The sequence below is a fragment of the Colletes gigas genome, unplaced genomic scaffold (assembly GCF_013123115.1).
Source record: "Colletes gigas isolate AHSC1104 unplaced genomic scaffold, ASM1312311v1 Colletes_gigas_Sc00003, whole genome shotgun sequence".
In the NCBI taxonomy this organism is placed as follows: domain Eukaryota; kingdom Metazoa; phylum Arthropoda; class Insecta; order Hymenoptera; family Colletidae; genus Colletes; species Colletes gigas.
Genome location: NW_025106632.1, coordinates 7,799,283 through 8,021,209, shown reverse-complemented (window position 1 = coordinate 8,021,209; position 221,927 = coordinate 7,799,283). Strand labels below are relative to the sequence as shown.

The 221,927-nt window shown below is 42.4% G+C and overlaps 2 protein-coding genes across 11 annotated transcripts; one reads left to right on the top strand and one right to left on the bottom strand.

Annotated features, from left to right (window-relative positions):
• Positions 1–1,348: 1,348 nt before the first annotated feature.
• Positions 1,349–216,634, bottom strand: LOC122404609 (tensin-3). Of its 10 annotated transcripts, none has more exons than XM_043408719.1 (22): positions 215,331–216,634; positions 139,299–139,407; positions 138,223–138,260; positions 88,449–88,631; positions 60,584–60,652; positions 53,271–53,492; positions 52,519–52,682; positions 50,567–50,716; positions 46,316–46,613; positions 45,632–45,869; positions 20,687–20,970; positions 19,428–20,038; positions 11,853–12,066; positions 9,780–9,971; positions 7,584–8,168; positions 6,492–6,841; positions 5,531–5,620; positions 4,500–4,608; positions 4,055–4,238; positions 3,442–3,807; positions 2,669–2,951; positions 1,349–2,276 (listed from the first exon to the last, which is right to left on the bottom strand). In XM_043408719.1, exons 1-22 carry the CDS (start codon positions 215,421–215,423, stop codon positions 2,117–2,119), a joined length of 4,992 nt encoding a protein of 1,663 aa, XP_043264654.1. In that variant the 5' UTR covers positions 215,424–216,634; the 3' UTR covers positions 1,349–2,116. The 10 variants fall into 10 exon arrangements, with proteins under 10 accessions (XP_043264654.1, XP_043264655.1, XP_043264659.1 ...); XM_043408720.1 differs by having other exon boundaries at positions 20,687–20,967; XM_043408724.1 differs by having other exon boundaries at positions 7,782–8,168; positions 215,331–216,633.
• LOC122404611 (putative sodium-dependent multivitamin transporter) lies at positions 170,254–176,464 on the top strand. Its single transcript, XM_043408730.1, has 7 exons — positions 170,254–170,397; positions 171,106–171,237; positions 172,295–172,516; positions 172,663–173,006; positions 173,062–173,181; positions 173,477–174,148; positions 175,647–176,464. The coding sequence occupies exons 1-7, from the start codon at positions 170,392–170,394 to the stop codon at positions 175,897–175,899; spliced, it is 1,749 nt and encodes a 582-aa protein (XP_043264665.1). The 5' UTR covers positions 170,254–170,391; the 3' UTR covers positions 175,900–176,464.
• Positions 216,635–221,927: the final 5,293 nt, after the last annotated feature.

Sequence of the window (221,927 nt, the reverse complement as noted above, 5' to 3'; positions counted from 1 at the left end):
CGTCGTTGGGTGTACGTTGACCGCAAAGAAAATCGTACAATTTTCAAATAACTTTCCCCTTCGAGGCAAAGCACGTATCGCGTAATATTGCGTGACACGCGGTTTATCCATCGACCAAAGAAAACGTTCTCGAGGTTCTGTTCGAGCCGTGTATCCTACTTTCGATGCAAGGACTCGCCCCGGATACGTGTATCCCAAAAAGAAGAGAAAATTACGATTCGGTATCCGCATTGCTGAGAAACGCGTGGAAAATCGGGTTTCGAAACAGGTCGTTGTTACGCTGCGAATATGGTTTATTGTTGTTACAACTATAAGAGCGCACCGTTGCCGGTGCGCAACGATACAATTATTGCGTGAACGTACGTAATAATAGAGCGTAAATAAGTAATAATAATTAATAATTATTATAATGACTGGTGTTAAATTAATAATTACTCTGTTAGTCGGGTTTCCACGTGTACGAAATGAAACGCGCGAGACGAGACAGCGATCGCCAACGCGGCTCGGAAACACGGCCGCGGGCTACGACAAAGAACAGAGAAAAATTGGGAAGGAGGATCGGTTGGTTGTCGGTCTAACTTCGTCGAATTTCTCCGGGTCCGAGTATACACATCGAATTTTGACTAGCACTGAGTTTGACAAATGTTCCGCCATCGTCGTCGACTGAAGCGGAAACGCGAAGGTACCGGCAACCGATCTTCCCCCCGCGAAACCGAGAATAAGACGAAAATGATAAAACAGCTGGGAATCCTCCCGCGGCACGGTATTGTCGTAATTACACGTGTAACATTCTTTCGTAATAATTGACTGCTTATCGTCGTCCAGGACGCAAGGGACGCTCCTTCGTCGGTTACGTGTCGTAAACGAAGGACCTCCCGCTCGCGAGGACGAATAATGGCAAGAACCTACGGGTTAGGGGGGATCATCAAAAGGAAATGACGCGTGTGATGCTTCGTTTCGATACGTTACTCCTCTTCGAGTATCGTTTACTTGTTTCGTCTCGTCGACACCCTCGAATCGAATCGATTCTAACCTGTCGTTCACCGAACGCCACCGTTTGCCATTCATCGGCTCCTTTCGATCAGAGAACGAAAACGTCGTTCCCTTTCCCCAAGGCGTTATCTTACTTTCTGTTTTGTTTATTTACAGTTATTTATAACGTCACCAACCTCGATTCGAATGCATACTCTTCTCGGGCTGCGATACCGTAGGTCGGATCCGCGACGTAACATTTTCATCGATAAACATTACTCGAGAGTCCCAAGTATAACGTGATATATATAACATGCATGGATTCAACTATCGTTCGCGCCGCGGCGTGATTTTTACTTTATCCATATTTTTCATCTCTTTTTCTGTTTTCAGCTTTGCTTTCGTTCGATCGAGACACGCGACGCGGAACCACTGTTCGCGGCCGATGCTCGTCGACTACGGCTAACCAGCTATCGATACGTTCGCGTAATAGTTTCGCGCTCGTGGCCAGGCACAACGTTGCGTTCCGTGATTTAGACGTCGTTTGGAACGGGTTTCGTTCGAGCCACGACTTCCGATCGCGAAAACTTCCGCCGCGGGAAAGTATCGTAAAAGCGAGATCGTTCGTAACGTTCGATCGAGCTCGAACAGCATCGTCGTACCGTGTCGCGAGCGCCGTTTATATTACTCTACTAATTGCTAAGATAATTACCAACAGTAACGATCATCGTTAACAACGTTCACTTCTCAAGCGTACGATCACCGACGCGAAGGATGGAATCGAGTTCCGGTTCAACCCCTATCGGATAAGTGCTACTTGTAACTGTTTAGAACACTGTTCATGCCCTACTGACTCGACTCTACGTTTCACGAGATGCATGAAGACTTATTACGAAAGTCAGCTAGCGTCGTTTCGAACCGTAAAAATTGTTTCGACGAGACCCTCTGTCGCGGGAGTACATCGAGAGCTTCCTCTTCGTCACGACGTTCGAGCCGTTTATATATTTCTCGTCGAGAAATCGTTTTCGTTTTGTTAATATTAATTCTTTTTTTTTTTTTTTTTTATTCGATGGATCAGTCGTCTGAGCTCGAGGATGAAACACTTATGCGAGAATCTCAGAGACTCGATGAAACGAGATGATTCTTAGACGATGTTGGCCTTGGACACGGAGTTCCCCATCATGACTTTGTTGACGAAATTCACGATGGCCGTCGCGGGCTGTTCCGGCTCCAGTTCCGCGAACACGTGACACTGATTGTCCGACTTGTGGGCTGGTTTTCTCGCCACGAACCCGAAGCAGCGACTGGAAAAATACAGTCAAGTAATATTGGGCTGGAAACGTCGACAAATTGTAACGCGAACCTCGACTTTTACAACTTTGTCTTATGAAAAGGAGTTGCGAGTGAAAAGATTTAAGAAATACTAAGTTAGGTAATAGATCTGTATCCCCAAATCGTGTTATCTATTCTATATTCTACTTCGTGAAGATGAGGCTTAGCTTAATTGTCAAACAAGGAATAAAAAAGGGTATTCAATAGTTCGAAATACATGTTTACCGCAAAAGGTGAAATCTTTCGCGTTCATGGCTCTGGTATAAGAAGGATGATATAAGATTATGGCACAGAAAGTTGTACAAAGGCGAGGATCGTCTGGTTGTCGTTGCACTGTCGCAAGAAATTTCGAGGGATTACTTACTGAGCACTGACAGGTCGTCCGGTTTCTTCGCTGGCGAAATCCCAAATGCGATCTTCTGTGTCCAATCCGCAGTAACTGATGTTGTTCGTTGGATAGTGTCTACGGAAGAAAAGCTTCCGTGCGTTGTCCGTGAGTGTTATTCCCTGCGAGGACACTTTAAAATGAACTATGGTCGCGGCGGGCAGTGGTTTCTGTTCGAACATGGTTGTGACGGCCTTCTTGATGGCCTGAGGCCCGGTCAGCGACTCCGTGTCCATGGTGAAAAGATATAAAACGTTGCACGCTGAAAATAATTACCAATACAATTAAAAACAGTCGACGGTAAGTACTTACACAGCGATAGATTTCCCTTAAGGGTACTCTGGTCCAGAAGAGAATTTTTCAAAGAATCATCGAAAATTGACAACGTGTCATTTTAAATCTACCACCTATTAGTTCTCGATGTAAATAGGAACCATATGTATAGCAAAGATGAAAGGAGAGAATTCGTTTTTAAGGGCGTTTTATCTTCTATTCGATGAAAATTAAAAAATTTTTTCACATAAAAGAGAAGGATATCTTAAGAATTACCATCAAAACACAACTTTCTATACATATAATGCAAAAATTAGAAGAGAAAAAGAAAGTCATTTGATCGATCATGGTAGGGTATACACGAAGTGCCGGTAGGTTTAGTGTTAAAGTAATTTATTTCGCGAAAAGCACCTGTAAAATAGTCGTCTGGGCCAGGATGTACCCTGGAGAAAATTGTTAATGATTTTCCAATCGCTTACCTGCACCCTGCACGAACCACTGTTGCGCGCTGTTCGCGCCCGGTGAATCGAGGGCTCTGGCCGCGGCTTCCGGTTCCGGAAGCAGCAGCTGGCAAGGCAGAGCCATCGCCATTAGGCTGTGCTGGTAAACCAGCGCCGACAGCGAGCTGAAGACTGGCTCGTTCGCGCAACCTTTCAGCCTAACGCCGCGAGAGGTGGGTTCGATCAAAAAGTGCCTGACCAGTTCGCTCGACGGATCTCTGGGGCTGCTCGGGGCGCCTGGAGGCGGAGTTGCTACCTTCAGAGCGAGCCCGAAGGCTCCTGGGAAGGAGTTGCTGTCCCGGACCACGAACGTCCCTGGCGCTTCATCCTTCAGCATCGAGATTGCTGCGAAATATTAAAATTAACTTTTCTCAAAATACTCAAAGGCAGATATCACTTAGTCTGAATTACTTTAGGGCACGCGTTATTTCGTTTAATGTACGAAATGTAAGAATTAAGGGCGAATGATCGAGAAGCAAAGAATCGACCGTGTTTTGAATTTTCTCTTTTCGTTTTTTTCTTTTATCATCGATGGGTGGAATGGTACATTAATATTTGGTATTCTTTGCAGCCGTGAGAATATGTTACACACCTTGCTCGCGAGATATGTTTGGCTTGTACCAGATCCTGCTGGTGTCGCGCACAAATTTAACATTGGCATCGGCTACTTCTTGAGGTTCTGTGTTCGAATGAACGCTCGACCTTCTCGAACCGTAATACTGGACCTGAGGAGACGACTGACCACCGCTGTTTATGGAGGTGTACGATGCGGCACTCTAAAACCCAATAAAAGTACTTGAATCATCCTTCGATAACGAGTATCGCGTAATTATAGGGCAGAAAGTAATGACAAGCAACTTCTAATGGAGATTTACAGTAATGTCTACATTATACGATACGAAGGTTTTCTATTAGAAACAATTGCTGTAGGCTTCTGAAGAACATTGATCGACAGTGGAAGGGAAAAGCCCTGTTTTCTCAATTTAACCAGGTTCAAATTGGCAAACATTTTACGAGATTGACGCGAGGATACGTACCTTCGGACTTTGGGCGAATTCAATGTGAGTCGGTGTACCAGGACTGCGCGAGACAGCTTGCGAATGCGACATCGTCGACTCGTTTATCGGAGAAACAGATCGGTCCTTGCTACAAGGAAGTGATCACACGTATCGTTATAAAGTACATTTCGAGCGGGATCGTTTTCCGTGCAGGCAAACGCGCGTGTGTTCGTGTGTTTGTCAAGTGACTCGTGCAAAGTGGTGTACGCCGTGAGAAAACATCGGAAACATGGTACATACAAGAACGTAAGAAAGATCGAACGGTGAACAGGAAGGAGAAAATATTGACACAGAAAACACAGAGAGAGAAGTATGATAGAGCGAATCGCCAATTACAACCGCTTTGTCTAAAACGATACCACGTCTCACACACGCATATGTACACGCACGATTGCCAAGAAAATATTTGTAGTTAAAACACGAACGGTGCAAATATTATTTTAAACGTTAATCAGCGACAATGAATCCTTTCGTTGCGGTTAAAGATTTATCGTTGGCATCTTTTTGATAAATTCGATCTATGATGTGAGTTTTCTTTTTTTTTATTGTTTCACGCGTTGATGATGCTTGCAAACTCGCTGCATGATGGTATATGCTTTCTAGGTAGTACACGATGCAAGAAGCACGAGCTTTTGTTAGTTCGACAGGTGCAATACACACACGACGTATCTATACGTGACCTCAGTTCTTTCTTCACATCTTAATAATGCTGCAAACTTGTGCAACTGCATCGACCCGTTGATCGCGCGATCATCGCGCTTTGTGCTCAAATTAATTTACAACGATACATTTCATTTGTTCGAGCCATAAGCTTGTAATTAGTTTCTCGGTACGATGCAGTTGCAGTTAAAGTGTACCAATACACACAGTTAGTGGAACGACATTAAACATTCACGGCGCATCCTCGAAATCGACGCGTATCCGTCGCGTCGATCGGTCAACGCCGTCGTTCAGAAAACCAAAATTTTTTCAATCTTCCACGCGTTCCAGTGCTCACAATGATATATTACCTATAGTCGAACGACGCCGATTGGTTAGTGAGCGGCCATCGTTTGTTATGCGTTTGTTTAAGTGGCCCGCTTGCCGGGAAACTCAAGCGTCTAGAATCACGAACATCAATCTGCGTCATAATCGTTGCTCCCTCAACAATGCTCGGATAAACATATTAGTTTTAATCGCGTGTTTGCGTAAATACATGCAAATTGACTATGGGGGAGGATTGAAAAAGGCAATCCAGTATTATCAGACGACAGACCAGAAGCAGACATTTTTCGACGAAATAAAAAAATTTTAAATCGTTCTAAAAAAATTATTTTTGGTTGCAAGGGTCGATTACAATCATTTTTGGTTAATACATATACCCCCGATATCCTATCCACTTTCGAGAAAAAAATTCTAGAAGTTGCGAAATTTTTCGACAAAATTAAAAAATTTCAAATCATTATAAAAAAATTATTTTTGGCTGCAAGAGTCGATTACAATCATTTTTGGTCAATACATATACCCCCGATATCCGATCCATTTTCGAGAAAAAAATTCAAGAAGTTGCGAAATTTTTCAACGAAAATAAAAAATTTCAAATCGCACTAAATAAATTATTTTTATCTAAGGGGGTTGATTACAATTATTTTTGGTGAATAGACATACCCCCGATATCCTACCCGCTTTCGAGAAAAAAATTCTTTATCGAAAATATAACGTGTGGCGAGAAATGTTTCTGTACTTTCACTTTCTGTCTCCTTTCCTCTTATGTTCGCTACTGTAACCTGTTGGTAATGTTACGAGTGGCACGGAAAAAATACATCGGATGTAAAATCTACTCGTATACCTCGTCTGTGATATTACTTTCGTTCTGATGTCAACGCGTTACTTTATCGCTGGAGTTAAGTGTTTCGAAACTTAAACGTTATCAGCGCTAATCGGGGAATGAAACCCATTAACGATTTATGAAAACGAAGTTTTATTGCCTACCTCTGTGTTGTCGGACTCTTGGGTGGAAGTCCCGTTTCCTTCGAGACTTCTCTTCGTTCTTCGATGTAGATCGTTCGTTCGCTTCCATAGTTCCCGACGTTGTTGTTGTTCCCGGCCGTTTCGACGTGGTTCACGTTGTTGTTGTTGTTGTTGTTCACGTTGTAGCTGGTGTTCGACGTGGCGTAAGCGCGATCGGCGGCAAACGTCACCGTTGGCGAGGAGTTGTTGACGTACGGCGTTCGAGGGTGAACCGGAAACGCTGGGGTTTGCGGCCTCGATGCATTGCCGACCATCGCGCTTCCGGGACTGACGCTCCTCTCGGTCCACGATGACGCAGAGTCATTGTGCGACTGCGAATTTTCAACGAATTTTTATCATCACGTCTCGCGGCGACCGACTCGATCGAAAAATGCTGCACGCTTCTAAATCGCTTTGTGCATTCAGCCCAAGCCAGGCGTGCCAAGCATTCTTGGAACATCAATTGAAATTTACAATCCAAAACTCGCGTAAAAATATGCACAAGGAACTTTATTCTACTCTATATAAAATTTTCTCTTTGAACTTGCGAAAACACTGTCTTAATTTCAAAATCTAAAGTTGACGAGGTGCTCTATTTCCAAATGGAATGGCACGATTTTTTACTTTCCTTTCAACAGAGTATTTTAAGATATTTAAATTCACGTATAATTTATACGTTCCAACCGAACAAACGAGCGAAATCACAAACATAAATTTTATTTCTCATAGTTTTATATGACTTCGAGGACACACGGTCGAAGGCAAACAAACTTCGAACATAGAATCATTGATGCAACTACGTAGTACAAACAAGACCTCTTTACGTAGCTATTGAACAGATCACCGGACAAACATTGACATCAGCATCGTCCAGTGTCCATTGAAAATATTATCGAAACCATCGATCCATCATGGGCTTCTTCAAACTTTTCGGTTGCGTGTTATCAAAGTCAACAGCCATGATTTATTGAATTCCAGGTTCCTTGTGCATACGAGGGCGAGAAAAAAACAATATTGTGCAAGTCAAACCACTAAGGATTCCCGCGGGAGTGGGGCTCGTCAGCCGGGACAAACCTGGGTGCAATTCTGCCATGCTTTGGGCGACTGGTTAGGGGAGCAATTAGTGGTGATGGCGTTAGCAACGTGGCCACTGGCAGTTGTCATGGTCGCTGCTGGGCTGATGCTCGCGGGATGATCATTCGCGGACTTGTTAGTCACAGATGGAGGCGAGCGAACGGGCGAAATTTCAGCCAGTGATTTAATGAGGCTCACGAGACGGTCAGTAGCGATCTGAGTGGTCGATTGCTGATCAACGACAGCCAGCAATCCGGCGTCCACGTGATCGATGGTCCTGTCGTTGCTGGTGGTCATGGAGCAGGTCTGATACTCGACGATTCGGTTTCGCGACTCGGGCCGACAGTTTCGCCCGTAATCGTGACCGATCGTGTGCTTCTGTTCCGCGTGACTGTTGCTGGCCAATTGCTGTTGCTGGTGGCGGTGTTCGCGCAGCAACGCGTCGGCGCGTACGAAACTGTCGCTGCGCGACTCTGGCCGCGGCGGCTGTGGTTTCTCCGCGTTAACGAACGTTGCTTGTTGCTGCATTGCTAATCCTAAGGGTTGCGCGGCTGCTAAGCCTGAGCGAGGGGATGTCGGAGGGCTCTGAAAAGCAAGCCAAGCGCTTCATGCTAGAGGGAGGCGTCTACGTGATTACGTGGGGCCGATTTTCTGCCAGCGATAAAAAAAATTACTCGAACTAGTCCGTTAGTAAATTAATCGTATTAATTTATTTTACATTTATTTACAATCGATGGGCGTGAATCGAGTTACCGTTCCAAGACGGAATTCTGTATGATTGATTTGGGAATACAGTCGAACTCGGTTATAACGTAAGTAACTCGTTATATCAGCAATGATTCTTAAGATGAACATCGATCCGGAGTTTGCCGTGTTCATCTTTCGTACAGCGGAGGTGATATTCGACACTGGCTCGAAGGGGGATTCCCCTCAGTTGGGAGGGATAGAAACGTTCAATTTACGAATCACGTCAGGAGTTCATTTTAAGAATCATTACTGTATTTTTTTACTTTTTAATAATTTAATAGATGGGAACTAATATTTTATTCTGAATTCTGAAGAAATTCTTGTTCTATTACTTGCAATGGTATTCTTATATCGTATATTTATATAAATTACAATTAAACACAATTCATCAATCTGTACTTTTGAAACTGCATAATGCTAACCGTAATTTCTTTTATTCTGTTCGACCATGCTCATTATAACCAAGTATAACTGTAATAAAAAGCAGGATATTTACCTCGAATTTGTACATGATTCTCATAATAAATAGAACCAAACGGTGGTGGATGATCGTTCGTAAAAAACACACCGAAAGTGTAGGATAAAAATTTTTCTTACGATGCATTATTTTCGAAAATATCGCCACGCACGTTCGAAGGCGATTTTCTCAAAAGTAGGGACCAGGGAAAAATATTATTGTACATTTTCGGTTTGTTTTTTCTCTCGCAGAATCAGCTGCAGCGATTGGAAGGGAGGCACTAAAAAGGTCTAACAATAAGCTGTACTCCATAAACTAAGGAGCCTATTTCTTGCTATTTAGGATCTAACTGCGGGGCATAACCATAAAATACGGTACCGCAGGAGTTGCTTTTACAGTCGCTATCTATGAGGGACTAAATTGTAGCGTTTGTGCTGCCGCCGTCTCATTGGAGCGGCTTGAAATCGATCGTCCGGTCGTTTCGAATTTATTATTCTTATTATCGATAATTGTTTCAAGCAGTTCGACCCGTTTTAGCGTAACGGGCTGTTTTCCAAGTTGTTCAAGGCAAGTCGATCATAAATGCACATCGTACGAAACAGTTTTTTAAATAGGGAAAAGTGAACGTAAACATTATACTAGTTCCAACACTGGCGGTAAAGGTAAATTTACTTTACGTATGTACGAAATTTCTTGAAGATTGGTTCATCATTGTCAACGTTTACGAACATTAAATCTGAAATTTAGCTTTGAAATCTGACATTCATTGGTTAATTTAATCTTCAAATTTCACTTCGATAATTCAGAAACATGCTACACGCGCTTCGAACCGTAATAAAATTCAGCGAAGAAAGATCGATTTGTTTGAACGTCGAAAGTGGAAGGTTTCCTCTTAGGTTGAATGTGTATAGTGTTCGAAACGATCATAGAACGATCGACTCCAGCGAACCAAGAGCCAGGACTGTTTTTGCTGGCGCGGGAAAAGCACTTACCTGACTGTCGCTGTATTTGCGGCACTCGTAAGCCCGTTTCACGGACATGAAGGGACGTTCGTTCACACTTTCTGCTCGTGGTCGTCCCAGAGTGCCGGCCCCGACGGTACCGTTGTACTTCCGGCTGCTCGATCGTTGCGGAAGCAGAGGACTTGCTGGCGCGGAGGTGTATGGAAGCGGTCTCGATTGCATCTAAATTAATTAATATACTAACGTCTTTATCACGCTACACTTTGGAACAGGCATGCCACCCTCTTATTTATTTATAAATTTTTTATTTTCATTTATGTTTATTTGTTACGTGACCATTTGATTGTATTGGTATAACCGGGGAAAATGACTTTCATAATATTCGGTATTTTTATAAAATAATTATACAGAATGTCTTATGCAAATGTCTTATGAAATTTTGAAAATTGTTAGAGATAAAAAAAAATGTCAGACGATAAAATTTAATGGTATTATGTAATCTTCGTTACTACTTTTATGTATTCTTATGCATCGATGTACTCGCGAAGGGCAACCGCATCCTTTGTTTAAATACAATTGTATAATTTTTCTTGCATAATTCGTTCTGCGTATAAAACTATGGTAATATGATCGTAAAGTGAACAGTTCATGACATACTATATATCAACTTCCCTAGTAATGCGTGTACTTTGATACTAGCGAACATGAATAAGGACGTAGAGATAAGAAACCGCTTATAGGTACATACGTATTATTTAGAAAATTGATACATGTCGTGAACTGTTTAATTAACGATCGTATTACCATAATACTACCACATAAAACAAGGGATGCAATTGCAATTTACAAGTGCATTAATGCACAAGAATGTGCAAGAGAAATATAAAATATATTGTATTTTTAAAATTTTTATTCTTCAAATTGCAAATTGCCCCTCGAACAGAAATGAGTATGGTTACTAGTAGGGTTCAATGTAATGAACTGTATATATGCATAATGTTTCAAGATTGGGGGTACAAATAATGCAGAGTAGTAGAACTCATTATAAAAAACAAAAAAGTCTTGATAAACGTATGCTCGAGAATGAATCTTAGAATTTTGTAATTTGTAAGCCAATCTTCATGCAATTATATAGGTTCTACGTAGTATAATACAATACATAATGACGTAATACACTTCTTCGGCACTTACCTGTTATTATCGCAATAGCTTTACCCTGGATTTAACGATAACGTCAAATGGCAGTCAATATTTACGATAAGATCGAATCAAGCAAACGAAACTAACCCAGCACGCTACACGTAACATTCAAAATTATCTATACTTAACTAGTTCTACAAAATAGAACTGAATGTTAAAAATGGTTCATTGGCGGGCATATGCACGTTCACTAAGGCTGTTTCGTTGTTCTCAATGAGTTCTATCAATCTGCAGAGCCTGTACTTATAATTCAAAAATTATTTCTTATATGTCCATGAATTAATTAACCCTTGGGGGGTTCTACATTCAATTATAGAACGTTCTTGCTGCTCATAAATCAAGAAGGTTATATCACAAAAGTAATGCTTCTGTATAAGTTTGGAGTTGTTTGTCGCAAGTCATCGCATTACGAGATCTATCATTACATTAAGAACGTACGAACATCTCTTTTATAACTGTCTACTTTTAGAACTAGTAAAACATTTCTTACGGAACTTCACAGGCAATTTGTTTAAATTGGATTCCCTAATCGATAATGCTTTGCAACAGAAGGTTAAATGCTTTTAACATGCACCGAAAGACATTTCAGAACTGGAATCGAATCGCTAAGTTGAACAGGACGATTGATACAATGTGACCGATGTGTAACGTGACATTATTAATACAGAAAAAAGTATTAATAGGCGGACATCTTGTACATATTTTTAAAGCGTATGGTTAAAATTTAATAGGGTAAATGTAATAGTTTAGATCCACGAGCTTCGTTAATCTGATAAAAAAGTCTTTGTCACATTTCTCGAAACAATTTTCTCTATAAACGGTTCGTGGTTCGAAGAGAACGCGATCGATCACTTTCTACAAATCGTCGTGTACCCGAAATTCAACTCGACCCGTTTTTCTCACCTGTCCACTGACGGAATTCGGTATCCACGCGTCGTCGTCATCGTCGAGGACCGCAGAATCGCTCGCGTATCCATCGTGCCTCAACCTACCCCTCTGCAAGCTCCGCAGCTCCCCGATCACGCGGTTTCCGGTTTCCTGCCGCCACAGCTTCCCCGGATTCCTTTCGTCCCTTCTCGCGGCAAGTTTCAATTGCTGTTGCCTCAGCCACGATAATCTGACGAACACAGCAAGAATCACGGTAAAACTTTCTCACTTTCCGTCCATTGTAGTCGCAACGAGCCATTTACATTTCGTACTTTTGTTCATCGTCGAAGAAACTACTCGAAAATGAATGGTCTGAATTATAAAAGAGATACCATATAAATTATATACATTAAACGATATTGAAATATTGGTCTTTTCGATGGATGTTTACACACAGCGATACGTGAGTGTCTTTCAGTTGGGTTACAAATGCTCAACTTACGGGAGCTTTGTAGAGGGTTGCCTCACCCCCTAAATATAATAAATCGTATCTTACTTTATTTCTTATAATTTTGAGAATTGAAATGTCCCATAAATACGTAAACATCCGTCTAATGGTTACTGCAGAATAGAACGACGATTCCTTGGTTTTGGGGCAGGGGAGATGCGCGTGATTCTTGGTCACCTGTCGCGTGATAAGCATCACCGTGTCCGTGGATCAGATGTTTTCGTCCTGTACAGCTCTCGCTTTCGCGTTCTGTCTAGCGGACTCGAGTTACTGGCAGATGAAAATACGAGAAGCTACTTTCACAAGGGGTTGGAGAGGGGAAACCAAGACGCGCGAGTCGTGTAACAAAGACTCGTTAGAACAGCAACGAACCGGCCCTGCCACGGTTAGCAGTCGGAAGAGGGCCCAGAATCAGGACCTCCTACCGCGATAGATCCCGAGATAATTGCATCCTGATCGACGAGGTCGCTTCGGGCCGTCGATTCCCAGCCGCGTTTCGCTTTCCACCCTAATAACGAATGGATAGCGAACGGACGCGACATCGTTCCGACCATGATCGCGGCCAGTTCCGTTTACGAGCCACGAAATTTTATTTCTATCAGCGTTTACCTTCTTAACACGAAGTTTCCAGCTGATTTGTAAAAGGAAAAGTGTAAAGAAAGAGAACAAATCGAAAATGAAGAATCAAATTTTTTCGTTCGAGGTGCAACGAGAGCGCAACTTGGACTTTAACGTAAGTAGAAACAGTGGGTAGCGGGCAGACAAACCAAGAGTAGCTCGTATTCAATGGTACGCATTCGAACGAAGCCTTAGATGGAATGATATTATTCTTTATTTTTTATTTGTTTTTTTTCAAGTAGGATCATTCCTTTTACTTTTTGCAGATCCTAGTACTAATAAAAATAGAATATAATTGGTACGAAACTCCTGGTTATTTGTACGCTTATTTGATACCAATTGTTTTTCTTTAAACTAAACGATACGTAATTATTTAATAATTTATAACTCACAACTAATTTTCGTAAAGTAGATGATTAATTATATATTATTAATCAGTATCTGTCAGTCGTTAATCCCTCTTGTCCTATGCTCCCCATACTTGGCAATGAAATATACGTTTCTGAGCATAGTCAGCATAGTTTCAGCGGCGAAAGTACGCCTATTTTCACCCGTTCTACAATTTCCTTCGCGCGGAACGGTTGCGTATTACGAACAGCGAAATCATCGGAAAATTAATCTGTTTCCTCTCTTGGTAGAACGAGCTTATTGGTAATAAATGAGTCCTGCTTGGGTGAAGGATGCCGGGCGAACGACGTTAATGGTTCGACTCGGTTAAAAGACGAACGAAACGGCTGGCGAGATGTTTTTCGCGAAGGATTTAGCTACAGAACCACGTGGACGGAAAGTTAATTTATCGTTTCGCGGAACGCCAGTTCAACCCGGCATTACAAATTAATTTCGCGGAGGAGACGCTCGGATACGACGAAGTCGTGTAAATTGAGCCCGCGACGAAGCCATTCTTTGAAAAAATAATGAACTTGGAACGATCGATCAATCTCGGAGATTACTTAAAATAAGGAGTACAGAATCGTAGATCTATCGATTACGAGATACAGTGTTCCTAAAATAAAATAAGGGATGCTGAGAAGTTCTCGGTTCGGAAATACGAAACTAGAATACGAGTATGGAGATGAAATTTTTACCATCTATTTCGCTATAAACTAAATCGACGATCCGGATATTTTCTCTTGAAAGTAGAAACTACCGTATCGTGTGTTCCTTTATATCAATTTAGAAGAAACGAGAGCGGTCCTTAATGGCTCCAATTCAAGGTATATAAATCGTTCCATGGCTCGCTCGCGAGCAAACTGGAGACCCCTATTTTGTCTCTGAAAAACGAGAAACAGTCTTCTATCTTGTTATTTCGATTTAACAAAAAGGTACAAGGTAGGTTCGGTGCCGGGCAAAGGTTCGAGAAATGACAAAATAGTGGACGGTCCGCCGGAGCATAATGATGTGGCGTTCACCGTCGAGGAGCCACATTTTCCGCTTCTCGGTACGGTGGATCCTCGCGAATCGAAAAGGAAGACTGCATCGGAATAATGCAACAGCCGAAAGCTAGGGAAAGAGTGCCGGGCTCGGACCGTCCGGAAAGGACGACGGAAATACGAGCTCGCGGCGGAAAATTGTACGAGGCTTTACGAGCCGCTTTTGTGCTCCTGGTTCTACTTCGAACGACTTCCGCATCCGACTGTCGTTTCTCTGGACTAACGGGATACCGCGGGAACGGAGAAATTGCCAGCGGGGAAGAAATACGCTTGGAACAGCGGGAGATTACAAAGAAGACGAAGAATGGACCGGCGAACGGGAAAGGGTGGACTCGACGCGGCCGATTTAGCGCGTCTCGCCCGTTCTATATTTATAATTATGTCAGAGGGCGAGCAGAGGAGCCCAGAAATAGGAGTCTCTCTTCTCACTCGAAAGCTTTTTTTTTTAACAGAGACATTATCGTGGAAATACTTAAAATTCCAACGACGACATCTTCCTCGTCGACCCATTTCGAAACGAGTTTTCTTTGAGTTTCGCATCCTCGATCTTTAGGTCACGAGATGACCCGTTCGAGAAATGCGATTTGTTTTTTTTTTTTGGATAACAGTTTTCCGTGAATTTTTATTGTTCGAGTACTGATCGAGTATTTTGTTACTGTCGCGGCGACAGTTTCCGCGCTCGCCAGCAGAGGGCTACGCTCAACCTTTCTTTCTCGCAAGCGATCGACCGATCATGTATTCCTACATATACACGTTGATGAGTGCACTATTTTGCTTACTTCCTCCAGGGGTGCATCTTTTATATATTGATTTCAAAAATCATCAAAACAACTTTCCACTTAAAAATAACTAGATCTTCGACGAAGTTTCTCAACGACTAAAATTGAATAACTTTTTAGGGGCACATTTACATATGAATTAGAAAAGTTACCGAACTCGAAGACAAATTTCAAGGTACCTTCCAGCTTGGGACTCAACCTCGTCGACCCAACGTGTCTCGCCTCGCGTTCTTGGTTTAGATTTTCCAATCGCGTGGAATAACGTTTCTATCGTTTCGATGAAAATTACGGTATACGTTCGGCAGTTTTAACGATTGTTTCCGAGGAAACGGCTCCCGTAGAAGGAGCTTCGACAGCTGCGCGAGGAGAACCTGAAAACCAAGAGACGAGGAACGAACGGTGTGCGTAGCCCCGAAAGGAGAACTTCTTTGCGACTGAGAAAGCAGACCTGCCAAACGTCTGTCGACCTCTTCGACCATAAACGTCGCCTGTTTCTCCATCGTAGCGGACCCGTGCGGTTTTTCATAAATATCCGGGCGAAACTCGGTGGTTTCGCAGGCTGTGTCTCGGATAGAACGGAGGAGGACGTTTATTTTCACGGTTCTCGGTGGGACGGGCCGATACACAAAACGGGTCGTATTTTACGGCGACGCGGCTATCCCCGGAGTTCGATGAACCTCGTCCAGGCAAAACCACAGTTAACAAACTCGTTAAACGCGGACCCCCGCTTTCTCCTCCGTTCGGATAAGATATCGATACGGAGGAAGGAGGGAGCCTCCTCGGTCAATGGGCGATCGAAATTGCCGAAATCGCACGCAACAGGTCCTATTTACACGCGAGAACTACCATGTTTAACCCTTAAATAGAGGTACCTCTGCTAGAAATCACTGCATTGCTGTCAATGTAAATTAATATTCAAGCTGATTTTTAGAGTTTGACAAATTTGTATCTCAAATAAAAATTCATTGTAAAAACTATGGACTCGAAGAATTTATTTCAGTAACATCTCTAGAAAAGTGTTCTTTTCCCATAGCATCCTATGCTTTTCTCTTCATACCTCCAAACTGTGTAAAATTATTTCCATTATCAGATCTTCTGTTACTGACAAAAAAAAAAAAAATTAAGAGGCTGACAGAGTATCTAGCTACGAAACAAATATGCATCTATATTACTCTCTTATTGCAGTGGAATCTGGCTTTGTATTGCACGCTAAATTCGAGTAACTGTCTCTAAGTGAATTTAAAATGTCATTAGTGTACAAATGTGGTCACAGATCCTAGAATCGTTCAAACTTGACGACCCAAATTACTTCCCAGTACAATTGGGGTTAAAAGTTCAGCTGGATTCCGTACTCTCTCGTCCAAACATCCCTGAATTTTCCTCGGAGACAGCCAAATGGTAATGAATCGGTATAACGTGTATTGGGTAGTAATTCGTACACGGTTACATGACAGCTAGTGAGAATCCAACTTCGAGTGGTTCTCCCACCCGAACGACGCCATGCGACGCGATTAAGAAAAAAGTCACGGATCGAGGATCACGTAGCAGGCGACTGTCATGAGGCAATTGGCGTGACCAATCGCCAATCGATCGGTTGTTTGAAGCGTTGGTAGAAGAAGTAGGTATACAATGTAGACGCGCGGGCGATCGGCGAGTGATAATTTTTCCGATCGCATAACAGCCGCGTGGTTCGCGTGGGAGGACGACTTAATCGATTCTCAGCTGCTCACGAGTCGACTCCGCGATTCGGATTCGAGAGAATCAGGGCAAACATATTTATACAGACACTTAACTCGCAGGTCGGGCAATAATTTAAGTAGTGAATTCTGTAGGTCAAAATAAGACGGAGCTGAAAAAATAACGATTCTGCATCCGAGCCTCTGTGTTTCACGACACACGACCCGTACTGAACGTGTTAATAATAAAAATTGATAATAGAAATAATATCTTTGAAATTTTTCACGACTGCAATATAGGTTCGACGACTCACAGGTTGGACAGTACAAATTCATCGATGGATTGTAATTAGCGAATGAATTCGTTACAAGTCCTTGATGACATGTTTCACAATGATGAGACTACTTACTGTCATCAAGTTTTATCTATTAAAATCAACATATTTTTACATTCACGAGGTATTCGTAATACAAGTCTATTCTTTCTCCTGGCCATTTCTTGTACGAACAAATTTAAACAAAATTAAATAGTACACGTTTGAAAAATTATTTGAAATTGAATCGTACGCCAATGGGTTAAATTACGAGTGAATTTGGAATCGTAATTCGTTAGTTTCTCGCTCTGAAAGCTGTGCCCCAGTCTTATCCTTTTTTGAGAGGGAAACCTAAGGTGTCCAAGATTCATGCTGGTCTCGGGTGTATTCGTTTTGTATGGTGTCTTGTTTTTCATCGGGCTGGTGCATCGGACGCGCCAGGATGACAAATCGGCGCGTCGACAACGGCGGTTGCTCGCAATATCCATCCGGCGACCGCGAACCTCGTATTTCATAACGCGATACGAAGCGACGCGTCGGTTCCCGCGCGTCTACCGACGAGCTAACTTTTCTCTTTCAACCCGGCCTGGCATCGCGAACGACAATGACTCACGGCGACCGCGTTCGCCATTCCCGGTAGAAAATACGCCGCGAGTGCTGTAACAGCGTCCGCGTATGGTAGACAATTTATTAATTGTCCCTCGTCGGCGTCGACCGCTTTTCCTCGTCTCCCTTTCGCGCGAATCGTCTTTCTCGCGCGCGGCTCTTTTGCGGCGCCCGATTCGGCCCGACCCGTTGCGACAAGCGAGCCTGCGCGGCCAACGCGATCGTTAGGACCCAGAATCGTGACACCGAGCTCGACAAAAGCGCAAAAATCACCGTTCAACCTATCAACGTCGAACCAAAACATTTCATACAATTATAATATAAAGAAATTAAAATTTGACGTTACTTATTTTTTTCTGTCAACGCATCGACTTGAGAATTAATCCTTGAACATGGCTGACGTGGCAGTTAAAGTATCAAAAAGTAATAGAGACAAACAGCAATCAATTTTATTTATTTTCCTCCATCTGGACCATTTTTTTTTAAATTTGTAATCTATTCTATGGTATATGACAATATATCCAGAAGAACCGACTGGGACCATTTTGCGACAGAAACTGTATGACGTCTGAAATAAATGTGACTATAGATCTTCGAAAGAATGTTTTACATTTTATTTAATTTTACAGTCGAGCAGAAAGTGAAGTAAAGTTCCGTGAAAACTAGTAACCAAAATCGATTAGAAATATTATAGTTTGCAAGATATATCTTACAAACAATTACAACGTCCACTGTTCCATAAATGAACGCTCGAAAAGAAAACTCGAAAGTCGTAAAATGTATCGGACGTGGAACGATAATGGTAACTTTGGCAGCCCTGAACCGAACGTTCTGCCAGCTAAACGGCCCACATGTTCTTTCCCGTTTCCCGTCGCGCCAAGTACCGTGAAAACTCGCCTAATCTCTCGTTTCACAATACGCGCACCGCGCGATACACATCGAGCGTGATGAAACGCGCCCCGACGAACGACGAAACGTTCCTTGACGTATTATTAGACGGTCCGCGCATTTAATTACGGGATTTGTTATACCGGGTGAAGTTGACGTTAACGTTCGCGGGAACGTTGCCAAAAAAAAGAAGTCTGTAATCAGTCTGGCAGGTATATATAGGGGCGGACGGAAGCGCTGCAGATTCGTTGGTAATGATGGGGTACTATTAATCGAGACTGGCATGAGTCAGACATCGCTTGCCGGTTTTTCGAGCGTTCCATTGCGAAATTTCTGTTCCTGGCTCTAACCGTACGCCACCATATGCGTTCACCGTAACTTTTAATCATTTTTCGATACGAGGGGGAATAAAGTTTAATCGAGTCGTTAATATTCTCCAATTTTCGATTCGTGTTTTGAACATTATTTCTGACGGTTCTGCTCCACTGAATTCCTGGCAACAGTTTTCAGTATATTTGGACTGTAACGCCGCGTTTATTATAGTCAAACTCGACATTTTCATTTAAAATCATTAGCTTGATTTCTCTATTTTTAAACCATAATTTGAGCAAACATTTTGACCATTGAACCCCGGGTAGTTTCCTGGACGCTCTTGTATATTTAATTCAATTTTCAAAAAATATTTGTATCCTTCGCATCGACTTACCATGTACGTTCTATTATTTTTAAAAGTAGCATAGATCGAATCAAAATTATTTTAAATCGTAGCAGAGATAAAAAAGTTTTGCTCACCCATCGACGTGGTCCGAACTGTTCTTGACGGGCCCGTTGGCGAATTCTGGCGGTGGATCCGGCGTGTTGGGGCTCAAAGGGCTGATGGGTCTCCTCGAGTTCTCCCCGAGGATGTCCTCGAAGTCCACGACGGGCGCCACGCCGCGCACGGAAGCCTTTCTGACCAGAGACGGCGACGAAAGTTTCTGATGTTTGATCATGTCCGTGGTAGCGCCGTAGGAAAACGGTTGGCTGGTCTGTCTGGCGTGATAGGGGATGTCCTCGTCGATGAAATCTATGTTCCCGGGCGGCGAGAACGAGTCTGTGTGCTTTCTGTATGAGTCGTTCGAGGACTCGGAGATTTTTCGATCGGGCGACACGCGATACTCGTACTCCTCCCTTCGGTGCTCGATTTTTCCTGGCTCTCGATACTCGTTCTTCAGAGTGCTGTAGCTGCTGCTCGAGTTGTACGGCGGGCTGGACTCCTTGCCAGCACTGTAGCTCCTGTACGAGTCCTTCAGGGTGGAATACGTCGACGGGGTATGGCTGCTCGCGTAGCTGCGGGTCTCTTGAATGTACATCTTCTCGCTCCTGTCCGTTCTGTAGTCCTCCGACGGAGGATCCGGCATCGACTGCGAGCGAACAGAAATACTTTCTTACCGTGTCTTTGGATTCTTCAGTATTTTTAGGAGGGATTCCGGCCCGAGGACGGACAAAAAGATGCGACTCGAGCAAATCTCCCGTTGTTCTGGGATTCTATGCTCAACGAGGGGGGAGATTTTATACGAGGTCGAATTCAAAGTTCGAGAGACGGATATCGAAGAAAAATTACTTATCGAATCTACTTGCGCGATGATGAGAATATAAAAATAGGGAGTCTAATAAAATATTTCAGGTTTAACGCGATCAATGCCATACGAAGATCGCATAATTCTTTGCGGGGCTAAAATTTTGATTTTAGATCATCGTAAACTGCATAATCTAAAATTTGTTTTAGTGAAACTTGCAAATTCTGCTCAAACGTATTTCTCTCAACGTCCCAACTTGGGAATTAATTTTTCTAGTTGCGTCAGTCAAAGTGTTAACGGTGCTATCGATTGTCCAATTCCATCTCGGTTTTAGAGCCTTCTAAGTCTCAAGGAATCAAATTGTGGACAATTTTCTGATTTAACAAAACTAGTTGTTTTTTCTCGAGCTAAGAAAAGGGAGGTTTTGAGGAAAGAATCTCTTGCAAGAGGCTCGTTTTCATCGTGGTAGCGATTACAGGGAAGGGAACGTACCTCGACAGTAAGCATCATATCGTGGAGGAGCTTGTCAAGATCACCATGAGCCTGATTATCCGGCTCTGGCTCAGGCGGACTAGGTCGCTGTGGCGGAGCGCTGCTGATGCCGCTGTCCATGGAAACCGTCAATGGTGAACCACGGGCACCACCGGCAGCACCCTGGTGTACCACAGCGTACAAAGATCCATCTATGGGACCGCAGGTGTAACCCAATCCGCGAGGTGACGTCTGAACGGAGGAACTTGAAGGTGGCGGCGGTGATAATGGTGTTTCTCGTCCTTCTGAATAAAAATTTCACGATCAGATTAAATTTCTCGGCGGACACCGCGGCGACACGTACACGAATACAATTTTTCCCAGAAATTGGAGCAAAGAAACAAGCAAACGTCTTCGCTTGGTACTTTAGCGATTCTTTCTCCTATCTTAATGCAGCAACTGCCAAACCAAGCAAAATTTTCCACGAAATCGAGTTTTTGGGTTTAGACAATTGGAAACTAGCGTACCTACAATTTTCAAGAGTCTTATCTAGATTTATTTTTTACATTTTTTGTGTTACATGAATGAGTCGAGTATGAAGTATTTGTATACTTTAATATACTCTAATGTAAACACTAATAGACTTAAAATTGATTAGAAACATAATGAAAATATCTTTACGATTCGCGGAACTTTGATGAAAAAATTGAATTTTATTCGAAAGCACCAGAACTTATGGCCCAACAAGTTGTAACAGAATTGTTTATACCTGAAAGAATTAAAAAACCGCGTCCAGTTTTTCAGTGAACAGTCTCGAGTGTCCGTTTTTAGGGCTCCCAAATAGGGAGACCACTTAAATCGCGTAATCGCATAATTTTTTACAAACACCGTAGAACAAAGAGACTCGTTAAGAAAGAACAATCGACTGTAAATCGTTTACCGTTGAAGTTCCACGGATTAATTGCAAGGAGGAGGCTAACAACCGTCCAGTCTCTATATAGCCCTTTCTCCTTCGAGAACGTCGCGGCAATTTAACGCTAATCCGTGTTGTTATGTCACGCTTGAATAATTCACGTGCTAGCAACCGGACTGACGTAATCCTTGCGGTAGGTTATCCGCGAGCGGAGGTCGAGGAAAGTCGAAGTTCGCGGGCCAACGGAAAGAAGAATTCACGCGACGACGTCCGGGAACGAGATATCGGGGGTTTTATCTGGATTTCCAGAAATCCCCCTCGCGTAATGGCGACGACCATCTTAAGACACCATTCCGAGAACGTCTCTTCCGTTTACGAACCACTAAAATACATCTCCCGAGAGCCGTTCGTAATCCAAATATTAACCCTAGTTGGCGCGGTGAGGTCAGAGCGAGCCCACTTATTTGCATAATCCACATCACGAAACTATACCTAAAAAGTAGATTCTGATCGAACTAATTCCAGTCGACTACCCCACGTTCGATCTTGCATTTTAATTCTGTAAATTCCTGGGAACGTTAAAATAGTAGGTGTCAGATTATTCAAATACGAACCTTGAGTATAAGCTTATTATTACAAATAATATCTCGACGAATAGAGAGGTTGGGACGTTTCTAGGCATCTTGAACATTGTTAAATAGGTACAATGTATTCAAGAAAAAAACTTGGATACGTCTAAAGATTCCGTTGATCGGTGAAAACATGGAACTCGCAGTCCCTCCGCGTCTGCTGTCAATTAAAGATGAATTTTACGAAGTGAATATTTTGAATAATCACACGAGACAGGATCGAGAGATGCTATTTCAAGAATCAGAACCGGCCATACAAGATTTACCGACTCGTACCTGTTTAAAAAAAATGGTACTCCGATACGCGAAACGCGCAACATCAAAATTACCTTGGCTCACCCCATCCTTCATTGCAGCATATTTGCTTGCGATACGAAGATTTTATCTTCGTAAAGGATCAAACTGAACTGTTCCAAAAACTGTCAATGTTATTATACGTAAACGATTGTCACAAATTTGTGTAAAAGAGTCGGTTTTCTTCGATCTCCAGCCGCGTCGCTTAGGTTTAAACAACGGAAAATTACGCAATGATATCATCAGGGGTATTTAAACGCGTCTCCCCAGCGATTAATTTAAGAAAATTGGGTCAGAACGTAACTAAATGTTTCTTTGCCTATTGAAAACGAACTAGCGAGGACGCAAAAATGCGAAGGACACCGGGTAGATGCAACAGGGTCCGTGCAAGGGATCTCATCTGAATTGAATCCGTAACGGCGCTATCTGTACGACGCATCGCGGCAGGTATAAATCATTTTTATTCGAGCGTTTCTCGCCGATTCTATTCGCGAGCCAGAGGCAGGCTCATCAATGACGTCCAATCTCGCTTCGCCGGCAAATGGAACGCATTTAACACCCGCACGCAAACATATACACACACACATACACACCCAATGAGAAACGTATCGCCGAGAAACAGCGAGCGTGTTGCCGTTTGCCGACCGTCGATCGAGATCAACAGATTATTACCAACGCGTACAGCCACTTTCGGAGGCTGATGAGAAGAAGAATCTAAATGGCGTCGAGTGCCACGGCCGTCGAATGCGTGTCGAGGAGAGAACCAACGACGCAGTAAATCCCGCGAATATTTGCGAAACGCGATAAGCAGGGAGCTGTTATAACACTGATACCTTTATCGCCAACGGTGACTACGACCATGGAATACGCACGGTTCGCACCTGCGATAAATTTCACCGTGAACGACTTTAAACGACGGGCAAAAATTCCGTTCGTTTCTGGTTGAGTTTTTTCTGGTTGATTCCCGTTAAATTTCATACGGCAACTATCGTCGTTCGATGATGCATGGGTAAATTTAATATTAATTTTATATTAATTTTCATTATTTTCAAAAGATTTACTACGCGTTTCAATCATCGAAGTTGCTAAGAAACGTTTTTAAAAGAATGCCCGATTATTGTCCCCTATCAGACTCAAGTTGATTGAAATCATACGTATTTTCAGACTTCTTGAAATACAAGGAAATTGAGACAGTATTGGAAACTTGTGTTAATTTTTCAGCGACGTTCAAAGTGTCGAAATTCCACCATTTTATAGTAAAAACGCTTTAAAAAATGATTTGAGTTCGTACAAGTGCAAATTCGTATTTTATAAACTTCCAAACTCGCGAAATATAAATAATTACCTAAACATTAGAATTTCCTTCGCGGTGTACAGACTTTTACCATAAACGTCAGAAGGATAACGTAAACGAAATACAGCGTTTCGAACTAATTGGACACCACCTACAGAGGGACCACCTCGGATGTGTTCTCAGAAGGAAGTCGCCCGAGGGCAGAATTTGGGAGTTCGGTGGATCTAATTTAAAGGAGATCCCCATCGACGTGGAGCGAAAGAGACGCCTACGGGTAAGGTGCCGCATCCTCGAGTTGTGTGTTTGGAGACGTCAATTAAGGCATCCTGAATCCTCCAACTAAAACGCCGTTTAGCTTCGAACGGAACCAAATTTCGTTGGCTTACTCTTACGAGGAACATTATCCAATTATCCTGAATACTATTTTGTTCCCCTTTAAGTACACCGTTGAGTATTAAAATCAACGGTGGGTACGATCTACTCCCGACCTACCCGTGCTCCCGGAATTCTTGACGAGCATCTTTCGATGATCAAAAATAATTTTTCAATCTCAGGAATTGCTAACCCTTAAATTCATCATTCGGAAGCAAACGTGTTTTCACATTTTTGGAATATGGAAATAATTTAGTGCAAGATGTTTTTTACTACAAAATGTCTGTTAGTATCATGATCATTTATCTCGATAAACGGTGGTAAGACAACAACAGAGAAAACTCACTAATCACTCTAGCACTGACGCGAACACCGTCGAGTGGATCCAGCCGATCTACGACGAGCACTTAACACTGCTAGCTGCAGCTGCGACTGCGACTCTCGTAGATCGTCCAAGGGATAACGATGTCGCCGTCGGCCAATAGTTGCTCGCGATACGCGCGGATTTATTGCGCCAAATGATACGTCCACGCAACGATTACGTTTCTCTGCTCGTCCCGTTGCTGGGACTCGCGGATCTCCGCCGTTTCCTTTTGCATCCGCGCGCATCGACGAAAATACCGATCAACGCCAAGGACGGAATCGATCGAGCGCGACTTATTGTGTGGCTTCGACTCTCGATTCACGGCTAATGATCCGACGGGTTCGATGGTTACGCACCGATTATTCCTCGACTCGAAACACTCGCCAAACGTCGAACTCCGGCGGAGCTATGGTAAATAAATCGATGATTCTATTTTAAAAAGAGAAACAAACAAATTGCATCGAATTATGATTCCCTCGAAGCTATTTAATTTTTCAGTATCGACTGGATAAATAAGATCGACTAAATATGAACGTTTGTTCGTTTTTGCAGAGTGTAAAATTGTTGATTATAAGAATGAACGAAGTGAATAGTAGGGCGTCTCTGTGAATAAATTCGCGTATAGTCGGTTATGAGGAATATCCTCCGATGATTTTATTCGTACGATAACACAGGAGAATTCAGTGAGAAGAAGAAGAAGCAGCGATATCAGGGAATGATTTGCGGTACGCGCCATTAAATCGGGTTAATAGAGGAAGCGATAAACCGTATCTTCTCGAAGAGAGACGAGTAGCGAGCCGGATAAAGCGTTCTCCAGCCACACGCGTCGGAAACGGTCGACGAAACGGTCGTCTTCGCGAGCACCAGGCGTCGTAAACAATTGCACTTAAATATCGCGGTTGCGTGCTCGCTGCACTCCGCTAAGTAAACGATGAAATTAATGGTGACCGAACAACGAGGATCGCCTGATGTGTACTCAGCGACGCGGTTCGCCTAACGACCGCGATCTAATTTCATTTCGCACTCTTTAACGCCACTAGTATGCACATTTTATGCGCCCGGGACACTCGTTACCGTCTGAGAAATATGTTTACGAAAACGTTTCTCTGGCATTTATGGGAAACACCATGCTTCTCCAAGTGGCTGTGACGTTTAACGAGACACGGCGCTGCTTGCAACGAGATACACTTTGGTTCGAAAGCAAAGATACACGTATTTTTTTCTTTTTTCGAAAACCGATGCAAGTATCAATTTTCTTACGTTGCTTTCAATGTTTTTCCATTTGATAGCGTAAGCGGATACAATTTTACATTATTTGGTTTTCTCTTTATTCATTATGTTGCAACCATAGATTTTTTATTTGATCTGACCTGTTCCAGGCGTGGAACTACCTTAAAAATTTCCGTTCGATTAGAAAGTTTACTTTAAGTCAAATCGCACGAGTTGATTATAAGGTGGGAAAACATATTTTAAAAATAATTTCGCGAGAAAATTTTCAAACATGTTTAATGACATAATATTAATTTTTAGCTTTTCAATGATCTTTATATTATTGGATTGAAACGACACTATTAATTTTATTTTACAACTTCTGGCGCGCATGATTTTCACAACTTCCTGTGCGTAAATATTCAGTATTTATGTGAATAACGTGGTAATTTAGTTTTGATATCATTAAGTGTTTCCTTGAATTATCACTAGACCGCAGATTTTATGTATTTATGCTGAACACGATAAACATTCTAAACGCATCGACATCATACGCACACTGGCATTATGAAATATTAATATTACTACGTTGATTTGTGGAATATATTCTACATAAATTTTGCGTACATTTTCCATATTAACATATCTTACAGAATATATATAATCTAATTATCACTATATTTTGTATTTGTTCAAAAAGTTCGAACAAAGATGATACGTATAAAACATTAATTACATAATGACGTGAAAAAACATTTATACGTATCGATAGCTATTTAAAATATCGGTTTAGTAGAAGACATGACTCAATTATTTCTGACAGGCGGTTCTATATCACTATAATTTTATTTTTTTTCAACGCTACCAAACATCCATTATCGATGAGGTTTTAGGTTTTCACAAAAAGAAGAGATCTTCCATTTTGTTCAATTCAACTTACGTCTCGAGTATAATATATATATTACGATAACCATTCATAAAATTGGATATTTGGAGAAGATTGAGAAGCACTGCTCCAGAACCATCATCCTTCCAGAAAATAATACTTCGAAAAAGAAGGTTTACAGATTGTATAATATAAATCTTCCAATAGCGCAACTAATTTGTAATTGCACACTTAAATACCAATAGGATTCTGTGGAACTACGTATGTATATGTACGAGCGACTGTGTTTACTACATGTCCTGCATCCACAAAAAGAGATTACCGCGATACTCGAAGACTAATCATTGGGTCGAGACCGTTTTCCGTTTAATATATTATAGACTACGGTTCTGGAGTGTCTAATAACTACCATTTCCTAAACCAAGGTGAACTAGAATACTTATTAAGCCTTAAATATGCGTACAGGAGCGTAATATATTATGCGTTCTTTCCCGATACAGATTGTCTGTTTTTTAATTAAATTACATCAAATTGAAAATATGGTATTCGTAATAAAAAAAAAAGGCAAAACAATAATTTAGGAATTTGGTAGACGTAAAAACTCGGCTCGTAAATCAAGTAACTCACATTCGAAGATATCACTACTAATAATTGTTTAATATTACTATCTGCACAATTTCTTTGTACGATCTTGTCGTATTAAAAATCTTTCTCTTCTCATAATAGAAATCAACTATTTTACCATGCACGAATTAGTGCCAATATTTTATAGTTACGATATTCTAGTATCTTTTTCCCCCAGTATGTACGTACGTACGACATTGTTTTTATTATTATCAAAAACTAGTCGTACCCTTTCTTTTTCCCCCCGCTAATTCGCAAAGTAATGGCGCCCGCGTAATCTGACGGAAACTTTTGATCAGCAATGTACTTTCCACGTGCAACGATCCCATCGCGAAGATTCGTTTCACGCTGTTTAATGGACGCCGGTTGTTGCTCGGACCCGTGTGTCTTTACGGCACGCGAGGAAATATCCAAGCGTCGCTAGAAAGCGCCGTATTTCCCCGGGATCCGTGGAATGGAATTCATTGAAACGCGGCAATACATTCTGCTCGAGTATCGGTCCGGAGCTCCCCTGGGTTTATTCCTTCCACCCCGATTCCTCGATTCTCCGCGTGTCTCAGAATGTACGTATTAATAAGCAACCGGCGGAGTACGCGTTACGCGTCGAGGTGAATATGGTAATTAGATTCTCGCGCGGAGACGTCATCGCTTTAGCCGGTTCTCCCTACCCCTTCCCCCTTTCTCCCCTGACGGTTTTCTGCCTCTTTATTTTCTACCCTTTCGCTCACGCCCTCCTTTTCCCTCCATTCACGACGAACGCAGATTACCAACCAGCTTATGCCACCGTCAAACGGGGTAACTAGCAACAGATGGATTACTCGCCATCCTTCGTCCCTCACTCCATTTTCCGGTTGGGCGACTCGTCAATTTCGGAACACTAATGGCGGTCAATTCGTTTCTCAGAGATCGATAAATAGCAAAATGAGTACGATTTTTTTCTTTCCACTTTGATGAATGCAAATAAAAATGATAACAACTTTTCTTACTATGTACAAGGAAATCTTAAGAATGACAATTAAATCGTAGAAAAGTTACAACTTTGCTTTAACAAATTTAACCCTTTGCACTCGGAGACTTTTCTTCGACCACCTACTAGTAACTCAAACTCACTTTCTTACGAAATAGATAGTAAATACTCCATTCTTTGCTTATGTATTTTGCCCTATATAATCACTTTAACAGAATAATATCGTTGTGTTCCCTTCGAAGGTACATCGAAATTTTTTGCTGGACATCTCTTAAGAGGGGATCGTCGAGTGCAAAGAGTTAATATGATAATATGATAATAATAAAGAAATTTTAATGATTTTTTTATATGTTACAAGGGGAACACTTTTTAGCGTTCCGATGCAAAAGTAATATTGCTTTACTCTTGTATGAACATCCAGTTGCCTGTTACGAGGGGCGCATCGAACAGTAGGAAAGCATAAAAAAGAAAATAATTGACATCCAATACGCGAAAAGGCAAAGAAAAAAAAATTAAGAAACGTGTAACAGACTTTTTCAACGAAACAAGAAAATTGTATATTAAAAGAGAATGGTTAAGAAACGAATCTAAGACAGAGATTGGTAAATTAAAAGTGTGTTCAGGAACGATGAGTCGAAATTACAGATACACGCTGTACGAGTAATAAAAATAAATGTACAAAGCTTGGAAAACCAAGTTTTACCGACTCGTGACTAAATTGTTCAGTTTCCCAGTGTCTATTTGTTCGAATTGGAAAAGTGTTTGGAGCAACGCGAATTGGACGGTAGTAAAATTTCCCATTAGCCAGTTTCTTTTTATTCGCGCGACCGGCACACGGTCGGTAATTATCTTTCGGAGGAGAAAGAACCGTCGAGCGAGCGAGAGATAGAAATGGCCGTGTACTCGCTCGCGCGAAACGAAGAAAGAGAAAGGGAGATGTACGGACGAATTACTCGTTTGACGGCCTTATAGAGATTCATGAGACACCGATGGGAAGTGGGCAACGATCCAGACGGAATATACCTTCCTTGGACACGGTGACAAAAATACAAACCGAGCGGGGGCGTGGCGAGCCGCTATACACATCCTCGAGATATAGATATCATGGTGCAAAACAAATCTTTGTAAAAGAAAATTGCAATAGAAACAACGCGATCGAGTGGATAACGTAGAGAATATGCTTCACCATGATTGGACACGTGTTTGCATTTTGACCGTAGACTTCGAGTATGTGTCGTTTCTCTAGTAACTCATGCTACTTTTGTTCAATGAAATTTCTTTTTTTATCGAACGTCGTATGCTGTGCATTTCTGCTAGAAAGCTCTGATATAATAAATATTCTAGTTATTATAACAATTTAACCCAAAAAGGCGTTTGTTTAATATACCCCTTTATAAGTTTAGTTTCTTATACCGAGAATGTCTGTGACTTTCTGTTGTCTGTGCACTACTGAATTCCAAGCCCTCCTTCCTTACGTACGTTATGGAGTCCGGAGAGATCGAGAAGGTTGTTTCACTGTCGACTATCATTCCGTATCGTATAAACTAACGCACTTTATAGGCACAAAGACTCGAATGTTTCACATCGTGCATATCACTCAGGAGCAATCTTTATAGCTCTGTACAGTATCTGCCTTCCATTTCGACTCAGCTGCGGCCAATGTACGTTTTCTTATTGTACTTGGCAGTATTTTCTTTCGGAGTTAGGCTGTAAAACACTCGCTGAACTCTACTTTCTCTACTCGTCTACTCGAAATCGTATACGTTGGAGAACAAAGTTGTTAAATAAAACGGAAAAGAAAAATTCAAGATTCATTAAGGTACTACAGAGAGAAAGATATTTGAGTAAGGGGAACATGGACAGTCATTTTTATTCGAGTCGAAGGACTCACGAAGGCTGATTAAACCGAGTATGATCCGTGGATTCCTTCCATGTTTCTCCTTTCTCCTTACAATACCCGTTGAACTTTCATCGATACAAATAACGTCATATTAGCGCTAGCAACGATCGCTACAGAGATCTAATACTAGATCGCATTGTGCGGGAATCCCACACTTACGTTCGTTAATTATATGCCCCGAACGCAGATGGGCGTCCACCGCACGCTACACACGGTTCGAAAGATTCGATACGGCTACGAGAACCGTTACGTCGTGCAAAATCAACCCGATACGCGGTAAAATACGAAGCTAAAATTCCACCGCCACCACGAGCAATCTTCCATAGAGTATCCTTCGGAAAGTTAATTATTTCCCCAAATAACCATCAAATAAGATACGATAACTTCACCTTGGACGTGAAAACTCGCAACCAGCGTCCGAGGAACACGAATCTCCGGATCACCGTGGTGGAGAAGCACCGGGTACCGCGGGGAAAGGGGTCTCCTCAGGCAACGTAGAGAGAACAAACTCGCGTTCCGTTCACCGGGAGCACAGAAACGGCACTGTACGTTGCAAATGCTGCACGATGCTGATCACCACCACTACCACCGCCGTCATCGCGATCAGCATCAACCACCACCACCCGACCGCGTCACACCATCGCCATCGTTCACGAGCACCGGCGACCGGGATATCGTCATCGTCATTGGAGGCAGGCCTCGATTCTTCCTACGCGAGAAACCGCCGTCGAGCACGGCCAAGTTTCGGCCCGTCTTCGGGATAAACACGCGTGCAAACCGGCGCATACAACGATCCACGGAAGCGTGTTGCAGTTTCGTGCGTCGCGAGTCCCTCGATCGCGGAACAACCGCGTGCACCCGTAGCTTCCGTGTGCGTGCTCGTCTCTCCCGGGATGCAATTACCAGCGGAATAGACACGCGACTGTGCACGTTTCACCGTGTAGGTTTGTGTGCGTTTGACGCGGTTATTGTTAGCGCGGACGGTGTTGCTGGCGCGCGGATTTTAATGAGTCCTCTTCGGCGTCGCTTGGCCCCCCGTTGGCAACTATCGAAACGGTCCGATTATTTTTTATTTATCTAGTCACTTATTGGACGTTGTTCGAACACGTAAATCTTGATTTTAAAAAATTATCAAAATAAGTTTAACGCATTCACTGTCCGGCCTCCTAGTGGCGTATCCAAAAGCGTGGGGCTATGACCCGTATACGTGTTATGGACAGTGAACCTGTTAATATCAGCAAAATATTCTCCAAACCTTATTAAACTTTTTCATACACACTGAACGTAAGAAAAGTCTTTCACGCTGAGCCACCGAAGTCTCGAAAACTAAAAACAGTAAGTTTCGTCTGAGAACGATGGAAGATAGTTTCTGTCAAAATTTTAAAATGTTTGCCCGTCTGGTCGAGTTCTCGAAGCGTAACTTCAGCGCGTCTGCGACCCTGGTTGTTCGTGTGGTTCGTAGTTCCTGACCTACGTATGATCGTGTGCGAGAGAGTCGCGTGTACTTTCGAAGCGTGCGGGTATTGCGTGTCCGCGTTGGCCCCTCTACTCATTCGACTGGCCTCCAGTCGCCAGTCCTTCTACGGCAACACTCGGCTCCGCACAACCGGGCTTCGTCCGTTGTCCTCGTCGTGGTCGATCGTTTGAGTCGATATTTCGTGCGTGCACGCGCGAACCGCGTCGTGTGGACTGAGCCTGATGGAGAGGAACGGTACTCTGGACGTGCTCGCACCGCTGAATTCGGCGCTTCGTTTAACGCGTCGCGCGATCGCAGAATACGCTGGCAGACCGTTCTCGTATCGACAATTATCGTAACACGTGAACAGTCACGGACACGATACTAATAAAAATAGATATAAAAGATACAACGTCTTTGTTTTTTATATGTACATTTTAGCGGTACTCGTGCAACGTGCAGTTCAATTTTTAGGAAAACCATAAATACAACATTGACCCCTTGACGTACGATTTAATTTCAAATAATTTGTCAAACCTGTACTGTTTAATTTTGTTTACATTTGTTTGTATAATGGCCACGAAAAATAAGTGATTGTGAAACTTGACGTCGAGAACTTGCAACGAGTCAGACTCGAAAAGTAAGGGGTTAATATCTCGTTAGAATTTCAGAAACTTTGGCAAGCTGGATATCATATTGGGAAATATTGCAACGTTTCAGAAATATATATGTATCTATGTATGACGTGCATGAATATAAATTGCACAATATAAAATTACTGATTGGAAAATATCATATTTAAGAACGAATCGAAAGTAAGGAATGAAATTTGTCCCATTTGAGACTTCGTTTTCAAAGAATATGACTCTGAGTTTAGCATAAGTGGAAACAGTGGGCAGTGGACAGACATACTGCTTTCACTGGTCGAACCGAACTGCAACCACTATTCACTGTTAATATCGTTCTTTCAACAGACCCACTACGAGTGATTTTAATCGACTGTTCAAAGATAACGTTTAATATCCTATGCACTGCTTCGCAGACCCTTGTAAATCAACTCAAGTTGGTACACAGGTGCAAAGTAATCATTCGGAGAGAATATTTCAGGCAACGCAGAAACTACTCTAACTGTGGAAACTGGGTCAAGTGGGACATCTATTTATACGAAATGTTTTTATTATTTTTTGTACGCTTCAAGTCTAGCTCTAAAACAGTAGTTGGTGGGTTATGTGTTCTGCATACGAAAGCGGCGAGTATTTTAACGTTCATGGCCACTAGAAACCTCGTATCCAACGTTTACTTTCCTACAAACTCCATGTTCCGAGAAATAAACATTACGAAACTCTCCACTTATAGTATCATTGATAATATCTATCGATAAAATCAGCCAAGAATATTCTACTTGCACTTAAGTCAAAAACAAACTTTTTCGAAACAGATTTAGACGTCAAAGAGACAAGCAACTTGTTTCTATTTTTTCTTTTATGTCGTCTAATATATTTATAGTGGTCTCACAGAAAATATTGAATGGAACAATTGAAAATGCACTCGTGCCTAGAATTTTCCTGTGTATCGAAACTTGATATGCTTTCCTTTCTGCTTTGTAACTTCAAAAATCCAAGGAGAACGCAATCATGCTTCCACGATATTCACCCAAGCTGCCCTTATAACGTGTATAGAGACAAAGTGGCTTTCATATTTCCTTTCACCGTTATAAATTTCTCCAGAAAGCTGTCTCCCTATATTGACAATGGTATTAGGGTATCTCGTAAGATCGTTCCGTTCATTCTTGTTAGACTGTCAAGGAAACAATTAGTAATTTTGGAGAAGAAAAACGAAATCTATTCAATTTGAAATATTCAACGACCGAAGGTGAGAAATAGATTTCATACAACAACCCTCGAAGAAAATTACGTTGAAGAGACTAGCTATAACAATGTCCTACCCCACATTTGTCATTTTCATACATTTTTTGTTTTTTTAATAAGCGATAAAACTGTCAATTTTAAAAACTATCGAGATCAACAGGTAGTGAGAAGATAAATCAAAATGATACGAGTGAGATTGAATAGAAAAATTGACGGGTTCCGTAAATCGGGTGTTGAACGTTGTTGAGATCCAGAACTTGTGATAGACGCTTTTCAGGGTCGAGTTGTTGCACCGGGGAATAAAACGGAGATTAATCGAACACCATCGGCCAATTATCGTCAACGTTCAACGCACGTAAAACACAATCGTGTTTCTTTCGTTGCGTGACGTGTAGTTGCATATCGCGTTACGGTGAGCGGCGTTTTAATCGAGATCCGTGCGAATCGCCGCGTAGACCGGTAGCACCTCGGTGCAAATGAATGGCCGGCAATTAATAATTCATCATCCGCCGATGCGATTGCGCGCGCTGAAAGGCCACGCACACGCGTACAGGTAAGAACGAGTATTCCACCGGCCACTATGCGATCACGTTCGCAAAGGACACGTGCCATAACGCGTAATACGCATCTATGAGGGACCGTTCCGGCGACAGAATGCGTGCTCGATCGTAACGCGCGATGACTGCTAATTTTCAGGACCAGTCCGTCACAATATACTTCGCGCTTGTTAATTACTCGCCAATCACGATTACATTTTCTTTGCTAATCGCTTTACAACACCTCTAATCGTCGAAATTGGTCGTCTTCTTTGGTAGATCGCTTTCGAAATTTATCGCGACACTCGTCAAGATTTATTTCTTTTTTATTGAATACTCAAACATAATTTTGTTAATTTCTATTTTTAATTTACCTCGTTAGATACTGGCATATTAAATATCTAAACGATGCAAACATGGCCACATCGTAATAAGTTTGATGGTTGCTATGAGTTAATATCAGCGTTAGGTTTCGTTTATCTCGTAAAAAGTGATTCGTCTTTCGAGAGATTCATGACTTTATTACATCATGGAATTTACATTCTAACAATTTTATCTTCGTAATCTCCGTAACTGCTCGTACAATTAAGGCATAGAATAAAATACAAGGTTTTGGAAACATCGTGTACAAATAATAAAATATAAGCATCAGCTATATACGTCACGACGAGAATGCGACATTTACGAAACCGCTGTTTCGTGATTTAATTATAAATTGCATATGCAGATATCAATGTCGAGCAGCTTTGGTTATTCATTAGAAATTCAACCTTACCTAAAGGTGAAACAAGGTTTAGCGATCGTATAAAAAATCACGATTTCTACCGTAATAAACTTCAATATTGTATGCAATTTCCAGAAAATAACCAATTATATTAAAGATTTTCGCGCTTCGATAATTAAATTTTTCCGCTTAATCAAGGAGACGAAGGGAAGACCAACAACGTAATTAAGCATGCGAGTGCTGGGTGCCTTTCATTCGTAATCTATCATCATCCTTGATTCGCCAAGAGTATCGCGTAATTCGATCGTTCGTCGCGAACGCGGCAATAAAAGACGCGTGCCGCAACCTACAAACAGCGCGTGTTGGTATCAAGTATGCCAATGTACATACTCGAGAATCATACGTGACTTTCGTAACGATTACTAATCACGTTCACCGTCCCCCTCTAAGGATACACGCGTACCCCATTGGCCGCTGGACAGATCCGCGTTAAATAAGTATAGGACGAGCTGAATCTACGGTAGCCTAATAATAGCCCACTTGATGCTGAGGTCAGGCCGCATAATGGGCTCATATGTCACGCGAAATTTACATAAATGCACCGCAAGAGGTAACTAGATCGCAGATGAGCGCCGTCATCACGTGTTGCATGCAGAATTCCGTGGTTGCGCGATCGTCTATGTTTTTAAACGACACCAATCATTCCTGATGTCCTCTCATCGACTAAACTATTGCCTTCGTTCAATTCTAGCCATATTCTATGTGCAATTCTAGCGTCAGTTTTCCAAATACTCGAAACTTTGGCACGGTTGGTTCCACTGAATCCTGAATTCTGAATTCGAGAGCACTTGGCGCTCGATTCATGAATTCGAGGGGTTCGTTGATGCCTCTAGAACCAACGAGGCACATTCTATAATTCGTGAGTTTAGTTGAATCTTCGAGTCTCACTTGACTCTGAATCCACGAGTTCAGTTTTATTTCTAGAGTTCGGGGTGCCTACTGAATTACGAATTCATGGATTCGTGTAACTCTAAATTCAGGAGCGTCGTTGAATTCCATATTCGAGAGTTCGAGACGCTCCCTCGATCCTTAATTCATGATTTCGAGAGATTTATCGATGCGTCTAGAGTCAAGTAGTAAGGCTCATCGAATCTACGATTCGTGGGCTCGTCTGTTTCTTAATTCCAGAGATTTGGAGGATCGTTGAATCTTCAATTCAAGAGTTTAAGAGGTTCTGGATACCCACTAAATTTTATCGCGATTGTACGTTACCTTTTAAGGTCAAAGAAAACTACCTACTAATACTATAGATCTGTGAATCAAAGTTCTTTGACTCTAGGCAGACCAAAGTTCTCTAGACTCTAACTCTCCAAGTGTTCCTAAAGTTTTTAAGTTCACGCCGTTAAACTTTAGTTTCTCTAATTCAGAGGAATTGCTTCTGATTCTTGAAGGAACGTACCGAGAAAAAATTTGTCACGTATGTCTATTGATCATCGAAGGACACCGTAAAAGTTGTAGTTTCGATAGTATGTTTTGATAAAGAATAAAGATAGGGAATAACGCTCCCAATTAATTTCAAAAACTGACCGACCAAGCCTCCCAGCGTTCGATCTGCGAAACAACACCTGCGCTATAAATCCATTTCGTGTATCGCGTTCCCTGCCAATCCTCTTATCACGTCCATCGACACAAAGGTCAACGATTATTCCGAACACCGAATTCCGAGGTGTATTGCAAATTCGATAACGCGGGTAACATTTTCGCAGCCACCTGTGCTCGAGATTAGCGCGGTGAAATATCCCGATCCGGTTATCGAAAATCGTGGCCGGCCGCGTGTATGATTCATCACCGGTAAATCCAGATCGCCGTTGTTGTTTCACTACCACCAGTTCCCGCTCGTCCGAGCGTATCGTGGCTATTTCTACTGTCGGCCAGTGACGAGGACAGAACGAAAAGTTGGTCAGCTACCGTTGGCAAGTGGTAGTGGTATTCCTAGGTAGCCAATCTGGGACAAGGACGCGTGCACGGTTCGTGCGTAAGGTGAGGCGGCGACGCGATCCCGCGATCTGGATCCACCAGAAACGCCAAACTGTACGAGCCAAATCTCGATCGTTCGTTGCCAGGAAATTCATTTTCCTCTCTTTTCAACCCTTTGTACTCGAAGATTCATCCCTGATCATCTATCAACTTTTACAGGAAACAGTAGAAAATTATTTCAAATTAACCGATCAGTTGTGGCGACCTCTTTTCAAAGCTCGCGTTTGTTTTATTTCGTTTTGAAATATACGAATATATTTTAGTTCCCGATAAAATTACAATTTAAACAGCGAATGGTAATTAATTTTACGCACGACGAATATGGTCGCCAAACACGGCTAATTAGTTAAACCGGGCAGCGTTGGGAGCAATTATTTCATACGATTTATATCAGTCTCATTGAAACATTTGACAACAAAACACTGTTTACGTATAATGATGCCAGTGTTATGTACTGCACCGTATTTAGTTAATGTTACTCTTCCATTTTAGAGAAACTACCCCTTATATTACAGCCACCCGATTTATTTATGGCCGCGTAACTCATTGTCACAGGTCGTGCGACCTATTGTTACGTGAGACGTCGCACATGGAGGCTTACACCGGGTTTCAATTTGAGTAATAATGCATAACATGAATACAAATTTGAAGCGTAAAATGTCATAATCACAGTTCTAGAAATTGAGGTCTTACAGTTTCTGAGAACTATAAATAGATTGATAAGTTAAAAATAGGTGTTATACATATCATAAAATGACAAGTCAGAGATCAGTTTAATAGAAAAACCAGCACTAGTAATAACAATGAAATAGTAGCTTCGAAAAGAAAATTTTGTATAAAATCGATAGGAAGAAGATGTCGAAAAAAAATTAAGTCTGTTACATTCACATTAAAAATGCAAAATTGCAAAAATTGCAAAATTCTCAACCATGCAAAACATCTGATACTTTTAAAATACCAATATCAACAATTACAGAGATTTGACAGCATGCACACATTTTTGGTTCTACGTAATAAAAAAATGATGGATGAGAAATGGATTTTGCATGACAATCGTCAGCAAACACATTGCCGGACCGTAAAATAAAAACCACCAGAACGATATCTCGAATTAGATTTACGTCCCCGTAAAATCTTTATAGGCCATTTTTACGCGCGAGAAGCTTTGTTTCCGTCTTGTTTATTTTTTTTTTCAGAAATTTATATCGCGACCTTTATATCCTCCTTTCGTTTATCCCCGTGAAAAATATTTGGATCTCGCAACCGATGAAGAAATCGATTCCTCTCGATTTAACCGGCACCGCAAACAAACTTACGAGCGGGATTCCTCGGTCGGAGAAAAAAGACTAGCTCCTCCCTTCGTTTCACCCCGACGTATCGATTTCGAGCAAACGTCTTCAGTCCAACGCCGAAGGGAATTATTTTTATCCCGACCTGGTGAAACAAAGAGCGCAAGCACCGGCACGCTGACTCTCAAAAATCGTTTCAACGGCTCGATCCCGGCCTTTTGTTCGCTCGCTGTCGAAGAAATTGCGCGGCAGAACGAGAAGAGAAAACGCTCGTCGTCCATGCTCCGTAAAGAGTGGGGACCCGGAGGGAAAGAGACAGCAAAGGGGATGAAGACGGAGAAAAGAAAGACAACAGCCCATTGTCTTGTCGCTCGGTCGTACGTCTTCCTGCTGTTACGTCACCATTGTTTACTCCAACCCCGAGCGCTCGCTCTGTACTTTTTATTTCATCACTTCGATACCCATTGTGCAACCGTTTTCGCTCTTTTATGGCGGACTCGAACCGGGTCCCGGGAATGGCGTGACTTCGTTACGGACGTCGATCTTACTCGACGCCGAGTAATTAGCAAAAGGATCGCGGAAATGGCCGCTCGTCCCGCCGAGGCTCGCGTTTCACGCCTTTCCTTCAAATCACCCGCATAAACAACGATTATTTTTACTCGGATAAAACTGGAACGAGTTTGATTCGTGGTCTAATTTTCAACCAGCACGTTTAATCAAATTAAAAGGAAATACATTAGCCAATATACAAATCAATTCTTACACGTGGAAATGTTATATACGGTTATGTTATAAGTCAGTAGTTATTTACTAGTTTCTATTTCGTATCTAAAACCACTAAATTTGTTGCCCAACAATTACACGCGGAACTTATGAAAATTGGAACATTATGTATAATTTGAGGGATCCAAATTATTACAGATCGTCGAATTCATCGCGATGTTACGTGCAACACGCTTTACAGACTGTAGATGCATGCTTATCTATTCGCTTATACGTCAAATGCATGGAGGCTGACGGCAACTATTGTTGTTATTAAAATAATTTTCTGGTCGAGTAATGTTAGGACGGAATCACGATTTTCCCAGCTAGCTGTTGGAGGCGTTCGGGAAACAAGCTTTTCAATTACGTTCGCCAATATGTCTCGGTTTCGAGCGAGTCGTGATGTTCGCGATATGCCAGCGGTCCCAGCGCGAGCCAAAGGTCGGGACTGCAACGTTCAGCAACAAATTGAAAGCGGCGAGCGGCGAACAAGCCAACAACCCGGAGAGATCGCGTTGTCTCCCCGAAGAAATATTGCCCGCTGGTGAACGGCGCAAATAGTCCAACGACAGCGGACTAGAAATCGTCGAAGAAAGCGGCGTAATTATGACATTCTACTTGACAATATCGACGTACGACGTTCGCGTCCTTTACGAGCGCGTCCACGCGGTGAAATCTTTCGCGCGGCGAACGGAAGCTGCGCGTATCCGTGACAGGTTCCATATACGGGCCGTTTTTCCAAAGATTATGGCCGGCCTACACTTTCCAGGAACGTACTTTCCTGCGCTGAATGTTGTTTCACGGAGGGAGAGCAGCGACAGGAGTTTGCCGATTTCGGAAGCCTGTTTATTCTTCGCGACGTTTCCCCCCTTCGACAAACCCGATCCTTCCATATGGCTACATGCTTAAGATTATTACATTATTACTAACGTATAGATCCTTGATTCTTTGACTTAATGTTCTGTTTAGTTTTGTGTAAACGGTGGTAGCCTATGTTTCGAAATATATCGAATTAAATATTACTGATGTACTTCACGATGAAGTACAATGTATTGCATCAATCAGATGGACCAAAATCAAGGAAAAATTGGCAAAAAAGTAGAACACTCGTGTACGATAAAAATTCAAATAAAAGTTAAAAGAAGACTGAAACAACTTTCTTACTTCTTAAAGTCACGTTTTAAAATCAGTGTCTGACAGTTCGTAATGTAATGAAATAAATAGAAAAGAATACATAGTCTCTTAATTTGATATAAAACGTCTAAATTCCCAAGGAAACGAGAAAATAATATTTCACTCACCAAAGCTAATGTTTTCGAAATTTCTCGAAACCCGGGGGCCGTCCGTCTCGTGTTTGACACTTCCTAATCAGTTTTCGGTGGAAACTGCGATCGAATTGCATAAGCGAGCTTGATATATAGCCACAACACGCCAGGCGCCGGGGGTTTGCGTACATGTAAACAAAATCTCGCGCACAATTGGCCGTTCGAAAATCAGAGGTTGCTCTCCGAGACGTGAACGGCGTAGAATCGCGCGAAAACTATTAGGCTCCGTCCCGTCCCGACGCCAAGAATAAACCGACGTTCTCCCCACCAACGGGACTACCTTCTATAGGTTTTCGTCCCTCTTCGCGAACCAGCTTTCGGAACGCTCATTAACTCTTTAACGAGATTTCCAAAATCGAGAACAAACAGATACGATTCTCATCTGGATAATAATTTCAAATATCGAACGAAAGACAACTACGTTCTCAATTGTTGGACGATGACCTGTAAATAGGTTATATATTTGACTAAGAAATAAAAACTCGACTGGACGACTTCGAAAAACAGAGCAGCAATAAGCGTCGCGTTTCGTTAAGATAAAAACGCTCCCCGTAAAACTGTTCGCGACACAAAGTGGCTACTGGCAATTAAAGTCTCCCCGGCCGTGACTTTTATCGCCCCGTTTTCTTGATATTCATCGGAGGACTCGCTTTCAGCGCGAAAGTTTCATCGTCGGAACAAAGTTGCTGAAAGAGAACGTTTTCTATAAATTTGTGAGCGAACCCGGGCGGAAGACGATCACTTTAACGATCTTCCTCTCTCGTATATATCGCCAAGAACGATACTTCGATCGACGCTTCTCTTTAAAAGCGGACGAGCACGCTCCGTCGGCTGTAACGAAAGAAAAGCCAAAGGCGGAGAAAAATCCAGCAAAAAGCGGAAGATAAAAATCTTCGGCAAAATAATGAACGAGTTCGATACCACGCTGGAACGATTATTTATTCGACCACGTGATCGAATCACGCGAAGGTTCACCGACCCTTTTCACCGTTATCGAGCACTCGACTTATCTTTCCTGTTTCCAAGAATTAATAATTTCAATATAAATGTAGTAAAAACTACGTAGAAAACGTAGAGCAAAAGTCTTCAATCGCAATGAGCGCGACTTAACCAACGCGTCTGTCCATCGCTCGCTGTTTCTACTTGCGTCGGTGCTTGTCAGCATTGTGGATGGTTTTATATTATAGATGTATTTTAACTGGTTCCAACTAGTTGAAAGATAGTAACATCAGCAGTAAACGAGTGACAGTGTATCAACATTGATGATTACAAACACTAATGCAAGTGGAAATAACGAATAATAGACGGACGCGTTAGACGAATTTTTTTGTAGGAGTCCAGGAAAAATTGAATTATTGTGTGACGAAAACATTTTAGGTAGATGGAATCTTCTTTCTTTCTAGTGTTAATAATTCTAATTGTCCCATGGAAAATGGACGCGAAGAAACAACGAGTAGAAGATTGCTCAAAGATGGGGAAACGCTAACGAATAAAGAGAAATTTAAAGGGAACAAGCGTGATAATCGGCCGCGGTGCGAAAAACGCTCTTCCAAAGAGCACACGCCGCGCCATTTTCTACCCGAGCTCCTTGATTCAAGGGGCGTGCTCTTAATTTTAGATTTCCACGTTGCCATACGATTCCACTACGCTCCCCGTTCATCCGTCGCGAAACGGAGTACGAGAAATTGATAGGGCGGATACGATAAAAGTTTGCCAAGTGGAAAAACGGTAGAACAAATCTCTGAGCGCGCTCAGCACCTGGCCATTCGAAGAAATGGAGCGTCCATGAATTTCCGGACGCCGTCGTCGAATCGAAAATGGAAAACTATTGTAACGCGTCCATTCGAACGGTCCGATATGCCCCGGTGTAAATATTATTTGCTTTTAAAATACAAACGATTTCGATTTAAAAACCTAGTTCAATTTCTATTTTTTCTTTTCGAAGTATACTGTGTTTAATTTTTAATCAGTTTGATATTTTCGACAGTGATCGTCCCATTTTTATTTAATTCGTAACACTAATTGTTGCATGTTATTTTAAGTGACTGTAACCAGAGCCTTTAGATCGTCGATGGTTGACGAAGTTATCGTGGTCGAAGGCATTTGTTTGGAGGGAAAGATATGTTGCAACGTAACACGTTTGGAAATTGCGAAAAACGTCGTCGACTAGCAACGATCCGTAAAACGATCAGGAAACAACGAGGATTCATTATACGCTCGACCTTTTTCTCTCGACACCGAGGCCTGAAAAGTTTTCGCGTCGGTTCGTAGATCACGTAGCTCATCGAGTCGTTAAAGTCGATCGTTCGTAAAGCGGTAACGGCGCTCTTGGAATCTTATTTTCTATCGCGTGGGTGAACCGTGTGGGTTCGCATAGCGTACAACATTTTACTCCTTAAGATTCGACTTAGTCGAGTTCGTTACTCTTCCCGTTAAATACTATGGCGAAAAACATCAGGATATTACGTTCTAATAACAGCTCTTATATACTTTCTATTCGCTTTATGTTTTTGTAAATTGTGTTTATACAGACTTTTCGATCTTTATTTTAGGTTGGATTTGGATTTGTCAAAATTGAATCACGCGCTCTTAATCCTTTGATTACTGAAATCGCCAATATGAGCATTCAACGTGTGTGTTGCACAAGGCGTGAAAAAGTTTTTTGCACACAACTTGAGCTTGGCCATGTGCATTTTGTAGAGTCGATAATGCAAATAGTGTCAAATACTGTAGCTATCGTTTCAATATACCAACTATCCCTCGAGTTTCAAGGGATGCAAACATCGTAGGTATGATATCCACGCAAAGCAAGGCTAGAACCCCTAACAAAATGCAACCACGAACACCAGAAAGATATAATTATTCGAAAAGCTTCGCGAACGAGATAGTATTGAGCTTGCGACATTAATCGTAACACGATCGCGTCCTTGGTCGTGCCTAGATATTCTCCAGCCCGAATTCCGACCTACGCTAAACGAAACGAACAGGTCGCCCACGCTGAACCTCCACCTCCACGCCGGTTCATCGAACCGTTTCGGATATTCAGAAACGATTACGTCACCGCGACGCATTCGTCAAAAGCGTAGGGGAAAGAAACGGGACGAGATGGAACGGGTAGCCGACTCCGATTCAATTCGTTCCGTTAACGATCGGCCCATGCTTCCAATAAAGCTGTGACCCAAATTGCCGTCGATGGTTACACCGGCCTGGCTCGTTTACGAGACTGAAAGTGACGGGAGAGCGACGAAATATGTAGAGGAGGCACGTGTGTACCAGCGACGCGGATAAAACACCATCGAGGCAGATAAATAAAAGGACCGATGGGTTGGGCCGATTGCAGAACGAGCGGATTGACCGCAACTGCTGCGATGACCCTTTCGAACGAATCGTGGGTGTGACCGAGTCGAAATCAATCCCGAATCTACAGATAACCCTCTGGGCTTTTGCGAGAAGGGGAGGGGAGGAAAAAAAAAGAAAGACGCCCGGAAACAGTCATTGTCCTGGCGGGGATCCCTCGGTTCTATCGACTGCCTTTTCTGCTCGCACCGTGACACGAATTTCCTTTCTGCTATCGACAAGTCGCGTCAAACCGTGTCGACGACAGTTTTTCATTTCTGGATCTCGACTGCGACGGAACGTATCGAAATGGCGGACGGATTGGTAGCGACTGGGGTCGTACGGCATCTGTAACGCGTTTGAATTGTCAGGTTGATACATATTCTCACAATCGTTTATAAAACAAACGAAACTGTTTAGAAACGATCCAAGTGCAGAATTTTTGTTTCGTACGCGTATACGAGGGTATCATTTTTCTCCATATCGCGAGGGAATATATGCCGAAACTTAATGGCTGAGAAAATCGAACGCGGAGAAGCTTCTTGCAACTTGGACCTTGCCCACCCCATTGGCTCGACCTTTGATCTATTTCCGGACGATGGTGTGTCGTCACGATGAAAAGCCGTTTCACCTCCGCTTGGCAGGACGTATTTCCGGCGGCGTTAGTCAGCCGGGTTTAAATACATCGCATTAACTACTAGGTTTTCGTCTCTGTCCCGTTCCCTCCCTACCTGAACCCCCTCGACGACCTCTCTTTCCCTCCGGGCGTAGCCAAGTTGTATTTCTGACTGGTTCTCACCGACAGATCGAGGTTAATTGGCTACCATTAGGACGAAAATTAGCGCGAATTAGTCCCCGGACGATGAGTTCCGTCACTTGAGTTACTGTTCGCCGGTTTCGGGCTATCAGTTAATTAATCGTTCGACGCGGCGTACCGTTACCTCGAAAACTTCCGAGGGTTCGCGAAAAAAAAAACATTTGCAAAAAGCTCCGTGGACACGATGGACCGTCGTTCCTTGAACACTTTCATTAATCTTCGCGATACGTCGTTTCCCGGCTGGATTTCGAGGTCCGCTATCATCGTCGGACGCGAAACAGCGTGGAAATCGGGCGTATAATCGTTTTTTTCTAATTCATCATTGTCAGTGACTCTACGAGCCTCGCCACTGACCTCCAAGTAACCCGATCTAATGCAGCATTGTAGCAATTGCACCAAATTGGACGGTCGCGTTGTAATCTACTCTAATCTAACTTAATCAAGAGCCTTGTTCCATGCGGTGTCCCAGAAGCGATTATTAAGAGAGGGGGCTCCTTGAAATTCTTCTAACGCTAGGAAGATGCTGTGAATGAACTTCTCCGGAGCGTTAGGTGCAAATGTCTAGGTACAGAAGCGAGATACGCCGGCTGTTTGTTGTAATCAGAGCGAATTATAAGAACGAAGAGGTTTGTGCTGAACGAGACACGTGTCACAAGTACGTGATTCTTAAAATGAACATTGCTTCGGGGATTGGCATGTTCATTTCACGTACAACGAAAGGGAAATTCGACACTGCCCCGTTGGGAGGGACAGAAATGTTCAATTTACGAATCACGTTCATTTTAAGAATCATTACTGTACTTGGTACGCTGGACCGTGTTATTAATTTTATCTGGACCTTTGAACGAATCTGCTATGAAAGACAGAGTAGAAAGTAAAGTGTACATGAAAGAGTCAGTAGAGTAGAGATTAATGATCAGACAGTGGAGGCTATAACAAGTAGAGATTAGTAAATAGAGAGCAAGCATAAATTTCGATTCTATTTATTATGGAGACTAAGAAGAAGACAGAAGCGACTAGAGTATAGGGAGTATAGTATAAGCACTAAAGGGTAGAGGGTGACATGACAATAGAGGCAATATAGTAAGTATAATATAGTAATGCCAACATAGTAAGTACAGATTAGTAAAAGAGAGAACAGTAAGTATAAATTTCGATTCTATTTATTAAAGAGACTAAGAAAAAGACAGAAGTAACTAGAGTATAGTATAAGCAATAGAGAGGATAGAGAGTAACATGACAATAGAGGCTGTGATAAGTAGAGATAAGTAAATAAGGAGCAGTAAGCATAAATGTTCAATAATAGAGAGTAGGAGAAAGAGAGAAGTGATCGTAATAGAGAGTAAGATGATCTGATCGCTCACCGTCATCGCTGATTTCGAGATTCGTGTAGCTGTCCCAGTGCAGTATGGGGTCGTGGTGGGCCGATGCGTGGGGCACGGCGGGCGTCGGTGCCGGCACCGGGCCGTCCTGACGCTTGGCGTCGGTGGCGAAGTAGAGAGTCACCACGCTGTCGGGCGGGCATCGGGGATCGTCGCAAGCAACGTCCAGCTCCGAACGCGGGAAGGACACCACGTTCTCCGTAATTACGCAGGTGTGGAACTGCAGGAACAACGAGTGCTGATCTATCGAGATATGCCGTCTAACGATCTTGTTTTACGTAATCGCGATGCCCCCTCTAGCGATATTCTTGATTTCTCGTGTAACGAGACTAGGAAAACCGATAGCATCTCGGTAATTACATGCTTCTTGAATTCCAGGGCAACCGATCTCTGAGCGGTTTCAAATCGACCAACGAGGCTGGTAACGTACGTGAACGAGCAACGGTTGTTATTAGATTTGAAACATAGTCACGGTACAGTTAGTGGCTAGAAAGTCGTGGGGCCCAGTATTCTTTGCAAATCGAGATATTTAGATCGTCGACGGATTCCAGCTTCTTAAGGTTGATGCTCGACGAACAGCTACCGCCCACGTTACGTTGCGTTTAACCGAAGATCAAGCAGCGCAGGGTTCGGTTTAATTGCTAAAGGGATTCGTCTTGGTCTTACCTGAAGGGAGAACATCACTTCCCGGCTCTGCTTCGAGTACACCCTGTGGTAACATTTCACCAGTATGTCCCCCCTCAGACGAAGACCGCCGAGATTAACCGTGAATTCTCGAGCATTCGTCACGGAGTAAAGGTCTGAAGTGTAGACGGGTGTTAGCCCTTCGTAGACTTTGAGGAACGCTCGACAACCCGTGGGCTCGAAGAGCGGAACACCGAGGACCGTCAGGTGCGTTAAATAGAGGGGCGACTGGCTTATTCTCAAACAGGCCGAGAGCAGTCCGCTGAAATACTTGATGTACCTGTGGGATAAAAGAATATCGTTATAGAAGTAATATAATCTCTATATTAACGGTCGCGAGGGAGAAGAATTTCACCAAAAAATTCTATGAAATTTGAAATTTCGCGACGATGGCACGCAACGAAACACAGCTATTATCGCTGAAACAATAGTTCGCAGGAAACGCGTTATTTACATTGGTCGAGTCAAGGTGAGGCGAGTTATTTTTTGCACCAGCATCGACTTTCATCGGCAATGCGTTCGTCATTGCGCTTACATCACGCAATTTATACCCCGGGGTACAAAAAGCGCGAGTCAGGCCGTGACGTTCCAAGCGTTAATTCGTGTCTGGTCACGAACGGCCTTTTCTACTTCTCACGCGCCCGGCCTTATTCGGCGCTGCGCTCGCGGCGTGTGAAAATATTAGAAAATCGCTGCGAAACGTTTAACGAACATCTCGAACGGCAACCTTTCGGGATTAATTCGTGCCCGAGCACGAATGGAATTCACTGCTTCTCACGCACCAAAGTGCTTGAAATTCCGCCGCGATTCAAGAGAATGTTGGCAGGCGCATCGATTTCAGCGAATAAGGAAGCAAAATCTAGGAAAGAAAGAGAAACTCATTCTTCTTTTATCGGGACGGATTTGTTGGGCTCTTACGAACACATTTAACTCTAACGTTGAGACCACCTACGGCCATAATTTATGCTTATAGAGAGTTAAGAAGATAATTCTAGATAACAAAATTCATGTTTATATTGTTTAAATTTATTCTATGTTGGAATGCATGTTAAGTATGCCAGTCAATATCTTGACGCCTAGTTTTAAGTGTCCCGTTTAGGTTAGCACTAGAGGGGTGTCACACAGTTGCCTCAAAAATGCGGTAATATCATTTTGGCCTCTCGAATCTATCATTAAAATTGTTCCCAGAGGTGATCGAACACCCTGTATACGTTTCTCCGAGGTAAGACCTGCTAGGAAGCCTGACGAGTTCTCTGCCAAGCCACAGTTTCAATAAAAGAAAAAACTGTCGTATGCCGTTAAAGCGCTCATTCACACCAGAATTCTGTTACAAATGTAGCATGTTCGTGTGCTAAATAATCGTCGCGATGTCGTCTGGCTGTAGAGAATCCGCTCGGACGGGATCGTCGCGAGGAACGGTCGATAAACACCGTCCAAGTAGATTCTTCCGTCATATGTCAGACGAAAACTCGTCCTGTACGTTCGCGAGCGATGTTCCCCGCGGCGTCGATTAATTCCGAGCTTGTAATACACACGGCAAACACGGAAGAGTTGGACAGCGACGGCCGAGTTGCCGAAGTACCTGCCGATTATGCAGCGTCGTGAGCGTTCACGGCCGTAATTTCGCGGGCTCCCTCACGAATCCTCGCGTGTCGCTCGTAACGAAGTACGATACGATCGCCGGCGTAGCCCGATCCCGCCTAATGAAAAAACCTGTTCCCGATGGCACCTAAAGTGTGCGCACGTTATGCGCGCGGCGTTTCGACGCGGCTGCCCCGTGCTTCGACCGATAATGGATTCATACGTTCGCGGGACCGAAGCCACGCTAACGACATGCTAATGTCAGTTGCTCGTGGAATTAATGGGGAAACTCGATCGGTTCGGATGCAACCGGCCGGGACGAGGAAGACGGGAGAGCCATTGGGAGGAACGACGATGCCCGGGAGAGGAATCCTCCGCGTGTAAGGACGTCGCTCGATGGTGGATCGTTACGATCTCCGATGGGCGCGTCAAACGACGAAAACTTAAGCATGAACGAGGCTACGGATCGACAGCCATGTAACGCGTACCACGCGATCGCCTGGAATGGATAGCCAAGGTTGACGAGTCTGCCTACGGGGGATTATGTTTATGGGACTATTTCCACGCGATTTTTAGGCGGTCTAGTTCGCTACGCTGCGGCTCGTCGCATCAAACATTTTATCGACCTTCTTTTTACCATTTTTGTTGCGCGCAAAGGCGCTGAAAACTACCGCGTGTCCGTGAAAACGTTGACTAGACTTCTCGCTAATATGCTACATGGTGTTCCTGGATTAAACGAGCAAACTTAAAATATGAACAAAGATTTTCAGTTACTTTTACAGTTACAGAGACTATAGGAACGAATGACATCGAAATATACTTTGTTTCGAAAACCAAACGGTACCGACACGTTTCAATTTGTCACATATTGGATTTAATACCTTTGAATTTTGTTGTATGCCCCGAATAAATAATTTTAATCAATAAAATGGAAAATAGTGCACACGTCTGAGCGCCATTATTTTCTATAAACGCGTGCGTTGTAATTGGTGCGAGTTCGTTTGTAATCATCGTTAATCGTGTGAGCATGTTTGATAGGTATGATATCCCCGTCGATAATTAATATTATTATAACCTGTTACCAATTAGAATACAATAAAGACATACGAAGGAAGTCGCTCCTTTTTATTTTTCAATAGTATATTTGAAATTACTAAAACATAACATGCAATTTACGGTTTTGCGGATACACGATGTCAGTCAAGGGTTGATATCTAATTTCGATTCTGGTCGATCGCAAAAGTTGCATTACTTTATCGAAAGCCAAAGGTGGAATGGTAGAAATTTTATTTTCGATTTATTCGTAAACGTAACAGCGTATCTTTCACGGTTGCATTGCCTATTACGGGACCACTGTTTATTCAGGAAGGCAATGCGTAAAGGAAGACGAGGTTGTCGCATTGAACACGCAACCGAGTTGGTGGCCAAGTATGCGTGCTCAAGGACGCGTAATACCCTTGGAATGGACGTCTATCATGGGATTTACGAGACTGTTACATGACCGCTTTATTTACGGTACGATACTGAAAGTTCTTGGCTCCCGTTTTGTCGACCACATCGGGTGAACGCTGGAAACGAACTCGACTGTATCAGGGGATCCTTCGATCCCCTTTACTGCAAGCTCGGGGAATAAATATTGAGCACTGAATATCAGGAATCCGAAGACCATAAAAAATACTGCTTGGAGTTCTTGACAATTATTAGCAGTAAATATGAATAACAACGCTGATTCCCTCAATCCTGTCAAAGGATGAGAATAAATTAGAAGAAAGGTAACAGTTATTCGTGTCTCTATATCAGAGTTTCTTGGTTATAATTAATTCTTCGGCTAAACGATACGTGGTTGAGCTTGCAGAACTATTAGCTATCCCTATAAGAAGGTTTTCGTTAGGTTCCTGATCAAATATGTTGTGCACCAAAGAGTTATTCAGTAATGATTCTTAAAATGAACCTCATACGTGATTCGTAAGTTGAACGTTTCTATCCCTTCCAACTGGGGGGATCTTCTTTGGAACCAGTGTCGAATTTCGCCACCGAGCGATGTTCATTTTACGAATCATTACAGTAACGCAGTCCTTGCATGATCCTGGTAACGAGCACAATGGTAATACGTGGCTATAAATTTAACGCTCGGAGCGAAGAATGGTCAAGGTTGAAATTGCACTAACTGCCTCGTTGGTGCGAACCATTCTGTTCGTGAGAATCATTATGCAATCTCAAGATCGAAGTCTGTAGATCGCACGCAATTTCCGTCATACGAAAATCCTTCGTTTTCGAACAATTTGGCCAACCGATGAAACGTTCAAGAAAGATGCGTTTAACCAGAAACAACGTTTCTAATAATAAATAACACCTTCTGTCTTTTGCATTCTTCGACGTGCGTGTTAATTATGACATAACGATTTACGTAACGCGGAAAGGAGAGAATGTTCATCGACGCGTGACGATTTGCTGGCGAACTAACGATGACGGGATCCGTAGCTTTGAAATAAAAGCTAGGAAATGACGTTATTAACTATTGCTCCTCTCGACAGAGCCACGCCTATGGATAACCTCGCGGTGTTATCTGTGTAACTCGTGGCCGATCGGCGATAAAGTGAATTTTATCGTCGAACGTTAACAGCTAGTAACGTCATGCTCGAAAGTCATTACCTTCGATGTGACGGAACCTGCAGAGATCCAATTTTGTCATCGAGGAATCTCCTCATCGCAAACCTGTCCAGCGCCTGATCGCGTCCACCACAGATGCTGCTGTAGTTCATGTACGCGGAAACTGCCACACCCAATCGTTGCTTGTTTCCCCTAAGGAGAGACGTAAATCCTCTTAAACCATTTCCGGGCTAACATGAAAAACACCGTACGCAACTCTCATCTTTTCAACCAACTTCGAGATAATGCTTGAAACACCGAAGCCAACGATATATTTGGGGGCTAATAGTTCACGAAATATTGAAAATTAAAAGCACATTGTTGAGAATTTTAAACACTCATAAAAAAAAAGAATTTTGGCATGCGTCTGTACATTCTGAGAATTCAGAAAAAAATTCTTATTTGATCAAATATTTTTGTAACTTTGTTGCTCTCTCGAGTATCGTTGATAAATTGTTACGGAATATAAAATTGCTAGTTAAACCTTCCGTCAAATTCTTGGGAGGAAAGTTACGCAGACGTTGAATTAAAGAATTTTAGAAACATTTTAGTCGAGGAAAGAATCATGATCCTAAAGCTTCTCGTTAGTTTGGTTATAACAATTAAGGCCCCTGACTGTGCAAAGACGACAAGTTGGCTGGTAGAATTGATTTGTTATAGCATAATCTCTTCTCTATAGACCCAGGGAGATGGGTCTCTATAAGGAGATTATACTATAACCAATCAGACCCGCTAGTCAATTTATCATCTCTGCACACTGGCTAAGGTCGGTAAACGGGTTTGCAGCTGTTACTTTCGTGTAGCTGCAATTTTATGCTTTTCTGGTTTTGCTCGTCCCCCACGTTTTGCAGATTTACCTGCAGTATTCTCGAAAGATTACCTAGCAAACTAATCGTCGTCCGAGAAAGATGCAAATAAAACACATTTATTAGGTGAATTGCGTTCGTTACGAAACTCTAATGATTCATGCGTGTTTATTACAATTTTTCCAATAGCACATGACTCGAACGACAATTATTTCTTAGGTACTTAGAATGTACAGATGCATGCTACGCAGGAACTTTTCGTTTCAGACAAATGTCAGGTTTTTTAGACGCGCAATTATCTTTCGAAGTACAAAAACTGAAGTAAATTTATTAGCTGGTAACAGCGCAGATATTGTAAACACTACTATAGTATTGCATAGTTTTCTTCGTTACAGTGGTTTTATGTTATTATTATAGTTCAATGCAATGACTATTATTAAGTTTTTATAGTTCCTATTACGCTTAAGTATACACAAGTTCCTCTAGCGAGACTGTTGGGTAACGCAGATACCTAATTATTCAACTAGATTCAAATTAAGATATAAACCCTGACGATCATAAAGATGCAATCGAAATATAATTGCAGCATGAAGAACCCAATTTTCAGACCATTAAGTGTAATATCCAATTCTCGAATTTACGATCTTCTATAGCTCTACAGTGAGTAATTTAAAAGAGAAAGGGCTATTTTCCAGATATAATCTTCTTTCGTTTCTTACGATTTAATTATTATAATATAAATATTTATACAGTTTAATTAATATGGTTCAATCACTACGTAAATATAGAAAATATAAGTTATAATATTAAGTATGAATTAAAATACATCCTTTATTTTGCAATATACGAAAGGAGTTTACCGTGTGGAAATTTAATAGGAAAATTCATTTCGTAATCTGAATGAAGGTGATTAATATACAACAAACAAAATTATATCTCGAGGTCGAACAATTCCTCAATCATACTATACTCTCAGCTGTTTGTTACAGTTGTACTTCTGAAGATATAGGCGTGTCTAAATGTAACCTTCAATATATTGAAAAGTATCCTTTTATAAAAAAACAATATACCATTGGCTATCGATATGCAAAAGTTGATTGAAACATGAGACGTACTCGTTGTTCTCGTAAGTTGGGAAAAGAGACTGACCTGGCATGAAGAACGACCACGCGATTTGGAGCACCGTTCAGCCAGGAGTCCAGCTCCTTGCATAGGGCGCAGAGTCTCTCCAAACTGGGCGCCAATCCCTGGGGCCAGCCTGCTTCTCTGGTATTTGGCTCTCCTGGGCGACCGGGTGACGACAGATTGAAAATCTGCAAGCCAAATGCACGAACGCTATGATTAATTTAGCCCCTCTCGATTACACAAACACTATTCTACGAGATCCTATCGATTTTCTTGGAATTTTGTCGAACGATTATTCCATCAAACCACAACGAAATTCACAAAATACTCAATGATCCAAATCGGGACACCGATGGTCCAAATTAAGCAATCTGTCCCTCAATTTGAATAGAACGAAATAGATTGACGTTACAATTTAATCTGTTTATTAAATTAAAGAAACTCTAACGAGTAGCTGTGCCTTTTAAACTTCGGTTAACGTCGCTAAAAGGTACACGCGCTCTTTATTTTTAGTCATTACGAAGTTTCATAAAAGTCGGTAGTACAATGCGGAAATTCTTCGTAAGAATCACCTTACAAAGTGATTCTCGGGCCAAATATAGAATATCAAGCGATTCGAATGCAAACGTGGTGTATTACGCTAATCAAGTTACATAAAGGTTAACTCGGTACCGATTACCGTACACCGTCGTCTTGCTCGGTGGCGATAGTTATTTAATAAAAACGTTACGCAAAGTAAGCGACCAATAATTCATCGGCGTTCTCTCGATGCTCACCATATAATTATCCGCGTGCTTCCCTCGCAGGAGCGTAGTGGCGTGTTCAAGGACTCCCTGGGCATCCTCTCTGTACCAAAGAGCAATGATCCTTTCGGTGACGTAACAAAACTCCATTACTTCCGTGACTCGACCTCCGCCCTTTCCCGATCCTGTCGTCGTCGCGTCCGCGCCGACGCCCGGCGTCCTCGCGGGTGTCGTCGCCGACGAGGACGTCTGCATCTGCAACAACAATATCCATGATTAATGCAACCAACATTCCCAACAGAGATTCGACTCTTATCTTAAGCTGCCCCTCCGATCTCGAAACGATTGTCCAAACATCCATACGATTCTTGAAATTTTTATTAACTATTTTAGGTCGACTACACTACGGAGAACCTCTCCCTCTCGTGAGACTTGCTTCAGACGTTCTACAATATTTATGTACGAATACAAATACAAAGTCGTTTCCTCGTTGCATAGAATTTTAAAACACTTGCACTCAAACAGCACCAAACTTAATCTACGTAGGAAGGAACGTCGTCAAACATCCTGAAACTTATCCAAACCCAGCGCCGTAGTTCCGTACTCTGCAAACTTTCCTATCCTCGCTTCCACGTTTGAACTTATTTATAACAACTTTTGGTCAACTTCTAAGCCACAAAGGCTGCGTCGAGTATAATAATTCCTCGATTCTCCTGCTCGTACAGAAGAATTAAAAAATACTTGCACTCAGCGCCAAACTTAATCTACGTAGGAAGGAACGTCGTCACACATCCTCAAACTTATCCAAACTCAACGCCAGTTCCGTGCACCGCAAACTTTCCTATCTCCGCTCATCTCTACCGAGGAAAGAGCTTCTCCGTTTGAACTTGTTTGCAACAACTTTTGGTCAACTCCGAGGACGCGGAGGTCAAGTTAAGGATAACCACGCGTCTCGGTGGAGAATAAACCTTGGAGAACTTGGGTGCGTAGACGATCCTGACAACGAGAGTGTCCGGCATGTCGGTGCCCTTGTGGGAGCCGCGGTATCAGCACGAGTCGTCATGAAATCCTGGCGGTTTAACGCGAACGCCGCGTTTATCCTGGCAGAGAAGTCGGCGAGGTATAAACGCGAGGAGTACTCGCCACGACGGAATGACAGACTGCCGGGTATTGTGTTTCGCTTGGTTCTACGAGACTCGCTGGTGAATATCCAGTGGTCGCCAGTCTTGTACGACGGTTGTACCGCGTTCCTTCTTTGTACACCTGACGTGCACGTCCCCCATCCCCCCCTCCTCCTCACCCTAACGCTCCGCGTCGACGCGTGTATGCACGATTTCTGCATCAGAGTGTGATGTAACGAATTCGTCCAGGTAGCGTGACTTCGACCGGAGTCACGCTCGTCATTAGACGCGAGACGCATTAACGCGCGGACGTCGCGAGTTATTCGCGGCGTTATTCGCTATGGAGAACGCGATAAGCAGCGTGCGTGAGTAATTCGACATCAAGGGCGACGCGTAAAAGTCCGCGACGACCAAGAAATATGAATAAGTTCCCCCCTGTCGGTAAATTGCGCCGCATCTTCCTGTTGGGATCGGTCAGTGTCGGACGGAATTTCTGTCCGGTTAACGAGTAACGAACGGGAATGACGAACAACTTTCAGATCTTAACGACCGTTGTATCGAATTCTTCCGCATTCCTTGTTAGACAGTGACTCTCAAAATTGGCACTGTTGCCAATGTTAATCAAAATATTGTTGTGGAAGGCCAACTTTATTGAAAACGAACGTCTATTTCTGATGCGATCTCGTTCATGTGATACTGCCACCGTCATACCTCGCGGTTTGGAGAAGTTTGTTATTTTTCAGTAAACTGTAATCTCAGCTTTCATTTTAGGAACAGTACGAACCTCTACATACGCTTCAAAATTTCTTCGAGGGGGATCATTCGATAATTTAGTACAGCAACAAATTAATACGTTTCCTTGATGAAAATACATTTATTCTGTTACAATCAATTTCCAATTTGAAATTAACTGTATATGATATGTAAAATTATATAGCTCTATTGTCTCAGCTAAAAAGTACTCTACGTTCTTAATAATTTGAATGAAAACGGATATATACACCTGTACCTACTTACTGGCACTTCCAGGTGAACGCCAACTACGTAAATATACGTAGTTAGCAGGGAACGTGTTAACAATCGCGATAACGTGATTAACAATCTATAAGTCTCTAATCTAATTTATGGGAACTATATCAGTGCGTCATCGAACGATCGGTGAAATATACACAGACGCGGTTATTAATTAAAATCAACACGGAGGAACGTTCGTTTACGGCAAGTGCAAGAGTATACGGCGCATTTCGGATTACAGAAGCATTTCTGCCGCGAGTTACGAAGACTAGGAATTTCCCTCGAACTATTTCTCGTAGACCAAAGACACTTTTCAACGACCTAGTATTCTCCGGGACCTCGTGTTCCGTAGCCTCCATTACCATTTCTCCGCGCCAAGTAGTAATTTAACAGAACGAGATCACGATTACGCGATCCCGCAACGCCATCAGAGGCCCCAGCTGCACACCGCGGGCGACGTTCATCCCCCGCGAAAAATCTCGGCTCGTCAGACGATATTACGACTTATTCGCGCGTGACGGCTAACAAATCACCGCGAATATCTCCGGCGCCCGGTGAATTCCTATTACCGAAGAAAGTCGCGGTGCTACGCGACGGGGGGAACAAACCCCCCCCCCGGTCGTTCTTCAGATATATCCTAAGCAAGCGTGAGAAATACGAAGACTACAGATGGAACAGCGCGCGCTGGACAGCTGCGGTAGGACCACGGGAACGTAATAGCAATTTCACACGTGAGACTAACCGGTGGGAGGGGGATTTATGGCCGTAGCAGACCGCGACGTATGAGCGAGCGAGGACTGGCTGCAGCCGCGAGAAGCGCAAGCCGCGTTATGATCCCATAAACGTATTTTTAGAGAGCGTTAGCCTCTTCCTAGCGTCAGTCTGTCTCTGTCGCGGCCGTTCGAGATCTTTTTTGCCGCCACTACCGACCGCGGAATCGTTAAATTTTCAATTTGCACCGGCGACACGACCGCGTGGGTGGAAATCGTTTCAAGATTCATGAGGGGTGAACGAATATCGCGTCGAGAGGGAGGGGGTGGGACCGCCGTTCACGGGGAATTGGATCACTGTTGCACTCGCGAAACTGAAACTTCGAATGATTAATGGGTGGCACGAAGCCTGCCAAGGTAACTTCTTGCTGCTGTAGAAAGAGACGAGATAATGGGAGGAGGGAAGAGCGTTTCGTTCTGAATACTTGTGGGAAAGAGTGGTCGAGCGTAGCCCTCTGCTGATGAGCGCGGGAACTGTCAAAGTTCGAAATAGCCGGTCGTCGCGCGGTAGGTAAATCGCGTGGCAAACGCGGGAGAAGAGTAATTTTAAAAAGGTATCTCGTATTACAATTAATTTTGTTCGTCAACGTCGAATTCAATGATGCAAGATGAAATTAGGAATGTTAGGTGCGTAACTGTAGCATTGCTTGAATTTTTTAACGTATCAGACTATCGAGTATGGACGCAAAAAAAGGTAGTCACGCGGTTATTTTCGTATTTATATTATTATTTTCCTTTAACACGGCACTTTGAGGGTCGCGCATAATCCACAAACGATATCTACTGGCTACACCATTAACAGGACGCAATTAATCGAGGGGCGCCGGGAACGTCGCGCTGGTAATGTCAATTATCGTTAATCCGCGTAATTGCCGCCGGCTAATTTCTAATTGGAAGTATAGAGCCGGGCGAGAGTGGGTTTTATCGTTATCGACTTCTTTCCGCTCGACGTACGCTCCGAATGCCAGCATATGGCTAGGGTCCAATCGATAGCGGGACATTTTCGATACGGAGGATCCTTAAATAAGCACTTTTCCCGCCCTTCCGGTTCCTAAATCACTTCGTTACGATGGCGTACGATTTTTACAAAATTTAACGATAACGATTAAAATAGTCTGGCAAAGGAATAGGAGCTTCAAACGGTTAATCTAATTTCGCGTACTAAAAATTATTATACGTGTATAAGTATATAGTCTTCGAGCTTTCAAAAACTGTGAAGCGTCGAATTACTGGAAATTTATGTAAGAATCTATGCATTTGTATTGTAGAACGAATCGTGAAATCGTTATAAACAAAAGTATTATTTTCAACAAATTTATGAAACTTGACTTTTATAGAGCATAAAGAAAAGGTCAAGAGTCTTCTAAACAAAATTTGTGTGTTTCTCGTGGTCCATAAATTATTTATCACCGGTGGTAAAAATTTCATAGTTTATTGCTTGTAAATACACGCACTTCGCGGAGATGGGAAAGTTGAGTGCCGCGTCTGATTATCTATGGTATAATCTCGTTCGCGTAGACTCGCCTTCTTGGCTTTGTACGAAGGAGATTGTACTATGAGCAATCAGACGCGATATCCAATTTCTCGTATTTGCGCAATACATGCTAGTTTACACAAACATCGGTGGAAAAGCATTTTTCCCCAGGTTAGATTACACGGAATAAAATCATCGAATAGTATATACTTTCTATAGTAAAAGAAACGGTTCTGTTTTTTTGCTTAAAGAGGGCTTTTTCATTGCCAATAATAACTGCACGCGAGAAACTGTCACTGTTTTTTCACGTCGCGGTGCGTTTTGCATTCGACGTTCCTCCCCAGTATATATTTCCGCAAGAATGGCCGGCGACCTAAGCACGGATAAGGGTTTCGTGAATATATTACACGGTTCGCGTCAATATACTTGGATTATCTCGGCGGAACATCAGTTGATACCCGCGCCGTTCATACGGTGCGCTAGCTTACTGCCATTTTAGCGAATAATTTTCTACGGTGTCGACGTTAATGCGTAGAGAACGCCTTGGCTAGTGGGCTATCCGGCGGATATAACTTTAAAAAGGGCCGCGTAATAAAGCGTGAGCTCCCTCTCGAGAGCGTCCTAACGTCCATTTTAATTTTACCCCTGGGCGTTACTCTTAATCCTTCTACGTTTTGCGTTTGTTTATTTATCAAAAATAACCGTTCTTAACAATAACGACGACAATAATTCTTATTTATCATACTCGCGAAAAATAATATACGTTCAAGAGAGAAAAAGAAAGCTAAGCGTATACGACTATTAATCAGAACGGATGTATATAGGCAAGTCATGAGCTTCTTACGAACATGGGCCTCGTATGCAACATAAATTTTGAAGCATTAACGAGGTTGTACGTTATAAACAGAAGGAAGGAAAATACCTGCGCGGTATCTGGAGATTTACGTAGATCGTAGCTAGTGTATTAAGAAAATAAACTTTCGACTGACATTTTCTCGTTCTTTAATAGCCAGTGTCAAAATGTAAAATTTTAAACCCTCTTTATAAAGGACCTGTCCACGAACTTTGTAGCTTAATTGCATAATAATGCTCAAACAAGAGCACTTAATTTTTATAGGAATTAAAGCGTTGGGACCCAACACAGGTAGCCATAGAAGGGTCGCAGTAACCGTCATATTTTTGCTAAAACTCGACCACCCCGACAGCTGCACATCACGCGCAAATTTTATATGCCGGATAATTGGACTATATCTACATATGAAGTGATAAAAACGAGGAATATAATCACAGATCTCTGGCCACACATTATATTTGCGGTAAAGAATTTTTTTCTCGAAAATGCGTAGGATTTCAGGGATATGTGTAATGACCAAAAATGATTGCAATTGACTCCTGCAAACGAAAATAATTTTTTCAGAATGATTTGAAATTTTTTTATTTCGCCCAAAAATTTGTCCACCTTCCTGAATTTTTTTCTCGGAAATGAGTAGGATTTCAGGGATATGTGTAATGACCAAAAATGATTGCAATTGACTCCTGCAAACGAAAATAATTTTTTCAGAATGATTTGAAACTTTTTTTTTCGCCGAAAAATTTAGGCAACTTCTCTAAATCTCTAATCTACCATCGGTAAACGAAATCTCATTTCAAGATCCATAGACATTTAGAAACTCGAATAGTCTGAAAATTATTAAGATTATGAATGTTTATTACAGCCCGCAGTAGCGATGTTCATTTTAAGAATCACTGTGCGCCAAAAGCCTCGAAATGTAAATTCGTATTCGTCATCGTTGATGTCCCTCTTTACTTTTAGCTACAGAATTTTTCCTCGTGCGCGACGCTAATTTTGGATCGACTTCCATTCGAAACGGTTCCCGCCGAAAATTCACCGAGGGCTCGAAAGGTTACGCGCTGGGTTGAATGCAAATGACCGCGACGTGTCCGGTTCGGCCGTGTGTCTCAAAGGCAATTTCGAAGGCGACCCCGGAGGGAGCAGTTTTGCATAGGATCGTTCGCAAGACGTTGACTCGCGTCGGCAGGTACACGTGTACGAGAGCAGAGGCCACTCGTTTCCGGACAACGAGGGCCGTTTCGAATGTAAATAGGACTCGGCCGTGTTTTCCCGCGGAATAAATGAAGGCGCGCCTGATGCAATCGGGGGTACCGGAGACCGAGCAACACGAGCCATCCTCGTACGTACGGTACGTGCGCGGCCATACGGTTGTTTTAATATTAAATATTTAGAGAGCCGGCTCACAAATGGTACAAATCGCGACTTCTTATCGGGAACGATAAACCTTGAGACGTACCAGGCCCCTTTGCATAACGATCGTTCGCGTATTTTCGCTGTTTCCCGCGCGAGAAGAATGCCGCGTCGGTTACTCGGGGGTACGCGGCGAATAATTTATGGCCGTCGTTCGTAGTCGGTAGACGCGTGGTAACGAATTTACGAGAACGAATTTAGGAACGAAGTCGCGTCCCAAAATTTCGTTACCGAGATTGCGATGGGATAATTTACGGCCTGCGCGCGGAAAGCCGCAGCTACGCGATTTTTATGAGTACGGAACGGGCGAACCATAAACACACACTCGACCATCGAGCTCTCTATTAACGCGGTGTCCACCCGTTTCCAAAAATTTTCTGCGAAATCGGGGCGTACCAAAAATGTTTGCGTTAACAAGCATATAGAAGAGAATTAATAAAAATTTTGGAAATTGTCACCTTCAGTTTTTTAAATAGCATGATCTTTAAGTGAATTTTAGTTTGAGAAAATGATTTTCCTGCAAGGTGATGAAACGTCCCCGCTACAATTTTATTTACAATTTTCAAACACAATTATTTCGAAAATAAAGCACTATACAAAAAAGATTATATTCTGCATTGTCGACTTATATTTCCACGAGGAGCCACGATTATTCATGGGACTCTCGCTGTAGAATACCAAAATGGCTGCACGAGAATATTTACCTGCTGTTGCTGCTTGCTCCTGGAGATGGTGTTAACATTTTTCGGCTGTGCTTCGTATCCCCCATTGTGCTGCAACAGAACAAATATAGCAAACGATTACACAATCGTCGCACATTGTGTCTACGAAAGATATTAATCATACACAAATTTCTGTCTAGGTAAACGCAGAGGAAAGACGTCGCGAAGGAAGTAGGTTGCTCGTGGTTCCGAAGCACGATATAACGGATACAGAGCGAAAATTATTCTCATTGTTTCCTGGAAACAGCTGCATCGTGAATACGGTTATCACCGTTCCGATAGACGCAACATTTAATAATAAACATAATCGATCTTCGTACTCCGACTCTGAACGGGAACTTGTGCGCGGCAATTTTCATGTTTTCGTTGGTGAAAGCTACAAAGAGCGTCGTGCCTGGAGTGTAACAAATTTGATGGCGAAACCACAAGTTTAGACGCAGGCAAGTGTTCGTTATTCGCTAATTACGCCAGCTAGATTTCTGCACTAGAATAACACTCATCGTTTAGTGCGTTAAAATTGTGAGAGAAAGTCGAATATGCTCGGAATGGCAACTTCTTTACTCTTTACGATGACTGAAAAAGGAGCTCATTGTATTTAAATCCAAAATATGCAAACGTTTCGATGCCAAGATTATTTTCAAATTCATCTGGTCGAAATTGATACTGATTTTTCAACCTTTTTCAAGACCAAAATATCAATATTTTATACTATTTTTGACGACTTTATTCGCTAAATAGAATGTTTAAAAGATTGTTATTGTGCATATTTATTAATTTATATAGGTACTTCGGAAGAGACTTTAAATTTGAAACAAATTAACAATCGTTATATTGTGTGACACAATTTAGAGGTTCTGGAAAGTCCATTCACTTTTTATATCACGAAAATGCATCATCGATACACAACAAAACAGCAAAAGTACCAAAAAAACATTATTTCATATGAACCTACGTCTTTTTAAAAATAAATTTTCTTTTCAATCCTATGCTCGTGACACGACGATACAACGAGGTACGACTAAAAGCCGGGTTTCAAAATAATTTTGAGAGGCCTAACTTGCGCCATACTTAAATCTAAAACGAATAAAAATATCCTCAAGTATCACTGTAAAATTATGGATTAGGTTATGAAAGGGCCCCATTCGCTGAACCTTGCCCTTTCACCCAACTTGCTATACTTCCTCTCTCTTAGTTTATTTTAAATAAAAATAAATGAGTAATACAGTAAAATATCTTACTGATCCAAGACACTTTCCTTTTATTAAACGACTAGAGTTCGATAGAAAATAAAATAACGAAGTAAAATGTCGTACTAGCCGAAGACTTTGGCCATTACTGCAGATACACGCGAATATTAAGGAACGTCGAATGTGAAATGTGTGGTTCCGCCATGATAGAAAATATGACGGAGTCACGCGGGGGACGAACGCACCTCGCTCTCGATATGGAGGGCAGTGTGCCAAACCGTGAACGCTATACGGTGCAAAAGCGTCTCAGTTTCCTCCCGCAGCGGCGTCTCGTCCTTAAGGTTGTTGTTCACGGTGTCCTGGCGCGCGTCGCCGCAGCGACAGCAATTCGCTCGCAACCAGGCGCGCGACAGCGAGCTGTTGTTCGAATTCGTCATCGTTTCTCACAAAATTTGATACTCTTGAAACGTCCCCTGACGGAAGAGATACACTCTTTCGCGTCCAGTGGGAATCTACTCACTCCCCCATATTACCTTTCAGACTCTACGTAAACTTTAAATTTAAAATGCCCACCATTCGGGAGCACATTTTTCATACAATATTTTACGAATTTCTCATCCGCATGGAAACATTCGTTAAAGCGATCGACGACAGGTACGTTGCCGGAAGTTGTTTTAGCCTTCGATCCTGACAATCGTTTACGAAAAGACGCGGTTGCACGTGATCCGTCGTTAAGGCGTCGGAAGACAGATATTTAAAGACGAAACGTTTGGAAAGCCGGTTCCTCGATTCGAAAATTCAGAAAACACAGCGCAGACCACGTGTCTCTCTCGCGTCGGCGCCCTGGCCGCCGTGCTTATTACGAATCGCCCAGCGGACTCGGGCACCGCCTTCCCTTCTATCTTTTTCGCCAATAAAGGTCCCGGCAACGTTCGTCAAACCGCGATCGGTACGATACATCGACGAGAATCCGGTTCTTGGCACCTGACGCTACCATCGCGCTGAAACCGATCGGAGGCGCGCACAGTGGCACTAAAGTAACCTCAGCCCGTTGGTCGAACACGTTTCCCGTCCCGTTCGCGATCCAACGCGTGCAGAACGTCGAGCGAGAACCGCGCGGAACCACCCCGAAAACAGAAATTTCCCTCTCGACGCGGCAAACTCTACCCAATCGATGATCCCATGACCACGAATCGCAGCTAACTGGCACGCAGCCTTTTTCGAACACCTGGCCCGTTCAAGGTCACCGTCCTGCAGCCACCTTCGACCAAACGCGGACACGCTGCTGCTTTTCACACCAAACGATCGTCCGGAAACCGTTCCAGGAACGTTCCTCTACCGATCACGGTCCCATCGGTGAAACTTTCGAGGCGCGACACTCGAACGACCAGTGAAAAACCATCGAGAAAATGTCGTGCACGAGCTAGGATCACGCGACCTGGGTCAACCGGCACAAACGTCTGCGCCGCACGGGAGCCGCCCCGGCGCTGCGGCCGGATAGATAGAGGGACGAAACCCCTGCATCTCCGTAGAACGTCCGCGGGACGAGGTGGGGGGCGGGGGCATCACGATACGTAACCATGGAGACGGCGACCGGCGTTCGCGAGTCGCACGCAGGCTTGGTCCTGCGCCGCCGGATTCTAGACGGGATCGCGCGAGTTCCGCCGTGCGCCGCACAGGGAAAAGGGACGAGTCTCACGACTAGGTCGAGTGCCACTCCCTTGTAAATATAATTACCCCCCCGTGGAAATTGCCACCCCCCGTCAAACGCAATTCCCCCGAGCGACGGTTGCGTGTCTCCGGCACACCCTGACCCTGGACGTTACCGTGCATTCTTTAACAGGCTGATGATGGCCCGTTGCATTTTACAAACTCGAAATTCCGTCTCGCGGGCTAATTTTATAAGGTTCCACGATGCTTCGCGACTGGACTCGCGCGCAGATCGTTTCTATACAGGATGCTCCCCCGGATGTGAATCCGGGGACTTCGAAAGAACGAAATATTCCTTGGAAATTAGGAAGAGTGGGGTAGATTGATAGAGAATCGATGATTTTTTATTTTTCATTATTGGTAACGATACTCTTTTAGCCCTCAAAGGAAGAAACCACTTCACAATATTAATTATTATAGCCATAGTAGGAACCAGCGTGAGAGGCCTCCAAAAATTTGTAGCTTCGGTTCCACGTACGGATTTTTACATGCAATTATTTGTTATAAAAACTAGAGTGGAACTATGAAGGAAAAATTTCAAAAAATTGTGATAAAATCAATATTTCTTTTAACACCACGTCGAATAGAAATCGTGGATTATTTGAAAATACTCCGTTGTTTACTTCGTCGCTAAAACTATGAATCTCGCGTCGTTTAATCCTCCGCGTCCCATTTCTATCGCTACTTTCATCTCGCGAGTCTTTGACAGAATTCCTTTTATTCAGCTTCAAAAAATTCTCAACAGATCAGCTGCAATTTCGAGGTTGCAATCGGACTTTCGACACAGTTCCAATGCTATATCTCTTACTTGTCAAACAATGTATCGCGTACGTTTGACGTAAAATTCCGTGTATCGCTCGATTTTACCAGAGCATTTGATGATTTAAATTCATTACTTTTTCTTGGCAAAGTTCGGTAGTTTGGACGTAAACGATGCTGCTTTAAACTAGTTTCGAGCGAAAATCTTACATCTCGTTCGTAACAAGTTACGATACTAAATTCATTTCCGTCTACTGTACGCTTGGTCCTCGGTTATTCGACGTATACGTTGCAGAATGCCCCATATATTGCCGTACATTGTGCAACCTACATGCATGCTGATGACACATGGCTGCTCAAAGTATTTGACTCGTTGCATACCGTCTCTGCAATATCCGCAGTCGAAACGGATCCCTCGAAAGTTCACGAATGGTCGGTTTCTCACGGACTACACCTGAATCCTCTTAAATCTTCTCTGTTCCTCGCCTATTCCTCTACGTTTTCACGATCCTCCTCTTTTCCCCTTGTTAGAATAAACCGTACCCTCGTTTCGATTCAATCGGTATTAAAAATCCCTTCAATTTTACGTTCACGAAAAACTTCATTTGTCCGTTCAATTGCGCAGATATCTACTGAATCCTGTCTGACCAAACCAGGCTTTTCCACTCGCAAACACGCCATCGCCCTAATCACTCACCGAATCCGACTGGCTCCAAAAGTCTCACACCTATATCAGTCATAAAATCATTTTATTTTATGAAAAATTCAGAAACGAATTAAAAATTTCTATTCGTTAAAATATGCTCGATTCCAACAATAAGCTAGACAAACTGAAGAAAACCCTCTGATGGTCGACTCGAGGAAATTTTCCTAATTGTATACTTTGGTTCGGAATAATAATGGCTCTCCAACAAAGCCGTCGAAAAGTTCCAAGTTATGGAACGTTGTTTTTTCGACCATTTGCCAGGCACGGGAATTGATATCGAATCGGCCACTGTCTCCGCAGGAACGCCACGGACGAGGAGAATATTTTACGACACGATAAATCACTTTAACTAGCCCATAGGCCTTCGCGGGTAGAACACGTTTTACCAGGACTAGATGGCTGGATAAATAGATGGGTGTCCTTGTCGGGAGAACGGCGCGCGAATAAAGATGCGAAACGTAGTAATTGAGATTCACAGTGTCGGTAATTTAAGAGGAGCCCGGTATAAGTAAATGCGATTTTCTATCCACGGACGGGCCCGGTAATGTTTCAATTCCGTGCGCGTGTAAAAGCACGAAACGTTCCGCGCGAACGTTATTGATAAATCGAGATGCTGTAAATTTTACGCCTCGCGGCGCCCGGAAATACCGCGTGCTTATCGATCGACGCGTTCGATAGAGCAAACATTTTCACAATAGAAACCTGGAACCCACGCGACCATTGTGAATCAATGCGCAACGACGCATGAACCTCGAAGTGTGCGTAACGAGATATTTCTTTCGACGGGCGAAATGCCGCGAAATGCGTTCGATGAATCGGCGATAAACTGCACTGGTAGAAAAAACGCATTGTACGGTGATTTATCGCCAACGAGAAACTGATTTCTTCCTCCGGGGTGATAAATCTTCGAACGTTTTGAATTGTTGTAAAAAAATTGATTATATAAGTCATCGTGCTAACATACTCTCCAGCGTATCGCAATCTTTTAATAAAATCCATATATTTATTTTGTCTCCTTTGAATATTCGTTCGTGCTTTTATTATTACGTATCACCTGCTATGCCTAAATGAATCACTATCTCGTTAATCATTATCAAGCGCTGTTTAAGAGCGTGTAATTTATAAAGATACGTAACGAACGAAATATGTGAAAAGGCTGCAGGTTCCACTCGTCCCCGGTTTGGAATAAAAGTCCCCCCATCGTGTAAATTCATAATAAGGCGCGGAATGAAATTCAGTTACTAATGAAGGAGCGGCAACGAAACGAATAAACGAGTGGCTTACATTTTCGTTCGAAGGAGTTTCAGAACTTTCGCCGGGAGCTACATTTTAATATACAGAGACCCGGTAATAAAGCAAACGTGGCCGTTGGCTGAACGGATTGCTTAGCTGGCGGCTCCGGTTTCGGATCGGAAACGTTTCTGTTCGCGCTCGAAACTTCAAAAATGCAAATACCGCGCCGCGGCGATTCGCATATTAAATTCGCGAGCGTCTCGGCCTACTTAAACGACGTTCGAATCATCCGCGATGCTAATTAACTCGACGAACGGAATAAAACTTCGCCCCATTAAAACTAGTGTTCCGTAGCTAAAGGGGGACACAAAATTCCGGCGTGAAATTATTCAGTTCCCGGCTATGAAACGGCCAATTTTACACGGCGAAACTTTTGAATTCTTTAAGTTACAAAGGAACTTTTTTAATCGAATCTCGTCTACGAGCGTACGTATTACATTATTGATAAAATTTCGTTTCTCGGGCCCGATGAATTCCTCGAAGTTTCATCGGTGAATATTTACGTCGAAAGCACGCTCCTTTACCGGAGGGTGATAAAAACAAATAAGTAACGGAAGGAATTTAGAATTTTCTTTCCGTTGCAAGAATGCACTACCAGGAATAGTTTACAACGCTCGGGAATGTAATTGGTGATGTATAGCGCGTTGCACAACGCCAGGAGCTAGATCTTGTTTTGACAAACAGGCCTGGGCGGTGTACACGCTCGAAGGAGAACGGCTCATTTAAATAAAAAAAAGAGACGAATGTTTTACTGTCTCGATAGAATGTTAATAAGGTGTCGTGGACCTTTCTCAAAACGTATTAAAAAATGTTCGATTTATTTCGATAAAAAAAGAATCGAACTTCACGAGTCAACTCTGAATTTAAGAACAAAAATGAAACAAAATATTTTAAACCAAGGCAACCTCGAAGCAAGAAGAACCAAAACGATAATTTCGTAGTAAAAAATGTAACGATAAGTATACGTTGGAACTGTCCATGAAGCAACAAATAGTTTTCGACGGAGAGCAGGTGCGAGACTTCAAATTGATTGATGACGCGTACCGATGCGCCGGTACAATTATTCAACGACGACGTGGTAATCTCGCGGGATCGAAAAATGTGACGTCTAATATACAAGAAACTAATGTCGTCGAGTTTTGTGTAAAAGGCCAGGCTAAATATAGACGCGATCGGTCGTCAGCGCACGATTTAACGAATGGAATAATCATCGGGAAGGCAAACCGTTCGGCAGAAAGACGACCGATTGGCTAATACCGGTTTAATTGACTTATGCCCCGCAACAAACCGCGCATTGCGATTGAGAATCACGTCTAGCAGTCAACGAGAGCACAGCTGCGGAGGAATCAGCACTCGACTCGACACAATCGTGGCCGTGGTATGAGGAAAGAGCCGAGACAACCATCGCTGATCGGAGTCACGTCGCGTCACATTAAACGAATAAATTGCGAAATATACGAGAGACGACCGGGTTTTGGGTATTCGAGGACTATCGAGTCACGTGGAGTCCTCGTACGTGACTCCTTCGAGCGATCATACGAACGTCTGATCGTAGAATGAGAACAGGGGAATCGAAGACTTCGATCAACCTACCCTTTTCCTATTCTAATTAATGAAAATTAAACGTTCAAAGTATGCTCGAGAGGTTTCAGGTCTCTAACATTTTCTCAGGGCAATTGAATTTAGAAAAATGTATTAGTACAGTATTATCGAAAAGAATTATTTCTCAATGTTTTTCAGTTCAAGTTTCGTTTCGATTTCATGGTCCAAAGGTTACGCAAAAATGTCACTGAAATCTCTCTCTGTGCAGAACCACAATCAATGCTGTATGGTTAGCGTGTCATCCTTTGTCTCGCTCAGATCCGAGCAACCGATACAATGATGCAATATATTGTTGCAGACAAAAAGTGTGTCAGAGACTATTCTGATATGTTCGAATGTATGCACGTTATGCCATTGTGAAATTCTACTACAATGCTAAAAAGTAAACCGCTCTTATCGAACTGTGTATCCATCGTGTTGTCTTTTGTATTGTTTGGTTAGCGGATAGAGCACGGGAACAGTTTATGGTTTCCTAAAAGGATATTAATTTACATCCAGTTAGGTGTTCCTTTAGAATTTCGGCGAGATTGCTTGTACGCGAAGAGCCTCCGACGAGACGTTCAACTTTTTACTACCGTAAGGTTCACCGTCCTTGTTTCACCGTACTTTCGGGAGTAAGAACGAAGACGACAGAATTTTGCGTAGGATACCACGCCGTAGAAGTTTTAATGAGAACGGGCCAAGAGAATGGTTGGAAAATGATAAGAGTAATCGGATAAAGCTATCGAAAAAGTTGTCGGAAGCTGCGAGGGACGACAGAGATGGAAAAAAATGGAAAACGATAATTGAAAGTGTGTTCTTACGCGTCCCTCGACTATTCGCTGCTTTAGATGCAGCCTCGAAACTGAAGAGGACCAAAAAGAAATAAGCGACGAGATAACAGATAATGCTACGGTTCGAATTAATGAAATCTTCCATTTTCTTTTGCTTGAGATTTTTCTTAAAAAAAAACTATGGGCTTTATGAATCTCAGACTTTGAAATTTGTTCAATATGAAAATAATTAATTCCGTCGAAATTACGTATTTTGTTAATAGTGGTAATGGTACGTAAGGGCTGCTAAAAGGCGGAACGTCGAACAAAGGATCGATGGGTCCGAGGAAACGAGGCCAAGGAAAGGAAGTCTCCAAGACAAACGGGCAAAAAGGATATTCTAATCCGTCCAATAATCGAGCAACCGTCGTAAGTGACACCTGTTCGATCGTGACGCCAATGCAAAACAGAAAGAATCTTTGTAACGTTGCTCGCATCCTTGACTCGACACAGGAAACATCGTGCCGCGGGCACTAGCTCATACGTGCATTCATCTACCTAATGGCCAGTGATTACGCAACACCTGCTATTTACACGAACGTGCAAACACTTTTTCTTTCGACGTCTCGGATCGAGACTCTATGACCTCACAGGAAGTGACAACCTTCTCGTTCATCGTTATAAATATCCAAAGGTATCCGCGATTCGCGGAACGCGCGACAAAAAAAGTTATCTCGCTCGTTTGTTTGTTCGCCGTCTTTATTGTATCGTCGCTAAACAAAACACAAAAACGAAAAAAAGATAAAATACATGCACGCGCGTCGTGTTTATAGCGAGTGGACGGAATTCAAAAAAAATCATTCTATTGTAAATATTAATCTTTACATTTTTGACGTCTCGTACTTTCAACAATCTTCGTAGGACGACACGAAAGAGAATGAAACTTGAAATTTGAATGTACCAGAGTACCAGTAAAACGAATGATTTTCCTCCTTGTATCGTTATTCTCAGCCACGATCATTGCAAGTGCAATATAATGGGCGATGGAAATCGTAAAGAGAGGCGTCGCGACGCGTCGAAGGGAGGGCGCGCTTTATCCGAAGTCAAGCTTTATCTTTGACCCTTGATATCTCGCGCGAACGGACCGATTTTACCCTTTTCTTGGTCTCGACCGCGGACACACGGACCGCCGATGAAATTTATGAACGTCTGACAAATTACTTTATTCGTTTATCCTCTTTTCGTAAAAAAAAAGTTTACATACTCGCGTGATACCGACTCTAACTTTACGATCAACCTCGAATTATATCGTTGAATTCGATTTGAAATGGTGAACAACGATGGGAAGATTATCAAATACGAATTACGATACCGACCTAAAACCTTTGAACCTTGTAAAAAATCTTCCACGTCAACGTTACGAGTTGATTAGTGTTCAAATACAATTTTCTTCCAGTCTTCCATAAATTCGTCCGAAAGATTACGAGTAATCGCGCGGGGAGAAAGATTTCTGTAAAAATGATTTTCCCGAGATTCGAGATTAGAGATTGGACGTCGGAACTGGACAGAAGTAAGTTTGCGAAATGTTCGTAGGTAGCCGACTGGATGCCCGCGAGCGACTCGTACGCGATAGCGGTTTCGATTCAGCGGCTGGATCGCCGCCAAATATCGAAATTTCCTTCCCCGCGACGTAAAACCGGCTCCCCCTTCTTGTGTGGCCACGGGGGCCCGAACGAAAAATAAGACGAAGCTTCTTTATTAAGCTCCGCGCGCCGCGGTGGAAACTCTTTTAAGATGGATGTAACGTCACGGAGAGTTGGATCACGACCCACTTGCCGTGATCGCGTATTTCGTTCACGTTCGAGATCCCGCCCCGCGTTCTTCGCGACGCGTCGCTTTCGAGCAATCCGCGCCACCTCGATCGTCTCCGTCGTCGGGAAAATTTTTTTTTTTTTGTTTTTTATCCAGATCTGGAACAACCTTCGCGACACCGCGATATTTACACGGAGCAAGCATGGCCGCGGAACGCGTGCAACACCAGCGACGCAGCCATCGATTTCTCAGTCGCGACAAGCTGACGAGAATTTGCATATTCGCGTTTAAAGTTTCCCGAGAGGAACAAAATAAAATTTCTCTAACGAACGTGCCAGTCTACGAAAAGGATGGCTGCCAAATTTTCAATATATTTTACTGGTGCGTGAACCTATTTTCTGGATTTCTCGTCCTTGACAATCAACTATGTTTTATTTTTAAACTCGAGCAAAAGCTTCGTTTAGTTTTTTGGTTAAATGCATACAAAGTCTATTTGAAAAATTTACACAATTTCTTCTAACAGTAGCTAAATTTTCCTAAAGATTCCGTTTCATAATAACAGCATGTATACCACGTTATATTTAGTAAAAGAAATTATCTAGAAATCTTATTTTTGGCTACGAGCTCGCGAACTTTCGTCGAAATCGGCGTCGGTGCTTTATGGACGTTCCTTGTCAGCGTCGGAGATATAATGCGACAGCGGTGCAACGAAATCGCAGTATCGCATGCATCGGGAACCAGATACATTGCGTCAAGTCGATGAACTTGAGGACTCAACGAACTGGTACTTCACGAACAAGACCATACACGTGCTAAACTGGTTTTCTCGCCGGTGCTCTTCGATTCGTCTGTTATGTACAGTAATTGACTGCGACATTAGCCCTATACACGCCTCGGCGAACAAATGGAAACAAATCGCTAGCGATCTGCCTCCGTCGCTTTCGTCCACTCCGTCGTTCTGGAGCATCAATTAGCGGACTGGCGACAACTTGTCCGGAACCTTAAATAAACGCCCCCAAGTTCGTGGATAAGGGTCTGCCTCTTCCGAGGCCCGTCGACTATTTGGGCAATTTCGTGTCCACTTCGCGTTTAAGGGCATCCTCCTTGCGTATATTTATTAGGAAACGTTAGACGTTTCACGACTAAAACGATAATTTGATAATTTAATCTTTGACTGTACACGGTTTCTGAGCAAAAAAGATATTCTTCACTTCGTTATGCAATTTCTCTTTCGTGTAATACCTTATCATATTAGCAGACTACATACGTATATTAAGTACTGGCAAATCCAACGAATAATAGTGTCAGAAATTTTGTGGAAACATCTTCTAATTTTTAAGCTATCCTTTCGTCTCGAATACACGAAACTTGCTAGATATCCTAATTTTGAGTATCGAAACGAATTAGAATTTTCCGTGATGAATAGAAACGTCGATAGTTGCGAAGTAAAAGTGGGTGAATGCTGTAGTTTCAACGAAACTTGACAAATGACGGTGATCAACGTATTCTTCATGAATCAGCGTACACGCGTGGCGCGTGTCGTGTAACGTATACGAGCGACAACGCGATTGCTTGGGTCGGTGTATACACGCCAGACGCCAGCTAATTCGTACAATCTAATCCTGGATTTTTAATCGTTTCCGTAGTACATTTCCACGCCACGACTGGTAACGAACGTCGCCGTCCGTGAAAGCGACGCCCGATCTACGAACGAACCAGAGTCGCGACCATTGTTGACACTGTTGATAGCGCCATTTTAATAAATCGCCAACGAACCGTCGCTATTATCGTCGTGAACGGTTGATTTATAGACGTATTTCAGCTTGGAAACCTACTCGCAATTTCAAGGCGTTTAAAGCATCGGTCAAAATCGTTCCCATCGCGTGACGTCAACCTGTCATATAAATATCACTTGAAACAATCGTCACGGTTATTATCCCGTGGTCTTTTTATTGGGAAAAGTTTTCTCCTACGTATACAACGTAAGTATGTTAAGGAACAACGCGTTGACACAGATCGTATTCCTTTCTGTTTCCGATACTTTTGTTAGCCGTTGGATATACCCGATTACGAGGCGATGACTGCAGAAAATACGCTCTCGCGACATCGATTTTATATTTTTAACGTTAACGCGAAGCATTGTGTTGCACGGATACAGAGGAAAACGTTCGACGAAACCTAGCTGTTTAATGTTCGTTGAATGACGGCTCCATTGCTGGATAAATATAGCCTCTCTGAAAACTCGAAACACGAAGCGATAGGAGAATCGAACGAAAAAGTTCCGAGGACCCGTAAGGAGAATCAGAACCGACCGATCGGATTCTATTCCGGAAGTTGAATGTCTTTCATTTCCCCGAGGACTACCAGGTGAGCCCAAGCGTCGAGAAGTTCCTTCTCTTCGGTTTCCGTGCGATTTAGGAACCGACGTAAATGAAAATACAAGAACAAGAAATTTGAAAACTTCTGGGGTGAATTCGTTCAGATTTAAAGACCTATCTCTATGCGATTGTCTCGTGTATTTCCGAAGCTATCGGCGGTAAAAGTTCATTATGCTCAACCGTAGGTCCACGGACTGATACATTCAGAGTAAACGAGTTTCTATTTCTACGATTTATGTAATCTACCAGCATTCGTTGCTTACGAAGATGTCAAGTGCTAACTCGAGTGGACGGATGACGCATCAAATGTCCACGATAATTCCATGTTTTGCTCCCGTGACCAGTAAATGAACGCGACAGATATCCTACGATATCTCAAAGTAGAATTTTAATTTGAAAATTTTTATTCCGTTCTTGATCCAGCGTCAAAGGGGTTTCTTCCCTTCGGGTCGATAAATAAATAAAATAAAGCTAGTCTGAGCGCGTGAGATCGTTTCTAAAGCATTCCGGCCTTCGAGAGCACATCCTGGAATCGGATTACGGCGCTTACATGACATACATACATGTACTTCCGCGAAAGAGTCACACGACGCCAGTCTTTCGCCTTCGTCCACGCTATGCCAAGCGAAAGAGCTTCCTGATTCTCGCGTTTCCCGCGCAGCGGTTTCCCAACCAACACGCATGCGTCAAAATTAAATCAAATATAGTCTTAGACAATCTTTCGACGATACTTTTTACTCAAACTATAATATAGTTAAGAGTTCAATTTATAAACAACAGCACTCGATGATTATTTTAGTCACAAAAATGCTGTACCTTTATTCATTTTTGTGCAATCTTGAATGGAATTTGTTGCAAACAGGGGATCATAAATCGAGAAATGCCTGTACAATATTCCCTCGTTTGACGATCGAAAATTGGGACCATCAGGGTTCTTTAACCGAGGATCGGTAGAGAATTTTTTAGTGTAATCGAGACGATAATACTTTCCTAACGACAAAATTGAGAATTGCATTAGTAATTATCGTAACAATATATGGCGTCGTTTCGAAGTAGATTTTTAATTTCATAAGTGTTGAACGCACTTGTCGGCGGATCGTTTCCGCCCAAAATACATAAACAGCGAACAAGATGATTCAATTCCTCTAATCCCGCGTTAAAATTTTATCATTAAACGAGGAATTACTGTACCAAGCGAATCGAGCACGGATTAATTGATCGGGGCGCGGCTCGCTCGACCGATCCCGGTTACCCTTTTCCTTTATCCGTTTCTTTCTGTTTCGATTACCGTTCGGCACTAAATGCGCCACTTCGATTAAGGTTAATGCCTGCTAATGCCGAGCGTAATCTAAATTATAGAAAGTTTATCTGCCCATCAAGATCGCTGGTGCCTTAGTATAATTTAATTTATCACCCGCGAATTAGAATTTACTACGCACAAGGTGTCATCGGTTCGAACGATCGTACAGTCTGTTGCACGAATAGAAATAAAAGGAGACTAGTTGGTAGACCATTTAAACACCCCTGCATTGATTTGAATTTCTTGGTATTGTAATTCGCAATATTCACTATTCTCAATATTTGTAAATTACATATTTGAATAATTCTACGTCTCTCTAACTATTCAACTTCGTTTTTATTCAAAACGATTTTTCTAAATATTTATGAAATAGCTTAAATGATTACATATTCTTCAGTTTAAAGCTAATATTCCCCAAAAATGTATTACAAGTATTCTCCAAATCGAGACTAATTTGCCACGATATTTTCTCACGATAGAAAACTCCCTCGAGTAACGATATATTCTACGTAGTGTTTTTGTAACTTTCAATTTCCATAGGGGAGCCAACAATTTTTGAGCCGTTGCCAACACGATCGCGAGAAAGTAAAAAAGACCGTCGAACGACGCGTTCGCGTTTCGCAAGCCGAAAGTGAAACATAATATAAAATATAACGAGTTAGCTCAACGACCTACCCGGCAGTTTGTAAATTATTTCGCGGCTACGAAGGCCGACGTAGTACCTTTTATACGGCGATAAGTTCACGCTGTTAGGGAGAAAGTTTGAAAACTGACCGTCTCGGGATTCGAAGCACGAGGGAATTTAATATGCGCTGGCGTCGCGGCACAAAGCACGTTCGACTGCGAAACGCGGATAGAAATACGTCCGCAATACGCGTTTATGGTATCTAATCTCCGGAGCGGCCCAGACATTTCCATGGCTTTTCTCCGCGAGTGTGGAAACCCGCGGCTGCTTGAAAATTACGCGACAGCCGGGTAAACGCGTTTGCAGCGATAAAACCGAACCGAGAATAGACAAATGACGCAAGGCGCCGTGAGGTCGCGATACGTGTTCGATACATATTCGCCGACCGTACAAAAGGAAATGCGTTTCCGACGACGAAAGGAAAACAGATTCGACGCGATTCCACCGAGTGTTATTGCCAACCAATAGAGATCAACGTCTGGACGATCCACACGCGCAACACGTGGAGCGATACACGTCTGAGCAATATTAAGTAGTACGAGGAAAACAATGAATCGGATAGAAAATCGATCTGTGGAAATCGCGATACTCTGGGCGACGCGAGAGTTATTTGTTAAACCAGTTTGTGAGGAAATATCGATCCTTATACTTGGGGAATATTCAGGACAGGGCTGAATTAATCAATAAGGGTGCCAAGAGGAGCAACACGGAGTTTCTTTCAATATCGAACCTTTCGACCAAAAGTTTTCTTCGAATTAAAAAGGTTCTTGACTTGTAGTCTAATATACATAGTCAAATTGTTTAAAATAATACTTGACAAATAGGTGCTCACACAAATAAGTTGTGGATACGTGACATTTCCTCGGCTTTAAAAAAATACTCATCAAACGGTCAAAAGTTTAATATTCAACAATTTTCGAATGTTATAAAAAGGAACTGTAAATTTCTTAAAATAAATCATTTGCGTTTCAATGTGAAATCGCTCGTACTCAAGGGGTGAGACTCGAGTAAAATGATAAAACGAGAAGCGATATTTGACAATTTTTTTATAACAGAAGACTTTGATGAATGTCTTCGCCACTTTCCACATATACTCTTTAACATTTCAAGATACAAATATATTTTTTTTCGTTACTTTGGATGAAATAATAAATGTCGACGGCGTTGATTGGCGCGCGAAAATTTTCCCTATTTTTACCAGACGTTCTGCCCCGTTTGGACGTCGGGAGCGGGGAATATTCGCGCGGCGCGCTCATCGAAGCAATCTCTATTTCAAGCCGCGTTACACGACAGTGGAATTTCTTAGAACAACATTACATCCGTTTCACTTACATCATTCCAGAGATAGCTCATCGAACGCGGACCAGCGCCGTCGTTAATTACGTTATCTCCCTCAGCCTCCCCCCCACGGCGGCGGGAGCAGCTTTTCCCTGGACCGCCGCGCGAAATCAAAGTAAACGGGAAAAACTTACCGCGTACGAGACGTGGTAATTCCGTCGATGCACGTCGCCGTGACACTGAACGGTCGACAGCATGTTGACAGCTGTCAGACGGGAAACGACCGTCGCGACCAGTCACACGAACGCACTGAGCCTCAGCCAAACACCGGGATCAACGATTGATCGCGCGTCATTTTGGTCAGCACTGTTCTCCGGAACGAACGGTCGCCTCTTTAAAATTCTCGCCCGCCGGAAGTCCACGCTTACGCGGCGTGCATTCGCACGACATGATTTTCCGCGTTTTTCTCTTTTCGTACGGTACGATCAGTGTTCGAGGCGGATCGCGAGACAGTCGTCGGTAGGGCTGTCAAAAAATGTAAAAAAGTGAGCGGCGAGACCGGCGAAAGGACGCGGCACGTTCGATGGCAGAAGCCGACGGAACTCGAATGGAGCTCGTGTCTTTCGGATCACGGACGGAACGTGTAGGTTAGGTGGAACGGAATGCGCTTGCGCGGTGCCCCGGCCAAGGCGCCCCGAGAACGCGCGCTTCGTTTCTCCTTGTTCGCCACTTCTTTCTCCCTGGTTTTTTCCCCCCTACCTTCGTCCTTTTCTCCAAACGTCCGCGGTGTAACCCTTCCGTCCACGATTCGTCATCTCTCCGAATAAAAATTACATCTTTGCTACACAACCACGTGGAAATACACCGGAATTATTCCAACGATAGGGTGATTTACTCATACGGTAGCTCGCGAAAGTATTCGATCGCTTCCAATCTACATCGTTAACAAATTGAAGACACACGTTGGGTCTAAGTTTTCAAAATTAGATTGTACAGGGCATTTAGCGTAAGTAAAGTACTCGAACGCGTAGACAAGTAGCGCATTTCTAATGAATGGGAACGTGAACATTACACTTTAGTCGATTTCAAGACATCATGTGGTTCATACAGATTTCGTAGAATATTGTTGAATATTTATTTGCTAAATAAATAGGACAGAGTTTCGACCTAAGTATGTATTTAATTAATGTTGTTTTTAGCTTGACGATTTTCTGTTAACTGAGCTTAAGGCTCGAAAAAGAAAATCAAGACGCTCACGGGGGTGCAATAAACGAGTGTCCTCCTCAGGTAGTACTGATCTTTGCAAGGGGGGAAGCAATGGATAACACCAATGAATAAAAATTTTCATTAAAAATACATGCATACAATGCTTATTCTCAACAAGTATAATCTTTTATAATTATTAACCGGTTGGGACACGTTATCGATGCCAAAAGAGAACCAATCAGATATCAACATCAAACAAGTCAAGACTTATTCGCACGTTCGAATACTTTCATGAGCTACTATACATTTATCACACGGGGAAAAGCACCGTTTGGTACAGTGATTGCAGAACTAAGCATGCCTCTTTCGAAATTAAAATTAATTACCGAGACACACGTACGAGTAATTTATTATGAAAGCGGTGTACCTCGGTCTATTTTTGTTTCGAGATAAAAAAAGTTTACGCCCGTCGCGACTTAAAAATGCTGATAAGCGTCAGTAGGCCCGTGGTATGCTTTTACCGATCGGCGATAAATAAAATTATCAAGTATTTAAAGGATATAGATATCAACCGAGGTAAATGTTTTCGATGGCCCACGAATAAATTTACGTAGCTTTCGTGATCGTCGAATTTTATAAACGTAGACGCACGACGTTTAATTATATTAATATTTCGAATCGATATTTTCGCGTCTCGGTTCGACGCTTCGTTTATTTTTAGAACGGGCCGCAAAAAAATCAAACTTCTCCCGAAACAGACGTATAATTTTATAATTAAAATTTTAATTCGCCCATTGTACAGCCCCGACTTGGATCACCTTTTCCGAGCAATGGCGTACTTTTCAACGGAAGCTGATTCAACAACGATGACGACATGTCACGCGGACGTGCGGAATTTTTTGCAAGTATAGCATTAACACGATATTAAACAGGAGTGAAATTGATTTTAGAACGATAGCAGGGGATTCATAGATCATCGTAAATAAATTTTGTACATCGTTATAATTATCCCTTAACCCCTTCACGTACGATTTAATTTCAAATAATTTGTCAAAACCTATACTATTTAATTTTGTTTGAATTCATTAGTACAAGACATGGTCACAACAAAGAATAAATTCGTTTTATGAATACTTCGTAAATGTAAAAATGTCTTCGTTTTAACACATAAGACAAGGGGTTAATGATAAGTAGAAGTTGCACTTAATATTAAATACCCAATGAATATTCTAACGAGTGATCGGTCAAGTCAGCGACAAGTTCGGCATTTAGAATCGTCATGAAATATCACGGGACGCTGTTTACCGCACGGCATTCGCCGTAAATTACGCGGACGCCATTAAAATGAAATCCTCGAGTGGTCCTCGCGCGCGATCGAGCACACGGGCGTATCGCGACGAATATGCAAATAGCAGAGATTGCACCGAGCGCGGGATCGCAGTAAAAACCACCGTGGACCCTGAATTATTATTTCTTCTTGTATCGCGGACGATTATCCGTACGAATTCAGAGCCCGACCGTCTTCGTCGCTCTTATCGAGCCGAAACCGGTTCGCGAAGACGGATCATTTGTCTCGATCCCCTCGAGTTCCTCCCTCGATCTCTCCGCCGCGTGTCATCATCGTCCTTGATCCTCGATCCCGTTCCGATTGGACACAATTGATGAACGGCGCCTTCGTTAATTCACGAAAACTCGTCTTATCGTACCTTTCGCGCCGCGTACGTTTACGAGAGTCATCGTCCACGGTCGAAGAAACGTACGTATCCGGATCGATCGACGCGCGCGTGCAACGCGCGAAATTAATTTCTGTATTTAATTAAATGCGCCGTGTTCGATTCCTTCTGGCTGAAAAAACAAGTGGGCGGTTTTATCGCGATTCGCTTAAGTGGTCTCTTTATCCCCGTACAGACGACTCCCGGTGCTTCCTTTTAGCTACGATTAAGCATTCGAGCCTTCGTACGCGAACGAATGTCGCTCGTTAATGGCGATTTTATTATTCGATGGCGATATTATTGATCGAGTAACTTCCACAGAAAATTGACAGCATTATTCTTACGAAGAAACACGAACTTGGACAGTCCGATATAATAAACAACGATCGATACTGAATTTTCGTCGCTCGAAGTAACCCAATGATTCAGAACACGTTTTCAATTACCTGCTTTCGATAGGCAGTAAATCTCGTACTTTATGCAGTCCTACGATTATCAGAATGTTTTGTTAGTCACTACGTGTATACTTAAAAATTTCGCAACACGAGTCTAGGTATCCTGTTACGGTGGAAACGCTGTTATTAACCCAGCCGAGACGTCCTTTTAGAGAAAACCTGAAACCAGTTTCTGAAACCACCCTGTACGTTAAGCATTTCGCCCCAACGTTTCAGGGTACGCAAACCCCGCGACAATGGGAAACAGGAACCGAGTGCCGCGGGTAACAATATCGTTCAACGTTTACAGCCCATTTCTCCTGGCCATTGTATTAATAGAACTCGATCGCCGTTTACCTAGCGTCGATAACAATAATAATCGCACATCTCCGTTAAAAAAAGACACGCACGGTGCTCGTGTTGCGCGCCACCCACGCGGTGCCTGAGCCCAGCGAAAATACCGATAAACGAAACGCCATTACCGTCCTCGATGAATTTATCGCGCGACGTCATTGGAAAGACGAACCGATCACGCGCTCCTCCCAATCGATTCCTTTATCGATCGTGAATCTCCCGGCATAATTAGAAGACGCAACAGACACGCGTTTTGAAAACGATAGCCGGTTTTCAGACCTCGAAACGCTCGAACGATGCTTTACGACACTTTAAATCTCGTTCATGCGTATCGATAGCAATTATTACAACGGACCAATTGGCGTTAAACATGTTGTAACAAAAATTGTCGGGTGAAAATTCCTTTTTCAAGAAATTAGTTATTAATGTACGTGTATATTATTACGATCCTAATCGAAACAAAATATTAATGGTACCTTTGATCGGAAACGTTTGTCCACGTAACATTTTGTTTTCCCTCTTCTTGTCTTTGAAAACAAAAGTTTGTGTTGTTTCGTAGTTAATTACTTCCTACAAAACTCCTTTACATTTCCCATGGGTCTCAATTATAATTTGTATTAGTGTGTATGATCGGAATCTTTCTGCCAGGGGTTGTATATCATTACGACCGAAGAATTGCAACAGCAATTACGCTTCCACGTTTCTCTAGAAATCGTCTTGTTTTCAAGTTTGCTTTGCACTTATGCCACGAATAATCGCGACACAAAGACGAATAGACGTCGCTGAAACTCTAATTGAAGACTACCGCGTAATTAATTCTTCAATTTAAATTCTCCCGGACGTCGAGCAAGACTAACCGCCGAAACTCGAATGCGTCAAAGGGCTAAGCAATCTCGAGCCGTCGTTCGAAAGCAATTAAACCCATTCGCTCTCGCGAAATCGCTTAAAGTAATGCACTTTGGAACCGCGAAGAAGATTCACGGGGCCGCGCGAGAGTAGGGGGAGGACGAACCGTAACATTTTTCACACTTCCGACGTAAAATTCTGCCGGAGAACGAAACATTAGTCGTTCAACAGATTCGAACGCCCGCGGCGCGAGGGAGGAGGGCCAGGGACGGTTCATAAATTTCGATGCACTTAGAGCCTGGTGCAGCCATCCCTTCGGGGTGGGAGGATTCGAAAGAGTGGACGAGGAACTGGGTTTTAGGTGCAGGATATATAGCACGATGACGAATCGTTCGCGCGAAAGGATTGCATCGAGACACGAAACTTCTGTGCGAATCTGTCGCGAATTTCCGACTGCCAGAAATTCAACGACCAGAAGAAGATATACACGGCAGATTTTACGACTCATGCATCGGGAAGTTTCTGTTTCGAAGAGTAACGGCGGACGTTGCACGCAAACTGAACGTGGATCGAGAATATCGGAACAACGACTCAAAAACGTAATCGCCTTAAAGTTCTTCGTTCGAACGTGGACAAAGCTAACTAACCAGTCTTAAGGTGGTAAGTCTAAACCCTAGGAACGTTAAATACCGATCTACCCCTGACTGTTATTATTTGGAGTTTACAGGATTCGTTCTTCCTTTTAATTAATGCTAGAAATTTTCAAGAATTTTTTTGAGTTTCTAGAGCAGAACGTTATACAATACGGGATCAATATGAATTCCAGATAAATCTGAAAAAATATTTCCTATCATGATATCTGAAAAATCGTCTTTTTTTTAAATTTGACTTCTCTCAAAATCTTCGATTTTAATTTGAAATATGTTGGCTGATACTTGGATAGCATTTGCGCTGAAAATAAGTCAATGAGTATAATTGTTAATATAAAAAAATTTTAAACCGTGTGAGTTGTATCGAATCGATATTACAAGCGCTTTTTCGCAGTTTCCTTTAAACCGTGAACGAAATCCACTTGCGATAAAAGCTTCTACTTAATACCGAATTAAATCACGACTCGAAGCATCCCCATTGTTACCGAGACAATGTATCTTCTCTCGAAACAAGACAATCGCATCGGTTGGTTTGACGGGAAGCTAAGGGCGAATCGAGGCCACTTTATAAACCTTAAAACTTGGCCGAGGACACCGTGATCCGTAAATCAGGATGATGGATCTCCGATCCCGACGAATCCATTCGTTTTCCAATTTGTTGGCCCACGTCCAATCCGTCGCCTCCTCTCGATACGTACGATATAAATTTCACGCGGATTCGGATACATAAAATAGAAGAGCCAGGATTTCACCGATCTAACGAGCTACGCGTCGATCTAAAATTAACCAGTAGTTAACCGATACAGAGATTGCGCCCGGATGCCTGGCGTGGAAGTGCTTCCTTCCCTCTTTCGTCCTGTCGCCAAAGATCGAACACAGCAACCCCCTTGCAACCGTAAATAAGTCTGTTTCGTATACGCGTGCCCACGCAGATGTTAACCGCCACTCGTGTCTCGTGAAAGGAAAACACGAGAGTTTAGAAAACATAGGACGCTGGGGACAGCTATTAGACAGGCTCGATTATAAGCTTTTACGAGCTCGAGTGGAAGGGACCTTCCAAGAATCACCAAACGGTTACAATAATGACGAATGTGGATGACGGAGAACACAAGTTTCTAAATATTTATCTTTAACTCAGGTTAATACAGGAAGGGATGAAAAAAAAGATGTTGCTGCATTTACTGCTGGCTACTGTTACCGATCTGTTCCGGGGAAATAAATTATTCCCAAACTTATAACAGAGTAAACATAGATCGTGTTCACTATGAATGAAAAAAGAAACTTGTTTCTTATGAATTGAGTAGTTGAGATACATCGAGATATTTGAGGATTTAAATTAAAAAGAAAACTTGTCAACGGTAATGTCACGTTTTTAAAAAAATTACTTCATAAATAGAGAAGTAATCATAGTGTAATATGAACAATGTGGACAAAATTCATAAGTTTCTTTCTATTTATAGAGAATCGCCATTATGGCATACGAATACGAGCGTAACTGTACCCTGCATTTACGATACAAAAGGCACCGATGCGGCAATATACTGTAATCAACTTAACCTCGAGGTCAAACAACAAACGAGGAAGTTTCTTACTTTTCATTATAATGAATTTCTTATTCGAGCATAACCGTATCCGGGCGTTATTGTTCGTTGCATAATGCAATGGGGCTGCGGTCACGTGATTGTTGCTGGAATTTTGTTACACGCGTGTGTTCCGCGGATGCTTAACTAACAAAGCACCCGGTGCAATTAAGTTAAGCAAGATTAATGCGCGGTGCGATGCAACAACTTCGATGGAGCGGTGTGTATCTAACACCCTGACGCAAATTCGTACGTCCGTTAGTGCACGCTCCACAAGGCAACGTAAGATTAATTGCATCGAAAATGCGAGAAGGGTCGCGCAACAATGGTTCCCTGTGTACCTTATCTGAATAATGAAAGAACCCCGAAACAGCATCGATCTTCCAATACCCAATGACCCGTGGACCAAACCGTTCCGATTATCGTTTATAATTTACAGATCGTTGCTAATGGATGATCCTAACATAAGCAACGAAGGACACACGAGTACTCAAGTTATTTAACCCTTAAGTGGACTCTCAATCTTAGTTTAGTTGTTGGACCTCGCACGTGAATTCATAAAAGTCATCTTTCTCTTCCACTTATATGTAATAAGTTTACAAATATACGAAGATATTAAATATTTGAAAACTAAAGTAGGTGAGATTATTTTACGACTAATGTCAAGCACATTGTATACGATGCTTTTTTATTTTACTTTAAACCATTTGAGCTAGTGGAGGATTACATAAATTTTCAAATAATTGATAACACAATAATCCACTTAAGGGTTAAAACAGATCGTTTTGTATTACAGTAAGGTCTTGCTCGCGGACAAGGCAACCTTGTTCGTAGCTCACGGTCTTCTTGAGACTGTTGCAAATAGATCGTCAAACGATCGAGGCATTATCATCCACCGACAGCGTACGATTCAGAAAAAAAAGAACGGGGCACGGGTGTCCAGCTGCGTCGCTACTGCACCGTGTCACATCAACGCTTCTAACGACCTCCTCAACCCTGTTTTCTAACCCCTTCCCGATTCGTAAACGGCGAGGACGTTGGAACACGCGAGGCAGTCTTCTCCCCGTTCAATGAACCGATGACGACTGGCAGCTGCAGGATTCTCAAGGACCCCGGTGCCTCTCTTTTTTAGCCGGTCGGAGGCCTCTTGACCTCGAGCTTCCCCGTTTTCTTGTTACCCCGCCATTACCATAAGTAGCGGACGATTTCCAAGCGGGGCGAAAGCGATGCGAGCGAAACGTTAGTCGTGAATTTCATCGATTCATTGCTTTCCACGGTTGACCCGGACACGGAGGAGCGGGCCCCGTTCGCTTTTATCGGAGCCTCGGATCGTCAGATCCACGGGAACGATACGTAGGAGTTATTCGGTGCTAGTAATTGCGATAGGATCGGCCGATTAAGACGTTAATTATCGAAAGATTGACTCGCCTGTCCGTTTATCTCGCCAGCGTGGAACTCCCGGTGGGTTAATTAACTCGTGCCCGTACGAAAGGAGCCCGGGTATTGCGCGCGGCAAAAACGTTCAAGGATTAATCATGACCCGGTGAGACGGGGCTCACCTGCGCCGGGGAAGCCCCGCAAAACGACTCACGGAACTCTACTCAAGACGGGGGTAGTGACTTCTTCGCGTGTTAGGAAACTAACGAATCGATGTCCCCGATTTCCGACTACGACCGATCAAAGCCTATCGCTAATGGGTATCGATTTGGTTTCGAAGACCGTTCGCCCCTTTTACGGACGATGGAATTTTCAGGGAACGTGCCGCCTGGGGAACGTTTATTTTTAACTCTCTGGGATACTGGGCATTCAGCAATTTCCACGAGCAGTTTGTGGGTGGTTTGAAGCTAGCGAGATAGCAGGAGGGAAAAATGGAACATTCAGTATGCAGGAATAGGCGGTCGATCGAGCACCTGTGAGAGAGACGAGAGCGTAGCCCTCTGGTGGCGAGTGCGGGAACCGACGCCACAGAATCGTAAGGCACCCAGAGAATTATTCAAACGAAAGTTTCACATTGTATTGATATTATAATTTTCCATATTTCGTTACAAAGTTCTTGTAGTATCACAAGATCGCTTTGGGTCCTCGTTGTATGAATAAAGCTATGGGTTACACGCACTTCAAAGGTTGTAGTTAGGTCTGTCATCATACACGATGCCATAAAATTGTTTTAATATTTTCGATTAAGACTTGACATTTCGTTCAGGCAACACGAGAAAAACAAGAAATAAATACATTATTTACGAGGCAAAGATAAGGAAGTATTTATTCATAATCGAAGAAAAAGAAAGAAATCGAGAGTTTAATAGATCGCGGCACGGTTATTTATGTTACAAATATGGCGAACGAGAATCGCTAATACGATCGATCGATCGATTTCAACCGTTCACCGGTCCACCCTTTATGGACTATGGAATTTTCTTGGAACGCCGCGGAGGCAATTTAAAGAAAAACTATTCCAGGCAGAACTTTTTATTTTTTATAAAAAAATAAGTTTAAAATAGAGAATTTCTGTGAGAATGATTAAATTCCGTAGTTCTCGTGGCAGATTGAGCCCTTAAATCGGCCGGTACCGTCGTGTTATAACGTTTTGACGTTTGTTTGGACGTTCCAGGCCGAACGGGCACCGACTAATCGACGTTAATGCGATAATAACGTCGAGCTGCAATCGTACGTGCAATTGAACGACCGCCGATAATCCAATTGGACTTTACACCAATTGGGTATTTCGATGGGAGCACGGCCGGTTGGTTTAATCGACGCCACTGCGTATATCGGCGCGGTTTTATTCCCGTGGAGAATGTCTGAATTCGGGGCACGATAGTAATCTACGGGTCCGTCGCAATTGCTCAATTAGGTCAGCCGGACAAAAACTAAGAATGGGTCATCGACGATTCTCCGGGAACATACAAATTGCCGTTGATGTCACCGAAACGGCATTACGGTATCAGGCTTGTCGGTGACCTTGACTCGCGGATGATCGCCGCGAATGAAAAACAAGATCGACTCGAACGATTGCGACATTTTATCTGGCGCTCGAAACGATCCAGTTTATAACGAACCATTTGGATTCGACGTGCTCGATACTCGATGCATCGATACGAATTTTACGTTCACTGCCCGCGTACAGGTTGTTCCAAAGTTAGGTCCTATAAATAGGAATGAGAAGAAAATATTACGCAAGCTCGGCGAAAGCTGGTACATTTTTTTTTATTTAAGGATTTTACTCGACGAATTAAAACGACCAGGCAAAGTCTACAAAATACTGTGTCGAGCAGGATGAAAGAACAAGGTTCAGCAAATATGGTTTAACTAACCCATATTACGTTACATTAGAAAAGAAAGAAAACACGTTCGTTTAATCTTCCATTTTACAATGACATCACTTTGTTTCTAATATGAGGTTCGTGCCGCTGATAGATTGAATTTAACCCCTCGACATGTGAAAAGTTCATGGTAAACAAATTATTAAACCAAACACATTTGCAGCCGCTGATGTGAGTTATATTTATAGAAAGGCAGATAATTTTATGATTTTTGTGTCGTTCATCTCGGCCATGAAAGTAATCCAGCAAAGAGTTAAAGTTCCGACAAAGTAATATTTCAATTTTTCCTCCACGCTTTTTCCTCGAAAGTCATTTCACGTTACAAATTATGGTTTAATTAAAAAAAAAGGTATGGGTGTGTGTGTGTGCAAGCGTTACAGCGGTTCAATCTATCAGTTTCAACGTAACGAGTTCGCCCGGAAGTCTCCATATACAGCCAGTAATTTCTCATTAAGTCCTGGTGACCCAGAATCAAACTCCGCACAGCCGTGGGAGTACAATAGCACTGTAGACAGGGGTTGCAGCCCCCCAACCCCGACTTCTCGACCAGTTCAATTGGATGTACGGCCCGCGTACCGATAGACTCTCACAAACAATGCCACGCGTTTAGTTGTATGCACCCGCGAACGCGTACATCTATGTTTTCTGCTGATGCACAGGGTTGCGTCGCATGGAGGACAATCGGAGCAACGGTACCAAAATGGTAACTCGAAAAACCTATACGCGCGACGAAAGATTCGTTTAACGTTCCGCGATCTGCATTCCCATTGCATTACAGGCTAGTCACGAAACGACAAGAGAAACCAGCGTATTTCATATCAATTTGATTTCACACAATAATTTGAATATATATCCTAATTAAAAGATTTTAATGAAACCGTCAATAACGACGAGATTCGATGAAAATGTATGCAAACAGTGCCTGTAAGAATTAATAAAATTATAAAAATATTTTATTCATCAAGCAGGACACCTAAATATCGATGGTCACCATTTTGAACATTTAATTTAATTTAATTGTCGTTGCAAAATATCGTTTAATTAATTGTGTAATTGTTGTCAGTGGTCAACTCGCGATACAGTCTGTACAATGCACGAAAGCATTCAGTTCCTGTCCCACATGTGCGCCCTGGCTGGCGGTTGATACACCCCTGGAGAGTTTCCGAGATTTACGCCCGAAAGGAGTGCATACGTCGAGATTTCATCGTTTCGTGTACAAGACAGATAAAACCTTATTGGCCCCAAGAAGGAACGAGGCTAGATTTCTAGGAGATCCCGTGCATTTTGAGCTTGCACTTAAGAGGATGGTATTCGCGTCTCGGGGAAAAAATTCATTTGTTCTTATCGCGTCCCCCTCAAGTTTAACATTTTCGAAACATACCTCGAGCAGATTTTTATTTTTACACGAAAAGAAGTTGTAAAATTTTGATCAAAATCGCTACGTTTCGTCAGAGTATCGCCGTTGTGTTAAACGAGGGTAATTAACCAGTTTTATTCTAACATGTATTTTTTAAATACAGCTCCAAGATCGATCCTATCCAGCGGAAACATGAAACTATCCCCTTCAAGTTTCCCCTCGAGTCGTATAAAAGTTCTCTCGATATTTAAACAGATTATTTTTTCAACCTTTCGTTGCACGCAAATGATTGAAATATTCTTCGCTAGCTCCACTGTACCTCGAAAACGCTTCCACACTGTACAGGCTACCATATTTCAATGAAATAAGTTCCAAGTTTCCGGGAAAGTTTAATTAAAAGCCGAGTAAACGTGTACCTTCAACAGATCATAATTACGATCAAGTTGTGCTGAAAGTTTGAAGGTCGAATTCTTAGAGGCCAGAAGGAACGATGAAATCGCGAATGGACGGAATGCTAAGTGGAAAACTGCTCGACCTTTGTGCTCCATCTTCCTTTACAGTCGAAACTAAATCAAGTGGTCGTTCAAGGTCGTTGAGGTTACACCATTGAATTTTCGTTTTTTTTTTCTTTCTTACAAGATGTCTTCAAGGTTTTTATTTCGTTATATGCGATTCTGTAATTCTTTTTCTCCCTCATTTAGCGAGGATTGGACCTTCAATGATCTTGAGTATGCAATTTGTATCGAGAGAACGTTATCTTGCCGGAAACAAATTTTTTTTTTAAACTAGGAGATGAGAAATAAAAGAAACGAAGTACATAACACATAGAATATAATGTTAACACCCGAAATCCATCTTTGAACTATGATATTGCTAATGATAAAAAATAATAGAGGATTCGATGACAGGTGAGGAGTACTTACAACGACTTGTTGACTATTGGTCGGACTAGGGCTCGGACTTGGCGTCGAATTTGGTGTCGAAATCTCCCCCGAAGCGGGTGAAACCGAACCCGTGGTGACAGTGCCGACTGTTGGAAATGCTCTTGCCGGATCTGCCTGCCATTGCTTGTGGATTTGCTGCGAGGTATCCCGGAATCTAGCACCCTGGAACACGAGACAAAACAAAAAATTCAGTTTCCAGTTATAATCAAACGACATTTTATATTTTCTGATAGTTTTCCTTCCCCTGCTCTTAGACGTATCAAAGATAGTCGAATTATTTGGTAATCTGCGACAACGAAACTTTTCAAATTACGTTTCGGCCATTTGCAGGACAATGAATAGGTTTATTACGTACGAAATTCTATTAAAATGGAAATTATTTTAACGAGACGCACGATTGCCATCTGAAAGTGAAATGTCATCCAGTGACAATACGACGTTGCGTTCAACAGTTTGTCACCATCGAACACTTGCATCCTTGAGAAGAATTAGACCGAGCGATTCGCTTGCGCGTGGTCCTATACGTCATATCGCAACGATGACATACTTCGATTAGTCGCGGATATTTGCCTCCAAACAATTGTATCGTAAATGATCGGCCTGCACGCTCCACTGAAAAACTACTTTCGAGCGGAGCATTTATCTACGACGCAGCGACAACTGTATAGAACTCGCGAACAGTCGAAACGCTTCGTAACAAATGACTTCGACTGGTAACAGCTATGGAAGAAGAAATATCGGGTCGAACGAGAGCCCTCTCAGTCTCTTCGAAAGAATTCAAAGTACCGCCACGAAAGACAATATTTGCCCATTGTTTTTGACGCCCCGCTAGCTGTCACAAATTTTCACATTGCAGACGGTTTTATATAGATACTTTAACCTAAACTGTTTTTTTTTTCGATAAAATTTATTTATTAGTCGGGAAAGTAAGAACAAGATGACTGAGTAGACTGAGATGTTACGAATCCAAATTGAGAGTTACAACGTTTATATTAAATAAACTATTTGTAATGCTTAAGTTTGACAATGATGCAACGTAGCGAATCATGAACTGGACGCTACAGCTAAGAGCGTTAGAAGTAATATATTTATCGAAATACCATGATTTACTTAAAACGTCGTGCACTTTATTCGAAAGTTCAGTTCGTAATCTGAAATGTATTAGTTTGGATTTAGACGAACGTTTGCACGAGAAATAAGTGGATTGTCAATATACGTTTCAGCCAAAAATATACATTCAGGGGTTAAAATAGCCAACCTGACGCTTTGAACCGGAGTTCGTAGACCCTCTGAGACTACAGAAGATCGCGTGCAACGGTGTAATCCTACAGAACGTTGTTCCTCGCGGTACGGTAATTGCAGTTATGCAACGGACTGCCATAATAACGATTAGCACAAGAGTATAATAGGAGGCGTAAATGGAGCTGCTTGCGTATGCCGCGCGACCGAACGACCGTTCCCTTTCTGTTGGCTCAAATTGAGATATTCTCCCTTCGCCGGAAGAATCGAAAGCGTCGAAATTAATTGCACGCCGTACGAGAGAATATGGCGACGTTTAACTTCCAAACAGAGTCGCTGGATATATGAACTACCGTCTTTGATCGAGCAAGGAAAGCTTGTAATTCTTTGCTACAAAACATAATAGTGATTTAAACAAAAATTGTTCAACAGTCGTACAGCTGTTGACGTTTCGAAACACCGAAAGGGTAAAATTAATATTTTCAAGTAACAAAAATAAATTTTAAATAATTCTCTATGAATCTAACAATGGCCTTGGGGTCTGTGAATTCCAGGTTACGAACCACTGGTGAAACGTCTGACCCAATATGACTAGCAACTCCTGCCAGGCCCGATCTTTCGTTTCCCCTATAATACATCTGACAGACTATCGTTATAATTTAAACAATTAAGTAACACTGATAAGGACAAGCAATTTGTCTCTTCAAACAAATATTCAAGAGACAATATATTTGTGTTAATAAAAAGAAAATTCTTATTAGCCATTTGCTACTCTTGATACACCTCGAAAATAATTTGAATGAAATATGGCAAATAAGATTAAAATATGATTGAAATCTACTCTGTTGTATTTTCCATCGACGAGGCAAAAAAGAAAGGAGCAGCTTAAAAGCTTAATAGAGAAGGTCTCCAAAAAAGAGTTACATATTTGTAAATTTGAATAAGTTTGTAACAATAATATTACACATACTATTTTCTCTACTATTCTAGTTAAGTTAAATTATCAAATTTTTACTAATTATTTAGCTATAAAATCGCGTCCATTCGACGGTACTTTATATTTAGAAACTTTACTTTAAAATTACCGGCGCAATGAGCGCAATTTCTCTCGTTACGTCGACGGTTAATTACGCGCAAAAGTGCCGCGGCTCGGTGAAAGAAGGAATTGCGGTCGCTTTTTCTGAAACCACGCCATCTGGTCCGACTGTTTTCGATTCCGTGTCCAGCACCCTTCGACGTCTCGATTTGCCTCTTCACGATAGAAAGTCACAGCACGTTCGTGACGTATTTTTCTACCGCGGAACTGGAGGATTCCAAACGAATCAGCGTCGAGGAGGAAAAGAAGCTACGAACAACGTGATGGCAATTCCGTGACGAAGCTTACGTCGCATTCGAGGGACTTCCCTACCAATCAGAAGAAACAAAGCGAAAGGGCGGAACTGACAACATCGAACACGCGATTAATAACGCTTCTAAACATTTTAAACTCGATTTTATTAAGATCGTCAATTAAACAATACTTACACAAAATATGACGACAAAAATTCAATTTAAAAATCGTTTAAAAAAATATACGTATCATTAAAAACAATATTTAGATGGCTTCCTTCGATCGATACACCCCGTATATCTTTGCGCAGAACACACGCGCGTGTCTTTCTCTTCTCTGTTTCGATCCGCGCGTGAATTTCTATGAGCGCCTCATGAATTCAACGACGCAGAACCTCGTTTAAAAATCCGTTCTCCACGCATCTTTTTACATCTAGAAACGTTCCATTCGTTGCGCTAAAGTTTCACGACAGGAGCGATCAATCTTCCCTCGCGTAACGTACGAAAACGAGCACGGAATCCTTCGCTCTCGCGGCGAAACAAATGCAGCATTCCGTGGAGATTTTTTTTGCAGAGGCAAAAGGAACGCGTCGATCGGACGACCAAACCGCGAATCGATTTCGAATCCTTCGACGACCGTTCCCCGAGCATTCGAGCAATCCAGGTCGCCGATAGTTTCCTTCTCTCTAATCCTAATACAATGGCACACGAGTGGACGAACAACTTAATCCGTTAAGTCGATAATAGCATATCTATTCTATTACCACGATGGAACTCCACTTCGTATCCCGAACACGATAATTTCTCATTTTATGTTTAACGAAAGTGGTTCCGTGTCTGAATTACATTTGAGAAAGTCTGGGATATCGACTTCTTTCTTCGTCTCGATAGAATTTGTTAAAAGACTAGCCACTTGGTTAACAAAATTGATGAAGTCAATATCTTTACTGGTTTCAGAGTAAAGAACTTATGACACTTTATTGGGGAGTATGTTAAATAATCTCGCCACCAGAGGGCTACGTTCTTGTTTCTCTCACAAGTAGGTAATCGACCGTCCATTCTCTTCTTTACTTTACTTTCCTCCTACTATCACGCTTACTAAGAAATAGTGAAATACACATATTCTTACAACAGCAAGCCACCTACACAGCACCTTTACGATGTTTTTATTCTCTTGGTTAAATAAGTTGTTTAATAATAATTCGATCGCACACGAATTGCAAGCTGCAAGCTAGTAAAGATTTAAACGTCGTCTCTAGAACGAGATCCAGCGGTTTCGAGTGATCCAGCACGATCGAGATCGAACAGATACGTTCCCGGCGTTCCGGGTATATCGATCCGGTCGATCGTGGAGGTCGCTTACCGGATACGGTACACCGCATTTACACCAGCCACGATCACCAACTCCCAGTGTAAATAAAGGCGTGGTTTTAATTAAAGCAACAGGGAAGTAACAGACGACAAGAACGGAAGAAAACACGCGATTACATAAAGGGACAGTTTCACGGGCGCTACGTCGCGTGGAAGATACTTGGGCTGCTCAGGTGTAAGATACGTTTGGATTCGAGTACACATCGATAGTGACAATTGAAGGGATTACGATTTATACGCCCGATAATTCCTCGCGAGCGTGCAGAGCGGCGTTTTTATCTCGATAGGTGGGTCAATAGCGTGCACCAAACGCGATGCACTTCCAAGAACCCAGCGACACGCCTAAAAAGTAACTCGCAAGCGACCGTGTGCCACATCGGTTTGATAACGTCGATTCACACGCGGAGGACCGTTCCATTAAACGTGAGCCTTTGTCAAACTGTGGCTAAGACTACGAGAAAAATTCTTAAAAATGACAATACGAATCATAAAACGAAATTATATTGGATACTGAATAAGCACGCTCTTTGATCGAATAAACATAGTAAATCGTTATATAATGTTCCCATTTTTTATCCGTTCATTATCATCTCAAATTGTTACGTAAAGTAAATATCATTTTATTGACCCTGCGGCGACGCTTCCCGCGCTCGCAGACAGAGGGCTACGGTACAACACACCTTTCTCGCAAATGCTCGACCGTTCAACTGAACATCCCCTCTCCTTTCCTTTCCAACAACAGCAACAACTCTCTCGTACGTAATAAAAATCGTAGGAATATAAAGTTGCAAGCCAATTTATCGTCGATTGGTCGTAAAAGGTGGAACGAGTCGACGTCTGGACATTGTTAGGAGCCCAGCTTTTGCCATTCGAACATGCAAAGCGTGTCGCGGCGGTATGCAATTGCGTCAAGCGTTTCAACCGCGAGGTCGTAAAAAATTAATTGTCTCTAATCCCAGCTGCCACGGCGTCGTTTAAGCAATAACGCACGGCGTCGACCGTGCCCGGGGACAAAAGGAGGAAAAACTCGACCGGCTGGGAGAAGTGTTGCTGCTCGTTCGGCTGCACGGGCGTCAATGCGGTGCAATCAATTTCCGTGTTGCTCGTAAGTCGCTCGACCGTGCTCGCGTTTGTACCGAGCGCGTCCGTGTTCCCCGCGCGGGAATTACGTGATAGATAACGGTTGATCTTGCAGCGTGATTTCGATGGTCGGATACCACGGCGTCGATAAAGGAAAACACACATGGGAATGTGGAGCAACGTGCTCGCGGCACAATTAGGGAACGCGGTGTCGTTCGGTTCTTAATTAATTCCACGGTGAAACAAAAGGAGGATCGCGGACGCGTATAATCGATTCATCGCGCATTCTATATCGAATTATTGTTAATTACGTCGAGGGAGATTAGAAACGGCTCGTCGATATCGAATCAATTAGCTAGAGTGTTGCTCCAAAAAGGCTGATACGAGATCTCGATAGGAAAATATCGCTTATCTGATGTTACGCGTACTTTACAGTGACACGTCCGCACGGAAAGAATTTAATTATAGAACCGCAGAGGCTGAGGTTGATAAATGACCGTTCGTATGTAGCATGTTTTCTCGTCAGGCTTAAGATCGAGTTCTATCCGATTATTTATATTGAAACGAACGTCAACGGAAAGGTTATATTACTCTCTTCGGGCGACGAGAAAGATTTACGAACGTTTGATCGATGTTACGTGTGAATCTGTACTGCTCAAAAATATGGTAGCAAAATATCGTAAAAATAACGCAGAAAAGTAACACATGACAAAATGTTACGAAATCACAAAACATCAAACGAAGGAATATCAGAGACAAAGATATCTCGATTAAATCTAAAGTATGATTTAAAATCGATAATCGATTTAATGGTGAATACAACCGAGACATTATATCGAAGAAAGAGTCAAGTGCGATTATTTGTTATATTTATTTAACCGCCTCAAACTATTTTGTGTATTTCGACAAGAATAAAACTCATCGCAATACATTTTAATAGCTTGATAGTATTTTGTAACTAAAAACATTACGTTATTACTCTGCTTTAGCACGTTGACATTTTCAAATTGTTTACCCACTAAAAAGCCCTGAAGATCGTTGTACAAAATCCATTTCTTATCTCCAGGTATTAAGTGGTTTAGGAAAGGTTCGGTTTTATTATACGCGAACGAAAATATTTATACGAACGCAAAGTGTCAACAAATCAATTGCTCGATTGTTGAGCCAAGTGGAACACGACAATGTAGAAAGAATTCAGCGCAGTTGTAAATTTCACTAGCGATCATTGCATACACGAATCGATCTGTCTATGTCAAACTAATGATGCAGGACAAGTTCAATACGCGAATTGAATGTCGACACGTCGATTAACGGATAAGTACAACGTTACAAAATAGCTGAGATAACAAACTGAGCGTACAAGTTCATGATTTCATAATGATACGTAACATTTTTCAACTAATTGGATTCATTAGTAACATTACTCTAGCAAATTCTACATACAGGTCGTTTATCAATATAATAAAGTTCTAAATAAACGTTTGTTGTCCTGTGTATTGTTAACCCTTAAGTGGACTCTCAATCTCAACTGAATTATTTTACTTTTAGTGTTGATTCTTATTAAATTGATACATGGAAATCAACTTTAAAACAATAATTATATTGATATATATTAAACAATTATTAGTTTAAACTTGCCCCTTGGAATGGCCTCAATAATCCACTGAAGGGTTAATTTTATTCGTGAGATTACGAATTTATCTAAAATTGTGTTTATCAAAAGTGTTGTCTGTTTCTTAAATTCCAACGATCCTTTCGTCGTTTAAAATTCTAGATTTTTTCACTCGTAAAGTCGTTTGTAATTTAATTTTGCAAACTGCCAATCGAGCAAGAGAATCTCCGCACTAAAGTTAATTTCTATTAGTTGAAATGTTAATATTATTATTATTTCGAGACACGTTAATATAATTTGACTAGTCTAAGTCTCGAAAGTTGCAACCCAGTAATGTTTCCATCTTCGAACCATACCTCGCTGAAGAGGCTGTCCAGCTCTTTTCGCGACAACTTTGCCTTCATCCCGCGGGCATTCCACGCGTCGAACTTGCCCCAGGAAGCGACCAAAGACGAAGACACGCGCGAATGGCGCCTGGTCGAACGTCACGAGTCCCTTTTTCTCTTTCTTTTCGTCTCGCGATCGTTGATCTCCGTTCACGCTCTCAGAGTCATCCGCGTCGTTTCGTACGCATAAATAGTCGATGGCGCGACGCGCAAATTGCGACAGAGTGTCGTGCACTACCGTCTGCAGTTTTCTTTCGAGCCAGCATACTTAGTCGAAACGATCTTCTACGACGCACGCGCCGAGGCCTCGTCTCCTAATTACTTCGACGTTGCATCGACGGATGTCACCTGGAATAAGTTCTGCGAATCGGAATCGACGGACCCGCGTGCTCCCGTCACGCCACTGAAACGCGGACGACACGCGAAACCGCGTCCTTGGCGGATATCTTCGGCGCGTGACACTCGAAAGCGTAACCATTCGTTCGCGAATCCACGCCCCGAATTCGCGTGACTTGACGCAGATAGGCCCACCAGATCCTTTCGAAAGCGATTATCGATTCGCGGGGGAACGAGGACACGCGAATCGATGAGTCGAAGCTTTTTCTTCCCAGCGAACCGCTTGGATTTTAATGTGCTCTCGCAGGAAGATAGCAGAGTGATCCCTTTTAAGAGTAGACACTTTTTAAGATATAAATAATCCAAGCGGGACAATCTTAAGTTAGCTCTGTGTAACCCATTCGCAGGATGTCTAGCGAAGTTTGATATCAATTCGATTCGTAAGTTTTTTGTATTGGGAAGAAAATATGTACCAAGTAGGAATTTATCGATATTGTAATACTGTAGCAATTAGGAGAATTGCATTTACCAGGGTCTAATGATGCTCACATATTACGGTGAACCGATAAGTGTCGCGGGTCGGTTTGAATTGCTTGTAAGCGTCGTGTAGTCTACCGCCAGACGATTCGCTGTAAAACGGTAGAATATGCTAACGCGTTCGCTACCAGGACGTTAAATAAATGGGAATTAGTAATTTTACAAACCGACACGCACTTGTGACGCTGGTAGCGTAATTGAAAAAAGTCTAAAATCGACCACATATTGAAGATTTATAAATTCAAAATAAGGTAAATAGAATCGCTCGTTTACGATTCCCAATAATTATTTCGCTAAAAACGATACATCATTCTCGCCCTGTTAGCTTTCAACGTTCCAACGGTCGGCGTACGGCTGCGAGAAAGCTATTCTTGTTAACGATTTGCAACCGTAATTATTCTCATTTGACACCGAAATTGCACAGCGTACAATTAATAAGAATGATTGATTTCGCGGGCCGGTGAAAAATGGACGCGACTGGAACTCGTATCATTTGAAGAGCGATCGTAATAAACCGAGGCAGTGTCTTTAATGAAAATGGATGGATCAGGTGTTTAGCGATTCGCCATGGTTTTAATTAAATTAAACCGGTGATTCCCCGATGGGGAATTCCGCGTTGGGTCGAACCTGCCATTCTCGATTCGAACCTGGTAGCCTTCGATAACTAGTTCCCGACGCCCACGCGAAATTACCAACCTCTGCCTCCCCTCTCTATCCCTTTTCACCCTTCGACCGGTACTTCCGTCGGTGGCGTCTCGTGTTTCAAGCTGGTACTGGATTTCGATCGACCGGCTATTAGATACGGCCGTGTAAAATCTAGTATGGTTTCTCAATGACACCGGAGAAATCAGTGCCGATCGAAGTTCTCACGACTCGCGCTGACCGATTCCTGACCAGATTCTTATCGATACCGGAGGATATCCACGCGCGCCGTTAATCTGTCGCGTAAATTGTTCCGCCGGCGGACAAATAAATGGAAGAGGAGACACGCGAGAAATGCGCTCGGGGAATTTCTTATATGCAACGAGACTCGTTCATCGTTGCAGAGAATACTTTCACTTTGGATCGACGTTTTTATACTTCACCGTTTGGAATTCCTGGACAAATCTAGGTAACAAGGTTTATGATATAAATTAGAATCTACAGTCATAAACGAATATAGCGTGGGATTTCCATAATTGATTCGGCAAAGGCAATTATTATATTAAAGGCACGTTATTTCATTATTCGTAGTACAACTTTGATTTTCAAGAAAATTGAATCTGAAAATATATTGGTTAGTGTGAACATCCGGTATAAGTAGAAACAGCAAGTAACGAACAGACACGCCAGCCAAATCGTGTCCGGAAAACTACCATTGTATTCTATATTTTATACATATTATATATATGTATTTAGTAAGACTAATGTACAACAATTAATTCGTAATATTTATTTGATCAGCAAAATTTATTTCTACGCTCGAAATCTTTATTTACGTAAGAATTTTTCCCATCTCTAGCACGCAACCAATTCCTGTTTTGTTTTTCAAAGTCCGTCGTGTAAACCTCACTGCCATCGCCACCGATTAACTGCGATCCTTGGATTATGTTTATCGGTTAGCACCAGCCGACGTGCATTATTGCCTTATCAGAGTAATGATCTGTGAAGTTAATTAAACTGCACCACTACAATTGTTATATCGCATATCGAGTCTACGTACAAATGTTGCTGTATGAAATATATCTGAACGAAGTTTAAACTAATATTGTATAATATATGTCAATCATTTGAAAGTTTGTGTAATCCTCCGTTAGTTCATTATTTTTTGAAACGTCTAAAGAAAAATTGATTTCCATTTACCAAAATCAGCATTAAGTAAAATAATTCACTTGAGATTGTCTACGTAAAGGTTAACGCTATTTAAAATTTCTTTCTAATTTATTTTGTAATAAATTATGTAGAGGTATCTATTTTAAAAACATTTATTTGATGTATGAGTATCATAACTCCAAGGCTGAGATCAAGTTCAACAGGCAACCGTATCGTCCAGAATGAAAATAAAATACGAAGATATACGAATTGCACATATTTCCTACGGAGGAACTTTCCATATTGTCAATACGCTTAAACGATGACGCGTCACGTGACCCGACTAATCGCAATCGGTCGAAGATTATCCGCTCCTGCGACGACGTTACGTAATCCCTATCGCTGCAAAAAAAGATACCCCATTAGCTACGTTCGATCGTCATTTTTCATTTGCTCTGTCGATGTCTCGTCGATTATCGAGGCGAAATGTTATTTTTCGCGAACCAAGGCGCGATGTTTGCTCCGAAAACAAACCGTCTCTTCGTATTCCGAGCTCGTGGGAAGATCCGAGCCCTCGACGCAGACGTATCGTCACGGTCGCGGGACGATAACGACGACGACGCGTGAATTGCCAGTGATTGCCGGACACGCGTGGGCCACGAATCAGCGTTAAACCGAACGCGTCGCGGTGCGTCAATAGCCAACGGGCACAATGGTTGCGTTTCACCGCGCGGTTTCTCTCCCAGGAAAACGGTTAATTCGCGTTTCTGAGGATCCTTTGTGCCTCGAAGCTTCCCGCGTCGACGCAACCAGATGCCGCGTCGCGAGCCATTACGAAACGCTCGATTGTCTTGCACCTCGATTTCCCAACGCGCGTACGCGAATCGAGAATTCGACGTTTCCTCCGCGACGATATCGTTTTATCGGCCATCGTGCGTTCTCGCAAACCGGGAAAGATGCTCGATGATTCGTAAATTAAACGTTTCTACCCCTGATTGGCGTCAGAATGATGTTCATTTTAAGAATCATTACTAGACTCGAATATTTATGCATTTATAGAAAATTCTAATTCTCAAGAAACTACAAAATGCACTTAATATGCAAAAATGTAAGAAATACAAATTATTATATTTAGGGGTTGAGACAACTCTCTACAAAGCTTCCAAAGATCCGGCAGTCTAATGATTACTGTATCTGGGAAGTTGAAACATTACAAATAGACTAAAATCTATCTATCTTTAAAATGTTAGATTATTAATAGCGAATATTAAAGTATTGAAAGAAGATTCACACTGTGCGCGAATGGGAATCAGTGAGATGTGAAGCCAGCCTAAATTTCTTCTGCGACGCGACGAAAGGGGACTTTGCCGGGAACAACGGTGTGCAACAGTTAAATTAGAGTTGTACACGAGATCTCGCGAGGTTTTGCCGTCGGTGTAATCTTGATCTGGACCGAGAGGTCGTTTATCCTCCCTCGAGCTATGCGCCGAAGAGATGTCCGGCTTCGTTCTCACGTGGTCTGCGAGCTGCGTTCGCGGTTTAACGTGCACTGCCGTTAGAGGACGATCGAAAGACCGGCAAGAATGCTTGTCGATGGATATTATGGGTTCGCTCGGTACCTTCCCCGCTGGGAGAACATAAATTTCAACTATTCCTCCGTACGGGGAGAAGGCGAAGCCTGACGGTGAAACTCGATACATGAAATTTCGAGGCGGTAGTTCGCGCGTATTTTCGAACGAACGTCGTGGTGATGTTCCGGAGTCTCAGACCCGGTATCCTTGTAGCTAAATTTAACGGATTAGATCACCGGAATCGATTGTTTAGCAAATGCACGCCATCGTTCGTAAATATTAGGCCGTTTTAGTAGCCTTTGCCTATTCAAACGGTCCGTGTGTAGGTTGGAGCTACAGAACTTGAAAACCATGAGATTTTGTTGTTAGGAAACTATTGGACGCGTCAATATTTAGTTACATATTGTCAAGCTATACAAATTTTTCTATTATCAATGATTAATTTTTTTTGTACGTAAATAGATTTTTATTGGGCACGAATATGACTATCTCTTGCATCAACATGAATTGAAATATAGAAAAGTGAAAAAATTCCAACATCGGAAAGAAATGAATTTTCGAAATAAATTTTGAAGTATTCGATATGTTAGAATTAATTCTAGCGATTCGAGGGAGTTTTATAGGAATTCTTCGAACGTAAAGTTTGCGAAAAACTGAAGAGAAAACTTCATTTTTGTCCGAGACATCGATTTAATTCGCGCTGCAAACCCGTATCAGAGTCACTTTAGGCAGTTGAAAGACGATAATGAATTTAAGATAATGCAATGCGACAAAACAGTTTCGAATACATTTACGAAACTCCTGGAAATGTATTCAGAAGTTTTGTAACGGACGAAAGGTACACCGACGAAACGTCTTTCCAGACCACCTTGAATAGTCAATGTTGTTATTGCCAAGCGGAGCAGATACGCAGATTCTTTTCCTTGTGCGAATTGGCAAAACTACCTATATAGAATACATGATTCTTATACGATGTCAATAATATATCAATACGGGTTAATTATAATTGGAGATTCGTTCAAATTCCACCAAATATCTGAACACATGTAGTCGACATAAAAGTTGTTGTAAGGGACACAGTTTAATTTAATCTTAATTTTTGCTTGTGAGAAGATGATGCAATTCGTCTAGTCGTTATAACCAATTCCTGATTTATTCGATTATATACACTATCAAAAAGTTTTTGGAATCAAACAATGGCCAGTTTTATAAAAAGAGGTAATTCGATAGTTAAGATATTGAATTTGAACAAAAGCACATAATTACAAGTTATTTTTGATAATACGAAATAGGTCGCTACGAACACGAGATAATATGTAATGAATATTCTATTAAATAACGTCGTTGAAGCTCGGTCCCAAGATTGTGCAAATTTAATGTTGAATTTTTGTAGCAACGAACAGACACAAAAGATTAGGGAATCGATAAATGTCCTCGAATGAATAATAAACAAAAAAAATTGATTTTCGAATCGCGGTGTTTCGAAGAGGATCCAATGGGCCCCAGCGAATTTCTTCGCGAACGTGGAAACGCGCGTAACCGGCGAGGTTTCTCACGGACGCGACGACAGCTCCGATCTACGTGATCTCACACGTATCCACGTACATACTGCGAGCAGCGGATCGTGCCGCGCGCGAACCACGCCAGAGCCTGCTCTCGAGTCCACGATATTCCTCGTAAATATTTACATCGCTCCGGGGAGATAGATCCGTTCCGACGATCTCGTAGATATCGTATCTGCAGAGGGTCTCCGGTAACGTTTCATCCGTCCGGTCTCCCCCCTTCCCCCACGTCGTTCTCTCCGAGCGACAATAAAACTTTTACGACTCGCGATGCTAATTACGCAGTTCCCTGATTTAGCGATCGATGGCGCGGCTTAATTGAATCGAAACGACCCTCGAGAGCGAGCTGAAACGTGCTTCGATTCCGACGATACCTCCCCCGCACCTCCTCCAATCGTCGGGACTTCTGTCAAGGCGAACACAATGGCACGCGGACGGTTGAAATTGAATTTAATCGGTTTACATTGGTCGTCGCGAGTATATATTTCTCGACGAGACACTCGTTGATGAATATCGAAAATCACCGACACTGAAACTGCACTTCGCAAGGCTCACGATTCGAACTTCGCGAACCGTTCATCGTCGAACACAACCGTCGAACGAACGTACGCGTAGACGCGCGTGGATAGGACCGACACACGGCGTAAAGTGGCAGCGGACGATTACGTCGAACTAGCAATTTTCCGCGACCGCGGAAATGCCCGGAGCGTCAAGACCTCTCGCGCGACGAGCGTGCGCTTACACGTATGCGCGTACCGCAACTGGCTGATCCAGCGGAGATCGCGCGGAACGCGATCCGTCCAGAGACCGAGTGTCGCGTGTGCCGTTCTCCGGTGATCGCGAGATACGCTACACCAATGATTCGTAAGATGAACGTCGCACAGTGAAGCATTCGTAACGAAAAAACCAGCCAAAATATGATTTTTCAAATTTCGTCTAGGACGTACAATTTTCATTGTCGGAGTTAATATATGAACGATATTGTATCGGTATTATTTTTTTTTATTTTCAATACTCGCGACGCTTTGTTTTGCATCGAAACTAAACACTTTTGTAGTACTGATTTTGCTTTTCATCCGTTTCTGAAATATCGTTTATGCGTGACGATGTTATATTCACTTTTACTTTACAGAGTTTTAGGTAAGTATACATTGCATTTTTCACTATTTTGTCTGCTTGCAATTATTCGAGTTTGAAGATGACGTATTGTTTAGCGTGATATTTCCCATTTGCAGAATTTTCATGAAAGAAATTTTTAGATTTACAAGCGAGTCTCTGTTAACAATGGAAAAAGAATTGGCTGCCAAGTATCGCGTCGCATTTTTTTCGTTTAACAGATTATTCATGTCAGGTTTAATTAAAGTTGTTATTTTTATTTTATTACATTAATGTGTATGCCAAAGACGAAGTGCATAGAAGTGGTAAAAATAGTTTTGGTCAGCTTTTCAGGGCAAATACACCACTGTGCGCGGCTCCGGGATATTCTTGATCTTTTCTATGAAACAGAAACGTTCAACTTACGAGACACGTACTCCTTCTAAGAATCATTACTTTCATCGCGATGCAGAGATTGTATTTTCATTGCAAATTAGAATTATTATAAAATTCTGCTTCAAGATTCTGTTATACAAATCTCGAATCGAAGTAAGATCGAACCCTCTTGACCCAAACTTCGTAACATTACGAGAATCGTCTTCGAGCCGATCGGGCAAGAACCATGCTCTCGTAAATTGTCTCGTAACGAAAGGAAATCGTTGTTAAACCCCTCGTAATGAACCCTGTCGTCGTAAACGAGAGTTATCGTGAACCTTCTCCGCATGAACACGAGTCGTTATGAACCCTCCCGTCGCGGGGAACAGTTATTGCGAGACTTCGTTATAAACGTCCTCGAGCTGAACATCGACGGTGAATCTCGACGCGTTCGGGACTGTCGAGATTATGATCCTCTTTAACGTCGCGGTTGTCCTGGACGATTCTCGCAAATATCGCCGTGGCAGTTCGCGTCGCGGCGACCGGGGAAGAGACTGGAGAGCCCGGAGGAGTCCGGTGAGGAGATTCAGAGTGGGGACGAGACTATAAACTGCGGCAGGAGTTCCTGCAGTCGCAACCGCTGCGGACCGACGCGTCGCGACGCCTGCTGTGTTTGCGTAACCAATCCGGGCCTTGTGGTATGCAGACTGACATCGTCGCTCGCCGCCGGGAAGAATCACGAACTCGCCAACGGAACAATTGGATGAAACGAATTTCAATTTTCCTCGAACCAACTATTGTATTTGGGAAGCCTGGCACCGAACATCCGTGACTAACTATCAAACAGAATCGATACCCAACCGATACTATCGAAAATTTCGATACCCATTTCACTCGAATACTCTGGGTTGTAATAAATATTTTAGTGTTCTTTAGAAAACCGATTCAATATTTTCATTTCTTTAGAAAATTGGGAAAGTACTTGACACTTTGACTGCTACGTCACCCATCGATGGGTGACAGGATTTTTCATTAAGGAACCGAACAAAATTAATTCCTAAGATGAGATTCATGGCAATAAAGCTGAATTCATGAATTTCGATGGGATTATATAAATATACCTAGAAATAAAATGTTAATTTCGTAGAAAATTTTGCAGGTATTAGTCTGACGATAAATTAGTGAAACGTGTTAGAGCATTATAACATTTTTAAATTGATGAATTTAAGAATACTGAATTTTGTATTACTGTAATAAACTCTAAAAACGTAGAAACTAATTTTTGTCTTCCATTATCATCAATCCCTCATCCCTGAATAACAATTTGCAACGTGAACTAAAAATCGAATTCACAGTATTTGTTCAAAGCGATATGAATGGATCAAACAAGGCGTAATAATTGAATTTACATATCTGAGAGGTGTGGATATGGGCTCTCATAAATTATACATAGGTTCTGACTAATATAAGGCATACTCGAAGATAAGACTATTACGCGCATACGATGGAATTTTACAACCCGTGTGCCTTGAAATCACCTATACAGGTTGCAAGAAATAACCGAACTTACGGTTACCTGTTAGATTTCTTTTCGATTCCTCGATTAAATTTTGTTCTTTACTATTGTCACGTTTATAACAAAATATTCCATGTATCGAGTATTCGTAAAAAACGTCTCGACATCGAAACTCGATACGAAGTATTATTCGATACCTTTCGATACTTCTTATTGAGTACTTCGGTATCAAATTGCTCGGGTCTCATCAATACCTGATCGTATCGGTCCCATTACCGGTACACGGTATCGATTGCGATATAATTTCTATTTAAACATAGAGGATTTTGTTGATGCCAATCTACGCGACGCTGTAATGAGCCGAATGCGTTCTAAGATCCGTTTTTTCGATTAAATCGTTGGTTCTTACAAAGACTCGTTTGAATGAGCTGTCACTCTAGATTGATGTAACAACCGGTTCTTGGGCAACGTGCCTCCATCGCTGTCAATGAAAGAGAACGTAATGCGTTATTAGCGTCTTGGCGGACGCTTTAACAATCGGCCTTCGGTGGAACGGAAATTGCGATAACGCCAATAACCGAGTAATCAAGATCAGAAGAGTTTACTCTGCCAGACGAGGGATCGCCCAACAGCGTAATCTGCACGTGCGAGCGTTACCCTGCGCTTTGTTGCTCAATAAATAATTATCATAAACGTATGCCTAGGATACGGAGAAAGGTATACGTTTCCCGATACAGGTGCAGAATCTACGCTCGGATAATTAATCTTGTGCAAACGTCAGCACGTCATACGTTCGAGTACGTAGTCAAAAAATCACCGTATAAATTATTTCTTTTGCAATTTTATACTTTCTTTAATTACGCACGAAGTTGCAATTAAGAAAGACTGGGAACAAGATAATTATCATCTTCTTATAATGACAGCCTTAGGATTAGGTAAAGCAATAAAATATTTATTTCTTCTTTCTTTAACGTGCCTTCACGTGCAAAATGTAATGATGCTTTATTTTAAACGGTAAAGTAATCAACTCTCGCGTGCCATTTATTATTTCTTGCACGTTTCTAGAAATATTTAGCCCTTACGATTGCATTTTATACTTAAATTAGCTTTTGTGACACTTTTCGCACTCGCCAACAGAGGGCTACGCTCTTAACTCTCTCACAAGTGCTCGATCAACATTCCTGAACCCACCATTCAATGTCTTGGCATCTAAGCAGGCCCAAGACTCTTTCCTCCTGCCATCTCGCTTACTTCCTACAAACAGCAAAAAGCCACGCAAACTATGTCCCTTATTTCCGGAGCTTGTTTAAGAACGTTTAAATCTTCGATTCAAGAATTTGTGAGAGGCTTACATCGACTCTCGTGAATTCGAAACGTTAATTCGAAACATAGAAAGGGTACCCCCATGAGCTTTCATGATACCTAATCACAACCAATGCACACGAGAAACGGAGCATATTTTCCTGGGACACTCTGTACGTTGACTCGCAGCTGACTCCCTTGAAATTCCCGACCACGGTGAACGCGCCAAGAAATTCATCAAGGAAAGACGTCGGAGAATAACACGTGATGCCCCGGTGTACGACTCGGAAGAAGGTGGGCACGACACCCACGTGTCCCGACCACGTACAGGATATTCCGGCGCGGACGAGGCGGAAAAAGGTTCCCCTCGCGACCCACGCGAGAGGCAAACCGTGATACTCGCCGCGGTAATGCACAGTCGTTTGCACGAGGAGAACGAGTTCCTTTCTGACTGTGCCGACGCATGTAAACATCGGTCGAGGAAGATTGGTCCCCGGACGACCAAAGGGTAGGCACACATCATCGAGACCATCTTTCTCGCCGGGCGACCATCGACGACGTCCATTGTGCAAGGACGTCTCACAATGGAGTCATAAGGAAGTTCACTCTGAGTTATGAGACATTGTCCACCCCGACCTGTCTCTCCCTCGTAATTGCATACCGATCCGGAGGCTTCGCGGAATGTAAATAATCCGTTTCTTACACGCGGTCTGGAATCTGACAGCGTCGCGTTCTTTGGGCCAATAAAACACGACAAAGGATTATTTCTACTTGGCGTAGACGGTTGGGACTCTTTCTCCTGGGCGATTGCAAAGTTTACAGGTGGCTGGAAAATCTCCAGACTCGAATTGGGAAGAATTCTTGTTGAAGGATAGATTTGCAAAATTGTTTTGTTGAGGCTTGTAGGAAGGGAAAGTGAAATTGTTTCGAATCCCATCAAACAGTTGAAGGATCAGCTACAGAGATTGAAACATCGTGATACCATTCAGAGGTCTTTGCGTGGGATAGCAGAAGCGAATAGGGGAAGAATGTGGGTCCCGCATGCACTCTTGACATTAAACAGGGTGACGGAAGGGAGTGCAAGCACTCTTAATTCGTTGTTGACAAAAGATATTATAGGATTGTCACAGAGAAAGGTGACAACTTCGTAACATTTAAACTAATGACTTTCATTGCTTACATCAACCCTGGCAGTGTGATCGAGTGGAAGTAGAACCGAGTTGAAAAACTACGATCGTTATTTTCGCACACGATTGACGCGCACACGTCGCTATCGCGTGTCGTAAAGTCGAACAGCAGCTTTTCCATGAACGTTATCGCGACAACGAGCAACAGTCACAGACGTTCGCGCGTTATTATGGTTTGGATTTTAATGCCGTGAGCGTGGCTACTCGATTGGCGTATCGACGTCGAGGAACAATACCCAAGGATGGCTTGGCAAACAATAATGGACGTCGAAAAAGGCCAAGTGATATCGCACGAACTAGACCACAAAGGATTTCTACTGCAAAGAGTGCGCTTGGTGTTACGTCTCCTTTTTATTAATTGATTTTCCAAAAATCTTTTCATTTTTTTGAAGAGCTCTCAAACCAAAGTGACCCTTTAACACGTTCACTGTCAGATCAAAATTGTACAATATTCTTCAAGCTGAAATATTACTTTTAGACTATTGTAAACTGCATGATTTAAATTTATTTTCCTCAACATCTTAACTTGAGAATTAATTGTTTTAGTTTCAAAGTGACAGTCAAAGTGTTAACAAGTTAACACCCACGACAGTTTTCAACATTTGCTCAAATCGCAGTGTGAAAATTCAACGGTGTACTCGATATTTTAAAGCCTTCCCAATGACGGTATTGTTCAAAAGTTTATAAGCATTAGGGTTGATCTGTTGTATTTTGACGAAACATTGCATGAGGAATGTAAAAAATGCAGTTGGAATGTTATGTTTCGGTGTGAACGGTGCCAGGATATTGGCGTCAGATATTACGTTTTTGGTACGCTCGCCGCCACTAACTCGTTGAAATGGCGGGAATCGTGGGGAAGGAATGCAAACACCGGAGAACACTGTATGCTTTGCTCATACACACGCCCACGTGGGTGGCTGACTAAAGTGGGTGGCTCTGGCCGATCGGCGGGGAAGTGAAGTACCAAAGCTGAAGTGCTCACGGTTGCGGACACTAGACGAGCTCGTAACCTTTTGGTTTACCATTCTTTCGACCTTCGAGACGACGGGGTGAATACCCGCGATCTTGAAACGGACTCGGCCGATCAAGAATAACCCTCCAACGTTTTACCGAGCCAGTGGATTATTTGTTCGAGCGAATCTCGGCTATATCTCGCGCCTGGCGCGCTCCCCGCGGGTCTGAATCAACATAACGAATAAAATATGTGCCTGAAAGATGGATTCGAAGACGTTTCTCCTTTGCCAGATTTATCGTAACCGTACGCGAACGTTTCGGAAACCATATGTTTCTCGTAAAGTATCGAATTTTGTGTGCAAGTTATTTCCTAAACATTTTCTTCGTCGTGTAATGATTTCTTTTTTTAATTATTTAGTTATATCTCAGGCAACAAAAATGAAACCCATCCAAAGTTTAGTATTTTTCGTATTCGATAATCTACTCTATTCTTTGTTCAAACCGTACTCTAGATACGATACATACAACAAATACTTGTACTTGCATTCGTTGAAATATTATTCATAGTATTTTGTTTCTAAAGTGATAAGCACATAATAACATCTATAAAAGTAAACGAGAATCTATCAAATTATAAGATTTGGATTAAACCTCGACTTTTGTTTGGAGAACAGGGTCGTTAAATAAAACGATCAAACAAATAAAATCCACGCGAGTCAAGGATACGCGTATGCGTACATCCAGTTATTTTTACCACTTAATCCATCGAATATAAAGAGCAAACAAATATAAAACTCTATTTATACACAACATCCGGCCGGCTTCAGCGACCACGATAAAGCTCGTCGATCGTCGTCATTCAACCGTCGGTCAAAGCTCCCTTCGTCGAGCTAATTACGGGTTACGTCGTCGTGGAAGTCGAATAAAGAATGAATGGATCGTTACAGTCGACTTCGTAGGCGGTCCCTTATCACTCGGTAGTACTACGAAGGCTTTCCATGTTTACGCCCGATAAAGCGAGGATCGATAACGCGTGTCACAGCGGATGTCGAATGCCACGCTGACCCACATGCGTTATGCAAATGCTCGCGTAGAAAACAAAAGGGTCGAGTCCCCCTGCCTTCGTCATCCCCGTGGGGATCTCTGGCGAACCGATTTCCGAGAAGTCGCGTTTCGAGAGTGATCGAACCCCGGCGATCGATCGTGCTCCGTGACCCAATTCACCGTTCGTGAATAATAAAGCCGTATCACCTTTGAGTTACGACTTTCCTCGGCTTGCATCTCGGTTTTTACGCGTTAACCCACTTACTCGAGCGAAGGGGGGGACGGGGGACCCGGCTCGAATCGTGTCCGTGCTTCTTTATTTGCTCGCGACGGAATCGCCTCGTGTGTTTATCGAGCGTACGACGAGCCACTTGTCGCGGGACGATTTTTCCAGCGCCTCGAGTGGCGGCGGCCTCGAGGCTGCATCTGCGTATACGATCGGCGAACAAAGAAAAAAAAAAAAATGAAAAAGAAAAATTGTTGGATCGCGATCGATGGATCCGTTCGAGCGTCGACCGTCGTCGAAACGAGAAAAAGAGCGGCCACTTCGATGAAGGGCTTCCCCTGTCTGGTTGGACGCGATCGATCGTCGAAGCCTCGTGGGATACTATTAAACGCTCGTCGTTCGCATGATCTGTTTTTTTTTCCTTTGCAAATGTGTTCTCGTGGAAAGAAAGAAGCGTAGAGACAGATACGAGAGCCAAATACGGTAATGATTCTTAAAATGAACGTTGATCTGTGGTTGGCGAGAGGAGTGTTCAATTTACGAGTTCTGAGAGTTCGTTTTAAGAATCATTAGTGTACTACAAACAACGAAAGATGATATCTCGAATTAGAATATGCATCACCAAATATTGCCTGACTTAAATTCGTAAAAGATTACTCGAATGATAAGAATAAACTCGAACAAAATACTTTAAATACTTTGTAGCTGCAAGGAGACATAAATAACAAAAATTCGACGAATTCTAAATGTTATTTATCTCTAATTATATTCCTTGGTCTTACAACCGTTTCATAACACAACGATGATGAGTAGAATTCCAATATCAAGAGCGATATTGATATCGGAGATTGTTCGAACGATTAATCGCGTCGCGTCTAAAACAGGAACACATTAACGGTGCTCTTTGTACTTGCCCGAATATGTATTATACGTCTTTATTATGCCATAAAATCATTTATCACTTATTAACGCAAACACAATGGATTTTATGCTTCCTTAAAATCTTTATCGCGTAGCTTCTGTCTGATATACTTTTTCTGTATTACGGTACAGTAAGTACTTGTTATGCGTATCTTTTACGATAAAAACAGCTTGACGTTAATCAATGGAATATAAATATCTTTCGAAATAATTAATCTTTAACTCGAAAGCAGCAGTGTTCGTCGCGTATATATCTGCTTGAACGAAGTCACTTTGATTCTAATCAAACAACCAAATATGAAATGAATTTTATCTAATAATATAAGTGTTATATTAATTAATTGGGCCAAAAAAGGGTGCTCTAAAATATGGGATCAACGGCGATTTCAGTGTGAACGATGCCTAATATCGATCTGGCGAGGCTTGAGATCTAGAAGAGGCCTGACAAGAAGAAGAAGAGCGGAGGGATGAGAGGTGAGGCCAGGCGAGGTTGTTCGCCGATGTTATGGTAGCCACGGCTCCAAGGTCGTCGGGATCACCACGAGGACGTGGCTGCTGGACCAATCAGGATGCTCCACAGCCGCGCGGTTCTTTGAAAAACTCTAGGCGCATGTTACGTTTTTGTAGCACGTACGCTAGCCTGCTGCCATTAAGAACGCGACGAACGCTCGGGAAACGAGCGTTTCTTCTCCATCGTTACGTCAGCGAATCTCTTTAACCCCTCGGAAAGTCATTAATCTTCCAAACCCCCCATTAAATAACACACCTGTTTCAATTACGAAAAATTGTTTACTTTCGCGTCGCGCTTCCGCGTCGGCGTCAAACAGCGAAATCTGACATCACGAGAAAAGAAACAATTCAACTCATTGGGTCATTTTGCTCTTCTCGCGCAAATTACACGATCTATGCAACGTATATAGAATTAATATTATTTGCATACTGTAGAGCTAACACGAGTAGATTCTAAACGACTTACTCTAAGATTTTAACACGATGGCAAGGAGGTCTACTCCTCTCTGTTGTATTCCTCTTAATAATAATTTATTAAACATCGAAATACTAAGTTATGAGAACTAGCAGCGTACAATACGACAGACTATTCGAAGACCAGGAAAAGGACGAGACAGAGAGTGAACTTCCAAAATGAGCAAGTGGTCAAGGTTCGGATGTGAGTCAGGATAAACGATGAAATCACTAAGGGAAAGGATTTTGGATGTTCTGCAATTTTCATACTGGCATATACACCTCCACAGATCTTTTCGTTATAAATTAGATTTTTAAATATTTTGATATTCGAAATCTACTACGCTTCTTCTGTCAAACGTTACATTTCCTGAACGAAACGCGACCACGGCCATCGTTGGGGTACCGTTTCGCGAAGGTCTTCGAAACCGCGTAAAATCCACGAAAGAAAACGGACGATGGGGGACAGCGGTTACGCGATGCCGTTTAACGGTTCAGCCATCGACAACGAACAGTTCGAATTAGCATAACTAGCCGAGAAGGGTGAAAACGAAAGTGAACGAATCACTCTTAGCAAGAAACGTTCGAGCCAGGGCATCTTCTTCATCGTTATCACTGCAAACGAGGCTCGTTACGGCGCGCAGTCTACCGTCTAGCCTATATAGTCTCTTAATTGGCAGGACGAACGAGCCCGAGGATCCCTGGGTATGAAATTTCTCGCCTTTAGTCCCGGATCGTTGCGTCGGCACGCGGGATAATTAATTGTTTTTCAAACCGCAACGTGTCCGGAATTTATCGCAAACGAGCGCGCGCGACGGTCGCTCGGTTGGAAATAAGACGCTCCTCCGGCCGCGAGATTTAAGGAGGATCGGCCGCGACCGTGGAATAATTCAGACAGTTTACGATCCCCCGGCCGCCGCGCGATAATGAAACGTCCCCGCGTAAAAAGAAACCGGACGTTACGACCGCGAGATTGTTTCGGGGATTGCGAGAGCCCCGCGGACCAACAACGGAGACGACATTTTACAAACACCGTGTCCAGACACGCACGATCGTTACTTTTTACTGAGCAACTTGATCTCCGCGATCTTAACAATTAGACGAGTCCTCGTCTCGCGCGATCAGTTGTTAGAGCACAAACTCGTAACAATCGTAAGAAAATAATTTGAGGTACGAGTTGTGGCGACAGTTCCTGCGCTGGCACAGGACTACTACGGCTCTTGTCTTTCTCGCAATAACTCGAACGAGCTATTCGTACATACAGAGTGTTCGGGCACTCCTGGGAGAAATTTTAATGGGAGATTCTAGAGGCCAAAATAAGACAAAAATCATGAAAACTAATTTGTTGATTGAGGCTTTGGTGGAGAGTTATTAACGTTTAGACATTACACCCAATGTATTTTTTCGACCCATTGATATGCACTGCATGCATTTTGAAACTTTAAAATCCCCCAATCCGTTCAGAAGTTATGATGTTTTAAACATACGCATGAAATTTCAGGGGAATCGGAATGTCAGGGTCAGACATTGTATTTTCGGTAATGAATTTTTTTCTCGAAACTGCGTAGGATTTCGGAGGTATGTGTAATGACAAAAAATGATTATAATTAACTCCTGCAATCGAATATAATTTTTCCAGAATGATTTGAAACTTTTCAATTTGCCGTTTTACAGACCGAACTTTAAACGTTAATAACTTTTTAACGAAGCCTCAATCAACAAATTCGTATTTTTGACTTTCGTCTTATTTTGGCCTCTTGAATCGCCCATTAAAATTTTTTCCAGATATGGCCGGACATCCTGTATATAATCCTCGATGAGGCAGGCTCAGGACGAAACGCTTCTTTCTTGCAAAAGTTGTTCAGAATCTTATTTTACGATCATCAAAATCGGTACTGAGGTACCTTGAAGTAAATAATTACCAAGCTCGCGATATCCTCGCCACTGGGATTTCTATACGGAAGAAATATCTATTTTTTTTCTACGGTCGCATCTAGCTTGAACGTGGTCTGAGAGACGCTACTGGCAGCGATAACGGTACCGGTTATCGGCGCGTGGAATCGAACGATTCCGCCGGCAGGGATTACGGTTACGCAAGTGTCGCGCGCCCACGCCTTTTTCCATGGGTGTCCGGTTCAAGATCGCGGAGTGATCATCGGTACGACGTGCGACAAGACAGTTTGTGCGGTCCCCGTGTACCCCGTAAAAATGGCGGTCGGTCACTTTCTCTTCCGTCTCCCAGAGACAAAGGTGACCGCGGGACGAAACGACGGTGACTCGTGCACGCGGCGGGTGTATCGATCATTCCTTTCACGTGAAACGTCCTGGCGGATATCGTACGGCCGACTTGTCCCTCCCGTTAAGCTCCATTTCACTCCGACCCGACAAACGAGACCGTCTATTCCGTGTAACGTACGCGAGTTACACGTATCCGTTCCGGTCGCGGGCGGTTTCTCATCGATGTTCGACGATCGCGATGCTACGCCCGATAAATCTGCCAAGTATTACAGTCCGGATCGAAATCAATTGATCGCTCGGGGCCGCCGAGTGCCCACATCCCCTCCGCGACGGTTTCCTACCCCCACCGACGTGTCTGTTATACAGTCAGATCGGCGGATAGTCGGACGGGTCGCCTGCAAGCTTGTTAGCCGTCGAGGAATTACTTTTTTAGCAGATTTCTATCTTTATATCGACCATTTGCACCCCGGAGACTTTTCTTCCTCGTTAAAACGCGACGAGCGGTCCCGAACTACTGCCTTTTATCCAGGCACTACGCTCGCAAGGGATTCGTTATCGCGAGCGCCCAGCGAGAAAGCCACGTAATCGCGCGAGGACTGATTTCATCGAATGTTCCTGGTGATATATACTCGATAAAGGAAACTAAACTATCGTACAGTATTTTGTAGAAAAGTTGAGACATTTTTCTTGTAAAAATGCCATTTCTGTTTGATGTAAAATCGAGAGCTAATAGTGATTAACCGAGAAACAGGAGACTTTATTAAAAATTTGCGATCAGATACGTACAAGGAAGACAAATGTTTAAGGATAAAAGTAAGAAAAAGATAAGAAAGTACCAGATAATCTACTAAAGTATAGGGATGGACACGAAGTCGGTTCTCTCGACGTGCAAATTATTAGCGTGAAACTCAGCTTTGATGCGTACAAAGACGCATTACAATTATAAACTTTGCAGCGTAAAATCCCATACTGCAACTGGTTTCTTTCTCGATTAATCGCAAACCTAGGAAATATAAAGCATGTTGCCCATCCTCGGGCATGTTTGTCAAGAGAATTTCCTTCGAGTTTAAACAAAGCAACGGAAGATTCATCTCCCGGAGCCCGCTGTCTCGTCCTCGCGTCTCAAAAGCAACAACTTCGACGTTTTGCCGCGTTAAACCTCCCTCCCTCTCTGGCGTGAAGCCGCATAGTTTTCTTATCGCCCGGACGCCAGTCTTCGAGAGTAGAAATCCAAAGGAGCAAGGGGAACGAGGAATGGAAGCCATCGGACGCGTCCTTTCTCGAACGTCGTTAAATCAATTCGCGCCAGAGGCAGACGTTCGGTCCGTGACAGCCGGCGTGAATCCTCGCGCTCGCCGACACTTGTAAACGTGGCTTTAAGGGTACCGGGGGGAGCGGACACGCTACGACAAAGTGGCCGTGGTGTTCGCGGTGTAACGGCCGTGCGGTTACCGGTTTATCGCGCGGGAATGCCCCCACGAGGCGCGGATCCGCACAATGAACAACCGTGGCGCGCAAACGAACGGCAAACTCGAACGGTTTTCCTGCGTAAATTCGAACCCAGAGGCAATCAACGACGCTCAGCCGTGATTAATATACCTAATTACCCATCCAGCTTTCTCCCGCGCCGCTCCGCGCTTCTAGCCGTTCATCCGCGAGACTTTGCAATTAGCTTAGGTACCTCGTAAACGCCACGAATGATACCTCCTGCGTGTCTCGTTCATCCTGAGCTCTTGTTATAAATGTGTCTAACCGACGCCGGGAGGGGGGATTGATCGCGCCGCTGAATCCTGGAGGAAATGGAAACTCCCTTAGAATTTCTCACCCCGGAACCCTGGACGAGTTGCTGAGTGAAAATATAGAGTCCGTGTTCAGGATCGGTTCAACGAGTAGGTTTGCAATACGGACGTGACTTCTTCGTTATTTTTTAGCAAACTGCGCTACGGCCATTAACACTAAACCTACCACGACCGGTTAAATGACCGTTTTTTAAATTTCTTTTAGAATTTCTGGCACATTTAAACTTCACGACTTTTCTTATAGTACAATGAATTTTACAATGTTCACTTCTATTCTTATTGTTTGTTTTCTAAGAAAATATCTAATCTGACTCACCTATTATAATATATGCCATATTCTATGTTTATTTTGATATTTGCCTTGGCTCTATGCACCCAAAGAACTTTCGGCAATTCCTATTAATCGACTAGAGTACGATAAAACTGGTTTATAAATTGTTTATTTAATTGAAAATTAATTTAAATCTGCATACAGAATGTTTGCATTCTTAGAATTTTGAGTGCGACCCTGGGTTCCAGATTCAAGATGTTAGCTTGTAACATTTATAGTAAATAAGAAAACTCGTAATCCCAAACAGTACACCGCCCGATAGTGATTGACCGCTAATTCTACAAAATCTAGTTTTGTATTAAAAAATCTACCTGGCCAACCTCCTTGTACAATCCTGCTTATCCAAATCGGAAATTTAACTTCCCTGGAGGTATAAAACGACCAACCGCGTATCAAAGACTATCTTAAAGTCAATGTAGATTGCGTCCACTCGAGGCCTTGAATATATAATTAAAGCAAGTCAGAGCGAGAAGCGCGTTTGCTCCCCTGCGATAATGTTTATACAGATTTGAGAGAATTCCCGTGCAATGATTATCATAGAAACGCATAACGACTACGGCTACCAGGCTTGACACGCATTAAGCACACGGAGCTAATGAACCACAGATAGGAAGCACTCTCTCAACGACCGATCTCCGACTGATCATTCGCGGAAATTACGATCCAGGTGTAGGTATTCCTGATCGATACGCGCAGAATAATCTCCCGTTCCCCGAGCGCCGGTAATTAACGTCAAACGACGTTCTCGCGGTCGTCGCGATAGATAAGGGCCGCTTCGACGAAGCTTCGCCTCGAACCAACCCGTCCAACCCTTTCCTCGTTCAGCGACGCATACGACGGACCGGGAACCCTGGACGAGAGGTCTGAGAACTGGTCGTAGATCGTCGAGTTCCTCGATCGCCCACGCGGATCACCGCGCTCGCGGAGGCAGCCAAGCCTAATCGATGCGTGTTCGTTGCTCGAGCCTCGCGGCCAGTCTGATTAATCGCCGCAATTATTATCTCAGCTTCCTTCTCCCCTATTTCCGCCTCTTTCCCTCGTCGACTCGGAACCCGTTCCTGTCCCTGGTCGCGGAAGCCAGTCTCGAGCATCGCGATTCCTAGACCCGAGAGTGACTCGTAATAAAAGTTTGTAATTAGCGTCGCGCGCCGCTCCAACGAGTCACGGATAATAAGGAGCCGCTTGGGGTTCCTTTTCTGGCGACGCTTCCCGCGCTCGCCGCCAGAGGGACACGATCAGCATGACTTTCTCGCAAGTACTTGACATTTGCAACGATGCTTCTTTCTACGACAGTAGAAATTTTCCAGACTTTCTTCCCGCGAACCACGACGACGAACAACGTGATATTAGCCTGTGACGGAGACCTGAACGATCGCAGGCCCGCGATGATCGACGTATAACCGCGGCGGTAATAGAGCGATTCCTTTGCCGTCGTTTCTCAACGACCACCGCGTTGCTGGTTCGTTCAAGCCAGTCGAGGTGGTGGGCGAGTTATCTCGATGCTTCGGAAGATAACGTCTTTCGATTATCGCCGTTCCCACATGCCGCGCGTGATATTCCGCAAAAAGCCCAACGCGAACGCGAAGTTACACGGATAGAGACTCGTCCGTTGATTTTCTCTGCGAATACTTCACCGACGTTTGGTCGTTTTTCAAACATTCCGTGTCTGGTTATGCTCGGAGGCGTACATTTTTACGAACAGTCGGTTGATTTATTAAAAATGCGTATAATACGAGGCTCGTTCAATGAGGAACGAGACAAACGATTGCTGTTGAAATATTATTTATTACGCTTAGGCACTTGTCCCGTCGCTTATTATATACAATAATTAAATAACTGTATAATTCGTTTTAGAAATTTTTACAAAGATATTAGATATTCAGAGTCAAAGTTGGAGTCCACGACTTCTGAAGTGTTTAATTCGTGAGTATCTACGTACTTCGTTCAGACTTTGCTTCGTTGATTGATTAAAATCAAAGTTTTCGCAATGTCGCTCTTAAAGTACCGAACTTCACCGGTTTCCGTCGAATATCGGACAGAAGTCGGATTCATCGATTACCGAGTCTTCTTATTTTAAAACACTTCGTTTGAAAAGTTACGTACGAGACGCGAGCAAGCGTTTCGAAGCACGAGCATTTTTCGAAGAATCGGAAGTACGAAAACGTTCGGAGCAAACTTGAAAATCGCTAGGAACGATTCGCATAAAACACTTGTCGAACGTTTCTCGTAGCTCGATCGGCGAACGGATCGGAAGTCATCTCGGCAGAAAAGTTAAGTACGAGCTGGAAAGAAAAGAGTCCAAAGTACACTTTAAAGGTAATCGATAACCTAAGAAAACCTGCCGGTCGGGCTATTGGCTGTGATTTACTGCAGCTTCCTGTTTCTTTCGCTACGAAGGGAAACTTTCATAGATTATATTGTGATAAAACTGTGAAACTATGGCGGCGATCCTGCTGTTCGTGCTTTCCGAAGAGAACTCGGTCAAAGATGGGTAAAATAACAGACGAACAATCTTTCGTCCGTTTCGCGTTAAATAAAAATCACAATTTCTATTGTAGAATCACGTTATGCTTAATAGATCGAAACCTACTGTAGTATATAACTAAATAATGTTTTTCGTACGTTAATATAATAATTCCTATAATTTCTATTAACGCAAAATTTTCAAGTTCGTACGGATATGTGTACGATTGGGAAAATAGTAGGCGATTCGTAACATGCTGTTCGGAGAAATTCAATCTCATTCTATTTTTAACGCGCCATTGATTAAATCTAGCGAGATCGTAAATAGTACGGGAAGTAATATTACTGTCGGTATGAAATACGGACAAAATCGCCACCTCCGAGTTTCACGCTGCTAACTCGTCTGCCAAATACTTCGAGTCAGTTTATGTCACTCTGGAATGTATTTCTCCGAGCTTCCCAAATAGTTTCATTGATGTCAGTGTTATCGTCATAAATATTAGCATGGTTTTTGCTGATCCTTCAATATTCTTAAAAAATTGTAATTTGCACCAATGAGACTAAATTAAAGGGAATTTATCTAACTCCCTTAGGATCTTTGGATCGTTGAGTGCGAATTACTCACGTTGGTGTTCCAAAGATTAAATCGAATAAATAATTATACAGTGTTTTTAGTGGACATTTCCGATGAAACTTTTCTGATCTTTGGATGCGTAGAAATGGCGCAGACGAGTCAATTGACCGAGAAGACGAGGCGAACGCGACGAGCTGACATGAATTTCCCCTACGATGAGCACGTCATTAGCCACGAAATTTGACAACGGACAGACAGTGCTGCTCCCCGGCCAACGTCTAATCGCATTAAATTGTTTCGTAGTCTGCCAATTGGTCACGTATTGCGTTCTGACCTCGTTCAATGTTACAGCAGAGACAGACTCGTTTAATTTCAGCTCGACACTCGCCGATTAGATACCATGTAAATGCAGGTTTCCGCTGACGGTGGCTCGACTTCGAAGTTTCCGTACGGTTACGTATCGTTGCGTATTCAATCACCTCGTATTGCAATTTAAATCGATAACAGCCGGATAGGAATTTGTCGCAAAGTCCCTACAAAACGAAAAGAAACTGTCGCACGACGAAACGATGCTCGTATAAAATTTTGTCATTGCTCGATGCCTCGATCGAATTCTCTAGGCGCGAGAAACAATTTAAGTTACGAGATTTGTCACGCGATTATATAAAAATGTTTCATAAATTTGGGATAGCATTTCCATGCTCGACTGGCAATCCAAACTTTGTAACATCGCAAAATTTACGTTGCCAACGAGAATTATGGAGGACGTAGCGAATCTGTTGAAAATACGATTTTAAATCATTTCTGCTACGTACAAATTTTCGATAGAATCGATGGTGACCCCATAAATAAAAGTCAATTCTGTCTCGTTGTTCGGGCAAACAATGTACGATATCTCGCTTACCGTTGCATTTACTGCAATAACATACGTAACAAGATTCATCGAAAATGGAATATTGGAACATTTCCGTTCCATAGAAATTTTCGATAGAATCGACGGTAACGGAGATAAATAAAATGCAATTCTGTTTGTCTGTTATCGTATACGATGTTCCAGCTTTGTCTGCAGTGGTGGTTCCGAAAATATCTAATACCAATATTTATCAAACAAAAGATGATATTCTACGTTCAGCAGAACCCAGTTTATCTCAGAAAATAAAATGAAAATCGTAACATATCGTATTCGATAAATTTTCTATATAGGAAATCAGTATTGTTGTTAACGTCGTGGCGTTTGGATTGTAAATTTGACGCGTACGTTGAACAGCGTGAAATTAACTTTGATAAATTCCGAACGAAAAAACTTGCCCGTTCTTTACGACCGATCTCTAATATCGTTCGGTCGATCTCTCCTTTTCGGGCTGACCACTCTCTGCTGTAAAGTGTTAATAATGCTAATGCATCGACCTCGAGCGGAACGAACCTGCGGCGCATCAATATTCATTAGCAGTTCGTTCTACGAGCCGAATAATTCTGCGTGCCCACAACGTAACCCACAAACCCAGTGTGTACACGCGCGCGATCGCGTGTGAACTTTAACACGCTCTTCAAAGGATTCTTTCTCGGGCCTAAAATTCGAACAATTCCCATGAACCGATGTTTGCTCGGGCGTCCGAGTTACGACTTCCAAAGCGAAGAGATCACTAACCCTTTAAAAAAATGTTTCTCAAATATCCAGGTATGGGGAATTGATTATCCAGTATTCCTGCAATTTTATGTACTTTTTAAAAATAATTCCGAAATGCTTGCAACGCTATTGGATACGACGAGATGATTAATACAACCTTAGAATATAATATGTAATGAATAATTCAACGAATATCAGCAAGTGTTGTGTTTTACGATACGCGTTACCATTGGTTCAAAGTCGGCAATTTCGACATCGGCTATCATTTATGCTTTAAAGTAAGGTCATCGATAATAGCACTATTCAAGTATATCGTATGCGACGAAAATAAATATCTGGAAATTCTCACAATCCGGAATACAGTAATGATTCTTAAAATGAACATCGTTCCAGGATTGGCACGTTATAGCAAAGGTGAGATTCCACATTATCTCCAAGAGGAATTCTCCTAGTTTTAAGGGATAGAAACGTTCAATCAACGAATCGCTGCTGATCATTTTTCGAATCATTGACGAAAATCATAGGATAAGAACCACTGGTCCACTCGAATGGACAATTTACGAGAGAACGCAGTAACGGAAGAACGTCTGAATTACCAGTAGAGATCCAACGAGTTTCAACGTTTCGTCACGCAATCGGGATTCGTCACGCGCGACACCGGCGCACCGATCAGCCGATTTTCCCGCGCGAACCGTGCAATATCAATTTATTGCCAGCCGCGGCTGAACTTTGCATCTCTCTATGGGCGTCGATACGCTCGTGCACATAGGAGGGATCCGTTTCACGGGCGAGATACGATTCATGCGGCTGTCACGCCCACGCGTCAACTTCTCTGTCCGCACGAAACTACTGGAATGTTGTAGCTTTGCACGACACGGCGCGAACGTCAGCCGACACGCGTTCGAACAGTCTCGAGCGGCGTCATTAAAGCCCGTTCAGCCTGTCCGACGTTCAACGATGGAGTTAAATCACCGCGGCCGAAATGAAACAACGCGTCGGAGACAACTTTGAATTCGACCCGAATGTTTCGCGAATGTCTCATCGTAAATGTTTCTAAACAGTCGCTCTAAACTGGAAGATTCTCCTACGCACCACCTGACGAGAAAAGTTTCCCAAATGTTCGATCAGTTTAAAAAAAATTTCCATTGCAAGCTGTAGTACTTGATCCTTTAAGGGGGGATTCTCATGCAACAGCGTTAAAATTAAAGTTTCCTTAATTTTTTTCGGAGATGATTAAAAGGTATATTGTACTAGACTTTCAGGAACGCGGAGAGTGACCCTTAAACTGTAGAAAAATATTTTTTTGATCCAGTTTTCATTTTCTTTTATGAAATGATAGTTGAGACTTTTAATCCTATCAAACGATGTAACCATAGTTGGTGCACAGCGTAGCATCCATCAGAGATCAGAACGCAACAAACAAAAACTTCGTCGTTCATCAAGAGAATTTGTCGTTTGTTGTCGATTTTTTCTTCGAAATGTAAATATAAATCGATTGCTTTTAATCTAAAAATTGTTAGAAAATTGGCGTCGGTATTCACCATAAAGAACCTCGAATATGAGTAGAAATGACACTTTTTCATGAATTTTGTCAACAGTCGAGTACTGTTTTTAAAGGTACGATCGAAGATATTTTCTCATACGTTATACCGTATGGGCCGAATTGTCGCAAGACAGAAAGTCGATGTGTGCACCCAACCTTACTCGGACTCTCAGTACATTAGCAGTCGGATGAATTTTACGATCCTGACGCGCTGTTGGCTGTTTGCGCTGCAAACGTCTGGCCCGGAGCGACCGAATGAAATCCTGTTGCGTTATCTTATCGGGATTTCATACGCGGAATTAGAATACTCTTCCTGCAGTCTCGTTCGACTCCAAGGCTGCGTAGCAAAGACATCCGTCGTTTCGAGCGACGCTTATTATAAAGCGCCGAGGGTTATCTGAATCGTCCGATGGGATTGGACCGCTTCGCTGGCCCCGCGAGAATAATCTTCAAACCTCTTTTGTTTTTCAATAGAAAATGAACCGTTTCGTTCTTCGCGATTTACTCCAAAACGTTTCACAGCGATTCTACTAAAAAATTGTTAAACTAATTTTAGATTCATACGGTAAAATATAATAATTGGGCAGCCATAGACTAATACAATAATTGCTTTACACGTTAATGCACGTTCTCTTGTACAATACAGTAGGTCTTATGTAAGGTGAACTCTGTCTTCTGGTCTCTAACGAGTGACGACATTGTTAAATCTCTCACACAAATACAATTGACAACCTCAATATTTTTTCCTGCCAATTAAATATTTTCAACCGCGATATTTAATCGAAAATAAATTTTTTCTATTGTATGGTAATTTTTCTTACGAATATAAAAACCGTTTTTTTTTCTTGCCTCGTTTATCTTGGCGGCGGATATTTTCTCTCCTTTCCAAAAAGTTTGGAATCCACTACCGTTAAGATTAAAACGATGCTCCGGTAAGACGCATAAACGGCGATAAAACCGATTGCAATCTACGGCCGATTTCGTCCACCTTTCGGCAATTCGTTCGACGATCCTGTGAACGGGGAATCGTCGAAATTTGTTGGGCCCGGTTTCGCGAATGGACGATCGGTGTCAGTCGGCTCGATGCACATCGAATCAATTTCATGAGAGTCATTTACGAGCTCCTTACGAGCGGTCCTTACCCACCAATGGAATAGCAATTCCGGTGAGTCGCGATCGTAAAACGTTATGGCTGGTAATCCGAGGTTAACTTGGCAAAAACCACCAGAATTCTACCCTCCACACTTAGGGTCTCCCTTCCTGTTTCTCTTTCGTGCATACCCAGGGTAGGAACAGAGGTACGAACTAATCATGTGAATTGTTTTTCTCGCCATAACCGAGAATGAAGTGCATCAGAAATCAGAATTTAGTAAGATCGATTAACAGTAGACTCACAACAAATGAAAATAATAAAAGAAAAATAAAAGTTCGGTTCTATTAAAATTTCACAGTTTGCATTATAATACAACTGCACATTTTTATATCATTTCACTCCAATACTTCTTCCAGTAGAATCAGACAATTCAATTTATGCAAATAAGATATATCGTTTCCTTGGACACTTTTCTCCAATTGTATAATGCATAAACCGTAGAACCGTAAGTACACCTTTCACGGATAATCCCAGAATCTTATTCGTATTACGAAAGAAGATAGACTCGATTACATCGCCGAATAATCGTATTCGTACCCATAATTACCGACTCCCGAGACGATCAACCGTTTTAAGATGCGATCGAGTTAATTCGCCCGACTCCGTTAGGCGAGTTCCCCCGATGATACCTGGCAGTGTCGCGAAATTCGCAAGTTCACGATCGTATTGTTCGTCGCGAGATAACAGCCAGCGCGCTTTTCTACCGTTGTTGCAGAAACAACGATATAGAAACGGAAGCGAAATTGCTCGGTGTGTTTCTGGAGCAATAAGGAAGTCTTGAAAGTCGAGACACAGCTGCAAAGTTTTTCAAATCCGATAATGCATCCGCGAATCCCCGTAATATTTCGAGTCAGTTTCAGCTGCTCTCGGCTTCTCGAAAACTTTCGGCTGAACTCGAACGCGAAACTTCTCCGGGATCTAATACCCTCGGTCGCGGGGAGCTCCTCCCTTTCTTGCTTCGTCTATTGCTCGAGTCCTGTGGACGCAGACGCGAAAGGAATTCAGGAAGTTTCTCCGCGTCACCGCTGAGAAACGATCGCGATGACGTAGACGCTATATCCGGGAAAGGATGTTTCCTACGAGTCGTGGAAAAGGATTCTAGATCAACCGCAAATGTCACAAAAATTACGAAACATTAGATAATGACAAATTCATAGTTTTAGAATTAATGAAACGAAAGCTTCCTAGAGGGTTGTCTCAACCACTAAATACAATAATTCGTATCTTAAGCATTTCTTATATTTTTGAGAATGAAAATTTACCATAAATGTGGGGATTTAAATTAAAATTATTACTATTATTCGTTAACGACGAATCTGGATCAATTTATAAGAGAACGTAATAACATAATATAATAATATTACAGTCATCTAAACGCGCTAGCAAGCTAAAAATCAACAGAAAAATTACTATTTTGGTAATTTTTTAAATACAATGAGAACAAAAAGAAAATTTGGTTCGACAAATAAACCCAAAAGGACCGATTCGTAACTTTTATTTACGTAGCGTAGAATATTTCATTCCATAATCGAAACTTTTACTTTTAGTTTAACACGTGCGGATAAACGGTTGTTTATCATCTATTTCTTAATCAGAATTTGTTCCTAGATAAGAATGTTGCCTATCTACGATGGAAAATTCTAGTCCTGAAGTTATTTCCCGTCTTAAATTAAATTCCAACGTTCCCTTTCTTATTTAAAATTTTTCCTACGATACGGCTACTGTTAAGAGTCTTTTTCTCGATAAGGTTGATAGAAATTGTTCGCAAGTGGAGGACTGTTCGAACGATTAGAATCGTCCAAGACAGTATGCACGACTTTGCTAGCAAAATAATTCGTATAGAGTTAGAAATGGATCAGGAAAAATGATCTAATTTATTAAACGCGTTTGCAAGGAAAGGTCGATAGTTACGAAACGCGATATCGCAAAAATGTAAATGCGAATATGACGATGTATATTATCGTTTGAAAAAATTGTTCCTATCATCCCATTAATATTTATACCTGGCATGACAAATTTTATGAATAATTCATGGACCGTTGGAACAGTACAACTGGAACGAGTACTTTAGTTTCCACGACAGACTGATGTTCGTCGCGTTAAACATTCTCTTGCAAAGTACACACAGCAGGCGAAGGAATTTCAGTAGAAAGACACATTATGCGCGACCTTAACAGCGAAACGCGATTCCCAGAAGGACTATTTCGGCCAGTTTGCGAACTCCAACGAACAACCTTGGCTAGTCTCGACCGAATTCTTCTTCGGGGTTCGCGAAACGGAATACATGTAGCCGGTGGAAAGAGAACACGGAGTAGAAAAGGCGGACAGAGTAGGACGAGGAGAGGCCGCGAATGAATGGATCCGCCTTCGTTCGCAGTAATTTGCTCTCAGACTCATTTGCATGCCAATTAATTGGTCGTGATTACGCAAGATTTACGGTGGTGTGGTTGCTCTTGTCACTATATAAAGCGCGTCGCCGTTGTCTTTTTCATCGGGCATATGAATTAAAAATTATGGCGTTGAAAGGGCCGCGGAACGCCTCTCTCGAAATTTCGATCGTTCTTCCAGTCTGAAACAAGCCTTTCCGTTTCATCTTCGCGAATAATGGGCGTGGTCTTGCAAAATGAATATTAAGAGACTCGCAAGAAATGTCTATGATCCGGATCGTCAGCGTAGAACGTCGATAATTATAGGTAAACAAGCATGATCTAATATCGAGGTAATGTCTTTATTGATGCATTTTTGTATCATTAAAATGTCAGAAAAGATTAAAACCGATTTTATGTTTTGCGTACCAAATAATGATTAGTCAAGTTACGTCAACATTTAATTGGAATAACACATGATTTTTATGGAAACTTTCTGTTATAGCGTTCGAGGTGAATTTCTGAATAAGGCTAGAACGATTTATCAGATTCATGCTTTCTGAATTCTTGCAATTGTCTTTATTAGTTTTCTGGGTTCGTCCAGATATTTCTGAACTTTGATTCTTTCGAAATAATTTTGAAAGGATCACCATCTATACCTAGAAGTCTCGATACACTATAAAAATGATTTACATCGAACGAATCCTGGTAAGAAGGAACCTGTTTTCGATGGCTCACGACGCGTACACGGCGAACAATACACAAAATAAACGATGTACAGTCATTCACTTCCGAACTGCTAATTATTCTTCAGCCAGAACCAACGTACATTCGAGGACTATTATATTCTTGATTGACTCGTATCGTTGACTGATGAAAGAAACTAGCCCGAAGGAGCTGGTTCGATTGTATTTCGAAGAGCAAACAAATTGTCAGCTATTATTCCAAGTCAACTCTTAAATAGCTCTTTGAACGATGATCTATAGTGAACGATTCCATTTAGAAAGAATAGCACTTCTGGCAGCTCGTAAGTTACCAATCCCTATAGCATCGTAACACGAGACTCGCAAACAATACAAAAGGTGAAGGATACGCTATCTTTTAAGTTGTGACTACATATTAATAATCCATTCAGTCGAATGGCTTTGTGATAGATTTCTATCTCGCAACAAACAAAATTGCAACTCCAAGAAGTTAAGTTCGTTTTATTTTTAAATTTTATTTCTAAAAAAAATATTATTAAGTATTTTTTACATATCTTCAATATTATATATACCTCAAAATAAGTACTTCCATTTATGACAGGACGATACCGTAGCGTGGACCATTTTCTTTTTAGAGTCTATAAGCCGAACAAAAACTACATGTTGCCTTCGCGCGAAAACGTTTTATGAAATTCTGTTTTTATAGTACATTTTACTGAATTTGGAAAGACGCCTGGAATATTGGTATTCCCCGAGTTTCTAAAAGAGAACGAGTAAATATGATATTTGAGAACGAAGACTGGAATATTTCTTCATATTTTAATCCATCAAGAATTGTTTTCATTTGGAAACATGTTACGTACTTAAAAAAATATTTATAAAAATAATGCAAGCTTCTGGAATCTTGAAACTTCGTTAAAAACTTTAAACACGTTTTTCTCGAAACTACATTTTTCAAATTGGTGTCATTTTATTCGATACACGCGTCCTTAGGTATCGACTATATTTCTCATAGATATAAACTTGATTTATCTAAGGAAAAAAATTAATTTATCTTCGAACGCGTTAACGAAAAAAATTCTGAAATTCAACGTTTGGAAGATTCAACTTCTTAAGTATTTACAAATATTTCAGACCCCCCATGCACAGTCGATAACAGTTTAAAAGCAAAAGTCCTGGAATGAATTCGATTTCGAAGAACGAAACCAGGCGACGTTGCTCGCGCTAAATGCACAACGGTAGATAAAACGAGATATCCGGTTCTCCGACGGAAGCCTGATTATCGATGTATTTGCAAACGGACTGGCAGACAGTATCGAAAGGGGAAGTTCGTCTTTTAGTTTTCGCCATCGCGCGCGAAACGAGCCCATCGAACGGAACGGTTTTCTCCGGTTCGCGGCTGGCTGTTCGCCAGCGATCCTTTATTCGAAATGTCCAATCAATCTGGCCGCAGTGTGCATGGAAAAGACGGAAAGCCATCTGGCCTCGATACCGACGCTCGGAGTTTCCGCCGACTATCGAAATTCCAACGAAAACGCAACCGTTACGCCTCTATCGTTCCACGCGAGTCGCATGTGTATCGACGTACGCCGCTATCACTCATCGATAATTAAAATTGCTTGACAAAGGAACGCGAGCCGCTTTATCAGCGGTATTTACGAACGATTACGGCTCGTCCAGCGACCGTTTCACCGTCGAACTGCGAAAAAAGAAAACTACCGCGACCAGGAAACTCTACAGCGTATCGCTTCGACGAATGCCAATGGAGGACATCCACCGGGTGGAAGAATAGTGGAAAAACACGCCGTGAACTTCGACGTTCGAACGGTAGCTCACCTGTCGGTGGGCCTTATCTAATCTCGCATATGCGTCTTATCGAACTTCTTCATTCAAACAGAATTTGCTCGGGAATTGCGAGTTTCGTTAGCGTAAAAAATGAGCAAAGGCAATCTAAGCTCCGCGGAAGCACTCGATAAAAGGTAAACGCGATAGGTTTGCGTTTCAACGTGCACGTTATTACGTTAGTAATTGAAACGGTTTCTTTATTTGGATTGATCGTTTACTGCGAACAATTTCTGGCGAAACGATCGCGATAAGATACCAGCGAACGTAATCGTCGGAAATAAGAGACTGGAAGCTTCTACGGTTCATTTTTTTACACTTGAAAGATCAGGAATGGAAACGAAAATTTGTAATAAAAGTGATATTTCGCGTTAATAATTCGATATGCGCGTGCCATGCGTGAGTATCGAGCGTTATCTAAGAATACCCAGAGACCAGAAACCTGGAACAGTCGTGCAAATCATGGATACATAAGACATCCTCGCGAACGTCGAGGATTCCGTGTCTCTGTTAAAGCTATATATAAGGGCTCGTGCACACTAATGCAATAAAACGTCGAAGCCAATGGCAAGTCGAACGTTTGGGCGAACGTTTCAGAAACCAGTAACATCACCGCAAGCCATCGTGTTCCTTCCAACGTGCAGTCAAAGGGCGTATCGCAGTCAACTATTTCGTTCTGCTTCAGCAATGGTAACCTGAATACTGGTGCACGTTTCTCTGTGAAAATCGAGTCTACTTTCAACCCTTTAACGGAGGAAGCTATTTCGTGGCATACGGGTCAGATTCGATGCCATATCGGCTGCAAACGTAGCCTAGAATTTTACTCGTACACAACTAATATAACACGAACTATATAAACAAGAAAAATGACGTATAAACGTTGCAGTAATCTTACTGTACCGCCCAAACTACAGAAAATGGTCGCTCATTTATTATATGTACTCCAGTGCGATACAGCAATGCATTTCGATTATCCCTAACTGCTAAAATTTATGTTGGGTTTGGCTTACAATTATCTATAATCTTCTGTGTTGTATTAGCAACAATGTTAGTAACAAGATTTCCCAACCGCAAATGTGAGATACTCCGGTCGTTTCCCCAACCTACATCCAAAAGCCTGGCCAGCTTAACCTCCGTTATCGAACGAGAAATGGTGCTCCTTACAATCATAAATCTCAGCCATTTTTAATGTACTACTAATGTGCTACTAGATTTTTCATTATCTAAGATTGCCTGAACGTTGCTGTTGTATTATAATTTAACTAAAGTTTCATCTCCGATCGATGTATTAGTCCGATTTAGTCTCTCGATCGACCTCCAAGTTCGCAACTCGCTCAAAGATATGTATAACTAATAGCAATACCGATAAAGAACAAAAACAGATTTGTCGACAGCATGTGGGAGATCTTAGATGATCAGCCAAACCCAGACTACCTAGAAGACCTGTCCACCCCCACATAAATTCAGTTATCGTTCGAGAACCGGTATATAGTCGTGGACTTTGACTACTTCAAGTTCACTGTTAACATTTCAACGCCTACTTATTTTAGCTAACCTGCTGGCTTAACTTCAGATAATGAACGTAGGTCAACTATTTCTAATTCATTGTTGCAAGTGCGATCCTAGGAGCCATTTTTCTTAATTTTCTACCATGAAACGATTTCCAGCTACGCGTTAGGCGTAGAAATTACGGTGCCTTTAAAATATCATTTTACCAGCAATTTATAATAAAACGTAATGAAAACTAGAAAACAAACAATGGAGCGATCAAAGGATTTCCCCGCCTGCAGAACAAATTATATCTTTTGTTCCTTTCAAAATGACATAACACGTTCCTCGACCAAGAATCTTTATTTCTCAAATTCAACACTGGTATTCCCAGTGTCTTTTGTCTCGACGAATTGTCAAGCGTTTCATTATTATGTAAATTGGTGCTTTAACACAACCTGGTGACGGTAAAAAATTCACGTTCAAACGCAATGCAAAATATTCGATGCAGAGGCACAGAATCGTTTCTACACCCAACTGAAAAGACGTTAGAGCGTTGAGTTTCTCGTTCCATCCGGTTCGCGATCGTCGGGAGCCCCAGAGCAACCGAGATCTCCCTGCAGCTTATGTCTTTTGTTTCGTTATTAAAAAATTGTTAAACTAAGCGTACAAACGCAATGCAAAATATTCGACGCAGAGATACCGAAATTATTTTTACACGGTAACGAGCGAACAGACTTCGAAGCGATAAGTTTCTCGTTAATTTCGAAGCAAACAGAACCAAGGTTAACAATGTCCCCGCCGCGTTCGCTGGCCGATTCGGTCGCGCTGGTGTGTATAAGCCCTAAGTCCGTGTCGCGGCGAATTTAGAACGCAACAAGAAACCGCGCGCGGGCGACACGGCTAAGAAACAGGGGGTAAAAAAAACGCCAAGGAAGGAGGAAAGAAACGTGGACGGAACGCGGCGCAAGTACCTCATTGGTGGAACCGTGACCGTTCATCTTGCCGTCACCTCTGGTATCCCATTACCGGTCTGCGGCGAAACGCTCCAAGGATCGTTCACCTTCTCGCATCGGTTCTCGAAAATGGCGCATCTCACTCCGTCTAAACCCCCCTCGTGTCACCTTCGCGCACAGAAAACGATTCGACCACTCTCGATTTTCCTTTCGGGCTGGTCAACGCCGGTCAAGGTCACGCCACCGTCGAGTACTAATTTTGGCGGAGCGTCCTCGGGTTCGACGACCCTCTTCTTCTTCTTCGCTCCTCTCTCCCCGCGAGACACGTTCCCCCGAACACGTTTTGCAGAAATTTTATTCAACCGATCGTTCCAGATCGCGCATAGTCTCTCCAAAGGCGACGTTCATTTCGTCCACTACACTTCACTGTCACGATCAATTTACGCGCTAGAGTCGTTCGACGTGCCGCGCGAATCTTGGACGATCGGGGTAAACACAGAGTTTCGCGCGCGATTTCTTTCCACCGGTCCGGAAGTTCTCGTAAACATGCGCGAATATCTCGAGGGATAAGGGATCGAGCACCGTCGGCGAATCGATCGTTTCCCACGTCCTTCGCGTTGGAGCGCTGTTCGCAGACTGGAGAGCTCCGCATCGCGCGTGCACGGAGCCCATCGCTATCGCCACAGGTAGACACCCCACCAAATACGTACACCGGCAGAAAATTTGTGGTCGAATCTTAACAACCCGCTGTTACACAGGCGACGTTGAGAATTATATACGAGTGAGAATTGATTTATCGTCGTCGATGCCACCGCCGCCACCGTCGTCGCGAATATTTATTTCGTAATGTATAGACAGCGCGCCATATTTGTCGCGCGCGAGTTTATTACGGTCGCGAAATAATTCATCGATGCGTAGACCGGGGCTAACGACTCGACGCGAATGGGAAAATTGGGTTTTCGAGCGAGCTCGTTAAGGTTCCCGATACCACCCCGTTACTTACGCGCTTTGGATATTATTATAATTATAACGAGGATTCTCTTACTCGCGAAAGTTTACTCGAATAATAAGGGACGGACGTTGATTAAACGCGAAACGGAATCCCGCTTTGCAATTCGGATTGTAACTTTTATCGAACGAACGAACGACGCGTCGAGAATTATTTATCTCCGAATTATTGTTCGAAATTTATACTTTGGCAAATATGCTCGCCCGTCCCCGGGTCGACGCGAAGAAGAAATTCTGCGCAGTATTCTTCGCGCCGCCGTTAATTTACGACCCCGCAGTATCTCTTCTACCAATTACGCGCGTAAAAAAAATGTCGACAGCTCTGAAATCGATGTTGTTACAACGTAGTAAATAACGGTGAGTTAGAATAGCAATTCGTGGGAGTATTAATTCTTGTGTCGATAACTAGTGTACCCGGATACTCCATGTATCTTCTCGATCCCATATTTTCTCGAAACTCTTCCCTGACCTTCCAATAAACCATTTTTTTTTTTGGAAAAATAGTACTTGCAACTAATTCGCTGATAATCACATAAATTAACCGAATACTTTTCAAAGAAATAATAGAAAGGGTGAGGTATTTTGAAAAAGCCCATTATTTTGGATTTAGTCTACAATAAGAAATATGCACTTCTATTTAAAATTCATAAACACATCGTACGCAACTATTGCATGCTCTTTGTAATTTGATATCAAGTGTCACTGTTAGTCCATTAAAAACTAACGAACGATGTGTAGAATGAGACTGGTAACTGCCAGTTTGCGTGCGTAGAAGTTATAAAGGGAATAATTAATCCTATTGTAGACATTGTTTATACGATCGTGTCAAGATAACTTTCTGATTAATGTGACATTTAGCCAACGCAGAAGAAAATAGGATAAAACAGGCCACCAAAGATATTTGTTTGCTAACAAAAAGATCGAAAGGCAAAATATATTTTAACTCGAAAAATGGGGTACTTATTTAAAGCCGTGTAAATTTTACTAAAAATTCTAGGTGTATATATAATTGCAAAATATGCGTGCCTCTAATTTCCTTTTCGAGTTCGTTTTTGCAAGGACTTCGTGTACGATCACAGATAAGCTTATTAAGGAGTTACCTGTCGTCGAGACTCAACTTCAACGCGTTCTAGCAGCATAATTCCTTACATAATGGCGATAAATCGATGGGAGAAGGATGAACGCGAACGTGTCCTTGTAAATAGTGGCCACTTTCGAGATCTCGCGGCGCGCTCAATCGCGGACGTTATTAGCCATTGGGCCCAACGGGTTGCGAGTTCCCGAGTCAATGTCACGATCACATTTCGCTCGTCACGTTTATCCCGGTCGTCTCGTCTTACTCCGTCTCGATCCTCTCGATCCTGTCCCTCTTCGTACGATCAATAGCCCCGACCCAGCTCCGAATCCCGTTACAGCCCTTGCACGCGATCCCATCGATCTCCAATCCGCGATTCGAAAATGCATGCGAGGTACTCACACCTACGTATAGTTTAAACGAACCACCGTAATCGAATCCTCTCCAAAAAATGAATCGAACGATCGGAATAAATGTTTCTCCTACGACCCACAGCGTTCGAGAAAAATGGCGTCGAAGTTGCACGGTGCACGCGCGCCATGAACGTTCGAAGTCGATTTTCTCAAAAACGAAGGCTCGTACAACAAACTTTTATTTTTTCTTTTCGAACTATTTTAATAGATTTAACTTATGTTTAGATTTCCAAATCCGAGTTTATAGGAGCTTTATTGGCACGAATTTTCTGCATATTTGATGAACTTCTCAACGCCTCGCCCTTTAATTAAGCTTTTGTCCAGTGATAGCTTCGGCCCAATTGCACCCTCTACTTCACGGTCGACTACCCCCTAGGTGGGCGTGAATTCGCCTTTGGAGAGGACTGACCCGTGAAGGGCAACAAGTACCGATTTGCCAATCGAGTCAACACCCATTCTAGGCTGCTACGTATTTCAGAATCTTCCTGACGGTACAAACTAAAGCGAACTCTGGCCAATTTTCGCTGACTCTGTATTATACTTGCATTATATTGTTATTAAATAAATAAATCGACCGTGGGAACCAACGATACGAGACTTCTAATAGGATCTTAAATTCACTATGACCGTAAACAAGGTAGTACCGATCAATACTCGTTCTAATCATTTTTGTCGATAATCTGCTTAAGAACCCCCGTTGGTCGCGTGCAGAAATTCGAAATTTCTTTCCCTCCAGCACCGTTTCGTGTTCCTTTTAATCAAGCGTGCTTCGTTCCTCCCATTCGCTTCCGTTTCTTAAATCAGCACCGGTAACAATTCCGCATTCATCGCGAACAAGGGTATCAAGGCGGATCGTATCCGAGCTGCTGACGGTGCATCAGCTCGTAGCGCTTCGTCGTGAACGAGCATAAAGAAAAGAAGATAGATAAAGATGATGTATCAGAAGCAACGTTACGGCTCTCGCCTCCCCCCCGGTAAACAATGGCGCGCCACCAATCTTCCACCGCCTCTTCCACGGTCGTATTCGCCGTAGTGTTCGCCGTTGAAAATTCCTCGTGACGTTCTATATTTCCATACGTGGTTCGTGAATCACGTTCGTTCTTTCTCCCGGCCGGGCAACGGTTTGACGCGCGCCGCGCTGGAACGTCGAAGGGCGTGGGTCAGCGCATCGGCGACGCTGCACCTGGGCGCATCTCGGCCAGAAGCGTAGAAGGGAGGACACGTACGAAGATAAGGAAGCGCACGGTGGACGAGCAACGGGATGAAGGAGGAGGAGAATAGGTAGAACCGTGGACAAACGTTACCCATCGTCTGGTTTCCCCGGTTCTTGCCGGCTGTTTACAATCTTGGAAGGCCAAGGTGGTGGCACACACCGCGCTACCACCAGGTATGGTAGCCCCGGGTTTCGTACTTGGCGAGGACGAGATGCGACCACGGTTTACAACGGCGGACGGTCGATGCACCCCGCGACGTAGGCCGAGCAACACTCGGACGTGCATCCCGGTTCAAAGAGGCTCGGGCCACTCAAAGGGCCCGTTCCACTCGCCAACACTCCACTGCCAGAGTTAGGCAAATTTTATTCTCGATAAAGAATGGAAAAATTAACGAATAAACTGGCTAAAAAATGTCCAGCGATACTTGTTAAGTTACAGATCAGACTATAGAAAATGTTCTAACTGACTCAAATCGTATTGTTGAAGAAGTCAAATCGAAAATAAAGAATAATATTATTCCCTCCAAGGATTTGTTTTCGAGATAATTCGATATGAGTGTAATACCCGATTCAATACGATTTGCCTGGCGCGTCTGTCCATTACCCACTGTTTTCACTTACGCGGAAGCCTAACTGTACTCCGTTGCACAACGAAAACGAACAAATTTTATTATCCATTTATACGATTCATTATATTTAATTACATTTTTGTCTTTGGAATCTTTGGAAACATAGTACTGTGACGACGCTCCCCGTGCTCGCCACCAGAGGGCTACGCTCGACGCTTCTCTCGCAAGTGCTCGACCAACCATCGAATACCTTAAAGAATTACCTTAAAATATCCCATAAAATCTATCATCAATCTCATACGGAAAATATTTCCTAAATTATTGACCATCCGAATCGAGATCCGTGCATCGTGTTTTAAGCACTATCGTCCGCGTGCAAAAGCCCAACGAAAAGCGAACGTTACTCTCGAGCGTATGCTTTGCAGAGTTCCCGGCGGCTTCTTCCGCTTCCGCGAAGCCCATGCTGCCAGTTACCCGCAACGATGACCGTGCACCGAGGGAACACAAGGAGCTTTCGGTAGTTTGCGTATCAGGAACACGGCCCAGCGCGAATCCCTGTGCTTTGAAAACGAACCGGGACAGAGACTAACCGGCGCGGGGGGTAGGGCGAGTCTAACGCTGATCAGGAAGTGGCAAACTTTGGCGACGTCGTGGCTAGTTTGTTAGCCGTGAAGCTTTGATGTTTGGAGAGTTAATGGTGTTTGAGAATTTCGGGAGCGGCTGTTTGGCGAGAGGGCGTTCGACTTCGCGCGCGCCAGAGAATAGTTTGACGAGGAGTTTGACGAACAAAGGAGGGGGATGGAAAGAACCGAGTCCCGGGTGGTTAGAGAGACGACCTTCGATGTCAAGGAGACATCTGGTTCTCCATATTCGACGAACGACGTCGTTCGTTAGCTCGTTCCAGCGTGCAGCGGTTCTCAGCCCGTGCCGACTTGAATTCCAGGAGAAAAGGCGTTATAGCACAGCGATGATATCAATACCTTCTCACACATACCTCGGCGTATCTCGCGAGATACGCGACGTGATGCATAGTTCCTTCGTGTATACAGTAGCGTTATAATGTTACAGGGGACGCCAGATAACAGTACTTTCTAACCAATTTCTAGCATTACACGAGTACGTACGGACAAACGTAACCGAGATTAATGAATAGGATACGCGGTGGCCTCTCGAGCCATACAGGGTGTTGCGGAAAAGTTTACAGAATCTTGGAAACGAGCGAAGCCCCCGGTAATCGATAATCGATCTTGCAGGTTTTTTTATCATTACCAGCATCTGTGTGCCACGTTAGTTTCTACTCTTAAATTTTTCAGTTATTAAAAACGTTTTTGACTCTTATCTTTAGACGCAACTAAAATTATCTTAACCATATTTAATTGCTATAGATCGACTCGAGACGATTAAAAAAATTATTTGAAATTTTCAATTAGTGCTTGGAAACCGGAAACTTTTGTCCATGTTTCTATTCTCGGATTCTTAATAATTTTTTTTTAGCACCCTGTACACGTATGTAATGTATTATCCACGCGTGTATCATGTTCGACCACTTATAAAACACGAAGTACCGCGAGTGTGGTCCAATGTCGGAATAGTCGCGAGTTCAAGGTGACGAGGTACGAAACCGAGTGTTAGCCCGCTACTGTGCGCGTAACGAATTACATCATACGCGAAGGTTGACGTTTGGCGATACCGGGAAAAGAAGCTGAAGATGACGCGGAGGCGCGACAACTCCTGGAAGGAACCGAGACCTGCCTCGGATTTCAAAACGTCCAGAACGAACGTGACCTGTGAGGAATTCTTACGAACGCTGGATCGCCTATGCGTTTCCTCGAAAGGACAATAACGTTCGTGCCGCGGCCTGTAAACTTAATAAATTCGAACTACAGTAATGATTCTTAAAATGAACCGCATACGTGATTCGTAAGTTGAACATTTCACAACTGGGATAAAGGAGCTGCGTTTAAATATCTGCAGGTGTCGAATGTCGTTTCCGCTCTACGAAAGACGAACGCGCCCCTGAGCAACGTTCATTTTACGAATCATTCTTGTAACTCGCAAATTATTGGGTGTATGAAAAAATGTTTCTGATGAAAGTTGCATGGATTTTGGGTGGGCATATATTAGTCTAATGAGTTTTATGTTATTTTAATTTTTTAAATATCTGCTTGTGTGAAATTTTGTCTCTACTGTAAGTACCAACCATGCCATTTGCTCCGCGAAAGAGGGACGTACGACTGGATAGACCGCCACGTTCGATGTTTCCTCTCGTTAATATCAGGAAACCGTTTTCGAATCACCAATTAGCCTCGAATTGTTAACCTTTTTCACGATCCGCGAATCGTGACGGGACAAACATGCTCAATAATCGCGCATAGAACTGGATAATCGAGCGCGGAAAGGTAGCCTTCCACCAATCGTGGTTATAATCTATCGGACTGATCTCGCTAATTAAAGTTTATGCCTTCCGCGATTTTTTCCCCCTCCATCTCTCCGACCGACCGAAATGTCATTCGACGATTCGCCGCTAATTGCCTGGCGGCGATGACAAGTTCAGCGAAAGTCACCGCGGAGGACGAGACCATCGGCGTGTGTTCCGACTTCTTAAATGTCAATCGTGGCCGGGGACACTCGGATCGCTGGATTCTTTCGTTGCTTTCAACGCGTCCGACCTTAGAAGATCCGCGCCGTAGATTTCTCGGTCTTCCAACGGTAATGGAAGCTCTTTCCCGGTCGAAATAGACGTATCAAAGGAATCGAGCCGACCGTTTTGTTCGCAGTACCACAAAACCTTCGTAACAAACGACGTCCCGCCACTTACAGAAGGAAGTCGTGCTCTCTGCCGCTCTCCTACTGTCTGAGGCACGTTCTCCTCGACGTCCAGCGTTCATCCTTCCGCTACTCCCAGCGTATATATACGTATACGTATATGTGCCCACGGGGCGTACCTGTGTGTGTATCAGCGACCGTGTTGAAAGTGTGCGGAGTCGGCGCGGCTCGGTGCGCGCAGCCCAGTGTGACACAGGAGTACTTGAAGATACGAAGAAGGTAAGGTAAGTGAGGCTCGTGCCTTGCCCGGTGACTGAACCCACACCGCATTTCACACAGGGGACCGAACCGAGATCTATTCCCGCTCACGAACACACGCTCGCGCGAACCACGCTCGTATCTTCGCGGCGAGGACTTCGAGGAACCGAGAATCTCATCGGCCACGCCATTGGTGGCGTGCTCGAATTAAGATGCATCTGCTAACTCCGATCGACGACGTGGTTCTCGATGACTTCCGGTACCGTTCCGTGAATCGAGACGCGTATCGAGAGCGTATCGAACAGGGGGAGGAGGGCTGAAAAAATTAGCAAACGCGACGATCCGCTTTGTTCGAGAGCGTTTTGTTTCGCGTGTCCGAGGCGCAGGAGATTTGTTTGAGTACCAGGAAGTACCAGCGGCACCATGCTCGCTCCGGAGAGCCTCTTCGTGTACGAGGAAGAGCTCTCCACGCGCCACTCCGTCACAAACTTTCCGAGAAGACGTTGCTCGATCGCAAATACTAATTCGCGGGAATCGACGTCGAGTGGACGGTCGCTGTTTCTTTGGATGGAAAATTCTTTAAGCGGCTCGCACACGGCAATATTGTTGACAATATTTTACATTTCGATTTTTTAGAAACGCCACCTGAGCACAACTTTACTACCAGTTTGCAAAAAAAAAAAAAAAACAGAAAATGAAATTTAAAATATTCATTAACTTTTTAGATAATTCCCTTGGATACTTAAACATTTATTATATCGGGCAATTTTCTATTCCTTTACAATCAATGTCTGTAATGTCTGTAATGTAGGGATGGAAAATATTAATCTGGACAAAATTCATGCAACTCGATCGGAATAAAATGTATTATGGCAACTATTATGTTATATATCTTCTGAATAAATACAAATAAAATGTTGGTCCGACAGTCAACGTATCAATACGCGAAGAAGAAATTATTATTACTCACCTTGTCTTCACAGGTCTTGTGACAGATGTACTTGCAGACTGAAATGGAAAACAAAATCACTGATAATTACTGATAAGCTTTTCTGATTGTACATATACAGTGAAAAAAACAGTCGAAAAGAAAGAATGTTTCGTTTTTAAGAGAATCGAGCTGAATATCAGTGTAAGTAGAAACAGTGAATAATGAACAGACTCGCCAGCCATGTCATATTCGATCGAATACTCTGTACATAATATGTGGGAACTACTTTAATAAAGTTTCATACGAAGTGGTCAACAATTTTATAAACAGACTTACTAATTAAATATAAATTTTCTTAACAATGAAATAATTTTTTAACACTGTAAGGATTAGTGTAGTCGATACAAACTTTCTTGAGTAATCGCTCGAATGATCTGTTGGGAGTTGTGTCACTCGATGTTGCACATCGGTTATGGTTTATGCATGATGGTGTACCTCTACAGTTTTGTCAAGTCGCCAGCGAGTTCATGAACAAACGATTACAAAACAAATGGATAGATCGTGCATAACCCATTGCCTGACTTGCTCGTTTCCTAGATTTAAATACACTAGACGTTCATTTCCGAACACATTTGAAAACAATTGAAAACGATGTACACGAGATGACTGGCAATGAATTGAACATGTTCCTGGAATATACACTTTCTGTGACGAAAAGCAACTGCACATTTGTACAAACACCATAATAACTCCGGAACATGATCAAATTTTCATTATTTTTGCGTCCCTAATCACTAATTGAAGTAGCTCCTATATATTTTATTACACCTTGTAGAGGTTACATTGTCGAAGAGGTTAACAAGATTGTACGTTAATTAATAAATAATGAAACGAACCGACATAAAAAAAATCCTTAGAATACATCGATTCCAATTAAATTAGGTTTTTCAAAGAAAATTCATAATATTATGTTTTCAATAGAGTACGTTTGAATAGCCCGCCACGTTTTTACCGCCATTTTCATTCGTGCTTTTTTACCGTCTACCGTTTCAACAGACGTACCGACGGAGTCTTTCTGATCTCTGCCGCCGTAGGGAATGACCTTATCGACTCACCTCTGCAACACGACGCCTGCTTGATCACCGCCTGATGGCACAAATGGCACGGACGCGGTTTGCGTAACTGCTTCGTCCGAAAAACGTGACATTGCGGCTCGAACTCGCTCTGAAAGCAATCAAAAGAAAGAAACGGTTAATTGCATCGATGATTACCGTTGACAAGCACGGAAGAAAGCCGCATTAATTTTACCGAGCTTCTGGCGGCCCGCAGATGCTTCCGTGCTTTTTACCATGCATTTTTTCATCAAGTCCGTTTAATTAGTGGACGAGAACCCTCGACTGGTTAGTTTCAACGAGGTCTAGACGTTCTAAATGAAGCGTCTGTTCGACGGTGCCTCGTGACCACAAAAAACCCTCGTCTCTGCTAGAAATTATCATTCTCGAGGACACGGTGCCCCGAAACGCACGCGTCAAGAGCCACGTCGAAGTAAAATATTCAAAAGTTTGTTAAGAAACTATTCACACGGTTCTCGAATTTAAAAAAATCAATTCTTTAAAGCCTAACTTGCTGTCGCATCTTTACGTATATCACACATACGTAAACAAAGAGACAAGGAAACGTCAAACATTGCCGGTTACTCGTTCTTAAAGAACCCGAAGAGCGTGCAGTTAACCTTTCTGATCAGAAGAGGGATCCAAGTAACACGTCGTTGTACATGCCAGCCCATACATTACAAGCAAACCGATGTTGAGAAGTTGTTTCTCGAATCACGTATGGATCATCGTGTACCCATACACGATTGTTGCGGAAATTGCAAACATCTTTTCCAGCAAACGTCGACTTTAATATCATCGATGGAAAAAGTTTGTCTCGAAACAAGATTGGGGGAACACCGGTGTAGGTGGATGATCGTTTGACTTTTCCAAACTTGGGTCGCAGGGGTTTGTTGTCCGGCGCGATTCCGATTGGACGCATGATCCGTTAACAGCGGTACAAGCGGATACGGAACGCTGTCCGAAGAGGCAAGTTCGCAAAGTTATGCGCAAATAAGAGCCCCGGGCACTTACGATCCCGTGATGCGCGGGTTCCGATTACAGGCACGCAACACCCGACTCTTCTCTGGGAAGTGGATACCTTATGCTTTCACCCGCGTCGATCGACCGTATTCCCAGAAAACGGTACGTGGAACGGAGCCAAATTTTGCGTCCACGTACCCCGACGCACGTTCACCGATGCTGCTTGACGATTCGCCTCGCAATTGCTGATAATTTAATCGCCTTTCAAGGAACTTCATTCTGCTTTCCGACGCTCGGGGAAACGGAGAAACCTAGGAGGTCTTACGAGTTTCAATTCGCTCGCCCCGTAACTTCGTTCGTTTTCTTCAATTACGGTCTTGTACTGCCAACTAGTTAGGTTCCACTGGATCAACACAAATAGAAAGAAGGAACTAATCGCGTTACCGATACGGAAGGATTGCATCGTCTTAGCCGTCGATAGATTCTTTTCGAATCATATACAATACGAATACATTGTATTTTAATAGAAAATTGTAGGTTACAATTCTAAAACATTCTTAAGATAGTATCTGTATTTGACTAACGGACTATATCTTGATTTCCAATTTGATTTATGATGTAACTTCTAGCCATTCTGTTCGATGCCTTTAGGCAATTACCTGTAAATCCTGCGTTGGATCTGACAATGACTATATTACTAATATCAAATTCTATATCCTATAAGTTTACTTAGTAATCTATACTTTTCATATAGAAAATATTATTCATAATGTTCAACAAGTGATTTTAAAAATAATCTCACAAAAATGGAATATTTACCAACAATCTATAACAAAATTAAAAATTCAAAATACAATATTCGTGGAATCGTTTACCACTAGCGCCTGATAATTTCTTATTCGGGTGGTAATTCGTCGGTTGTGACAAGAGAAAAATACCTCATGAGAACTTGTCAAGGTCCACGTGCTTACGAAGATCTCAAACGATTCGATAAGCTCGCCTGCGAGAGTCCACCTGGCGGTAGGTCTATTGGATCGCGAATTTACAAGCATTCCAGAATCGGCAAGATTCCGCCACTCTCTTCCGTCGATTTCTACGGAACGATAATTGTAGGAAATATTTCTGTGTCATTGATTTCACGCAGCTGGCAATTAACCTAATACCAAAGCGCACGCAACATCGACCGAGCATTCCACTCGCGTTCCCGCGCTTTCGTTATCATAATCTCTTATGCGCTGACGATCGATGACGTCCGACCGGCTTTTTCGCCGGATTTCGTCGAAATCGCGGCTTTCGCGTCCCGGACCTAACGTCGTTTCTCAACTAAACGCGATAACGCCGCGGGGCTGGCTGATAAGCCGTTCTCAATGAAAATCCAGCGACATTATCGTACGCGGTTACTGTTCGTTTTATCGGGCAAAGTTTGCCACGGAGAACGGCGTGGTGCTCGTCGACATAGATTGTAAAATACCGAGCCATTAAGAGACCGTAATATTTCGTAATTATCAGCTTTATCGCCCCGCTACGAGCTACGAGTTGAATTATTGTCACTTGCCGCAAGACCGAACCACGGAGGCGGAAGAACGAGCTTCCTTATTGGTTACTGTATGCAAAAGATCGCTGTCATCGTAAACGCCATCGTATTCATGCGCTTCTTCTTTTGCCACGATGAAACCGTCTCTCGACGTTGGATCGTTTCCTCTTCGTTTACGAACCAGCGTTTCTCAAAAACATTCCTTGGTGACACGATCTTTGATACTTTTGTTCATCGTACAAATTGTTCGTTTGTTATCTATCTGTACACGCAAAGTAAACTATACGTAATCGATCGTTACGCGTGTACCTGTCGCTCTTGATTTATAAGATATACGTTTACTTCTGCAGTAAGTAGGTACGTTTCTTCGAATCGTGCAAATCTCGACGCAGGGTATTCCCCCTGGTCGTACACAATTTTCTCGGTAACTGAACTTTATATACCGGCAATATCGTTGCACACGCGTGTCTCGGTAACTAATTGCCGACTTGATTAGTACAAGTGACCTTTGGCGTACCGCGAATAGCCGCGACCCATTGATCACGCGCGATTAATTGATCCTTAATCTTCGAGGGAATCCATTGAAATCCATAGATCTCTCGCCGGTTACGCGGCACGTCAAGCTTCCCTTCGAAGCAAAACTTCTCTTTTCTCTTTACCTTTCTCCGCGAATAGCCTCTCCGCACGAGGTCGAGGTCGGCGCTGACCCGTGCACCGTATTCTTCTTCGGCGACGAGCCTGAAATGCAATAGCGCCCGCCGTCTAGAGTTTTAGACACGCGAAAGGATTACGCTGCTACGACGCGACAGAACGAGTTTGGAATCTTATTTGAATCCCGGGAGAGGCAAGGGGGGATATATATCTCGTTGCATGAGAACATTCGGGATGAACGATGACCTGGAATTTTAATCGTTACGACACGACCCCGGCACAGCTTCTGACACTCGAGAATTTACATCGAATCACGAGGATCGAGCCCAATTGAACTTATGACTTCGGAAAAACTTGATACGAGAGAAGTCAAATATGGCCGCAGAGTGCAATCGGACGGAGACCTGACCCGGCGATTCATTCGCAAATTCATTCGGATAACTAAATTACTTTATTGGAATATACGATCACATCATTCTTCGTTCCAACGAATCAAATTTACTTATTTATTTATTGTTTATATGTCATTTATTACTCCCCTTGTTCGTAAATTATAATGTCGATTCACTATAAAGGAAGAGAAACTTGTTTTTTAGGAATTTTTTATACTCTGTAACTTCTATTTACAAAGTAATTTTCTTTTGTTTTTTTGTAATATTAACGGAGATAGAGATGTATAATATAAATAGTGTACAACAATAAATAAATGCTGATACGAGATCATTTACCCTGTTTACCGTTGACAAGTTTCGTTCTTGATTTATACCAGTTTGAAAAACTCAATTCATGAGAAACAAGTATTTCCCCATTTACAGTAAATCGTCATCGTAGTGTACGGATACAAGTGGTACTGTGAATGATGAATGTACTAGTTTGATATACCTTCACCAGCGTATGTTCGTAACAAATATCGGTAACAACAAAGCGAAGATCGCATTGTTTCCGCGCAAAGGAAGGGAATTGTGCCAGAACGGAGGAATACAACCCAATTTCCAGTTGTTAATTAACAGAATGAAATTAAGCACGTGCTAGCAGGCGTGGTACTGATACCAGAAGTCCACTCGAGCTATTTCGTCTGGATCGGATCGAACGGGTTCAGAGTTCTGGCAGCCGAGTCGAGTGGAATCAAGTGCGTTCCGCTCGGGACGATACACACATTGCATACACGCTCGCACTTTGGTGCGGTTCGCGAGCGGTTCAGGGCGTGCGAAAGCACTCGGACAAGGGAGGAAGGAAAAGAGAGGAGCCAAAGAAGGACGAGGGCTGGAACAGAGGCCGCTTTGTCGTGTTGTGTTTGCGCTTTGACTCGGAACACTTCGGCTCGCATTAACCGCGTAGATACAAACAGGGAGAGAGAGAGACGGACGGCGGTCACTATTGCTCTTTGTCGCGCTTTCGCGGCCCTCCGCGTTTTCCTGGTCCGTCTGTCTGGCTTCAAAGCAACGCTTTTATCTCCCACGCGGCCGTCAAGATGCTTTATAGGTTCGACGATGCGCGGGAAACGCATGGATACGCGAGCGACGAGTCTCGAAACCAAGGTATCGGTAATGACGTCTGGATGGAAGTTCGTCCCAGACCATATAAAAACGAAGCTTTTGCAACGACTCACGGGTATCGTAGGAGCACTGACGAGGTACACGAGTAAACCTTACTTCCAATGGCGATATTACCAACAGGTCACAGAAATTAATGCAAAAGGAAGAAAATGAAATTATAGAAATTTTATTCTTTTTTAACGGAGTGAATACATACGCGTTGTTTGCATCTTGAAACATTAAAATCGTACAATCCGTTCAGAAGTTACGTTCTTTTAAACTAACGCTCTCAGGGGAATCATTCATTCAGGGGTCAGACATTATATCTTCGGTAATGAATTTTTTTCTCGAGAGTGCGTAGGATTTCGGGTGTATGTCTATTGACCAAAAATGATTGTTATTAACCCCCCTAGCTAAACATAATTTTTTTAGAATGATTTGAAATTTTATAATTTCGTCGAAAAATTTCTACACTTACGAATTTTTTTTTCGAAAACGGTTAGGATTTCGAGGATATGCCTATTCACTAAAAATGATTGCAATTGACCCCTGCAACCGAAAATAATTTTTTCAGAATAATTTGAAACTGTTTAATTTCGTCGAAAAACTTCTACACTTACGAATTTTTTTTCTCGAATACGGTTAGGATTTCGAGGGTATGTCTATTCACCAAAAATGATTGCAATTGACCCCTGCAACCGAAAATAATTTTTTCAGAATAATTTGAAACTGCTTAATTTCGTCGAAAAATTTCTACACTTGCGAATTTTTTTTCTCGAAAACGGTTAGGATTTCGAGGGTATGCCTATTCACTAAAAATGATTGCAATTGACCCCTGCAACCGAAAATAATTTTTTTAGAATGATTTGAAACTTTTTAATTTTGCTGAAAAATTTAGGCACCTGTCAATTTTTCATAAAAAAAAATTTCCTATAAAAATTCGTTTACGAAATATATTCACTATTGTAGAAGTTATGGCTGTTAAATTGGACCATTTTTATGGGTGTTTTCTCACATTTCGGGGTCAAGGAACCACTTTTCGAATATTTTTGAAGTTTCTACTTATTCTACACCAAAATACGCGTCGTTTGTCTTTTGAGACGCGTATCCTTTCTGTCCTTGATTGCGCAAACCAAAGAGTAACTACGTATAAACAAAATGGCAACCGAGGAGTACACGAAAATCAATTGCTGGTGCGATACGACGAAGCTAGAATGTGTACAGTCGATCGAGTTGAAATGCGATTTACCGGGGTGGTCTGACGCGATAGAACCGACGTCGAAACGAAGAATATAAACGAGGCTAATGCCTTCAATGACAACATCTTTGCGCGGATGACAGAGCGTGCATAGGAGGAGGCTTGTATCGTCGTTCGAACGTAAATGTACGGTTGGCCTTAAATCCAACGTGCTTCCTCGAAAACATCTCTACGATCGCGTTATGTACTCTCCTCGGAAGTCGTGCGTGTAATAGAGGAGAAAGACGCGAGGCGGGGAGGAAGAAGGAGGAGTAGACGAAGAATTATCGGGGCCGCACCGAGAACAGCGTCTCACAGTGCTCTAACAAACTGCAGAAACGTACGCTGTGCATCTCTGGCCCCGATCGTACGCCACCACCGTGTCAAAAAGAATCCGTGATCTGTGTTTAAGGAGCGTACTAATTTAATGAAACACGAATCGTGGAACCTAGCGATATGAAGTGGAGGAACTCCCGATCCGGTCGGTCCGCAAACGAGAATTTCGCTTCACGCAACGAAGATCCCACGGAATAAATCTCGCGTACGTGGGTTTAAAAATCCGTCGAAAAGTTCGAATACTCGTCATTTTAAACCACGATGTGAAAATCATATGAGAATATTGTTGGTATTTCTGCGGAAGTCGTACGATCGTCCGTTATCGATATATGTTTTTAACAAATTTTTCCTTAACGAAATGGCTATGATCGAACTAAAATCACCTACTCGTTGAATACCACTGAGCAGTCATTCACGCCGTGTCTCTCGAGCGAAGATACATCCTGTCTCCGGGCGGCAAAACTGCATCAATAATCGAGACAGAAACACAATGGTCCTATCACTGCTCATATACACTTATGGAAAATGCAAAATACTGCAACACACCTCGCTGCGTTCAGTACTCCCGAGGATATTTAAATTTCCTTCGGGACGATATTTATGTCATCGAAGACGCCCGACAAGAGATGCAGACGATCAATGGATGTTTGCAGTTAAATAAAGGGACTAAGCCCTCGGGTGCGTACAGCGTTCTCTAAATGAACTAAAATCGATCTTGTCGCTGTAAGAGACGTTCGATATATTTTACCTCATTAAATTACAAATTTAAGAACCGTTGTTTTTCACAAATGCTTAATAAAAAATGAAGACCCACCAATTTAGGATTCGCGAAGACTACAAGTAACGCTGACTTTTTTTCTGGGATATTCGAGGGTCCAATTTTTCAAGCGGATCGCGCCAGCCAAAGCAGATTTTCAGCGAGCGTGGATTTATGGAACCGGCGCGGAAACGTTTGCAGTCTAAAGTCGATTCTCTCGAAATTTATCGCGGAACCTTCGCGCGATCTGGAGTTGACCGAAGCACGGAGGAGTCGAATGGACTCGAATGGAAATTTATTCGAGCACCGTCCAACGCGAATAAATTTTCGGATCTCGTTTGCGCGTACACCTTACCCCGTCGCTTTCGTCGGGCAGAACACGCCTCGCCGAATATCGTTTCTCCTCCCTCCTCCCGTCTCCCTTTCCGTTTCGGATTTACCGCGCCGTTGGCACCAGAGGATTACCAATCAGGCACAAACCCATCTCTCCGATCTCCGTTCGTCTTTATTTTTGCCCCGTCGTTTCTTTCTCGCGCTTTTTATTCGCACGCCGCGCCCGGAATTCCGATGACCCGGGTACCAACACCGATTTTTCTATTACGACTAAGCTCGTTCTCGGTCGATGATACATAGCAACTAATCTAGAATGCTGCAAACAATGTTGTTTCGACGGTATTTTCTAACAGAAGATAACTTAATTTTCATTAGTATCGCGGTATTTATTTTAGACCCCATCTGACATAATACTTCGTCCGAATTCGGGAAGAAATATGAACCATTCTGTTTGCAAACCTAAAAGTGACCTTCGTATCTTGATAAAAAAACATGCAACTTTTAACCGAAACATCTTTTCGTACGATGAATAATTTACGAGTTACAACGATGATTCGTAAAATGAATGTTAAAATAAGACATTCGATTTCTACAAGGAAGTTGAATGTTTTGAGTGCCTCGTCATCATGTTTTCGTGGACGAAACGATACAAAACACCATGTAAGCGTTACCCGAGTCGACACGAAAGATGCAAGCGTCCGATTACTCGCGTTCGCAATAAAAGTAATCGCCTCCGTCGATATCTTGGAATTGAAATTCGAGCATCGAAACGCGACTGCTACGATACATTGGCTCCCACGACGAATACACTTCGGTGAACCGCCCGGTTTCTACGAACAGTTTATAAAGCTTCCAAGACCCCCCTGGTGGCACCGCACGACACCGGTGGAAAATTTGTGTGACCTCAGAACGTGGATTTCTGGCGGGGACGGAGAATTTGTTGAACGCAGGAGCGCCACGGAATCCTCGCCAATTCTTTCCTCCTCGGTTCGGGACACAAACGCCCCGTGCAGTCGTTCATGATGAATGATGAACAGATTGCTGCCCTGACAGTCTGATCGCGGCGGAGAAAAAGCGACGATAGCGAAGGAGTAAAGCGAGGCGATGTCGAGTCGCTTATCTCGCCGCCGCGACGGCGTGTTCGGGTGACTTTGAACGATTGGCTCTTTGGGGTACGCAACCAAGAAGAAAGTCGATTAATCCGACCGTTCTCTTCCCTACGAACGCTTCACGGCGTCACTTTTTCTCTGGCACGATCTAGCAATCGCCTCTCTTACGATTCGAGGGGATAATCACATTTTCGGGGATCGAAAAAACCGACTTCTTCGTCCACGTATCGGGAAAGTTCAGTGATTCAACGATGTCGGAGTAAAGTTCCAAAATTGTTCGAGTTATGCAGATTCGATGAAGTTGCAGCCAGACACAAATGCTATTTTATTTGTCGATGCATATTTATAATATCGTGGATCTTTTTAAATACGCGATATATTAAACTGAAATTCTTTAAAGCGACTCGAATTTTCATTTTCGTATCTTGAATTAAATATCTCCCCCTTGGGCCACCAAATTTCTTCTTTAAAATTTCACAGTAATATAATTTTTCCATGCAAAAATTAAAAAAAAAATATTTATATAGTTACTATTATTAATATTTTCAGTTCACATTGGTCATTGATTTTATATTTTCATTGCTGGGTTAGTTATGGAGTTACAAATTATATCGTGGATTGACAATTTATCGCAATATTTTTCTCAGATATCTTTCAACGCGATATTATTATTCTCGCGTTATTGTCTCCCGCTGTCCGAAAATTAAGATGCGTCCATGATTCCGCAGGAATTCGTTCCACGATCATCGGGTGGACTTCCGCGGGTGATTTTTGCTTCTGATAACGGCGCGAGGTGTCCGTTGACACGTGTGTATTCAATTCACGGGCACTCCCACGCTAAAATCCCAGCGCGGTTCGAGCGAACCGGTTGGACGGAGACCACGAAGATAGAGCACCGGGGCGGTTCTCGTCATTCCGCATTTTATTCGCGATGTTGAATCGTCCGTGTTGCACGTGCAACGTAATCTCGCGCGGTGTGTCAAGTACAGCGGTGCTCCGTTATCGCCGTGTATCTGGATCTTTCGACAAGATCGCTGCCCCTCGCCTAGACACGTAGATGCACGATCGTGCACCCGCGATCCGAGACCCGGTGTCAATAATATCTCCGGTTGCATCGTGTCCGCGGTTGGAAAGAAATCTCTGCTCGCGTAACAGCTGATTATAATCGAATTGCAACGACGCTCGTACCTGCCTGCGATTTCAGAGTGCATCGTTGCTTGTTCCGTGGCTCGTCTACTGCGCGTCCGCGGGAAGTTGGCCAGTCGTTTCGGCCAATAGCGACGATAGCCAACTTTTCGCGGACGAGCAATACATGCAACGCGATCTTGCGGTCTGCAACTATTGATACGAAGACGATACGTGGTAGACCAACAAAAAGAGAATCGATGCTGACAGATTTGCGGGGGCGGCTCGTCGCGAAATTAAAGTCGTTGTTCAATTTCGATGAAACTAGAACGGAAGAAGATCGTGCGTCCAGAAACTATTACCCGATCGGTAATCCCATCTGGAAGCGGACCCGAGGCTCGCGGTCGCGGTTTACCTAACGATGACAAACGGTCCAGGATTATTTGGCCACTGGTGATTTCCCTCGCCACCTATACATATACCTCAGACTTCGATGTTAGCCAGGCAGAACGAACGGGGCCAATAAGCCCCGGCGCGCCTAAGCGAAACACGTATAGATGGGTCCTAAATCTCGAGCCACGAAATCCGGCGTTATGCGTTCCGCCCTTTGTGCCGGGCGCTGTACGTATCTAGGTGCGCGGGGTACACACGCCAAGTCTATAAATTCGCCGTTATTACGGCTTCCTTTTCTCGCCCCTCTTTATCGAGGCAGATAGAAATTTATAGCGCGTCGCGAATCGCGAACGAGCGTACGGATAAAATTTGCTCGCGAGCAACCAAAAAACGACGAATCGTAGCCGGATTACTCGGTACGTCCGTAAGTCGAAAACTCATTGGATGCGACAAGGGCAGGTAGCTTGGAACGGACGGAAGATTTATAAACGCGACGTTCCAGCTCTGAAAACGTTACGAATGGTAATCTTTCGGGCAAATGGAGCTAAGATTTCACGTTTAAAACGAAATCGAATTGCACGTAAATTGCTCTGGACACGTTGACACGTTGACACGTTGACACATGAGTGGCATGACTTTTCGCTAAAGAGTAAATCTAGGTAAAACGCTTGAATTTTAACGAGACTGTACGAAATAAATTCTATGACAAATTGTGGTATGTCACTCAACGAATCAAAGAAACGATTCGAATAAAAGTTGAACGGGGAAACGTAATTTGGCGTAATTAATCTTTTTCGTAGATGCAAGCGTAGAGATTAACCAACCAGTCGTTTTCCTCAGCACTACATTATACGAGTTACCACACACTGGTGCGAATACAAGAATGAAAACATTAAGATCCCTCGAGCAACGTTTACGAGTATCGAGGTTAATACATTATCTATCGGCGTTATTGCCTCTAAGCTTCGGTCTGCGCCGCGTAGAACGTATGTAAATTGGTTTTCGTCGGACGCATTGGTAGGAAATGCTATAAAAAAGAAAAAGTGGCATCCAGCATGGAGAGCCCACACGTGTCCATCGTGTAGGGCGTGTTGTTACTTGGAAACATCATAATCCTACTTCGGCTACGACCGCGTACGCGCACATATGGGAGGAAGGTTGCGTATAAATCTTCCGGCGGTTCTTCGTTACGGACGCCCTCGACGTCGTCGTGGAATTTATCCATGAACGAGTTGACGGCGATCCATGCGGTTCCAGACACCGCTAGTCGCTCGAACAAAGACTCCGCGGCACTCTTTGTTGACGACCAATAATATCTTCCACGTTCGGAAGAAACGCTCGTAACTTTCCCGACGAAAGGACTTTAATTACAAAGGACGAACGTGTTCGATACTCTCGAGAATATTCAAATTTCCTTCGAGCACGTACTAATTCTAAACAGACTCGACAATCCCATCGATAAAAATAAATTAAATATCAGATCTATGTTTTCGTTTTAAGATATTTGTATCATCTAAGGCAACAAAGATATAGGTCTTTAAATTAAGTGGAGGAATGACCTGGAGATTGATGTGACCACAAAATAAATTATTATTTATTTGTGATTCTTTGTTATTCCTATAATTTCTTCCGTAACACAGAAATTATTAGATATTTCGAAAGATTGGTGCCCAAAGATAAATTATAGATATGCTCGAAGAGCCCCCCTGTTGTTTTCAAACGTGTCGACTAGTGGTCCAGTCTTCTGCGCCTAATTCCTTGAGAAACATATGCAAATTATCTACCAGAATTTTAATAGAAATACGTTTAAAGTTAATTAATATCCCGATTTTCAGCTGCGTCTAAAGAAACGACTTTTTTCGTAGTACACAGAAGCTAGCAATATAATTTGAAATATAAACCATGCTCACCAGATCAGTTTGAGGTTTAAAATGGCGCAAGGAAATACCTGTAGAAACAAATCGTGCTTCGACAGATTAACTTGCATCCTTTTTAGAAAAGACATCGATAGAAAGAGGAATAAGAGAAGGATGAGGACGGGCAGAATCGTGGTACGAAATTTTTCCAGGCGGAACAGCAAGATTAAACGATTTATAAGATTGTAACAACAGTTCTTGTCGTATGAAGAAACAGCTGTTTTGGTACGGTCACGAGCGTTTGCCAAGAACTCTGAGAAACGCTTCACGTCGAAACTAGGAAAGTGGAGCGCTCGTCGGGACCCCGGAAGACAAGGGCCGACGACGAGAGTAGAATCATAAAACGTTCTTTTCTCCTCGGAGCCGTGAATAACGCGTCCCTTGAAGTGGCTCTCGACGAAAAAGTACAGGGCACTTTTGCGCTTGTTGTCGTTACGAAACAATGAAAGGCGTGAATCGCGCGCCCGCCGATGGGGGTAAGAGATCCTAATTGCAAGAAACGCGGAAATTGATGGAAGAAGTCGAGCGGCCGCTGAAGGGTCCCGTTTACGATTTATCGCGAGCGTAGAAAAGAAATCGGGACAAGAAGTTCGATTCAATTTATCGCGCAGCCAGCCTCCGCTGGAACCGATTCCATTCGCTACGTTATACAGAGCGTTGTATTGTCTCTTTTTTTTTACGGTGAGACACATAAAAAACGGGGAAATAACTTGCCAGTTCACTTATTGATTTTTTGCGAGCGTACTTCGCTTTTCGACTTGATGCATAATGCATTCGCGTACTGTATACACGGTATACGCGCACAGAGAGCGATTAATTTTTAAATTGAAAGCAGAATCGTTCGTGCAGATTGCTTACTCTGAAATTGCAATCGGAACAGTTGATATTGGCGAACATATTTATCTTAAATAATTTTGAAATTGATCACTCGAGTTGTACGTGGTCGTAAAAATTTATTTGTGTTTTTTGTGCAAAACTGAATTATTCGAACTCGTTTGAATGCTTTGCGACCGAAGAAAAGATATATGAGCGTGAGAATCGTAAAACTATCAGCGAAGATAAAAACAACTAACAGAATACAATGCAGTTAAAGAAACCGCGGATACCCTTGACCAGTTTCCAAGTACTTACGCTCGCGAACGGCGAACAAATCGTTAGTCAATGATAATTTTCTACGCTATGCTTTTGCTATGACTATGACGATTCAGCGCTGGTACGGTAACAAATTAATCGAAAAGCACTTGTCGACACACATACAGCTTCCAGGTAATAAATATAAATTTTACTCTGCGCTACAAATTGCAAAGAAATCTGAAATGATTATTTTAAAATATTAAATATTTATATTCTATTATCTTCGTAATTAAGTTTTAGAGAATTTATATTTTTGTTTAATTACACTGGAACACGTTGATCCGAATAGCAGAGACGTGCGACAAATACGAACGGTATTCTTGGTTCTTCTATTTAAATTGTTCATTTGCAAAATTTAAACTATGTTTAAGTTTGAGGTCGTGGAGTTTTAAATAGTAATTTCGTAATGCACGATAACGTCGACATAACCTTTAAATGTTTCAAATTATGTCACGCTCGAATATTTATTCTCGCGAGTGCAAAAGGTCTCGCGTACCTTTTATTAGCATATTTCTGCCATTATTTACACGACGTTGGAGTAACGCGGCTGGCCGGAATAGAATACTAATATCTATCGCGCGACCCTAATAATTCTATGCACAACAGCGGACAAAAAAAGACTCCGGTCGGGAGGCATTTTTAAGAGGAAAAGCATTTTCGTTTTTTTTTTTCTTTTTAAAAGAGAGATTAAATAAAACAGCACTATGAAAACACTCTCTGTAGCAGTAATTTATTTCTCTCTTTTGCTTGGTCTTTAATAGAAGCCATAAAATAACTGTAAACGAGAGAGAGATTCCAATCGCAATAAATATACGCGTGTAATTTGCGCTGCGATACAAGAATAATGTACTCCGAGCGTTCAATTAAGTAACACTGGCTCGGTAATTACTTATCGTTAATTAAATCAGCCTCGACGTTATCGTCAGCAGCCCTTCGTGTATTCTGCGACCCTTCAGTTATAAGTGCCTCTTCACCGTCCAGACTAGAACGATAGTTCCAGCGTGGACTAAAGTGCAAGCATGCTGTTAGGCGATCTTGTAATCAGGCAATACTCGCTCGCGTGTCTATAAACTGGTACAGAGAATCTTGTCCGCGTTGTAATAACATTATCAGCACTTTTATCATACAATTAGGCTTGTTAAAGTACGCTTTTGACCTTTTTCAAGCAACGTCGCATATCCAAACAAACAGTTTCAAGCAGAATACTTTATTCCTGTTACTTGCATTAGCGACAGATAATGATTCGAAATATAGAAGTTCAATCTCAACAGTTTCTTTTATATTTTACGCAACGATAAATGCAAGCATGCCCTAGTATTTGAATATCTTTATTACTGTCTTATATTAATTTCATTTTAATATTAGCTTTGAAAACGAAAGTATCGCGAAGCATTCGTGTCCGGCAATTTTTAAGTATATCGATTGACATTTAGCTTAATGTACCTCACCTGTCTTTACACGACAGGTATACCGGGGCAATGAAGAAATCTTTGTCGTTCGCTACCTTTATCTTTCACGCTTCAACTTACTGATCCCAGAATATTATTCACTCCTAGGAACTTGAAACACACTGATTTTATCAATGCAGATCCATAACCCGTGTTGGACACATAAGCAAATGGTAGCGAAAGACCGATACGGTGGGTGGTCGAGCGTTTTGCCAGACCACCGAGCACCTTCGTTTTTCTTCGTCCGTGTAACGAGAAACCACTGACAAACTTCTCGTGCGCCGGTACTTCGCAATAAGCGGTAAGTCTTGAGATTAAAATAATTTTCGATCTAACCGCGCGAGAATGTCCCCCGCCCGCGGCGTCGTACATAAGTAGGATAATGACAGAGCAAAGCACCATGACCGCGGAATGATTTGAATTTTCCCAAGTAACTCTCTTGCGAAATCTCAGCTGGACGGCCGACGAACACCACCGCCCGGACACGATCGTTCGCGTTTTACCGACGCGACTGTCGCCCGGGGCGCGAAAAAGAAACCGCTCGTTGGCTTTTAGGTAGCGATCCGTGTCTCGACGAATCGTGGCTCGAGAAAAGAGACCCGTAAGTAAAGAACCGGATAAGTGGCGGCTAGGAATCGACGCAAATCGAGCGTGCAGAGACACGAGCGTTCTCGCTTAGGCGATATTTCAGGCGTAGGGTACTGCATGTACGCGAGAAGTTGGCCAGCGAAAGGAATGCGGGTCCGATTGGTGCCTGGATCCCCGCGTCTCGTCGTTATTGGCTGATGGATGGAACCAGCGACAACTCCCGCTTGCCAACTTCTCGCGAACGCGCTATACGTATAACGGAACCGTAAACGCGACGAAAAGAACGGACGATCGCCTTCGATTCTGCGATTCGCGATTGTTTTATTGGCTTGGATCACGGCGTACGGACGTAGCCGGTGACCAAACGACGCGTAATGCAATTTGACGCGATTACTTTTCTCGTGCGGCCTGCACTTCCTTTCGCCGTGTACACCACGCGTGCACGCGGTGCTTAAGTCGATTGGACACGCCTCGAGGCCTGACACGCGAGTCGGAAAGAGTAGCGAGGTCGTTTTGATGTCCCGAAGTCCGGAGAACCATCGAGCCTATCCGATTTCATCGATCGTTCTGAATTATTTCTCGGTACCACCAAAAGGAGTGATATATGGAACAGAAATATTTTGAATGCTCGAAAGAAAAATATTCTGCGCATTCTACCGTTAAGTACGAAGGATATACAACTAAAAGATTAGGGATGAAAATACTGACTCAAGCTGACAATAAAAAAATTTCTCTCCGAGTCGTATTAATATTTACTTTTTTGGATTATTTCATATTATTTTTATTGTGTTCCCATTTTATCATTATCGATTTAGCTTCTACTCTTATAGACATTTCTGGATAAATTGTACCAAACATTTTCGATGACACTTAAGATGAACAGTTGGACCAGTCTAAAATTTCTTTTTTAATTTTTGTTAACCTGCTATACATGATGATCGAATTTGAAAATACGTGGGGTACGTGCCACTTTAACACGTTCTCTATTCTCTGAGAGATATGTGGGTCAGGACAGTAACAACTGACCCGTACATAGGTCAGGACTCAGGAGTTTTATCGCTTCCAGGGACGTGTGACTGACGTTCAATCCTGCTTATGAGAACAGCGAACGTGTGAGTAAAATTTGATGCAACGGACTATTTTACGAATATTTAATGTACTAGTGAATCATAGTAATATATAAAGGAAATTTTTGAATACTCTAAATATTCTGAAATTATTACAATTTGCATTCTCCCCGTGACTCCCAAAATATTCAAGAAACTACGTCGCAATGGAATCATTGATGAACAACATGAGTTCATCGTTGGCCATTCTATAAATACTAAAACTTTATATGAAATTCCTTAGAACTTGGCACGCGAGTTGATGTTATTTATACAGACTTCCAGAAATGATTTGGTGGTATCTGATATTCCTTATAGCCAAACTCTTACATAGATTTCGAGTTTCTTGGACGACAGGTCGCGAATAGTTAAATTTCACATCGAGGCTCTCACCTAATCTTTTATGTTACAATATGGCCATTAATGGCTTGATCTTAAATCGCTTTGAACCTTCAACTATTCTAACAAAACTTCAGTCTTCGAGGGAGACCTGTTGAGACTCGACGGTTGGTGCTTCAGGAGCAATTTATCCTTTAATATCTCTGAATGTAAATCTATTCAATTTCATCGCGGTAAACTTTAAGTAACTTATGATTACTGTCTCAATTGCCGACCTCGCTTTTTCCGATCATATTCAAGAGGTTATTTCAATAGTCTACGAAACCTTGAATTTAATTTATAGAATACTTTGGTAGCATCGTTGCTTTGAAACCGATTTGCTATTCATTATACCGTTCTTAGTGTTTCAGATATTAGTATGGTCTTCCTTCTGCAAATGTTGGTACAACGCAATCGTTTTAGCGCGCACTCCTACGCGCGATCTATTTCCATTCCAATTCAACTACTGCATCTTCCAGTTGCGATTATAATAACATACATACGTCACCTTCGTTTAGTATCGTTTGAAACACTCCGTGTTCTCTTTGACATTTTATCCGTGTACAAACGTTCAAACAGTTTCGTTCCTTGCTTTGAAATACCGTATTGCAACAACTGTCTGAACTTTAGTTTTACTGCCTCTCTTTATCTACCTCCAAGAGCACGACCCTTTTAACTTTTAATAAACGGAATTGCAATAACTTCGTTTCTGCATTTCTTCAATGTTTTCAATGTTTGAAAATCCAGAATAAAGTCATTTTCTTGAGATACTGGTATTTGAAAATACGATTGAATACGGTTTGGCTGACGCGTCTGTTCATTACGCGCTGTTTCTACTTATACTGATGTTCAACTCGAACGCCATTGCACGCGACGCCGTCTACATATTTTCGGAATCTCTCCCGCATATTTACGTATGTTTATTTTTCAAAATTCAATTGTTTCGTCAGTCTAAAAAATGGGGTATTCGACTTTAACCCTTTCAGTGTCACGAATGCGTAAAGACGTCCACCGTTTTGGGGCACTGGAGCGCTATGAACGTTTGTACAGGCATACTTCGCTTTGAAGTACTTCGCCTTAAAGCGTTTCACTAATACGGTGCTCTTCAATTATATTCATGTTTATTATTTACGAAGCTTCTCTTAAGGTTTTCTAACGAGACAGGTACTTCTTTTAGCCTCCCTATCATTTGTATTCTTTTTGTTTTTTATTTTTATAACGTTCTTTCAGACCTAGTTATCGGATAGTATAAATGTGTTTTTAGGTTCCATTTCGTGGTTAAGACTATTGGCAGTGTTTAGTCAAGATATTATTAAAATTATTAATTCGATAGACTACACGATCTTCTCGCGTTCTCTTAATGTTTACCTAATTTCCAATCGATCAGTTTGAGGAGAGTTTATCGATGAAGACGTTTTCCCGCGCAGACCGTTTCACGGCGGTTCGATTAAGTTTGCTAGAGTCAGCTGTCGCGATCGTTCGATTCATCGAAACCTCCAGCGATCCAGCGATCATTCAGAAAACTCTTCACGTACACAGCCTATGGGTTACTCACGTCGCCACGTGGCTCGCGAGACATACCAATCGCGAGTCACGAAGCCACGCATCTGTCAAGGGTTCGGTTCGCATAGTTTGCTCGCTACGACACGGGGTTACGCAACCGACACGCATATCACGCTGCCGGCTATTTTCAATGGGTTTGACGTGTGACAGAGTTTCAGATTGATCGCCGGGAATACCGGGTGTAGCGTTAATTAACGATAAACGCGGTGCAATTGAGCCGCGACTAATCGACGCCGACGCGAGACGGTCTTAGATCCGGACAATCGCGTTTTATTAGTCTCGATTTCATTTAATCAATTTGCTCTTTGAATGGACGAAACAAAAGTATGAAAAGTAATGAACGAATCGAACCGTATTTTAAAATTGGTCTTGGTAAAAGCAGACGTTTGGAGTGTTCTTTGTTTTTGAAAACTGGTTGGATTGAAATCTAATATAAAATATAAGGATGATAATAAATCTGAAGACTTTACAATTCCACGAAGACGTTAAAAATATGTAAAATTTAACCCCCCATTTTTTTAATAGATTAGACCACTATAGCTGGAACTTTATTATAGTTATTGTTTGATAGGAGTATATTTTTCTCCCGTTTAAAACCTTAATTTAAATCCTACTACTTATCCCGAAGAAAAGTTTGGAAACCACCGCAGCGGCCAATCGATTTTATTCCGAATATAAAACGTTCGGGTCAATTGCGCTTCTCGAGTAATTTAAAAATGCACTCACGTTCTTTTGAATTATATTGTGTGAAATTAAATAACAGTTTCGTTCCAATTTTTTTATGGGAATGCCATTCGACGCACCCGTTCTTTATTTTCATCGTTTCTCGATCGAACTCCTTTATCTCGTTAGCGCGAGAATTTTCGTTTTCGTTGCCAAAAAAAATAAAAGAAAAAATAAACTGGAACACGCGATATATCGGTGCTCGATCCTCGGTGCGTTATTACTGTAAAACGTTTAACATTATAGGCATCGAGTTATTTCGTATCATAAAAGTTGATGATACCTCTGGAACTCGCACTCAATGGGAGGTTAATTTGCTGCCTCTCTCTGTGTTTATCCATGGAAAATCGTAAGTCAGACCGCGGTCGTGACGTGCCTATGCTCGCTCGCTCGGTTATGTAACGTAATAATACTTGCGTTCTGCGTAATTGCAGCGTCCTATATTCGGAACCGCGGCCTTCCTTTCCTTCGCCGCGTCTTTCGTTGCTCGCGCGAACCACTCCAAGAAACAAACGCCGGAAAACGATCACTTTTCCCGCGTGGGATCGACAACATTACTCTAAACGCCACTGCTACAGGTAGCTCGGACGTCGAATCCAAATCTGTCGCGTTTGGTTTTCGATAAACAAACGATTAAAGATAAAAACAAAGTAGATTTTTGAGTTGAACATTTCCCAGCTGGGAGATACTGAAATGTATTTGTTTCTCATAACTTTGAACTGGAAAAAATTGTTTTTTTACTACTCTGATCACGCGCGTAAGGTTAAATGTGGGTCAAACGATAGACCATTAAATATACTTTCTCGAGGCATAATTTTCATTCGTATTTTTTAATTATTAAATTGCTAGGCGAAACGTAAGATATGTTACTTCTGTTTTCGCTTTCCCCCGTGTATGAAATAACTTAAGCTAGGTCGTAAATCGTTCGACAACAGCGTTAATCGCCATATTTCGTCGTCCAGTTCGGCATAAACTGTTTAATTGAATCGAAGAGCCGGGCACGATGGTTGAAATTGAGAAATATACACCGCCGCCAGTCACGAACGTCGAACACAGCTAGTCACGACCTCGTAACTATTTTGTCGGGACGATGGTGTCGGCGTGTGTTCGTCGCGTTCTCGTTGTCGCAGCTAATTGGTACAAATTAAAAGTGGTTCCAATTCGACGGGACGCGAAGACACGAGGCGGCGCGCGGCCCGTATAAACGAAAGTTCAAGGGCCCACGATTATTAGATGCGAATAGATCGCGCTGTCGGCGGTTAACAATGGCGTAGTCGCGCGAATCCCTAACGGTGCCTACCGATAATGATTGCCGGTCGTAAATCACGATTTTAAACGGCACCGACGTCGCTTTTAGTAATGATTATTACTGCAAATTTCTCACGGAACCGCGATAAACAATGAACGCTTCGGCAATGAAATATCGACGAAGTATTGATGGGCGTGAACGACAAAGTGAATTAACCATTAAATTGCTTTTCAACGAAGTCGACTTGGAACGGCGAAATTGGTTATTTGCTCGTGTCAAAAGGATTAATATCGCTCTTCCGTGCTCGTCTTTGTGCAACAAATTTAATTAACCGCGACTTCGTGCACGGAATTTGTATCCCCACCCCCCCAGGGGTAAAATATTTCGCATGGCTGTTCATTTGTTGCTCGAACGCGCCCCTTCTGAGCGTTCCCTTTGTAATCGAGGGTGGATTTGGAAGGCAGCTTTCAGCGGTAATTCAGTTTTGTTCGATTATGAAATTAGTCTGATCTGATTTGCATTATAAAGTTATAATAACAATAATCTTTGATAATAAAATTTGATACGAACATGTAAATTTTAATAAGCATTTATAGCTCTATGGCAGAGCTTTTTAAGTTTTTGTGGAAGACATTTCGTATTAGAAAATAATCTTACAGTCCGCGTAGGGTACAGTGTTGAAATACAAACGTAATTTTAATTTATAAATACCAGCTGTGTCTATAATATAGTAGTAATGAATAATTCTGTTGAGACTTTTGAGCAGACTAAATGAACGACGAACGATCCCACGTTATTGATCATCCGGCAAATATCCGACCCCACAGCGACGCAGTAGCTTGTTAATCATGTTGTCAGTCAATAATGATTGGCAGAACAACATAACCCCCGCACAATTTTAGGTCTAACATCAACATCGTCCGGTACCTTCGTAATTCGACTTGTTAAGCCGATCCATTAAGAAGACATGGGTATCATCAGTGTCGTCATCGTCTCTCTTTCTCTCGAACGAGTTCGAGGTCATTCGTTTTCTGCCGCTAATCAACGAGTCGTTGCAAGCATCGGATCGCAACCGTAATTATATAACGAAAGATATTTCTGGAAGAAAAAAAAGAACACACCGAACCTTTGACAATACCTCTGGCTGTACTTTGTTTTCTCTTTTTGATCATTTTTCTTCCTAAGCCTCGCGAGTTTTCGAGCATCACCAGGCGCATTCTTTTGACTGCTATTAGTGTGATTGAACTCACGAAGAAAGAGGATTGTACTTTTCTTTTTTTTCAATTTCAATATGCAGCGCGTCGTGCGGCGCGTATCAAAATTTTAATAACGACAAACTACACGCACGTGCACGGACGTAGCTTTAATCACGGTATTCTTTTGTCGTGATTCTCTACGCGGTAATCTACATTTACAGATCGTAAAACTCCGCGTATCTATTGTCGCGGAACGAAATGTCATCACAAACGAAACGTAAGTACATACATTTTCTTGCTCGTGATCGTTCGATACGGTCTGGGTTAGGTGGTTTTTCGTTTCTTTGGTCGTCGTTTTAATAAATGGTAACGCTTTAAATAATTTATTTCTCAAGTAACGTTATTTCGTTTCTTCAAGAGTATAGTTTTAAGCATACGCATTTAATTTTTCCTTAGATCCTCCGTCATTAAAAGATTAATACTCCAGGCAAATAATAATGTTAATTTTCGTTTGGAAATAAGTGTCTATTAAAACCAAGGCCTCTATTTGTAGATCAGTATCAGTTACAAATTATTTCGTAGTTGACCTAACACTGCAGTACTCGATCGACCGTTCTTCAGCCATACATTTCAGGTCTAGAAATTCTCTTTTTATTTTTAAAACAAATTATTGTAATACATTAGTATGAAGAGTTGAATTCGTGAAAGGCCAATGCTACGAGAATCGGCTAAAAAGATTACAACGAAGCGTTGACAGCACGTTTTCGCGATTGTTCGAAGAAATGGCGCGCAATATGAATCGACCCACGCGCCTCGAACGGAAGATCGAGCGCGTCTCGAGAGTCACGCAACGTCTCTCGGAGAACCGTTCCACGATTCTTTCGGGTCGCGTTTCCGGCATTATTAGCGCCACGTGACGAGCGTTCTTTCATCGGGATATTACGTGTTGCTGGAGATAATTAGCTCGCAACGCTAGGAACGGAAGATTAGCCAGCCGGTCCCCGGGAACAGGTCATCGCGTGTCGCCGACAAGCAAAAGCAATTTCATGTCCCGCAAGGCTGCAACCGTGCGTCGTCGATCCTCTCAGGCCGCGAGCTCGAAACCGTGGGACGCGGGAAACTGGACGCGACCACGGTAATCCGCTCGCCAAGCTGCGAAAACGCAACGAAGCGATTCGACACTTTCCGTTCTTCTCGCGCGCAGGCCAAAGCCGTTAACGCGTTCGCAAAACAAAACTTTCTTTTCAGACAATCGAAACCTGGCATACCCAAAACTCAAGACGTCTGTCTGAATTTATTTTCTCCGACACCTAATTTTGAGAATTCATTTTTCTTAACTCCTTAATGGAAAATCGCGTAACCCGTACATGGTCGGTCACCGATGGTAAACTAGAGTGCAAGCTTTGACGTTGGATAAGAGACAGTTGGAGATAAGAAATTTCATTTTTAAAATCACGTAACACGTCAAGCACGAACTAACCACGAAAAATTTCAAAAATAATGGGGAAATTCAACATCAGTCGCTTTCGAGATTTGGTGTGGCGTCTACCTCCTTGAGAAATGCCGAGGAAAGATTTAGGTGGAGAATAAATCGACTGACTTTTATCACAAATATTTTTGACTGTTCCAAAATAATTATACGCGAGATGATAGTAAATTGGCTGGAAGTTTAAAGTAAATTCTATGATACTAAACTGTCGCATGACGTAAAGTCGATAGCGTGCACGCGGCCCCCAACGACTACAAATTCCGTAGGTACGCGCATTACGCGGTCGCCTCGTGTTTCGTCGATTCCGCGCGGTTGATTTACGAAACAAATTCTGCGCTCGGTCAGCTCTGTTGCCTCCCGGCCGATTATGAAACATGAGGAGACTAGGAAGACGAAGCACCTTCTGGCTGGCGGCTGAAAGGGCATTAATCCTTCGGTAAATTCTCTCTACCGTCGATTACATACTTTCAGGACACGCCTCGTTATGCGCGTTATACATCAATCCGACGTGGTTGCATCACTAACGCGACTCGGTGTCCATTGACTCCGGGTGGCTGGATACACACGAACTGCAACGGTCAGGGCACGCGAGCAGTCTCGTGTTTTTCGCATCAACGGTAATTTAGCTGAATTAAATACCGCAACCGAGCGCGCGAGCATGATCCTTTCGATCGATGCGTGTCGAGGATAAGATGGCGATGAGATCATGAAACGAAAGATTGGATTAAATTGATGATCGACGATGCCAATTAGAGGCGAGATTAATTTTCTCGTAACGCGTGCATACGCCCTGACAGGGCGTTTATTTACCAAAATTAATCTTACTTTGGAAAACCCAGTTCTGGTTTTTCCCCTAACGTGTTCGATCCTTGGCCTTCGACGCGTAGAAAGTTAGTCTTCCACGAGAGTTTTATAAAATAGTTTTCTTTCCGTCGATATTAATCAAATCGAGAAATTAAATTCTAATAAAAGTTTGAAAATTAAACCTTTCAAGTCACAGCTTTCGGTTTGTATTTACGTTGCTAATTTTATACACTTTCTTCCAGACTATTTCTAGAGTGACATTTGAATTCAGAGATAAGATGAATGTATTTCAGTAATTTTTATTTCAGTTTTGTTGTCTTCAATAAATCTACGATTTGTTCGCTCCATTGACGATTTAAAATATCGCGCAGCTATCGATAGGCCATTAATATTTCATACTGATTCATGCGACTCGCGGTATATGGGTTACACGTATTGGAATTCATTCGTAGAATGCAACGATACATATTTAATAAGTAGTAATTTAATCCTTGGACTGGTATCCTATTTTAAACTTTAGATGTCGCAAAGTTCTTGAGAGATCATTGACATTGCAGAGTAATTCGTATGACTGGTCTCGAGAAAAGTTAATACGAATTGAATTATACATATTATTTCAATGACATAATACAGAATGTTATGCACATATTTGTACTGGTTATTATGAAAGTAGCCTAAGGTATATATTTCTAGTTTCCAGATAATCGAACGTGTACGTTTGAACAAATTTATGTGAAAAATTAAATGTTTCACGAATTACCGACGCTGGATGTACAAATGTTGTAACGTACAAATGAAATTTAAATGTCGAGCATTACACGTGTAGTCGCACTATAACATCGTGTTTCGATACCACTTGCGACAGGCTCGATCCCATCGCTATCGCCAATCTCTTGATCATTGGCGTCGATACGTCAATTGTCTTTTGCATACAATAAGATCGTGAACACGAATGCAAAGGTAGTGACTGTAAATATTACCAGTGCTTTAAATGGAACATACATAAATGTAGTTATTCTCTAAATGTTACGAGAGTAAAATGCACACGAAGAAAACCTGGAAATGTAATTTCAGTTAGCTTGTACCATTCAACCGAAGCAAATGTAAAATTCCGCGAATTCAATTCGAAACGAAAACGTAGTTCGATGCAAGCATTAGTAAATGTTTCGACATTGTGTTCAAGTTTTATTTTCCGGTAAATAACTATATTTAACGTAATCAGCTACGATTACAATATATTTGTAATTTCCAAAGGACAATAAACAATATATGATACGCCATATACTTTACAACGTCTATATGAATCATGATCAACGATAAATTGCCTCGTGAACATGCGATAGCTAGGTTCAACATGCAAAGGTAATTCTCCAACTTGTAATTTAGGTGGCCATTATCTTGGGGTAAATATTATTACGTATTAAATATTGGTTATCTTCGCTTCACTCAAACTTATAGACTTTATTTATTATAATTACGTATATATCTTTATTTTCATCGATTTTAGAAAAGATGAGACAATCGGTATAATTAGGAATATTTTACGAGCTACCATCACACATTTTTGTACCCTTCATTGGAAATTTTTTATATTTAGCAATTTATTTATATAGTTTCTTAAGATATCATAAACTTAATTGTTTTTACATTTCATCTTCAACTTGAATTTCTTTTCTAAAACTCACGTAACTTGCCTTTTTCTCTATATTGTTAGAATAACCCTTGCATATATAAAAGTTCTATAGCATAATAAAAAAAAACACACATCCGAACGTGACAAAGGGACCATTTTGCCCCAGGATATTTAGCTCGAAATTTTGATAAATTCGTCCCACAGTTAGTTTCTCGCGCGCGACAAAATATCGACTATAAAACCGACGGAAGATAACAACGGTTAACATTAGTCGTGCCATTAAATTCGATGGCCGTGCGCGCCTCACCGCGTCCCATTACGAACCGTGGCTCCGTTTAATGGCGGTTCCCGTATGCGTGGCCTGACGCGCGATATTTGCCCGTACGTCGAATCACCAAAAACGTTGAGCGTACTTTCGATAATTTCTGGCTGGATTAACGCGATGGAAACGCTGTTATTGTATTCGAGTCTGACGCGACGCGTCCACCTCCGGCCCAGAATCCGTATCGTTACGAGCTAGTTGGTATCTCGTTAGCGATCGCTTCGCGGGACGCATAATTATTGGCAATGCCTATCAGCGATAACGCGCGTTCGAATCGCGATACGAATCCATTCACGACGATGCATCATCGATGCAAATGATCGAATTACGCAAGGTCGTTTCTCATGCGGAGCGGTAGTTAAGCTATTGTGAGCCTTATCTCTCGATCGTCAATCGGAATAGTTTACGGAGTTCGTAACGCGTTTGACGCGGTGTCGTACACCGAAAAATCACCGACTGCTACGCTTCGTTAAATCGATATGCAACAATTTTAATACCAACCGCGACCTCTTTTGCCAGTACGATTCGATACTCTGTCGATCGAATGAGAAACACTGCTACACGGAGCGACTCTCGTAACACGACTCAAATACAATGATGACTCTTAAGACGAACGTGATTCGTAAGTTGAACATTTCTATCCCTCACAACTAGCGTCGAATTTTGCCTCCGTTCAACTTAAGAATCATTACTGTCAAGAGGAAGTTTTTAAGAGTACGTTCCATTCAATCACTTGTCTCGAGAGGCATGCTCAACAGTGCCATTTACCTGTGTTCTTGATCTGTTCGCAGAATCGCAGATCGTAAAATAAGATCGATCGTGTCGCGTTCTACAAAATTTCTACTAGCGAAACCTGGTGACCTTAAATGACTGACCAGTTTTGTATCTACTCAACAGGCTCTGCAACCATAAGCTTCGCCCCGTCAAAGAATGTCCCGTCTACGTCGCAGATTTCCCTCGTTCTAGTCAAGAAAATGGCATCGCGCCACGTTCCCCTAGAAACCAAGTATGCAACTCCAGCAACATCTTTCTCCGTCTCGAAAAATAGACAAGTTATGCAGGTGGTCTGTTCCAAGTGGCCCCGGCACCGTGTATATTCCGAGAGAGCCTGGTTTCACAACGGCGATGATCGAGGGATCACCTTCACCATCTACCCGCGGCGATTACGATTTTTGTCGGTGCACCAACGTGTTTACCATGCCCGATGCAATTTGTCCACGTCACCTTAGGTACGTGTTCATCGAGTTAGATGCGATTAGGTGCGTGTCAGGGTATCGTCGGTACGTTGGAATAACCGCGGAACGGTGGCTGATAGCAAATTCGTTTCGCGTCGACGCGGTGTCGTCGCTGGAATACTTAATTAGCGTTAATTGCCGCGAGTCATAACGGTGCGCCGAATCGTCGTAACATTAATAGGGCGTTGAACGACAATTCACGACGGTAGCCGGGCAAATTGGACGCGTCGAATTAATTAAGGCCACAAAACCGACGTATAGAATCACGCGCGGATCGACTAAAACACCGTAACCGTGAAACAAGCCTCCCCCGGTTTCGTCGTTAATTAATTATAGGGACTCGACCAGCCAGCACGAGAGGGGACTCATTATCAGATCGTCACTCATCGTTCGGTGCGCTCGAACAATAGCGTGGATGCGATTTCTCCCGTTCTGCCGCGTATTATCGACGCGGCGAATCCTCATTCAAAAGGACAATGTCGAAAATTGGCCATTTTGCAACTCGCCGGCAAAAAGAAACCTTTACGCGAAATAACTGTCCCAGCGATCGAATGCTCGGCCAAGTTTTTTTCTTGACCTTCGTCGATTAAACTATCGTTGTCAGATTTTTCCGAGAACGTACAGATGCTTGCTGCGTAGAGATTTTTCTTTCCTCGACGAGTACCGAAAAATAGCCGTTTTTTCGACATTGTCCGTTTCAGCGAGGCGGTTGCTACGGTGAAACGTTGAGGCCTTGGAATTATCGTACCCGGCTGTCGGTGACGCAAAAAATGCGTTGCATTGTAAAGTGTCGCTTTAAGTGGAACGGCTGCGAGCCTGGCTATTTTTCTGAATGTTTTCGACCGTAAAAAGTCGCATAAAAATGAACGCGACACGTAAGTTCAGACACATACGTTTTATACTGTTCTTTCGAGGGGACAAATATGGCAGTGCTTTCATGCTCCACTCTCTATGGCACACGTGTCCTGATAATAACGCCAATAAAGTTTGGAGCCGTGGAAACTCGACATCTCGATATTCCGTTGATGGTTGATCGGTTTATGCACAGAATCTTTTACAGACGAGTACTATAAACTGATAATAGCTTTATCGGAGTCCCGTGCTTGACTCGATGCTTTGCACAGAGTGTATTTAAATTTGTGTTACGATCGAGGCATTAAAAACGATTTTTAAAACGTTTGTATTCGTCTAAGAATTGTAAATCAGCGACCAGACAGGCTGAAATATGGAAATTTCTATCGCGAAGAAAGAAATCAAAAAGTCCCGTACCATTTTGCAATTTAATACAGCACGGATTCGCGTTAGAGATGAAAAATTAAATTGGTTGCTCACGGAACTCCGCGCGTAATTCCTACGAGAGACCTAAATTACCATATGCGAGACGTTTCGAGAAGTGTCCCTCAAGACGTCTTTCTTTGAGTATCCAACTATAATAACGAGATTCTCCTTACGGCTGCAAGCAGCACGTGCTTTAAGCAAAAGCACGTCTGATCTTCAATCTAAGAGTGTGTCTCACCTTCCTCCGTCTAACTAACTACAAGGGGAAGCAGCCACGAGTGAAAACACGACACCGTGATTATCTAAACAAGGGAATCTGGAGAGCGACTCACGGAGCGTATAGCGCGACGATTGCCAGAAGAATCCAGGAATTCACGATCCCCAAGATTTATTTTCACCTCGATGGAAACGCTGCACTTCCTTCTGTGCGAATCGTGAAAACGAATTGGTCGCTCGAGGGACGCTTTAATATTACAAATTCGGGGGACGGGTAAAATTGCTCCAAGAATCTTTCCTTATCCCCAGGATATACGTTTCATCTTCTGAAATCTAATATTTCAGAATGGTCGCTACCTGAACCTCGACTACAGCCGGGTCAAACTCGATTGGTCCCTTAAGGTCGTGTTCCCCCCACTGTGACTCAAGATTGGACAAAGCGATGCCAAATACCACGGTAGAGGTAGCCAATAACCCTCGAATGATTAATCGATTTTTGATCTGTTGCATAACGAGGTAAGAATCGAATCTTTTTCTGTTTCTCTTCAGGAGTAGAACTTTCATCGAGTTCAAAAATTAGATTACGAGGATTACAATGACCTGCATGTTATTTCTAGTTGGAACGTTCAACATTTTATTTTCGAGGAGGAATCACGAAGCTACTATGTATTTTCTTTTATGTTTACCATAAAAATATCTGTCGAAGTCTTTTCTTTGTTTTGAACAAAAGAAACATAATTGGTTTTATGTTCACGTCTCCATTTTCATTAGTTTTATTTTTTATTTTTGGCGCCAGTGTGTCCAAGCATTTTAAGCATTACGCCACGGTCAGGTTGATAAAAATGCACGTATTGCAGTTTTGAGTACCCGCGATGGACGTTAAATGCACCGGGGTTGAAGGTAAGCGGGGTTGAAAGCGCGTAACACATGGTAAATGTCGATCGACCGTGCAGGTCAACGATTGGCCGATCAAGTTCAGCAGCCAGTTAACCGACTGTTAGCCTGCTGTCGTTCTGCGTCCGACTAACGACATAATGACGGGAATTCGCCACTTACGAGGCTCCTCCTTTTCTTCTCTTTCTTCGTCCGTCGTCTTTCTTCTCCATTGGCAATAGCATCGGCGTAAAACGAGCCAGTCAACGCAACGGTCAAGTAACAATGTCGAAAATTGGACGACGCTCAACAGGGATCTCTATTAACCTCCGGTACGAGACATCGTGTAATTACGTTGGAGAAAATAAATTTAACTTGGCAAACCGTGAAGAAGCGCGCTGACCGATCTGCGCGCGTTAAACGGATCCACCCCCGGGTTCTTAATGTCAAGGAGAAACAGAATATTAGTGTTTAAGTTACAGTGAAACAGCCCTCCATGATTGATTTCCCCGCCACTATTTATTGGTTTTAATACAATGCATGTAAGAAAAATATTATACCAGTTTTGAAAACAACGGCTCGATTCTTAAGAAACAAATTTTCTTAATTTATAGTCACCATTGTAATGTACGAATACGAATAACTGTATATAGATTTGATTCGATGTATTATTAAGTTATACACTGGCGTTACTATATTTATTTACAGACCCTACGGTTATTTGAATTTTGTGACGCAAAGTCCCCGAATGGGATAAGATATAACCGAAACGCACACACCCTATCTTGATCTACCTTTGCACACAGTCGATAAAGATCGATCTCTCCCGCGGATCCTGGAATTCCCATTGTCGGTGTACATTCCTGCGGTTGCCTCTCTTCCCGGAACAATACCCAATGACTCCTCGATTGTGCCTGATAATGCTAGGAAATTACATTACGGCCAGAAGCTACCGTCTTGCGGATAATTGTTATGCACCGGCAGCGCAACAATGGCGTAGAACCCCGCATCGACGTCGGAGACGAACAATTTTCACAGAAAATCCCCGACATTCTCCATTTTTCCGTAGCTCGTTGCGAAACCATTTATTTTCTCGTGCCTCGTGTTCATTGGCTTCCAATTACATGACTTCAAAGCCGAGTCGTGATCGATAACGCTCCACGATCGAGTCCTGCATCGACCGAATATTCCTTTCCGGTGTGGTTTTCGCTCTCGTTATTTCGCCTCGCGACAGAAATTCGCCGAACAGACAAAAATCCCCCTTTATCTTGAATTCATTAACCTTTACGCGACTAAGTATTCGTGACGCTTAAATTTCTCGTCGGTCCGCGGAACTGGTTATTTCGCAAGGCTAACGAACGCTATCGGCTTTACATAATTAAACAGTTATTAAATTATAAGAACGATTTTTCAATCGACTGTCAACAGGTACGCCGCCTTCGAGACAGGATCTTCGATTCTTCCGGCTCAACACTTTCAATGCAATCTCGTATTTTCGACTGCATAACCGTTTAGTGTAATATTAAATTTGAAGAGAATATAAATTAAAGGTATCAGAGATTTTCTTTCTTCGCGTTGTTTTTGCCTTTTCGCTGTTTCTGGTCGGTTACGTATTTCTCGATTTTCTATCGTTTTTTTCCAAGCATTCGCTAAAATGTCCAAGCTTTGCGTGTCTTCGACGGCAAAGATGCTGAGCCAACCTTTATGTAACGGAACGGTTTCTTTTCCGCGCGTCGATACGACGACACTTGCCCGCAAAACACACGAGCGACGCAGTCCTGGAAGGATCGTTCCTTCCGAGCGTTCATCTATCTGTTTTCTTATTGTGCCATCACGCCGTTTTCGGACTTGGTTTTCTTCCCTCTGCGCCTCGTCGCCGCGGAACGATCCAGGAAGAAACAACCTCGCGATATCGAATTTCTCGTGCATCACGAATTGATGGTATCGCACACGTACAAGTGGATCCCGCAAAATGGACGTGAGTGCTCTTTTCATAAAAACATTGAAACAAACCAGAAACTTGCCTGCGCGGCTTTCTTCTCGGGTCGTTCCCTATATTTACGATCGGGCCAGAAATAGAACTTTCGAAGCTTAATGAAACTTAAAACTTTTCGTCATCGTTTATTATTTACAATGACCGTTCGTAGCTTCCTGAGAAATTAATCATAAAACCAGCATAATTATAGCCGCGATTTACTAGAATCTATTTTTTCGGGTCAAGTACCCCGGTCGCGATAAAGAAGCTCGAGGGCTTCTAAATAAATCCCAAACGATGCTCGACTGGATTCAATATTCGCCAGATTAAATACTTGGAATACTTAGCTCGATACGTACGGTCCTCTTGATTCACTAGTGTATTAAATAATTCATAAAAGGAGAAAACCAATTGCAAATATATACTCTAGGAAGAATGAAAGATCGCGAATTAACGAGGACATGGTACCATACGAAAGTAGAATGTGGTAATTTTTGCTCGATCACCGTTCTAGACCAGATCTTTCATTTTGTTTTCTTTGAAAACGAATTTTCGGATGAACGGTGTTGATCGAGGATGAAAATTTTTGTTGTGAAAGGGAATATCGCGAGAAGCGACGTAGCGTTAATTGTCGGTTTGCCTAAACTGAAACTATCGGTGCAACCAGCAATTTTACACGAGAGGGTATCAGAAAAGAGGATTCGTTTGCAGGAGCAGACCAAGGGTAATAGCGTATCGTCGCTGCAATGGCCGGATTATCTTGTCATCGGTGTAATGCTGTCGATCTCGGCCAGCATCGGGATCTACTACCGATTCACCGGCGGCAGACAACGAACAGTCGAGGTTAAGCTCTGGAAAATTAATTTCGACACGGACGATCGAGTCTACGTAGGCCAACGCGATCCAATATCCGCGATAAACGGCGGTCGAATCGTAGCCTGGTTGGCACGTTCTTAGATCACGGAGCCCGTGTTCGAGGGAGATCTTTCACCGTTATCGGCCCGATCGATCTCGCCGCGCGATAAATATTGCTATCGACACAAATTGCCAACTATCGGCCGCTATTAATTTATCGGGTTACCGAGAGCGGTTCCGCGAATGACCAGGTAACATTAATTAACGCTGAAACGTTGTTACGATTCGAGTTAGGGCCGGCGCGAAAAGTGTCTACTCGCACTTCGATCGGCAACGCGATAATAGATGATAATAACAATATACGATGAAAGGCATGAATCAATGTATTTTTTTTTTATGTTTCACGACATTTCTCCTGCGATCGATCGATCAATATTGGCGGGAAAATCGTTTCCGTTGGTTCATAAATCTTCTGGTTTAACGAACTTTTCGGAACGCGGGGAAGAAAAATGTTTTTAAATTTAATTCCCAACAAATCGTGGTACGAATACTTTTTGCTGTTAAAGCGAGTTGATTAACTTCCTCCCGGCTGGAATTTTTGCGACATTATATAACTGATATTTTACGTTGGCCTATTTTATTTTTTTAAAATTCGGTTTCCATATATTATATCTTCTGAACCCAAGACTAAACTTAAATATCTTGCAAAGTCACATTCTCGTAAACTATTGATTAGAACAGAAGGGAGAAACCCTCGAATATCTACCTTTTTCTTTCATACAATTAAAATATGACGTATGTGCAGTAATGATTCTTAAAACGAACGTTATTCCAAGGTTGACGTATTCACTTTTCCTATCGCTTCTTCATGTTTCGCTGGCTCCAAGGAAGATCCCTCCCAGTTGGAACAGAAACGTTCAACTTACGAATCACGCCTGAGGTTCGCTTTAAGAACCATTCCTATACTTTCCAAGTCGAAATCGCTTAAAAATCACAAAGTTGCAATTGCTTCTAACCGAATTCTAACGATTCCTCCCATCGACAGGAATACTTCTCGGCCGATCGTTCGATGAGCACCGTGACACTTGCGATCGCTCTGACGGTCTCTATCGTGTCGGCGGTCTCGTTGCTCGGAGTCAGCGCAGAAAATTACGCCCACGGCACACAATTCACGCTGGTGTACTTCGGATTTTTATTCGGTGCACCGATCACCATATTTTTCTACTTTCCAGTATTCATCGAACTGAAAACCATGAGCGTCTACGAGGTAATTGACCGAACGGTGGATCGGTTTTAATCTCTAACGTAACTCTTCGGCCACGCGATTATCTTCGAATTAGCGTCGTTAGTAGCCCGAGTCTGTGTTAATTGCATCGTCCAACGTTCCCCATTAACGATTATCCGTCCTTGCAGTATCTGGAGAAACGGTTCGGAGTTAAAGCCCGATTGTTGACGAGCCTCGCGAACTCCCTGCATCTGGTGCTGTTCACGGGAGTAGTTCTCTTCGCGCCATCATTGGCTCTGGAGGCGACGACTGGTCTGTCCGGCAACATGAGCGTCCTTGCAATCGGCATTATCTGCACCTTCTACTCGACCATAGGTGGTATCAAGGCTGTATTGATCACAGACGTGTTCCAGTGTATGCTGATGTTCGGTGGGATCGCTTGCGTCCTCGGCGTAGCGGCCAACGAGCTCGACGGAGGCTTGTCCAACGTGTGGAACATCGCTCAAAAGGGCGAACGAATCGAATTCTTCAAGTAAGAACGCGATCAGGTCCGAAAAGATTCACGCGGGAACTTGTTTCGCCTTTAGTTTCAGGTTTGATCCGACGATACGGCACACGTGGTGGAGCATGATGTTCGGCGGCATCGCCCTTTTCTTGTCCTATAACGCCGTGAACCAGATTCAAGTGCAACGTTTACTCGCCGCTAAGTATGTAATTTAATTTGTAACGTTATTCATCATAAAATCTAATTCAGGCAAATTTAAACAAAATTAAATAGTACACGTTTGAAATGTTGCTTGCAAGCGAATTGTAGGTACGGGGTTAAGCGTTAATTCGAACACTTTTATCTCATCCCATTGTTCCAATTTTAACTATTAATTATTAGGATCTAGTGAAAGGTCAGTTCCTTTTCGAGTTAGATTACTTTCAACATTAAAAGTAGTTCAGGATGAAGCCTGTAGTATTGCACTCGATGATATTGGACGTCCTTTTAATATCCAGGAGCGTGAGGGTGTCGCGGAACGCGCTCTTGTTGAGCACTCCTATGACTATGGGTTTGGGTATTCTGACATCGTACACTGGCCTAGTCCTTTACACCGTTTACAAGGACTGCGATCCGGTAACAGCCGGCCAGATCTCGTCGTTCGATAAGATAATGCCGTTCTTCGCGGCCGAAAAGATGTCCAAATTCCCAGGAACGATCGGTGTCTTCGTCTCGGGAGTGTTCAGCGCCACTCTCAGTACCATCTCCGCCGTATTAAATTCCCTAGCCGCGGTGGCGTTGGAGGATTACGTGAAACCCGCGTGTCGCCGGTTGGGGGTACATTTTCCGGATGAAAAAGCAACCCTGATCGGCAAGGTGCTCGCCGTAATGATCGGTTTCATTTCCTTGGCCATGGCGTATTTGGCCAAATCGATGGGAGGGCTGGTCGAGACGGCGCTAGGCGTTTCTGGAGCGATAGCTGGCCCCGTTGTCGGAATCTTCACGCTAGGGATGTTCATCGAGAGCGCGAACGAGACCGGTTCATTAGTGGGAATGATTACCGCGCTCTCCGTCACTCTCTGGGCAATGTTTGGAAAGAGCAAGCCAATTATACCGAATCTTCCGCTATCCATTGACGGATGCGACGAATCTGCACTGCACAATTACCAAAAAGTTTCGGAATCCACCAAGTAAGTAATCAATTTCGGTATCTTGATCTTTTAAATTGGTCTAATTTAGGTGGAAAATTACAGATTCTAGATTTCTAGATGTTACTCGAATCATTCCAAATTACGTCACCATCTTTTTTAGTTATCTTTCACATGAGATTTATTTACTCTAAAGGAACAAAGTGTACGTTCTCTGAATTGCAAGATAGGTTAAGCAAGATGCCGATAAAACGAGAATACTTCGTTCGGTAAAATGACAACGATATATCGTCGAACAAATCACTGGTACCAAAGAAAAAACTTAACAAAAATTTCAGGTTATCTTGAATATTTAACTGTATATTGTATCAACGAGGAAATAATTTAATCCAATATCGTTACCAGATATCGTTTATTGCTTCGAACAATGAACCCTTGTTATTGGATTTTAGGCCACATTAATTGCCCCTCAACGTCTCCTCAAAGATATACAGGGTGTCCCGTAAATAGTGTAAGAACCGGAAATGTGGGGTAGCTGAAACGATTCTAAACAACAATTTCCTTTGCAAAAATGTCGGATGGGGCTTCGTTTTTGAATTATAAACAGAATAGTTAAATAAAGAGTTACTCTTATAAACAGAATAGTTAAATAAAGATGATCCGATATTTTTTTTTTTTAACGTAGACCATCTTAATTGTTGAACAATAAATGACTCGTTACGATTACAGCTGATTTTCTATATTTCAAGACACGGCTGGTTCCGAGAACCACCCCTAGAAGTCTTCTTACAATCGTAAATATTCACGCTTTCAGCCGGTCTTAGGAACGTTGCTCGTATTCGTAGAACGAGATTTCCTTTCCAATAAGGAAATTATATACACGCGATGCCAGTCGATTTACTCGTAACGTTATTGCCACAAAAAATTAGTGAAACGTTCAGGCAGGAAAGGTGGCGATTCCAAGCTCGATAGATTTTCGAGGGCCTCTTTCTAACCGTAACGAATGTAGAGCAGAGGCAAATTTATCGGAAACGGAAGATTTCTTCGGGCGATAAAGCCTCAATGGCGCGCGGGATCCGTAATTGGAATATAAATTACGCCCGATCGGTCTAGGATACGTTATCGTATTTTTTAATACGTTCACCGATAGCATGGGCGTGGAGGTATCCCGTGGTAGCAATAATCAGTTAAGAGGCCGAGATTGCTTCCTCGATTTCTTTCCACTCGCCGCTTTCTCATAAACGATCAACTTAACTATTCATCGTTTCCCACGACTGGCAACGAAGGCTAATTGCGATTTAATAAACTGCGATTACAGCCTTTGAAAATCCGCGCCGCGTTCCCTCGTTACACATAATGTATCCTTTCTCATCGCCTGGTTTTTAACAACGTGATCGCGCATTTTACTCTCCGCGTTGAAAGTTTTCACCGCGGCACGCGCCGAAGTAATCGCGTCATCCATCCGAGACGAAGACCGAAACGAGAAAACTCTTCCCTCGAGCCTTCCATATTCCTCAACGATTAAATTTCTGATTTACAGCGCCACGGAAACGTCTCCGGAGTTCTACCTGTACCGTATCTCGTACATGTGGTACAGTCCCTTGGGGTTGGTCATCACCCTGATCGTCGGATATATAATGAGCCTGGCCACGAAGAGGATATTCCACAAGAATACGCCCGAACCGGATCCCAATTTGTTCATTCCCCTCCTGGCGTCCAGAATCAGGCGTCGAAGACGGGACGCCGAAAAGACTACGAACAGTCAGCTGTTCGTGTTGGAGAATCGAAGATAAAACGAATAATCGAACCGACGATGAGTTTATACGAAGCACGCTGGGTCGCTAAACCGATTCTACGCTGAACGTACGCGTAGATATTTTGGTGGAAAATTTGCTTCAAGACCCCGGAGTCCGATGGTGTTCATCAGTTTAGGGTTGCGCGTTAGTATTTTAATCCCCATCGAAGTTGGAGAAAGTGACCATAAGCGATATTCAACGCTCGCCTCAAGTATTTTCTGAACGCTATATCTCTATTAAGCATATTATTATGTAGATAACGAATAAATTTGTATCTATATAGAACATTCATACGGATGAAAGTTTACTCCAATAAACGACGAAACTAACTTTCACGCGCACGCAAATGTGCGTTATGTTGTATTTAGTGTGCAGAAAAATATGATATATATTATGCAGTGATTATACGAATGCCACACGCACAACATAAAGATACCATACGCATCGCTAGAATATCAATCGAGGCATTATCATACACCACACAAATACACGCATCAGTAAAAGATAGTTTTATCAGATACGTTCTGAATAAATATCGAATTAATTTTTAATAATAAACACTGCGAATAATGAATAACGATTGTCCCCGATGAATTATTCAAATAAAACAGTTTCGTTTGAATAATTATTTACGTTAATATTTATTCAAACTTATTTGAATAATATCCGCCTTTGTGCTGAATATGTTAGTAATATTTTGCTTCGGTCTGAAAATATATTTTATCAAATTTATCTCAGGTTAGACGCAACCACAGAATCCACTCTAAATTACGACCTGGAAGAAAACGTACAAGCGTCTTACCTTAAGTTCTAAGAAATGAACCATAAAATAAAACTTAAGCGACTTCAAACTTATGGACGATAATGTCTTCCTTCCAAGAGAATTTGCTCTGAAATTCTCACATAGATAAGTTTCAAATACAATAATTTCGAAAGTTTCTTAGTCGACTTTAGTTATTTAGGAACATATAACCCACTCGTAGGAATGCGTTCGTATAGGTGGAACTACCTTCACACCAGTATTCAATGTATTAAATACTCAAAATTTTAAATACCGATCGCCACTTTCGATTACTAACAAATCCCACGATCGGTGATACTGTTTTATAAACATTACGTATGGCCAAAAAACACCGCGTATTGTTAGCATTATTATTGTATATTTATATTATTTACACATCTCAGATACAACACAAAGAAAAAACATTTGATGAAAATAAATGGAAAGGAAGTTAAGTTAATAATAAATAGGCGTCGATTCAGCGTCGTCGTTAACCCCTAATTATTAATTCTCGCAACGATTTCATTGACTCGGATGGTAATTCAATAAACGTTCCACGGGATGCGCTCGCGACTAGTTCATCATGAACTAAATTTACCGGACAGACTCCTTTTCTGCGCTCGTTTGCAACTTAACGAGCGACGATTGGCGGAAAAGGATGCTGCTGGCCATCCGCGAGCGAAACCCGCGTCATGTGGGTCAGAGGGCCTGGGCGTCGATCCGCGGCGGAACGAATTCGTCCGCGTCGCGAGAGTCACCGAAAAATTACTGTAACTCGTACCATGATCGTCTCTGACCAATTCGACGCGAGCACGAACGATCTTGCGACACGTTCAATTAAACTTCATTCGACGATCGTGTCATCGTGCAGGGTCTCCATCATGTTTCTGCACAGGAGGAGGAGGATTCACTTCGCTTACTACGCAATTATTATTTTAGTTGGTGTTGGAGGACCCTATTGCACCAAAATGGAAAGGAAGATAATTTCTTACGATAGATAGAGCAATAATAATTACCTTAAACGTATAATTATACAAGGTCCATTCAATAAATAACGAGACGTCTGTAGTTAAAAAATGTATATAAATACGAGGTACGATACTGTTTACGTGGGGAAAATAAGTTGGAAATGTAGTATAACATTTGTTCGAATAATGCTTTGCGTTCGAAATAATTGTATTTGAATATTTTTTTGTGGAATACGCGTAGAATTGAATATGATTTCCCTGGCATGTCTGTTCAGTATAGACTGTTTCTACTTGCGCGGGCATCCAAGTTGTACTTCTTCGTAGAAGAAAAGTTTATGTAATATTAATGTATGGAATAAAACGTAGACGATAATATACATAATATAATATATTATCGATTTTTAGATCAGAATGACCTGGCCTTAATTTAATTTATGATTCACTCGCATAAGAAATGATTGCTATGAACCCTTCCTGGAACGAGACAGAGAGGTCGAGATTTTTTATTAATTAGATGTTACGTGCCATTGCCAATAACCCTAGATAAGAGCAATAAATCAGTTCCCTTATGATTGAAAAGCCTGCCTATAGATGAAGTTTGCTTATCTCCAAGAATATTTTTTTCCAGAAAGGAGTTCAGTGCTCAAGTGCGTATAAGCTCAATAGACTAATTTGTAGAATCATCTCGTAAGAGTTTAATAAACCCATTCATGGAATCCTCGATATAGTACAGCACAATTTTCTAATAACGGGACATCGTTAAAATTAAAATCAAAAAACAGAAGATCGACAAAACAGATATTTCGTTTTCGTCCCATGGGCACGAACGTCAGCCATTAAAATACGCGTTTAATATTTTCCAACGTTCTCTGTGCGACGAGTTCCATAAAAATCGGAGACCGTTATGGCTGTTAATTGGCTGATATTCCTTTTTCCAGCCCTTTCGGGTACTTTCACTCCGTGGGATGCTTTCAACGAACGTTACACGCCGTTTAATTAAATTTCGTACCGAAAACGATTCACGGCGCCTCTGTCGTGAAAAAGTCAACACGGGATCACGACGCTCGTTCTCACTTTGTCCTCACGGTAGCAAAGTCATCGCAATTAATCGCGTAATTGTCCCCTCGCGACGGATAGTGGCGACGCTGCTTTATAATCTGTTTAATTGCAGTTCATACGGGCGTAGTGCTTAAATTTTGTCGCGTAAATTGCGGACGAGACCCACGGGAAAAGAGCGTAACTGCTCGTTTGGAGTCCAATTACGCGCGGCGTTTACGTATCGAATGTCACGTGACTTGAAATTAAAAGCGATCGTCGCACAGAACGGTCGGCGTAACAATTTCTGGCCACGTACACCAATGGTTTTCGGGCCAAAAATATACGTCGAGTCCCTCTGACCACCGACCCATTAATTTTTCGGTCCCTGTTATCGATCGGTGGAATTTTCGTGAGACGCGCGTTCTCATCGATTCGCGCACATTCGAAACAACAAATATCCTATTTTTAGTAACGTTTCGTATATTAGAAATACATTTAAGGAAAATAGTAACTTGAACTCGAACCCTGATTGACAGCAGATATAGCGAACACGAACCTGTATGATATCACGTTGCAAGAGAAATTTTAAAATTGCAGTGGCGGCAAGTTGTTGGCCCTTTTCTTCCGAGACGCCTATAACGCTTTCGTGTAATTTAACGGTCGTCGATGCCTCCGGAGGGATTCATTAGAATTTGACCCCTCGTAACGAACCGATGATTTACAACCGCCTCGCACCACCGGGCTATTCATCGTCGAGTACTCGCGACGTCAGCGTCGTAAAACACCTTATTTACGTATCGAAACGTCGCCTGCATGAAATTTAATTGCATACTTTGATCGCGAGAAGCTCCCGACGAGCCAGCCAGCGCGAGAAGTCGCGATGTTCTCATCGGTAAACAACATTCGCCGCATTCACCAAGATCACACGATCGGTGCCGTCGCGTTTACACGCTTCGTAGAAGCTGCGAATTTTCCTCCCACGGTGAAGTTCGTCGACCAATAGTTACAACGACTAACGCGAGAAACTTATCGAGGGATACTCTAAATGTCGATGGTACATAGAAAAGAATTTTAACCTTTTCTACATTATTATTCCACGTTGGCCGTTTCATATTCTGCCAAAGAAAGTTTTGATTTCGAATTCTGCGCCGGTGTGGATTCTATTTTTTAAGGGGTGAACAAATTAATAAAAAAATTCGAATTTTTCCTACATCTTCTCGCGCGATTGAATTTTTATAATCTACGGATTATTAACCCGGTGTCTGCTTTACACGCCAATCTGTCGGAATCCAACTTTCGAGGATTAGGTATAACGGATACAGGTTTTGAAATGTTAAAGAGTACTAATGTACGGCTTATCGCGTTACTGACATATGTTTCAATTCCTATTCCGATAATCGATCGTTCGGATAATTGACATTTTACCGTAAAAGAGTTCCCGATTTCAATCTCTCGACCAAGAAACGGACATGATTGACATTAGTTCTTATCCTTTTACTTCTCGCAGCGACACATCTTAATCCTTTCATAGCTTAGTCCGTTGGAAACAGAGACAAGAACATGCATCTGAATTATTTCGTCTATCATATACATGGGTTGGTTTTATTTTATATATAATTTTGATTTCACATTTTCATTTCTATAGCGGGGAAAAAATACAAGTCCAACTAGCTGAGAACGTGTCATATAATAGAGAAAGGTGAAAGGGCTTAGTTCAAGGAATTACTGTTTTACAACCTAATTCTATTTCAACTTCTACCTCATTACATCGTACACCTGTTTGTACGTTCCTTATCCGTAAGTATTAATATCCTGCAAACATCTTTATCCTCACCGTACAACTCCATTTCTACCTTAAGTTACATATCTTTACACCCCATCATGTCGACCAGGTTTGTTGTGACAGCACTACCGGTTTTCTGGTCACACTTCGTATGTACGTACCACGCGCCGCATCGAGTAAACGGTTAATTAAAAGTTTACGGTTTCTGCTTCGATCCTTAACCTTTTCGATCAAACGATTCTCGTTTGATGTTAACGATAATAATAGTTTTCAAAAATGGAGCGAAACGTTCGAACGAAATATATTAAATATTTTTGTTCGTTCACAAAGAATACGTAATGTTTCATCCTGAATGTAAAAGGAAAAACATCTTACGTTTGTGATCCCTATTAGGATCGTCCAAGAGAAACTGCTGAAAGGGATGTACCGGTCCCAAGCACAAACAGCCGGCGCATTCGTTGCGTGACCATGGCTGTAAACGGTACCGAACAATGCTCCGATCGAGGTCGATACATCGAACACCTCCCGGTGTAACGACCGTGCCGACAAAGTACGAACAAATGCGCCAGCGAATAAGCGCGGGAGGGCAATAAGATCGTGGCAGATGGAAGTATCAGCTGCACGGCCAGGGGCGAACCATTGGCCACAATCGAGGCTCTCTGGCCTTTCACGAAACTCTCTACCCGATCCGTCACGAAGTCGACCGAAAAACGGACATTCCTCTTTGCTCGACAGAATTTTTCCGTATTTTATTCGGCAATATTAGGGTACACCAGAAAACATTACCCCGGTTTCAGTGAATCTCAATATTTTGTTTAAAAGCGAAGCTATTTTCGAAGCTCCCACTTGGATTCGTACACTATAATTTTATGAGCGAAAAAAGACTTGTTTCTTATGAATTATATCCATTTTATTCAAAGGCTCCTTTACTGTATCGAATTCTAATTTCTTTAAATTGAGAAAGAACGCGAAGCAACTGGCGTCACCTTGTCGATAAATGTTGTCGACTGTACGAGGAGTTTTTCGACGCGACCTAATTGTTCCATCTGTTCGTGTCCAGTTGATGCAGTTTTGTAATCGTCAAGCGGAAAAGTCAAATTACGTTAAATGAAATGGAATTAAAAGTTTTCGTGCCCTCCCGAGGGGCCCTGACTTTAACATCTATAGACTGCGTCGTTTTATCAATTCATTGAGAAGTTTCAAGATAAACTACAGGTAAAAGTCTACCCGTCTGCAAGGAATTAACTTCTGGACGTCGTTCTACGTTTCAGCGTTTCACACGACTGTAAATCCGCGTTCGTGCAAACCGTTACCAGCAGCTCGAGACAGTGGTAAAGAAGCTCATCGCCGTTACTGTATCCACCAAGGACGGCGCAGGAGGTCCAGAGCGGGTGGTTTTGCGGTTAAATCGGCGGAAAGCCGTTGGGAATCATCCTCCGTGGCAACCGAACACGCTTGTAACGCGCGCCACGAAGAAGACGAAACGGACGACGACTTCTGGATATTCCTTCGAACGTACATAAGTCGCTAGACGGTTTGCTCGTTTTGCTGTGGCTAGGTGCCGCCGCGGCTACGAGAGATCCCATGGATCTGACGCAAGATGGATATCGTATTCCCTATAATGCATAGCTGGCCGTATCGTGAATTCCGTGAAGAAGAAGCGCCTACGTCGGAGCCCGCGCACGGACTGTCTTTTGCATAGGTTATCGTCCAAGACCCAGGATACGACCAGGCGGTTTTTTTCACCGCCCCCTCCCCCTCCTCCCTTCTGGAGAACAGTCGACTTTCCGGTGCCGCTTCTTCGCTATCTTCCCTTGCGTTTCTTCCGTTGCGAGCTTGTACGTACACGTGTCCGGACGGAATCTTTCCGCGCGAGGAATGTCCACTACTCGACTAAGGTATTTCGCTACGAACAGCTGTCCTTTAATTAGCGGTCTATCGCTGCTGGTACTGGAAGCCGAACGACGTACAGAATGTCAGGAAATCCCATGGAAGAAGATGTAACGCGTCGCGGAGAAAATCGAGACTCAGCTCTGTGACTGAGTAGGTGTGAAATTTTTCGACAAAATTGACAAATTTTAAATCGTTCTGAAAAAATTATTTTTAGTCGCAGGGGTCAATTACAATCATTTTTGGTGAATAGACGCACCCTTGAAATCCTGCACATTTTCGAGAAAAAAATTCATTGCTGTAAAGCTAATGTGAGGTTCAGAAATGCTCCCCGAAATTTGATGCGTATCTATAAAACGTCATTACTTCTGAACGGATTGAAGGATTTCTATATTTCAAAATGCAAATAACGCGTATTTTGGTGAAGAATAATGTAGAAATTTAAAAAATGTGGAAAAGTTGTACCTTGACCCCGTAAAGTGAGAAAAACCACATAAAAATAGTCCAATTTTCAAACAGCTATAACTCGGTTTATGTTGCCACAAAAACTATGATAAGCAGCGCCGTGAAATGCAAATCGATCAAAGCGTATGTCTATCGCGCGTGTCTAATATCCTAATACACGCAACAATTTTGATCGCCCACCTAGTGTATCGTGAAATTGCAAACCCGTCCAGGTATGGACGCGTCGTTGAGTTCGAATTACGAGCACTCGGAAACATATTCCAAGCAGCCGGGACCACTTCCTTTGGAGTTCGCGGCGCAGCTAGAATAATCGACTGCTAGTTTCAGTGGGTCCAGGAATGTTTTAGCCCCGAACCGCACGCGCGGCTCCCGAAAGCAGGGAACGAACGTACGAGCCACGAACCGCGGTAACATAAACACTGAAGTCTGCCGGTGGTCGAGGATCGATGAATGAACCGGTTCGCGAGTAGGATCCGCCTGCTGGAGGATTCGTCCTGGCCGAACGCCAGACTGATCGGTGGCCTCGTGCAAATTCATGCGACGTTCGCTTACGAGCGACCGCAGGAAATGTGAAATGCGACGAAAGGATGGGGGCAAACAAAAAAAAAAAATGGGGAATCGTGAAAAGAAGATAGTGGAGAGGGAAGGAGAGGGGGAGGGGAGAAAAGGTGAAAAAGAAGTAGCAGCGTCGATGATCAAGATCGCACGAGGCGCGGAGTATTCCGTGGAGAGTGTACGATGGCACGAGTAGACGGGCGAACCGAGAGAGGAGGGGGGAGGGCGGGCACGATTTCAATTTTAAATGCGACTGTGAGGTCCCTGGCTGCAAGAGAGAAGGGTCGAGGGACGCTTCAAAAGTTCGAACGGCTATTGTGCCTCGACCTCATACGTATGTGCATTCTATCGGACAGTCGTGGAGCGTCTTCGAGATCACGAGCCACCTTCGGCAATTCTTTCGCGATGATCGAAGCGACTTCCCAACGCGACGTGCGCATCCGGTGATATCTCGATACTGGGGGATCCCCTTAACCCGTAACATCTGGGGCGGGAATCGAATCCAAGTGTTTCCGGACTATTCATAGTTCGTACTGCGTTTTCGTTTAGTATTATCGTAATCATTGTTAAGTAAAAACGTAGTGTGCAAGAGAAAATATAAATTTTTACAGTTGAGGTAGAGAACGGTGCTTACAGATAAGCGATAAGTAGCGTATGACATAGGAATACGCATAGAAGAAAATAGAATTGATATTGAGACATGTAATTTAACTATAAATTGTTAAACTTGATTTTTTTAACGAGGAAATTTCAATGGGTCTTATTGTATATTCATTAGCTATTTGATAAGTATCTTAAAAGTTAAAAAAATAAAAACTACGAATGTTAGAATGCAGGAGGTCTATAACTTTGAGTTTAGTATCAAGTCACAGTAACAATCCTCCATTTGTTCCAAACCTGTTAAAATCAATGATCAAATCATGAACTGATTATGGGAGCAAACAAGTCCCTTAGAGATCTCTTTTTGGCGGCCCTGTAAGCGCGAGGTCCGGGTCAAATGACCCAACTGGCCCACCCTGCGATAGGGTCTTCTGTCTGGAAGACACGATTTCAACGCAAGACGTTAATAAGCCCTTCCCTGTCGGTACCAGGATCTTAATAGGATCATTTAATGTTGTTACACGATTGTCGTTCGAGAAGATGCAGGAAACTTAATCGTTTTATTGCTACAAACAGAATCTAGAGAATCTAGAAAAATGAAGAACACGAGGGATTACGCAATCCGGCCGGATCAAAGATCAGATCCCGGGCGCTTATCAAAATCGATTCGCCTTGCATCGGACTTAATTACCCTCGAGCCAAGAATAATTGCGACGAAATCAGATAAGAAACCAGTCCTCAGCGTTAATGCCTGCGGGCGTAGTCGGACCGATTAAAAATCATCGGAGGAACGCGGCTCAACGTCGCTGTGTCTCGCATTACGATGGCCGATGCTACTTAAAAATGATCAAACGGGAGGAACTACTCAACTATTTTAATGACGCTGTATCGATGTATCAGACGTGTCAAATACCATGAATTACTTCCACTTAGGTCGTGAAACTTTTATTAGTGAATTATTACTACAGATTTAAAAATTTATGTACGAAGAACCATTTGAGAAAGAACATCTTAAGCAATGTTACTCAGATAGTCATTATGAGCGTAATTACTGAAGTCTACAGTTCTCACCCATCAATATCTTAATTTTTTATTTTGTTTTCTAGCGTTTACCGTATAATCGGAATATTTTCAACGCGCGACAGGCTATATGAAAACCTACGCGCACGATAAATTATACTAATTTAATTTCAATGAAGGCAATCAATTATGCGGACAGAATGATTCATTATTCTCAAAACGATATACATGTTGTCATTTCTTAACAGCGAGGCAAACATAATTAAGAAGTCATAATGATGGAGCGACCGTCTGAGTGGCAACTATTGATGAATGGACTTAACTGTTCTAATCGACTCCTAGGCAGTTGTTGATGGCAACTTGTTGAAATGGGTCGTGATGTGTCCTGCATAGGCCGTGATTAGCCTATTCAATATTGATCAGAACTGAGCAGCTTTTGAAAAGCGCAAATCAGTAATTAACCCTACATTTCTCTCTTAAATTATAAACGGCTTTATCAGATTTTCCCTCCCGTCACTAATGAATTCAAATTTATGCGTTTACAATGCGAAATCCTTATCGATTCACGGCTCTTACGAATCAAGGAACTCCATTATTAGTTCTGCAAATTTTTGCAATCATTTTCACATTATCTTGGATAATCCAGACGTCACTGTATTTGCAAAAGAATATTTGTCGTTGGTTATTCATAGTGCGAATCAGCATTTAATCGTAACTTCGAACGTCACTGTAATGGAATTGTCTTCCGTGCAAGCGATTTTTGCTTGAACCGAGGGCGTAACGATCACATTTGCACGTGCTGTCGCATGGCGGCAGTGACAGAACACGGAAACAACCGATGGGTCTTGGCTCATCTCGCCCACGATTACCATGGAATCCGAGAGTCCGATTGCTCGTGCGGACCGCGCGCGTTTCGCATTCTTTAGCGTTCGATCCTTTTCCCGCCGCCATTCCTCCGCAACCGATCGTTCGTTCCCTTTCGTTCCGTTGGTCCTGCGATCTCGCCGCCGCGGATTCCTTCGTTCCTCCCTCTATTCCCGATGAGTAACAATGTCCTTGTCCCGGGGAAAGACAATGGCCTCGACCGGACGTTGATGGACTTTCCTTCTCGTTGACACGCGTTAACGATCGCTAGCGACGGGACCAATACCGATACGTATCGATGATATCCAAGCAATACGATACCAGAGTACTAAATAGAAATACCCAAAGGTTTCAACATTGTTCAGGTTATCGATGAAACAATTAATTTCTGTAACCCATCTTCGATGATATATGTTAATCTTTGTCACTGAATTTCGTATTCCGAATTTATGACACACGGAAGAAATAATTTTAAGTATCAAAATTTCCAATAGTGGATTGAACCTTTTACACCTTATGCGATATGAAAGAACATATTAAAGAACTTTCCATATACGAATGTTTGAAAAACTTTTTTTTTATACCTTATAAATCGAAGAACTTTTCCCCGCCTTCTTGAGTTGCTTGAGATTCGCCACTGGTATCAAATATCGAATAAATATCGATTCTGTTCGATACCTATATGATATAGTTCTTTCGTAAATTAATTCGAAAGTCGCGGATAAAAGCTGGTTTACGAACGAATCTATAATCATTATTTGAGATTCGTGAATAAAATTTCCCCCAATTCCACATTCCTATCGCTAACGATCGTCGATCGAAGACCGGAACACGCGCTTTTAACGATTCCCGCCGCGATGCTCGGGTAAACGCTCGATGGCGACAGAATTCAGTCGACACATTTTGCATCACTTAGCACGCGCCTTAAATCGTTTACGCAGAGCCACGCCTTTCGCGAACATCGTCGATTCTAAATGCACTTTCGTCGTCTTCTCGAAACGGTGCCGATTTCGTAACGACGCGAATATTCTTGGCTCACGAATTATTTAATACGAAAGATATCGAAAAAAATTTTTGCTTCCCCAGAAATTAAGAAATAATTATTAATAGAAAAAGATGTTTTCATGTTATTAACTTTTCTTTGCTTGTTCCGCCAACGAATGAGTTACTGGTTTTGGTGTATATTTTCTAATCTTTTCGGGAAGTTTAGATTAATTTTTTAGGTCAGTTAGGTACAGCTACAACAGATTGCCCTCTCGTTGTAAAATAATCGTCTCAAGTCTTCTCAGAACTGAATTGTATTTACGATCTTTAAAATCCATACAATGACCTGGTTCGAAGGCTGCATAAAGCAAAAATTTATGTTGGATCCTTTCCAGTAGTAATACGTACAATGCGCATAAATGTGTCCAAATGATCGATGCAAATTCGAGGTGCGGTAAAACCAGAGAAATATACGTATCTTAAGTAATCTTAAAAAAATTTATAAGTATGTAACGAACATCTCGATGAAACCAGTAATTTTGGTTGCATTTATTAATTACATAGCTGTAATGATCTCCAATTATAGCTTTTGGTGTTTAGTTTTCTAACGATAGACGTAAAACATGAAACTTACAACCAGGAAGCATGACGCAACGGTTTATTTGGATGTGCACGAGCGTTATAATAAATCCTCTTAGACCTGGCGCCACGTTTTCTAGTGCAATATTCGGAAAGTTACATCGAGATTTCAGGAATCGTTTCGTACGCGCAAGAATATTCTTATTATTATTAAGATTACTGATACATGAATATGAAAAAACAAACCAAGAAAAAAACCCTGTTATTAAAAACCTAATCTCTAATATTTGCTCAAATATAAATCGTCTTGGCAGTTCACAACCTATAATGTGTTCTTCCATAGAGAATCAATATGAAGAAAACAACAGTACGATAGATTTATCTTCATAATGATATAATGAAAACATTTTTAGAGAAGGAGAGGGTCTCTCAAAGTAATTAGCTTCGGGATCCGATAAGTCTGAATACGCCACTGCATACAATAAGTAACAAAGGAGTTACCCAACGTGGACGCGGTAATTATTTCAGCCTACATAGTCTGGACTATCGCAAATTAGCAGCGTGAAGATTATACACGAACGGGAATAGATTCCACGTTGAGACACAGACATGATATTCAGTTTTGAAAATTGCTAATGTCCACATCAAGATCCTCTTTTTCATTCGAGACACTAATTTATAAAAGAATAACTGCGAGGAATCTACAGTATTCAATTTACAAATTTTTGAAAATTGTACATCGAAAATAGTAACTTCGAATGTTTGAAATTCGATAAACTCAATACAAGATTCATCTGTAAGATCAAATACAAATTTATTAATGTTAAATGCCTCGTAGTATAGATATTTTTTTTTTTTTTAAATATTTGAATTAGCATATTAAATCAACAGTATGCAATTTAAAAAGTAAGACTACAATTTATATAATACTAAAAACAATGTCTACAGATTCTTTAATGGATTTTATTGAAAGTGAAACAAAATTAGCTCCGCGTGTAACGTGTTAGTACAAAGAGATGCGAGGAATCTATCCATGGTATTCAAGTTACCTAATCGTAGTTAAATTACCAGTTCGAAGATTACACATCGAAGATAGAAACTTCGAGATGACCCTGAGATTGAAATTCAATAAACTATCAAGATTCTCTTCTTTAGCGAAGCTAAACGCAATGTTAAAACATCAACTTATCAGTGTGTAAAGACTACGGTTATAGATACTTTTCTTTCTACCAAAATTACGTGAATTAATACAAAGAAGATGTTGCAAGAAATGTATGGTACTCAGGTTATCTAATCATTAAGTAGCGGCTTGAAAATCATACACGATCGCAAACAGGTTCCTACGCAGTTATTCAAGATGCTAATTTATGAATGCCAAATATCCTGCATCGTAGATTTTGTTTCTTTTCTAGAATCATGTAAATCGGTAGAAAGAAATAGCTGCAAGGAATCTGCGGCACTTAAAGTATCTATCGCTGTTCCTTCGTCGGGTCAGGGATATTTCGGAAATTCGTAGAAACAACCGGTGACTCACTGGCGAATAGGAACCGCGTAGCAAAATTTTAGAGCAAAGTGCAACGACCGAATTACGTAACGCTAGTGGGCTATGCCAGAATCGAAGCTCGATTTTCGATGTTCGTTTTCGAAACCGCCGTTCGAGCCGGGCCCCGGCTATCGACTCGTCCTAGAAGCGCCAGCAGGATTAACGAGCCAGACTTTTGTTTCCCTTTTCGAACAGGCTCCTTGGCCGTTCGCGCTGAACGAGTCTACCACGTAGGCACAGGTTCCCTGGCGTTGCTTTGAAACGAGCCGACACGCGGTATCGCCTTCGCGATTTTTACTCGAATTTCCTGATCCCTGGCAAACGCCAAATTACAAGCGAAATTCCGCCATCGATGTACGCATCGCCCAATCTCGAATTCCTGCTACTTCTATTCACGAAATTTCTATTTCTACGAGCTACTAGCGAGGCAACTTCGAAAGGGTCGAGGCAATCGGGTTTGGATAGACTCTGGATAGAGATGGACAAAATTCATTCGAATAATAGACAACTAATGAAGACTAATTAATTTTGATTTGTAACATTTACTCGATCGAAACTATCGTTTACTTGTACGTTGTAAACATTTTTGTTGATACACTGTGGTAAGATAAATATCAAATCTCCTTATCTCTCTGTTCATGAGATTTTTTTTACAAAGAGCCTGGAACAATATTAAAAATTAATCGCTAGAATGCCAAAAGTATGCTTAACAACTTTTTTTATGAAAAAGGAGAAGAGAATTTTTCAACAGCTTCTCCTACAGTCCCGCATTTTGACCAACATCGATTCTATAATGCACTCCTGCTGGGAACGGCGCGTCGATAAAACGGGCCAATGGGATCACGGGACTGTTGTTTACATTCGCTTTATCTTCGACTTGAACCCCAGTGAGAGAACCGAGCTTATACGCATAGCCCCAACCGGTACATCAATTAGCCATGAAAACGAAAAATCCAGGTTTATATCCGACCGTTCCTGGAACACTAATCAGTCCCACTCTTCGTCCCCTTAAAAGCAAGTAATATAAAAGTAATCATTCATTTTCAGATAATTGTAGGATTGCCGGTTGCCCTTTTACGAGCTGTATTCCGTGTGAACGTCCAATGAACAGCAATTAAGCGGCGGAGCTGAAACGACGTTTAAACTCTTCTTGATAACTTCTTCGCACGAACTACCCGGTTCGAGTGTAGACGGAAGCACTCAACTCGACGGGACGATAATTGTCGTGAATGCTGGTGGCAGTTCGGTTCGGTCCACATGTTTTGACACCGCCCTAGAGGGGTCTCTGTCTCCCCGGAGTGGCGCATTAATCTCGGTTGCCTGTAGGACCGCCTAAACGGCCACTTGTGCCCGTGGGGGGAGATTTACACGTCAGCCAGGACCCTGAAGGGGACAAGGAGCGGACTCTTCGACTTTTTTTTTTGGTTTCCCCCTCCACGTCCAGGGACCCGTGTAAACGAAACTCTCTCAGCTTTTTCCACGCGTAACGTGAGATCCCAGGAAACGGAGGGCAGGTTGCGTACAGGTGATCCAAGATTAACCGGTCGATCGAATCATCGTTCGAGGCCGGTGGCTAAACGCAGCCTGGAAGAGAGGCACGTTCTCGGTCCCACGACGATTTATCTCGCTGGGAGGTCAGGATGTGCCTTTCCAGGTCTGGCCAAAGATCTCTGGTGTCGTCGATCATCGGACCGTCCCCCCTTTGTCTTTGCTCGGCCATCCGCGCGTGATCCTCCGACGTTCCGCAGAAGGTTCAGCCCCCTTTCTGGGATTAGAATTCATCCGGGACCCTCTTCTCATCCACCTTAAATTACACCCGTACATTATTTTTTTTTTTTCGTCGAATCCGTAGCCGTTTCTCAGTCAACGATAATCGCCAACGTCGGAACTCCTCTCCTCGTCGATTTATTGCGTCTTCGTACGATGATTATATCGTCGGGGGGAAAGCGTTGATACAAGCTCGCAGGCAACAACACGATGCAACTCACTCTCGGAGCTCGATGAAACGAGCGGATCATAGGTGTGGCGGGGTCCTGGGACCGCACGATCGAACTTCAGGGAGGAGTCCTCGATGTCCTCGGGCGTCTTCGACCGGTAGCCAAGGCCTCCTCCTCGAGGGAATATTCACGAGATGCGCATCCGGCTCGCGAACCGACGCGTCGTTACCCTTCGCGAGCGACCGATTATGTAAAACGCGCTACCGCGTGTGGCCTCGCCTCCCACTATTACGTCGATCCAGTGCGCTCATCCTTCCCGTGTGTGGCGTTTGCGGAACTGCGTGGGTGCATCCACTTCGAATCTTTCGATCCTCTACGTGCGGTCAGCGTTCTTGATCGATCCGTTCGTTAGAATTATTCTTCACCTACGTTTTATCGTAATATTCTTGGATTTTTTTTATTTTTTCTACGTTTCAATTCGTAAGAAACAAGTATTTTTTCATTTATAGCGAATCACCATTATAGTGTACGAGTACGAGTGGGATTAACTTTCTATGAAATATCTTTTTTGGGAAAGGTATATCGTCACGTCTATGCCAATGTGCCACCTGCTCCAGCTTCTCTCAAGTTTATGCAAATAAGTTACTTTTAGCTATTGCTTTCTTCGTATCAGCCACAGGTGTGCAATTATATGTAATTGCTAGTCCATAATAAACGTTAAGTTTATTGATCAATTTGTCTGTGAGCTTTCCTTTTTCCGTGTGTGCCCAGCCGTGCGTTAATACTTATTGCGCGCGTTTAGAAAGGAGGAATATTATCAGTTTAGATACAGATAGCGATCCGGATTCAACCATGCCCTATTTTGTTAAGATGTATGGGCAAAAGTTGTCCGATTTTTTCAATTTTAAATCGTCAAAGTAGGGTAAAAATTGACGATTCCTTATGAAATTTTTTTTGAAATTTAAACTTGTAAACGTCTTATTATTATTAATGGAAAACACCTTCAGTATAAATACAATTTATTTTAAAAGAAAATAAAGTAAACAAAGAAAAGATAGTAAGGGATTAACTTTTCTATAAAACATACAGCACTGATTATCTTGGTGTCGTTATTATACTCATTAATTGGTAGGCATGCTGCATGTCGTCTTAAATTTCTAAGAGAAACGTAAAGTTTAAATCGTTTGGCAATATACATCTGGATTTGGAATGCAATCGAATAGCACTTTGAGTACAAACTAGATATCGAACATTATTCTCCGTTTCTCAAGAGTCATTAAATTTGAACGAGATAACATTAATTTATAATTATGACGAGTTTTTTTAAATAAAACAACTCGTACGAAAAAGTAATGAGACGAAGGAATTTGTGCTGCACTTTCTCCATAAGAGTCTTATGGTTGGTAAGATAAGGAGACCGGATTAATGAGCATTGCTTTAAATGAAAACGCACATATTAAAATACAGAGGCTCTACAACTATGCTTTGCAATGTTCGGGTCTCGAATATTGGCAATTCCCGTTGGATCAATTAAATGTTAGTTTATTTGTTCCAAACTTAACCAAGATCTGCTATTTGAAGATACGAAAAGTATCGTTTATAGTTAAATTGAGTAGTAAAAATTTTAGTTGATACTCTTGCGGGGACTTCAGAACGAAAGTTAATATTTCTGGAATAGATATTAAACTTTACTGCCTATATCCTGTTAGTAATAAAACTCGACAACCAGGAGAATAAACTCGCTAAATGTGATTTTAAGAGACTGCAGTTTACATAATAGAATGGAGTGGTGTACGGAATAGAAAGCTCTTTAGAAATTCGTATAAATAACGTCGGCTCGAGTACATCTTTCGAGAGATTTAGATAAGTAATAATTATAAGCGACTAAATCCAGTTAGCCACAAAAGTAACAATTTCTAAACTCTAGAAAATAGATGAAATCTACAGAAATTCCCTTGTATATAAACATAATTGGAAGTCCCAAATAACGAGTGATTACGGAAAGTTTTATGAAATTGACTCGACAATCAGCGCGTTAAAGAACAACACTTGGCGTACCGAAACGGTACTTTTTGCCTCGGATTCGACGAGTTCAGGGTTTTTTTCCATCCAGTTCCCCCCGCCATGGTTAAGCACGCCCAACAAAAACTGCCCCCAGGCCTTCAGCGGACCTCTTTACGAACCCCTTTTTTTGGAAGGTACGATCGGAGGGCCTGTGCTCTCGCGCTAACGCGAGAAAGTCATCCCGGCGCTCGACTTTCGTGCCTAATGAGGCGACGGCCCAATTAGCTTCAGAAAATGTCCTCCGCGAGAAGTAATGGGGCTGAACAATGAACGGGGCTCGCGAGCGAGAAAAACGCTGAATGGGAGAAAGGGAACGAGAGAAAAGGAAACACGTGTAAAGAAGAGGAGTCTCGGTCGGGTTTCTGCCTGACCGCCAGTCGACAGCAGGTTCCTCGAGGACCTCCAAGCTTTCACGGCTTTTTCACGGCTTCTTATTTTTGCCGACAAACGAACGCCGTTCCGGGAACCCGACGGAATAATACCGGCCCCCGGACACGAACCTAACTCAGGACGAAAACTCCTTCTAACGACCGGACCATTGTTCCCCGCGAAATGTTCGCACGTGTAGAATAATGCCCCGCGGTGAAAAGGTGGAATCCTCCTCGTCGCGTGGAGGACTAGCCATGAAGATTATCGTCGTATTCTTCGCGCCGGTCTTCCCCTGCGTTGCAAAAGCTGCACGCGAATGTTGTCTCGTTTACTTCGGCGCTTGGCTTATCGCCCCTCTCCTTCGCCAGAATCATTACGATCCACTCTCTCGAAATGCGCAATTTTCGCCGCTAGTCAACACTTCGTTAAAATTCCGTTTCTTGACAGTCGATAATTATAATTTTTTTTTTCATCTTCGTGAAATGTGGAAGAGTAGAAGTGGTCTAAGCGGTCTAAGAAAGCGGAAGTGTGCTCCGGTAGCAAAATGTTCAAACGAACAGTAGTAAGAATTTTTTGCGCCTTTGTACGTGGTCCCAAGACAGTTATTAAACTAATAGAATCTGAGTAAATGGCAAAATTTTTGAATATTTTTTATAAAGACAAATAAAATTACTAAATTTGATTTTAGGTTAAATCTAACCTTTTACTTAGTTTTTTCTCATCCTTCATTTTTTTTGTCCACTGTCCTACAAGCCTGCAAAATCGCACTAAAATCGTAAGAGGCTGAACATTTTGTTTTTCTTCTAAGCGAGTGTTCAACCCATTATTGCCGAGGATATCGTTAGCGTCGGACGCCCGCATCCACATCAATATCCCCCTTTCCCATAAACAACGTTTTATATACCTCCTAGTCCGAAAGACACCGGCACGCATCGCGATGCGCCGCGCCGTCCCAGACAAATTTATCAATCGTCCATTCGCGTCTCGGTGTGAGCTCGTCGCCAGGAATTTCTCTTTTCCCGCGACGATTACTTTCGTCTCTCGCGGAATGCATCGCGAATCCGATTTCCACCGAAACAAAGCGATTTCTAGCGTTTCCCCGTATACGAGCACGTCTTTCGATAGATTCTAGAAAATGTACCAACGCCGCTGCACAGAACGCACGACACACGCAAGAGATTGATTGTATGCGCGGCCACGAAACTCTCTCGTATACATTAACGATCCTTGTCGCGAGACGGAGCTTTGTATTTGCATAATGCCCTTTCTTTGGCTCGATAGGGCAACGGTTTTTCCGTGAAATCCCTTTCCTGAACGACGAGGGCTGGGCGACGTTAATACTTGCTCCTTCCTAGAGCGGGATTCGTGTTCCCGTGAACGGGGCCGTGAATTTTTTTTTAATGGCCAGCGAACGTGCCCTCGTGATACGACGACACATTAGTGCACCGTTCAGAATATTTAGATACACGCCGGGGAATGGAACCATTTGTTCGTCTCGGATCGACCTATTATGCGCAGACGGGGGTGAACTCGACTCCTTGGGGGATCAAAGGAGTTTACGGCACGACGAGTCATTAGAAGGAACCTTCAACCGCTCCGGTATACATATTTTCTTAATTGATTTCTTCCTTTACGACTTCTTACGAGACTTTGGTGTTCCGAGCACCGGAAATAATAACAATAATGCGTTTTAATTGTTTCTCAAGTAGGTACAGAAACGGTAAGAGCGTACCTCCCATAATTATTTTCCTTGCTTATTTTTTTGTAAATAAAATTATTCTATTTCAAGGGACAGGATAGAATGAATCTTTTTTAAGATCGAACATTGAAATTAATTTTCTTTTTTTCGTACATATTTTTGCGTTATGGATCAATTTCATGTTTCAAGGTGTACAAAGCGTCACAGTTTAAGTAACATTAAGTGAAGCGTGTACATAGAATGCCCCAACGAAGCCCAGCGCGCGGCCAAGAGAAACGATTCACGAGACACGTGCGCGTAATAAGCCGTCATATTAATGAACGAGTGATCCTTTAAGCGACGAAGGAACCGGTTTTCGATTTTTTTCATAGGTGACGATAAGGACCAGATACGTCCCTGCGAAGGACTCAACCTTCGACTAAACCGTGTGCGTTGTATCGTTAGGGCAAAAGGTATTCAAGGGCGACAGGAGAATGGAACGATTCACGGTGAGGACCGCAGGGACGTGCGGGGGGACGAAAAGCGGGTGCCTAGAGGACAAGGGAGATGGAAATCTCACTGTGCCCGACCTGCTCTAATCTGCTTCGGCTTGGTAGATGCTGTGCTTTCCCCCTCTCCCTGTTCGCCTCTCTTTTAACCCCTCCCTTTTCTCCCGGCCCTTTCCTCTAGCATCGACTCCGATTTTTCTTTTACCTCCCTCCCCCACCTTTTAACAAACCGTGTGACACGACCAGCCCCGGTTCGAATATCTCGAACTTGTTCCACGGCACTTAACAAGAATGGAATTTCCATTCGATCGATTGAAGTTCGTCCCTACGGAAGATTTAAAGAAGCCGGAACGAGCAATAGGAGTCCCCGATCTCTCCGCAATCGTTCGATCTACACGATCATTGGCCGGCTATCCTGCGATCTACGCCGACACCCCTAATTGGATTTATCAATTTAATTAAGTATCATAGTCGGAGGACCGTGTATAGTAACTGTAGTTGTCGATGTATGGAGCACCGTGGAACACGCGAAATATTTATTTTATGTTCGGTAACACTGACAGCAGCGGATACAAACAAGGAGCTACAGGGGGACTTGGCCTTCATTCATTAAAGAAATCTACTATCTCAATTTTTTTTAGTCGTAGAGAAGCCCTTTAGTACAAAAAAGAAGTAATATGTAAGGAAAAGCAAAATAAAAATTATACAAGAGACAATGGTATTGCTTATAAAAGTCAGTAAAATAATTAATAACGAAGAATCGTCTCAACTTTTATTCTTTCTTTGGCAGCCACCCCTCTTCGAGCTCCCTATAGATCCGTCACTGGAAACTCGCTTGTCGTGAAATCCATTTATACGACGACGATCGATTGCCTCGCGAAAATATTTGCGTTTCTTTGGACGATACACTCCCCCGTTAGTGTTTCGAGGATATTTTGTTTTCCGTTATCGGAAACTGACCCTCGAAAACACAGTAATTTCCGGCTGGCAAATATTTGCGACGTTTTACGACCCGCAAGGAACCTCGGGTGTTTCGTGACGTGTGTTGTCTAAACAACGAGGGCCGACAGAAAATTGGTATGACTCGACAAAATGGCCCTTCGCCTTCAAAAGTTACCTCACGCGGGACAACGGAGATCGGAGATCACGATCTACAAACATGCGTTAACGATCTCTGAACAACGGGAAAGGAACGAAAAGAATCGCTGTTTTAATCTGCAGGAGTTATTATCGCTCCTGTATGTACCATCGTACGATTACAAACGTCTTCGTATTTATTTACAAGAAAACTATTTGAGGATGATCATACTATTAGTTAGATTACATCTGCATATAACCAAGTAGCGGCGAATAATGATGACATTAATATCATTTAACACTGAAGATTACAGACATTTGTTTTTCTAACTCGACTGAAAGGATGTTTCTTTCGAATAAACCAAAAACTATTTTTTTTTCTTTTGATCAATTTCTAAAATTGCATCCAGATCGCGTTATTCTACCCCATATATGTATACACTCAACACGAACCTGCTCTCGATATCGGAAACTCGACGGGCAACCAGAAATTACATTCGGGGCCACCGCGTTTTCGCGACGCTAATTTGTCGCGGAAGTTCATTTCGGCGGAAGTGTCTGCCGTTAGAGGGGACAGGGGATGACGCAAGGGAATCGTTCATGCGCTTTCTGCGCGTATGTTTGCGCCAACGCGAGCGAGTAGACGCGGTTGTTGTTGTTACCGCCAGGACGAAGGGTTGTTTTTTAAAGCCGACAGCGTGCCAGGGACGCGCATAATAATGCGTCTTTGTCGGAGGGGTGGAGATCGCATCGCAGCGGATATTAGTCGTCTCGCCATGCTCGAGGGGGGGATTGTTACAGGTAGAAATAACAGCAAAAGGGGCGGCGATGGCCCCGGCAAAGAAACATAAAGAAAGAGTTCCGCGAAACGCGAACTAAGGAAATGAGGCGAACAATGACTTCGCGCGTTTGGTGAATATTCTTGTGGAAAAATTTAACAAGGACCACAGCTCTCGCTCGAAACTGCTCGGTGCAGTCAAAGAACGCGTCGTAATAAAAGAGTAGATAAATGGCTTGACTTTTGTTTTTTAACGGGTCGGCTCACTGTCGCTCGGTTGTTACTTCTCTCAATGGTAAAAGGGATGCATTCAAACTTCTTAAGTGAAACGTAACAAAGTTATTATTGGGTATTACCGTCACTCTCAACTTCTTTCAACGAGTCTTTTTTTTTTATTTCGAGTAACTCAACGATTAGACACTTTTTTCGGGCCAGTATTTTTCACGATACTCCATGAATACTTGATAAAATTAATATTATTCATCGTTGGACAACGTTTCCAAAAAGCTATTCTTGTTTTCGAGTCTCCCGTCGCTATGGCGCATCTTACGATCGAAATTCTCTGTTGGAAACAATGTATACGTTCAAGAGGAGTACGATTGCAACTAATACAAACGTCTACGAAAAGGAATAAGGGGGAGGGGAGTATAGAGAGAGAGAAAGGCCGATGTTAAATGATTCAAGGCGTTTCTGTTCGAGTCGAGTGAACAAACGACACCCGAAGCCGTTCCAAACAGCTGGAATATCGCAGTTGTAAAATCCCAGGATAAACGGTTCCAGATAATTGCGCACCTGTTTCCGTTTCTATCTGGATTTGCACGTAGGCGCGTGGATTACAGGCGCCGGCGACAGGATTACAGGGGGAATCCGTGCTCGAGAACGTAGAAAATTCAGGACGACTTTTAATCTGGCCACGTGCACACCTATGTGGACACATACACGTTGCGACGTGTTATTTCAAAGGGTACGGAATATTCGGGAAGCGTGCCAGGCGACGGAATATATGGAACGACGACCACGCGTCGTATACCCCAGCAGCGTCCTGGTCGCAATAACGTGAATAATGGCGACTCATTTCCCGGAATGGCCGTGTTACCGCGCGAAGAAAACGTTCCCCCCCCGTGGCCACGCTAGAGGATCGATCGATTTTCTTATTTTTAATACGAATTAAAATGTATATTAATTACGGAAAACCAAAAACTAGTATATCTGCAATCGTATATCGTAAAAAGATCCCCTTAAGACGAGATGCGCTATCGATTCCTATTGTCGTGACGTACGTTCTTCGACGATTACGGTACAATCGTTCTACCATGACGGATCAAGCAATGGCTTCGCTATAATTGTTCTGAAAAATTGTTAATCGTCGAGAACAACGACGACGCTGGTTCCATTAAATTAATTGTGATTGTCCTATTGTAACTGCATGGTTACACGCAGTCAAACGTGGTTAGAATGTGTTTCAGTGGACAACATAATATCCTAATTATAACCATTAAGGTAAAACGGCCAGTAGTTGACCATGTACAAATACTTGAAACACCAAGAGAAAGGAAAAATAATAACAGTCTTGGCTACCGTATTGCTGACACATAGAAAAAGTATCGCTGGACAACCACGACGTCTACAACACTCGTGATACAACCAACGGATTACAAAGATATTAGGTTAAATAATAAATAAAAAAAGAATATATTGCTTTCAAGGGATAATAAATGAAAAGGATTATGGTTTTGTGGGACATGTAGTGGGACCATCTAGATAGATAATGGTCCTTTGAGACCGTGAGAACTTAACGAAACTATATTGCGCAGCAAGAGAACGACGCAGTCGAAGAAAAAAAGCCGGTTACAGTTAACGACGTTGTTTACCGTTCCCAATGAAGCGAATTATATAACTCGATGATTCGAGTTTGCCAACTACGTCACTCCATTATGCCTTCTAACAAGACCGATTTCATTAACGCATTATCTTTCATCGGGAGGACGAATGAAGTACGGAACACGCAGTTGCGTCATTGTCCTTTCAACGAAACATACCTCATTCACGCGATGATCGATCTAAATCTATCTATCCTTGAGTATTAATTTCTTAACCGGTACTTGTATATTTTACAAACCTTTCTAATACCATCCAACGGGTTTAACGCAAATTTCATCACCATACATTCCATAAAATATGTGGGAAACATTTATCAGTAATTGCAATTATATTACTACGCACTCTCGATTACAGTTAATTAAACTTTCGACTTTAATAAACGAAAACGTACATTGTAGGGGCTGATGAATGTAAAACAATTTATGGAATATTAGCAGTATTTAATCAGGCATTTTTTAAATAAAAAGACGATTTTTTTGAGAGTGATTTTATAAAGTGCAGATTCGAAGGTGAAATTTACTCTACGATACAATTTTGTTAGCCTAAAAAAAAGAAAAAATCGTCTTTTCATTTAATAAAAAAATTGAAATAATACTGTTTTGCACCTTGTTAAATTCTAAGTTAGAATCCAACATGGATTTAATGTTATTTTGCAGGATATCGTTGCTTGTTGTATTATTCAACACAAAACAACGATCAATTCTCAACATCCGCATAGCTTTGCGTCACACACCTTCCTTCGACATCGATGCACGTCCTAATCGCCGCTGATAGGCTTCAATGGCTCATATCCTGCGGAATAACATCAAATCCATGCTGGATACTGGCTATAAAATTTTCTGAGAGAAAAAGTTCTTTTTTCACTATATTGTCCAATAAATACAACATGATAATCGGTAAAAGGAAAAAAACAGTATCCATTTATTCGTTAGAAATGTTATAATTTTTAAAAACCTCGAGACCGATTGAATTTAGACAAGCTGACTCTATCTTTGGGAATACGTCTGTTCGGGATCGATAAGGCGAAATCGAGCGATCGTCGTGATTTTCACAGAGAAATTCCGATGTCTTCGCGGAAGTGAGCACGCGACCATTACGTGGTTTGATCTTTCGAGTCGATTGCACGGCCCGTGGCGGAGCTAATGGTCCAAACAGGAAGCGGGAGCGTGCTTAAACGTTTATCCGGTCGATCGAATTCCGTTCTCCTTTCCGACTTTACGCGGAACCGCGGGCGCTTTCACGGCGCGATTGGACACGCATGCTCGACGAGAACGTTCCCCTCGATTTCCATCCAGACTACTAATTCGAATTGTTACACGTGGGGAGAGAAAGAAGGTCGATCGAATTCGATCGTTGATCTACGAGCGAGCCCCAAATTCCATCCTCTTAGATACAATCTGCAACGTTGCCTCCAAAATCTCTGGAATTTTTAACGTGCATTGCTAACGATCCTTCTACATCAGCCAGCTAGCTTACGCAAGAAAATAAAATTACCGACGTAATAGTTGATAGACAAAAAAATAAAAATCTTCAGATTCAATGACTTCGACTCACCGCTATGCAAAGAATTCAAAGTAACGCGAAAACAAAAAACTAAAATTCGAGTATACGATGGAAAATATCTCTGGTGACTCATCGAGCTATCTACAAACTACTTTCCTGTAAACGCAATATTTGTGAACGACGTGAAAAGGCGCCGTGACGAATCCAACGTTCTAAACATACTGCAAATGGAAAAGAATTCGCTCAGGTTTTTTTTCTGTTAGATTTCTCGTTTGTCGGAGGAAAGCAGCATAGCAGAGAAAGTACATTCGAGTCGTTACAAAACCTTGACCATGTACGTGTCTGAAAAAATATTGAAAAAGCAACGCGGTAACTAAAATGCAAAGGCACGAAGAGGAATACCCAGAGCACTGAAAGTGATAGAGATAAGAATGATCCGATCCGATCGCTGAACGAGGGACTCGATCCCGGATCTTCCGTTTGCTGGAGGACTGCTCTTGTCAAGTGCAGTCTTCTTTCTCTCCGAGCTTAATGGTCGAAGCGATCGCCATTGCACGACGGTAGTTTCTACGCTGATCTTCAACAACTTCGAGACCGATAGCGCAATTAACCTCGTAATTCGATCGTTCGCACGAACGCTGCTTGTTTCTCGAACTTCAAGCTACAGGGTTCGTGACAATTTTACGACCACCGTTCCTTGGAGATTCTTAAAAGATGAAGGATTCTCTTTCATAGGGCGTCTGTAAATCGCGCTAAATACGAGAGACGCCTCCGATGGAAGTGGATAATGGTTACGATGATCGTTTAGTCATCGACCCATTATCCACGGACCCCGTAGTGGACCGTTCTCGATACCGTTGATGAAGTGAAACGCTCGAGTCGGCGTCGTAAACCGACGATAAATCGTCGATCCCCCAAGAGCCTCTCGTAATTCTGGAAAGCTTGGACCGACGATTAGGCCGAGCCTACGCGAGATTCGTTCTTTTTAAGTGCTGATCGGCGGGATAAATAGCAGCGACGAATTTAAGACGTGTTAATCCGAAGAGCAAAAATGTAGAAACCCTTTGGTCGGACGAGACGATTAACGCCAAAATACTTTGGAGCCCTAACGAGCACCGAGGCGCGCTGCTTTCCTCCGAAGTTCGGAGAAGTACGCGAGAGATCGCGCTGGATTGCGGCAGAAACGGCACAGAGGCCGGATTCTACGCGGTCGTCGTGAGAATACAGATCAAGGAAGAGGCCTTGCAGGTGGATGTTGCTCATAATTCAGGGAAAGACAGTGCCGGACCCACGAGGGTGCCACCAACGGGCCATGCAAAGCCCTATCTGATCGATTTAACTAAACGCCTCCACTATATCACCCTTAACTGATCCTCACCTTTCACCCTTTTATACACGGTAGACTGCGTTCCAACGCTTCGGTCTCGTACTTCTTCGCCGGTTGCTATCCTACCAACCGTCTATACACGGTGGGATAGGAAAAGGTGCTCGTGAGAACACCGTGCCGTGACCGAGCGTCGATGACTTCTCGACGAACCATCCGTCAAAAGTTTTGGCAACGTGCGTTTACAATCCCTGGCATTAATGATTTCAATACAGAGCATAGAAAGAATTGGTCCATCGTATCGATTTACGTGATACGTGGCTGGTTACTCATAAATCGACAAGGATTCGTTTTTATTTCGAATTAAATAAGGATATATAATATTTAAAAAAAAATTATTTTTTGTTATTTAGGTAGCTCCTATCAAACTGAATAACACATACTTTATTCATTCTTTTTTGCTTCATTTTGCGTCATTATTATCCAGTAAGAATTAAATAAAAATAAGAAGTAAATCATGAGTTTGAAAACTTTTTTCACTAGTTACTTTTAAGAGAAGAAAGAAGGTAATCGAAAATCTAAATCATCCAGCGAATCGAGATCGGAGAAATTCCTTGTAAAATCACAGCGTGAAAAAAGAAATTTACTTTCTTTTCGCCAACGACGTACCATAGTGAAAATCGTTTGAGAAATATTCTGCACGACTGGAGTGCGGTTTGAATACCGTGAATCCAATGAAAAATAAGATGTTTCCCTTTTCTGTGACGTTCCTTCCTGACTCGAGGTAATCATAATAGCATAGGATTAACAGATTTCACGTATTTTCCGCTGGCTCTTCTCGTGCTCCTCATTACGAACTCTACGAGAAATCATCCGACGACCTTTGTTCACCTCGGAGACCACGGAAGAATTCTGTCGTGTCGCGGTACTCCCGGTGAAAAGGGTTTGTCGGGCTGATTGCTTGGAATTACCGAGATCCAGCTGCACCGCTAAGCATTCTAACAACGGATCGTGGACGGAGAAACAATCCTGCGATTCCGGAGGAACTTTCAACTCGGTGAACGAGGTAATGCAAACGTGCACAATAAAATTAAATACTTTTCTCTCTCTTTCGAGTCCTTTGTACGGATGTATCAAACACAGAGTATTCTAAGTATGCAAACACTTTCCTGAAATACCTCGTCTTTGAAGACACGACGTGGTTTCATTTTGTTCCTTTTTAGCGTTTCGCGTCGAGCCTCGCTTGAAAGAGTTCCATGCAAACGTTGCGAATTACCACTAACAGGAGAAACTTTTGTACACGGTATATCCGATTTAGCGTATACTAGCGAAGATACCGAGATTAAATATACTCCATTCGCTTCGTTGAACGGGATTTAAGCGGCGTAATAAGACGAGTGAAAAAAATATGAATACGATTTCGTTGAAAACAGAAATAGGTTGTGTCAAATTTTACTACATAAAATGCGCCAGAAAAAGTGGAGCAATTACTGAAAGCTCGTAAAAAAAAATATATATATAAAACTTAAGAGACTGTGCAGCAGAGGTCGGCATCCTACGACTCGCGAGCTGCACGCGGCTCTTCGACTAAATTATCGCGGCTTTTGATCTATGTAAAATTAATTAAATCACATTTCCATTAAATCTTTTGCAAACTAAGCGAACACGTACTTTGGATAATAGAAACGTACAACGTAGCTTTTTGTCTTGCATATTGTAAAATACACGCTTACTAGGGAATGGAAACTAAACAAAAATTAACACTTGTTAGTAAACGCATACATTCACACACCTACTTCTATAGTAATATATACACAGGATAAAGTAATTTTCCCATGTTTTTTCAAGAGTCAATATTGAGCTTCTTGCGATGTACAAATTTATTATGCAGGTGAGAGTTCAAAGAATAGAGTAATACTTTTTAATGTAAAACAAGCTCTTGGCATAACCATAAAAAAAAAAAAAACAAAATCCGACCGAGGCGTTCCATTGTCGCGGAAGGCATGCAAACATTACGTCAGCGTCGCACGGAAACGTGCCAGCCAGCAATAAAATAATTCGTGTCGAACAGAGGAGACCAGATACTTACACCTGGAAACGGCTGAACAAACAAATTCCTTTCGCGGTAGTTTGCGCTACGCTGTACAATGGGACAAAGCCAGAGATGGGCAAAATTCATATCTGAACAGGAATTTCGAAAACAAATAAAAGATAAACAATTCTACGATGAATTCTACGACGATTCTTTTTTGTACAGCTATATTTTCATCGTACATTTGAGGTCACGACGAGAGGTTTAATATCTCGAGAATTTCATTATAATACATTGGAATCTTCTAAACGCCTTGAGGTCGTTTTGTGTCGTCGTAAGCCAGGCTGCGAAAACACGTTCGCGCTGGTAGACTTCGGTAACGAGACGCGAACCGCGAACCGAAATTGCACTTTGCGCCTCGACATTTGCGTTATTGCCCGGATTATCATATTACGCGCGTGTACACGGCGTCGTCTAGAGATTTACTTTTCGCGATTCGAGATAATCCGCTTGATGGATCATCATCCGCGCCGTGTACCGTCGTGTACACCGGCTCCATCCCCGCGCCACACACGGGGACGTCGATTGTTCCCACTCGGCGAGATCTCGGCGAACAGCCGCGGAGAGTGCCGCATCAATTATTCAAAAACAATGAGCAACGATCGGGACGAGACACGCGGTGGTCTTGCTGCCCCGACGCTACCGCTTCCTTATTGCCATCGCTCAACGTCCACGCGGCCAAGATCTACGCCAGAGAGATGGGGGTTCGATGTTCCGTTTTTGTGGGAAACCTCACTGCCAAAAGTCGTGTCAAAATTGCACGGAAATTACGGAAACCATTTTGAAATTTTACGACCTTCTAAATATTGTTGCTTATCGAATGAAGATCAACTTTAACAAACTGTACAGTACAAACACGAATCGCGTAATCTTGACTCAGCTGTATTATATTTTATTAATACTGACTAAATAATTGTGAAATGCATTACAACGTTACACGAAATAGATTATTATTCTTACACGTTGACGATTTATTGAAATAGATTTCAGATAGTTTGTGCGTCGTTTACACGTGTACGATCGCGTTTGCTTATGTGTATACAACTTTGATCGCAATTGGTACTGTTCGATAAAATACGAAATGCGTTTGAAAATTAATTGCATTGTTAAATGATAAATCGTTGAAGGTGTCCGACCGTTTGGTGCGCGCGCTGCTGTAATGGTTATTTTATTGATGCGTGAATTTGTGATAATATAATTTATACTGTTACAGTATCGAGACAATATCCAGGGAATCAAAGCGTGAACGAACTTTTCGGACGAACGGATAGAGCGATTGCACGCGCAAATGACGATTATTTGTGGAACAGAGAACCGAGAGGATGTTTATATGCATCTATCGGTTGTAAGAGAAACGAGGAAGAATGAACGAGTTCTAAGAATGAACGTAGAGAATTGGGCACTTGATAACACATGGTACGAATGTGCAATGTGTACAGAGTGTTTCATTTTAATCAACGCACTGAAATCTCCCTGGAACTGAACGAGATATCAAAAATTTTGTTTTTAATAAGTCGTATAATATCGAAAAAGACATGTTTTAATTCTGGTTAGTAGTAGTATATGTGTATTGAAATAGTTCAAACAAAACTAGAATAGTATATATTTAAAAAAAAGTTATTTTACCTATGAAAAAACGTTACTACACACAGATACTCGTAATAACAGATACATGCATACGTTTCCTAGGTCACTACTCTCAATTTTGTAGGATCAGTTCTGTGGTTGAAACTCAAGATTCAGAAGAATGTACATATTCATTTCTGGCGTCAAGTGTCAAGGTACCCAAGAAGCAGACCACGCCGTTGCTGCCGATGATATTATGAAACAGTGTTAGAAGGCGTAAAGTAAAAACGAACGTGTGTGCAAAGCAAACAATTTCGAGTTTATCGTGTAAAGTCCGAGACTAACGTTCCCAGGCAGCGAGTTGACGCGCGTAGGCAGATCCGAGAGGACGCAAAAGCCATCTAACCTTTCGAAAGATCAACAGTACCATCTGATTCGATGAACTTCGCGCATAAATTTAGAACTACGTAATAACTTGGTTATCCGACCGATTCGAAGGATTTGGCGCGTCGAAATACTCCAGTGAAACGAACTTTAATTACTTAAGCTTTCGAAAGTAACGGGTCGTTACATTTAATATTTTACATGCAACAACCAGGACTTCTAATCTACCACCCTGCACAAGTAGATTAAAGCCGAAGGAAAATAAGGCGAGTGCTTCCCTTGTTAAGAACATCGAACGTCAAAAGTTTCCCTATACTTTGGAACTCGTGCCATCTTGCGATTTGCCTATCTCGGAAATTTCCTAAAGTTTCCCCACCTCGAGCTGCGCGGATGATTGCCTTTAACCGTGGCCAAATTTGGGGCGAATTGTCCTAACACGATTAAAGCGAGATAGTCAATTATCCAGAGTCTTCATCCTTGCTCTATTTTTGGCGCCGGAGACGTTCGCGACAATCCGTAGACAAGGGTCTCCCCTTCCAAAATTGTCGTCCAAAATAACGCGTCAGCAATTCTTCTTTCGTCTGGTTCTCCGGACGCCGATGACACTTTCCGTCGTCGACTCGCCAATTCTGGCGCCTGACTGTCGCCGCAGAACGACTCGTAAGAAAATTTGAATCTCAAAACTTCCAACCAACGACGGAATTAAAATTTAAAGAAAAAAAATAATTTATCTATTTAAAGTCGTATTAGCTGACGAGCACACGCAGGCTAAAGTTTGGGTCTATCAGAATTTTTTTACATTCGTTTCTGCAATATTTAATTTCTACTGATTGCACTGTGCAACTTTTATGTTTTAGCCTAAGACGTAAACAATATTAAAGAGCCTCCTAGTGCCCAAGAGTTACGAACTCTTCAAAAACATATTTACTATTCATTTTACGTTCTACGAACGTTTTTAAATACGCGATCGTATAAATTTTAAAATCGTACAAGCAAAGTTCAAAAAATATGTATTTACGTATTTCGTCCCCCTTCCTCCCCCAAGATCTCTGGATCCGCGTTGGCGCCACATTTGAAAGATTCGAATAACCCAGAAAAATGAAGGTTAACTCCATTTTAATGTATAGCGTGAACTCGTAATGTATACAATACTGCTAGCATTGAAATCTTCACGACAACCGAGACCGAACATGCATGCGCGACGTTTCTGGCAGGCGATAGACATCTGGCGCGCTTAGGCGCCATCCGTATCGGCGCGTACGTCGGTTTGACGCTGTGCAACGTCGTCCGTCGATCACGGTAACGAAAAGGAAAATACATTCTAAATAGCGTAACGCGTTCGCGATACCCGGGGTCCTCCAGACGAGACAGCCCCTCCCGAAAAAAGAGGTGGAGATGCTCGCTGAAAAAAAAACCAGTACACAGAGAAAGAGACTTAACGAGCGGCCAAGTCGAGAGAAAAGAACCGAATGGTGGCGGAGATTAAATCGCGAGATATCACGGCTAACGATTCGAGTTCGCTGCCGTTGCGAGCGACGATGCCCGACCCCTTGAGATTCCTTAATTGCAGCTGCACGCCGCTGCGCAATTAAAAGTTCTTCAATTAGGACACGCGTCTGGCGTCGCACTGTCTCGCAATTTTACTCCTGCTCTCCTGCTCCTTCTCTGCTCCTTATCCCTGCCCCCGCCTTCCGGGTAAACTACTTTCAGAAAACCGGAATCTTTTCTTCGTCGCCAACGGAAGACGCGCGAATCCACGTTGAAATAATTTATTAGCGGTCGAAAATGTAATCGTAAATGTAATTGGAAATTACTACGTTCATATTATCACATAAAAATTTACTCGATGAATTAATTTAAAATGCTATAAAAATGACTGCGTTTAATGACTGGGTCTGCTTGATTCTTAAAATGAACACTCTCTCTCAATGAAGGGATCATTGAGAGAAACAGTCGGTCGCAAGAGGGTGCCCGAAAATAGTTAGCAAATTCGTTTCGTAGCCAACCGAGGCCCGTGAAAGTCGACGGAACGTCGTTTGCTCGTTCCAAGTCAGCGCATCCGGCCAATAAAACATTGTTTTGCCGTGTACGAGTCAATGACACGCGCACATGTATTCCGAGTAATATACGACCTGGTACGCATACCGGTTAGCCGTGTGCATGCCCCACGATGACGATAGTTATGAGGGTTTCCTAATCTTCGCGGAGAATTATGAGTGTTCGCTGATTCACCGCGAAAGATACCGCGCGAGCGTGCCTTCTAACCTTTAGCCACAGATAATCAAAGTCCGCCGCGCGGTTTCTCCCCGCGGTCGATCGACTCCGATTCGCGAGAGATTTTTTGCCAATATTCAGCGACAAATCTTCGAGCAAACGAACCAATGCCGTCCGCGCAGAAAAATCAGGTTGGAATTTTCCAACGGCGACCAAAGGCACGCGTTCCGGGGGAACTTCGACGCGTAAATCGCTCCAACGAGTGATTTAAGTCGATTACCTCCGTTATGCATTGGCACCGGTGCATACGTTCACCGTATAAAAAATATTGCACGTAACAAAAAAATGCGGTGGAATGTTCGACGAACGTAGCTGCGAGCATAAAACTGCGGGGGAAAAAATTAAAGCCGCTGCGTGGCAGGCGCGCAGAATCTTACTATCGTTCGTACATTTAATAGCTCCAAATGGGAAACAGAATAACGCTTTTTGTTACAAGTATGTATTACGATTCATAAAATGTCCTTGGCTTGTGCACAGCAATTAATCGAAACAACTGATATCGTTTAGCGACATTTCGACTCGTTATTTATTTCTTATGTGTTGTTTATTAATTAAACAATTAATTTAAATGTTCAAAAAAAAGAAGGTTATTTGCGAAAAACCGAACTAAAATTGAAACTCGTTAGTGTGGGGTACGTGTTTATGCAACGTATAATCTATACAATATAGAAATAAAATTACAACCATCTGCTGAACCCTAATTAGCATATAAAACATTCGGTTAACGTGTTCTTCGATGCTTTTTAGGAATGGTATTTATTATACCAATTTAAATCTGTTTATTTGTGCGATTATACTTATGAACGGGAGTGCAATTGCTAGTCGGAACGCGAAGCAATGCGCGGCATTCTGCTTGATTGAAGTATTGGAACGTGCATTCGAAGTTCTTCATCCTTGAAATTACGAGGCGAAAAGCACGGTCGAAACGCGGAACTTCAATTTACATCTCACTCCCGAGCATCGAGGGACCTTGGACTTTTTGTTTGATTGTAAAATCCTGATGTCGACGTGTCTAATAGAAGCGAGAACGAGAAGATTTTACGAATAATCCGGCGTGAATTAAAATTGTTATTACGAAACGTGATGATATTTACTTGTTTTTTTTTCAAATAATCAATAAATAAACTTATAACGTTTCAGTAACTTAATGGAAATATTTAAATATTTAAGATAACTGGGACTATTCTTTACATATTTCTATAACGAAATAAACGTTTGAAGAACATCTAACACTCAAAAATCACATTGATCGACGACTTGTATCAACCTTGTGACGATGTTACCATGTTATATCATTGGAAAATTAAATAATGAATATTCATAATTTTAATGTTTGCTTCTGTGTTGCAATATTTACAATTACTTAAAAACTGAATGCGCACTTGTATCCCAGGGGAAGTTAAGCAAATTTCAAAGACACTCCTTCGATCAGCCCGACGCAACCTTTTCTCCCTCTAACGGGTATTACATAAAGCTTCGCGTACAGAAAGTCGAAAGATCGCCGGGGGCGCGCTAATTTAATTGCCAGCACCGCCAAAGAAGCGTGCTCGCCGATGGGCGTCGTATATACACTAGTGGCGATCGCACAGGTGTATAGTACCGATATTAGTACGGTTATAATAACAGACAACGGCCAATAGCAGAGCTCATGTACGTCGAATCGTATATATGTGTACGATGGGTCCAAATAAAAGGTATTGAACAACGAACAAAAAATAAAAAACTTTTAATCCGTTCGTTTGTGCAAACGAAAGTATTATACCGAAATTATGCTTCGCGTTTAACGAACGGTAGCTTATCCAAATAAACTGTTCGACTGAATGAACGTTGCAATTAAACCGCTATACAGAATTTTGTTTCGTCGTGTATTCGAATAAAAATTCTAACCATCTCTCTGGTTTAGCGCGCTGGGGCACCGGCACTGACTGCACAGGAAGTCAATTTTTATTTTTGTTACTTGTTATTTTCATATTTCGGAACACGAAACTGATCAATAAATGTACCGGTGGCACGCATGTGCTCCCCAGAATTATTTACGAGTTTCGAAAGCACTTGATTTTGTATTTATATGATGAATGAGTAAATACTGGTCCCTGGTTGTCCATTATTCATTAAATAATAAATTATATCAACGACCTATACATTTTCGTTTTAATTGATATTTGCGGAACTTCTTTCACATGAACGATACTGAAAATTGAAATTCACTCGTTCTACAAACCGCTATTTTATGAAACATTATTTTATGTAAAATCTGCGATTAATTTTCTAAGGAAATAAAAATATTTGTAATAAAGTATTACAAGACAAGAGTTTAAAACGCAAAGTTTCGGGTCGAATCGTTAACTTTCCAAAAGGTTGATACATACCAACGTTCATCATAGTTAACCATTAATCAATTTTATTTATACTCTTTATTTTTCATTGCAGACCTTCGCGAGCTTTGCTTGCATATCCTTATCTGCTGTCTAAACGTCGTTCGTAGGACCGTGCACCTACAAGGGAAGGAGATGTTAAATCGCGTCCACCCATTTAAGTCGTTTTTACACGACTGGGAATGGCACATCTAATGATACTTCGAATGGCCACCGTATTCATTCCGCGGAATATCGTATCGTGTCCTAAGTGGCACTTTAATGAAACCGCCGCTGCACGTCGCCGCGGGTGGCACACGCCTCGCTATTATTTAATTGCACGACGCCATTAACGCGCTGATTTTTCTCACGTGTCGTCCTCTTAAAGCGGATACACGGGGAATCTAACGCTTCGAATAAATCGTCATTTCTGGCATTTTCTCCCATTTCATGCACTTGGAAATACGATTTTGGAGGGTTTTATTAAGGTTTGTAAAAATAAGATTAACATGAAAGGAACGAATCTACAAAATGTCTCACAACTTGGAAAAAGTAAAGATTCTGCTTGAGAAAATTAAAGGGGCGTGATTGTTATGATGTAAAGTCGCGTGTAATTGTGAAACATTTTATTTGTATTCGCAGAGAAAGACTAAATTTCAGAACATGGACTACATCTTCTTAACGATCCCTACGATTTCGAGTTTGAGCTCACTGGTTAACGAGAGTATTTTCGTGATTATGCGCTTTCGGAGGCGCCCGGAAACCGTGAACTCGGATGTCTGGCGAATTGTTTTGACAGACCAGTGACGCGTGTCCACGTTCGAAAACGCGAAGAGTAAATATAGATTGGTCGACGTCGCAGAAAGCCAGAATTTCAAGCAGATAATACAATTCGGGGCGAGGTCGTTTAATTAATATTTGTAAATCTGGGCGGGGGAAGAGGTTCTTGTAGCGCGAATTAATTCGTCGTTTCACGTAACTCCGCGAGTTTAATTCCATTTAATTGAATTCAAATTAATTTATACCATTCTCGGAACGGGCGTTCGCATTATGCACGAAAAGAAGCGTCGAAGCGCCGCGGGCGAAGGGGAGAGGAAAGGAAAGCAGAGCTAATTAAGGATTGACTGGTGATGCAACCAGAGGGTCTGAATTATGGTTTATTTGTCGATTCGTGCTGCAAAGCGTCGATAGCTTGAAACGCATCCTCCGAGATACACCGCGTACAGGCGAGGAAATAGTTTATTTTGATAGCTAAAAAAACAAAGCACTGACAGCTGAAGGAAAACGAACCGCTGACGACAAAGTGTCGAAAGGCAAATGTGAACGTGCCAGACACGAATGCGCGCGTTAAAGGCTTGAATGAATACGCATAAGGTGTTAGAGAAAAAATCAACAGCATCCCATACTGTGTGTAGATAAAAGTACGTATAACAGTGACGGGGTCACTGAACGACAAATTGGTTGTAAAGTGCCACGTTCGAAAAAAGGAATATTATCCAGACCTCTAAGGCGCGTATTAAGTGGAATAGGTTCGAGGAGAGCAGGGAAAGTTTTAAAGTAAAGCAGATCGAGATACTAATTTTTATATAAAGTAGTAGAATTACAGTCACAAACAAAACTAATGGCTCCAGGCTTCATTAAGCGCCTCCCCACCGTATCGTTTAAGCTAACATACTGTGTACATACCATAAACATACGCGTCAGATTTAACAGTTTACTGGATTTAGAGATGGTACGATCCAATAATGTCATTGTAGTTAAATATTTAGAGTTAGCACCGTATTTTGAATATTAATGTGCACCGGGATGAGAATTATTTAATGCGTGCAAAATTTGTAGTTTCTTCTCGTTTCAATGGTCGAAGGTGATAATAGAAGGTGGAAAATTGCTCGATTTTAAGAATATTAGTAGATATGTAAAATGTTATGTCTAATAATTCGACTTTTTCCCTAGAACGCCACAAATATCATAGGTCGATTCCTTCCCTCGATTTTCGCGATCCTCCCGCGATCATGTCTCGTCGATCACTATTCCCCGTGACGATCGTTCGCGAGTGTCACTTAACGATCGCGTTAAGAGTCGATAACGAGGAGGTAACGCGGCGCGTTATTATCAATTTAATTGGTAGGTCGTGCCGAGGTATCTTCGAATCGATACAGAGGGTCGTTGGGGCGGTCTTGAAAGAAGGCTCGTACGAGCGCGTAACCAAAAAAGAAACAGGCTCCGAAAGAGGAAATTAATAAATCAGACTTCCACGGTACAAGGCCACCGTCCCTCCGTCATCCCAAGATTTCGTATCTCCCCGACTTTAAAGCGTTTCAAGTACGAAAGAGACGCTCGCCTAATAATCGTTTTTACCGCGAACGAACGTTTACCCTTTCGGACTTTTTTCTCAACAATTTTTTCGGCTATGGATCCTTTAGCCTCTCCAGCGTTACAACTTCTTTTTCAAAGGGCGTGACGCATATTAAACGCGACACGTATTTCCTATCCTTATCTTCGCTTCACCGTTCTGTTTGGGGCCCCGTGAAAAATGAAGAACGAAGGGACAGAAGCCTAAGACAATTAGGCCAACCGGAACAAAGGCTAGTTTTCACTTATCGCGGTGTTATCGACGGAACGAGAGAGTCGACCTTAGAAACATACAATTTTCGAGCAAATCTACCGCTATACAATCGCTTCAGATAAATCGAGGTTGACGAGATTACGCCTCGGAGATACTTTCGTCTGCCTTTCTCACTGATTCATTAACACGATCTTTTATCACCGAAGGTTAAACATAATCGAACGCGCTTGGTGAATGGATTAGTGCCTCGTATCGCATAGAACTTGAAAACGGGTTTTTAATTGATATGAGTATGCGCGTAGTCTGGACGACTCGAGATTGCATAACTTGTTATTTAATTTTGCTTATTTCGTCCCATTGAAAACATTTTTTATCGTTTGAATGTATTACAGACATATACAATTCAGCAATCAAATACTATTACGATTACTTGCAATAGCAGTACAGAAAGGAAACCAGTTTAAAGTTATATTTACAGACACCTTTTTGGACTCATGTTTCCTTATGTATAATTATAAAAGCAAAATTTATAAAGTACATCGAAACGAACAACAAAAAATGCAGACAAAACAGCTGCGTTGCGTATGAGCGTTATTCAGAATATGCATTTAATTAAGCTGCGAATAATGAATGGGCATATGATTTAAATAATTTCGCTAAAAGCTGGAATAATTTAGCCAAAGAGCCACACGAAGCTTGCGAACCACAAATTACCGACCACTGTTATAGAATATCTTTCTTTTGTTAAAACATTCCTTCTTTTTTATTCGATATTATTTAGCGTATAATATTTCCAAAATGAAGTCGTAGATTATCGATTATATAAATCCTGCGAGGTCCATATTTTCTACAGGTTTTGATATAGCAAAATGTTCCATTAAAAAAATACATTTCAGCTGTACTTTTTAAATGGTCAGGAGAAATATATTTCCACGTATATACCAACGCTTTCCATTAACAATTTTATCTACATTCACTCAGCGCAGAGCTACACGTATATAGTATATAGGGTTCAACCAATATTCGCACTCACCCCGTGCAGTGACCATTCAATCATTCGCTACGTAAAAAATTGCAAAATAATATTTACGTCACTCGTTTTAACTATATAATATCGTACCAACTAACAGGATTCTGTTCCATTTTGTTTTTTTTTGTTCCGTACTAAAAGGGTTTGATTCTTGTTACGCTAAACACAGAAATAAAATATTGTTACTACATTGTTGCATATAAAATAACCGAATCCTTAATAAACTCAATGCCTATTGTACAGCAAATCCAACACACTCGGTACGTAGGTACGTTTATATCTTTATCAAGTTCAGGCATCTTATCCTCGGTATAATAAATAAAACCAACCATAGATTCTCTAATGACGTTTTGTGTCTTATTAAGTTAGAAGATTGACAGACCCAACGATTACTCAAATTTGGCATGTGACCCAGAAATCACATTCCAATATGCTTAGGGTTATTAACCTTAAACTTCGCCTCATCGATCACAGTCACCATTCCGATAAACAAAAGTGTTCCATTAAAAAAAATATTGTATCTGCACTCGAATAATCAGAGACAGACTTCGTTTGAGTTACAACTATGAAATCGGTCTAGTTCCTACGCCCACCCCTCCATATCCATTCAATTATGCCGCGTACGAAATTGCAAGCTTAATATTTACGTCACTCGTCGTTCCAAATATACCAACGCCGTTTAAGTGGACGAGCCTGTACGGAAGGATTTAGTGGCGAGCATAATCGTGCCAATAAAGTCAAAGAACGGCCGTAAAAGTCGTCCGCCGCGCGCTAGAGTCCCATCGGAGCTTCTTCTCGAGAAGTTGATCGCGAAAGGAAAAAGTATTGATAGCAACGAATCGCCGGGGCCATGTGCGCTGCAGCGATACACCAAACAGTATTAACGCCGATCTTTCGACGTGGTCCACTTAACCCCGTTCCAGGAGCAGCAAGAAAAATTCGTAGCCGAAGAAAAACCGAAGAGGAACTTACCTTGACGAGCAGGTGAATCGGTGGGCTGACGCTGAGTGGTTTGCCTCTTCTGGCGTTTCCGCCTCCGCCACCCAAGCACTTTATCCACGGCATTCCTCGAGTGTTTTCTCGCCTCTTCGTTGCCGTCTTGATCTCCACACTCTCCTCGCTGCTCTTCGCCCTCTTCCTGGCCCGCTCCTTCCGCGAATCCTTCAAGGCATCCGCTGATTTCCGCTTCTATTCGCAATGCTAGTTCGCGACCGCCGCATCTCCGCCCGAGTCGTTCCCACGATACTTCTTCACCATCCCCTGGGTCGCGGGCACGGGGTGGATTCCCTCCGAATCGTCCAACTTTCGAAAGCGTTTCGGAGTCCTCGTGAAATCCTCGCGCGCCACTCTTCGTTAACCCTCTATTCTCGAGATACCTCCGGCGAGAGGTATCATCCAAGGACGTAGGATCCTTCGGATTTCACAGGTTTCCCAGCGATCTCAAGGCTCTTGAAAACTCGCGTCGCTGACTCTCGTGGACGGTCCCGCGTGTCCAGATGAGATTCCACATCGAGAGAGACGGAGAGAGTTTAATTGCACGAGTGGTCACAGACACCGAGGATGACTTCCGGGCTGTCCCTGGTCCCGCATGGTCGCGTTCAATTAAGGCCGAGGCTCTCCGCGAGGTTCGCGGTGTCCCGAGCTCGTGAAACGAAAAACAAAACACGAAAAGTATCGGTCGTTTTCGCGTCCTCTGGCTTTTCCTCGCGTCGACGTGCACACTAGCAATGACGTCCTCTCTCGCGCGCGGCTCCCGCGACACTGGCGGCCGTCGACTTCGCTATCGTCGATTTTATACGCGCTCTTGACAGTCCGGGTCACCGCGTCCCTTATCTACGCTCGAAGACTCTTCGGCGTCGGGGCCACCCCTTTGCGGAACCCGCACGTTCCGCGACGCTTTTCCAAGAATTTTTCCTACGTTTCTGCGTTCGATCGAGAACCGACGTTCCCGATACTTCTTTTCGATCGCGCGATCGACTTTCTCCGGGGTCGGTACACGAACAATCGTGCGACGATTTCTATCGACGAACGAACCTCGATTCGATCGACAGCTTTGGCGAACTTTTTTTTATCGAAAGAAAATTGAGTCGCAGTCAACTTTGAACATTTTTTGAATATCGACCTCTTCTATTATGTACGATTTCCCTTGGACGATCTTAGAGCCACGCGTTTCTAGGATGGAGGGAGATCGAGTTTCGTGGGAACCGATTACGCGATAGGTGAGAGAATTAACGTGCGCGCGTGTCGGGGCGTCTGGATTTTACGAGCGTCGTGTTTTCTCGACCAGCTCGACCCGCGGTCTGCCGTCGACTGACAGAAAATACCGGCCGGGACCCCGAAGAGCGCTCTACGGGCCGACAGAGGGGCGGAAGGAATCGACAATCCGTGTCGAAACGCAACTCGGCTCTCCGCATCTGCGCCTTCGCTGCTCTTTTAACCGATCGCCTCGTCTTAATTCTCGCCACGATTGCGAGAATGATCGATCGAAGCTTTTTCGGCTTGTTTTGGCTTCGCCAAGAATGTTTCCGGTCCACGCAAAATACGTGGTAGCTCGCCTTGGGCATCGTTCGACAACTTTGCCTTTTCAAATGTTGACATGTTTTTTGACACGTTGCTATCTAGGATTGGTAAAATCTTTGTACAAGATTCTTCCAAAATCTAATATAACAATCTAAACCGATACGTTGGTTATGGATGAAGAGTAAGTAATTTCATTACTAAGAATGTTTCATAAACCGAAACGACTGTTTGTTTATTGCTATAAACGATTGTACCTTTTGCATACGTAAGAGAGAATATGAGAAGCATGAACGTGAGGTGAAAGAACAAGTATGGTAAGTACATAGAAAGTTTAGGTAACCTATAACGAAACGTAACGTGTCGTAATATAAATTTACGACTAAATTCCCTATAATGCATTTAAGAATATAAGATCATTAAGACATGTGTCAACGTTATTGGTGCTACTACCTCGATCTAGGTTAGTTCATATAGTGTTCTGTTTTGTGAAACTCTATTGCTAAAATTTTAGTTTTCCTCTAACATCTAACAAGCGTGTTAAATTTAACGAGGTTTTCCAAAGGTGTATAATTTATTAACTCGAAGATTAATTTAATTAAAAACGCATGGTCTATAAATTTTTTACGCTGAGGGTTAGAGTAGCGTTTGTTAATAATCATGAGATAGTAGTTTCCTAATACGGTCAGGCGTGAAATTGTAAAAACTGGTGTTGAATTCATTAGAGTTGCATTTGATATCGAATAGTACGGCGAAACCACATTAATGAAGCATATTCAAGGTATAGCAATACGAGAGTATTGTAGAAAATGTTCAGCGTGTCCGGATTGCGGAAATGTATAAATGAATACATAAGCAAACCTAACGATTTAGAGGAAACGTTACATTTGCAATTCCAATGTTCAGTAATTGTTAATTTAAATGAGAAAACAAGGTCAAAGTCACAAATAGCGTATACTGTTATAACTATGACAGTCTAAATTGTAAGACGTAATTATAAAAACATGTTTATGTATAGAATTTAGAAACAATGGAGTATACTATCGACATATTTCCTTTAACCGTTATATATGTTGCTACAAATGTAAAATTTATTGAATGAACTATATCTAGATTAATTTTGGAAACTCTTCCCGGACTTGTATCTTATCGTTCTCGACTTGTGCAAATTTGTAACATTTATGCAAGAAAATAGATCATGTGACAACCCATGCGTTAACACGATCGATGAAGGCACATTTACTGACGCCATCCTTTTGTTGGCTTTACGATGGTAACCTATTTACTTTTTCAGATCTATTCCATTCCGTGACCTAACTATTAAAAATAATATATAAGCAACGATCGCCGCTACGTTTTTCAACAAAATAAATATTCAGTTCTCTAATTTGTACTAATGTATATTCTTTTCCCAAATTCCCATCATCCATTACTCATCTACGCGTTTACTTTGCCCATCTCGAGTCTACCCCTGAACCAATGTCCGCGTCTCACGGTACACTTGTCAGTAAGTATCGTGTAACAGGTAGATGAAAAAAATTACCGACCATCCTGGACGATGGCAAATTACATTACCAGGTGAAACAGAATGCGTTGGGGCAGCGTGCGTCGTACAAGCCGAGTATCAACGAGAAAACGTGTTTACATATCGTCGTGGCGCAGTAGCCTGCGGATCTTTTACGACGGGAGCCCATAAAACCAGTGCCGTACCCACGTGTATTTGCACGAGTCTGGCGGGACGTCAGACGATGATCGAGCGGAAGTCAAGGTAACAAGAACGCGCAACGCAGAAGCCGTTCTCGATCTCTGGACCAGCCGATGCGGCGCGCATACGTGAAATTTTAACGCGTATTACGCAACTCCTTACTACCTTGACGACACTATTAAACAAATTGGCGGCAATATAAACAACAAACGAACGCGATATGATAACAAAACGTACAAACACTTCCACGCAATCCGGACCACATGACATCAAACTACAGTGACTCTAAAAAACTGGTGCAACGATTTGATTGTTTTTTTTTTTAAGAGACTCGTAAAAAACTAAAATTTTTTTCGATTCTACATAAAACCTGTTAGCCAAGTACGTAGGATTTTGATTAAATATTTATTTTTGTAGAAAATGATACATGTTTGAAGGGGTAATATCAATTTTTGGAGCGTTTTATTATTTAAAAGTTTGACCATAAAATTTTACTTCGAAATTCAGAGAAATAACATAGTCATCGAACATTTTCGAGAACGTGTCAAATTATTCATACCGTCCGGTAGTTTTTAACGGGGTTTTCTCGAAACCTTGTTACTCGGAACTGTCGACACGATGTCCGGGGAATTACCGAACCGATCGATTTGAAATTTCGCAGTTTTTAGTTCAATTTAAAAAATTGGAATAGTATCGACGTTCCTTCCTAAAACTAATCTTCCGAAACTACGTCTCTGAAATCGAGCAACAACAAAAGTAACGGTCGCTTCGAGATTGATTTACCTTTTCGGAAACTGCTATTTATATTCTGTAGGACGAACGAGCGCGCGTAGGTTCAATTTCCCCAACGTCCGTTTGTACATTTTGATCCCCCTTCCCGCCTCGCGGTACGCCGGAATAGTAATTGACAACCGAACCAACATTTTCCACAACAATGAATCAATTCCGTGCCAGTTTGTTTCGTACCCAATAAACTTTCAGTTACACGCGATCCCTTAATCCCTCAATTAAAATTGCACGCGCTATTTACGCCGTGGCCGCTTTCTAGCCTGTATTCGGCTCGGAAGCGAAATAATTAAAACAAACCGAAGCACGTTAACGGTGGAATTTTGCGCGATTCGTTACAAGGTATCGCCGTACCGTCCGTGTAATTAGAATCGAAGCTCCGCTGTTGCCCGCTCGCACGAAATGGACGAGATTCCAGGCTCGGGGGCCGCGAGATAAATCATCGGCTTCTTCGAAGTGTCTCCTTCTACCGATGCCCGTTGCCGGAGTCGCTAATTAAGTTTGCACAACGCTGCTGGTGCCGCTTCTGGCCGCATAACGAGGCGTGTGTAACTTTCTGTTCAGCGGGAGGGTAATGCGAGCGGAATACTTAATATCCCGTGCAGCTTTGGGTCTCTTTCTGGGCACGTGCTGCTTGCTCGCCTCCGATGACGACGGAAAGGGTTGAATCCGGAAGCCTCCAGGCGTTCTCTCTGTTTCCACGAAACAATCGTCGTCCAAAGGAATAGAAATCACGAAACACCTTGAGTACAAAAACTTTTCACGCTCAACGGAACGTGGCCCTTTCGTCGGGAGAACAGTTGCCAAAACCATCAAAGATGTTACATTCTCTATTTAGTAGACTCTAATTTATACGGAAATTTATTTTACAATTATTAGACGAGGATAACCAAGATCGAAAACCTAACCCTATGCAAAGTGTATCCTAATTTAAAGCTAAGAAAATGTTTTAAAATATGGAAATGAAAGGCTTGTCGATTATTATCAGTTAGTAAATCTACCAGAGAATATTGAAAATTTTGTGGAATTTAAACGTAAAAAAAATAAAGTTAGAATTCATTTTAAAATTGGGAATCGTTCTACTCGTCCTTGGCACTATTAAACTTGCATAAGCAAACTTAATGGAATCGTATCGATTTTTGAAAAGTAAACAGTGTTCGCGGGTATAGATATCGGTTCTGTGGCCGCAGCACCGCGCATGAATATTCAGTGGAGAGAGGTTGCGACGATCCAGCACGAATTTATGATTTCCTGTCATTTTGTTTCAAAACTTCGATTCAGAAACGAACAATCATACATTGATACCAAATTGGTTGACAATCGATACTCGCCGAAAATGGTCTGAAAATTAAAATACTCGAGGGTTGGCGAGTGTTTCAAAACCATACCGTACCAAAGAAATACACGCGAGTCTCAGGGTGCAAGTAGAAATAGCTAAATCGTGCGTGGACCTGCTGGATCGAAACATCAAAAATGTTAAGGTTGGTTACGAATCTATGGACAGTGGTCTACCGTCCCTTTGGCACTTTGCCCCCTGCATCCTACGATCCTAACGCACCACGTTGCTTTTGCTCCGGTTACCTAACCCCCGGACCTAACCCCGAAACCCATTTGTATGGTAAAGAATTCGGTACGCGAAAAAACATAAAGTACCAGAAGAACCAGGTCGGTGGATCGCGAAGAATCAGGTCACCGAGATGAGAAAACTTTTGCCCTTTTCTTTTAATGCGTTTCTGGGACGGGGGCGCGGGTGGCGGATAACGAAGTCTCGGGTTCGCCATAAAACGAGAAACCGAACGATGTTTGACGTAAACGTTAACGTCGTCTCCCCTCCGCCCCCGAAACAAAATGCACTAACCCTGTGCTCCAGAATTTAGTTATGCTCGTACGCGAGTGGTGACGGCGACGTTGCAGAATCGAGCGAACAAAGTTGTTCGGCAACCACAGGCCGAGGGGTCAGCCAATTCCAACGATGTTCGCGTCCTGTTAACTTTCGTGCTACGTCGGATAGCCAAATGGCTGTGGGCCGCCGTGGCCTGTATTTTCGGTACGTCCGTTTTTCTCTCGCTTCGTGCCTTCTAATCGAACGCTTTCGCGGCCACTGTCAGCTCTCCGATAAAAAAGACCGACACCCGTTTGCCGTTACGGTGTTGATTAATGATCCTAGACCCCTAGAACACATTTTAAATCGATCGTTCCATCCTCCCTCTTTATTGCGTCCGTCCTTTTTCCCCAATGGACAGCGGAGAAAGAGGTCGCGTACACAAAATTCCCCGCCTTTCTCTTCGTATCGTCGAACCACGGATTTTTGACGTTGTTTTTCAAGTTTGCTTCGCGTACTCTATTTTCATCGCTTTTAACATTTTTTTACCCGCCCCAACAGAATCGTAACTTCGTTTAGGATTATAATCGCTCTTAACAAAAATTTACTGTATCGATTTTGATTAAAACTCGTAGTAATGGTGCGAGTGACACGAAAATGGTAAATAGAAAAATGGGTCGAAAAAATACATCGGATGTAAGGTCTACGCGTATACCACGTCTGTGATTCTATCGTCGCG

What these genes read in the sequence shown, in the direction of transcription:
- LOC122404611 (XM_043408730.1), top strand. An exon ending in GCAGACAACGAACAGTCGAG is followed by an intron (nt 171,238 to 172,294) that starts GTTAAGCTCTGG and finishes TCCCATCGACAG; the next exon opens with GAATACTTCTCGGCCGATCG. An exon ending in CAACGTTTACTCGCCGCTAA is followed by an intron (nt 173,182 to 173,476) that starts GTATGTAATTTA and finishes TTTAATATCCAG; the next exon opens with GAGCGTGAGGGTGTCGCGGA.
- LOC122404609 (XM_043408719.1), bottom strand. Translation starts at nt 215,423, where the DNA reads ATGCCGTGGATAAAGTGCTTGGGTGGCGGAGGCGGAAACGCCAGAAGA. An exon ending in GGAGCAAGCAGCAACAGCAG is followed by an intron (nt 53,493 to 60,583) that starts GTAAATATTCTC and finishes TTGTTGTTGCAG; the next exon opens with ATGCAGACGTCCTCGTCGGC. An exon ending in AATTCGCCCAAAGTCCGAAG is followed by an intron (nt 4,239 to 4,499) that starts GTACGTATCCTC and finishes ATTGGGTTTTAG; the next exon opens with AGTGCCGCATCGTACACCTC.